This window comes from Bos taurus, chromosome X (assembly GCF_002263795.3).
Source record: "Bos taurus isolate L1 Dominette 01449 registration number 42190680 breed Hereford chromosome X, ARS-UCD2.0, whole genome shotgun sequence".
NCBI lineage: Eukaryota > Metazoa > Chordata > Mammalia > Artiodactyla > Bovidae > Bos > Bos taurus.
Genome location: NC_037357.1, coordinates 37096493 through 37375907, shown reverse-complemented (window position 1 = coordinate 37375907; position 279415 = coordinate 37096493). Strand labels below are relative to the sequence as shown.

At 50.4% G+C, this 279415-nt stretch overlaps 14 protein-coding genes, 1 long non-coding RNA gene and 1 other non-coding gene across 37 annotated transcripts in view; 10 read left to right on the top strand and 6 right to left on the bottom strand.

The window, feature by feature from the left end:
* TKTL1 (transketolase like 1) overlaps positions 1 to 26167 on the bottom strand; it is a 28463-nt gene extending 2296 nt beyond the window's left edge. The window contains exons 1-11 of the mRNA NM_001045972.1: positions 25989 to 26167; positions 21420 to 21537; positions 17339 to 17436; positions 15867 to 16058; positions 15659 to 15786; positions 14275 to 14468; positions 10391 to 10555; positions 6766 to 6922; positions 5170 to 5300; positions 2433 to 2516; positions 98 to 194 (exon numbers count right to left, since the gene is read on the bottom strand). Coding sequence (NP_001039437.1) covers positions 98 to 194; positions 2433 to 2516; positions 5170 to 5300; positions 6766 to 6922; positions 10391 to 10555; positions 14275 to 14468; positions 15659 to 15786; positions 15867 to 16058; positions 17339 to 17436; positions 21420 to 21537; positions 25989 to 26122 — 1498 coding nt within the window. The 5' untranslated portion in view covers positions 26123 to 26167. The remainder of the gene's footprint in view (positions 1 to 97; positions 195 to 2432; positions 2517 to 5169; positions 5301 to 6765; positions 6923 to 10390; positions 10556 to 14274; positions 14469 to 15658; positions 15787 to 15866; positions 16059 to 17338; positions 17437 to 21419; positions 21538 to 25988) is intronic.
* An 8312-nt stretch (positions 26168 to 34479) lies between these two features.
* On the top strand, positions 34480 to 42194 carry TEX28 (testis expressed 28; the record flags this gene model as incomplete). Its single annotated transcript, XM_002699726.4, has 3 exons — positions 34480 to 35309; positions 41193 to 41328; positions 41612 to 42194. Coding segments are annotated over 3 exons (1320 nt in total), but the record flags the coding sequence as incomplete, so codon positions are not given.
* Positions 37265 to 40688, bottom strand: LOC112445148 (small ribosomal subunit protein eS27-like). Its single transcript, XM_024988740.1, has 2 exons — positions 40632 to 40688; positions 37265 to 37495 (listed from the first exon to the last, which is right to left on the bottom strand). The coding sequence occupies exons 1-2, from the start codon at positions 40686 to 40688 to the stop codon at positions 37265 to 37267; spliced, it is 288 nt and encodes a 95-aa protein (XP_024844508.1).
* A 41-nt stretch (positions 42195 to 42235) lies between the features above and the next one.
* OPN1LW (opsin 1, long wave sensitive) lies at positions 42236 to 54504 on the bottom strand. Its single transcript, NM_174566.1, is given in 6 exon segments — positions 42236 to 42498; positions 45311 to 45550; positions 46750 to 46915; positions 48267 to 48435; positions 50649 to 50945; positions 54393 to 54504. Coding segments are annotated over 6 exon segments (1095 nt in total). The 3' UTR covers positions 42236 to 42387.
* Positions 54505 to 92698: 38194 nt separating this feature from the next.
* MECP2 (methyl-CpG binding protein 2) lies at positions 92699 to 153478 on the top strand. Of its 2 annotated transcripts, NM_001206552.1 has the most exons (4): positions 92709 to 92793; positions 97874 to 97997; positions 142383 to 142733; positions 143815 to 153478. In NM_001206552.1, exons 2-4 carry the CDS (start codon positions 97972 to 97974, stop codon positions 144896 to 144898), a joined length of 1461 nt encoding a protein of 486 aa, NP_001193481.1. In that variant the 5' UTR covers positions 92709 to 92793; positions 97874 to 97971; the 3' UTR covers positions 144899 to 153478. The 2 variants fall into 2 exon arrangements, with proteins under 2 accessions (XP_024843940.1, NP_001193481.1); XM_024988172.2 differs by lacking the exon at positions 97874 to 97997 and having other exon boundaries at positions 92699 to 92793.
* LOC101903928 (elongation factor 2-like) lies at positions 92903 to 134825 on the top strand. Its single transcript, XM_059883694.1, is given in 6 exon segments — positions 92903 to 93284; positions 98338 to 98410; positions 112193 to 113304; positions 113307 to 114299; positions 114302 to 114572; positions 114574 to 134825. Coding segments are annotated over 6 exon segments (3036 nt in total). The 3' UTR covers positions 114779 to 134825.
* Positions 153479 to 155693: 2215 nt separating the features above from the next.
* On the top strand, positions 155694 to 163284 carry IRAK1 (interleukin 1 receptor associated kinase 1). 2 transcript variants are annotated; one of them, XM_024988112.2, is made up of 14 exons: positions 155694 to 155910; positions 156004 to 156171; positions 156295 to 156426; positions 156561 to 156664; positions 156820 to 157008; positions 157256 to 157320; positions 157527 to 157641; positions 158017 to 158135; positions 158598 to 158805; positions 159054 to 159119; positions 160244 to 160480; positions 161053 to 161464; positions 161919 to 162021; positions 162305 to 163284. In XM_024988112.2, the coding sequence occupies exons 1-14, from the start codon at positions 155775 to 155777 to the stop codon at positions 162561 to 162563; spliced, it is 2313 nt and encodes a 770-aa protein (XP_024843880.1). In that variant the 5' UTR covers positions 155694 to 155774; the 3' UTR covers positions 162564 to 163284. The 2 variants fall into 2 exon arrangements, with proteins under 2 accessions (XP_024843880.1, NP_001035645.1); NM_001040555.1 differs by having other exon boundaries at positions 155762 to 155910; positions 161878 to 162021; positions 162305 to 162411.
* Positions 163285 to 182817: 19533 nt separating this feature from the next.
* LOC112445094 (uncharacterized) lies at positions 182818 to 185451 on the bottom strand. Its single transcript, XR_003033490.2, has 3 exons — positions 185312 to 185451; positions 183914 to 184066; positions 182818 to 183315 (listed from the first exon to the last, which is right to left on the bottom strand). It is a non-coding gene; the product is annotated as an uncharacterized lncRNA (long non-coding RNA).
* A 1834-nt stretch (positions 185452 to 187285) lies between these two features.
* On the bottom strand, positions 187286 to 191841 carry TMEM187 (transmembrane protein 187). Of its 7 annotated transcripts, none has more exons than XM_010821560.4 (3): positions 191738 to 191841; positions 189180 to 191243; positions 187286 to 188651 (listed from the first exon to the last, which is right to left on the bottom strand). In XM_010821560.4, exon 3 carries the CDS (start codon positions 188391 to 188393, stop codon positions 187623 to 187625), a length of 771 nt encoding a protein of 256 aa, XP_010819862.1. In that variant the 5' UTR covers positions 188394 to 188651; positions 189180 to 191243; positions 191738 to 191841; the 3' UTR covers positions 187286 to 187622. The 7 variants fall into 7 exon arrangements, with proteins under 7 accessions (XP_010819862.1, XP_059739307.1, XP_059739308.1 ...); XM_059883324.1 differs by having other exon boundaries at positions 191764 to 191841; XM_059883325.1 differs by having other exon boundaries at positions 187286 to 188647; positions 191764 to 191841.
* Positions 191842 to 192794: 953 nt separating this feature from the next.
* HCFC1 (host cell factor C1) lies at positions 192795 to 215547 on the top strand. Of its 10 annotated transcripts, none has more exons than XM_024988696.2 (26): positions 192795 to 193968; positions 199046 to 199194; positions 199348 to 199508; positions 200059 to 200267; positions 201163 to 201247; positions 201746 to 201852; positions 202946 to 203125; positions 203208 to 203567; positions 203797 to 203957; positions 204355 to 204552; positions 204873 to 205097; positions 205191 to 205295; positions 205654 to 205873; positions 206243 to 206385; positions 206524 to 206662; positions 206785 to 207005; positions 207500 to 208847; positions 209045 to 209208; positions 209839 to 210283; positions 210651 to 210968; positions 211179 to 211297; positions 211383 to 211520; positions 211822 to 212007; positions 212583 to 212883; positions 213275 to 213338; positions 213556 to 215547. In XM_024988696.2, the coding sequence occupies exons 1-26, from the start codon at positions 193776 to 193778 to the stop codon at positions 213593 to 213595; spliced, it is 5979 nt and encodes a 1992-aa protein (XP_024844464.1). In that variant the 5' UTR covers positions 192795 to 193775; the 3' UTR covers positions 213596 to 215547. The 10 variants fall into 10 exon arrangements, with proteins under 10 accessions (XP_024844464.1, XP_024844461.1, XP_024844460.1 ...); XM_024988693.2 differs by having other exon boundaries at positions 209707 to 210283; XM_024988692.2 differs by having other exon boundaries at positions 209707 to 210283; positions 210648 to 210968.
* MIR2485 (microRNA mir-2485) lies at positions 199759 to 199820 on the top strand. Its single transcript, NR_031276.1, has one exon. It is a non-coding gene; the product is annotated as a microRNA mir-2485 (primary transcript).
* A 2915-nt stretch (positions 215548 to 218462) lies between the features above and the next one.
* On the top strand, positions 218463 to 226008 carry RENBP (renin binding protein). 2 transcript variants are annotated; one of them, XM_024987994.2, is made up of 11 exons: positions 218463 to 218566; positions 218841 to 218950; positions 219122 to 219197; positions 219371 to 219446; positions 219644 to 219816; positions 221154 to 221378; positions 222059 to 222140; positions 222374 to 222549; positions 223076 to 223207; positions 225677 to 225764; positions 225854 to 226008. In XM_024987994.2, exons 2-11 carry the CDS (start codon positions 218844 to 218846, stop codon positions 225985 to 225987), a joined length of 1269 nt encoding a protein of 422 aa, XP_024843762.1. In that variant the 5' UTR covers positions 218463 to 218566; positions 218841 to 218843; the 3' UTR covers positions 225988 to 226008.
* Positions 226009 to 226321: 313 nt separating this feature from the next.
* NAA10 (N-alpha-acetyltransferase 10, NatA catalytic subunit) lies at positions 226322 to 230996 on the top strand. Its single transcript, NM_001046511.2, has 8 exons — positions 226322 to 226448; positions 226921 to 227019; positions 227443 to 227501; positions 228455 to 228500; positions 228585 to 228700; positions 228893 to 228937; positions 230037 to 230121; positions 230668 to 230996. The coding sequence occupies exons 1-8, from the start codon at positions 226428 to 226430 to the stop codon at positions 230902 to 230904; spliced, it is 708 nt and encodes a 235-aa protein (NP_001039976.1). The 5' UTR covers positions 226322 to 226427; the 3' UTR covers positions 230905 to 230996.
* Positions 230997 to 235045: 4049 nt separating this feature from the next.
* ARHGAP4 (Rho GTPase activating protein 4) lies at positions 235046 to 250776 on the top strand. Of its 2 annotated transcripts, XM_005227656.5 has the most exons (23): positions 235048 to 235176; positions 236335 to 236405; positions 239043 to 239250; positions 239357 to 239519; positions 239731 to 239793; positions 240047 to 240226; positions 240824 to 240952; positions 241041 to 241262; positions 245043 to 245144; positions 245272 to 245463; positions 245564 to 245648; positions 245893 to 245920; positions 246140 to 246242; positions 246768 to 246828; positions 246940 to 247017; positions 247099 to 247233; positions 247342 to 247447; positions 247550 to 247783; positions 247873 to 247946; positions 248037 to 248220; positions 248411 to 248503; positions 248689 to 248803; positions 249899 to 250776. In XM_005227656.5, exons 3-23 carry the CDS (start codon positions 239045 to 239047, stop codon positions 250130 to 250132), a joined length of 2787 nt encoding a protein of 928 aa, XP_005227713.2. In that variant the 5' UTR covers positions 235048 to 235176; positions 236335 to 236405; positions 239043 to 239044; the 3' UTR covers positions 250133 to 250776.
* Positions 250777 to 250887: 111 nt separating this feature from the next.
* On the bottom strand, positions 250888 to 253333 carry AVPR2 (arginine vasopressin receptor 2). Of its 2 annotated transcripts, none has more exons than XM_005227662.5 (4): positions 253244 to 253333; positions 252677 to 252728; positions 251512 to 252360; positions 250888 to 251352 (listed from the first exon to the last, which is right to left on the bottom strand). In XM_005227662.5, exons 2-4 carry the CDS (start codon positions 252699 to 252701, stop codon positions 251147 to 251149), a joined length of 1080 nt encoding a protein of 359 aa, XP_005227719.1. In that variant the 5' UTR covers positions 252702 to 252728; positions 253244 to 253333; the 3' UTR covers positions 250888 to 251146.
* Positions 253334 to 276123: 22790 nt separating this feature from the next.
* Positions 276124 to 279415, top strand: part of L1CAM (L1 cell adhesion molecule) — a 23522-nt gene continuing 20230 nt past the window's right edge. The window contains exon 1 of one of the 2 annotated variants that reach the window (XM_024987987.2): positions 276124 to 276230. The gene's annotated coding sequence lies outside the window, so the exon portion shown is untranslated. The remainder of the gene's footprint in view (positions 276231 to 279415) is intronic. The other variant, XM_024987989.2, reaches the window with a different exon arrangement.

Here is a 279415-nt window from a genome sequence, read left to right as displayed (position 1 = left end):
GTATCAAGCAGACTTAGACTAAAAAGATGCATTGGGGCAGACAGGCAGCCCAACCTCTTCCAGCCCAAACTTCAGTGTTCAGCAACCCCCAACTGACCTTGCTTGGAAAGATCATCAGCGGCAGCTAAGGCTTCGTGCAAAGTAATTCCAGCTCCGACAACCGTAATCTTGTCGTTCACACTTTGACGGATGACCTGGTGTTGCACCCACAAAACAAAAATGCTGCGCTTACTACACAGAATCAATCTCAAAGTGGAGGACAGTCTGCTCTCCCGAGCCTACCAATTTCAGTGCTTCATAGTTCACTATACGAAAGGCTGAGTCAGCACACTGACCAATAAGGACTGCTCTCTTTAATAAGCCCCACTTCATGTTTATTTAACAAATTTGTCTACCTTTCCTCATGATTCACAATGCCAAATCACTAAGTTCTTTTACAGTATGTATGCAAAATGACCCTTTACCAAAGCAAGTGGATTTCCAACTGGAATGTGAAAGGCAGAAGGCCAGAAGCAAATTCCACAGCCCATTTGCTCCAGTGTGGACTCACCCCCACCAAGGGATCTGAAAAGGCACCACCTCTGGACTGCTTAGACCTCTTTCTGGAGGTATCCATGCAGATTGGACTCTGATGATGAATGTGCTAATGAGGGCTATTTGAGAGCATCTTGGGGTGCTCTGTGCCAAGCACCCTGCATGCCCAAGTGCCCTGTGATGCCCATGCATTAGTGGGCCCATTCTGTGACTGAGGAAAGCAAACCTGAGAACAGGAGGAACTCGCCCAGGGCAGGGTTGAGACCAACAGCCAGACCCGTATGAATTCAAAGCCCATGTTCCCAACCATTTGCTAGTCTGTAAGCAGACAGGGTTCTCTGCTCTGTTTTCCATTGGTTTGTTTCTTTCAAAGTCACCCAACCAAAGGCATCTGGAATTAGTCTGCATTGCATTCCTCTCTATAGGTTTCCCTGTAGCATAAGCACCACTGCTGACTAGATATTTAGGGCTTTAAACCACTTGCCCCATCCTTTAAGAATGTCCTAGCCTTTTTATGTGTGTATATGTAAATATACACACACACCCCTATATGCCCCTTTGCAAACCCAGCCTTGAATTACTCATGCCATGCATATCGTCACACATAATTTAACTCACATCAGGAAATTTACTTCATTTTGTCAGGATAGGACAAACATCATGGGGAAAAAAAGACAAGAGAGATGTGAAAACTCTGAAAACCACATGACTGTCAGCGAGACACCCTCCCTGCCACCCCCAGAGGCAAACAGATGGCCTTGAGTGGGAGTCCATGTAACAGTAGCACCTGTACTTCACACTGAAGTGAATAGTTCAGCTTTTCCATTCAGTGGAATGAAACTATGGGGGGCTGGAACTGTTCTGAATATACCTGCTCTCCTGTGGCACTAAAGCTATTCAGGGCTCATTTATTCATTCTGAGCACACTACCACTGTGAATTCTGGTGCAGCCTAGTCCTTATCAATCAAGTTGGAAGTCATGTATTGCTCCTTTAAGAGTGACTATCATTCTTTTACATACTTAAGAAGAGTATTCTAAAAGGCTTATAAGATAAAAGGCAGGACATAAAACAGTCCTACACAGCATGATCTCAACTAAGATATACACCTAGAAAAAGTCAGGAAGAAAACATGCCCAAACGTCTTAAGGCCTGCCCTCTAGGTGGTGGACAATCATGTATTTTCTCCATAGATGCTACTGGCTTTCTGCACGTACAACTCTGAAAGGCAGGCCCACAGACAGCAGGCTGCTGACTGGGCTTGCTGCTTACCCTTCTTTGGCCCTTATCTTCAAAACATGGCTGCGATGAACATTGGGGTACAAAAAAATAAATAAATAAAAAATAAAAATTTAATTCATTAGCAAAAAAAAAAAAAAAAAATATGGCTGCTAACTATCTGTGCTTCCAAGGCTTTCTCAAGGACACAGGAGATAGGAAGCACCCAGCAGGCCTGAAGGTTGCGGCCACATCCCACAAAACCAACCTCAGGGCCACACGATGGCCAGAGGCAAGACGGTTCATGTTTGTTATATTCCTGGCCTCCAATGGGCAAAACAAGAACCTAACAGATCTACTACTCATTTGAAATGGGTTCTATCATTTTTTTAGCTTGACGTTGTCTGTGGTAACGTACAGCCAAGCAACTCAAGAGTCTTCAAGTTATTTATCTTTAAGGGTTCAACAGAGACTCCTTTCAGAAAGGAGAAAAGTTAAGTTTAGGCTGACACTGGCAGAATATTACTTTCTGAAGAAAAGCAGGCAAATATGATTTTTTTAAAAAACTAGAACAAATGAAGAATGAAGCCTCAACTGTTGGGGCCCCTGACTCTGGCTGTAAAGAACAGTGCTCCCAACACAAACTAATACTGGAAGATACAGGAGAACTTAAGGCCTTACCTTGGCCTGTCCAATCTCAAAGCTTTCTTGTGGGGTGTAAATAATTGCAGTTTCTGGCCGACTGGTTCGAATGTAGCACATCCCCTAGGGTGTAAATGAATACCAGAGCCACAGTTTAGAAAATAAAACTAAATTTCCAACTAATAAACCTTAAAAAGAAGCTGGGAAGTACTGAACAATTCTTAGTACGAAAAACAAAATGTGCATTCTGGAGCGAGGGATAACTGTCTCTAACCACTGGCAACAGGTCAGGTGTTACTGATCAGGAGGCAAAAGCCTGTGAGGGAAGCTGCTGGATGCCCAGTGACAAGCTCTCCATGCTATCATGCTCACCCCTTTGGGAAAGCTTCCTCAGATACACACCGATCTGTCTCAATAGAATGTAAACTCGGGGCACGAGCTCTTACTTACCTTGAATAGAAACCCTAAAACATAACGGTAAACAATTTTTGTCGCAACAGTGTATAATACTTCATTCTTAGAAATACCCTAAAACGAGATGCCAGTCCAGGTTCGATGCACGATACTGGATGCTTGGGGCTAGAGCACTGGGACGACCCAGAGGGATGGTACAGGGAGGGAGGAGGGAGGAGGGTTCAGGATGGGGAACACATGTATACCTGTGGCGGATTCATTTTGATGTTTGGCAAAACTAATACAATTATGTAAAGTTTAAAAATAAAATAAAATTTAAAAAAAATAAAAAAAAAGAAATACCTTAGATACCAGAACATAAAATTACTCATCTTCCAATGAGAAGATGTCAATTCTTTTCATCATCATCACCTTGAACATATAAATAGAACTATAAACAAATACTCAAATATCTATAGAGTATTTGTTAATTTGTGTGCATGCATGCTAAGTCATGTTGAACTCTGTGACCCCATGGACTGTGTAGCCCACCAGGCTCCTCTGTCTACGGGGCTTCCCATGTGGCATTAGTGGTAAAGAACCCGCCTCCCAGTGCAGGAGACCTAAGAGACCCAGGTTTAATTCCTGGATTGGGAAGATCCCGATAGGGGGAAATGGCGAATTCTCTGTGCCACCAGAGAACCCAATTGTTGAAATCACACACGATAAACTAATACATTAATTTAGAAACACTGCTTCCTTTTGTTCATTTACACACTATGAACTACTTCTGTTCAGTACATTTTTAGGAGGTAAAATTTACTTAAGTGGAGCACACCCTGAATTCTGACAAGTTATACACCATGTATCTGTCTCCTCAGTTTGGAGATCATTTGTACTTGCCCAGAAAGTTCCCTCATGCCTCTCTCCCACCCAAGAAGCAACCTCTATTCTGATGTTTCTTTTGAACTTTCCACAAATAAGATACTGCAACACACATGAGCTTGTGCTGTATGTGCAGACAATGTCCAGGATACACCAAGTAGAAAAGTACAGAACCATGTGTGAGCTCACTTAGGTTAAAAAATAAAGAAAAAAAAGTCAAAGAAACTCATGTGTCACACACGTTGGAAATGCCAGGAAGGGAACCTGTGTGTTGCATGACCCATCTCAATTGTGCACAGGGTTGTGTGCAGAGCTGGGGGGTGGTAGTGGTGAGGTGAGTCCAGTGACTGCTAGCTGGAGAGTTTGGAAAGGTAAAGATTCTGTTCCCTAAATTTTCCTGCAGCTTCAGGGTTCTGTGTCTCCTGTACTGCAGGCAGATTCTTTACCCGCTGAGCCATCAGGGAAGCCCCTGCAGCTGGGTTCTGGCCAGGAGCCAGGTTGTGTCCAACTGATGCCCCTGGGTGAGACTTCAGGAGGGGCAGGCAGGGCAGAAGTCAGACTCTTACCCTTCTAAGCAGTTTTTGAGGAGGGTGGGCCCCAGGGCTGGGGATTCTAGGGTTCATGTGCAGTTGCAGCTGACAACTCCAGCTTTCTGGCTATCACGAGGTGGCAGTCACACAGGCTGTGTCTAACACCCGCACCTGGTGGCTTGTCACTGGAGCCCACTCCCATGGCTCTGCCAAGGACTCTGAGTCCCAGAGCACCCCCGTTTCCCCCTCTTCTTGACCTAAGTCCCACCCCATACAGGTCGCTGGGAATTTGACCTTGTTCTGCACTGCTTTTTTACAATGCAAATGTGTTCATGTTCTACGTGCTTCCATTACCCTTTTTGGGGTAATGGCTCTATATTTAAAGGGAATCCTACAGGACTTCCCTGGTGGTCCAGTGGTTAAGAATTTGCCTGCCAGTGCAGGTGACAAAGGTTAGATCCCTGCACCAGGAGGATCCCACATGCCACAGAGAGACTAAGCCCATGTGCCACAACTACTGAAGCCCGTGTGCACCCTAGAGCCCATGCTCTGCAACAAGAGAAGCCATCACAATGAAAATCCTGCACACCACAACTAGAAAGTAGGCCCCATTTGCCACAACTAGAGTAAACCTGTGCAGCAACAAAGACCCAGTGCAGCCAAAAAAAGCCTGCGATCAAATTACGTGTGTGTGTGTGTGTGTGTGTGTGTGTGTGTGTGTTAGTCACTCAGTCGTGTCCGACCCTCAGCGACCCCATGGACTGCAGCCTTCCAGGCTCCTCCGTCCATGGGATTTTCCAGGCAAGAGTACTGGAGTGGGGTGCCATTTAACCTCTGAGCCACCAAATTACCTGTAACAAATATCTATTACCTTTGTGATGAGAAAAGTAATATCAAACCATCAGAACCAAACTAGCAGCAGAGCCCAGACACATTTTTTGTCTGCACCAGTGCTTTCTAAGAAATACCTTGATATTGGCCGCCAGGAAAACAGCATGCTCTGTCGAGATGGCATCACTTGGATAGAAAATCGTGCAGTTTGGAATGGCTCGGAACATGGCTAGGTCTTCCAGGGCCATCTGGGAGGGGCCATCTTCACCTGAGAAAGCAAAACCATAGCCCAACAAAGAGACCCCAGTAGGAGCCTGCCCTCCACTGGATGAGCAACTGTGCTGCCTGCCATGGGGGCCACAATCCCAGCAGTCACTACGGACATTGCAAGCAACACAGCAGAAGCCACTTCTTGGCCTCGAGCCTCGCCAGCATCTGGCACTCAGTGTGACTGGTACTGCTGCCCTAGGTTACCCGTGCTCTCTTCCAAGTACCAGGTCTCTGCCCCTGTCCTCTTCTCTGAGGAGGGTCCCTCCAGACTCTGTTGTTTCTTCTCTGCTCTTTTCCATCAAGAGATTAAAGTTTTCAGACTTGAGTGGTCTCTCATTTCTCATGGCCTTTAAAGTAGCTGAGCGTTATAGAACATACCTTCGGGGTGCCCTGGGGGTACTGTTGGAACTCAGGGACTTCATGTAACCCAATGTACACCAGGATGTCCGAGCTCTTCCAGCTAGAAAGGAGACTGTCACCATGGACACTGCCTGGCCTGGGACTGTTGTCTCTCCAAAGAACTCCAGTTCTTCTGGGTTGGACTTAGAACCACTTTTCCACTTGGCTGACTTTAAAACTGACTTTGCACCCAGCCCCAGGAGAGGCCCCTGTGCATGCCCTCCTCTCTTCCGTTAAATCTGGCTCACCCATAGTCTCCTTTGCCAGTTGAGCTCTCCCTGAAGTCCCTGGGACAACACCCAGACGTGCAGTTCCAGCCCTCCCCTCCAGCCTTCTGGCAGCAAGGGTCAGCTGTCAGTCACATCTACCTTGATGACCTGCCCTGCCACAGGCGTGTCAGGTGCCCCATCTTTCTATAGTCCCCATTGCTATCCTCCACAAACACAACTCCCAGATGTTTCCTAGGCAAGAAACCACTGGGCACTGGCGTTTTGCTTTTCATGCAGTTTGGGACTCCTCCTTCTGTCAGTGATGTTGACGTCTTTGCTCAGGCTCTTACAGGTTTGTTCCATTTTCCATCCAGTGCTAATGGACACCTCCATCCTCCTCCTGGCTCCCCCATTTCCCATCCACAGTTAATGCCCTGATGTTGAGCTCCTTGAGGCTTCCCATTCTACCTGACCAGGCTGCTTATCCCAGCAGAGCCCTGGCAGGCTGTTTGTCCCAACTCAGACTGAGGCGACCAAACAGCAGGAAAGAATTCTGTGATGCCAGAGTGGCCAAATCACTACCCAGTATGTGGCTTGACACAGAAGAGGCACTCAGGGTAAGTATTTCTCAATGACTGAAACAATAGGCACTTTACAGTAATACCAGAAGATCAGCTAAAAAGTTACCCAGTTTCTGGAACTTCTAAAACACAATATGGCCTTTTTAAAAAAACAGGTTACAAATAATCAAACTAGTATCACGGAACTCTATGTTGGGCAGTTCAACTGCTCACACACTGATCTTTCTCTGTAAAGGAGGGGGGCAATTAAGACGAAGGCATTGAGAACTCATACCTATGGACACCCCACAGTGGGACCCAATAAGATTGATGTTGGTTTGCGAGATGCCTCCCATCCGGATCTGATCAAATGCTCGGGTTAAAAAGGCAGCGAAGGTGCAAGCAAAAGCCACGGTGCGACCACGGGTGACACATCCCAGTGCCACGCTCACCTGCATCACAAAGAAGGTGAATCAGAATACTCTTGGAGCCCACTTCCCCTCCTGTTTCCCAGTGTAGAGTGTATGCTTCTCAGGATCACCTATCCTTTGTACCCCCTCACCTCGCCACACCCTCCCTCCAATCACCTACCTGGGAAAATCCCAAACCTGGCAAATTCACCATGTCCCCTGAACACTGCCAGAAATGAGAGGAACTGAAGTGCTGGCCCCATTCCTTCAAATCCAAGCTGGGGAACTTCGGGACACTCAAGGCTGCCCTGCAGTCCTTGTGGGTCTCCTTCCCACTCTCCTCGTCCCCTGCCTCTGTCCCCTCTCCCCACCCTGCTGAATCTCATCTTTCTCCTGTTTTCTCAAGGGGCTCTCTGACCGTGCAGTTGTCCCCTCCCTTCCCACATCACCTCAGTTTCTCCCTCACTTTCCCCTTGCACTCCTGCTCCAGATCCTGCCCTTCGTCCATGTTCTCCTTCCCAGGAAAACCTTGCACACTCTCTCATTTCCCACTTTCTGCACGTTCTCCTTCATCTAGGCCACCATCCCCTTGAGGGACCTGGAAGGGGCCAAATGTAAAAGGTCACCTGAGTTCCTCTGCATCACATCTGACCTCTGAGGTGCATCCAGCACTAGGGACCACCTGCCTCACTGGATGTTGCTGCTCCCTCCCCAGCTGGATCTGCCAGGAGGTGCGCCTGGACTAAGTGCCACACTCCTCCTCATCTGCCCCCTTCACAGGGAACCAGCATGGGGTCCCACGGTGTCACTCTGATCTGCATGATGCTAAGGTCTCCTCTGTCTCTCTATTGCTCACCTCTCCTGCAAAGCCAGGCTCACACACCCTGGTGGCCTTCAAACTAGAAGATGAGTATCTTGGAGGTAAACAAAGACCTTTCAAAGGGTGCATGGCTATGGCTGGTCTCAACATCAAGATCCTTGACTCCCACATCTGCCTGCTAGGGAAAGGGCCCAGGGCCTCCTTCCCACTGTCTCCCTGATAATCACCTCCCAGCAACTAACTGCCAAAAGGTATACTCTCACCCACCTTGGGTTGCTCCTTCAGTGGGGCAACATCCTGGAATGTAAGAGCTCCAGAAACAGAAAGAATAATTTGAAATAATCACAGCAGCCTTGAAAAACTAAAAAGCTCAAAAGACTGGACAACAAATCCTTCCGTAAGTCAGGGGTTTTCCAATTCTTCTAACAAAACTGAAAAAGAATCTAACTGAAGTGCCAATCCTTTACAAATAATTTTCCACAAACAACTGGACATGAAAGATCACTGTGTATGATTTTTGGCTTACAGCTGGGACGGGATTCAAATGAACTGAATGACGTTGATGCAACAAAATTCTTACTCTTTCCAGCACCATATTTACTTGAATAAGGTTTTCTGGCACTTACATCATTTAAATACAAATAGATTTTGTTCTGAATCTTACCTCATTCTAGCTCTAAATGTACTTAACTACTGCTACACAAGCTAAAAATTATAGCCATAGCTCAATCCAGAAGAAAAAAATGGTAATGCTCTAAGGCCTGTGGATGTAGGAAACAAATTTTAAAAACCATCAATGTATATGCATAGTTTATTGCAGAATTATCAGTAAAAGGCTTTCATGAGTAAGAAGTAGAATGGAATTAAGAGTTCAAGCAGAAAAACATTTAATTTCTGACAAAGAAAGCCTTTGTGTAACTGGATGATTTAAGTATTCAACTGTCACAAATTACAATATATGGGAAGTTACATCCTCGGCATCAGTTAAATCTAGATACCAAGGATATATTTAGATGCGAACTTAAAAAATTTAACGAAAAATTTAGATGTTAACTTAAAGCTTTTAGATCTACTTAGAAAAAGACATTCAGTGGTTTGGAAAGCAAACACATTTGGAGATAAATGATCTATCCTGACCTACCTGGCACCCCTACCCCCAGTCTAAGAGGTAGTCTAACCCCTCAGGGCTCACCGAGAGCTCCTGTGCCCCCAAAACCCATTCCTGCCCCAGTCTTGTCTGTCTCCCAGGTGCTCTGGCCTATGCCCTATTGCCAGCCTTGGTTCCACCCGGTCATCTACCCTGCATGAGTCTGCATCTCCCCAACCCCACAGCTACTGTCCTGGTCCAAGCTGTCATCTCCTGCCACTCCCCCACTTCCCTCAACAAGCTCTTCTCCATACCAGAGTCTCGGGCCCTTCCTCCTGCTCCCTGAACAGCTCCAATCTGGGCATGCAGGAGAGCTAGCTGGGCGCTCTGCTCGGAATGCTGTCCCTGGATCTGCGTGTGACAGACTCCTTGTCACTTAAGTCTCAGTTTAAATGTCACCTCTTCTGAGAGCTTGCTCCTGATTGGCCCTAGTCATGCTCTCCCTGTAGCCACCAGTTTTATCTGGCAGCACAGGACACTACTCACTTGGTGGCTGCTTCTTTACTAGTTTTTTTTTTTTTTTTTTCAGTTGCTGGTTGAAAGAATCAATGCCTAGGGAAGCAAACTTTTTGAAGCTCAATTCAGAAAAATATGAGTTGTATTTTTTTTTCCATTCAAAATGGAAATAGGTTAATGAGACCCACTGAAAAATGCTCATATCCTTACAATTGCAGTGACCTGCTTTACTGAACAGAGGGGCTTAGATTCCAACACTGATAGGGCCAGGGAAGCACCATGAACAAAGGAGCAGGCCAGCAGGAGGCAGGGACATGGCGAGATGGCTGTGGATGCCCATTTAAACAGGGCCCCTGCTTGACTCCAGCCAACTGGTGGCAGGAAGGAGGGAATGTTGTTCCAATGTTGCCAGATCTTCCCATTCTTTAAGAAAAATCCAGAAATCTGGATTCCATATAAAAATTTCCTGACCTTAAAAAGCTGGCAACTAACTTAAAATATTTGTAAATACTATTTGTTCCAAACAAAATATCTCTGGTCACGTGAGGCCTGCTGGCCCATAGATTTCTGGCCAGTGCTGTTTCTGACCTCTGTGATGTGAGGGTAAATGTGTGCTATCCTCTGCACTGGTGCAGAGCTTTAGAAGTCAAGGCATTTACTTGCACGAACACTGAAATATCTAGGATATATTAGGCCCCATAATACAAGGTGGAGAGACAGACCACAATTCCTTGAGGTTCTGCACCTACTGGCCACAGCCAGGCAATCCTACAACATCCCAGGGGCCACCTAGAGCTACTAGGGAGCTAGGCATTCTTCAGATTAGGAGCCCTGAAGTCAGATGGCTGCAGCTTACAGACTCTTTGGAGAGAGTATGGAGCCATCTAACCGTGCCTGGCCCAGCAATCCTGGAAGCCACCCCTCACACTCTTCCTGACTGCTCTCTACTTGTTTCCCCGGAGACTTTTTCCCTCCACTTCCTTTACCTTTATAAGTGGAAAGAAAAACTGTAAGGGGGGCAGGCCTCCTTGAGTGGGTCACCATTTGTCAATGAGATGACTCAAAGTGATGTTCCTAGCACACGTACCATGTTTTGCTCAGCAATAAAACACTCGATGAAGCGCTCAGGGTGTTCTCTCTTGAATATGTCAGAGAAGGTGGAGTTCTTGGTATCACCATCCAGCACAATAACTCTGTCGTTTGCATGGCCTAGCTTGGCCAGAGCCAAACCACATGCTTTCCGAGTAGCTATCTGAAAGTCAACAGGAGAGTTTCTTAGAATGCATTTAGAAGGAAGGTGAAATTTGGTAGAATTATGAATTGTCATCCTCCTTAATGAACAAAGCAAATTTGTAATTCACCAATAATCTCCTTTGGGGTAATAAAAAAGGACTGCTGAGACTTCCCTGGTGGTCAAGTGGTTAAAACTCTGCGCTCCCAATGCAGGGGCACAGGTTTAAGCCCTGATCAGGGAACTAAGATCCCACATGCCACACATGCGACCAAAAGGGAAAAAAATCCAAAACAACAGGATTGCTAGCCAATCTTACATCCATACTTGGCTCACTTGAGTATCAATTTCCCAAAGATAAATTTATTCTTGTCTCATTCTTACAGTTGATTAAAAACTTAAATTTCCCAACATGCAAATGCCTCTGTGACTTATTTTAATTATAAAGCTGGTAACAGGGGCTTCCCTGGTGGTCCAGTGGTTAAGAATCTGCCCTGCAATGCAGGGGACACTGGCTCAATCCCTGCTCCCGGGAGATTCCACAGCTGTGCAACAACTGAGCCCATGCACCACAACTACTGAAGCCCATGTGCCCAGAGCCCATGCTCTACAACTAGAGAAGTCACAGTGTGAGAAGCCGCACAACACAACTAGAGAGTAGTCCCTGCTCTCCACAACTAGAGAAAGGCCATGTGTAATGAAGATACAGCACAGACAAAAATAAGTATTTTTTAAAAATGATAATACTCACTGTAAATGTTAAAACGGAGAACTTCAGAATCATTATACAAATAATAAATAATTCCATTAGCATACTGTTTGAGACTGGACTGAACCCATGGATTAATCTGGGGGAGAACTGACATATTCACTGTATTTTTTCTATTAAAAACCCCCCAGATCTGATATTCCCTCAAAGAGTTAAACACAGAATTACAATTATGATCCAGCAACTCTACTCCTAGGTAATTACCCAAGAGAAAAATACAAATACACAAAAAGCTGTACACTAATGTTCATTGCAGCATTATTCACAATAGCCAAAAGGTAGAAATAACCCAAATATGCAGCAACAGATGAATGGATAAATAGCAGACTCATAAAGTTTACCTATTAGATGATCTCATTTATATGCAATGTCTGGAATAGGCAAATCCACAGACACAGAAAGTAAATTAGCAGTTACTAGGGGCTGGGTGGGAATGGAGAGTAATGTTTGTGAATATAGTGTTTCTCTATGGGATGACTGAAATGCTGTAAGATTCAGTGTGGTAATAGTTGCACAACTCTGTCATATGCTAAAAACCACTGGATTATACACTTCAAATGGGTATATTGTAGAGAAAATTTTACCTCAATAAAGCTGTTATTAAAAAAATAAGGTTTGCCTCTTCATTTATTTATCTTTGTTCATTCATTTAAACACTCTTAAAAAATATTTTTTTAAAACAGGCACTTCACATAGATGAGTACAAAAGTCAAGTTATGAAAGGATATTGAATGAAGAGGCCATCTTCCTCCTGCTCTCCCAGTTCCTCTCTCCAGAGGTAGGGAAATGATAGGGTTGTGAAGTATCCTTTTGAGAATGGTCTACTCACAGAGCACATGAGCTTTTAAAGGTATAGTTTTGTAAGTACCTTAATATAATATAGACCGTATACATTTATTCAGTTATTTTACTTTTTATTGCTATTGTAAAAAGGAATAATCTCTCAATTGTATTAATACGAGAAAACAATCAATCCTTATTATATATTAGTTTAGCTACAAGCTCTCTTTCTGGACTCTTATTTCTAACATATTTTCTTATTTCCTTTCTTACTCATTCTGATTTCTATTCTCTTTTGAGTTTTCCAGACATACAACTCTACCACCTGCAAACAGGCTTGCCTTCTCATTGTCAGGATGGAGTCTTTTATTGTGAATGACCACAATTTCTCCTCTCTTAATAGTGGTGAATGATTTGCATTACTAATTTGAATTTCACTGATTCTGATACTTCTTTTAAGGCACTAAAGAAATTGAGGCTGGTGAATGTCTTATTTCAGTTCCATTAGTTCAGTTCAGTTACTCAGTCGTGTCCAACTCTTTGCAATGTCTTATTTAGAATTTTTAAATCAATATTCCTAAGTGAGGCTGGCCTGTAGTTTCTTCCTTTGGGCTAGCTTTATAACATTTTGGCTTCATAAATGACCTTCTCCATATTCAAGAAGGTTTGAAATAGCAGAGGAATTAATCTATCCCTTGAAGGTTAAAATTAAATCACTCTTGTAACTAACTGAGCCTGGTACTTTGGAGGTATAATTCCTAGACAGTTTTCTCAAATTTTCCTAATGGCTGTTGATCTCAAGTGTTTTTAAAAATTTTTATTTGTGGCCATACTGTGCAGCATGCAGCACCTTAGTTCCCTGACTAGGAATCAAATCCACGCTCCCTGCTTTGGGAGTGTGGTCTTAACCACTGGATCGCCAGGGAAGTCCCTGACCTACTTAAGCATTTTGTGTATTTTTACTTAACTTTGGTATTTTATGTATTCCTTAAGAAGGTCCATTTTTAAAATAGGTTTTCAAACCAATTAGCGTAGTTTTCTCAAAATTCTCTGAATGTTCTCTCAATTTGTGTTTATCTCCTCTAGTGACTAATTTTATTCACTTATAGTTTTTATCTCTTTAAGTAGACTAGATAATGGCTTGTCTACTGTTTAGTAATTCAGAGAGCCAACTCCTAGATTTGGTTATTAATGTGACTTTTTGTTCTTTAATTTACTAACTTTTTAATCAACTGGCCTGTGTCCTTAATTTCTCCTATTAATATATACACTTGAAACAAAAAGTTCCAATAATCTAACATATTTTCTAGACATAAACACTTCACCATAATCAATGCTGGAATCAACATTTATTCTATTCTGCACACTTGCACAGGTATTTCTGTAGGATAAATACCTGTGAGTTGCACTTCTACTTTGAAGGGTGTGAACAGTTGGTGTTAACACATATTACCAAAGTACCTTCTGTTAATATGTGCTTTTTATTAATAGCTTTCTTCTGCTTTTAAATTTGCTTTCTAATTTCTCAGTCAACTCATTTATTATTAATCCATATTACCAGGCTAAGAAAACGTAAGTAACACTCAAAATGTCCCCAAATAAATAAGGAAAACAAACAAGGGTCAGAAAAATTTCCTTTCTCCCAGGCTCACCACCTTGTTTCCTTAGGTTGTGAAGAGCCTAACTATTTTGGATCTGCTGTAATACACCAGAAGGCAGGACACAAAAATCATGATAAAAACAGAAAGGGTTAATCAGGGTTTCATGCCTAATTTGTTTCCTTTTTGAAGAACTGGCCTTCAGTGAACTGGTGCTCTTCCTTGTGTAATCCAGGGATTAAGCCCAAAACATCAATCCAGCTAGGCCCCTGTCCTTCAAGTTTACATAGAATCATGGAGTTTCATGCACAATGGTCTGCCAGACTACAGACTGAATTTAGGAAGCAAGCAAAAGCTGCACAGCACTGGACGCAAGTAAGTAGTGACTGACTGGTAAGAAAGTTCAGACCCGAGTTAGGTTTGAAATCAAAGAATAAATATCAAAATAGTTAAAAGACAAGGTAAATCCATCTTTGTTGTTTATAACCTTTAGCTAAATGCCACACCACCTAAGAATTGGTTCATTTGGGGAAATCAGAGTAAACAAGAGTCCTCTGTATTTAGCAAAAGCAGAGAAAAAACAGTTTGCCTACCACATCACTGATTTCATAATCAGGTGGAGAGGTCATTTCTATAACTGAGATGTTGATTTGAGGCGAGTCTTCAATAGGGGCTTTTGGTTCGAGACTCTTGTTGGTCTCTATCTGGCTCTCAATTAATTTGATAATTGCATCTGCTCTTTCTTTTGGCATTGGCTTTCCGTGCCAATTTTCTGCATCTTCAACACCTGTAACCCAATGGATAAAAGACATTTATTCTGTAACTCACGAGCCCCTGTTTAGTCATCTGAAAAACATTTGAAAGGGAAAGATGTCAGCCACAGAGTAAAAACCTGGCACAGGGGGCCTGACATGGTACTGCGGTGGCAGGAGACAGCCTGGACAAAGGCCGAGAGGCTCTTAAGGGGGCCACTGGCCAATGTGCTGGTGAATGGAGGGAATGGTGAGGGAGACGAGGCTGGAGACAGGCAGGGAGGATCCTGTGGGTTGAGTTTTGCCCAAAGCAAGATGGGAAACTCCTGAAGGGTTTGGAAATGGGAGAGGTAACTGATAAGATCCATGTTGTAGAAAGATCACCAAGGCAGCCATATGAGGATTGGCTTGAGGAGTCTGAAGTGAGGGAGAGAAGACCAGGCTTGGGCAAGAGAGGTGGAGAGGAGTGAACAGACTTGAGACATATGTTAGGAGCAGAATCAATTAGAATGGATGACAGAGTGGGGGTGTGTGTGGGGGGCACATAAAGGAGAGGTGGAGGCAAAGAAATACCCAGGTTTATTACAGGAGCAAATTGGGCAAGTAGTCATTTATTGAACTGAGTATACCAGAAGACTATTTTGAGGAGAAATCAGAGAATAGTTTTCTTCTAAAAAGTTAGTATTAAGAACACACCAGAAATCACTCCCACTGCAACTATTTATACTGGAGATGAACAACTTTAGTTGTCCGCTTTGAAATCTGCAAGAAGTTACAACTTTCAACCCCCCTCCTCCCGTCAGTTCCGCAGCTGCCTTTCCCAGAGGGGCCACTTTACTAGCGGCCTGTGTGTCCTCCCAGGTAGCGTGGGCACAGGCCATTGCATGCATGTGCATACATTCCTATTTATGTATCTGCTCACACACCCTCTCTGACTCAGTATGCCCCGTGGAGATGGTTCCCTGCTGGTCCGATAACTGATGGACTATCCTCCCAGCCGCTCCCTTGTGCTCACTTGCTGGGCGTCTGGGTTTCCCCTCCCCAGCCCTGACCAGATCTGCTATCTACAAGCATCAAAGAGAGCGAGAGCATCTGGCACATGTCAGAAGTGTAATCACTGTGCGTGAAGTCAGCTGTCTGTCTGCTCAGCGAGCCTCAGCCTCCTTCTGCCTCATGTGCTGTGCAGGGGCTGACAACTCTAAGCATAAAATCAACACTTCCTTACTTGGAATGCCCCGGCCCTTGAAGGTCTTGGCAACCACAGCTGTGGGCTTGTTCTTCATTTGAGCTGCCTGCCAGAACACCTGGCACAGTGCCTCCACGTCACGGCCATCCACTACCAAAGTATTCCACCTGTCAACAGAAGCAGCAGCCAGGTTATAAGGCGAAGGGGGAAGGACCAGAAAGAAGGTGACACCAAATAGGAAAATTACCCGAAGGCTTCGCAGCGCTTCTGATAGACATCTATGGAGTGCTCGAGAGGCAAAGTGGTGCTGTGGGTCAGGCGATTCACATCAAAGATGGCCACAAGATTGTCCAGACTGTAGTGGGATGCAAAGGCCAGGGCCTCCCAGACGGAGCCTTCCCAAGACTCGACATCTCCCACGAGGCAGAACACCCGGTAGCTGGGGCAAGTCAAGAGAGGTTAGGACCCTGCCTGGGGCTCCTCTGAGCCATTCGAACAAGTACATTTCACAAAGAGAAACGGAGGAAGAGAATGAAGCAGGTGCTTCAGATCAGCAGGTTCCTATGAGACAATTTCCCTTATCAAAGCTGCCCAAACTCAACAACTGAGGAATCTCAGCTTTAAAAGCTTGGGCTTCATGAGATGGGCTGCACCTTTGGCTAGTTCTCTCATTCTAGCTGCAAACACTATTTCCAGGTTCTTCTTCAACTTCTCCAGGTCCAATAAACAAGAGGGAATGGAGAGAAGGCCCTTAAACACCCAAACATTCACATATACAGTTTCTTGGTAAGCTTCTTTTTAAAGCACATCCACCTTCTATTTCTGATCTTACAAATTTACTTATAATAATCATAACAATCAAAACATTCTACTTCAGGAGCATATGTTGTTGTAAATATTAAACTCTTCTGCAGCAGAAACATGAAATGTTTATACCAATAAAATATAATGCAGACCCCAGGGTGTAAGTGAACTTTTAAAAAAGTGATTAACCACACAACAGGGACTAATAGAGGCAAAAAGGAGAGATGAAAAAGGAAGGTCAACAGTCTTATGGGAAATGGAGCAGGGCAACTGCCCCAGCAGTAGAGAAAGCACGCCATGGAGTGTATGTTCTAGTCCTATGGTTCCCCCAGGGCACCTGAGTCTGTGGCCCCTCAGTCCCAGGTTCCAGCCCAGGTGGCTCCTCTGGAAGCACTTTATTGTGCTTTCTCCACTGCTGGCACAGAAAAATGCTGTAAGTGAAATTGTTAAAGAGCGACTTACCACACAACAGGGACATCCCATTTTGCTGCTCTATATCAGCAGCACCCAGACACACACCCTTATAATAAAGGCATGAATCAGTCTTTCGGAAGGTGGAACCATTCCAAAAAGAGACCTTTGATTATTAACATACAGGGGTCCCAAATGGAAAGGCGAACACAACATCTGTTCACTGTATAGTGAAGCTCACTGAGAGATGGGAAACAGGAAGATATCTATCTTGGTAAAGACTTCAATCCTAACAAACTAGTTTCTATACTGCAGGCAGCACTTAGAACCCAACCAGAGATGCCAGAACAGTTTCCTGAAATACAATTTCTTTTTATTGCTTGAATACTTGGTGACCTGAACTTTTAAATCACTGTATTTCCAAACTAATAAATGATAAACAAAGCCAAAGTGCCAGGGGTGGGATAGTTGGAGAGTTAAATGGTTTCTGAGTAAGTGTCTTACCTGGCCTTGTCAAAGTACTTGCCAGTATACGCCATCCCACACGCAGCCCCCAGTCCTTGTCCCAGCCATCCAGTTGCCACATCAACAAATGAGAGTCTCTGTAGGAGAAGGGACCAAATGAACCTAGGTTAGGTGCACCTGCAGGGCATGAGTATCAGACCAACTTCCAAACAAAGCTTACTCATCACAGCGGCCCCTCCCACAATGCAAGGGAATTACTCTTCCCCACACCCACACGCACCCCAAGTCTCAGATCAATATTACAAAGACAAGGAAATCACAGGGAATCTATGCAGCTGGTGAGGTTGACTGCAGCTCTGACAACATAGAAGAGGGCATCTTCTCCACACGGCAGCCTAAGCAGAGCCCAAGAGCAAACCAGAAAAAAAACATCTAAGCATGAGCCTTGCCATTTTCGCAAGGCCTTTCATCTAGCCATATACAAACCAGATGTTCAATGTTTTTGAAGAACACAGGCTCTTAAACAGGAATCAGAAACACTAAGGACTTCTATTTCCCTGGTTTGTAAAACTCAAGTCAACTGAGATTTGGGAAGGGGTTATGTAAAAGGTCATGCTAGAAATAAATCCCTTTCCAGCACCACTCCACTGTTTCCCCCCACACTGCTTGTACACACAGGCTGTCACTGTCCCATGGAGAGAAGGTGGTGTCAAAGGTTTGCTGCACTGAGGCCCCACTCCCAAGCTTCTAAAGAGACACCAAACTTAGTCAATGCTTCCACTGCTACCATCTCTTCCTGTCCACAAACCTCTCTCTCCTCTGTCGCTGCAGTGGCCTCCCCACTTCCCTGTTCCACAGTCAATTCTCAACACAGCCACCAGGCGGAGCATGTTAAAACCTAAGCCCGCTTCTCAATTGCCGTGGAGAACTGTCCAAGGTCTTGCCATCTAATGTCAAACAAAGCTCAGGTTCTTGCAGTGACCCCCATCACCTCCCACTCTCTCCCCCACTGCCCCAGGTGCCTGGTGTCCTGGCTGTCTTCTGAATGCACCAGGCACACACCTGACTCAGGGCTTCAGCATTTGTGCCTTCCTCTACCCTCAGAGTGCCCAGTGCTTATGCCTAGGTAGGGGCACAGCTCACTCCTTTCAACTCTCAGCTCAAATGTCAAAACCAAGACCTTCCTGGACCATCTCTTTCACCTAGTACTTCCTGCCCCTCCACTTCCTTTGGATTTAGGATTCTTGGCCCCTCTGGCATGCTAGCTATTTCTGGGTTAGTTTCTTCTCTGTCCCCTCCCTCCATTCAGATGTCAGCTTCATTCAAGCATAGACTGGTTAGTGTTGTCACTACAGGATGGCTGAATGGTACTTGTGAGTTCTCTAATCCCTCTCCTGTCTTGATCCACCCTATGGTTCTGCTCCTCCTGGGGCTCCTGACCTTCCTCCATGTGCTTCGTGCCCTCACTCTTTTTCTGTTTTGCACCTCTAGCTCTGACAACTGTCCCACTGAAATCCCTCCGGACAACCTGTCTGTCTTCTTCCCCACAGCTCCTAGTTTACTCCTGTAACAAACTCTGGTTCCCAGGTGCCTTGCATGCCCTTGGACCAAGCCTGGGCTCTATGCTCAGACCAACTCCACTTCCCCCAGGTTTAATGTGGGAATTGAGTAAGACCACCCCCGCAAGGCTTTGCTTTCTGGGTATGATGGTGATGAAATCCCCCTCAGGCAGCAAGAGGCTGTAGGATTGATTGAGGAGACTGGCGGGGCATCAGCACAACGTCTGCTGTGGTGGAAGCACCCTTCCCATGGGTTCCCTTTTCTTTTCCAAGAATTCCTAAACCACGTGGGGACACACAACTGAGGCGGCCCAAGGCCAAAAATAAAGATGCACTCAGTGTGCCAAGGGCACCCAGAAAAGAAAGTCTTCTCTTCCAGGTAGCATTTCTCATCTTTGTTCTGACACAAAGCACACTTCAAGAACAAGTTTACAAACAGGCTTTTTGGTTACTTCCCATGCCTGCTTCGCTGAAGAAAGCAAAAGAGTTTGTGAAACAAAAACTAAGGCCGGGGTGGTGGATGGAGGGATCATGAGCACCCTGAGGGCTCCAAGGGAATCTGAGCGCTTCAGTCAGCGCCATGGCCAGGCCTTAGCAGGTGGCCTCCATCTGTAGTTGTCTGCGTAGACACTTGTGCCCTGGGAGCATGGATTATGAAGATCCTGGCTTCTTGGCCTCTAGCAAGTCCATTTACTCTATTCCCGACCAGAGCCAAGATGGACTATGCTCCTGAGTGTTTTCTCTTTTCTTCTAACTTTATCTGCTGCATAAATCTGACACACACACAAATATTGGTAGCTAACCAGTGTCCAGCCTGTGACTGCATGCCAGAAAGTCACTCTATACCTCTAAGGCTAATGACTCTGATTATATGACAGCAGCGGTTATGAGAGAATCTAGGCATTTTTGGGGGGCCCATGCTGTCCTGCTTGCAGCCATCTCCTGGACTAGGGATCGAACCTGCACCCCTGGCAGTGGAAACACCAAATCTTAACCACTGGACTGCAGGGAATTCCCACATCTCTCTCTTTCTATTTGGCTGTGTCCCATGGCACGGGGTATCCTATTTCCCCAACCAGAGATCAAACTTGAGTCCCCTGCAGTGGAAGCACAGAGTCTTACCCACTGGACCACCAGGGAAGTCCCTCTTTCCTTTTTTTAAAAACTAGAGCTCTAGGGACTTCCCTGGTGGTCGAGTAGTTGAGACTCTACGCTTCCACTGCTCAGGGTGTGGGTTCAATCCCTGGTCAGGGAAGTAAGATTCTGAATGCTGCAGCCACTCTCCCCCCACCCAAAACCAATAAACAAAAAACCCCAAAACCAAACTAGAGCTCTAAACAGTCATACTTTATATATCTATAGCTATTCACTTTTTATGATAAAGGAAATCTAAACTTACAGAAATGTTGTAAAAAGAACACAATGAAGTTCCCCATATTCTTTACCTAGATTTTATTAGCTATTACTAATTGCACTCGTCTGCTTTATCTCTCTTCCTCTACACATCTTTAATTCATCCTTGGGCAAACCTCACTTGAGATTACATTTTAGACACCAAGACAAGGGTCATTAACTACAGCTCCAGGTTCTCTGCCCGTACTCTGCCTTCTCTTTACTTTCCACTGCCTAGATCTGGGGTTTCTATTTGCACACGATGTTCTACCAGTTAAGTTCTGAATGCTTTGCTCAGAACACAGCAAACCTTCAGATAGCATCAAAGAGCTGCTTGTTCTCCTAGGTCGATCTTGTTTTTAACATTCCTTTTCTTTCCTGTCCTCCAATGTCATGAGGTACCTGGTTACCATATCTAGACTCATGAGAAACTCCCTACTGGTGATCTGCAGAAAAATGGAAGAGAAAGCTGACTGATCAGAGCAGGATGTACCTTCAAATCAAGCTCAATGTTGCCCTCCTCTACCCAGGTGGCACAGGATGGGAGGAGCATGACTCTGGGTAGGGGGGCCTTAGTGCCAGATCAATTAAGGTGAAGTACCAAAGGAAAACAGGGGCTGCCAGTTGCTGCAAGTCATCCTTCCCACTATGCAGTTTCTGCTAGAACACCTTTTAGATCTTTATGAGTTGCCATGGTCTCAATGTTTGTGCCCCTCCTTCCAAATCTCTTATATTGAAAATCTGAAGCTGAAGGTGATGGTATAAGGAGGTGGGGGGTCTTTGGGGAGTGATTAGGTCATGAGGGCAGAATACTCAGGAGTGGGGTCAGTGCCCTTATAAAAAGGGAAACCGTTTCTCCTTCCACTGCACGATACAATGAGAAGTCTGTAACTGGGAAGATGGCCCTCACAAGAACACAACCATGTTAGTGCCTTGATTTTAGACTTCTGGCCCCCAGAACTGTGAGAAATAAATTTCTATTGTTTATAAGCCACCTAGTCTCTGGTGTTTTGTTACCCCAACCTAAACAGATGAAGACATGAAGCAAAGAGGGAAGAACCAAAACAATAAACAGAGGCCATCTCAGGCCTTGTTGACACACGGTGGCTTTTAAAATGAGTTTAAGAACCAAGTATCTGAACTGGCCCTAGGTTCCTGTGCCAGCTTACCTTGGAGAGGATGAAACGGTCATTGTCTGGGTTCTTCGGGTCCGCTTGTTTATACCTCATGACGTGGAAGAACAGCACAGACATGATCTCAGCAGCACTGCTGCATGATATGGGGTGGCTGGAAGACACGGCACAGGTCATTTCTCACAGGCAAGTGACTCACCAGGGACACACACAGTGCACAAGGAGGCCTTTCAACACATGGTCTCCTCAAACCAAAAGCAGCAGTCATTTCTTCCAGCCCCAGAAGAATCCAGTCAAGGGAAAGGGATTCTAAGGCACTCAGTGGCCCCCGCTCCAAGCTCACAGCTTTTAAGAATGCTTTAAGGCCCAGTAATCTCACAACTCCTCTCCCAGAAGAGAGCAAGGCCTCATAGACTAGACTCCTTCTATCAGTGGAGCACCGACATACTTGAGGAGGTTCACTTGATGACTCTGTAAACATTTGAGTGTTACTTCACTTGAATTCATTTGTGATATCATTAATCAGAAATTCCACAAAGCAGAAATAAACCCACACCTATGTGGTCAACTAACTTTTGACAAGGGAGCCAAGAATACTCAATGCAGAAAGAACAAGTCTCTTCAACAAACGGTAAGGGAAAAACTGGATATTCACATGTGAAAACATGAAACTGGACCTCTATCTTATACCACTCACAAAAATTAACTTGAAATAGATTAAGACTTAAATGTAACACTGGAAACCATAAAAATCCTAGAAGAAAACATAGGCACTAAGCACCGACCTGAGTCTTGGTGAGGATTTTTTGAATCTGACACTAAAAGCAAAAGCAAAAAAAGCAACAAAAACAATAAAACAACAACAAACATAAACCAAGTGGGACTGAGTCAAATTCTTGACGGCAAAGGAAACCATCAACAAAATGCAGAGGCAACCTCCTGAATGGGACAAAAGTATTTGCAAATCACATATCCGATAAGGTGTTTACATACAAAATATATAAAAAGCTCACACAATTTCATAACAAAACAACAAAAAATTCTATTAAAAATGGGCAATGGATCTGAATAGGCATTTTCCCAGAGAAAATAGACAGCCAATATGCATATGAAAAGGTACTGAATATCACTGATCATCAGGGAAATTGCAAGTCAAAATCACAATGAGATATCCCCTCACACTCATAAGAATGGCTATCATCAAAAAGGTGAACTAACAAATGCTAGCAAGGATGTGGATAAAAGGGAATCCTGTGCACTGTCAGTGGGAATGTAAACCAGAACAGCCACTATAGAAAACAATAAGAGGATCTTAAAAAACAAACAAAAAAAACAACCTACCTTATGACCCAGCAATTCAACTACTGGGAATGTATCTGAAGGAAATGAAAACACTATGTGGAACAGATATCTACACCCCTACATTCACAGCAGCATTATTTATAGTAGCCAAGCCATGGAAACAACCTAAGTGTCCACCGATAGATGAATGCGGATTTCCCTGGTTAGGAAACTATGATCCCACATGCTGAGCCACCAAAACTAAATAAATACATAAAATATAGTATTTCTTTAAAAAAAGATGAGCGGATAAAGGAGATGTGGTACATATATATATATGATGTAATATAATTCACTCATAAAAAGGAAATTCTGTCATTTGTGACAACATAGATGGACCCTGAGAACATTATGCTAACTGAAATAACTCAGAGAAAAACAAATATTGTATTATCTCACTTATATGTAGACTCTAAAAACAAACAAAAAACCCACACCAAACGTCCAAACTCATAGAAGATCATAGGATTTGTGGTTACCAGAGGTGGGGGTTGGGGGGAGCTGGAATTGGATAAAGTTGTCAAAAGCTACAAACTTCCAGATATGGAAAGTAAAACACAACTAAATGACTGTAGTTAACACTGCTGTAGGATATATACTTTAGTTGTTAAAAGAGTAGATCCTAAGAGTTTTCATTACAAGGAAAAAACATTTTTCTTTTCCGTTATATCTATGAGATGGTGGATGGTAAATAAACCTGTGGTCATCATTTTACAATATATTTAAATCAAATTATTATGCTAATATATTAATGCTGTGTGCTCAATTGTTTAGTTGCTAGGTCGTGTCCCACTCTGAGTGACCCCATGGACTATAGTCTGCCAGGCTCCTCTGTCCATGGGATTTCCTAGGCAAGAATACTTGAGTGGGTTGCTATTTCCTTCTCCATGGATCAAACCCTCATCTCCTGCATTGGCAGGCATATTCTTTATTGCTGAGCCACCAGGGAAGCCCCGTGTGCTCAATTACATCTCAATAACACTGGGAAAGAAAATTTTAAAAAACCCCAATGAATAAAATGCATTCTACTACCTAAAGTGAATTTCTTTTAGGAAGTAAATGGTCAGACTGAGAAGTTTCTCATGGTGGAGTAACTTGAGGCCCTTACAGAATGAAACAACCCTTGCTCTTAAAAAGCAGCTTTCATGGGCGTCCAGGCAGGCACTATAGAGCCCTGCCATGCCCCAAAAGTCAGAAGAGTAAGATTTTAAGTGCAGCTCATGGGTATTACTAATCTCCCCTTTCAAATTTCACAATACAGAAAATGGAGAGTTAAACCTCTTGGCTTTCAAGTATCCCTTAAGTGGATACTCCTGTTAGAGATCTCTTGAGAAAATGTAAACCATTATTAATTTAGAAGGTGAAGGGAGCAAAATGTAAGTGTAAAAAAAAAAAACAGAACCACACACATCTCCATGACAGGGTGAAGTTAGAAGTCAATAATAGAAGGAAAATGGTAAAGCTTACACATTTGTGGGAATTAGGCAACACACTCTTAAAATAACTTTATATGCAGTATAATCTGTAAAAATATTGAATCACTGAATTGTACACCTGACATTAATATTGCAAGTCAACTATAATTCAATTTTAAAAGAAAACAACAAAAATTCTCCACAGTGTACTTAAATGAATAGGTCAAAGAAGAAATTGCAAGAAAAGCTGATGAACTTTTAGAGACAAATGAAATACACATTATACCAAAATTTGTGGGATGTGGCAAAAGCAGTGATGAGAGAAGTTTATAGCTATAAATGATTGCATTAAAAAAGAACTATCTCTGGGAATCCCCTGGCGGTGCAGTCGTTGGAACTCGGCGCTTTCATTACTCTGGGCCCTGGTTCGATCCCCAGTCCGGCAAGTAAGATCTTGCAAGCTGCACGGTGAGGCCGATAAATAGATAAATAAAAAGTCTCTCAAGGGAAAAAAAACAAACAAACAACTAAACAAACAAACAAACCTAAGTGCACAGTGAAAGAAAGTGAGCTCGCTCAGTCCTGTCCGACTTTTTGCGACCCCATGGACTGTAGCCCGCCAGGCTCCTCCATCCATGGGATTTTCCAGGCAAGAATATTGGATCCTTCTCCACAGGATCCTCCGGATCCAGGGATCTAACCTGGGTCTCGCGCATTGCAGGCAGGCTCTTTACGGTCGCAGTCACCAGGGGAAGCCCTTAAGTTCACAACTTACTGAAAAACGCAGAACTAAATCAAAGCTACTAAAATGGAAAAAGTAATAAAATACTAGAGCAGAAACAAATAGACTAGGAAAACAATGTAGAAAATGAACCAAAACAGAAGTTGGTTCTTTGAATAGATTAACAAAATTAACAAACCTTTAACTAGAATAAATGAAAAAGAAAATTACTAAATGTACTAAATCAGATTCGAAATTACTAATTTCATGTCAGGAATGAAAGTAAGGCTATAACCACCAATTCAACAGACATAAAAAGCACTATCAAGTACTGCGAACAATTGTATGGCAATAAATCGTTTAACCTAGAAATTTCTAGAAACAAAATCGAAGAAGACTGAATCACAAAGAGAAAATCTGAATAAATCTACAATACGGAAGTTGTATCAGTAGTGGAAAAGCTCCATGACAAAGAAAAACTTTGAACCTGATGGCCTCACTGCCGAATCCTCAATCCTCTTCCAACTCTTCCAGGGGGGAAAAAAAAAAAAAAAACACCCAAAAAACCCTGAAGAGAACACGTTAAAACTCACTCTGGGCCAGAACAGCCCTTATACCGATGCTAAAGGCAGACAAATATCTTCCAAGAAAACTAACTGCAATATCTCTTATGAATATTGACGTAAACATCTTCGACAAAATACCAGCAGAAGCAACAGTTTCCCCTTTGCTCGGATTCTTACTCCCCCATCACTTTCTTTTAAGCTTTATTTCTCCGAACTCCATCTACTGGGTTCGAGGCCTTGGCGACGAGGACAACTCCTCACACAAACAGCGCCAGGCCGCTCCCGCTCCCATGCTAGCCGCCCGGGCCACGCGCTCCGCCCGTCGCGTCCGGGCTCTTCTCCGTTAACCTGAGAGACCGGAGGCCCCGGGCCGCCACTGTCGGCCGGCCACGGGCCCGAGAGGGGTGGCTGCCGGAGCATATGGCAGCCAAACCCGGAGAGCATGAAACGGGGCCTCCACAACCAAGCCCTCCCCGCCCCCCGACAGCTCCCTCAACTCTCTCCACAGGCGTCCCGCAGGGCGAGCCGCTCAACGACCCGAGCTTCGACGAGGGCGCCTTACCCAGAACTCGAGGCGCAGGTGGCCCTGATGGAATGGATGCGCAGGCGATTGGCCATGTCCCGCAGAATCTGCAAAGTCTTCGAGTCAGGTTTGGCTTCGTCCGCCATCGTGGCGCTCGCCTCAGCGTCGGCCATAGCTGCGAACACGCCCGCGTCTGAGGAGCAAATACAGCGGAGTGTGCTGCGCGGTGTACAAACGTGCCGCTCCCTCCGCGCGCCGCTCCCTCCGCGCGCCGCTCCCTCCGCGCGCCGCTCCCTCCGCGCGCCGCTCCCTCCGCGCGCCGCTCCCTCCGCGCGCCCTCCAATCCCGCGGATTTTGAATATTTGTCTTTCATATATTGCACATTATTCGAGATACCTTGAGATTAGTCCTTTGTATCTGCGCTTGTCCTGTCAACTCAAAGAGAGCTTCCTCCGCACCAGCACCAGAGTCTACTTTGCGGGGGGTGGGGGGGGGTGATAATCAATTTTTGGAACTAGATGATGCGATGGTTGCGATACGTGCTGACTGGAATAACGGAGTACCTGTGCTTTCACAAGCTTTAAAAGAGTTACAGTGGTTACGTTTGTTTTGTGCATTTTCTCACACTATGATAAAAGCCACGCTGGAATTTTCCAGTTGGCAGCTGCCCCCTCTCCAGCCCCACAGAAGCCCAATGTCCGGTGGTGGCGAGGGGGAGCGGGGGTGGGGAACGCGGTTCACAAAAGGTGAAGCGGTCTGAGCGTCTTAAGGCAGCAAGGCGTGTCTGCACGGACCTCGTTTCTTTTTCTAGAAACTTCTGTACTTCAAACCCCACCAAACCGTTGAGCTGCTGTGCGTCCAACGACTTAAAGGGACTCCCGTTAACTTTACATCTTTCTGAAAGCCCCAATCAGCAAGGCCACGGAGCTCGTCCCTGTGACTCTGAGGTGCTCTTTCGTGGTCCCCCTGGCACCTTCTCTGCACCAACACACCCTTATTTCAGCCACTTAGTTCAAACCTGCCGCTCTCCCGAGAGCTCCCACAATGGCCCTAAAGGCGGCCAGGGACCCACGTCCTTGCTGGGTTAAAGGCTTCGTGCAGTGATAATGGCGCAGTGAAACCCAGAACCTCTGTGTCATTCTATTCGCAGTTATGTGAGTGCACCTTTCCCCAGGTCCCCGTCAACAATGAATATTGTTTATATTTTTAATGTCCGGCCTTCTGATGGATAAGAAAACCGTTTTTAATCATTCGTTTCATGTCTGCCTGATTTACTTGCAGTTGTACATTTTTTTGTACGTTTACTGGCATTCGTAGTTCATCCTTTCTGAATTGACTGTTACAACCCTTTACTGTTCTTATGTTTGGTAAATTATTTTTAGCTTCCTAATTTGTAGGAATTTAAAAACTATTATGTTGATTAGTCCTTTGTCTCTTACAGGTATTGCAGATCTTTTAATCTGTTGCTTTTTAAAAATATTAATGGAGATACTTTTTTTTTGGCAACACCTAATGAGTTTATGTGAGCAGGCTCAGGGAGTTGGTGACGGACAGGGAAGCCTGGCATGCTGCTGCAGTCCACGGGGTTGCAAAGAGGCGGACACGACTGAGCGACTGAACTGAGCTGAATAAGTTTATCAGGAGATACTTCATTTTTAAGGAGCAAGTTTTGAACCAAGCTGAAATGTTGCTTCTTTTTAATTTTATACTTCTTTCACTATAAGAAGGTTTATAGATTTAAAAAAAAAAATTAATGTAGTACATTTACAATATGTAAATCTTTTCCTTTATGGCATTTTGGCTTGAGACTTGTTCAGAAAGATGTTCTCCACACAAAGATTACAAAAACATTTCCTATTGTGTCCTTCTGATACCTTTTTAGTTTCATTTTTATGTTTAGTACTCTATGCTGTCTCGGCTTTCTTACTGTTGTTGTTTAGTCACTAAGTCGTGTCCAGCTGTTTTTGACCCCATGAGTCACAATATGCCAGGCTTCCCTGTTCTTCACTATCTCCTGGAGTTTGCTCAAACTCGTGTCCATTGACTTGGTGATGCCATCCAACCATCTCATCCTCTGTCGCCCCCTTCTCCCTCTGCCCTCAGTCTTCCCCAGCATCAGGGTCTTTTTCTAATGAGTTGGCTCTTCACATCAGGTGGGCGAAGTATTGGGGCTTCAGCTTCAGCATCAGTCCTTCCAATGACTATTCAGTGTTGATTTCCTTTATGGTTGAGTGGTTTGATCTCCTTGCTGTCCAAGGGACTCTTAAGAGTCTGTTCCGGCACCACAGTTTGAAAGCATCAATTCTTTGGTGCTCAGCCTTCTTTATGGTCCAACTCTCACATCCGTATATGACTACTAGAAAAATCATAGCTTTGACTATATGGATCTTTGTTGGGACACTGATGTCTCTGTAATGTAAAGTAGCACTCTAACTTAATTTATTTTATATATAGCCACATATAATATCCCAAGACTATTTATTTTTCTTAAAATTTCTTAGCTACTGTTTTTCATTTTCTCTTCCAAGTAAATTTTGGTATTAGCTAATCTAAGATTCATAAGACAGTCCCATTGGGTTTTAAATTGGGATTTTATTAAATTTATACATTAATGCTGGAGAAGGGAAAGGCTACCCACTCCAGTATTCTGGCCTGGAGAATTCCGTGGACTGTATAGTCCATGGAGTCACAAAGAGTCAGACATGGCTGACTGTAACTTTCACTTATTTTTCATATATTAATAAGTAGAGGACTGACATATTTACAGTATGGAGTGTTAGTCTTGAGAACATGATATACAGTCACTGATAATCACATCTTATTGCCATCCTATTTTATATTTACTCTGGTATCCCATTTATTTTTGTTCCTCCTTTCCTTCTGCTTTTTGAATTAATCAAGTTCCTTTCTTTCTTCCCTTGGTTATTTGGATGTTATGTACCTGTCTCTTTTTTCCACTAGTGGCCTTGCATTTTTTTTTCACCAACCTATTCTTCTCTCAATTTTGAGTTTTCCTAATTACATTTTGTTGTTCAGTCACTCAGTTGTGTCCGACTCTTTATATCCTATGGACTGTAGCATTCCAGGCCTCCCTCAGTTCAGTTCAGTTCATTTCAGCTGCTCAGTCATATCTGACTCTTTGCAATCCCATGGACTACAGCATGCTAGGCCTCCCTGTCCATCACCAGCTACCAGAGCTTGCTCAAACTCATGCCCATTGAGTCGGTGATGCCATCCAACCATCTCATCCTCTGTCGTCCCCTTCTCCTCCTGCCTTCAATCTTTCCCAGCATCAGGGTCTTTTTCCAGTGAGTCAGTTGTTCACATCAGGTGGCCGAAGTATTGGAGCTTCAGCTTCAGTCCTTCCAATGAATATTCGGGATTGATTTCCTTTAGGAGTGGCTTGTTTGATCTCGCTCAAGAATCTTCTCCAACACCACAGTTCAAAAGCATCAATTCCTTGGTGCTCAGCTTTCTTTATGGTCCAACTCTCACATCCATACATGACTACTGGAAAAACCATAGCTTTGACTGTATGGATCTTTGTCAGAAAAGTGATGTCTCTGCTTTTTAATATGCTGTCTAGATTGGTCATACCTTTTCTTACAAGGAGCAAGCATCTTTTAATTTCATGGCTACAGTCACCATCTGCAGTGATTTTGGAGCCCCCCAAAATAAAGTCTGTTACTGTTTCCATTGTTTCCCCATCTATTTGCCATGTAGTGATGGGACCGGATGCCATGATCTTAGTTTTTGGAATGTTGAGTTTTAAGCCAGCTTTTTCACTCTCCTCTTTCAGTTTCATCAAGAGGCTCTTTAGTTCCTCTTAACTTTCTGCCATTAGGGTGGTGTCGTCTGCATATCTCAGGTTATTGGTATTTCTCCTGGCAATCTTGATTCCAGCTTGTGATTCATCCAGTGTGGCATTTTACATGAGGTACTCTGTATAAAAGTTAAATAAGCAGGGTGACAATATAAAGCCTTGAAATACTCCTTTCCTAATTTTGAACCAGTCTGTTGATCCATGTCCTGTTCTGTTACTTTCTGACCTGCATATAGGTTTCTCAGGAGGTAGGTAAGGTGGTCTGGTATTCCCATCTCTTTAAGAATTTCCCACAGTTTGTTGTGATCCACACAGTCAAAGGCTTTAGTGTAGTCAATGAGTTAATTAAATAATTTTTATTGGGGTATAGTTGCTTTACAGTGTGGTGTTAGGTTATGCTGTACGGTGAAGTGAACCAGCTACATATATACCTATATTCTCTCTTTTTTTTTGATTTCCTTCCAATTTAGGTCACCTCAATTTTGAGTTTTATATGATATCTATAAAATTCCCCAATAGAACAAGTCATTAGCAAATTTTAATTTTCTGTATTACCTACTTCCTTTAAAAATACTTAGTTCTTTCATTTATTTAGTGGTATGTATGAACATAGTTTAAAGCAGGGATCAGCAAACTGTTTCTATAAAGGGCCAGATAGTAAATATTTGAGGCCACATGTTCTTTGTTTTAGCTGCTCAACTGGACCTTTGTTATGACACAAAGTTGGTCAGAGACTATATATAAGTGAACCAGTGTGGCTGTGTGCTAATAACACTTCGGACACTGAAATTTGAACCTCACATCATTTTCACATGCCAGAAAATGTCCTTCTTTTGATTTTTTTCAACCATTTAAATGTAAAAACCATACTTAGCTCATCCATGTACAAAACCAGCCCAGAGTTTGCCAACCCCTGGTTCAAAGAGGAAAAGGGTTCCCCTATAAGGTTTATTACAAAAATAGCAATCTGTTGCTTGACCCACATTCATCCATCTATTCCCCAGAATCAACTATATTCATCCCTTTTAGCTGTTTCTTTTGGCATTTACTTCCAACTCTCTAAATAAATTGTTTATAGTGCTATTTCTTTAGATTTTAGGAATTACTGACTATTCTTAGAATAAAAGATGATGATGTAGCTCTTCCACCACCCCCATCCTCCCAAGACAGTATACAATGATCTGCATTAGGTCATTCCTTGGTGTTCACATTATCAAGTCTATGACAACCCTGATTATTTTTCCTTTCTCTCTTGATATATTTTAAAAAATATTTATTTATTTGACTCTGCAGGGTCAATAGTTGCAGTATGGGGGGGCGTCTAGTTCCCTGACCAGGGCTCAAACCGAGGCCCCCTGCATTGGGAGTGTGGAGTCTTGGCCACTGGACCACTAGGGAAGTCCCCTGTCTTGATAGTTTGTTGTCTTTAGAGTTAACACTGTTTCTCCCCACCCCCGTGTTGCTTGTTCTCTACTACTTACCATAGGGCAGTACTTTCCCAAACTGGCTCTCTCTCCTTGCAAGCTGCTGAAAGATGTCCTACAGTATGCCATTGATTTCATTCACTTGGAGCACTCTTTCCTGGAGCCTTTTGACTTGCCCTCCAGGCACACATCCAGCTTGGTCTCCCCTTCCATCATCCTGGAGATTGCACTTGACTTTTTTTGGGCTTGAGACCCCGGTTTCATGGATCCCATCTCTACTTCTTTCTTAGGTTTTTCTCTGGTTTTAGTGGCACATCTTCTCTAGTAGCTTCCAGAAAAAAAAAAAAAAGAATGCAGAGAAAGTAAACTATTTGAGTTCTTTCATGCTGGAAAAATCTTTAGTCTAACCTGAAAATTGACAGTTTGGTTGTAGACTTCTAGGTGAGAAAATTGTTTCCCCTCCACATTTTGAAGGCATTGCTTCAATGTTTTCTAATTCTTAGTGCTTCACTGAAAAGTCGGAAAACATTCTCGCTTCTGATTCTTTGAATGTGACCTATTTTTTTTCTCTTTGACAGTTACTCTGTCAGTGTATTGAAGATATTATTCAACACTCTTCTGGATTTCATTGATGCTACTGAGAAGGCAGCTTTCAGTCTAAAAGTCATGGTTTTAAAGGTAATCAGCTTTTTAAATCTGGCTGCTTCTAAGATCTGTGTCTAGATTTGTATATATTTGTGTTTTATCCTGTTTGGTTTATCTTGGGCTTCTTGAATTTTTGGATTTATGTTTTTCATCAATTTTGGAAAGTTCTTAGTGACTATCTCTTAAAGTCTTGCTGTTACCTGAGGCTGTCCTCTCCCTGTGGCATGGCAGTTACTTTTTTGTTAGACTTTCTCATTCTGTCTTCAGTGTGTCCTATTTTTCGGTATTTTCAGGTTTTCTATTTCTTTGTGCCTCTGTGCTACATTCTGGATGCTTTCTTTAGCTCTGTTTTACAATTTATTAATTGTTTCTCAAGCCATTTCTAATCCACTATTAAAGCCATGTGTTGAACATTTAAAAACTTTTAAAAATTGTGAAATTTGGCATATGCATATAAAGGTGCAAAAACCTCAACATTTAGTTTAGGAAGTAGTGATAATGTAAACACACATTTAGCTACCACCCAGATCAAGCACCCTAGCTTCCACATGTTTCTCCCAATCACAATCTCCTTCTCTCGCTCTAGTGGAAATTTCAGGAACCACTATCCTGATGATTATGCTACTAAAGCCCATGTGTTTCTTTATAACTTTACTTCCTCTGTATGCATCCCTGAACAACATCATTTCATTTTATCTGCTTTTGAACTTGATATGAAGTGGGAGGAGACGGGGAAAACAGAGGATGAGATGGTTGGATGGCATCACTGACTCAGTGGACATGAGTTTGAGTAAATCTGGGAGTTAGTGATAGACAGGGAAGCCTGGCATGCTACAGTACATGGGGTTGCAAAGAATCGGACATGACTGAGTGACTGAACTGAACTGAACTTTATATGAATAGAGCCATATATTGTATGGATTCTTCTGCGTTTGACTCCTTTTGTTTAACATTATACTTGTTCATTCATGTTTTCAAGACTGTAGTTTATTTTTATTGCTGTATGCGTGGGTGCGTGCCAAGTTGCTTCAGTCGTGTCCAACTGTTTGTAACCCCATGGACTGCGGCCTGCCAGGCTCCTCTGTCCATAGGATTCTCCAGGCAAGAATACTGTAGTGGGTTGCCATTCCCTCCTCCAGAGAATCTTCCCGACCCAGGGATCGAACTCATGTCTCTTATGTCTCCTACATTGGTAGGTGGGTTCTTTACCACTAGTGCCACCTGGGAAGTGCCATTGCTGTAGTATATTACTGAATATATTACAGTTCACTTACATATTCTTTGATCTATAGACCAGGTGGGTTGTTTCTAGCAGTTGATTATTGGGAGTATTATTGTACCTGCCTCTCAAGGGTATATCTAAGTATGTAATTGCCAGGCCATTCAGCATTAGTGTGTTAGTCGCTCAGTCGTGTCTGACTCTTTGCGGTGGTCCCATGGCCTGTAGCTTGCCAGGCTCCTCTATCCATGGAATTTTCCAGGCAGAAATGCTGGAGTGGGTTGCCATTCCTTTCTCCAGGGGATCTTCCCCACCCAAGGATCAAACCTGGGTCTCCTGCATTGCAGGCAGATTCTTTACCATCTAAGCCATGAGCGTACCTGGGCCATTCAGCATGCATGTCTTCAACTTCATGATATTACCAAATGCTTTCCCCAAAGTTTTACACCATTTACTCTCCCACCAGGAGTGATGGAGGGTTCCTGTTGTTTCATATCCTGTCTGAGATTTATTACTGTTAGTCTAAATTTTGCCACTCTGCTCGGTGCATAGTGGTATCACATTTCTTTTTTAAGATTAAGGTATAATTTGCATAGAATAAAATACACGGAACCAAAATATCTATTACAATATAATCATTCCTGGCTCTCCACTGGGAGAGCATTTTCAGATCAAACACATTCATGAAGGTGTTTTTAGTTAAAAAGTAGGGACAGAACAGAGGCTCCACCTGTCCTGATCATACCTATCTCTCCTAGTTCATCACTGTCTACTCTGCCCTGGTCTCCTGTGTTCCAGTTATGCTCTTATGGCCAATTTTATTTTAGAAGTGAGAAATCTGACCCTCTGAGTGCTCAAGGTCTCAGAGTGGTGGTGTCAGGATTTGAACTGGGCTCTGTCTCCAAGGCAGTGTGCTTACTATTATCCCTTTCCATGTAAGAGACTCCTTTGTGTTACAGTAGAACCATCCACCCTGCATGGTCAGCTCTATGAGAGTACAGAATGTGTCTGCCTTCTGTTCCACATGGCAGACTCAGGAATATGTGTTCAAAGAATGATTAGGTGAAGGAATCAACCTGTTAGGCTGCAAATCTCCATGCCTCTCCCTTCTGTCCACCTGGCAGTAGCAATATAGCAAGCTGTATGAGTTGAGGGAAATGAGTTTATTCCATGCTTCACAATAACAGTTCTCTATAAAATGAGATTCACAGCTGGTAAATCTTTGAAGAGAAGTTCAGGAACAGACAGGGCAGATGTGGAGGGTGTGCTAGCCACCTGGAGATCACAGTGAGGTATGCCATGCCCATAAAGCATGTCCAGTCTGTGTCGCATGTACTCACACATGTTTTTGCACATGTAAGTACATGGAAGGCATGTACATGGAAGTGCATGTAGGGCATGTAAATACCTGCTCACACCTGGAAGTATTGTTTAGGGTGGAGCAATGAGTCTGATTCTCCAATTGTTTGCCTCTTATGGAAGTACCCGTTTTGTGATTCTTATCTCCCAATGCAGACAGAATACACCAAGGGCCCAACTACCATCCTCTCCTCCAGTGTCCCCTCCTGCAGATCCCTGTCATCCAGCGAGGATGGCCCCAGTGGCCACTCCAGCCTTTCAGATGGGGAGCTGACCCGGAACATACAGGACAGCATCAAGCACTGTATCCTCTACCTCTCAGAGCAGCTGAGGGTGGAGAAGGCCAGCCGCGATGAGAACACAGTGGGCTACCTCAAACTGGTATCCAAGGCCGACCGGCACCAGGCCCCCCACATCCGGCAAGCCTTTGAGAAGGTGAACCAGCGAACCTCTGCCACCATCGCCCAGATTGAGCGAAGGCTCCGCCAGTGTCATCAGCAGCTGCAGGAGCTAGAGGAGGGCTGCAGGCCCAAGGACTTAGTGCTGGGGACCAAAAGCAGCCTGGACAACAACTGCAAGCAGCCCCGTGAAAAGGTTCTGTGTACAGAGCCCCCCTGGCCAGGTGGAGAAGACTGCTCATCCAGCGACCTGTCCACTGTTATCAGACACGTCCCTCTCCAGGCTCATTTCCCAGCCTGCCAGCAGCAGAGGTCCTTGGAGAGCAAGTGTGGGGCCCAGCCACGAGCCCTGCTGGGGCAGAAGATGAAGGAGGAGCTGAGAGAGGTGAAGATGGTCCACTTGAGCCTGCAGGGGTCCTACCAGAGCCTCAGGGAGCAGTATCTGACTGACCTGCAAGCATTGCTGGAGTCCCTTCAGAAGGAAAAGTCCAGGTGAGGCGGAGCTCCTGGCCACCTGGGCTCTGGGGAGGGCGGGGGTGGTATCAGTGTTCCTCTTGGAGTGGCAGATGATACATGAGTGGAATTGCCTTGTCTGCCCTGACCCCATCAACTGGGCTCATGGCTAAGTTGAGGCATAAGCTCCCACGTGGGTGATATGTTCTAAAAATTACTGCCTTCCAGGGAATGCTTTCTCTCCTCCTCAGCCCCTGGTGCGGTGGGTTGATTTTATTCATCCAAGAGGCTTCCCTGGTGGCTCAGACAGTAAAGAAACGGTCTGCAATATGGGTGACCTGGGTTTGATCCCTGGGTTTGGGAAGATCCCCTGGAGAAGGGCACGGCAAACCACTCCAGTATTCTTGCCTGGGAAATCCCATGGACAGACGACCTGATGGGCTACAGTCCATGGGGTCACAGAGTCCAATAGGACTGAGCAACTTGACACTTTCACTTTTACTTTCAAGACCAGACTAGGGTCCACTAATAGGAAAAAAAAGGCAAACTCAATCTCTCAAGGACATCCCCATTTCTACTGAGCCCTTCTTGGGGTGCTAGCCACCCTCATAGGTGCCAAGCTCCCTCCTCTGAGCCCTGCAGTCATCCTCTGTTTGCATAGGGAAATCCTACCTGCACTGACACTGCTGGACCAATCCCTGAAGGGCAGTTAAAGGAGTATGAAGGGGCAACCTGCTGTCAAGTAAGGCAGCCAGTCACAATTCAGGTTTTTTTGGGGGGTGACTTTTTCAAGGTTATTGTAGTTGTTCCATCGCTGTTGCATCCAACTCTTTGCAACTCCATGAACTGCAGCACACCAGGCTTCCCTGTCCTTCAGCATCTCCTGGAGCTTGCTCAAACTCAAGTCCATCTAGTTGGTGACGTCATCCAACCATCTCATCCTCTGTCGTCCCCTTCTCCTCCTGCCTTCAATCTTTCCCAGCATCAGGGTCTTTTCCAATGAGTCAGTTCTTGGCATCAGGTGGCCAAAGTATTGGAGCTTCAGGTTCATCATCAGTCCTTCCAGTGAATATTTAGGACTGATCTCTTTTAGGATGGACTGATTGGATCTCCTTGCAGTCCAAGGGACTCTCAAGAGTCTTCTCCAGCACCACAGTTCAAAAGCATCAATTCTTCGGTGCTCAGCCTTCTTTATAGTCCTCTTTTCAAGGTTGGATTTATGTAAAGCAAGACCAGAACTCAGGACAGTTGTGCATTTCCTTGTATGTTTCCATACTGCCTAGGCCAATGGGACTGTGGTGCTCTAGAAAGTTCTTAACCCACAGCATATTAGTGTCTGCCAGCTGTACTGGGGAGCAGAGCAAACTACCTCCTCACAAAACTCTGTGGGAATTGTGCAAGGTTGCGCTTCTAAGTCAGCACCTTCCTCATACCAACACCACCACGAGTGAACTGTGAAATAAACTGGCATCGTCTTCAGCCACCAAGATGTTCTGGTCATTGGCTATAGCAGTTAGCCTACCTTGATTAGTATACATTAAAAACAAAAAAGCAGGTCCATAGGACTCAGATTTCTTGAGAGAAATGGTGAATGGGCTGAAGAAGACAACGCAGTCATAGTGACAACAGGGAGCGTGTAGCATTGATCACCTGTACCATTCAGCGCCCACTTTACAGATGGGGAAACAGAGTCTCAGGCACAAGGGCATATGTTCAGCTCAATGAAGTGTCACCCGGTGTCCACAGCTGGGCACTACCCAGGCCCCTGCAATTGTCACGTCTTCTCTGGTATGTCACGGACTGAGGTTTCAAACTGGAGAGTTCTGTGACACTTCTCACAGGTTATATGTATTTGCTTTCAAGAGGGCTATTTTATTTTTCAATTGAGACAAAATTGACAAAACATAAAGTTATTAATTTAATTTTATTTTTTTATCCAAAACATGTTTATGGGGATGGTTTCCCATTCTTCTTGATACAGGTTACTTTTAGTGCTACTTCCGTCTGCAGGAGTAGCCTTCTGTAAGCCTGGCTTTTCCTCCTGTAAGCTGGCGGAAGACAGTAGAGCAGCCAACACACAAAACTACCGTTTGTGCATGGCTAAAGACAGTGATGATTTTATAACACCCTGGGCATTTCACATCCATGAAATAGGAATTGAGGCTCTGCACCAGATGCTTCTTCTTGTGTTTCCTATTGTCTTCTGGAGAGAGATGAGGGAGATCCTTTTAAGAGGCATGTTCTCATAGGGAGGTTGTTACTGCTGGAAAGGCTTAAATTGCTGATTTTAAAGTGTACAATGGCATTCAGTGCATTCACGGTATTGTGCAATGAAAAGTACATCTATCAATAATAGTTCCCCAATGTTTTCATCGGAGAAGGCAATGGCACCCCACTCCAGTACTCTTGCCTGGAAAATCCCAGGGACGGGGGAGCCTGGTGGGCTGCCGTCTATGGGGTCGCACAGAGTTGAACATGACTGAAGCGACTTAGCAGCAGCAGCAGCAGCAACGTTTTCATCACTCTCGAAAGAGACACTGCCACTCCCCATTTGCCTTCCCTCAGCCCCTGGTAACCACCAATCTGTTTTCCATCTCTCTGGATTTGTCTGTTCTGGTACATTTCATGTAAATGGAAGCATATGTTATATCAGACTTTGTGTCTTCTTTCACGTAATGTAATGGTTTTGAGATTTATCCACATTGCACACAGGAGTGGCTCATTCCTTCTTGTTCAGCAGTGCTCTGTGATGTGAATGCAGTGCATTGACCCATTCATTTGCTACCAGTTGGGGCTGTGAGGAGTAGAGCTACTGTGAACACTATGCGTGTCTTTTTGTGAACATATGCTTTTGTATGTGAAATTGCCAAATCAACATCTAAAGAAACTTTTCCAGCATGTGCTGTGCTTAGTCGCTCAGTCATGTCCAACTCTTGGCAACCCCATGGACTGTAGCCCTCCAGGCTCCTCTGTCCATGGGATTCTCTAGGCAAGGATACTAGAGTGGGTTGCCATGCCCTCCTCCAGAAGATCTTCCCAACCAGGAATCAACCTTCCCAACCCAGGTCTCCTGCATGATTGTACCATTTTACATTCCCATTAGGAGTCTGTGAGACTTTGAGTTGCTGCACGCTCTTGCCAATATTTGGTGGTATGGTCAGTCTTAGAAGTTTCAGGCTCCTAAACTCAGGTGTCACCTAGTGGAAGGGAACTCTAGATGGTGTCACCAAAGTGCAGTTTTTTTTTTCAACCTCAAAACTACTGGCATTTTTGACCAGGTGATTCTCTGTTGTAGGAGGCCATGCCATGTGTGGTGGGCTGTTTAGCCGCGTCCCTGTTCTCTCCCCACCAGATGCAGTTGGAGGGCTTTCGTCTGGCCGTCCTAACAAAGTATCTCAAACTTAGTGGCTTCAAACAACAGAGATGGATTCTCTCAGTTCTGGAGGTCAGCACAGTGAAGTCAAAGTCAGCGTGTGGGTAGGGCTGCATCCCTTCTGGAAGGGCAAATCTGTTCCTAGCCTCTCCCAGCTTCCGGGGGCTGCTGGCTTCCTTAGCTTGTGGCCTTGTCACTGCAGTCTTCCAGGCCAGCACCTTCCCCTTCCCTGTGCTCTGTCTTCACATGCCCTTTTCCTCTGTGTGTGACCATTGCTGCTGCCTCCACTTCTAAGGATGTGTGTGATATACCACGTGAGCTTGGAGGAGTTGCTCTGTCTCTACCAGGTTACCCCATCTGGCCCGCTTCATCCTTCCCACCTCAGTCTCTCCATCTCAGACTTCTCTATGTTTCAGGCTGTTAGGTTCTAGCTCAGTTTGTCAAAGCCCATCCTCAGCTATGAACAAGAATATACTTTTCTGCAGCAGCAATGATGTATGAGGCCATTTTTATCAGACAGGGTGGCCTTAACAGCTTTGGAAGAATGTGAGGGGTGTTTTGATTGACCATCATTTTGCCCTCATAAGAGCATTTTGCACGGTGGTGCTTCTACCTCCGTGGCTGTAGGAGCCAGACAGAGAGGAGTCCTTGACCAAGGGAGGGATGTGTCACAAGCTAGGATCTTGCTGTGGCCCCACTGATAAGGGGAGATGGAGGGAACAGCCTTACATGTTAATATTGTCTTATTCAACAGTCTCTGCAAGAATGTGTGTAAAAGTATAGTCATTTGTTCTTAGAAATACATTAATGAAGAATCTGCTTGCTAATTTTGTCTTCATGAAGAACATGTTCATGAATATATACTTGAACCTGGTAGATATCTTGAATGTCCTTGCAGCTCCATCCCATATGTGAATGGAAGGACAGACATGGGGGAATCTGCTTTCAGGGTGGACACCCCACTCTCTCCCCTTCTCTGTGGTGGTAGTCTTAGTCAGGTTGTCAGACCAATCTCTTGTCAACAGGGAACAGGGCAGAGATTGATGGACTATTCCTTGAAATACCATCATGAACTGACTCTTGATGAACTGGCTTCCACAAATGAGTGTCTCAGCTTCTCAGCTGCCTGGGGACCATCTCCACGGCGTGCCAGTCAAGTCCCTGAACAGGACCTAACTGAACTTCTCACTTCCCAGTTCCTATCCCTGCCTCTGCTTCTCTGCAGGACTCCAGGCCCCCGCTGGTATCCAGCATTGTCACCCTGGCTCTGGTCAGGCCTTCTTCAGTTTTCCTTAAAGAGCTGGAAGCTGCCTGGCCTGTGTCTTTCCGGCCCATCCTTGCTGGTGCCCAAATGAGGGACCTCAAAGTGTTTTTTGACATCATGAAATATTCTAAACCCAGGGAAAGCAGAGAATAACTTGGTCAAGGTTATCTGTCCACCCCCAGCTTTCTCAAATCTTAACATATTCAAATTTTATTTAAGAAATAAAAGCTTAAAAGATGAGTTGCTTGAAACTCTCCCCTTCACCTTCCCCCCTTCTGCCCACTTGCTATCCTTGTTAGGCGCTTAGCTTTTCCAGACATATTTTTAGACTTTTGCTACTTAAATATGTGGCTGTAAGCAACAGGTAGTGATGTTGTGTGTTTTTTTTTTTGATAGGTCTACTGAGATATTACTTACATGCCATAAAATGTACCATTTTAACCGTATGTTTCAATGAGCTTTAGTAAATTTACTTAGTTGAAATGGCAACCCACTCCAGTGTTCTTGCCTGGAGAATCCCAGGGACGGGGCAGCCTGGTGAGCTGCCGTCTATGGGGTCGCACAGAGTCGGACACAACTGAAGCGACTTAGCAGCAGCAGCAGTGTAACCGTTACCACAATCCAATTTTGGTTTCTGTTTTAATAACAGCTTTATTGAGATATAATTGACATCCCATACAATTCACCCATTTAAACTGTTTTTCTCACATTCACAAAGCCGCGCCATAGTCGCCACTGTCTCAGTCCGGGGCCCTGTCACCCCTCCCAGCAGAAGCTCCATCCCCGCTAGCAGTCACTCCCCATCTCCTCCCTCCCCCAGCCTCCTCTGTCTTTACGGATTGGCTTATGCTGGACATTTCCTACCCATGGAGTCATACAGTTATGTGGAGTTTTGAGACTGTTCCATCCTGATAATCAACAGATGATTTTTAGGGAAGAGCTACTGCACACGAAACACTGGGGTGGGGGTGTGTGTATATATATATGGAATTTAATGGCATACACAGGCAGTTTAGATCTCTATTTCTACTTCTCATATATTGCTATTTTTGTAAAGCCATTACAAAAGAGTGACTATATATATAAAAGATTCATGAATATTGGTGTGTGTGTATGTGTGTGTGGCTGGCTGATGTGCATCTGGGGTGTTCTGAGACCGACCTGGAGGAGGAGTCAGGGTTCGACTGCAGCTTGAGGAGAGAGGAGGAAGGCGTGTTCTGAAGCCACATCTAGTGTGGCTTTGAGCAGGGTTGCTCAGGGCCTGTCACTGTCTTTTGCTCCCAAGACAAGTGCTGCTGGAAGGACAGGTGAATGGGCACCTACAGGGGCACCTGGACGAGATTTACCACCTCAAACAGAACCTGGCCTGCACCAAGGAGAGAATCGTCTACCTGTCCTGTGAGAGAGCCAAGGAGATCTGGGTGAGCAGCCCTGGGGGACCTTTGTGAGAAATGGCTGATAAGGAGGTGGTGATAGGGACCAGGCCAGCAGAAGATGAGGGAGTCTGCTCTGACACCCCCGGAGCCCAGGGAAGGGATCGTGCCTGGCACTGTGCCCTGCAGCGCCTGGTCTTTATGATCACGCTGCCCTCTCCTGGGGCCGGGGCCGGCTTAGCCAATCTGGGAACTTGGGCACAATCTGCGACTCTCTGGCTCCTGGGCAGCAGGGACACAGGGTCCCAGCTTCATGGTCTTCCTCCTGTAGGAGGTCATGGATACCTTCAAGAATCGCATGGGCAAGCTCAAGGCTCTGCAGCAGGTGACTCAGCTGGGGCTGACAGAACGCCCACAGAGCTGGCCCCAGGACATCCTGTGCCACTTGACGAGCCTGCTGCTGACGCTGGCCACGGTGCTCCTGGTCCTGCTGTCCGGCACTTGTGCCTGCCCCCTGCTGCTGCACTTGCGCCTGCACACATGCACCATGCTCCTGCTCCTTGGGCTCAGCACCCTGGCCTGGCAGAAGTGGCACACCATCTCTGCCCCAGAGTGGCAGGCCTGGGTCCCCTCCAGGTGGAGATGGTTTGCCAGGGCCTCTCGGCCTCCACCCAAGGGGCCTTAAAGGGCCTGGCTTTGCTAGCTCCTCCCACCTCTCCAGATGGCCACTGCTCAGCTCTGCCTTTCCTGGTTCATCCCTGGCAGCCCGGTGATGCCCACCTGCTTCACACTTCTCTTTCCCACCTGCAGACAGGAGGCTTATAAAAGATGAACATCTCTGGAGTACTGCACCCTTCTCTACCCTGCGTGCCCTCCCGTGACCCAGTGACCCAATGCCCAGAGGCTCGGTTGCCCCCAAATGGCCGTGGCAGCCCCTGTGACATGGTTGTTTTTGGCAAAGAGAAACTACGATTATTTCACAGGGATGGAGAAGCAAGGGTGGGGAGGTGGGGTGGATGGGGGCCAAAGCCCTGGAGGTGGGGACAGGTTCCATTTTCCATTTTCAGGTGAGAGGCAGGCATTTTCGTTTTCGGGGCTGGCAGAGACTCATGCAGGTGACACCGAAGAAACAGATGACGCCTCTGTTTTGGAAACACTGGAGAGTTCAGAGCTGTCGTCCACCTTCTTCCCAAAAAGTTGCAAGATGCAGTTTCGAAACTGGCAGGACAGAAAGGGTTATTGAATAGCAGAGCAGGTAGGGCCAGTGTGCTAGGCTAAATGCAACGGAGGGGCCCTGTGAGGATAGCAGTCCTTATGTGTCACCTTGATGGCTTAGGAGGCCTGAAGCTGAAACTCCAATATTTTGGCTACCTGATGAGAAGAACTGACTCATTGGAAAAGACCCTGATGGTGTGAAAGATCGAAGGCAGGAGAAGGGGACGACAGGTGATGAGATGGTTGGATGGCATCACCAACTCAATGGACATGAGTTTGAGTGAAGTCTGGCAGTTGGTGATGGACAGGGAGGCCTGGTGTGTTGCAGTCCATGGGGTCACAAAGAGTCGGACAGGACTGAGCAACTGAACTGAACTGACGGCTTAAACATTCAGAATCTACAAGGAGAATGGAGGAAGGCTCCAGTTACTCCTTGCACAGGTGGATAGTCTATCCCTGACTATTCGGTTATCTGAGTTATCTAATTGACCAGTTGATGGTGACTACTGTGGGCCAAATTGTGTTCCTCCAAAGATATGTTCAAGTCCTAATCCTTGGAGCCTGTAACTGTGATCTTATTTGGAAATAAGTCTTTAGAGATGTGATTAAGGTGCATATTATCATGAGGTCATATTGGAGTAGGGTGGGGCCTCATCCAATAACAGATGTCCTCAGGAAAAGAAGGCAATTTGGATTCAGACACAGAAGAACACCATGTGAAGGTAAAGGGCAGAGATCACAGGGACTCATCTCCAACTCGAGGAACACCAGAGGTTATGGGTACCTGTCAGGACCTAGGAGAAAGAACCAACCCTGCCCACACCCCGATCTCAAACCAAGAGAGAATAGATTTCTGTTGTTTGAACACTCCTAGCTTGTGGTACTTTGTTATGACAGCCCCACGAAACATATACAGTGACGAAAGATGATCCCAGCTAAGGGGCCAATGTCTGGGAGAGTCTCAGAGGCATTCTAGTGAAAAGGAAAGTGACTGTTGTCTTGTTTCTGGTCTGTCAACAAGGGGCCAGGTAAGGATTAGGTAGGCAAGAGCCCACCTCATCTCTTCAACCAAGAGTCTTCTGGCATCAGGAAGACTCTGATCTGTGCTGTGCTGTGCTTAGTCGCTCATTTGTGTCCGACTCTTGGCGACCCCGTTGACTGTAGCCCGCCAGGCTCCTCTGTCCATGGGGATTCTCCAGGCCAGAATACTAGAATGGGTTGCCATGAGCCCCTTCAGGGGATCTTCCCAATCCAGAAATCGAACCCAGTTCTCCTGCACTGCAGGCGGATTCTTTGGTCTGAGCCATCAGGGAAGCCCAAGAATACTGGAGTGGGTAGCCTGTCCCTTCTCCAGGGGATCTTCCTGACCCAGGAATTGAACTGGGGTCTCCCACATTGCAGGCAGATTCTTTACCAGCTGAGCTACCAGGGAAGCCCTCTGCTCTTTGCTACTGAACCCCTAATGGGATGTATGCATTTCCCAGATTATATCTCATGACTGAGTTAACAACAATGCTTTGAGAATACAAAGCAGAGGCGTTTCCTATATATTTGGGGCCTGTTCTTGACTACCTCCAATATCAAAACTCTAGCAAAAACATAATTGTTGAAGTCAGTAACACCAGAATTGGGCTGAGCAGCAGAACAGACTCAGCTGAAGACCCAGCAGACGAGGCTGAGGGATCCATTGGCCACGCATTCAGCATCTACATACTGAGCACCCACGCTGAACCCATGTGTCTTTGGGGTATCTGCATTGAATCAAAAGAGCAACATTTCATGTCCTTGTGGAGCTCCATTCCAGAAAATTCTCTCTGAATGCAACAGGAAGGGATAACAGTGTGGAAAGGGTGAAAGCAAAGTTTGAAAGCCTGGAGAATCTGGGAATGCAGACAGCGGTAGAGGAGGGAGAGTTCCAGAGGGGAGAGTGGAAAAGCTCAAGAAAAGACAAAGATGGCCTAGGATTCTGCAAGTTAAAGCTAAACCTCAGAAGAGACCCATGGGAAAGACAGGAAATGGGGGCCGAGGGGTGAGCTCTGCTCTTGGTGTGAAGTCCTTGGGACTCCATAGTGGTGTTGGTTATACTCGATAACCTAAACATTACCATGGTGAGATGCGAGGCCCCTGGGAGAGTTGTATTCTGACCTGCAGACCTTTCTGATTATCAAGCCACATCACATCTACTCAACACCTTAGTGGAGTGGACATGATGGATTCAAGGAAGAATAAGGCAAATGGCCCTTCAGAGATGATGGTCACCTGTAATTTTGCAGGAAGTCTGGGAGTCATGGGCAGTTTAGTGCTGAGGCTCAATATGCCAGCTTCTGATGGCTGCCATCTGGCAAGACCACAGCATGTCCTGCCTGGACTGACCCACAAAGTTAAGAAGGCCAAAAGTCAGCACAGGCAAGAAGGGCCTCTGTGTCCTTGTCAGAATTGGGGTTTGAATATGGAAAGATTAAGTTCGCAAGAAGAGTTGTGTCTATGAAATCAAGACGCACATGCCCAGGGTACTTTGTATGCTAGATGCATTCTGGTAATCCTAGGGTGTCTGAGCTCCAGGCTCAGCTAAGGCCAGCCATTGAGATGGGCATGCACACATAGTGCCCTGCAGGAAGTGCCCACTGTCAGGCCCAGAACATAAAAGGATCCAGAGGGACGGCTGTCTGGGGCTGGGTCACTGGTGCCAAGCCTCCCAGGGTTATTTTCCCGGAGGTCATTTTCAGGCTTCCTGCAGACACACTTCCTGGTGGGAGCCATCACTGGGCTCTTCCAGGGTCCATCTGCAGTTTGCTCTGCCAACTGTGTGCCTTACCTGGCGGTTCATGAAGACATAGATAATGGGGTTGTAGATAGTGGCACTTTTGGCAAAGTAGGCTGGCAGGGCAGCCACCAGAGGGTGGAAGGCGTAGCCGGGGTGTGCAGCAGCAAAGCAGGCAAAGAAGGTGTAGGGCCCCCAGCAGAGACAGTAGGCGAAGATCATCACCATCACCATGCGGGTTACCTCCTTCTCCGCCTTCTGGGTGGACTCAGATTCTTTCTGCTGCTTTGCCACCTGGGGGAGATGGAGAATCATCCTGGGGACCGTGAGGGGTATCTCAGGAGATTCCCTGCTGCTGACTTCCCTGGTGGCTCAGATGGTAAAGTGTCTACCTACAATGCGGGAGACCCAGGTTCGATCCCTGGGTTGGGAAGATCCCCTGGAGAAGGAAATGGCCACCCACTCCAGTACTCCCACCTAAGGGAGTGCTTGGCCTGGCCAGGGCTGGTCTTGTGGGAGCTCTTAGAGGCTTTGAGCGGAACTTGGCTAACACCTGCCATGCACTTGGCTTCGCTTGGTTCCCATCAGGAGGCGGGGAAGGAGCTAATGAGGCTGTTTCCAGCCTCCCCTAGTCCCCTATCAGATTGTGTCCCCCCGCCCCCACCGCCCTGCCCCATGGTCAGGTCTCAAGGGTGATTGATGGCTGGGGTGTGTGTCCTGTAGCCCGGATTCCACAGCTCATGACTCGCCCGGCCCAAGTTGTGTGTGGCTACCCGTGGAAGTCAGCTAGGTTGCTTCTGATCCCTGACTGCCAATGGGGGGTGGAGGTGGGCAGCGAAAAGGGGGAGCAAATCACAGGCTGAAGGCAGGGGGAGGGGAGCTTATCTCAGCCGTGATGGCCTCCCCTCCACAAAGAGCCGCGACAGCCTGTGCTGAGCCGATTGTGGGCACAAGCTGCTTTGTAGAGGAAAGTCACCACCCCAGAGGCCTCGGACTCTGCGTGCCAGGCCCCGGAGGCACCTTCAGGCCAAGCTGATTGACAAAGACGCGACTTCTGTGTGGTGTTTCGGGCAACTCGGGGGAGTGCAGAGTTCTCAGAAGCCCTTCTCCTGCCTTGCTCTGATTTCCTGCTCCCCTGTGGCAGGGGAGGGGACCAGCTTCTCAGGGAGGAGGGTGTGAATGCACCCCTTGGACAGCCCCCTGAAGGGAGCCCTTGGGTGGCAGCCTTTTGAAAACACCCCTTGCTTTGCAGGTTTTACTTTGGGATCTGGCTGTCTGTGGCTAGCTTTCCTCCCCACCCCCCTCCCCGGGGTCAGCTCTGGGTCCCTCCACGAAGAGAGGGGGGTCATCCCTGCCCACCCTGTACAGGCAGGGCCAAGGGAGCCTCACGTCTGGTTTGGAGGCAGGAGAGCAGACTGTGCGGTCCTCTGTGGCTCCCCTCTGCCTGCATGATCCAGCAGGCAGGAGGGAAGCCAGGAGGGTGAGGCGCTCACCGCTCGGATGGCCAGCCACACTTGCAGGTAGCAGAGGATGATGACGCTGAGTGGGATGAAGCAACACGTGATCATGAGAACGATCATGTACGACTGCACCCCTGGGTAGGAGCTGCCGCTGAACACATCGGGGCCACATGAAGTCTTCAGGCCGTGGGGCCAGTACCTGCAGAAAAGGGCCAGAAGCCCGTGCTGAAATGGGCAGGGACCAGGATCTCCACCCTGGCACCCGAATGACTTGATTGAGGGTTATTGGGCTTTTTTTTTTTATTATTGTGGTGAAATTCACATTACCCAAATTGACTTTTTTTGCAGTGAACAGTTCAGGGCCATCTAGGACATACACGGTATGGGGCAACTGCCGCCTGTCTGCTTCCAGGACATTTTCATCACCACCCCTCAAAGGAGGGCCTTTGGTAGGATTTCTGTAAATCCTTCTCCATCTCTGATCTCATTTTCCCCTCTTTTTTTTTTTTTGGTGGTAAAACACACATAGGTGGCTCAGACGGTAAAGCATTTGCCCTCAATGCGGGAGACCCAGGTTCAGGAAGGGTCAGGAAGACCCTGGGTCAGGAAGATCCCCTGTAGAAGGAAATGGCAACCCACTCCAGTACTCTTGCCTAGAAAATTCCATGGATGGAGGCGCCTGGTGTGCTACAGTCCATGGGGTCACAAAGAGTCGGACACGACTGAGTGACTTTACTTTCTTTTGTTCTTTACACATAATTAGGAGGTTTGGTGCATTCACGATGTTGTGCATCCATCACCAATCTGGTTCTACAACATTTTCATCATTCCCATCACATTCTCTTTTTACAAAGGGGAGGTGGGGCACCCTCTTGCCTTAAGAACAGCTGTGAGCCCCTGAGGATTACATGAACATGTGTTCAACAATCCCAGCTATTGCGGGTATGAGGAGGGTGACAGACAGAGCCTCGCCTCCATGACGATGGAAGCTTCCCGAAGAAAGAACTTGTTCACCAGCTTGCACCAGAAGACAGAAATGCAGCAGCCTTGTCCCATCCTGCCCACTCAAATATCAGAGCCGCTTCCTTGGAAATTCGGGTCTTTTCCCAAAGAATCCACCTGATGAGGACACTGGTGAGCTGCGACCCAAGGAGCCTCTGCAAAGGGGGCCCCTTAGCAGGTGCAAGAAAGAGGCCTGGGACAGAATGGGTAAGACTCTGTGTGCCCAGTGATCCAGTGTGCCCATGGCCCGAGCCTGCAGTGTTCCTCTCTGAGCTCTCATGAGCTGCTCCTGTCTGGGAGAAACAGACCTTTGCTGAGGCTTGGAGGGCCTGTGCCCACGTGGCAGCCAGGCAGAGTCATACAGCTGCAGACCTGGCCTGCTTGAAGGGCCCTCAGGAGGAGTCAGGTCTACTTCCACTTCACTCCTGGGGCCACAGAGGCCCAGAGACAGATAGTGATTTGCCCCAAGGTCTCAAAGTGAACGACGAGTTTGACCCTCCTTGCCCTGTTCTACACACATTGTCTTCCTGGCACCCCCGCCTCCTCACCTACTCCAACCAAAGATGGGCGGAGCCGTCCACACAGCAGCCCAGATCCAGGAGAAGGCGATGCCTGTGATGGCCAACTTGGCATCAAATCTGACGTTGCCAAAGGGCTTGCAGACCACCATCCACCTCTCCCAGGAGATGATGGCCAAGGACCAGAGACCGGTGATCCCTTTGGGGCAGAGCAGACATAGGAGGGCTTTGAGTCAACACTTCGCAAGATCAAGAGGGAGAACGCCCCCACGCCCCCCCCCCAAATACCTGCAAAACCTGATTCTCCAAAAAGTGTTTTCGGGTGCATGGAGCAGGTCTCTTGGTCAGTTTCTTTCTCTAACACCTGTGTCCCCTGTTCCTTCCCTGATGTGCATGCAGCCGCCTCCCTTTGCCCGCTCTGGTTCAGCCTCATGGCCCACCTCGCTTCTCATCTCTCTTTTATCTGGCCACCAGCCTTTCTCGTGATACTGTCAATGCAAGTCCTGATGGCCACGTACACCCCTGAGGCCACACTGAGGTGCCACTGTCCCAGCCAAGGCCAGGAAACAGGATGTGTCTGGTGACTGGCACACTCCAGCCGTGGGCATGCCTGCCCTCAGCCCAGGCCTCTCAGCACGGCCTACCTGGCAGCAATCTGTGTGTGGAATTCAGGGCTCCATGAGCTGGGATGGGGCAACAATGTGTTCATTTCCACCAACGTCTGCTGGACACTTGGCCTCCCTTACTCCCAACACGAGTGCAGTAGCGTTAGCAGCACCTGTGGCTTGTCACTTTACAGAGGTGCTAGGCATTTGCCAAGACAACTATATTCATTACCACGTTGACCTTTCAGGGGCTCTCCAGCCAGATACAGTTGATACTTTCATGGAGTGGTGTCCTGAATACTTCTACAAACTACTTTTAATATGAACACTTTGAATGAGGGACTGTGTCATTAAGTCATGTTTCATACTTCAATAACCGTATTTCAGTATCATTGGCTTCCTTGGGACTCTATGGCCCCCCAAACTGGTGACCTGAGAGCAGACCTTGAGCAGTTACAGAGGTGGGATGGACGGGATGGAGGAGCCACTCGGGGGCCCTGGCACGAGCTACCCACGGTGTCCAAAGGGTTTGAACTTGGTTAGGTCAGTGAGCAGAGGTGACACCGCCAGTGGCTCAGGTCACTGACCAGGTCCCCTCTCACCTGCCCCGCTAATCCTATTGTCTTTCTATGGCTCATCTCTTGAGAATCCAAATTGGAGATCACTGTAGGGCAGTGAGACAAACCCAACATAGATGTGGGTGCCAAGGACCCAGGCATGTGAGCAGGTGGCCATGGGACTTAAAACTGGGAGGAGGCAGCTGCGAGCCTTTGCTGCTTTGATGGCTGGAGGCCTGGAGACAGGGTGCACGTGCTGAGCACTGGGGCCCTTGGACTCCTTGTCATCTTCGGTGGATGCCAAGCTGCAACCCTGCAGCCCTTGCTTCTCTCCTGGGGGTGTGTGCCCCCGAGGGGTCCATGTCCTCTTCTTCATAGGCCCCTGGCAAGCAGACCTGGCCTCCCAGCATGCCCCAGCCTTGCCTAGTGCTCAGCGTGTGGTGGATGCCAGCCAGCCCTGGTTTCCTCACATCCTCCCAGCTATTGGCGAGCCTCCTCTCGGTCTCCCCCTCCGATCCCCTCATCCCCATCTCAGCCTGCCATCCTGGGCCTCCTCCGTCCCTTGTCTGCCCACCCAGCCTCCGGCCACCCAACCAGCCTAGCTGTTGGCACCCCACCCTCCTCGCCCACTTGGCGTGAGTGCCCTCGCGTCCTTCTGACCCAACATCCAGCTCCCTCACGGCCTCCTCCAGGTCCCGGTCCTCTAAGGACTGACGGCACCATATTCTCACTATCCAGATGCCCGACAGCACAGAGCAACGAACACAGGGGCTTGGCAGCCAGTGGAGATCTCAGCAGAGCCACGAGCCATGTAGAAGTGAGTGATTGGGCTGGGGAAAGGGACATAGGATCTAGTTTCAATATCTCAGGAGCTCTCCTGGGAATTGCTTCCTTGCCAGGGAAAAACTGACACAGGTGAGCTGAAAGGGCACGTGTCCCAGATTTGAGTGGGAGTCTCGTTTGGGGTGCCCAGAGGCCTCCTGTGCCACCCTGTTCTGGGATTATGTGGATCTGTCTGTCTCCGCCCATGCCAGCTATATGGTCTCAAACTGAATGTCACCAGGTCAGGTCTATTTCAGAGCAGACACCTCTAATGGTCCCAGCCCAACTTCCCCAGCAGGTCCATCCCCCTTCAAAGATGTGCTGAGCCTGCGTCCCACAGCTGCCTCTGGTGATTTTGCCCACATGACGGTCTCCTTTACGTGCAGCAGGCTGGGTCTCCCCCAAACCCAGGCCCCCAGGTGACTTACCACACAAGGAGACAGTGTAGCCCTCCACAACACACAAGGGGTGGCCCAGCACAAAGTAGCCATACATCTGGTTCACAACGCTGATGGTGCTGGCGATGATGGTCTCTGCCAGGTCAGCAATGGCCAAGTTGACCAGGATCCAGTTGAGAGGGTGGCGGAGCTTCTTGAACCTCATGGTGGCTGCCAGCACGAGCCCATTAGTGAAGACAGACGCGATGACCACGAAGACCATCCAGGCGCTGGTGAGGTGGTACACCCATCTGGGAGCGATGTGGTAATTGGGGCCTTCAAAGGGATCTTGAGGCAGGAGGTACAGAGTGAGCAGAGGACTCGGGCAGCTGCTTCATCACCTGTACGGCCACACCTGCCCTCGCCTTTGCAACTGGTCTTTCCCCTTAGCTTTGTTCATCTGCAGGCAACCTTCCCTCAATTCTGTCTCTCAGACCCAAGGCCACGACCTGCTGGAAACACCTGCATGGGCATCCTTGAACTTAACAAAGCATCATCCATGCCAGGTATTGCTCCCTGGTCTGAGTTGCCCACCCACTCCTGGAGTGTGGTTGGCTGGCTCCTGCTCCGCTGAAAGCCCCTTGGCACCCTGGTGCTGTTGCCTGTGTGCCCTGCACATCATTCTGTCATCAGATCTTTGCTCATGGTCTCCCTCATACCCGGGTCCTCAGCTGGTTCATACCATCCAGTCTGGCTCTGTGCCCTTACCTTCCAGGACCCTTTCCAGATTCCCCAGCTGAGATTTAACTCCATATCGGAGCTGTGCACGTGCGTGTCCTGTCTTCCTCACTGGACTGTGTCTCATGCATGTACAGTTAGTACCCCAAGAATGAATGATTGAAGGCCTTTGCTATGGATTGGATTGTGTCCCTTCCAAAAAAGGCATGTGGGAATCATAACCCCCACTCCCTCAGAATGTGACCTTATTTAGAGAAAGGGTTTGTACAGAGATGATCAAGTTTTGATGACGTCGCTAGGCTGGGCCTAGTCCAATAGGACTTGTGTCCTTACAAAAAAGCAAAATTTGGACACAGATGCATTCAGGAGAAGATGGCCGTGTGAAAATGAAAGTAAGGATCGGGGTGGTGTTTCAATAGCCAAGGGATACCATGGATTACCAGAGATTATTATAACCTGGGGGAGGGATACCGTGGATTACCAGAGACTACTATAACCCAGGGAAGGGATACCACGGATCGCTGGAGACTACCATAAACTGGGGGAGGGATACTACGGATTACCAGAGACTACCATAACCCTGGTGGTGTTCCCTGGTGGCTGGTTTGGGGGATTAGCCACCTGGATGGGTGAGGAAAATCTGATGGTTATCAGCTCTGACCTCTGCTGTAGAAGGGATAGGCTACCCACGCCAGTGTTCTTGGGCTTCCCTGGTGGCTCAGCTGGTAAAGAATATGCCTGCAATGCAGGAGACCTGGGTTCGATCCCTGGGTTGGGAAGATCCCCTGGAGAAGGAAATGGCAGTCCACTGTGGTACTCTTGCCTGGAAAATCCCATGGATGGAGAAGCCTGGTAGCCACCGTCCATGGAGTTGCAAAGAGTCAAACATGACTGAGTGACTTCACTCACTCACCATAACCCAGGGGAGGGACCTGGAACAGAGTGTCCCTCAGAGCCACCGGGAGGAGCCAACCCTGTCGAGCCCGTGATCACTGGCCTCCTGAACTGGGAGATGATCAATTTCTTTTGCTTAAGCCACCCAGTCTGTGGTGCTTTGTCATGGCAGCTGGAGCAACACACACAGAATGAGGAGTAACTCCCCTTTATTATGACAGTGGGTCTACACCTTTCTTTGTTGGAAGGACCTTTCTGCCACCACCATTTTAGCAGATTACTCAACCACTAAGTGATGGAAACAGGATGATGGGGAGGGGGGTTGGGCAGAAGGGCATGGGTCAGTCCAGGAACAATCAACTCATTTTCTTCAACAAATAAATTTCAAGGACATTGAGGGAAAACTTCTAAAAGTATGACTTTGCATTTATGTTTTTAAAGAGTCCTTTCTTCTTAGAGCTACCTTCTGAAGACTTACAGAGGAAACGATGTGATGTTTTGGATCTGCTTCCAGAAATTGGCAGGAGTGGTTAGTGGGCAGGATAGAGAGGAAATAAGAGAAGTGACGGACACCCTAGTGGAGGGGACAAGTGATGGGTACCCAGTGCCATTATCCTCTCCTATTTTGCTAGACACATGAATTTTTGTAAAAAAAAAAAAAAAAATTTTACAATAAGGAAATCTGGGGCATTGACAAAGCCCCAGGTGCCTCCAGGAAGAGCATTGTTGGATCTCCATCAGGGACATTCTGGGGTGGAAACCATCAGGTCAATGTGAACTTCACGGTTCTCCACCAGTTTGGCTTGGGAACCCTATTGCTGGTCCTGCTCTGGGTGTCAAGGAGCCAGTGTGACTTCTGGAAATTGTGGCAAGTGAGACATTTTTCCCTTGGACTGCAAGGAGATCCAACCAGTCCATCCTAAAGGAAATCAGTCCTGAATATTCATTGGTAGGACTGATGCTGAAGCTGAAGCTCCAATCCTTTGGCCACCTGATGGGAAGAATGGACTCATTGGAAAAGACCCTGATTCTGGGAAAGATTGAAGGTGGGAGGAGAAGGGGATGACAGAGGGTGAGATGGCTGGATGGCATCACCAACTCAATGGACATGAGTCTGAGTGAACTCCGGGAGTTGGTGATGGACAGGGAGGCCTGGTGTGCTGCAGTCCATGGGGTCGCAAAGAGTCGGACAGGACTGAGCAACTGAACTGCACTGAACTGAGACATATTTGAAGGAACTGAAGGTCTTCAGTTGGAAGGAGGGACCTGCGGAGTTAGGGGCCGGGGGTCATTGGCATCTTCAGCTCTCTGACGGGCTGACAGACAAAACCTTGTGACTGGGCCATGCCCAGGGCTGAATGCCAGCTGCCTCAACAGAGTTTTCTACTGTCTGGTGCGGCTGAAGCACCTTTCCTCAGGAGCCGAGCTAACTTCTTCCCTAGCACATGCCGCCAGGGGCCAAGGGCTCCAGGGTGAGCTTGGACAAGATGACCGCCGTGGTCTCTTCTATCCTTAGGCTCTCGAAGGCACTCACCCCGCTCTGGGCCACCCGAGCCTCCTGCTCCTGCTGGCCATTTCCGTTTGGCTTTGGGAGACGCAAAGATGAGTTAGGCCCGGGTTCCCTCCCCAGGAAGAGAGCCCCTGCATAGACGCAATGGGGTTGAGGGCAATGAGCGCGCACTAGCAGTCTAGGACGGGGATTCTCAGAGGCTCTGTGAAGCCAATGTGGTTTAAAAATGCACATTCGATATGATGGTGTCCTTAGGGGCTTCCCTGGTGGCTCAGATGATAAAGTGTCTGCCTGCAATGCAGGAGACCTGGGTTCGATCCCTGGGTCAGGAAGATCCCCTGAAGGAGGAAATAGCAACCCACTCCTGTAAGTCTTGCCTGGAGAATCCCATGGACAGAGGAGCCTGGTGTGGGCTACAGTCCATGGGGTCACAAAGAGTTGGACATGACTGAGTGACTTCACTTTCTTTCTTTCTTTCTGTATTCAGAAAGTACCCCCCCCCCATTCATGGCATCATAAAAGCTAAGGGGAGCAAAGGGGTACAGAGGCTCTCTGGGGTGGATGGGTGGCCAGCCAGCACCTCGTTCGCAGCCACTTGGGCCTGTGTCCCCTGAGGGCTGTTCCAGCCAGTCCAACCCAGCCTGCTTGCTCACCTCTGGTGGAGTTGCTGTTGGTGTAGGTAAAGATGCTCCCCTGGGTGCTCTCCTCAAAGTTGGCCTGCGGCTGCCCACCTGCAAGCCTTTGGGGGCCCCACGCGTGGGCCATGGCTCTGCAAAGCCCTGTCCCTGATGCCCGCCAGCCCTGGCACTGCCCGGGGGGCCACAGCACTTTATACCAGCCTGTGGGATCAGCCCAGGCCTCCTCACCTTAAAAGCCCCCAAACCCTTCACCATCTGATCTCTTAATTGGGCCTGGGACTTAGACTTCCTCCTCCCCCAGTGCTGGGCCTGCTGGCTCCTGGGTGAGCCCACGGGGGTGGCTCAGAGGGATTTGCTGGGAGCCAAACTCCAAGCCAGGGTGCTGCGGGGGCTGCTGCAGGCCCTCGCTTCTGTTTCCCTGTCCTCTCTTCCTTTCTACCGTCCAGCACCTGCTCTAGGCCAGGCAGGCCCAAGCAGCAGGCTTTTCAGTCCAGAGCCCAGCCCTGCTTTTCACAGCGGCTCCTCTCCAAGCAACTTTGGGGGCCTTGGGCCAGGACCTGGAGCCTTCTGGAGGGTCAGGCCACATTGGGGGCCCAGATGGATACGAGTTGGACCACTGGGACTCCTTCCCCAGGAAGGGATGGACATCCCACCATCCATCCGGCTCTCCCTGCCCCTCCTACCTTGCTCCCCAAGAGCTGCAGCTCCCCTGGTCACCAGGGAGCTCATCCAGGACCCCTAGAAGCCATCCTGAAGCCCCCAAAGGTGCCCACAGGCCCCACCTGTCCAACTCTCCTTCCCTGAACTCACAACTTTCCTTGGACTACCCTTGACTAGGACTTCCTCTAGACGTGCCTTCAAAAGCGAACCTCTCTGCAGAATGTTCCAGACAGGCTGCCTCCGCTGTCCCATTGCACCCACTGCTGTATGGCTGCCACTGGCTGAGCACTTGGCAGGGGCACCAGTTACCTAGAAATCGCTCAATTCTCCAGCCTTGCCTGTCTCCACACAAGAAGGCATATACACACGCTCAGGGCAGCATCATTCACAAGAGGTCAAACTGACCCAAAGTCAAATCAACAGGTGAATAGACACCCAACCAAATGTGGTATATCCACGTACTGGAATATTATAAAGTCATAACAAGGGATGAAATCGTGACACATGTTACAACATGAAGGAACCTCGAAAAGATGATGTGAACTGAAAGGAGCAGACACAAACGATCTCAGATGGTGGAAGGCCCAGAATAGACAAGCCCACAGAAACAGCAGATTGGTGGGTGCCAGGGGCTGGGAGGAGGGGCATGGAGAGGGATTCCTTAGAGAAAGAGATGCCTTGGGCAGTGATGAAATAATTCTAAAATTAGATGGTGATGGTACAGTGACTGTGGAAAACAGTTGGGCAATTCCAAAGATTGAAAAATAGAATTACCATGTGACTCAGCAATTGTCCTGAGTACATGCCCAAAAGAACTGACAGGGCTTTTGTTCATGGCATGAACAGAGTGTGTTCGACGGCACTTGATGTAACGAGCTCAGATCCCAAGAACGCCACCCCAGGTTCTTCCAACTTCCAAGGCCATGCTTTTCTCTCGGGCCTAGATTGCAGGGGGCTCAATCTGCCTGTCCCCACCCGTGTCAAAGAATCAGCACATCAGAGAATGTGAGAGCTGTGCTCCCTCTGAGTGCTGGCTGCAGTACTGCCTGTTGCTAGCAAGGCCATGGACAGGCTGGGTGGTCTTGGGTGGGATGATCCCACCATCTCAGGCCAGGTTCACCTTCTGTCTAAAGGAAGAAGACCCATCCTGCCTGCCCCCACCCATCCCACCCTCTCAGGGGGCTGCCAGTTGGATGGGGGAGAGGGTGCTCCCAGGGCTGCTATGCCATTGGGAAGCCCTTTGTGAATGTGAAGTGCCATCTCAGCCGGACATCCAGACATGCCTGGGGAGCCTCCAGCCAGAGCCTCAGAGCTGATCCATCCCACCTGCTGCCCCCAGACCCTGGGGAAGGGGGAGAGGGAGCAGAGGTGATAGCAGTGAGTCCTGTACAACCCCTCACCGACCGTTTGCAGAGTGGGGGTGCTAATTGATGATTAGGGCTAACAGAAGATCAAGTCCCGTTTTAGCCAAAAGCAGATTACTGCCCTGGAAAGTCCTCTAGCACTTGGGTGCACACGTGTGCTCCCCGAGGCCTGGGGAAAGCTCACTGGGGTCCTGCATGAGACCCAAGGTGGAAAGAAGGGGCGGGGTTCTTGGGAGAGAGCTGGAGACCAGGAGGGTGGGGCCAAAATGTGAATGAGCAGCAGCTGGAGAAGGAGGCCTGGGAGGAAGGAGAAGGGGCCAAGGCAGGAGGCTTGAGTGCTTGGGGAAATTGGGGCTCCTGGGCCAAGGCGAGGCCCTCCACGGGGCCCTGGGCCTCCCGCCCTTGCCCCACTTGGGGCCCCTCTGGCCAGGCTAGAAGAGGAGATGCCAGACTTGTCTCTAATCCGACTATGGAGAAGTGACTCGATGCAGGGTGCTGATTAGCAGCCTCGGGAGCTGTCACCTTGATTCCGCTCTTGGCTCTGGCCAGTAGACCAGGGGCTTAGTCATGAAGAGTCCGTGGCCACCACCACAACATGGCAAGGAATCCTTTGGCCGTTTGCCTTTGGCCTTTTTTTTTTTTAAAAAAAAACTGTGATAAAATATACATGACATCAAATTTAGCATCTTGACCATTTCTAAGTGTCCAGTTTGATGGCATTAAGTACGTTCATGTGGCTGTGTGGCCATCCCCACGGCCATTCCCAGAACTGTCCATGTTCCCCAGTGGAAACTCTGTCCCCATTAGACACCAACACCCCCTCCCCCGTCCCCCTCTCTCTGTCTAGGGTCTGACAACTCTAGGCACCTCATACAAGTGGAGTCATATGGGGTCTGTCCTTGTGTCTGCCTTCTCTCACTTAGCACAGTATTTTCAAGGATCATCCATTGCCTTTGTGTTTGGCAAAGATTTATATACATTGAATTTTGATTTTTATGTGATGAAATATAACTCCATTTCCATTTTTGTTTCTGTTGAAAAGTTCTTCCAACTTAAGCTCTTTAGATATCTGTAAACAGGGACCTTGGATATGAAGTCTAAAGACAAGGGCGGGCTGTTTCCCCATTTCTGTGACCATTCCACCAAGTCCCGATGGCTCCACTCAGACCTGATAGTGGAGTGAAGTCAAAGTCACTCAGTCGTGTCTGATTCTTTGCGACCCCATGGACTATACAGTCCATGGAATTTTCCAGGCCAGAATACTGGAGTGGGTAGCCTTTCCCTTCTCCAGGGGATCTTCCCAACCCAGGGATCGAACCCAGGTCTCCCGCATTGCAGGCAGATTCTTTACCATTTGAGCCACCAGGGAAGCCCAAGAACACTGCAGTGGGTAGCCTATCCCTTCTCCAGCAGATCTCAGAACTGATAACCATCAGATTTTCCTCACCCCAAACCAGCTAAAAGTTCCTCATCAGTCTAGTCTGCAAACGCTTACCTCGGGCCCACATTCCTAATGCATCTGTTTTCTGTGGCTACCCTCCAGGACCTTGAGCAAGTCAGCCACCATCTCTAGAGTGCATGTCCTCGTTGGAAACATAGGGAGAACATTTACTTGGTGTAACGCCTGAATGAGGTCATCCTCTTGAAAAGTTCTAGCCGTTCATTCCACAGCTACCCAGCAAGCGCGTTTTGTGGCCAGGCCCTGTTCTCAGCTCTGGGTGAACAAACAGAGTCCTCTTGCAGCTGCCCTGCTCCAACGTTGAGGGCAGGAACAATACAACATGAACATTAGATGCAAGAAATAAGCTGTGTCAAGCAGGATGGAGGACGGGAACAAGAGAACAAATGGAAAAAAATTAAAATTAAAATAAAAAAGAGAACAAATGGAATGTAGAGAGTGGGGAGAGAATGGATGTCCATTTTCATAGGGCATCATGGTGGGACTCTCTTGGGAAAGGGACATGTGAGCAAAGTCTCAAAGGAGGGAGGGGGCCATGTGGAGATCTGAGGAGGGCATCCCAGGAGAGAGCCCAGAAGTAGTGCAAAGGCCCTGGGGCAGGAGCGTGCCTGGTATGTTAGAGGCACAGTAAGGAGACCAGGGCAGCTGGAGCAGAGTGAACTAGTGGGGCCTAGGAAATGGAAGATCACAGAGGGAATGAGGGCCAGTGTCTCTGTGTGTCTCGGAGGCCATTTTCAGCATGCTAGCTTTCACTGTGAATGAAATACAGAGCATGTTGTGATTTTTGGAGTGAAAGTGAAAATCACTTTCATCTAAAGTGGTTTAGATGATGACACACTCCCTCTGGTCGATGTTCTGAGAGTGTTAGGGGCCAGGGAGGTAGCAGGGGTATTGTGTAACAGGCCCTGTGGGCATCCAGGTGATAGAGTGTCAAGGCAACCAACAGGCAGGGCTTGCAGAGTCTCTGAGTGGCTGCGGTGGAAGCCGGTGAAGGAAGGGAGGAGTCAAAGCCAGCTCCAAGGCTTGGGAACTGAGTAAGCCCAAGATGGAGTGGTCCACAGTCCAGAAGTCAAGGCGGTGGGGGTGTGGCTGGTGGAGGGAAGGTCTGAGTGGCAGGAATCCAACTGAGCAATGACAAGAAGCCACCATCTCAACCCACAGATGTTACCCAGAGGACGGACATGCTGACAATTTGATCCCAACGGATGTGAAAATTTAGATGAAATGGACAGACTCCTAGAGAAACACAAATTAACCAAATGAGCCTGAGAGGAAAACAGGGAATCTGAAGAGCTCTGTATCTATAAAGACACTGAAGCCCTAACTTCAAAGCTCCCCACTAGGACTGCCTCTGTTCTGTTCCTCATCCCTACAAGGCTTCAGTTGATTTTTGGCTGGAGGAGGACTTTTTTGGTATCACCTTCATCAGTAATTCCCACACCTTTGCAGCTCATCCATAGGTCTTTATTCCCACCCCAACAACAGAATTAACAAGGGATACCTAAAAAGTTTGGGTGCAAATATCTGAAATTTGAATGGATTAACAGTTGCCATGCCTGTGTCCCCCAATTCTGCTCGCTGTGACTGCCACTGAGGAGAGACACACAGCTTTGTTTATTTCCAATGTTATGGAATTTAACTCCAAAAAACCTGTTGGGATTTTGTTGCTTTTTCTTTCTTTGTTTCTTCTTCCTTGTATTTGAAATTTTATTTTTCTCCTTTTTACATGGAGAGAAAAGTGTTTTATTTCCAATCTGATCTATACTTATAATCCAGTTCACAGGCAAGCCTTAAACTGCAATTTCCACTGTAATTAAACTATTTAGTTTGGAATATAAAGAGCCTTGAAAAAGACATATTCTCCAAAGCCAGTTACAAAAGGACATGATTCCATTTTTAAATGAGATTCCTAGAGTAGTCAAAGTTACAGGGATAGAATGTAGGAGGGTGGGGGGCTAGGGGCTGGGGGAGGGCAGATGTAGAGTTAGTGTTTCATGGCCCCTGGTTGCACCAAATGTAACATTACTGAACTGTACATTTAGAAATGATGAGCTTAAGTGTGTGATGCAAATACAAATGAAAATATATATATATTCTTCATGACGCCATCAACGACATAACACCCCGTTATGACTTTTGGCAACAGCGTACCCCATCAAGGGAGAAGTGCTCAGCCACTCCCCTGCGACTAAAAAGAACACGAAGAAGTCATTACATGGCTGGCACTGAGATCTCTGTGGGTCTGTGACGGCGGGCGGCGCTGTCCCTTCGAAAGTGTTGGTGTCCGGGTTGCGACCACTGCAAAGAGGCCAACCAGGCATCTGGCTGAGCTCGAAGCTGCGTTGGGCCAGAGCCTGGGGTTTGTGGGAGCCGCCCCTGCCCACCTGAGGCCCAGGGGAAGCGTCTGATCTCGCAGGAACGTCCCGTGGGAGGGGGAACCCCAACGCCAGCTCGTGCAGCGATGGGGCGCTGAGCTTGGGGGAACCGGCGGGAAGGCGTGGGAGGGGCTGCCCGCGGCCACACCGCTGACCCTTTGAGCATCGAACGGAACCGCTGACAGCCGTGGCATGTGTACCAGCCTCCGAGTCCGCACTGGCGTGCAAAAATGCTTCGCTGGGTGGTATCGACTTGGCTTTTCTAACCCCTCTCTCTCGGTGCGGGGACCCCATGGGGGCGAGGGGCGGGGTCTCCGGGGCGGGGGCGGGAGGCGGGTCCTGGAAGGGATCTGCTCTGGGCCCGGCGCCGGCTCTCGGGCGCCCTCTCCTGGCGCCGCTGTGCCACTCCCCGCGGCTAGGCCTTGGCGCGCGGCCGCCTGGGTCGCTTCCGCCCTCTGCACCTCCAACCCCCGCTCAGGTTCGGTCCTGCGCCCCCTCGGGTCCGCGCACCGAGCTCCCCGCGCGGCATCGGGCCGGCTCCGGAGGGGCTGGATCCCGGTTGGTGCGCCCCGGGGACGCCTGGGACCCTTCCTGCCGCCCTGCTGCCCTGCCACGCCCTCGTGGCTTCTGGTCCGACAGATTCTTCCATTTGCCCGTTGTCTGTGCCTCCTGGTTCCACGAGTGTGAACTGGGGGGTGGCGGGGGTTTCTGCGCTTTTAAAAGTAGAGGAGTTCGGGTGTTTTGCTGCTCCCTACTCCTCCCTGCACCCAGAAATCTCGTCTTTTTTTTTCTCATTAAAAAAAATTAGTTTTAAAATTGTGGTAAAACACACATAACAGAATTTACCATCATAACCATTTCTCCGTGTACACTTCAGTGGCATTAGTACATTAGCACAGTCTTCCTTGTTCTTTTGGTATTGAGATCACGAATCTCATTTGTGGCCCAGTTAAAATTTTAAAACATTTTCACTATCACAAACAGTGGAAATCAGACAAAAGCTTACCCAATATTTATGCAATTAAATTATCAACAAGATGTGCGTATGCAATATGACTCCCTTTTACTGTCCACCCTGGTTACGAATGAAATTCCAAACAGAAGCCTAGGGAGAAGCCGTTTTAACAGTACTGTTTGCTGTAGCTCAGGTCTCTGTGGTTTTATTGTGTGTATTCATGTTATCTGTTACTGTGTGTGTTCCTTTTGTCTGTTCTGCCTTTTATTCACACTTCAATGAGAGATTGCTGCTTTGTTTTCATTGTTCTGGAAAGGTTTTTACTGTCTTTGATTCAGGGAGCCAAATGGAAGGTGCCACTATTTCTCTGGGGAAGTGACTTGTTTGCTCCTCTGTGAGGCTGTGAACTTCCGCATCTTAGGAGATGCCCCAGGCCATTTTCTGCCCGGTCTATTTGAGCTTTCTTCTCTAAGTCTGGATGTCTGAATCTGATCAGTTGCCCTTTACCTTATAAGTGACATTTCTGGTGAGGCTGTGATTATGAATTCAGTTTATCCAGAGGCTCACCTTGGATGGACCGATGCAAATGACTGCTTTCCTCTGAAGCCCGGTGGCCCTTGGGAAGAGGCCCAGCACACCCTTGGCAACTGCCTTTGGTCAAGTTCTTTGCTGACTTTGGCCCATGTGCTGGTATTAGGAGGTGAGGCCTTTGGACACTGATTAAATCATAAGGGCAGAACCCTTGTGAATGAGACTATGCCCTCATAAAAAAAAAAGTCTGAGAGAGACTTTTGCCATGTGATGATACTTTTGCCTTCTGAAGAAAGCCAGAAGTCTGAAATTCCAAAGAGGGCCCCCACTTGACCATGCTCATATCCTCATCTCTGACTTCCAGCCCCTAGTGCTGGAAATCAGTGAGCGAAATCACTGTTTGTGGTTCATAAGCTCTTCCAGCCTATGGTATTTTGTCACAGGGGCCTGAACAGACTAAGACAGGAAATTGCTAACGAATAGTTGGGGTGCTGCTGTAACAAATACTTAAAAATGTGGAAGCAGCTTTGGAACCCTGTTGGGAGTAGAGGCTGGAAGAGTTTGGAGGTGAGTCTGACAAGGACCCAGAAGTTAAAGAGGAGAACCTCGGTCTTCCCAGGGAAGGCCTAAGGGGTTGTGAGAAGAATGTTAGTAAAGGTGTGGATGGTAAAGGTCATTCTGATGAGGTTGAAGAACAGAAGTGAGGAAGAAAGGCCCTCTCTGTTAGAAAACGGCAAAGAACTTGGCTACCCCGGGTTCATGCTCTTCTAGTGTTTTGTAGAAGGTCAAATGTGTGAGCGTGAAATTGGATGTTTGGTGAAGGTGCAGCTTGCCTTCCTTTGAAAGCTCACTGTCCAATCTGAAAACAGAGAAATGACTTAAAGATGGAATGACTCATCCAAAGGGAAGCAGAACTTAACATTTTGGAAAATTCTCAGCCTTCCCATAGTGCAAAAAAATGGGAACACGTGTTCTGCAGAGAGTACTAAAGGCGTGGCTGAGCGAGCGTTTGATGAGGAGACTGGCTTGACTGTGGCCACCCCAGCTGGAACTGAAGGGGACGGAGACAGGAAGGAGTGAAGGGAGGCCGTGGGACTTCTCAGAGTTTATGAGATGGGACAGTGTGACGATTCTTTAAGACCCGGGGTGGACCCCAAAGGCTACTCAGGGATCTCAGCACTACCTGCTCCAATCCAAGGCCAGCGGGGTGGGGGGGCAGGGTATTGTCTGGGTTTTGTCAGGCCAGATGATCTCCATCCAACTGGTGGGGCAGGCCAGAGACCAAGGCAGAGGGCCTCAGCCTGGGTAATATACCCAATGCAGCTGTGGGACTGGGTGCATCTCCAGAGCCCTCAGACTGGCTGCGCCACGGGCATGTGACTGGAGCCCGGAAGAGCTGCGGGCACCCGACCCTGGTCAATTAGAGTTGCTGCGTGGACTGTGCCCAGCTAAGCCCTGGGGACAGGGACCCTGCAGCAAGTCTGGAAGTCTGGGCTCCCGCTTGGCTGGATCTGGTGGGCAGAACACTGGGGTCAAGAAGCTGATACTCGAGGCTTTGCGTTTGATGTTTTGCCAGACCTTCTTGACCTGTCGGATCTTTCCTTCTGGTGTCTCCCTTTTGAAATGGCAGTGTCCAGCCTCTACCTGTCCTGTGGTTGTACTTTGGAAGCACAGAACTTGCTTCCTTTAGCAGTTTCCAGCTGGAGAGGAGTTTGCCTTGGGACAAATTGGATATCGAGTCTGACACACAGCTCATTTAGATGCTATTTACATGTGGCTTTGGTAGCTCAGTTGGTACAGAATCCGCTTGCAATGCAGGAGACCCCAGTTCGATTCCTGGGTCAGGAAGATCCTCTGGAGAAGGGAAAAGCTACCCACTCCAGTATTCTTGGGCTTCCCTTGTGGCTCAGCTGGTAAAGACTCTGCCTGCAATGCAGGAGACCTGGGTTTGATCCCTGGTTTGGGAAGATCCCCTGGAGAAGGGAAAGGCTACACACTCCAGTATTCTGGCCTGGAGAATTCTTATAGTCCATGGGGTCCCAAAGAGTTGGACGTGACTGAGCGACTTTCACTTCACTTCACCTTTGGACTCCAGACTTTTGAGTCAGCGCTGGGACCAGTTAAGACTTTGGGAGCTGTCAGGATGAAATAAATAATATTTTGCATATGAGAAGGATATGTCTTTAGGCAGGGGTCCAGGGTCAGAAGGGTAAGAGAGATATAAATGGATAAAAGTCAAGGTTAATACACTATCAAAAGACTAATTCCTCTATCAAAAGACAATTGTGGGCTTTTGAATCCACATTGGATCCAGTGAATCTGCACCTGGCTCTATAGTTACCATCTTCGGGTTTTCTGGAACATTTTCTCCATGGTAGTACTTCCTGTTCACATGGTGACATCAGGGAAATCTAACGTGATCCTGTTGTCAATGGGCTGTGAAGTACAATCTGCACAGGTGTAACCTCTTATTAATTGAGAATGAGAGAAAGAGCGAGAAGAAAAGGTTTCAGTGTGTGACTATTAGCAAAAGGGACCCCAAGGATAATCCCTCCAAATGCCAGGACAGATTATGACAACTGGTTCTTCCTCATCAATTTCACTTGTTCCCTGATCGTTTTTGATAATTACATCTTGCTCATGGGTCTTTGGCCAGCAGCCCACCTCAGGAAGTCATTTGCTTCTGGTCAGGGTTGATCCTAGCAATCTTGAGCTTTTGTCCCCTCTTGCTTGACATGGGCTCATCACATGGTTTCTGGTTGTTCTCAGGAGTTTACATACATTGGATGATTTGGGCTGGATTCAGGTGTTATCTGCTCTCTAGTGCTTACCGAGCTACCCTGAAATCACAGTGATTTGTTATTTCTGAGTTGATGTATTGGCTGAGCTCTGGGGGGTGTTCTTTCATCCACATGGTATTGGCTGGGATCCCTCTTGTGACTTGATTCAGCTGGGTGCATAGCCAAGGAGGCCCAAGCATTCTAGATGGCCTCACTCCCATGTCTGGCAGTTGGTTCTGGCTGCGCTGGGTTTTATTATTCTCTTCCACGTGGCATCTCATTCTCCGGGGTCTTCTCTATGTGGGGCCTCTCAGGAAAAATAGCCCAAACTTTTTTTTCCCATGGGATTGGATTCCAAGAGGGTAAGTACAGAAACTGCAAAGTCTCTTCTGCTTAGGCCTGGAAGCCACCCCGTATGACTTCTGCCACAGTCTTTTAGTCAAGAAAGTATCAGGGCCAGACCTGGTCAGGAGAAGGGGAAAGAGACTCTGCCTCTTGTTGGGAGGAGGAGTGGTCCCGGTGCATTGCAGGAGGATGTGCAGAATGGGAGCCACTGCAGGGGTCATCTCTGCCCATCCACTGAGAAGTGCTGCCCATGCCCACATCTGAGAGAAAACCCAAGACCCAGGAAGACACTGTTCAAAGTTGGCCAGGATACCCAACATGATACTGTCTTGTGGGGCCATGTGTTTCCAGCCACCTTGGGCCTGACAATCTATTTTGTGTATCCCTAAGACTGTTAATAAGCAAAGGAATTTTAAACCTTGGAATATGCTCCATGGGCTTCCCAGGTGGCACTAATGGTAAAGAACCCACCTGCCCATGCAGAAGATGTAAGAGACACGGGTTTGATCCCTGGGTCGGGAAGATGCCCTGGAGAAGGGAATGGCTACCCACTCCAGTATTCTTGCCTGGGAAGTCCCATGGACAGAGGAGCCTGGTGGGCTACAGCTAACAGGAGTCCCAAAAGAGTGGGACACAACTGAGCAACTTAGCAGAGCATGATCTCTCAGCAGGTATAAAAGTCATTGTGCTGACTGCTTATCTCAGCTCTTGCATGAAAATAGGAGCATTTAAAAATTTATCTTAAAAATTTTTATAAGAAGTTAGGCAATTGCCAAAACATATTTTAAGTGTTTTTATTGAAGAGCAATTTATATAACATAAAATTAACCATCTGAAAGTGTACAATTCAGTGGCATTTAGTACCTTCACAGTGCTGTACAACTATCACTGCTGTCTAATTCCAGAACACTTTCATCATCCCAAACAGAAATCTAGTGCCTGTTAACAGTCACTCGCCATTCCCTGCTCCCCTCAACCCTTGGCAACCTCCCATTTTACTTTCCATCTCTATGGATTTGCCTGTTCTGGACATTCCATTTAACTGGAATCATGCAATATGTGGCCTTTTGTGTCTGGCTTCTTTCGCTGAGCATCATGCTTTTGAGATTCATCCAAAATGTAGCATGAAGCAGTATTTTATTCCTTTTTGAAGTGAAGTTAAAGTTGCTCATTCGTGTCCAACTCTTTGCAACCCCATGGACTATAGAGTCCATAGAATTCTCCAGGCCAGAATACTGGAGTGAGTAGCTTTTCCCTTCTCCAGGGGATCTTCCCAACCCAGGGATCAAACCCATGTCTTTTTATTAAAGACATAATTTATTTATGTATATAATAATTTAGATATTTTCAAAAATATAAAATCCTCCACTATTATTGTGGTGTATCAATTTCCCTTTTTACGTCTGTTAATGTTTGCCTTGTGTATTATGGTACTTCTATGTTGGCTGCATATATATTTATGGTCATTATGTCTTTCCGCTTGGATTGATCTTTTGATCACTATGTAGTGTCCTTCTTTATCTCTCATGACAGTCTTTATTTTCAAGCCCACTTTGTCTGATGTAAGTATTGCTACTCTGGCTTTCTTTTGATTTCCATTTGCATAGAATACCTTTTCCCATCCCTTTATTTTCACTCTGTATGTATCTTTAGATTTAAAGTGAGTCTCTTGTAGGCAGCATATATATGGTCCTGTTTTTCTATCTATTCAGTTAGTCTGTGTGTTTTGGTTGGAGCATTTAGTCCATTTACATTTAAGGTAATGTAGTGGAAATCACTGCCACCAAACAGAAAAAAGAATGAAAAGAAATGAGGACAGTTTAAGAGACCTCTGGGAGAAAATCAAGCACACTACTATTCACATTGTGGGGATTGCAGAAGAAGGAGAGAGAGAAAGGGACTGAGAAAAAATTTAAAGAGATAATAGCTAAAAACTTCCCTAACCTAGGAAAGGAAATAGGTACCCAAGTCCAGGAAGCACAGAGAGTCCCAGGCAGGATAAACCCAAGGAAAAACACACCAAGAGACACTGTAATCAAAATGACAAAAATTAAAGACAGAATATGAAAAGCAGCAAGGGAAAATAAATACTATACAAGGGAACTCCCAAAAGGCTATCAGCTGATTTTTCAGCAGGAACTCTGAAGGCCAGAAAGGGAGTGGCACGATATATTTAAAGTGATCAAAGGGGAAAACCTATAACCAGGAATACTCTACCCAGCAAGGCTCTTGTTCAGGTTTGATGGAGAAATCAAAAGCTAAAAGGATTCAGCATCAACCAACCAGCTTTATGACAGATGTTAAAGGAACTTCTTTAGGTGAGAAAGAAAAGGCCACAATCAGAAACAAGAAGATGACAAAACGGAAAATCTCACTGGTAGAAGCAAACACACCAGAAAGGTAGGAAATCATCTACACACAAAGTTAGTAGGAGGTTAGAAGACAATAGTAGTAAAATCATCCGTATCCATAATAAGCAGTTAAAGTGAAAGAAAGTGAAGTCCCTCAGTAGTGTCTGACTCTGTGACACCATGGACTGTAGCCTACCAGGCTCCTCCATCTATGGGATTTTCCAGGCAAGAATACTGAAGTGGGTTGCCATTTCCTTCCCTAGGAGATCTTCCCAACCCAGGGATTGAACCCGGGTCTCCCGCATTATAGGCAGATGCTTTACCGTCTGAGCCACCAGGGAAGTCTTAAGCAGTTAAGGGATACACAAAACAATCAGACATAAAATATGACATCAAAACCAGTACTCATGAGTACAAATGCAGGGTCTTTAAAATGCATTTGAAATTAAGAGATCAGCAACTTAGGGGCTTCCCTGGTGGCTCAGCTAGTAAAGAATCTGCCTGCAGTGCAGGAGACCTGGGTTTGATCCCTGGGTTGGGAAGAGCCCCTGGAGAAGGGAAGAGCTACCCACTCTCCAGGCCAGTATTCTGGCCTGGAGAATCTCACAGGATTCTGTATAGTCCATGGGATTGCAAAGAGTTGGACACAACTGAGTGACTTTCACTTTTATAAGGCTTCCCTGATATATATGTATGTGATAGAACAATAACATATAGATATATATAGATTGTTGTACAAAAACCTCATGGTAACTGCAAAACAAAAATCTATAATAGATATACAGACAATAAAGATGAATCCAAACATATCACTAAAGATAGACATCAAATCACAAGAGAACAAAAGAAGAGGCAAAAAAGACCTACAAAAACAAATCCAAAGCAATTAACAAAATGGGCATAGGAATATACATATGGTGCATTCTGATCAGGCTTCATTTCTCCTGGACCCCGCCCCCGCACTGCCTCCTGCGTTACCCACATGTGCTGTATGGTGAGTCACTCAAGCCAGGCAAAGGGGCAAACCTTGCTGTTCTCCAGGCCCTGTCAGAGGAGACTGGTCAATCGCTGGATAAGAGCACAGCAGGCGCCCTGGAACCAGAAATGCCCGTGGCCTTGACAGTGTAACCAGAGTCACAATATTTGATAACAACACACAGGAGAAAGTAACACGATAACCAGTAAGAATTTTAGCTCCTCTGTGAAGGATGGTCCTTTGCTATTTGTTCTGTTTGCTTGTTTCTTTACTTATAATTGGCCTCAGTTCTGAAATAACCATACCCAGGAGCAGCAGGACAGCACCTCTGCTAGCAGAATTTTGAGCTCTCAGTGCCTAGCATGGCAATGCAAAAAACTCCACTCTCTCGGTAGAATACCTGTGCTGAAAAGATATCGATTACTTAAAGACCCTTTCTCTTCTGCGTGTTCAGGCTTCTCTACTGTATTATACATAAGCTTTTAAAACATTTACTGACTTATTACACTTTATATGTATTATGCAAATTGACACTTACAAACAGTGACAGTGAAAGATGTTCCAGTGGCAATGTCTTTAAACCATTAAGATTTTAAGGTTTTGAGTATAATGAAAACCACTGTGCTGAGCTCAAAGCAATGTTTATACTACAGTAATTTTCTGAATTTGAGTGTCATGAAGGGAGTTTTGTTTATACACAGACAAGAATGTATCAGCAAAAAGTGATCATGTCCTTCTGTATTCTCTGTCTCTATGAATTTTAATTCCTTTGGAGATTGTCCAGGTAAAGATTACTTGCTGATTACCTCAATTTATTATTCACCCAAGGTCTCAAAGTCAATGGATTAGGGAACCTTAGAAATTATAGTGGGTCAAGATAGAAGCAAACTACAGTCATAGTTCATGAATGAATCACTAACTGTACAAAATGGAGTACCTTTGTAGGGTTACATAATTACTGCTATTGTTGGAAATTTAAAAGGATCAATTGTTAAAAAACACATTATTTTAACTCAATTAAGTTCAACTCATGTGTTTACATTTACAGAACCATAGCTATTTAGTCTAAGAAGTCCTAACATATCTGATCTATAGGATAACTCTCAGGAGTTTAGGAAGTTACATTTAATAGTTTCTTGTAAAAAATTAATAAATACATCTCAAATCTTGCAAAAACCCAAATGTAGTGTTTTCATGGTATTTTGTATTGTGATAAAATTAGGGAGAAGACAGAGCTATCTTTTAAATGAAAACTAACAAAACAATTTATTCAAGGATTTACTTTGCATAGAAATACTGAAGGAGCTAGGAGTTTGAGATTATTCCCTTGGCTTTATTTTGTCAAGTGGAGTAGAAGTAAGGTCACGACTTGATACATGGGTCCAAACATTTTAATCACAAGATTAAAACAGGGTTGTGTCATTTGGAGATGAATGCAGTGACTGGGGCCTTTGCAACCTGAGGCCACCCAGTTAAATGGCCTTAGAATCCCATGACTGGTGGGAACTTGAGAAGACTCCCAAGTGTTGGAGCCTGGTCATTGCCCCTGGAGGTGTGTGGAGCAGGCAAACCTCTTGGCTTTCCCATTCCAATTTGGCTCAAAGGTCACTGCCCCGTTTATCTCTCTTATGTTGTTAAAGCCCTTGACATATTGGTAAGTGTGTTTAATATGGAAGGGGTTCCTGAAGCTTCTTGGTCTCTGTTAACATTTGGCCTGATAGTAATATGTGTTTCCTTTCCCTTATCCTGTAACTTAGCAACCAGGATATTTCAACAATTACAGAAAAAAAAAAATCCAGTTTTCCATTTTCTCTCCTCCAAAAACTTTTTTTAGAGAGAGAAAGCACATATTGAGGAAACCCTACTGCTTAGACTTTTACTATAAGAGCCTAGTTGGTTTTATATGTTTAGGTATAGATTTTGAAAACTTATTAGAATATAATCACCTCAAATTCTATGATCTTACTGATTAATGTTTCTATTTTCCTTTTGGAGCATTTAGAAATTGTCTTGTGCACAGAAAAAAACATGATGTGGTGTGGTCCCCACAAGATCAACTTCTTGAATTCACTTAAGGATCTGAATAGGTTTACCAACCAGAAATGCCAACAAATTACACATTTCAAGCAGTTGGCTACTACCACAAAACAACAAAAGCCCGCAAAATTCTGTTTTTGTTGTATGATCACTTCAACTTGAGCGGACGGTGTTAACTTTTTCTCACTTCGTTTTGGCTGCACACTGACCGCGTCTTCATAGGACAGTAATTGTGAATACATGATTTTCTTTTGAGGGAATAGAATGATAAGTAAAGCTGTTTTCTTGCCAGCCTGCTTGATGGCAATGCCGGACGGTAGATGATTTAGAACAGTCTCTTTCCGTTTCGTTGGTCCTTGTCGGGAAAGCCACCTCAGGAGCTTCCTCTGAGGTTTTTGCTCAGAGGCCCAGCCCTTGGGGGTGAGCTGTGAGTGTGCACGTGGCCTGGACCCTGCCAGTGCTCTTAGCCAGCCCACGGTTTCTTCTGTGTCCTCACCTCGAGGGAGCAGGACTTTTATAGCCTTGCGGGTGTGGAAGCTTCCACTTCCAAAGGTTTGCGTCCTGAGATTCTTTGAGACCAACCAGAACAGGGGTTCTCTGGGGTTTTGAGTACCTCGGTGTCTTTGCTTGTTCATTTCCTCTGGAAGCGGGTAACTTTCACAGGAAACTCTTCCCACTGGTATGCATATGGAAGAGAAAGCCTCGTCCTAACCCAGGAGAAGTATCTTCTTGAACTCTCTGGTGGGCTGGAGACTGTCCAGGAGGACTCCGATGAGGACAAGAGTCCCCCCTACTACAACTGTGCCCCAAATAGGGGTCTTGATTGGATGCATAGGAGCTCAGGCACTCCTGGGTGTGAGTTGGCAGGCTAAGGGAACCTCCCATGTGAAGGTTCCAACCTCACGCTGGCCCCCAAAGCTTCTCCCACCCTCCTGCCCTGGTGTCTTTTCCTGAGATTCCTCTGCTTCTTCAGAGGGGAAGAAAGACAGAAAACCCACAAGAAGATACCATGAATTATGCACCAGGTGGGCAAGAATGAACAATCCCAGCTCTGACAGTAATGCCAAGTGGGCAAGGGACACCAAGTGTCAGGAGTGCTCTGACACCGCTGCTGGGACCGTAACTTGGTACAGGTGTCTCCCCTCGGTGACTGTGCCCAATGGAGAGACATGCTGGGCACAGGCTCCAAGATGAACTTTCACAGAACGTTTGCCTCTTGTCATGGGCAAAAACTGGAAAGCACGTAAGTGCCCATCAGCAGTAGAACAGAGAAATCAACTGTGCTGTATTCAGACATAGAAAGATCATATTGGAATGACAATTATTTAAGTATAGCTGGGTTGAATAACATGGGTGAATCGCATAAACATTACGGCGAGTGAAAGAAGAGACACACAAACTAACCTATACTGCATTATGCCATCCACATAAAGTCCCAAAATAGGCCAAGGGAAACTTTTGTTTGGGAAGCTTCTTTAGCAGGCAACAGTCTAAAGAAGAATGAGGACGTGATGATTGCAAAAATGAAGACAAGATGTGGAAAGAGGGCTGACTGAGCCGCCAAGTGTTGACCCAGGTGTTCACTGCAGAATTGCTCTTTACAGTGTAAAACATATTTCCCATGCTTTATTTCAAGTAGCTTTATTGAAGTATAACTTACATATGAAAAGCATATTGTTTAAAGTGACAACATGGCACATTTTGGCACATATATACACCCGGGAAAGCACCACAATCAAGATGAGTGTAGCCATCACTTCGAAAGTTCCTTGCACCCCCTCTAAATCCCCTCCCTGCAGCACTCCAATCCCTGGACAATCCACCTCTGCTTTCTATCACTGTATGTTTGTTCTCTGCATTTTCTAGAGTTTTATTAACATATCAATGGACTCACAATATAGACTCTTTTTTTTTTTTTTTCTCTTGGCTTCTTTCACTCAGCACGATTACTTGGAGGTTCACCCAGGTGGCTGCATCTTTCAGTATTTCCTTCCTCTTTGTTGTTGAGCAGGATTCCCTTGTGTGACAGACCACAGTCGGCTTCTCATTCATACTCTGAAGGACGTTTGAGATGTTTCCAGTTGGAACTGTTACAATAAAGCCGCTCTGAACATAAAAATGCACAGAGTTTAATTTCAGATTGAGAGAGCAGACTGCACGTCTGTATCTAATTCTGCCCTTCAGTAAACTACAGTCCAGAGACTTTTGAGAGAAAAAAAAAAAAACCATGAATCTCCACAAAACTGGAGGGCAGAGTCTGAGGGCCCAGCAACAACATTTTGTGAGCTGAGAAAACATGTGAGTGATAATACAGTATACTAACACATATATATGGAATTTAGAAAGATGGTAACGATGACCCTATATGCAAGACAGCAAAAGAGACACAAATGTAAAGAACAGACTTTTGGACTTTGTGGGAGAAGGCGAGGGTGGGATGATTTGAGAGAATAGCATTGAAACATGTATATTATCATATGTGAAATAGATCGCCAGTCCAGGTTCAATGCATGAGAAAGGGCGCTCAGGGCTGGTACACTGGGATGACCCTGAGGGATGGGATGGGGAGGGAGGTGGGAGGGAGGGTCAAGATGGGGAACACATGTACACCCGTGGCTTATTCATGTGAATGAAGGGCAAAAAGCACTACAATATTGTAAAGTAATTAGCTTCCAATTAAAATAAATAAATAAAAAAGAAAGGAAAAAAAAAAAAACATGTGGGTGAGTGGAAACTGACTTAGCCAACAACAAAGTCAGAGGATCAAGCAAGGGGTCAATGGGTTGTGAAATTCTACCTGGACAGGGCAAGGGTCTTTTTCTTCTATACCCAGATTGGGGCCCCTAGGCAGGGTTTACAAGTGTCTTCTCTGGGGAATCAGGCCTCGCCAAGACTAGCCAAAGCAACATCCCCAATGCTTTATTCAGAGCACTGAGGACAAAGGGAAGAGTCAACATGTTTACAGAGAGAGGGTCCAGAAGTCACGAGAAAAACTCAAGATTCAGAAGGGCAACCCTTGAAACCAGAGCTAAGGCACAAATTCTTCTAGATGCCGGAGTAGAATCATTTCCAACCTCAAACTGTGTAAGTAGCCCAATAGGCAGGATAGAGATGTCATCAGACACAGCAAGTTCTCGTAAATGTCCCTCCTGCCTACTCGTCTCAGGGATCTGAAGGTCAATCCAACAGAAGAAGGCAAGAGCTATAGGGAAACAAAGCACTGATGGGGGAGGAGCCCCGGGAGGAGGGTCAGGCCTAACTCCAGGTCCTGGGGCTGGAGGCCACCACCCTGGATGGGGAAAAAAATGTAAAAGACAGACACGTGCGGTCCTGGGTCTCCACCCCAGCCCTGCCAGGTGCCCAACCAGGGAGCCCTGTTTCCCAGTAGTCACTCGTGACCGTGCCTACTGGCATCTCTGAAAGGGAGCTCCCTGAGAAGCAGAGGCCAGACCACAGCTCTATCCAGCTTCCCATCTCTGGGGAGCCTGGACCCTACCGTGATGATATGACAAAGATGCTATTTCCTTCCTGCTCTGGATAGCAAAGGCAATAGACAAGCACGTGTGTCTTGGGAGCTTCTCTGTTGGAACAACTGACGTTTGAATGCCAAGGGTGGGTGCAGAACAAGGTGCAGCCTTGCCCCCGTGGCACGTACCTTTGGGTGGGGGGATGAAACTCAGCACGTGTCTCGGTCCTCTAACATTGGGAAGAGGTGGTACCTGGAGTAAGTGCAGAGCCCAGGTGTGGAGCAGGACAGTAGCACAGCAGTGGCAATTGTAGGAGCTGTGGGTGGGGAGGACTTCTCCAAGCCCAGGACACTCAAGTGATTGCTTCCAATTTCCTTTGAAGCATACTCTGGGATCTCTTTTTGTCAATTTCTCCTGGGAACCAGGAAAACATGTCTTCCGGTAGTCTACCCTGTTAGGCCCATATCTATGTCATGGAGGAGAGTTTTAGCCGACTGTGTGCTATTGTAAATATTTATAACGTTTCTGTAAATTACGGAGTTTTGACATCCTGGCTGGGGAAACATGGCCCTTCCCTGAGCCATCCAATTCCCTGAGATAGCAAAGGGCCCAGACAGGTGTATGTCTTAGATGTGCAAACCAATTTAGTGCCAGGCCTCGTGCATCTGTTTCGACAGCCTGGGAGGCAATATTCCTCCACCCTCATCATCCCAAAGCCAGCTGCCAGGCGACTAGAGACCCCCACCCTCAGTCCAAAGCTCACCAAGACTAGCCAAAGCAGCCATTCGTCTTCACCCTGTTCACAGCTATTCATCCTGTCCCGCCTTGCCCTCAGAGACCCCAATAACAGCCTTAACCTACAGCTTCGTCTGACTTCTGACCACCCTGGGGTTTCCCCATGTGGCCCCACAGGTCAAGTATCCTGTCTCTAGGACCCGAGAAGGGAAGGCACTTTATTTTCCTGGGGCCCTGTCCCCTGTTGCTGCCTGGACCCACTGTATCAACCTTTAAAAGAATATGAACACCAACTCAAAGCCTTTTCTCTGTCTCACCCCAAGAAAAATGCTGTTATATTCCTGCCCATTTCTTCATCAAGCATTTCCAGCAAATTGTGCTTTCTCTGCTTCAGTGAAAAGAAAGAAAGTGAAGTCGCTCAGTTGTGTCCAACTCTTTGGACCCGATGGACTGTGGCTCAAGTGGAGCCCATGGCTCCTCCATCCATGGAATTTTCAAGGCAAGAGTACTGGAGAGGGTTGCCATTTCCTTCTCCAGGGGATATTCCCAACCCAGGGATCGAACCCAGCTCTCCCGCATTGTGGGCAGATGCTTTAGCAGCTGAGCCACCAGGAAATCCCAGGGAATCACCAGCCACCAGGGAAACTGCTTCAGTGAAGGGCTGCTCATAAAGATTCTTCACAGTGACTTCTTGATGGCAAAGTACTCTCCTTATTGACATAAAATGATACTTTTGGGGTCCCAATTCATATTCTCTGAATTCTCCTTTGTCAGACACTAATGTTGCTTTTTCTATTAATTTATGAAAGGGGGAAGCTGAGAGTGCACACTTCTCTGAAGAGTGCAGCCAAGGCACACGCTGTTTAAATGAACTGGTACATCTAAGGGGTGAACTGGCTGGGAGTGGTGAGCCCACAGGGTGGAGGGGGACCAGGGGCATCTTTGTAACTGCTTCAGGTTTAATCAGCCCATTCTGGAAATGAGCGATTATCTGAAAGGAAACACTCTGTAGAAGGACGGTGAGTATGAAGTCCATGAAGATCAGGAGCTGTTGCACCAAATGCAACATCAGTGTCTGGAAGGGTGACTTTACAGAAATACTAATTCAGAAAAAGAAATCTGGGTTAGAGGGAGAAGAGGTGGGAGAAATTTCCAGTGGGCTGACTTCCTTATCTTTCAGGAAGAGCTATAGCCCAATGTTGTTCAATCAAGTTTACTACTTGATTGTTGACTAAATTGTTTAATTATTATTTGACTATATTGTTTAATGATAATTATGTAATTATTATTATTGAAGACCCAGATTCCACAACAGTGAGTCCCTCCCATCAGGAAGCTTCCACAGGCCTCTTATCCTTCTCCATCAGATGGCAGACAGAATGAAAATCACAATCACAGAAAGCTAACCAAGCTGATCACATGGATCACAGCCTTGTCTAACTCAATGAAACTATGAGCCATGCCGTGTAGGGCCACCCAAGATGGGTCATGGTGGAGAGTTCTGACAAAATGTGGTCCACTGGAGAACGGAATGGCAAACCACTCCAGTATTCTTGTCTTGAGCATGAATAGTATGAAAAGCCAAAAAGATAAGACACTGAAAGATGAACTTCCCAGGTCGGTAGGTGCCCAATATATTACTGCAGATCAGTGAAGAAATAACTCCAGAAAGAATGAAGAGACAGAGCCAAAGTGTAAAAAAACGCCCAGTTGTGGATATGACTCGTGATGGAAGTAAAGTCCGATGCTGTAAAGAACAATGTTGCATAGGAACCTGGAATGTTAGATCCATGAATTGAAGTAAATTGGAAGTGGTCCAACAGGAGATGGCAAGAGTGAACACTGACATTTTAGGAATCAGTGAACTAAAATGGACCAGGATGGGCAAATCTAAGGGCAAGAATCCCTTAGAAGAAATGGAGTAGCCCTCATAGTCAACAAGAGTCTGAAATACAGTACTAGGTGCAATCTCAAAAGCGACAGAATGATCTCTGTTCGTTTCCAAGCCAAACTACTCAATTTCACAGTAATCCAAGTCGATGCCCCAACCACTAATGCCAAAAAAAGCCGAAGTTCAATGGTTCTGTGAAGACCTACAAGACGTTCGAGAACTAACACCCCCAAAAGATGTCCTTTTCATCATGGGGAACTGGAATGCAAAAGTAGGAAGTCAAGAGATACCTGGAGTAACAGGCAACTTTGGCCTTGGAATGAAGCAGGGCAAAGGCTAACAGAGTTTTGCCAGGAGAACGCACTGGTCATAACAAACACCCTCTTCCAACAACACAAGAGATGACTCTACACATGGACGTCACCAGATGGTCAATACCGAAGTCAGGTTGATTATACTCTTTGCAGCTGAAGATGGAGAAGCTCTATACAGTCAGCAAAAACAAGACTGGAATTGACTGTGCCTCTGATCATGAACTCTTTATTGCAAAATTCAGACTTAAATTGAAGAAAGTAGGGAAAACCACTAGACCATTCAGGTATGACCTAAATCAAATCCCTTATGATTATACAGTGTAAGTGACAAACAGATTCAATGCATTAGATCTGATAGACAGAGTGCCTGAAGAACTATGGGTGGAGGTTCGTGATACTGTACAGGAGGCAGTCATCAAGATCATCCCCAAGAAAAAGAAATGCAAAAAGGTACAATGGTTGTCTGAGGAGGCCTTACAAAAAGCTAAGAATAGAAGAGAAGTGAAAGGCAAAGGAGAAAAGGAAAGATATATCCATCTGAATGCAGAGTTCCAAAGAACAGCAAGGAGAGATAAGAAAGGCTTCCTAAGTGATCAGTGCAAAGGAATAGAGGAAAACAATAGAATGGGAAAGACTAGAGATCTCTTCAAGAAAATTAGAGATACCAAGGGAACATTTCATGCAAATATGGGTGCAACAAAGGACAGAAATAGTATGGACCTAACAGAAGCAGAAGAGATTAAGAAGAGTTGGCAAGAATACACAGAAGAACTATACAAAAAGTTCTTAATGACCCAGATAACCATGATGGTGTGACCACTAATCTAGAGCCAGACATCCTGGAGTCAAGTGGGCCTGGGGAGGCATCACTATGAACAAAACTAGTGGAGGTGATGGAATTCTAGCTGAGCTATTTCAAATCCTAAAAGGTGATGCTGTGAAAGTGCTGCACTCAATATGCTAGCAAATTTGGAAAACTCAGCTGTGGATTCTGGGCTGAGAAAGCTCAGTTTTCACTCCAATCCCAAAGAAAGGTAATGCCAAAGAATGTTCAAACTACTGTACAATTGCACACATCTCACACATTAGCAAAGTAATGTTCTAAATTCTCCAAGCTAGGCTTCAACAGTATGTGAACTGTGAAATTCCAGATGTTCAAGCTGGATTTAGAAAAGGCAGAGGAACCAGAGATTGAACTGTCAACATCCGTTGGATCATAGAAAAAAGCAAGAGAATTCCAGAAAAACATCTACTTCTACTTCATTGACTATTTCATTGACTTCTTTGACTGCATGGATCACATCTAACTGGGGAAAATTCTTAAAGAGATGGGAATACCAGACTGCCTGACCTGCTTCCTGAGAAATCTATATGCAGGTCAAGAAACAACAGTTAGAACTGGACATGGAAAAACGGACTGGTTCCAAATTAGGAAAGGAGTACGTCAAGGCTGTATATTGTCACCATGCTTATTTAACTTATATGCAGAGTACATCATGAAAAACGCTGGGCTGGAAGAAGCACAAGCTGGAATCAAGATTGCCGGGAGAAATATAAATAACCTCAGATATGCAGATGACACTACCCTTATGGCAGAAAGTGAAGAGGAACTAAAAAGCCTCTTGATGAAAGTGAAAGAGGAGAGTGAAAAAGCTTGCTTAAAACTCAACATTCAAAAAACGATGATCATGGCATCCAGTCCCATCACTTCATGGCAAATAGATGGGGAAACAATGGAAATGGTGACAGACTTTTCTTGGGCTCCAAAATCACTGTAGATGGTGACTGCAGCCATGAAATTAAAAGACGCTTGTTCCTTGGAAGAAAAGCTATGACCAACCTAGACAGCATGTTAAACAGCTATGGGACTGCCCCAGGCCTGTTTGGCCACACATCATGCCTCATCTCTCCCTTGCCCTTCTGGGGCGGGCCTCACTGCCTTCCTCTTCCAGGCTCTGGGCTCAGTGGGCTTCCAGCTAGGATGGACGGCAGGAGGCCTGAGCAGAGCCGAGAGGGTGGGAGGGACTGAGTAGAGGGGTACTGCCTGTCTCTCTCTCTGCCCCCGGGGCACCTGCTGCAGCTCCTACCAAGGCCCTCCCGGATTCCAGATCCTCTCTTGTGTTCCTCCAGTGACTTCATGCCTCACTTCTCCCCATCTACTTCCCGGTGGTCCTAGGTGCCCCTTTCCTGGCATTCAATGCCCTCAACCAGAGTGGTTTCTGAGAGGACCCCAATGGATAGACTAGCCACTAGCCAATAGATAGGAGACCACAGTAAGGAACAGCCCTGCTGGGCATTGTGGTCGAGCAGAGTGACAGACGAAACAGTGACCAAATATGAAGCTGAAAGAAACTCCAATAAAACAGAAAAGAAAGTAATCCAAAACATATGCTTGGCATAGAACATTAATAACAAAAATGGAAAAGAAAAGAAAGAAAAAGCCTACCTTTAGAATTTAGAACTTGCTTTAAAAAACATCTTTGGTTAAAAAAATTCACAGGAAAACTTGTAGACTATTTGTATGTAGTAGAAATTGTAGAAAATTGTAGAAAACAGGGATGATGAGAACAGAAAGTACTGAGTTGGAACACAGAGAAATCAGAGAACTAATAAATGAATCCCTAAACTGGTTTTCTGAGAACCCAAAAATGAGACCAAAAGATAAAACAGTAGCCAACCTAAGAAAGGGAAAAAACAAAGGTAAAAACCTAAACTAGCCAGTGGCTAAGACTTCACCTTCCAATGCAGGAGGTACAGGTACCATCCCTGGTTGAGGACCTAAGATCAGCATGCCTTGTGGCCAAAAAAAATAACAAAACCATAAGACAGAAGAAATATTGTAACAAATTCAGCACAGACTTAAAAAAAAAATAAAACCTAAACTAGGAAATAACAACACATACTGATGAAGTCTCTAATCTCCCAAGGCCTCACAGAAGTGGCTATAAGCCACCCAAGGGCCACAAGCACCTTGTGATTGAGGCAATGAACAAAGTAGTTATACCAGGGGAACCCTTAACCACAAATAAAGTTCTAAAGAGACACCCAGGGCTTGACTGAGCTACTGCCACCATTTCAGATGTCACCTTCAGCTGGTCCAAGCGGATTAGAGAGGCTGAGGCCCCCCAGAAGCCCCTGAAGGATCAGTCTGAAGTTTTCTTTGAGTGGAACTAGGTCACGGATCACCACAATTCCTTGCAGCAGGATTTCTTCGTGAATCACACAAGAGTGGAATTCAGAATCTAAGCAGAGTTTGGCCGACAAAGCAGAAAGAGGATCTGCCCTGACTGTGTCTGGGTCTTCTCAAGGGTCTTCTTAGTCCCATTGATATTTTGTCTCTTTCAGCATGAAAGCTGCATTATCTTTCTGTCATTTCCATGTGTGTTGGGGTAGCTGGTATGACAAGTCTTCCCTTGAGTCAATATTTTCTTTATTCATCTTGTGCCTTTATTCTGATGAACCTTAGAATCATATTGTCATGTTCCATGACTCTCAGGTAGGAAAAAATGGATAGGATTTCTTTGTTGTTGTTCAGTTGCCAAGCTGTGTGTGACTCTTTGAGACCCTCATGGACTGCAGCATGCCAGGCTTCCCTGTCCCTCACCATCTCCTGAAGTTTGCCCAAGTTCATGTCCATTGACTTGATGATGCCAGTCAACCATCTCGTCCTCTGTCGCCCTCTTCGCTTTCTGCCTTCAATCTTTCCCAGTATCACAGTCTTTTCCAGTGAGTTGGCTGTTCACATCAGATGGCCAAAGTATAGGAGCTTTAGCTTCAGCATCAGTCCTTCCAATGAATATTCAGTGTTGATTTCCTGTAGGATTGACTGGTTTGATCTCCTTGCAGTTCAGGGGACTCTCAAGAGTCTTCTCCAGTACCATAGTCAGAAAGCATTAATTCTTTGGTGCTCTGCCTTCTTTATTGTCCAGTTCTCATATCCATACATGACTACTGGAAAGACCATAGCCTTGACTGTATGGATGTTTGTTGGCAAAGTGATGTCTTTGCCAACTGTCTAGGTTTAACACCCTGTCTAGGTTTGAAATAGGAGACTGAAAAAGCTGGTTTAAAACTCAGCATTCAAAAAACGAAGATCATGCCATCCGGTCCCATCACTTCACGGCAAATAGATGGGGAAAAAATGGAAACAGTGACAGATTTTCTTTTCTTGGGCTCCAAAATCACTGCAGATGGTGACTTCAGCCATGAAACTAAAAGACGCTTGCTCCTTGGAAGAAAAGCTATGACCAACTTAGCACATTAAAAAGCAGAGACATTACTTGGCCAGCAAAGGTCCATCTAGTCAAAGCTATGGTTTTTCCAGTAGTCATGTATGGAGGTAAGAGTTGGACCATAAAGAAAGCTGAGTGCCGAAGAATTGATGCTTTTGAACTGTGGTGTTGGAGAAGACTCTTGAGAGTCCCTTGGACTGCAAGGAGATCAAACCAGTCAATCCTAAATCAGTCCTGAATATTCATTGGAAGGACTGATGCTGAAGCTAAAACGCCAATACTTTGGCCACTTGATGCAAAGAACTGACTCCTTGGAAAAGACCCTGATGCTGGGAAAGATAGAAGGTGGGAGGAGAAGGGGACGACAGAGGATGAGATGGTTGGATGTCATCACCGACTTGATGGACATGAGTTTGAGCAAGCTCCGGGAGTTGGTGATGGACAGGGAACCCTGGCGTGCTGCAGTCCATGGGGTCACAAAGAGTCGGACGTGACTGAGCGGCTGAACTGAACGGAATTGAACTAGGTTTGTCAAAGCTTTCCTGCCAAGAAGCAATCGTCTTCTAATTTCTTGGCTGTAGTCACCATCTGCAGTGATTTTAGAGCCCAAGAAGAGGAAATCTGTCACTGGTTCCACCTTTTCCCCTTCTATTTGTGATGAAGGGATGGGGCTGGATGCCGTAATCTTAGCTTTTTTTTTTTTTAATATTGAATTTTAAGCCAGGTTTTTCATTCTCCTCCTTCACCCTCATCAAGAGGCTCTTTAGTTCCCCTTCACTTTCTGCCATTATAGTGGTATCCACATATCTGAGGTTGTAGATATTCCTCCTGGAAATCTTGATTCCAGCTGGGAACTCATTCAGACTGGCATTTCGCATGATGTGCTCTGCATATAAGTTAAACAAACAGGTTGACAGTAAACAGTCTTGTCATATTCCTTTCTCAATCCTGAACCAGTCAGTTGTTCCATTCAGGGTTCTAACTGTTGCTTCTTGATCTGCATACAGGTTTCTCAGGAGACAGGTAAGATGGTCTGGTATTCCTGTCTCTTTAAGAGCTTTCCGCAGTTTGTTATGATCCACGCAGTCACAGGCTTTAGTGTAGTCTGCAGATGGTGACTTCAGCCATGAAATTAAAAGACGCTTGCTCCTTGGAAGAAAAGCTATGACCTCCTCCTCCACCTCCTTCTCCTCCTCTTCCACCTCTTCCTTCTCCTCCTCACCCCAAATGAACTGTGCCTCCATAAGGCCCTTGTCCTCTCTTGGATTCTGAAAGACTCGCTCAGGCTGGCGGAGCTCATGCATCCCTTGCATGATGACCGGGGTCAAAGTGCAGACAGGAGTGAGGAAGGAGGACAGATGGGGAGCCCAAGCCTGCGGCAGAGGGAGGTTGTAGTCAATGAAACAGAGGTAGATGTTTTTCTGGAATTCCCTTGCTTTCTCTATGATCCAGCGGATGTTGGCAATCTGGTCTCTAGTTGCTCTGTGGTTTCTAAACCAAGCTTGAACATCTGGAAGTTCTCAGTTCACGAAATGCTGAAGCCTAGCTTGGAGGATTTTGAGCATAACCTTACTAGGATGGGAGATGAGTGCAATTGTCCAGTTGTTTGAACATTCTTTAGTACTGCCCGTCTTGAGAAGTGGGATGAAGATTGACCTGTTCAAGACCTGTGTCCACTGCTGGGTTTTCCAGATTCGCTGACATATTAAGCGCAGCACTTTCACAGCATCATCTTTCAGGACTTGAAATAGCTCTGCTGGAATTCCATCACCTCTGCTAGCTTTATTGACAGCAGTGCTTCCTAAGGCCCACTTGACTTCACACTCCAGAATGTCTGGCTCTGAGTGAGAGACTACATCATTGTGGTTATCTGGGTCATTAAGATCTTTTTTACAGCTCTTCTGTGTATTTTTGCCATCTCTTCTTGATCTCTTCTGCTTCTACTAGTTCTTTACCATTTCTGTCCTTAATTGTGCCCACCTTTGGGTGAAATCTTCCTTTGATATATCCAATTTTCTTGAAGAGGTCTCTAGTCTTACCCTTTCTGCTGTTTTCCTCTATTTATTTGCATTGTTCATCGAAGAAGGCCTTCTTGTCTCTCCTTGCTATTCTCTGGAACTCTGCATTTAGTTGGGTGTACCTTTCCCTTTCTTCCTTGCTTTTCACTTTTCTTCTTACATCACCTATGTGTAAAGCCTCCTCAACCACTTTGCCTTCTTGCACTTCTTTTTCTTTGGGATGGTTTTGTTTGCTGGCTCCTGTACAATATTATGGACCTCTGTCTAGAGTTCTTCAGGCGTTCTGTTTACTAGATCTAATCCCTTGAATCTATTTGTCACCTCCACTGTATATTCATAGGGGACTTGATTTAAGTCATACCTGACTGGCCTCATGGTTTCTCCTGCTTTCTTTAGTTTAAGCCTGAATTTTACTATGATCTGAGCCATAGTCGGCTCCAGGTCTTGTTTTTGCTGAGTGTAAACAATGTCTCCATCTTCAGCTACAAAGAATGTAATCAATCTGATTTCAGTATAGACCATCTTGTGATGTCCATGTGTAAAGTCGTCTCTTGTGTTGTTGAAAAAAGGTGTTTGCTATGACCAGTATGTTCTCGGCAGAATTCTATTAGCCTTTTCCCTGTCTCATGTTGTACTCCAAAGCCAATCTTGCCTGTTACTCCAGGTATCTCTTGACTTCCTACTTTTGCATTACAATCTCCTATGAAGAATAGAACATCTTTTTTTGGTGTTAGTTCTAGGAGGTCTTCTGGGTCTTCATAGAACTAATCAGTTTCAGCCTCTTCTGTTATTTCTTGAGCACCTTCAAACACCAGTATGCTTTTGTTCCCTGAACTTCCTCCAGTCTCCTCCCTCCCTGTTAGTGATTATCTTTTCATTTTTATCAAGATGGTACATAAATGCTAACTCTGACAATATATAAGTAAGTGTAGCTGATACCAACTGGTCAAAGATACATGGCTATAGAAAGTTAATAGAACAAGAGACCTGAGTGTATTATTCAAACTTACAAAGAACTAAAGATAACAGTGTGAATATCAAATACGGTATGTCAGGGGTCACCAAGACCACCCTCAGAAACACCCAAGGCTGATGAGTTAACCCTTTACTACCCCTGGAGGGAAGAGAGCCGTGTCCCACCCTATAAAAAAACCTCTCTCTCCATGTTTTGTGCATAGGTTGACTCTAAAAGTTGAAAAATCAAAGACAAAAATTCACATTAGGATGTTTCTGTAAATATTTTAAAAGCCCAATCAAAAAGAAGATTACATTTCCTTCTTATAAATAAAATTTGATGACCCCTGGGCCATTTGAAAAGAGAAGTTTCTTAGCGTCACGGGCTAACAGATTCTCTTTTATTAAACATCATCAACTGGTAGAATTATATTTTACTTTGCTTCTTATTTTGATGATAGCTTCCAGTGCAGTTCTTTTTTCCCCTGCTGTTTCTAACTGCTTTCCTTATTTTCTTGAACTAATTACCATCATCAAATTCAATTTTCTTCAAACTCCCAATCACACTATCTAATATGTTGAGTTCACATACATACACTTTAAAAAGTTTTTTAAAAGTTTTTTTTTTTTTTTTAATTTTTCCTCTCTCCCAGAGCCTGCCATTCTTGTCTTCCAATCTGGACTGATTGCCAATCAGGCCTTCTGCCCAGTTGGCAACCTTGGTATTTCCTGTCACAGCTTTCCTGGATTCGATCCACTGTCTTATGGATACTACGTCTTCCTTTTTTTTGGCTTACGCTCTTGTTTTACTGGAGAACATCCTTAAGTAGCTTCCTAGTGAAAGTCTCTTAGTTGTGTCTGACTCTTTGCGACCCCATAGACTATAGAGTCCATGGAATTCTCCAAGCCAGAATACTGGAGGGAGTTAGCCTTTCCCTTCTCCAGGGGATCTTCCCAACCCAGGGAGTGAACCTAGGTCTCCCTCAATGTAGGCGGATTCTTACCAGCTGAGTCATAAGGGAAGCCCAAGAATACTGGAGTGGGTAGCCTATCCCTTCTCCAGCAGATCTTCCTGACCCAGGAATCGAACCAGGGTCTCCTGCATTGCAGGCGGATTCTTTACCAATGGAGCTATCATGGAAGCCCAAGTAGCTTCCTAAGAAAATATATTTGAGAGGTAAATTTTCTTAGGTATTACATATTATTAAATATTTTTATTTCACTGTCACACTTGATGGATATTTTGGCTGGTGTAGAATTCTAAATTGAAAATCATTTTCTCTTGGAAGTTGGAAAGCATTGCCTTATTATCTTTTTTAAATTGTTGTCCTATTATCTTTTATTGTCCAGTATTATTATGAGGTCTGATTCCTATTCTTTTTCTTGCTTTTATTTGACAAAAACTATTGTTGGCTGCTGGCTGGACTTCCTAGATCACTCACCAAAATCCTTATGTTTTCTCTCATATTTTTTGTCTGTGTTGCTTTGTTCTATTTTCTAGGAGACTTGTTCAGTTCTATCTTTCAATATTTCAATTGAAATTTGAACTTTAATAATCACATTTAATTTCCAATAATTATTTCTTATCCTCAACTCCTTTTACATAATATTCTGTTCTTGTTCTTTGGATAAAATATTTTCTTAGTTCTCTGATATGCTAATTAAAATTTTAAAATTTCTCATGTTTTCCTCCACATTTTCTAGGATTCTTCCAAGTTCATTTTTCACCTATTTCACGTTGAAGGCTTTCTTCAAATTTCTGATGATGCTTTTTGGTTGGTTTATATTCAGCAAAGAAGGGCTGGGTAGCTTTGGAGATTTAATCAGGTTTAAGGGGAATAGGTCCGTTTTCCTGCTTTGACTCCTCAGTGGAAAGCAAGGAGTTGAAGAACAGAGTTGCCCACATGCCTGCTGGAAGCCCCAGTTTTCAAAAGACGTTTCATTCAATTGCTTTAGAGAATCATCCGGTATTTTCCCTGCAGGCCTGCTCCAGCTGCTAACTCAGCTGTCTGGTAGAGGAGAGGAGGTTTCAAATGATGCAACCATTCTGTACTGGGGCCTGCAATGAATCCCCAGGTGTTCAGACCCATTTAATTCTATTGCCTTCCACCACATGCCTGCTAATTGTGAGCCTACTCTCTGGTGTTATATCTGGCCAACTGGCTCCCACCTACTCCGTAGTCCCTCTGTCTAATATGCTAGGCTGAATGTTTCCTGCCTGTTTTATTCATTAATTAATTCCCATCTTGATCTCCAAAAAATTGTTGAAATCTGTCAATTGAGGATAACCTCCCATCCTCATCACATTCCCTTCACTCTGATGAATTTATACCTTTTTGTTCCTGGATACTCTTCTCGTAGTGAGCATCTCATGATAAAAAAACGAGATCCCCTGTGTGTGTACATGTGGGTGTGCACACAGAAATGTGAGCATGGTGTGCCAGAATCAATTCATTTCTTATCTATTTTCCTCTTTTTAGTAAGTCAAGTGTTTCTTTGTTTTTTATATTGAAGTATAGTTGATTTACAATGTTGTGTTAATGTCTGCTGTACAGCAAGATGACTTAGTTATACATATATAGACATTCTTTTTTTAAAAAAAATTCTTTTCCATGATGCTTTATCACAGGATATTGAATATAGTTCCCTGTGCTATACAGTGGGACCTGGTTGTTTAGCCATCCCATATATAATAATTTGCATCTGCGAATTGCAAACTCCAACTCCATCCATCCTCTATATTTTCCTCTTTTCTAATAAATGTAGTTACAGTAATTAATTTTTCTAGATGACCAGTTTGGCCACACAGCTTAGGTTTTAATATGTAAGGCTCTCATTGTTGGTCATTTCTAAAGAGTTTATAATTTTACTCTATGTTTCCTCTTTAACCAAAGAGTTATTCTGAAGCCTATTTAAAAACTTTCAAGTGGAGAATACATTTTTGGTTTAGTTTTGTTTTACTTTTGCCCATTCTTTTGTTCTTAAGTTTTAGTTTTATTATATTGTTGCCAGAGACTGAACTGCATGATTTGTACGTTTTGGAATTTACTGAGTTTAAAACTTTAATTCATAAGCAACTTTACGAAATGTTCCATAGTGTTTGAAATATATTTGTGGTTTTATGTTTTGTAGTATCATCTGGGATGTTAGTTCTAAAATTTTGAACTGTTTTACCTTTCTTATTTTCTGTGGTCATTTTGGATTTGCTCTAAAAATATATATGCTTTCTATCAGTTCAGGGATTTTTAGAAAGAGTAAAAGTTTATGATCTCTTTGCCATGTCAGTAAAATCCTCCAGGTTGTAGCTTGTCTGTCAATTGCTATCTATACTATATTGTTCTTGTTTTTTATCTTATATAGTCCCATTTTCAAGGGGATGTATTTAAAAATTTTTATAGTTGTCCCATTTTTTAAAATGGCCCATTTTAAATTCTACTAGTAAATACTTTAGACTCTAGTTTATTTTTCTACTTTTCAATGGCAAGAGTGAAATTGTATCATTTAAGTTCCATTTATTCAAACTAAGGAATTTGGCAAGACCCTCATCATTGGTTTTCTGTTTCAAAAATGTCTTGAACACTTCCTCTTCTTGATCTAGAATGAACTTGTTAAAAGTCCATAAAAACGCCTAGATTTTGACTCAGGCAAATAATTTCCAGATTAATTTATGAAGAATTGACATCTTTATTATGTCAGCTCTTCCTTTCCAGAACTGCGGTAGTTTCTATTTTTTCAGGTCTTCTTTTTTTTTCAGTAAAGTTTTATACTTTTTTATATAGTTTTTTGTCATGTTTTATTGTTTATTCCAAACTGTTTTATAATTTTTGTGGCCTACGTTGAATGTTTTTTTTCCCATTTCTTTTCCAGCTTGTTACTGGCTGGATCTGTATGCCTGCATCCTAACAGCAAGGGAATCCATCTGGGGTTAATGGGTCTTTCTCTTCAGAGTGAAACTCCAAGGATAAGGTTTAAAAGAGAACGGACAGTGAAGGATGGGTGTTTTATTTTACACGAATGATGTTGCACCAAAGATCTTCTGTTTCTTGCTTTGTTCCCATTAACACCATTAAACATGATGTTTGCTTGAAGTTTTTTAATGGATGATTTTGATCAGATTAAGAAAATTCCCTCCTATTCATAGTTCTCTAAGTTGTTGTTAATTTTCTTTTTATCATAAGTAGGTATTGAATTTTATCAAAGGCTTTTTCTGCATATATTGATATGGTCATATAATTTGCTTCCCTTAAATTTGTTAAGTCTGATTTTCTAATTTTAAGCCATCCTTGCAATCTTAGAATAAAACTCAGCTTGGTTAGGATATACCAATATATACTGCTGGATTCGGTTTGTCTAGAATTTTTACATCCATTTCCATATTTTGTGTCATCCTTTTATTGGTTTGTTATAGTAATTATATTAGTCTCATAAAATAAGTTTGAAGGAACTTCTTTCTTTTCTGTTTATGATTGGAATTGTTGTTGTTGTTCAGTCCCTAAGTCGTGTCTGACCCTTTGCAACTCCATGGACTGCAGCATGTCAGGCTCCCCTGTCCTTCACTATTTCCCAGAGTTTGCTCAAACACTTGTCCATTGAGTCAGTGATGCTATCTAATCATCTCATCCTTTGCCGCCTTCTCCTTTTGCCTTGATTCTTTCCCAGCATCAGGGTCTTTTCCAATGAGTCAGTTCTTTGCATCAGGTGGCCAAAGTATTGGAGCTTCAGCTTCAGCAGCAGTCCTTCCAATGAATATTCAGGGTTGATTTTTTTAGGATTGACTGGTTTGATCTCCTTGCAGTCCAAGGGACTCCCAAGACTATTCTCCAGTACCACAGTTCCAAAGCATCAATTATTTGGCGCTCAGCCTTTTTTAGGGTCCAACTCTCACATCCATACACAACTACTGATAAAACTATATCTTTGACTCTACACCTTTTTGGCAAAGTGATGTCTCTGCTTTTTAATACGCTGTCTAGATTTGTCATAGGGCTTCCCAGGTGGTGCTGGGAATTAAGAAACCACCTGCCAATGCAGGAGACATGAGACATGGGTTTGATCCCTGGGTAGAAAGGCATGGCAACCTGCTCCAGTATTCTTGCCTGGAGAATCCCATGGAAAAAGGAGCCTGGTGGGCTACAGTCCATAGGTTTGCAAAAAGTTGGACACAACTGAAGCAACTTAGCAAGCACAGGTTTGTCATAGCCTTCTTTCCAAGAGCAAGCATCTTTTTATTTCATGGCTGCAGTCACCATCCACAGTGATTTAGGAGCCCAAGAAAATAAAATCTGTTACTGCTTCCACTTTTTCCCCATCTATTTGCCATGAAGTGATGGGACTGGATGACAAGATGTTAGTTTTTGAATGTTGAGTTTTAAGAAAGCCTTTTCACTCTCCTCTTTCACCCTCATCAAGAAGTTCTTTAGTTCCTCTTCACTTTCTGCCATTAGGGTGGTATCATCTGCGTATCTGAGGTTGTTGATCTTTCTCCCTGAAATCTTGATTACAGCTTGTGATTCATCCAGTGTGGCATTTTGCATGATGTACTCTGCATATAAGTTAAATAAGCAGGGTGACAATATACATCCTTGATGTACTCCTTTCCCAATTTGGAACCAGTCCATTGTCATATGTCCAGTTCTAACTGTTGCTCCTTGACCTGCATACAGGTTTCTCAGGAGGCAGGTAAGATTGTCTGGTATCCCCATCTCTTAAAGAATTTTCCACAGTTTGCTGTGATCCACACAGTCAAAGGCTTTGTTGTAGTCAATGAAGCAGAAGTAGATGTTTTCCTGGAATTCTCTTGCTTTTTCCATGATCCAATGGATGTTGGCAATTCGATCTCTGGTTCCTCTGCCTTTTCTAAATCCAGCTTGAACATCTCAAAGTTCTCAGTTCATGTACTGTTCAAGCCCAGCTTGAAGGATTTTGAGCACTACCTTGCTAGCATGTGAAATGAGTGCAATTTTGCGGTAGTTTGAACATTCTTTGGCATTGCCTTTCTTTGGGATTGGAATGAAAACGGACCTTTTCCAGTCCTGTGGCCACTGCTGAGTGTTCCAAATTTGAGTACAGCACTTTCACAGCATCACCTTTTAGGATTTGAAATAGCTCAGCTGGAGTTCCATCACCTCCACTAGCTTTGTTTGTAGTAATGCTTCCTAAGGCCCACTTGACTTTACATTCCAGTATGTCTGACTCTAGGTGAGTGACCACACCATCGTGCTTATCTGAGTCATTCAGACCTTTTCTATACAGTTCTTCTGTATATTCTTGCTACTTCTTCGTAATCTCTTCTGCTTCTGTTAAGTCCTTACCATTTCTGTTCTTTATTGTACCCATTTTTGCATGAAATAGTCCTTTTGTATCTCCAATTTTCTTGAAGAAATTTCTAGTCTTTCCCATTCTATTGTTTTCCTCTATTTCTTTGCAGTATTCACTTAAGAAGGCTTTCTTATCTCTCCTTGCTGGTCTTTGGAACTCTGCATTCATTTGGATATATTTTTCCCTTTCTCCTTTGCTTTTCGCTTCTCTTCCTTTCTAAGTGGTCTGTAAGACCTCCTCAGACAACCATTTTGCCTTCTTGTATTTTTCTTTGGGATGATTTTGGTCACTGCCTCCATACATTGTTACAAACCTCCATCCATAGTTTTTCAGGCACTCTGTCTATTAGATCTAATCCATTGAATCTATTTGTCACTTCCACTGTATAATCATAAGGGATTTAATTTAGATCATACCTGAATGGCCTATTGTTTTTCCCTACTTTTTTCAAGGTAAATCTGAATTTTGCAATAAGGAGCTCATGATCTGAGCCACAGTCAGCTCTAGGTCTTGTTTTTGCTGAGTGTATTGAGCTTCTCCATCTTTGGCTGCAAAGAATATACTCAATCTGATTTCAGTGAAAGTAAAATCCAATGCTGTGAAGAAGAATATTGCCTAAGAACCTGTAGTGTTAGGTCCATGTATCACAGTAAATTGGGTGTGGTCAAACAGGAGATGGCAAGTGTGAATATCAACATTTCAGGAATCAGTGAACTGAAATGGACCAGAATGGGTGAATTTAATTCAGTTGACCATTTTATCTACTACTGTGGGCAAGAATCCCTTAAAAGGAATGGAGCAGCCCTCATAGTCAACAAAGAGTTAGAAATGTAATCTCAAAACAACATAATGATCTCTGTTTGTTTCCAAGGCAAACCATTCAACATCACAGTAATCCAAGTCTGTTCCCCAACCACTAATGCTGAAGAAGCTGAAGTCAATCGGTTCTATGATCTATAAGACCTTCTAGAACTAATATCAGAGAAAGATGTCCTTTTCATCATAGGGGATTGGAATGCAAAAGTAGGTCAAGAGATACCTGGAGTAACAGGCAATTTTCGCCTTGGAGTACAAAATGAAGCAGGGCAAAGGCTAACTGGGTTTTTCCAGGAGAAGACACTGGTCATAGATAACCCTATGCGGGAATAAAATGAGAGCAAAAGCCGGTGGACATCTAAATAGCACCCCTTTCACTGTTGCTTTATCTACCTCAAATTCTTATCACTATGTAACATTTTATTTTATACTTTTTGTATGTTCACTCTGAATCTTCCCCTACAAGAATGTTAATTTGGTGTCTTATTCAGTACTCTGCATCCAGAGCCTGGAACAGTGCCTGGTACATAACAGGGATTTAATAAATGAATGGGGGTGGGGTAGGGAGTCACATCAAAATCAGACGGTTCCTTCTTAACTGGAGAAGTAGCAAAAAGAGAATCGGATGGATTGGATGATAGCTGGAATCAGAGTAAAGTCGCCTTAACAGACAGTACTATCCTGAACACTCCATTAGCTAAAGGGAAGTGAAGTGAAAGTCGCTCAGTCGTGTCTGACTCTTTGCGACCCCATCCAGGCCAGAATACTTGGAGTGGGGTAGCCTTTCCCTTCTCCAGGGGATCTTTTCAACCCCAGGATGGAACCCAGGTCTCCCACATTGCAGGTGGATATTAACCAGCTGAGCCACAAGGGAAGCCCTCACTAGCTAAAACTTTTTTTCATACTCTTAAAATATTTTTCTATACCAGCGTTATGGGATCTTAAGTCCCAAATTACCTCTTCTGGGCCGAGTGCTTATTTCTTTGTGTTCCCACTGCCCCCTCTGCCCACTCACCCCAAACCATCTCATCCAACCATGACAGGTTTCGTGAAAGCCTTGGCATGCACCCTCTTGCCCCACCAGAGTTGCAAGAAGGTGAAGGCTACAATTCGTTGTTCAGTTATTTCCCTGCCCCTCTGAGAGTGTGGCACACGGTAGGCTCAAATGAAAGAATGCCTTGGGTAGGCCTCGTAAACCAAGATTCCTTATTTGGAACAATGTCAGGCAACTTTGCTGCTTCTACTGAAGGTGGTGATACTGAGAAATGCAGCTGTTGCGGGAGGCTTATAGTAATGTACTTCGTGTGTTTGCGGACAGCAGGTCAAAGGCCCGGGATGGTCGCGCAAACAGGCGTCCGGAACCTAGGCCTTCCCTTGCCCCAGCATCCGCAAAGGCCTATTAATCCTTAATATTCAAATTCGGCCCACTAAACCATCCCCTCGGCGCCCAAGCCGCCTCTTTTCCCCAAATGACGGCCGTTGGCAGCCAATCGGCAGCTAGACGGGGCGTCCGCCCCCTTTTCCCTCGCCGGAACGGACACCGAGTCCCGCCAATTGGGGGCGTCGCCACCGAGGCCCCGCCCCACCCCGACTGCCGCATCCAATGGCGCGCCAGCTCGCTCAGGCACCGGGGGCGGGGCGCAGGCGCGCAGGTGCAGCTGTGCGCAAGCCGGCCGGGAGGGCGGGGCGCGACGTCGGCCGTGCGGGGTCTCGGCGTCGGCGGCGCGCGCGCTCCCTCCTCTCGGAGAGAGGGCTGTGGTAAAAGCCGTCCGGAAAATGGCCGCCGCCGCCGCTGCCGCGCCGAGCGGAGGAGGAGGAGGAGGCGAGGAGGAGAGACTGTGAGTGGGACCGCCGCGGCTGCGGGCGGGGACCCTTGCTGGGGGGCGGGGGGTAGGGGCGGGACGTGGCGCGGGAGGGGCCCGCGGGGTCGGGCGACACGGCTGGCGGATGGCGTCCCTCCTCTCTACCCTCCCCCTCCCGCTGGGGACGGCACCCCCCCCCCCGGCGGCCCGTTACCCGCACTTGCGGGTGACTGTCTTCGGCGCGACCTCCTCAGGCTGCCTTTGCCTGCTTCCCCCCACCCTCCCGCCTTCGGCGCGCATCCCGGCCCCCCGGCCCCGCGGGCGCCCCTGTCGCCGGGGCTTCGCCTGTCGGGGCTGCGCGCGCGTCGTGCCCTTCGCGGGGCTTCGGGCCCGCGGCGCCGTCGCGCGCCCGCGCCCCCGGCCTCTCCCTGGCTCGCGCTTTCCCGTCTCCCTCCCTCGCGCGCCCCTCTCCCGTTACTCGGCCCCCCCCATTGGCGCGCGTGCGCAGTTCGCCTCCCGTCGGGAGAGTGCGCCACAAGGGCTCCTGGGCAGTCGCCCCCATCTCCAGGCTTTGCCTCCCCCTCCTTGTCGCCCATTCCATGACTTTCTGCGCCCCCCCCCGCCCCCGCCGCGAGCGAGTTCCTTTCGCATCTAGCAAGAACAAGTAGGTGGGAATTATTGTCCACCCACAAAAGGCACTAGACATTGTGTTCTTGGCCCCAGAGCTCATCAGAAAGAGGCGGTGATAGTTGCCATCAGGAGCCGTGGGGAGGGGACGGGGTGTCCGGCAGCACCCGAAGCGCTTCGATGGGAGCGCGCTCCCAGGGCGTTTGGGGGGGGGGGCATGTCCTCAGAATACGAGCGCCCTCCCATCCTTCCCCCCCCGCCCGCCCCCCTTCGCCGGCGATCTTCCAGTTACATAAGTGGAGTGGGGCTCAGTCTGTGACGGGCTTCCATAGTCCCGGAGCGCGCCGGGCTCAAGATCACCAGTACCAGATGGGGCAAGTTCACCGCATCGCCGGGGTGCCCATCACTTGGTCCCTGAAAGTTTATTTTCTTTCTAGTTTGCTTCTGAGTCACCCAGACTGAAACTCAGGTGACTGATTAGTGGTGTGGCAATGTTTTTTGTGGTTTTGCACTGAAGACTTAAGGTCATGGTGAAGAGTTTAAAAGATTGCTTTCACAGAGGAGACCGTTCACGGCCTTGCTGAGTGTGGATTCCAAGGGGGGAAAGGCTGGCTGTGGAATACACCTCTGTGGCCGTCGCTTCTACTGTGAGTGTGTTCGGTGTGGATTGGTCACAGCCGAAATGGGCTCCACCACAAAATTGATATTCCTGACTCATGGTCAGGCAGATGTGTGCTTCTCGTTTTTCAGGAACAGGAACGGGCTGCAAAGCCATTCAGAGTTGTGTCTCTGTTGTGCCGATCAGTGCCCCGAATTGTGAGATGGTAGCATAGAATTCTGTGGGTGGCTGGTGATCACAGAACCGAACCTACTGGCCTGTGAGGCTGAGTGGCTTAAGAGTTGAGGACTCTGGCAAGTTTTAGGCATTTTGTTACATTATGAAAATGAAGCATATTCGGGCCTTGGTAGCAAAAATCATTAACAGTAAGTTGCTATCCAGGAGAAATTTGGGTTCCACCGTCATAATTTTCATCTGCATCTGAACGATTTCAACTAAGAATGCCATTAACCTCTTGGGTCCTTTGAGATATGCTGAATCTTTATTATTTTTTTTAATCTGGCTTTTAGTTTTAGGTCTTTTGGGAATTTCTACTAGGGATTTAGGGAAATAAATTTATTTATGGGCTTTGAAGGATTTCTAAATCCTAGTCCTGGAACCTAGGAAAAAATTTGCTTTCATTTTTTACCCGGACGTATCAGAACGTTAAAGGGCACAATCAGTCTCAGAGGTGTAGGGTTGATTGAATAAGTTGCCACAGAACACCCATTCATGGCATGTCAGCGAGGGGGTGATCACTGAGGTGCATTCCTGTCTGCACACATAGATACACAAGCCTCTAATGAAGATTGCAAGGTTTGTACATCTGAGCCTCAGATGTGACCGGCAAGGGCTCGATTTTGTTTCCCATCATTGGCAGTGCGTTAGCCGCCTCGGGTGCCCCTCCAGTGAGCCGTTCCATCATACCCCTATCCCTTTAACCTGCACAGCCTCCAGAATATAGTTTGTCTGCAAAGTACCTGGTGGCATCTGAAGTCATGGTGTCCTAACAGCTTGAGGAAACCCTCTATGGCTTTCTTGCCAGTACACACCATACTCTTCTTTTGGTGTGACAAATTTGCCTGGAATGCTTGCAACCTTGAATCCCAGGTCTTTGTTTCACCTGACAGAGCACGATGCAGTCCAACCATACTCCAACTTTTGCGCTGTTTATGTTGCAGGAGGGTTCGAGTACTGTTTTGCATTTTATTTGCAATTTCCAGCCACAGCCCTTGTTTCCCGGCTGGCCCTGCCTCTTTGTGGCTGAATCTAGTGGGATGGGGAGGCACGCTGTGGAATTTGACAGAATTGGCTAGAGGAGTCCAATATGATGATGTCCCCCTCCTGAATACCCCTTCCCCCATGTGGAGATGGAATGAAAACCTTGCTTCTCGAAACTAGAATAAAGAAGAGCCGATTGGAAAGTGTTAGTTCCTTCTTGGAGGGCGCTTTCCCCTGCTTTACACCTGCCCTGTATTATTTACATGATAAATGATGTCTCCTGGAACCCGTGATATTTTGTAAAGGTGAATATCAGTGAAAATCTTTTAACTGGCTAAGAGCAGTTTGTGGCCAGCCTGCCTGAGTTATCTATGAGAAGAATATTATAGAAAGGGTTTGACTTTTGCAGTAAGTAGTGTTTCAAGCACAGAGAGGGTAAAGCATAGTCCTAGACTGGTGGTTCCAGGGAGTGTGGTAGACACCTGTTTGTTTTCCCCACCCTTTGCTGGTGATACGCACGCAGACCGGCCTCGTGTGGCTGGCAGACACAACCTTTTTTTCATGGGTAGAGCATTATTACTGCTCCAGTGGGAGGACCTTGTTCTCAGTGCTTCTGTACCAGTGTCTTACAGTCAAACTGTCATTGTCACCACTGTGCCTTTACCTCAATTTGGGTAGGATGGATGTAAAGTCTCTTTTCCTTGGACTCACTGACACAAAAGTTGTGCTCTTCTGCATTTACCTGGTCTCTTCTGCCTTTCTTTGGCACGGAGCCCCTTCCTATTGAAAGCTTGCTTTGTACGCCTTTGCTTAAATACTTGGTTCTACCCCTTTGATGGTAGGTATGGTGTGGGGGGGAACAGAGTGAGAGCAGGGCATGGCCACTCCCATATTTAAGAGGAGTTGTGACCATTCTGTTACAGAGTAAAGCCTTGGCCTTTTTCACTTCTTCAAGGCACAGTTACGTTGGTTCTGCTGGTGTATGAATGTCTTGAGCATAGCTGTTTTGTTATACTGCAGATGTCTGGACTCTTGGTATCAAGCCTTAGAAAGGCTTCCGTGCATAAGGGCTGGGGGTGCTCTATAACATATATATAGACCTGCAATTCACTGCTTTATTGGGTCTTCACCTAAGTGCTCTCATTTGCTGGCTCTTTTTTTTTTTCTCTACGAAATCTTGAGTTATCAGAGATCTTAAACTTTCAGAGCTCGAAGGAACCTTAGTCTAGGTCCCTCAGTTTACAAATAAAAATGTAATTTACAAAAAAAAAAAAGGCAACTGTGAAAAGTTGTGGCTCTTCTAGGGCTTCCCAGCCAGGATGCCAGTTTGATTTTTATTATATAGCTAACTGAGTAATAGGTCAGCTGGTAAAGAATTCACCTGCAATGGGGGAGACCCTGGTTCGATCCCTGGGTCAGGAAGATCCCCTGGAGAAGGGATAGGCTACCCACTCCAGTATTCATGGGCTTCCCTGATGGCTCAGATGGTAAAGAATCAGCCCGCAATGCGCGACACCTGGGTTCGATCCCTGGGTTGGGAAGATCCCCTGGAGGAGGGCATGGCAACCCACTCCAGTGTTCTTTACTGGAGAATCTCCATGGACAGAAGAGCCCAGGAGGCTACAGTCCATGGGGTTGCAAAGAATCGGACATGACAGAGCAGCTAAGCCCAGCAAACCTGAGTAATACTGTGACTTTGACTCCTGGGATTTTAGAGTGTTCTATGACTCGACTGTTTAAGGGAATTCTGAGGCCTCACTGCACCTCAATAGATAATTCCAGATACCATCCTGGTAGTTCCAGACCAGCAGTAAAAGACTTGGTTGGTGATGCACTTCTGAGTTTGATTATGTGAGTAATTGTGCAAATAGTCTCTTAAGTTGTACACGCTAGGCTTTTTTTAGTCTAAAGATAAAAGTGCAACTCTTGGGCCGGCAAGGTATCAGAAATTAGCTAATATGGGGTGGTTGAGGTTTTAACAAGGAAGTGTTGGTTGTCTTGATGAAAAGTATAGTGGCAGAAGACCTTAGAACATGTGTCCAAAGGCAAAGGAGAAAGTATCACACTGTTAACTCAGTTTGTTGAACATTTTACTGATCTGAGAGGCCTAAAAGTGAGTGCTCAAAAACAGTCTTGTGTATGTCTGGGGATGGCTTAGGATCTCCCAGGGTACTTGGTTTCTTTTTGGTTCCACTTGTTTTTTTTTCCTCTCCTGGCTAAAGCCTTTTTACGTGATGTCACAGCAGCTTGTTGCAACTTCAGCTGCTTGCAAATGACAGGACACTTTGCCTCTGCATTTCATGTGTTCTTGGGATGACATTTTGATGTTGCGTGTTCTCTGGAACATATCTTCGGTCTCTGGGTATTTCTGTATGATGTGTTGCACGAAATACTGGAGATTGCTTCCTAACTGTACGTTTTAGTATCAAAATGTCCCTCAGAGGTGACAAGACCTGTGATAGTGTCAGTTCTAACACTCATGAATCTTTCCTTCAGCACTGTGTGTTATCTGGCAGTAAATTTCAGTGTATCCTTTGTTTCTAGCTAGGTAAGCTGGGAAATAGCATGTTACTTTGTCTGTATGTATATCTTCAAAATGTCCCAAATAGCCCTGGGAAAAAGTCGTGCAGCACAATGGGGGCTTTCAACTTACGATTTTCTTTGTTTTAGGCTCCATAAAAATACAGACTCACCAGTTCCTGCTTTGATGTGACATGTGACTCCCCAGAATACATCTTGCTTCTGTAGACCAGCTCCAACAAGATTCCATGGTAGCTGGAATGTTAGGGCTCAGGTAAGTAACCTTCCTTTTTTTTTTTTTAGTATATGTCCTGGTTTGGCCATCTGTTTTTAAAAAAAAAAAAAAGGAATCAAACAAGATCTACTACTCTTGAACCATTATCAAAGTACCCCAAAGACTAAAGACATACGGTGCCAAACTGTGCCATATAATAAAAAAAAGTCACTTCCCTGAGCCCTGAAAGGTCAGTTGGGTTAAGGCTCCTTGGTAGCCACGGTATGATCCGGGGGCGGGTGTCAGATTAGAGCTGGAACTGGTGACCTGCCCCTTCAGTTCACCTTCAAGCAGGTCAGCTAAGCGGAGCTCTTCACCGGCTGCTCTGGCTCTCACCTAGCGGCCTTCAGCGCAGTGCTCTGTTTGCTCTGGTCTCGGGTAAATGACTTCCTGGTCAACATTAGCGAGTGGCGGTGATGCATTTGCAGACACGGGAACCTGCGTGTGTTCCCCTAGAAGGACAACCTTCTGCAAGCTGTGGCCAGACAGCAGAAAGAAAAGAAAGTGAAGTCAAATCAGTCATGTTTGACTCTTTGTGACCCCATGGACTGTAGCCCACCAGGCTCCTCCATCCATGGAATTTTCTAAGCGAGAGGACTAGAGTGGGTGGCCATTGCCTTTTCCAGGGTATCTTCCTGGCCCAGGGATTGAACCCAGGACTCCCGCATTGTGGGCAGACAGTTTACTGTCTGAGCCACCAGGGAATCGAGTGTGTGAATGCCACACACCTCCCACAGGGGCAGCAGAGAGCACCGTGAGGCCCTTCGGGCTCTTGAGACTCTAGAGCAGGAGGAAGGCCTTTTGAGAAGCTGGGGAGCTAGGCCCTCTGAGTCTGCCATGCAGGGGTCCTGTCACCCGCGCATCAGGTGCTTGGGCACGACCGCCTGGCCTTTGAATTTGGTCAGATTGAACGGTTCCTTCATTTCTAAACCGGCAGGCTCAATATCTTAAGCTTTTTTGGAGGCCACATCCACATTTGATGTTTTGACATCCAGATTGCAAACATCCCGTGTGGTAAGACTGAACACTCTAATTTGATTTCTCCATTTCTTCTCCGAAGAAAAACACGTGACTTTACACACTTGTGGTCCTCAGGATTCCAGCTGACCCCCTCAAATTTTGCACTTAGTTGTATCTCTCTAGCGGCTTCTGATGCTTCAGTCTGAAGCTGTGTGGACATCTGTCTCAGCCCATTTCGGGGCTGAGTGAGGGGCAGAGAGTTTGGATAGAGGAGCAGAAAAGGTGTAGACGGAAGTGAAGAGCATCACGCTTGTCTCCAGGTCACAAATTTGGTTCTGCTTCTGATCCTATGACTTAAATTGTCATTCCCATTTACCACTGCGGGGTGTGCTCTGGGCCCTGCTGACAGGACGTTCTTTGTACGCCACGTATTTATGCTGGTGGGAGTCGTGTGGCTGCTGCTTTGTGCATTGTCTCAGAAACTGTGTGGATGAAATGTAATATAGGCAGTGAATGGGTTTCTTCTGATAGATATTAGGCCTGAAGGAGTGATTGATGTTTTTAATAGTCTTTTTCTCCGATTGCAAATGGATTTCATAAAACAGACGGTGGCAACTCTACAATTTCTTCTAAACAATGTAGAAAGGAAGAGATGTTTTTAAAAATATCTCATTACTTGTGAATGGGAGAGACATGGCTGTTTGAGCTTCAAGGGACTTTGAAGTGAGCATGAGTGTGAAAGGCGCTGAGTCGTGTCCGACTCTTTGTGACCCCATGGAGCATACAGTCCATGGAATTCTCCAGGCCAGAATACTGGAGTGGGTAGCCCATCCCTTCTGCAGATCTTCCCAACCCAGGAATCGAAGCAGGGTCTCCTGCATTGCAGGCAGATTCTTTACCAACTGAGCTATCAGGGAGCTTTGAAGGGAATTCTCAAAGGACAGAACCTGTCTTTAATAGATAAGTACTTGATCTCTTACTACTTTTCTTTTCAAGAAATTATAAAAAATAATACATGGTTTTTTTTTTTTTTTTAAGAAAAGTCAAACTATTTTAAAGTATTTCAGTAAAAAAGCAAATGTTCCAGTACTCTCCACACCCACTACCCAAAGTAACTGCCGTTAATAGCGTACTGTAGATCGTTCTGATTCTTCTTCTCAGGCTCTGCAAATATGTTCCGTTTGTATTTTTGACAAAATAAGAATTGCGTGGTATGTATTCGACATCTCCCATGTGATATATTTCTCTGCCTCATTTCTGTTAAATAGAAGCGTGGTTTGGTGCTAATTTACGTCATACAGTGTTCCCCTTTTGATTTTCTTGATGGTTCACTATTAAAGATGCTACTGGATTGAATGTCCTCAGGTGCCAGTCCTTTTGAAGAAAGGCTGCCTAGACTTGAAGTTGCCGGTGGGTACTTACCACATCACCTTCCAAAATGTCTATCCCGTTTCCCATGACAATCTTAGCAAGTACTACTTCTTGTATTTCCCATATCCTCCCAGAATTGGATGTCCTTTTTAAATGTGTGTTTCTTGGGTTATTACTAGGGCTGAACGTCAGTGGTCACTGGCCATTTGTATTTGGTTTTTGTGAATTGCCTGTTCATGTTTTGCATTTATTCTTCCATCGGGGTATTTCTTTTAAGTCAGTTTATAAGAACTCTTAATATATTAAGGATATTAATTCTCTGTTATCATGCAGAGATTTTTCTTTGTTACATGACATGACGATACTCATCTAGATTTTCTTTCTTCCTAAAAAACTTGATGATGTGCTATATTCATACATACATATTTGATACATGCAAAAGATTCATATAGTTACGTTGTCTTATGATTTTTGTACGGTATTTGGAATACTTGTGTTTGTATTTAACTTTGGGATTGGATAAGGTCTCGAGTCCAGCTAGCCAGTATGTCATAGCCATTTGTTGAACCATCTGGTCTTCACCTTTATCTTATGCCAACTTCAAGTGAACAGAGGATCTTTTACTTCTTTCTTTCTGAAGTTTTTTTCTTTGTGAGGCTCTTGAGGGCAAGCCCATCAGCAGATAATGGTTTATGCATTCATCCAACAAATATTTTTGCTCCTGCTTTGAGCCAGGGATGGTGCTGGGTCCTGCACGTGCTGCCTTCTTCACTGGCCGTGGGGTGCTGGGGAAGGCGACAGAGGTCATGATGCCAGCTGCGTGGCTCCAGTGCCCATTCCAGAAGACTCGAGAAAATAGCGGATCTTCACAAAAGTAGGTTTTAGATAAACTAGGAGGACTCCAGAGGGTGTGTATATGCATGTGTGTGTTTTAAATTCTGACACAGAAGTCGGAGCCATAGGGTAGACTGCAACATAAGCATAGTTTGTTTTCTAACTCAGATAATTGCAGGCTGATTTGTGTCTTGATTTATGATGAGGGCTTTTTGCTGTTAAAATAGTTTTATATTCAACTGCCTTGGTTGTGATGGAATAAAAGTTGCACACTGATAAAAATGGTAATTTTCTTCTATGATGATTTTGAAGCTTTCTGTAATAGCTGATAAAAATAAAGACAGGGTTTTGGTGAATGTGATCTTTGGGGAACAAGTGTAATTTTTTGCGGCTGGCATCATTTAAATCTAATAAGTACCCTCAAAACTGAAGTGGAATCCTAATTTCTTTTTGACTTAAAGAAATGACATAAGTGATACGTGATTAAGGAAAAGGCTTCTTGTGTAAGGCTGAGGTTTTTTAATGATTACTTTAAATACGTATATAACAGTACAGCATTAAAAAGGTGGTATAAAAGGTTGCATGGTATAAGATCTCCTTGCCACCCTGTCCCCAGACAACCATTTCTCCCTGAAGGCAACCATCATTATCAGTTTCTTATAAATCTGTGAGTGTGCATGTGTAATTTTGAAATTGTGAAATGTTCATAACAGAAAATTTTCTGTTTTAACTATTCAATGTGCAGTTTAGTGACACTGAGTACATTCTCTTTGCTGTGCAGCCATCACCACTGTGTATCTCCAGAGCCCTTTTATCTTGCAAAACTGAAATGATACCCGTTAAATGAGAACTCCCCACTCTTCCCCACTCTCAGCCCCTGGCAATTGCTCATCTACTTTGTCTCCTATGAAATGGACTATTCTAGATACCTCATATTATTGTATATTTTTCTATATGTGTTTATGTATATATCTTATGTGTGTGTTTTTTTACCAAATAGTAAAACACTGTGCACATTTGCACAGTTTGCTCTTTTTAGTTAATATATTTTGATGCTTGTGTGATGTGAATTTCCGTAGAGACATGTCACTCATTTTAAGGGTTGAGGTAGTAGTCCATTATGGATACACCATAATTTCTTAACTGATTTTCTCTTGATGGATATTTATGTTTCCAGTGTTTTTTATTTCATATGTTGTAGTGAATCATCTTTTATATAATACCATTTTTCACAGCCAAGTTTATCTGTAGGAGAAATTCGTAGAGCTGGAACTTGCTGGGTCAAAGAATATATGCATTTTAAACTTTGATAGATATTGCTAAATCAAGGATGGCCTTCCAGTTGCGTGGTTTTAGAGGGGAAAAAAACTACATTTGAGTAGATAAGCACAAATTTGTAGAGATTAGAGAGCTGTTTATTCGGATAGGAAGAAATTATTTTCAGCAGTTAGCATGAGAAAGCAAAACTTCAGAAGCTTCCATTTCACGACCTAGTGTGAACAGAGGAGCTGAGACAGGACCCTTTATTTGGCAAGGAGAACGTCAGCCTGTTCTCATTTGTGGATCTTGAAGAAAATGGAGTGTTTTTATTTTGGTACCGTTCTAACTTGCAGCGGTTCCTTGGGACTCAGGGTTGAAAAGCGCCCGAAGCTGCTGAATGTTCTCCCTTATTTGTGTTGTGACGTCATAAGGAATACCCTGAAAGTATTCAGGACCATATTGCTGTCGCCTTGTTTCTCGTTGACTGTGGTACTCTATTGCAGTCCTTTTTTCACTTACCTTGGACTAATTGAGCATCTGTTATTTGTCACTTCCTGCCCTAGATGCTGGGGACTGTTCATACACTCAGTGATTTTCTGGTCTAAAAGACAACAGGCCAATACGCCTTTATTTTACAAGGGGCTAAAGGTGACAGTGGCCACTTAGAGTGCACGGAAACATTAGATCCCACCTGGACTCCCAGGTAGCGTCAGGGAAGAGACTTCTTTGAAAAATGACCCCCCCACCCAGGACCTGAATGATAAGGCACCATTAAATTCCAGGAGGCACATGCAGAGGAGAGGGCTGTGCGTCTGGAAGCTCGGACGGGAGGGAACTTGGAGAGTTCAGGGTGGGAGGATGGGGCAGCAGGGGGTCTCAGAGAAGTTGCACTGGCAGGGATGCTGGTGGCAGAGCAGACCCAGCTGGCCTGGCTGTGCCAAATAGGCTCAGTCTTCCTTCCAGCGGCCTCACTCTGAGAGGGTCCTGAGCCCCAGGAGGTGGTGGCAGGTGCTCCAGCCACCTGGCCTGTCCCCCCAACCCCCGGGTTCTGGAGGCCATCTGCCCATCAGACCCCAGGGGCTCCCGTTCCACGTCTCCTCCTCAAACCTGATCCTGGAGACTGAGAGGTTGCCCATCCCCCGAAGGTGATGGAGCTACTCCCCAGACAGGCCAGTTTATAACCTTCGGAAGTACTTTGCGAATTCCCAGGATGGTGCCCTACCGCAGGTGACATTCTGCAGCTTGTGCTTTTTACACACTCCTTGGCTTTTGAGCCTGGGCCGTGTTGCTGTGTGCAGCCCTTCATTCATTTAACTTGTCTCCTTGTGCTGTGGAAACATCTTTACAACCGAAGTCCCACCAGAGCCCTGAGGGAGAATGGAATTGTCGAGAAACAAGGATTGACATCTGGTTTATGTTTACATCCTTCGGCTCTATTAACTGAGAAGATATTTTTATTTCGGTGTTTGTGAAAACTTTCCACAAAAAAAAGGCATCCATTTTCTAGACTTATTAATAGAGCAGTCCGAAGGTTTTATTTTTAGTTTTGAAAGAAATCAAAGCAGGCTTCTGAGATAGGCACATTTTCCCTCATTCCCATCTCCTTTTCATGTTTTGCTGCTAAGACAAACATGAGCACTTTTCAGCATGAGCTGGCTGTCTCCATGTAGATTATTTTTGAAAAATGTAAGCACTTGGGTTTTTCTGGGGTTTCTACTGGTACTTAAGTTTTGACATTTCTTTGAAAAGTATTTTAAATCTGTATATACATTTTTAGTAATTTGTTTTTAAAATACAAATGTCTGTGTTTTGGGGTTTTCTGTTTTTGTAAACAGCAGAAGGTATTAGTCTATATTAAGTACTAATTTGCTCTAATATTTTCAGCTGTTTTTGGAATTACACTTGGCAAAAAAAAAGAGACAAATGTCTGCAGTTGTGACAGTTTGTCTTTTTGTTCCTTTTAACTCCAGAATAAATAATTCTAGTGAATTTTTTTCTAGGCTTGTAAGAACACAGGAATGATTTGAGTCATTGTAATAAGTAGTTAGGCAAAATTGAAAGTCTTTTTTTTCAGTGGTATGACCCTGTAAGAAACTGTTAATACAGCCTGTGAGCAACTGTGTAAAATTTCTTAACCACTCTTCCAGATTGTTTAAGACAAAAGAAAATGAACAACCAAACAAAAATACTGTTCATTATGCTCTTTATTTTTAATTACATAAGTAAAGCATCATTCTAGGAAATTTAGAAAATGCATGTGGAAATTACTCTGGAGATTCCAGCATGCAGAGAAAACTGCTGTTACTGTTTGGTGTGTATCTTTCTAGAATGAGGGTTCTGGCTCAAGTTTGAGAAGTTAGGGGTTCTGTAACCTTGGATGTATACTTGGCCTTTATTTTTACTAACCTCTCAGTAAAAATTTAATGCCAGATGTAGGCAGCAGACCATGGTAGTGTTAGGAGTACCTGTGCTTTTGTCCCCAATAGAGAGCAAAGATGCTTTCATATAGTATTCCATGCAGTTACAGAGATTTCGAAATATTGCTCGTGTTCATCACAACTCAAACTTAGTTGTCAGACTCACTTCCAGATCTGGCTATTTATTTAGTGGTTTACTAAAGAGGCACATATTACTCTTAATACCAATTCTCAAAGTAAGTTGTTAATCAATTTCTATTTATTTTATTTTATGTATTTGAAAACATCCTTCTGAGGAGTGGTTCAGAGGGCCAAAGTCCATTATGCCATGCAACTCCAGATATAAGAACAGCCAACATTTGAGTGGTCGCTGTGCCAGGGAAAGAGATCAGGAAAGCCCTAAAACACAGGTGCATTAAAGAGAGACAGAATGACGTGAAAAGTGAGTTTAAATTACTATATCAAATATTTTTTATGAACACATTAATATTTTCCAGATCCTGTGCAAAGTGTACTACAACTGGCAAATAATAACCTAAAGGTTACCTTTGCTATTGGCATTTTAAATATCCTTCTAGAGTCTTCTTTACACACCTGTGTATATGTGTCTGTGTTTTACTTATCAAATATTTATTTGTTTTTTGGCTGCACTGGGTTTCAGTTGCAGCACATGGGATATTCAGTCCTCGTAGTAGCATGCAGGATCTTTTAGTTGTAGCATACAGGATCAAGTACTCTGACTAAGGATCGAACTCGGGCCCCTTGCATTGGGAGCATGGAGTCTTAGCCACTGGACCACCAGAGAAATTCCTACATGTTGATTGAGATAAATGGGATCATATAGTATGTACTGTTGTAACTTGCCTTCTTTCCACACTGATAATGCCATAGATATCTTTCCATGTCAATAAAAATACGTATCATCACTTTTCTCTACAATAAAAATAACTTGTGTTTTCTAATTATAAAAGTAATAACTGTTTTGTGGGGAAAAAATGTTTTTTAGAAAATATGGGAAGAGGAAACGGAAGGATTGTCCATAAAACTGACATCTACACATAGATAATGTTTTTGTGCCATCATTTTTAATGATCACCTGACATTTTATTGATGGCTCTATGTTGATTTAATTAGAGCTGTTTCCATTATTTCTGTGCTTTCATTTCTGTGTGGCTGTGTGCTGACCATTCTACTCTGTGCCTGTGTCTCTAGCTTGCATCTCTAACCTCTTTTTTTGTTTGTTTTCTTAATTACTTTATTTTAATTGGAAGATAATTACTTTACAATATTGTGATGATACAATATTGTGATGATTTTGGGCATCTCTAACCTCTTGAGCCCTGCATTGGATGGCCTCTTCAGTCTTTCCCCCGGAGTTGCTCCTAGCCGTCTCAAACTTAACAAGTCCCAAACAGAACTCTTGCTTTTTTCCCTCCTTCAATTCTGCTTTGGACACGACTGAGCGACTATACACCAACAATGGGTCTGCTTCTCTTCATAGTTTCTGTTTCATTAAATATCATCAGCATCCGCCCAGTTACCAGTCTAAAATTCTAGGAGATGTCCTAGGTTCTCACCTTCCTCTAATCCACCAGCAAGTACTATGGGCCTCCACATTCAAAATGTACCTCAGAACCAACCACTTGTCACCACCTCCACTAAGACCTCAGTCCCCACCACAAGTCACTTCTCAGACGGATGCTCTAAGACTTCAGGTCACATACTGAGCAGCTTTCTCACCCACACTTGGAAACAGCTACATCCTTCATAGGCCTTTTTTTTTTTTTTTTTTTTTTTTACAGTGATACTTAATTCTAAGTGATTAAATTTTTCCACGTACAAGTACTGGGTTCCTTGCTGCTCTGTGTTGAAGAATCTGCAGTTCATCAGGCTGTCATCCAGTCATTCATCCCATGACAGAATTAAGTGTCTACCGTACCTGGGGCAGTGTGGTAGGCAGGCTGTAGGGTGACCGACACAGAGTGGCATCTATTTTGCATGGAGCTCAAGTGTGACTGGAAAGAGAGACTTTAAATAATTTCGGAGAGACAGACTTTAAATAATTTTCAAGTGATTATGTAATTACAGTGGGTTCAGTGTTCTAAAGGAGGAGTTGGAAGAGGGTTCACTGTGATCATGTGTAATGGAGGAATAGCCCAGCCTTGGGAGGGATATGGAGGCCCGCCCTAAGGAGGCAGTGCTGAAGTGAGGGACCAAGGGGGCAAAGCCCAGAGTGGAGGAGGGCTTTCCAGGTGGAGAAGAGTACCTGTGAAAGCCCCGAGTCTGGCCAGAGCTTCATCAACTGAGATACTTAAGCAGGCTACGGCAGAGCAGGGGTTGGGAGCTGAGATGCAGGCTGAGTGGCTGACAAGGTGGGTGCAGGATTTTTGACATTAATGTCATAATAGTAGGGAGCTATCAAAGGGTTAGGCTGTTTGGATTTTGATTTTATAATCAAAGTATTACAGCCCCTTGATAACAGCATAACCTCAAGGTTATGGTGAAAACAACAGTCTAGCCCTCTCCTCTCCTGTTCCATGACCCAGAGATGCGATGCCAGCTTTACATGGTGTCTCCTTTGAGTTTCTTTGGTTACTGTCAGAACTAAATTGTATATTTATGTGTCTTTCTTGATTTGACAACGTTGGGGAGTTACAAAAGAAGACAGCTTACATTACCTCCCTTTCTGGCATTCATATTCACAACAGTGGTTCCTGTTCCATCACCTTTAGTCCATAAAACACTTCCCCTCTCTGGAAGGGGATATAATAACCCTGGATCAGTAAAAATGCTAAATGTTTACCTTTGATAACTAAATTCCAGAGTAAGGAGCTGGTGTAATGATCACCTGAAATGGTGGCAAAATATTTGCTGTTGTATTTTCTGTTCTCTTTCATGTCAATATAGACTCGTGGAATTTTACTTATTAAATGTTTTACTCTGCAGCCAAAGTCACTATTCTTTCTTGATCAAATTATTCCAAATGTGGCCAGTGAGATTCCCTTTATGCTGGCACCTGTGTCATCTTGGCATACCCTTATTAATTAGTCTTTGAGTGATTCTTTGCTTTCTGGGATAAGACATTCCATCCCAATGTGTGCTTTTCCTAACCCAGAACTGGTTCCAAGAGTTCTGGATCCTTTTAGTGGGAAATGGTATTTAGAATTTCAGTGTTAGATGTGCACACTCTTACTGGGATGCCATTGTATCTATGATCTTTCAGTGGACAAAGCTAGAAAACATACTGAAAAGCTTTCTTACCTCACAAATACATAACGATGTCTACAATGGAAATTAACATTAGAGGGTTTGTCATTAAATTAACATTAGTGGATTTGTCTTCAACTTTATTTTACCCTTATATATCTTTTTCTTACACAAAAAAAGTTCATTCCTAATTAACATTAAAGGTTACTTAATCTTGTAATATACATAAAATAATTATCAAATTATAATGTCATTAGTACTACGAAAATAATAATTATGAATGAAGTTTCAGATTTCTTCTTGTCCTTAGGATATATCTTACCAGGGACGTAAAATCAAGATTATTGTGTTCAAAAACCACCTGGAGGATTTGCTTCTAGTAGTAGTGAGGTAGCTCATTTTGGACTACCTCCCACCTCCTTGCAGATAACAGCTAACAACTCAAGACAAAAATAAAAAACCACTTGTTTTAAGGCACTAGAGAGAGACTGAAAACAGGCAGAAATTAGAGGGAAGTCGATACTTGGAAGAAGGAAACTGCATTAGATGAAAAACAGCTATTTACCCACAGGCAGTCCTCCTCAGTGCTGCTGCAGGGAAACAGAAACTTTGATAGAGTCCTAGACTCGAGGGTTAAGGAATAAGAGGAATGAAGGCAGAAATTCTGGAAATCAGATTAGCCACAGGCAGTGGGGAAGGTAGGCAAATTCTTCATAGAAACTCTACCCAACTCCAGCTAAGGCAGAAGGAATGAATAGAGATTTCACCTGCTGCTCACCACAGGGAAGACTGAAGATCTCTTCAAGAAAATTAGAGCTACCAAGGGAACATTTCATGCAAAGATGGGCACAATAAAAGAAACGGTATGGACTGAACAGAAGCAGAAGATATTAAGAGGTAGCAAGAATACACAGAAGAACTACACAAAAAAGATCTTCATGACCCAGATAACCACAATGCTGTGATCACTCACCTAGAGTCAGACATCCTGGTTTCTGAAGTCAAGTGGGCCTTAGGAAGCATCAATAAGAACAAAGCTGGTGGATGTGATGGAATTCCAGCTGAGGTATTTCAAATCCTAAAAGATGATGCTGTGAAAGTGCTGCACTCAATATGCCAGCAAATTTGGAACACTCAGTAGTAGCCTCGGGGCTGGGAAAGGTCAGTTTTCATTCCAATCCCAAAGAAAGGCAGTGCCAAAGAATGTTCAAACTACTGCACAATTGAACTCATCTCACACGCTAGCAAAGTGATGCTCAAAATTCTCCATAGGCTTCAACAGTATGTGAACAGAACTTCCAGATGTTCAAGCTGGATTTAGAAAAGGCAGAAGAACCAAAGATCAAATTGCAAATATCTGTTGGATCATAGAAAAAGCAAGAGAACTCAAGAAGAACACGTACTTCTGCTTCATTGATCGCACTAAAGCTTTTCACTGTATAGATCACAACAGACTGGAAAATTCTTAAAGAGATGGGAATACCAGACCGCTTGACCTGCCTCCTGAGAAATCTGTATGCAGGTCAAGAAGCAACAGTTAGAACTGGACATGGAACAATGGACTGGTTCCAAATTGGGAAAAGAGGCTGTATATTGTCACCCTGCTTATTTAATTTATATGCAGAGTACATCATGAGAAATGCCAGGCTGGATGAAGCACAAACTGGAATCAAGATTGCCAGGAGAAATATCAATAACTTCAGATATGCAGATGACACCACTCTTATGACAGAAAGTGAAGAGGAACTAAAGAGCCTCTTGATGAAAGTGAAAGAAGAGAGTGAAAAAGCTGGCTTAAAACTGAACATTAAAAAAAAAACAAAGATCATGGCATCCAGTCCCGTCATTTCATGGCAAATAGATGGGGAAACAATGGAAACAGTGACAGACTATTTTCTTGGGCTCCAAAATCACTGCAAATGGTGATTGCAGCCATGAAGTTAAAAGATGCTTGCACCTTGGAAGAAAAGCTATGACCAACCTAGAGAACATATTAAAAAGTAGAGACATTACTTTGCCAACAAAGGTCCATCTAGTCAAAGCTGTGGTTTTCCCAGTATGACTCTGGGAATGATCGTGATTCTCACATCCCAGTCATGTATAGATGTAAGAGTTGAACCATAAAGAAAGCTGAGCACCGAAGAATTGATACTTTTGAACTGTGGTGTTGGAGAAGACTCCTGAGAGTCCCTTGGACTGCAAGGAGGTCAAACCAGTCAATCCTAAGGGAAGTCAGTCCTGAATATTCATTGGAAGGACTGATGCTGTAGCTGAAGTTCCAATAATTTGGCCACCTGATGCAAAGAACTGACTCACTGGAAAAGACCCTGATGCTGGGAAAGATTGAAGGCAGGAGGAGAAGGGGATGACAGGATGAGATGGTTGGATGGCATCACCAACTCAATGGACGTGAGTTTTCGCAAGCTTTGGGAGTTTGTGATGGACAGGGAAGCCTGGTGTGCTGCAGTCCATGGGGTTGCAAAGAGTTGGACACTACTTAGCAACTGAACTGAACATGCCATACGTGAAATTTAATTCAAGATTAATTATGGATCTAAATATAAAGCTTTTAGGAAAAAGCAGGAGAATGTCTTCACAATCTAGAGATAAAGGTTTCTTAGCATACAGAAAGCAGTAATTATTAAAGGGGAAAATGGATACATTGGACTTCATTAAAACTTAAAACTTTTTCTTTTCCAAAGGTAAGATTAAGAAAATGAAAAGACAGAAGTCATTGAGAAGTAGTTGACACAAGTTGTAAATAGGAAAGTCGTATATCTGACAAATGACTTATATCCAGAATACATAAAGAACTCTTTCAATTCAATAATAAAAAAGACAGTCTATTTTTGAAACAGGAAAAGATTTTAGTAAGTACTTCATAAAGGAAGGCATTTGAGTGATGACCAGTTTTCATGTGAAAAAGTACTAACAGTCATCAGAGAAATGCAAATTAAAGCCACAATAAAATACCACTACACACCCACTGGAAGGGCCAAAACTGAAAACTGACAACACCAAATGTTGCTGAGGATATGGGGTGGGGCTGACTAGAAACTGGTGCCAGGGAAACTTTCTGTGACCATGGTAACATCTTTTATCTTGATAGGGTTTGGCTTATACAGGTGCATACACTTGACAGAACTCATCAGATGGTACACTTAAAATTTGTCATTTTACTGGATGTAAATTTTACCTAAAAACGAGTTTTCATCTCTAGTCAATGGTATACATGCTAACTTGTTTGGAGATGAAGCGTACTGGTGAACTTTGAAATGCATCAAAAATAAGATGGATTGATGTGTGGATGAATCATGTCAATAATGGTAGAATCTGGGTGATATATATATGGGTGTTCTTTGTACAGTTTGTTCAATTTTTCTGTATGTTTGAAATTTTTCTTCATAATGTGTTGGGGAAAAGTCACTTGGAATAATTCTTTTTTGTGTGGTTATGTTACTGATTTGATGTAGTTAGCTTTATTTGTTTTCAGTGTTGTGGTTTGCTTTTTCTCTTTATTTGTAGAATACAGTCAAGCCTAATTTAATTGGGGAATTTCTCCTTTAGCAAATTTCTTCAGTTATGATTGTAGAATAACAGAGTTATGATTGTCATAATGATTCTTTATGTGTGTGCTAAGTCGCTTCAGTCGTGTCTGACTCTTTGCGACCCTATGGACTATGGCCCATCAGGCTCCTCTGTCCATGGGGTTCTCCAGGCAGAAATTCTAGAGTGGGTTACCATTTCCTCCTACATGATTCTTTATGTTAATAGTCTATATGCACACTTTATGTACATGTAAACAAAACGTATGGGTTTTATAATTCTGTTTTGTTATACTTATTCCGATCACATGTATTGAAATGAAATTTGTATCTATTGAATCTAGTATAAGAGACTTGAATTTAAATAAAAGCCAAGCCTCAGATGATAATTAGACTTGTGGTGACCACTTTGTATCGTATAAGTGCTGTATACCTGAAAGATATAATTTTTTAAAAGGCCAAAAATTAATAGGAAGAAGCTAAGCCCATATAATGCTTAGAAGTTATTAGTTTCTTTCTTATCCTTCTACTGCTTCCTCTTGCAAAAAGATAAACCAGCTCTTCCGCCGTCGTCGCCGCCGCCATCCTTGGCGTGACCTAGCTCGCTCAGATCTTCCTTGGAGAATCCACCACCATCTGCCACCGTGGTGAACTTCACAGTAGACCAGATCCGGGCCATCATGGACAAGAAGGCCAACATCTGGAACATGTCTGTCATTGGCCGCGTGGACCATGGCAAGTCCACTCTGACGGACTCCCTGGTGTGCAAGGCAGGTGTCATCGCCTCTGCCCGGACTAGGGAGACCCGCTTCACTGACACCCGGAAAGACGAGCAGGAGCATTGCATCACCATCAAGTCAACGGCCATCTCCCTTTTCTATGAGCTTTCAGAGGACGATTTGAATTTCATCAAGCAGAGCAAGGATGGCTCTGGCTTCCTCATCAACCTCATCAGCTCCCCTGGGCACGTCAACTTTTCCTCAGAGGTGACAGCCGTGCTCCGTGTCACTGACGGTGCCTTGGTGGTGGTGGACTGCGTGTCGGGTATGTGTGTGCAGACAGAGACAGTGCTGTGCCAGGCCATTGCCGAGCGCATCAAGCCAGTGCTGACGATGAACAAGATGGACCGGGCCCTGCCTGAGCTGCAGCTGGAGCCTGAGGAGCTCTACCAAACCTTCCAGCGCATCGTGGAGAACGTCAACATCATTATCTCTACCTATGGTGAGGGCGAGAGTGGCCCCTTGGGCAACATCATGATCGACCCCGTCCTTGGTACTGTTGGCTTCAGGTCTGGTCTGCACGGTTGGGCCTTTACCCTGAAGCAGTTTGCAGAGATGTATGTGGCCAAGTTTGCCACCAAGGGCGAGGGACAGCTAGGGCCTGCTGAGCGGGCCAAGAAGGTGGAGGACATGATGAAAAAGCTGTGGGGAGACCGGTACTTTGATCCAGCCACCGGCAAGTTCAGCAAGTCAGCCAACAGCCCTGATGGCAAGAAGCTGCCACGGACATTCTACCAGCTTATCCTGGACCCAGTCTTCAAGGTGTTTGATGCAATCATGAACTTCAAGAAAGAGGAGATGGCAAAACTAATTGAAAAACTGGACATCAAGTTGGACAGTAAAGATAAGGACAAGGAGGGTAAACCACTTCTGAAAGCTGTGATGTGCCGCTGGCTGCCTCCTGGGGATGCCCTGCTGTAGATGATCACCATCCACTGTCTTCCCCTGTGACGGCCCAGAAGTACTGCAGTGAGCTCCTGTACGAGGGGCCCCCAGACGATGAGGCAGCCATGGGCATTAAAAGCTGTGATCCCAAAGGCCCTCTCATGATGTACATTTCCAAAATGGTGCCGACCTCTGCCAAAGGTCGGTTCTGTGCCTTTGGCCTGGTCTTCTCAGAGCTGGTGTCTACTGGCCTGAAGGTGCGCATCATGGGACCCAACTATACTCCTGGGAAGAAGGAGGACCTGTACCTGAAGCTGATCCAGAGGACAATCCTGATGATGGGCCATTACATGGAGCCTATCAAGGATGTGCCTTGTGGCAACATTGTGGGCCTGGTGGGCGTGGACCAGTTCCTGGTGAAGACTGGCACCATCACCACCTTTGAGCATGCCCACAACGTGCGGGTGATGAAGTTCAGTGTGAGCCCTGTTGTCAGGATCGCTGTGGAGGCCAAGAACCCGGCCAACCTGCCCAAGCTGGTGGAAGGTCTGAAGCGGCTGGCCAAGTCGGACCCCATGGTGCAGTACATCATCGAGGAGTCTGGGGAGCTGCACTTGGAGATCTGCCTCAAGGACCTGGAGGAGGATCATGCTTGCATCCCCATCAAGAAATCTGACCCAGTTGTCTCATACCGGGAGACTATCAGCAAGGAGTCGAACGTGCTCTGCCTGTCAAAGTCACCCAACAAGCACAATAGGCTTTACATGAAGGCATGGCCCTTCCCTGATAGCCTGGCTGAGGACATCGACAAGGGTGAGGTGTCCGCCCGCCAGGAGTTCAAGCAGCGGGCCCGCTACCTGGCTGAGAAGTATGAGTGGGACGTGGCAAAGGCCCGTAAGATCTGGTGCTTCGGCCCTGATGGCACGAGCCCCAACATCCTCACGGACATCACCAAAGGTGTGCAATACCTCAGTGAAATCAAGGACAGTGTGGTGGCTGGCTTCCAGTGGGCCACCAAGGAGGGGGCGCTGTGAGAGGAGAACATGGGGGCGCGCGCTTTGATGTCCATGATGTGACGCTGCACACTGATGCCATCCACCGTGGGGGTGGCCAGATCATCCCCACAGCTCGGTGCTGCCTGTATGCCAGTGTGCTGAAGCCCCGGCTCATGGAGCCCATCTATCTTGCGGAGATCCAGTGTCCGGAACAAGTGGTTGGTGGCATCTACAGCATCCTGAACAGGAAGCGGGGCCACATCTTTGAGGAGACCCAGGTGGCCAGCACCCCCATGTTTGTCGTGAAGGCCTACCTTCCTGTCAAAGTCCTTTGGCTTCACCGCTGACCTGAGGTCCAACACAGGCGGCCAGGCCTTCCCCCAGTGTGTGTTTGACCACTGGCAGATCCTGCCCGGTGACCCCTTTGACAATACCAGCTGCCCCAGTCAGGTGGTGGCAGAGACACACAAGTGCAAAGGCCTGAAGGAAGGCATCCCAGCCCTGGACAACTTCCTGGACAAGTTGTAGGCGGCCTCCGCTTAGCCCACCACAAGGTGGGGTGCAGCCCCCGTGCCCAGGGACAAGTGACCACAGCAGCAAGCCCCCACATTCCCCACAACACCTCAAGGCTGCAGTAATGCTCTGCCTGACAGGTTTCTGGGGCCCACTTCGTGCCATCGCTCAACATGAACTTGATGCCGTTTCTTTTGATATTTATTTCCAGATTTCAGGGGCAACAAGTGCCCTCGCAGCAGGGTCTTATCTGGCTGGTGGGGATGGGGGAGGGGATGGAACAACCAATACTTTTTTGTTGAGAGGGAAACTTAATGTCAAAAAAAAGTTAAAAATAAATGCATTAAGAGGTTTATTTGGGTAAATGGCCCCTAGTGGATTTTCCTCCAGAAGGGGGCAAGAAACAAGCAGGTATGTTCTCTTTGGACAGAAGCTAGAAGGCAGGAAACCCCACCCGCACAGTGTCACTGAGCGCCTCCAGCTGTATTAGTGCCATTGGAATAATAAACTCGACATGGTGGGAAATAAAAAATAAACCAATATATACATATATTCTTATTTATCCTGCTTATACAAAAAACATGTTTTATATACTGTTCTGCATCTTGTTTTGTTTGTTTTTACTTCCTCTGTCCTGGAGATCACTCCCTACCAGTGTTGATACCCTCCTCGCTTATAGTGGTATGGAGCTCTCCCTTCCGCACTCTTTTTGTTCCTGCTGCACAGACTCTGTTATGCAGATGAACCATGCTTTAGTCAAGCAGCTCTCTGTGGATGGACATTTGGGTACTTTTCAGTCTTTTCCTGTTGTAAACAGTGATGCTCTGTTGTTTTGTATTTGTGACTAACCCATTTTTAACCTCTGAACTCCCATTGTCTGTTTCTTTCTTGTTTGTAGATGTTTCTGTTGTGGTTTTACGGCTAAATTATCTTCAAAAACATGAGACTATTCTGTGTCCTCTAGGGACAGAATTGATCTCTCTTCCATATTGCTGGGTCTCTTCCCCAAACCCTGGAGAGCTGTTTGTATTGGGGACAGGAGGCCTGGGTGGTGGGCCCCCTGCCCCTGCTCTCTGGTGGAGTCACCCCTGCCCTGCAGGGTCCCTTCCCCTGGGGAGGGTGGGCGTAGGAGTTTTATGGGAGTGGAGGGCTGAGCAGGGCAGGCTGACCTGCAGACTTGGCTCTTGTGGGAAGCAGACAAACGCCATGGACAGAGGTGGGCTTCGCTTGGCCTACTGTCAGCCCCACCAGGAGCCTTGCAGGGAAGACAAGAAGGTTCCAGCTGCAAACTTAGAAAAAACTGTCTGGTTTCTGGCCTGTGGGGGAAAGTGGCACCTTGCACTCCACGTGTGCAACACTCACCAACCCTATTGCCATCACCCTCACTAGGGAGCTGGCTGAAAATGCCCTGCACCCAAACCTTCTGGATCAGAATATGATGGTCAACAACCCCCCAGGTGACTTGTCTGTCCGGGAGAGTTTGAGGGCCACTGCTTGCCCCAAGTCTGGTCTGCTCTGATCTGCGCATTTTGGGGGGTTTTAACAGGGGCTCCCCTCTCCTGTGTAGCTTCCTTGACTACTATTCACTCTGTTAGTCCCCACACTATTTCCAGCATCTGGAAATTTGTGAAGCATATCTCATCTGTTCAGAAGTCTCCTGCTATCATTTCTGTTGTCTGTTGGAGGATTCTTCCTCTTTATACATCTGAACTTTATTTCTTTGAGATTTGGAGGGCTAAGAGCACGTGCATGTACACAGTTGTCATCCTCTAGTGAAGGATTTAAGCAAGGGGCTGGTATAATCTGGAGAGCTTTATCAGGCAGTGAGGACAGAAGCCAGATTAGAATGGATGGTTGGGAGGTGAGGGAGTGGAGGCTGGGTATACACAATTCTTTCTGAGAAGTTTTGTTGTGATGAGGACCAGAGAAATAGGGGTGGATGGGGTCAATGTCAGTTGTGGGGTTGCAGAGGGTCTTTTTCAGGTAGATGGATCTGAGAACATGTTTGCATGAGGAGGTGGAGATGGAGGAGATGGCATCCTGGACGAGCAGAGTCCTTGCTTGACGAGAGGCCATGGAAGGGCAGGCTCCAGGTAGGCACTTCCTCTTTGAAAAAGACGAGGAGGACAGAAGGTGCATAGATCCTTTGTGAAAGCTTGGGAGTCTAGTGAGAAGTAGAGCTCAAATAGAAGCTGATGAGTTTATGGGATAGCTGCATCAAAGGACCCCAAAGTGGGCAGCTTCCACCAACAGTAGGACATTCTGGCACAGTGCCGGAGGCCAGAGGTCTGAAATCAAGCTGTTGCGTGGTTCCGCTCCATGTGGAGACTAGCAGAGGATTCTCTCGTGCCTCTTGTGGCAGCTAGTTATTGTTATTCATTCACTCAGTTGTGTCTGACTCTTTGCAACCCCATGGACTGCAGCACACCAGGCTTCCCTGTCCATCACAAGCTCCCAGAGCTTGCTCAGACTCAGGTCCATCAAGTCGGTGATGCCATCCAACCATCTCATCCTCTGTTGTCCCCTTCTCCTCCTGCCTTCAATGTTTCCCAGCATCAGGGTCTTTTCCAGTGAGTCAGTTCTTCGCATCAGGTGGCCAAATTATTGGAGCTTCAGCTTCAACATCAGTCCTTCCAATGAATATTCAGGATTGATTTCTTTTAGGATTGACTGGTTTGACTTCCTTGCAGTCCAAGGGACTCTCAAGAGTCTTCTCCAACACCACAGTTCAAAAGCATCAATTCTTCGGTGCTCAGCTTTCTTTATGGTTCAACTCTCACATCTGTACATGACTGGGATGTGAGAATCACGATCATTCCCAGAGTCATACTGGGAAAACCATAGCTTTGACTAGATGGACCTTTGTTGGCAAAGTAATGTCTCTACTTTTTAATATGCTGTCTAGGTTGATCATAGCTTTTTTTCCAAGGAGTAAGCATCTTTTAATTTCATGGCTGCAGTCACCGTCTGCAGTGATTTTGGAGCCCAAGAAAATAAAACTCTGTCACTGTTTCCACTGTGTGACCCCAGTATCCATGTGAGTCAGTCCCTCCCCTTCCTTGAGGCTGTGCACCTGCTGACTTGGGCCTTCCCTGAATGCCCTGTTTTTTCCAAACAGTAGCTTTCGTCCTTTTCTGATAGTATGTCTATCTAACTATCTGTCATTCCTGCTGGGGCAGAACTGTCCAGGATGGGGTTATTTGCCGTGTTCACTGAGGTGGCTTACTTATGTTTACTTTGAGTGCTCAGTTGTGTCCGACTTTATGCGACCCCATGGACTGTAGCCCGCCAGGCTCCTCTGTCCATGAGATCCTCCAGGCAAGAATACTGGAGTGGGTCACCATTTTCCTTCTCCAGGGGATCTTCCCAACCCAGGGATACAACCAGTGTCTCCTGCATTGCCAGGTGTGTTCTTTACCACTAGCACCACCTGGGAAGCCCAAAGTCACTCAGTCGTGTCCGACTCTTTGTGACCCCATGGACTATCCCATGGAATTCTCCAGGCCAGAATACTGGAGGGGGTAGCTGTTCCCTTCTCCAGCAGATCTTCCTGAACCAGGGATTGAACCCAGGTCTCCCACATTGCAGGCAGATTCTTTACTGTCTGAGCCACCAGAGAAGCCTAAGAATACTGGAGTAGGTAGACTATCCCTTCTACAGGGGATCTTCCCAACCCAGGAATTGAACTGGGGTCTCCTGCGTTGCAGGCAGATTCTTTACCGTCTGAGCCACCAGAGAAGCCCAAGAATACTGGAGTGGGTAGCCTATCCCTTCTCCAGCAGATCTTCTGACCCTGGAATCGAACCAGGGTCTCCTGCATTGCAGATGGTTTCTTGACCAACTGAGCTACCAGGGAATGGTATGTGGTGTCCCTGGGTCCTGAGAGGTCCTGGCTGAGTGTGCACCGGGTCTCCCTGTGTGCTGTTGGGGGCCTGGGGCTCAGACGTCTCTCTACCCTCACCCCCCACTACGAGTCACCGGCTGTCTCTTCCACATCTCCAGGCTCACTGGGGCCCCTGAACCCCAGACTTGTGCATCCAGCACTGACTTGCCATCTCTGCTCAGCTTCCAGCAGGCTTCTCCAGCTGAACCTGTTCAAGCCTGAGCTCCCGGTCCCTCAGGCTTGGCCTTTGCCTGGCCTCCCCTTCCCGGTAAATAGCAACTCTGTCTTCTTGGTGGTCAGCTCAGAAAGCCAGCACTAGAGCCCTGAGCTGCTCACTCCCCAGCTCTGCTCCTGTCATCCTCCTCCGGCCTCCCATCCGCTGCAGCCCCCCTGGCCCCTCCAGGTCCTACCCTGCTTGAGGGTCTCAGCCTGGCTCCTCCCTTTGTCAGGAACATTCTTCCCCCAGGAATTCCATGGCTCCCTTTCGGGTCTCCTTCAGGTCGGCTCAGTGGGCTCCTTCCCAGCGCTGCCCTCCCTGAAGCTGGACGCCTGCTTCCACCTGGCCACTTTCCCCTGCTTCACCGTTCCCTTCTCACCACCTCCTGTATGCTGTTTGACTCGGTTTCTCCCTGCGTCTCCCCTGGGGTATCTCCAAGGCCTGGAATTATGCACACATACTGGATAGATGGGTGGATGAAGTCTGTAGTGGGACCTTGCCCTAAGATTTTGTCTTATACTCAGAGGGGCAGCCTAGAATACAACCTGCTCTGCTACTGACTCAGTAGCTTTCTCTGTGTCCAAGTGCACTGATATTCTTTATGGTTTAATCAAATCTGCAATCTGGAGCAGAAAGTGCACACAAAGGGCAGATGTGTGGAGTTGGAGTTTTTTTGCGGGGGAGTTGTTCTTTTTTTAAACTGATTTGGCTACCTCGGGTTTTAGTTGCAGCATCCAGGATCTCTTGCTGCAGCACATGGACTTTCTAGTTGGGGCATGCGAGCTCAGTACTTGTGGCGTGTGGGCTTAGTTGTCCCAAGGCCTGTGGGATCTTAGGTCAGCGACCAGGGATCAAACCTACATCATCCCCTGCCTTCCAAGGCGGATTCTTAGCAACTGGCCCACCAGAGAAGTCCTTGGAGTTAGAGTTTAAGACACTTTTGGAGGATTTGCAATTAGCCCAAAACATGGTATACATTGGTGAAAATCTAAATGGCACCCGCACTAGTCCCCCACTTTTTTTTGTTTGTTTTTCGGGCCATGGCACACAACTTCCAGGATCTCAGTTCACCGACCTTGGAGTGAATCCGGGCCTGTGGCAGTGAAGGTGTGGAGTCCAGATTGCCAGGGAATTCCCAAGTCCTCCATTTTTTGAACAGAAGGGCATGACTTGTTTCATCATGCTTTACTTTATTAATAGTGTTTCACAGGTCATACGTTTTTTACAAACTGAAGACTTGTGCAACCATTCTTTTCCCAGCAGCATTTGCTGACTTTGTGTCTTTGTGTTACATTATGATAATCCTTGCAGCATTTCAGGCATTTTCATTATTACTGTATCTGTTATGCTGACTTCTGATCAGTCATCTTTGATGTTACTATTACACGGCTCAAATGACGATTAACATTTTTTAGTAATAAAGTTTTTAAGTAAAATCTGCACAGTTTTTGGACATAATGCTCTTGTACAATTTGATAGACTGCAGTCTAGTGTAAACATAACTTTTATATGCACTGGGAAATGACAAAAAGTTGTGTGATTCGCTTGATTGTAATACTTGGTTTTTTGTGGTGGTTTGGAACTAAACTCGAAGTTTCCCTGAGGTATGTCTGTACATCCTTTACGAGTGTATAATTTAACAGCATGATTTCCCAGGGCAGCTTTGCAAAACAGGAGAAAGGAATTTTAAAGGCTGTCAGGTGCCTTTGCCATCTGTGGCTTCATATTTGGGTAACAGTATTTGTGTTTTGCCAACAGATGTGCAGCTTAAAGTACTCAGGAGGATGGCCTTTGAAGAGGCAGATCCTGCCCCCCCAGCTGCTGGGCCTGGGGGCCTGAGTGCCCCTCCCTTGGGCCCCGAGCGACCCCTGCAGACATCTGGTGCAGGCCCTGTAGCCAGAAGGGACAACTGTGTCTGGCATGTTGCTTTTCCCAGCGGGTCATGAACTTCTGGAGCAGGGACCCCATGCCACTCCTCGGGGCTTTCCCCTGCAGAGTCCAGCACCCAGCATGAGTGACCAGTGGCACCCTCCCTGGGTCTCCTCAGAGCCGTAAGAGACAGGCTTTCTGGCTCACCATGCAGCTTTGGGCACACGTGTGTGTGTGCCAGCTCCTTGGACCTGGTGTCCCAGTTCACTCTGTGGGCTTGGGCTGCTCCTTTACCTACCCAGTGGCTCTGGTTTGGGAGGGCAGGATGCTCTGGCTAATCGATCTTTCTGAGTCTCAGCAATTCAAACCCTTGTTTTGTTTTTGTTTTGGATTGATTACGACACCCACTACTACGAAGAAAAGAAAAGGAATCTGGTATTGTAGGAGGTGGTATGTGGTATGATTAACTGTTTAATTTTAAGCTTTTTTAAAAAAATTTTGCAGTGAGTTCTTTGAATAAATAATTCTGAGAGCTTATCACATAGAAGGCATATGTGTTTTCCTTGGTACGTTCTGAATTATCTGGATTTATTTTTGTCTCTTGAATTTTATACACAATTCAAAGGCTGCCTTTTTAGCCTACAAAAACAGGAAGAAAGAAGCTCAGAATTAATTGCGTTTTTCAGTAGCTTGAGTCATGGTGACTGTGATAACTTGGTGAAAAAGCTGTGTAGTAAGTAAACTTCACCTATGATTTATCATGAATACTTTTGTTTGTTTACTTCTAAGTACTCGACCTTTTTTGTGTTAAAATAATCTCCTATTCTTTGGATCTTGGGTTTGAAGCAGGTGAATCCTAGCTTCTACTTAAAAAAGCCTAAAGGTTGAGTTGGAGGCTTGTGGTGTCCTCTTGTGTGCCCTGCAGTCTAGAGGTAGGCTGTCCATGGCTACTGTGTGGCTCCATAAGTATCTGGGATCCAGGACCCCTCAGTGTTTCTCCTCCATCACCCTGTGCAGGTGACTTCCACCCTCAAGTTTGCCTGTGGTCACAAGATGGCAGTTGCAGCTCTAGCCATTGCATCTTGCTTTCCAGGGAAGGAGGAGGAAGGCATGGGGGAAAGGGAACTTGCTGGCACACCCTCCAGCCCCATTCAGTAGTTTCCATTTCCATCTCTGTGTCCCTCTTTTTTTTCCCTGAGGAAGAATCAGTAGCAGTCATTTCTTTCTCACTCATGGGTTTGGGTGGGATTCAGATCTGTTCTCAAGCCTGTTCCACAGCCCAAGAGGGAGAAGCAACTGCCAGGGATGGTCTCATCTTAAGCCAATGTCAGGAGCCCAGGAGGAGTGAATTGACATACAAAGGCCTTTTAAAGTCTCTTCCTAATCAAAATGACTCTACTACCCAAAGCAATCTACAGATTTAGTGCAATCCCAGCAAACTACCAATGGTATTTTTCACAGAGCTAGAATAAAAAAAATCATAATTCATATGAAACACAAAACACCCCAAATAGCCAAAGCAATCTTGAGAAAGAATGGAGCTGGAGGAATCAACCTTCCTAACTTCATACTATACTACAAGGCTACAGTCATGGAGACAGTATGGTAGCGGCACAAAAAGAGAAATATAGACCCAGTGGAACAAGATAGAAAGCCCAGAGATACACCCACACACCTATGAACACCTTATCTTTGACAAAGGAGGTAAGAATATACAGTGGAGAAAAGACAGCCTCTTCGATAAGTGGTGCTGGGAAAATTGGACAGCCACATGTAAAAGAACGAAACTGGAACCAACTTCCTAATCAATTCAGTTCAGTCGCTCAGTCGTGTCCGACTCTTTGCAACCCCATGAATCGCAGCACGCCAGGCCTCCCTGTCCATCACCAACTCCCGGAGTTCACTCAGACTCACGTCCATCGAGTCAGTGATGCCACCCATCCATCTCACCCTCTGTTGTCCCTTTCTCCTCCTGCCTCCAATCCCTCCCAGCATCAGAGTCTTGTCCAATGAGTTAACTCTTCGCACGAGGTGGCCAAAATATTGGAGTTTCAGCTTTAGCATCAGTCCTTCCAATGAACACCCAGGACTGATCTCCTTTAGGATGGACTGGTTGGATCTCCTTGCAGTCCAGGGGACTCTCAAGCGTCTTCTCCAACACGACAGTTCAAAAGCATCAGTTCTTCGGCGCTCAGCCTTCTTCACAGTCCAACTCTCACATCCATACATGACTACTGGAAAAACCTTGACTAGACGGACCTTTGTTGCCAAAGTAATGTCTCTGCTCTAAAGTTTCACAAAAATAAACTCAAGATGGATTAAAAACTTAACTGTAAGGGCAGAAACTACAAAGCTCTTAGAGGAAAACATAGGCAGTACACTCGTTGACAGAAATACAGCAAGATCCTCTTTGACCCACCTCCTAGAGTAATGGAAATAAAAATAAACAAATGGGACCTAATTAAAGTTAAAACCTCTTGCACAACAAAACTATAAGCAGGGTAAAAAGACAACCCTCAGAATGTGAGAAAATAATAGCAAATGAAACAACTGACAAAGGATTAATGTCCAAAATGTATAAGTAGTTAATACAGCTCAATATCAGAAAAACAAACAAGCCAATCAAAATATGGACACACAATATGGCACAAGGAGGACTTCCCTTGTGGCCCAGTGGCTAAGACTCCATGCTCCAATGCAGGGGGTCTGGGTTCAGTACCTGGTTAGGAAAAAGTGTGAAAGTGTTAGTCACTCATTTGTGTCTGACTCCTTGTGACCCCATGGACTAGAACCCACCAGACTGCTCTGTCCATGGGATTCTCCAGGCAAGAATTCTGGAGTGGGTTGCCATTTCCTTCTCCAGGGGATCTTCCCAACCCAGGAATTGAACCCAGGTCTCCTGCATTGTAGGCAAATTCAGAGAACTAGAACCCATATAGGAGAAGGCAATGGCACCCCACTCCAGTACTCTTGCCTGGAAAATCCCATGGATGGAGGAGCCTGGTAGGCTGCAGTCCATGGGGTTGCTAAGAGTCGGACACGACTGAGTGACTTCACTTTCACTTTTCACTTTTCATGCATTAGAGAAGGAAATGGCAACCCACTCCAGTGTTCTTGCCTGGAGAATCCCAGGGACGGGGGAGCCTGGTGGGCTGCCGTCTATGGGGTCGCACAGAATCGGACACGACTGAAGCGACTTAGCAGCAGCAGCAGCAGCATGGGGTCTAGGAAAATGGTGCTAATGAAGTATCTGGAGTTGGGGAATGGAGACGCAGACGTAGAGAACAGACTTGTGAACACAGTAGAAGGAGAGAGAGGGACGAATGGAGAAAGCGTCACCATATACGCACTGCTGCTGTCTCTGTCAGCCCGGGTTGGCCTGCACATGTGCTCAGGTGCATGCCTTGCCTCTGGACGTATTTGGATCCACTATCAAGCAGGCAGCCTACGCACATGGTTCACAACTCAGGAAGTGGGAGCTCTCTGATGATGCTTGGTCTTACAGTGTCCCTGCCACCGCCTGGGCCCCTCTGCAGGGAATGGCTGTCTCCAGGGGCTTCTTTGTGTCCTTTGAGGTGTTCCATACACAGACACATACTTTAAACCTACGTTGATTTCCATGCACCTGCTCGGGTCATCATAGCTAAGGTGTAGTTTTGCCCATTTTGTCTACATTCCTAAGTTCACTAGCAAGAAGCTGTACTTAGCTTTTCATCAACCTCTGCAACATCCATATTTGTCTCCTTTTTCCTTCTACTGTTGTTTTTTTCCTTCTCTTTTTCCTTTGAAGAAGTGAACTCGTGGGCTTTGTTGTCCTGTTGGACTTGTATATCTGCTTTCCAGTCCATTGAGTGCTGTAAACCTTTATTATATCTTCTACTTTCTTGTAGTACAGTCTCTGGTTTTCTTTCTCTCACTTCTTAAGTCTAAACTTAGCTCATTGGTTTTCAGCTTTTCGAACGTAAGCATTTAAAACTGATCCTCAAACAATTGCAGCTGCATCGAGCCAGTTTCAGTGTATCACATCTCCACTGAAAGTCAGCTTGAAGGGTTTTTTCAAAAATTTCCTCTTAGGATTTCTCTTTGACCCACAAATCATTTAGAAATGTTTTTTTTTTTTTTTTTAATTTCCAAGTACATGGCTTTGTGGGTTTTTTCCTAGTTGCTATTTTTAAAAATCCAGTTCCAGCTAAATGGCACCGTGCTCCAAGACTGTGATCTCTGGGGTGTCCACCTCATGGCTTGTGGAGAAGTGCAGGACCGGATGAGCATGGACTGTTGGTGGGGAACAGAAGCCAGAGGAAGCTCGCCTCCTTCATCTCGTCCATTATGAAAGTGTCCTCTCTTCTTACTGTTGTTCTGCTTCCGTTCACTGCTGGGGAGCGTGTGTCAGTCCAGTTTGCTTATTTTGCCTTTATTATTTAAGACCAAATTTTGAGTTTTAGAAACTGTTTTGACTTCCTGGTAAATCGAGCTCTTTGGTATTACGAAGTGAACCTCTTGATAATTAGTAGTGCTTTTGCCATGACTGTTGCTTCATCTGATAGTAATGGTGCTACGCCACCTGTGTTTTCGGTCAGCACAGCCACTTTGAATTTTCCTCCTTTCTGTGTCTTTATGGATTAGACGTAGCTCATGAAAATGGCAAATAGCTGGATTAAAAAAATTCATTCTGTTACATCCATTAACATCTGTTTAATTACTAATGCATTTAGATTTATCTATACCGTTTTATTTTGTGCATTCTGTTTTTCCCACATTTCCTGTTTTTTTCCCTCCTTTCTTCTGCTGGATTAAAGTTGTTTTTTTAAATCATCTTAAGATACACATAACATAAACTTTACCATCTTACCCAATTTTAAACCGCTGTACCACCATCTCTTGGAAAGTTTTAATTGGTGTCATGCAGTATACATAGTGCCATACTCTGCTTTTTCATTTACCATTTAACAATAGAACATAAGCATCTCCATTGTTGTGAACTAAAGTGTATGTGTTCCCCCAAATTTGTATATTGATGCCCTAACCCTCAATGGGAAGATGTTTGGAGTGGGGCCTTTGGGAGGTGACTAGGTAGGATTAGATGAGATCATGAGGTTGGGAACCACTGGGATCAGTGCCTTTATACGATGAGATACCACAGAGCCCACTCTCTGCTGTTTGCCATGAAGTGGACACAATGAGAAAGCAGCCATCTGCAAGCCAGGAAAAGGGCCCTCAGCAAGGAATCTCCCAGAACCTCGATCTTGGACTTCTGCATCCAGAACTGTGAGCAATAAATTTCTGTTGTTCAAGCCACTCAGTCTGTGGTATTTCAAATGGCAGCCTGAGCTGAGACACTCTTGTTAAGAAAAACAGGGAACATCCCTTGCAAGCTCACTTAGATTCCATCGCAAATGTAGTGAATCTTCTTTCTCGGCTCCCTGTCCCTTACCTCTGGACGCTTTGCTGCTTCTCCATATGAGGCTTTCCGCAAGAGTAGTTTCTGTTCGTAAGCTTCACATCCCCCTTGGTCAGCTCCTGGGATCACATCTGCACTCAGTCCTTTCACTCCGCAACCCCCCCCGACACACAAACTGGGGGGTGGGGGGTGGTTCCAGGCCAGCTGCTGTCCACCTGCCTGACCAGGATCCACTCCTGGAATCTGTAGCAGCCCACGCTGGGCTGGTCCTTAACCTGTGCTCTGCAGGTGAGAATGTACCAGGCTCAGCATGTATCTTAGTAGCCTCTCCATGGCCTATGAAAATTTGAATTTCCTTCTGACAGCTCTTCGCTGGAAGAAAGGGGAATTCACCCAGGTTGTGCCCTTCGGCTCTCGTCTCTTCATCCCCTCCCGCGTCCCTGGGCTCTGCGGCCTTCTCTCCCAGTATCCTAGGTGATGATTCAGTTGTCTGTTGCTGTGCATGTCTCCTATCAGGTGAAGCCACTGAGGGTGGGGGCTGCGTCTTCTCGCCCACCACAGCCTCCCCTGGCGTCCTTGGGGTGGTACGCGTTCTTCTTGTCTGTGAGTGACCTTCGTAGGTCATCAGAGCTCTGGGAAGAAGGCAGTTAGCAGCAAGGGATATAGCTCTTTGTTTTACCCCTCGAGCCGAGACATTTCAGTAGAAGATTGTTCTGCATTCCCATATGTACAGAATCAGTCTACCTCAGCCTTCAGGTGCACGTGAAACACTGGAACCGGAAATGGCTCAGGTAGGCTCAAATGTCCCACCAAAGACCCATTTCAGAGGTGTGGTTCTCTCAGCCGCACCAACTTGGTTGTGAGGAGCTGTGTGTTCAAGCAGAGTAGTCTCTGTGAGTGTAGCCAAGTCTGAGCGCATCTCTGGGAAAGGATCTGAAGTAGAATTGGGTGTTATCAACACACACCTGTCTCTTAGCTCCAGGAAGCTCTCATCTTCCAGAAGGGGTACCCACGAACCCTAGAGGCATTTTCAGAGATCTGAAGTTGGCTGAGCAAGTTCTCCGGCACCTGAGTGCTGTTCCATCCCTTCCTGCCTCAGTGGCAGTCACCTTGGGAGCCTCAGGTCACCTGCAGCTCAGTCCACAGGTGAACCTTGGGGTTTCAGCTAACATCTCATTAGGTGGCGAGAGAGAGCACTGAAAATGAGTATGAACGTAATTGAACATGTTTTTCCTTATGTGAGAGAAAGGTTCACGGGGTGGGTGTGTGTGTGTGTGAGAGAGAGAGAGAAAGGCTCATAGTGTGTGTGTGAGAAAGAAAGGCTCACAGGGGGTGAGTGTGTGAGAGAGAGAGAAAGGCTCACAGGGTGTGTGTGTGTGTGTGTCCATCAAATTTTACTGTGTGTGTGTGAGAGAGAGGCTCACAGTATATGTGTGTGTGAGAGAGAAAGGCTTACAGGGGGTGTGTGTGTGTGTGTGTGAGAAAGGCTCACAAGGTGTGTGGGTGTGTGTATGTAAAAGAGAAAGGCTCACAGGGTATGTGTGTGTGTGAGGCTCACAGGGTGTGTGTGTGTGTGTGTGTGTGTGTGTGTGTGTTCATCAGATTTTACCATGTGTGTGTATAAGGCTCACAGGGTGCGTGTGTGTGTGTTTGTACGTAAGGCTCACAGGGTGTGTGTGTGTGTAAAAGAGAAAGGCTCACAGGGTATGTGTGTGTGCAAGGTTCACAGCGGGGGGTGGGTGTGTGCATTCAGCAGATTTGACTACACAAGGCACTTAGGGTCCTGGCCCTTTTTTTCTCCCTTCCCTTCTCCTCAGCCCACTGCCCGCCCTCCTGCCCGCCCCGCCCCCGCCCCCCCAGCCCAGAAAGAAGGTGGATTGACTGGAAGGCGGGCAGGTGAGACCCCGCCAGCTCTGCTCTGCCCTTTCTCTCTCCCACCTCTCTGCCCTTGCTTCCCAGCCGCCCCGGCCTGGTTCAAGCCTTCCAGCTCTCCCTCACGTCTCTCCCGGCCCCACGGGGTCCAGTGTCAGACCTCATTCCAGTGCTGGACCCCCAGAGCGGGGAGCCGTCCTCCACTGGTGTCACGGCCCCTCACCTGACTCCTGCCTCTTCCAGCCGTGAAGAGCTGCACTTAGCCGCCTAGCCTTTGTCCGAGCTCCCGTGCTGCACCACCTCCTCTGCCAGGTGGTCGAAGATGTGAAGACCTGCCCCCTTGGGGTCAGATCTCTCCTCTCGAGCTACAGCTTCCTGCAGGTCCCTCCTCACCGGAGGACAGTGTTGACTGTCCCACCCCGCACACCCCTGGTGGGAGGAGGACCAGAAGTGTCCCCCCTACGGTCATGAGCCAGTCTATGAGGAACATGGGCTGTGATGCTCAAACTCCTCAAGTCCCCATGGCAAGCCTGCTTGCCCCCTGGACACCCCCCTCTATCGAGAACTTGGTGCCAGGCTCACAGGCTTTGTTTCGCTGTTCCCGACCGTCTCATCCCACAGGTAACTTAAGCAGGCATGTAGCGGGCTTCCCTGAGGGCTTAGACGGTAAAGAAGCTGCCTGCAGTGCAGAAGACCTGGGTTCGATCCCTGGGTCGGGAAGATCCCCTGGAGGAGGGCATGGCAACCCACTCCAGTGTTCTGGCCTGGAGAATTCCATGGACAGAGGAGCCTGGCGGGCTATAGTCCATGGGGCCGCAAAGAGTTGGACATGACTGACTAACAGTAACAGAGGGCCCTCCTGGTGCTTGGCTCTCAACTTTTGATCATTTCGCCTCCAGTTACCTCAGCCACCCACTACCAAGGTCACAGCCTGCACTTCGTCCTGTCCCTGGAGGCTGCCCCACCCTTGGAGTGCTAGCACACAGCTCCCCTGTTGACAAAGACTTCCTGGAATCTGTCAGTTTTCCCTCCTTTTATGAATCCTGCCCATCGCTGTACAAACGTGTTTTCCAGTTTCCCAGCTTCACCGAGCACTCCTGCCACTCCTGCCCAGTTCTCTGTTCCCTCTTTGCCTAAGCTTTTCACAACTTGTCTACTGAATATTCCTCTTTCCCACCTCCTAGTTTTGCTCCGCCCCTAGTGGATGTTTGCCTTACCTGGGCCAGCGGGGATTTCTCTCAACAGTCTTGTTCTCTCCTGGAATCCCCTTCCTGCATCTCTCCAGGGGTCCCACCAGCACCCTCTCCTGGTGCAGAGTCACTGGCTTCCTTTGGTTTTCTTACTTCACATCTGAGCCACCCCATCTTCTGACTGGAGTCACTGAAAATGCTCTATGCTTTTTCATAGTTGCCCTTTCAGCTTGAACCACGGTCAGTACACTACATCTGAAGGTCAAATCTGTGCCTTCCTCCTTCCCGTATGCATTGTCTGAGGCTACTCTCCCACTTCACTGGCAAGTTGAGTGCCTCCTGTAAAGCAGAAAACGCTTGCTGTGTGGCCCTTGGCAGAGAAAAATGCCCTAAGCCCCGCACGGAGGTATGGCCATGTGTTGCTGGCTGGCTCATCAGACCCCCCTCCCCAAGGGAGCAGGGCCAGCTGTGCTGTGGCCAGTGCTGCCCCCTGCAGGGTGGCAGACACAGTGCTAGCTGCCCTGAGCCACCTTGGCAGCAGAATTCGGAATATTGTTCCCGGCTAACTAGATTCAAATCTGTTTCTCCAGCCCTCTGGCCCACCTAATAGGCTTTCATTCCCCCCAATTTTTGTTACTGTGGTAAAATACACTTGAAAAAAATTACCGTTGAAGTGTAAAGAAAGAAAGAGAAGTTGCTCAGTCATGCCTGACTCTTTGTGACCCCATGGTCTATAGCCCACCAGTCTCCTCTGTCCATGGAATTTTTCAGGCAAGAGTACTGGAGTGGCTGACCATTTTCCTTCTCCAGGGGATCTTCCTGACCCAGGGATCGAACCCAGGTCTCCTACATTGCAGGCAAATGCTTTACCATCTGAGCCACCATGGAAGCCCCCATCTAAGTGTACAGTTCCATGGTATTAAGTATATTCATACTGTACAAACATTACCACCTTCCATCTTCCAGGAGCTGTTTAATCCAGTCCTGTTCTACATAAATCAGCTAGAGTTGGTCTCTGTTGCTTACTACCAATAATCTGGACAGATCCACCATTGATTGTCTTTCTCCTGCCTCGCTCCTCGTTGTCTTCTTTGCTGACTCTTTCTCCTTGTCACAGGACCAGATAACAGGAGGGAAATTGTCCATACTCGTATCTAAGGGACCCTCACTTGTGCGATGGCCTCTTCAGACATCCATGCTGAGGACTACCAGATCTCTGTCTCTAGCCTTGAGCCCTCAAAGGCGAAATGCCTCAACATGGTAAACGTAAAATCCGGAAGTCAGAATCCTGAATCTCCAGCGCTCTGCCGGCACACACATGCCCTCCCCTGATGGCACCTAGGCCAACCACAGTGTCCCCTGCTTAGACTCTGCAGTAGCCCCCACGGCAGTCAAGGGGGTGACCATGCAGATCCGCAGAAGGAGTGCAGTCTGCAGGCCACCCCCAGCTGCCGGCCCCTTTGGGATTGGTCTTGGCCTTGGTCTCAGCTCTGAGAGCTTCCTCACCTGGTCAGGCTGATCCCAGGGCCATGGGTGGTGAAGGAGGGAGTGGGTACCAAACCCCTGCCCTACCATCACTGCCCAAGGCTCCAGAAAGCTCTGGAGCCTGCATTGCACTTCAACTTCTTCCCCTGCCCCGGTCTGCTTGCTCTTCCTTCCGTGCATGGGTGTCAGTCCCTAAGAAACATGTAGTGCCCCACACTGTGAGTGCACCTGCAGCACCTCATGTCTCCCTGCCTGCTCATCCTGCCTCACACTCTGTCTTCCATGAACGATGAGCCTCTTCAGACTGTTCATCTGATCATGTTGCTCCTCTGAGAAAAACCCTCTGAGGGCTTCTCATCCCTCACAGGATAAAATCTCATGTATTCCTGGACATGCAGCCTATATCATACCCAGGGCTTAGAAGAGCCATGCTTGGTTTAATGTTCTACTGCGACCAGCTCCAAAGTCTCCATTTTTTAAGAAATCCTGCATTCTCATTTGATAACGCGTCCTGCAAACGAGGTAGCCAGGCCTGCCTCATGTTGAGCTCCTTTTCTCCGCCTTGCTCATTTGGCTTTAGCCCATCATTCTTGCGTTTCCTGGAACATGCCAGATTGTTCCTGGAATTGGGGCCTTGGCTCTTCCTAGTCCTTAAGCCTGGACCCCTCTTTACATGATCCCTTGAGGCACCTGAAGAATTCTTTACCCTTTATGTTCAGGACATTGACCACCATCCCTCTCACTGATGAGGTTTTTTTTTTTTAATCACTTTTATTTGGAAGCATGGTATGTTCTTTCAGCCTGCAGATACAGCTCACCTTTGTCTCAAGTTCTCTTATGTATCTTTGATGGCGTCTATGTGCCATTTGGGGTTCCCTACTGCAGGGCCACGAATTATCCTTATGTTGGATTATCTGTCTCTCATCCAATGTTGTTAGCGTCACTCTAATTGCTTTTGCTTTTATCTCTTTCATCTGCATACAGTGTTTGTCTGATTGGATTTTCAGCTATTCATGTTCTGATTCTGGCTGTTTTTAAATGTATTTATTAGTTCCATAATGGCGCATCTTGGTCTGCAGTTTGTTTCCCTAGATTGGGAATTTGCCCTTTCATCTTAACTGTGTTTTATCTTCTCATCTTTGAACTCTTATTGAGAACATGTTCTTATAAAATTGTAAGGAATTTTCTTCTCTTCCTTTTGTGTATTCGCTCCATGGTGAAAGTTTGCCTTTCCTGAGCCATCTCCCTCCCTGTCTCTCTTCTCCTTTTTTTATTTTTTTTTTTAGCTTTTGGCCATAAAATGTTTCTAGAAGTACCATGTGGTTTTTTGTCAACTTGGCTCAGGCTTTGACGGCTCCGTTGTTCTGTTGGCTTTGCTGCAGAGGAGTTTTGGCTGTCTCCTCCTGGTCTGCTGGCCCATCTCAGTGCTTTCCCCTCTGGGCTGCTGTGAGCTTGGCTCTTGTGGTCAGAACCAAGTTGCACAACCAGGGGAACTGCAGGCAGGGGGACTCTTCGGCCACATCTGGAGTCACTAGCTTAGGAACAGTGTTCAGTGTTTTATGTCATGGCTCGCTCTAGCCCCTTGAAGGACTTGCATGCCATTCCTGGAAAGGGGCACCCCAGGCTCCTGCTGGTTCCCTGAGCTGGGTGGGTGGCCCCAAGCACAGGCACCTCCTGCAGTGCTGGCCTGGCCTGCTGGCTACTAGACCTGGGACATACGTGTGCTTGTGCCTGGTTCAAACTGTCACCCTGCAGAGACCAGCACACCCCTATAAAGCAATTCTATTCCAATTCAAAAGGAGTTTTCAAGAGTGAGAGATGCCTCCCCAGTTCCTCCGTTCCAGCTTAGTGGAGGAGAGGTCTCAGGGCTCTTGTGAGCTCCCTGACATGGCTTCCAGGGGTGGAGCAGTCCTGCAGCTGCTTTGTTCTCTGTAGCCCTTTCTTCAGCTGCCAGGTCGTGGCATGTGCTGCATGCAACATTACATCCCTTGCCTTTGCGGAATGAAATCTGCCCTTCCCACTCCTCGCTGTCTGTGTGTTTCCCCATTTTCTCCGGGATCGGGAGAGAGCAGGTCCGTGGGAGGTTGGAAGCCGCCGTTTGGACCGGATGCTCTCATCTGCAGTGACTTGATCGTGTCATGTGGCTGCTGATGCGGGGTCCCCGGAAGCACATCCCAGCCCCGCCACCCTTTGTTGTCTTCAGCTCTTCCCAGGTGCGGATTCCAGGCGACTCTCCACCAGCGGGCTGGAAGTCAGTCTTCCATTGTATTTTCTACCCCATTAGTGCTTGTACACAGGGCCACCTCTGACTTACTGATGTGTGTCTTATCACTTTTTCTCCGGTCCCCAGAGTTGTTTCGGGGAGCGAGATTCAGTCCCTGCCAGTGACCCACAGAAACCCCGCAGCCTGCTGGTGCCCTTGCCCTGCAGGCTTCTTGGCCCTTCCATCTGCCATGGGCAGACCGTGCTTTTCAGCCAGCCTGGCTCCAGGTCCCCCCATTGTGACCTTGAAGATTTCCTGGGGCTCTGCTGGCAGGGGTGGGGGGGTCCTGTCCCAGACCGCCCCCCGCCCAGTAGGTCACTCATGGTGCCTCAGCCATGGGTGTCACCCCTTCTTTCACCCCTTCTTTTTGTCTTTTGTTGCTCCTTTTCTTCAGCGGCTCCTGTGTTGTCATCAGGAAGCAAGGCTGTCAGACCTGCAGCTGCAGGGTGACCTCCACTAGTGAGAGGAAAACAAACGGTATTGAGAGAAAAACTGCAGCAGGCGAGAGCTGTGGGAGTCTGTTGCTAGGAACCAGAGAGGCAGGCGTGACCTGAGTGTCTGTGCACACGGGCCATGGGGACCTGAAGCTGGATATACGGCGAGGGGGCCTCAAGGCCAGCTTTGCCCTGATGAGTGTCCGTCTGTTTGTGGGAGGGCTTGACGTGAGTAGTCTGCAGCACAGACGTGCACAGGGGCCCGGAAACATGGTGGGAAAGAAGTAGCTAGATATGGAGGCTGGGAAGAGACTAAGTAACAAAAATGTCAGTCATAAGACTTGAGTTCTGGGTTTCCTTTCATTCTTAGCACATTTATCCAGCCCCCCTGCAGTGACCTGTATGGGAACAGTGGGTGGTGAAGCCACCCAGCTTGGCTTTAGTCATGGTCCACAAGTTTACCAGCATCTCACATAGGACCCGATCCTTCCCACCCCAAGCAAGCCATACCACCTTCCAGAGCTCTCCCCTGGCTCCTGGTATCTCCTCTCTGACAATACTCATCAAAAGTGCTGTGATTTCGTTATTGACTCTTTGCTTTATAAGATTGTTTGTACTGGGAGAAAGAGAAGAAACAGATGCAGGTAGAAAGCATGTCTTGTTGCCGGAGAGTCTGCTATGGAGTGAATGAGGAGGTGACATAAAACACTCCTCCCCACTCCCAGTGTCCTGGTTGTGACAACTGTGTTCAAAGTTTGCCCCTCCCTGCTGGGCATTCCAGAGTAGAAGCCATTTCTGCCACCCTGCTTTATTCCTATGGAGTTCTAGAACATTTTCATCACCCCTAGAGGAAGCCACATGGAAGAAAGACAGCCTGACGTTTCCTCAAAAGGTTACACGTGGAATGCCCGTGTGACCCAGAAATTCCACTCTAGGTATAGACCCAAGAGAATCGAAAATAAACACCTGTGCAAAAACTTGTGCACAAATATCCACAGCAGCTAAAAAGGTAGAAGCAACCCAGATGTCTATCAACAGATGAATGAATGAACACAGCGTGGTGTGTCTATACGGTGGAATGTTACTCAGCATAAAAAGGGAAGAAGTTCTAATACATGCCACAACATGGAAGAACCCTGAACACATTATGCTGAGTGAAAGGAGCCTGTCACAGAAAGCCATATATTGTATGATTCTATTTATATGAAAGGTCCAAGCAGATCCATAGAGACATAAAGGAGATTAGTGGTTGCCAGGGGCTTGGGAGTAAGGGGTGCTGAGGAAGTACCTGCTTAGTGGATGTGAGGTTTCCTCCGGGGGGGTGACAAAATGTTCCGAAACTAAATAGTGGTGATGCTTGCACAACATTGTGAATGTATTAAGTGCTGCTAATGGTAAATTTTGTATCATGGGTTTTACCACAATTAAAAAAAAAAAAATTGATCAAACGCTCTCAGAATATTTAGCCAACAACCTTCAACTTGGCTACGTGCCTAGTCATTAAACTTCTTGGACTAAATTCCTTTCTGTCATGGTTACCATGTTCTGGGCTTCAGAGATTTCATTTTGGGTCAGTGTGTTCCAGTCCACCATGTGTCCCCATAGGTCCCCACACTCACCTCTTTCTCTTGAATGGGACAGCAGAGCTACTTGGCAGAGCATTGGAAAACCTACCATAATGATTTAGGGTAATTGGTGAAGTCGGCTATCATTTTAGTGGGTTCTTACAAAAATTAAGGTCGAATTCACATATCATGACATTCACCCATTTAAAGGGTGCAGTGGCATTTAGTACATTTGTAATGTGTCTAATGGGAAAGATTGAAGGCAGAAGGAAAAAGGGGTAGCAGAGGATGAGATGGTTAGACAGCATCACCTACTCAATGGACAAGAGTTTGAGCAAACTCTAGGAGATAGTGGAGGACAGAGGAGCCTGGCGTGCTGCAGTCCATGGGGTCACAAAGAGTCAGGCACAACTTAGGGACTGAACGACAGCAACAAATGTGCAACCATTGCTTCTATCTAGTTCCAGAATATTTGTATCACCCCCCCAAAAAGAATCCCTTGTTCATTAGGAGTCATTCTCTACTACCTACTACCTCTGGCCCCTGGTAGTGAATATCCTACTTGCAGTCTCTGGATTTTCCTATTTCTGGATATTTCATATACATGAAATCTCATAATATTTGTCCTTTTGTGTCTGGCTTACTTCACTTGGCATTAACATCTTCAGTTCACGATCCATCCATGCTGTACCAGGTGTAAGAGTTTCCTTTTTTTTTTTTTTTTCCCGTTTTGGCCACCATGGGGCTTGTGGAATCTTTGTTTCCTGATCAGGGATTGAACTCTGGCTCTTGGCAGTCAGAGTGCCAAGTCCTTCTTGGGACCTTCTGGCTGCTGTGATGTGTGCTGTTAGGAACATCGTCATCCATGGACTCTTGTTTGAGTCCCTGTTCTCAACTCTCCAGGGTCCATACCTTGGAGTGGAATCTCTGGGTCACATGGGAACTCCACGTTTACCTTTTTGAGGAACTAACTGCCTGACTGTTCTCCACAGTGGCAGTGTGTTTTCAAACTTGCTTATCTTTCCCACATGTAGTGGTTTCGTACTGTGACAATGAGACTTACTGTATGGCACTGACTGCCTTCATTTGGGGAGGGTTCTATCTTTGGGCAGCATGAACTGTGCTTTGTACAGCTTTTCAAAGCATAGTTTCTTGCATCTTCTAAAAACTGGGGTATTAAAAAATACACTGAGTTCAGAAGAGGGCCACTAAACTTTAGGTTCCACTGTTGAAACCTTCAAGCAGAACCCCGTCCCTCCTCCTGCTCTGCAGAGACCCCTGAGACCATCTTGCAGTTCCAGTTTGATTGCTCTCAGATCTTTAAAGGGGCCAAAGCTGGCGACTCACAGTGCTACTGCCTTGATGATTCATGCAGAGAAGCCTCCTGGATTCTGAGATGCTGCAGCTCGTACTGGAGGGAGAAAGAATTGGAAGCCCCAAGGAGTGACTCTTTGGGACAGAAGCAGCCTCTGCCGGGAGGCCTGTTCTCACCTCGCATCCCAGACTATTGACATGGGGAAGTAGCCACCCCCTCATCCTTCCGGTTCGTGGCTGCGTAGTGATGCTTGGACTCCTGACCGGACTCCACGGGGTGGCTGACTGGAAATGAAAGGTGCTGAGACACGCATCTCCAACATGGGCCTGATGCAAGCATGACTGAAATTAGGAAACGTCAGGATGTCACTGGGGCTCTGGAAGTGTCCTAGAGCTCACTCTGGGGGAGCCTGATTCCACTTCAAGGGAAGAATACCTTTTCAGCTGCAGCCTTCACCTGGTTTTGTGGTCTGTCTGTCTTTAATCTGAAATCCTTGGGGGTTGAGTAGTCCCACCTGAGTGTCCATAGTCTGATTAGTGCAAGTGCCAGATGTCAGCGATCACACCCCTGAAATTCACAGGAGCCTTGGATCCAAAGAGTGCCTGGTACTGCATCCCAAGGCTGCCTCCCGCATGATTACTGGAGGTTCCTTTCATTAGGAAAATACAGTCAGTTCTCGCCATCAGACCCCTTGGGATACAGTGATTTGGACTGAAGTCAAGATTCCTGCAACTCTTTTTCCTTTGCTAGATCAAAGCAAGGATTTGATGTAATGTTTTTTGTTTCATGAGCGTAATTAGCAAATGATTTTATTTACACAAGAGTCTTCTCTCAGTCTTTGTAGACGTTTAAGATTTGTGTAGTTTTTCTGCTTCAATGTGATATGTCATTTCCTCCCCAAATCATGTGTTTTGCTAATCACACATTGAAAAACAGAAGTTGTTATGGGAAAAACTGGATCGGGGTAGACCATGAGAGACCTGTGTGATTTGGTAATCAGAGCTCACAAAACCAGTAACCATTGTGGTTAAAGAAGCACCAGGGCTCAGTGAAGGCTCTGTTGGCATTTGCAAGTGGCATCAACATCAGCTGACTGGTTTTTGCCATGACCCCCAGATTGGTGCCTCCTTCCCTGCATTGCACAGGTTAGTTTGTCTGTTGATATTAAAAGCTGGGTCCTGGGCAAGGCTGCCTTTGGCAGTGATTTTTTTTTTTTTAAACACAGGGAAACATGTCAACACTTTCTTTCACACTTGTAGCTGTACCATCTAGAGCATAATGCTATTGAAAACGTTGCAGTGCTTTGAGCCACTAAAACAAGGCACTTCTGCAAGGTTTCTAGCCTTTTTTCTTAATATATTCACGTGAAGTAAAGGCATCCTCTTTAATTGTGAGACAGCTTGGGTGAAACAGCTTTGAAATCTTGGTGTCGGGCAGCACAGTTTCCGGTCATGTTGCCATCACCTCTGCCTCTGCAGACATGCTGCCCCTGCGCCCCAAGCAGGCATGCCATCACCCTCCTGAGGCCTGAAGGCTGACTCTGCTCCGAGCATCCATTTGGGGCAGTTGGAGCCCTCAAGGACTTCAGCATCACCTCCCTGGCTGCCTTCAGATGAGTGAGCCAGTCCAGGCTGGCGTGGCACTCCTGGGTGGCCCATGTCTTCAGTCACTGGCCCTTTTTCTGCCCAAGCTGCAGCCCATTATGAAGAGTCCACGCCTGCCGCTACGTGGAATGCCCCTCTGTTTCCAGGCCTTTCCTCAGGCCTCAGGAGACGCTGCTGTCACCGCTTTTCCCTGTCTCTGGCTCCTCTGCTGGTCGGCCGTAGGGTGCCTGCTGGAGTCCTCGCCAAACAGGACTCCCTCCCTCCCTTCCTGGTCTTTTTAGCTTGCGTATTCCTTAGTCTCTGGCCAGTTTGTGAGTATCGGTCAACCTTTGTAAGCACTGTCTTCTATAGCATCTTCTGGAAGTTGTTCAGTCCGGCAATTTTGGTAGTTTCAGCCAGAGGAGTCTCTGCAGGTTTCTCTGCCTCACTGCAGGGAGCCGATCCATGGACCTGCACCCCCAGCATGACCATCCTCTGTGGCCACACACTCTCCGTCGCTGTAGGCATCATTCTTGGCTTTCCTGGGCCCTCAGTGGCCGCTCCGGCACCCTCTTCTGCCAACCCCAGGGCCCAGGCACCCATAGTCGGCATGTCCTGGCTGCCTCCTTGAAGCTGATGGGCAGAGGGTGTCATCGTCCCTTGGACACGGTTCCTGAGGGAGGGGATGACAGGAAAGAGGACATGTGTGCTCTCTGGGGCAGTGCGGGGATCAGGAAAGGCCTCTCAGAAGTCGAGAGCCAGGGTGACACACGAGGCTTACCCCAACTCATTCATTCCTCCAGGGAGGGGCGTTAGAGCTGTTGCTGGGGTCAACCAGGCCCACCTGGTCTGCCCTGCCCAGAGCACTCGTCGTCAGCCCTGAAGACCTGCTGTGTCTGGCCTTCCTCTGTGCCTGGGACAGAGGACAGGGTCACCCTTGGCTGCCTCCCCTCATCCACTTCCCCAAACGGGGAGCGCTTGAAGCCTAGAGAGTGAGTCTGGTTCTACCCTGGTGTCCCCACCCAGAACTGAGGCTGGCTTCAGGCAAGGGCCATCGACGAGCACATGTCATCTCAGATGTGACCTCAGACAGGTGACCTTGTCTGGTTATCTCTGCTTTTCTTTTGACCTGTAACACTGAAGAGTTGATCAGGTGGATACCCGCAAGTCTCAAATGGATTAACTTAAGAACTAGGTACTCAGTTCTCATGGTCCTCTCCGGGGCAGTGTGTGTGTGCGCACGCATGCACACAGAGATACACAGTCTGACAAAAGGGGGGATGAAGAGAGGGCTGTTTGGTTTCTTTGAAACTGTGTTTTAACAAACCCCGTAACCCTCCTGCTGGGGAGCCTCGAGTATTTGCCTGGCCTCCCTCCTTGAGGTTACCCTGCCACCGAGCAGGCAACTGAGCCAGGGGTAACTCACTTGGATTACCTGTTTGGCACCCTTTTTGCCTCCACTTCACACCCAGCAGAATGACTTCCGGGCTTCTTTGTGGGCTTTTATTTGATTTCAGTAGCAGTCAGAAAATCAAAGTACCAAACCACCTCTGTGCCCATCAGTCCACAGAATTGAAAATCACCATATTTTCATAGCGGCTTCAAGTAATTTCAATTTGAAAGAGCCAGGATGTCATAGATAGTTAAAGGCTGTCTTATTCCCATCTTTGGTGCTATTAAAAACTCATTTATCGATCACTTAGGTGAAAGGGCAGGTTTTATGTTATGTCTATGTGATTGTAATAAAAATCTTTCAAAGCCCACACAATTCGTGTAGGCCAAGTTGCAGTCTGGGCACAGGCGTCTCCCCACTTGGTAGCCAAAGAATTCTCTTCTCCCCTCCTTGAGCTTCTTTTTAGTTGTTCCTTTGTGTTGAGGTGGAGACTGCTTATAATGCGGTGTTAGCTGCTCCTGCAGTTCCTCCTCACAGGGCTGGCTGTCGCTCCACCCTGCTGCTGGCCCAGGTTTCCCTGTCCTCAGTTGGTGGCACTTGTCCCCACACTGGCCAGCTGTGTTGCTCCACCTCCTGGTCACGTCCCGAGTCCCCAGTACCCTCACCTGGGACTGTGCCTCAAGAGCCCCTGGAGCAGTCTGCCCTGCCCTGGGCATTGCTCCCTGAGGAATTGCCATTCCCTGCCCCAGATCATCAAGGTGATGCTTCTGCAAGGCTGCTGTGGTGTGGAGTCCAGCAGGCCTCAGAGTCCCCCAGGCCACCTGCTGCCCTCTGGGGTCTCCCGCAGGTCACTCTCCACATTGCAGCTGAAGGAATCCCATCACACCCAGAATCAAACCCAACACAGCTCCATGACCCACCCCCGCTTGAGGCCTCCCTGCTGCCCAGAACCTTCTTCCCCATAAGATCCTTGAGACCCTCCCTCACTTTCTGTCTTTCCCTCCTTTTCCCCCGACATCGCCAAGCGGGTTCTTTTCTTCTCTGAAATCTAAGCAGTTCATGCTTTTGGACCTTCACTTTCCCCAGCACAGGCTGCCCTAGGATCTGAGCCAGCCTCCTTCCCCTCCATGGATGCTAGGTGTGTTCTAGTCTCTTCCCTTCTGTCTTGATTTTCTTTTTGGTTATGTCAACTTTTACGTGATTCAGAAAATGAAATTCTGGTCCACACACCTGGCGAGTTCTGGCTCTGTGCCATTACTCACCTCAGTCCCACCTACCCCGTGCTGGACTAGTTCTGTGCATTTCTGCCCTCTGCTTCCTGAAGTGTCCTCCGTTTCTCCCCTGGAGGGTGGCCTACCATGGACCCCTTCCTGGGGGTCCCACCCTGGGGTTCAGGCTACCTGGCTCTCCATGGTGCGCACGTGTCAGTGTTGGCCCAGTAGGTCTCAGGTGGTGGCTGTCTGGCTTGGCCGCAGTCTTGGGCCACTAAAAAGAATGCTATCGCCAATAGCATCATGCTCAAATGCACAATGTTGTTTTGTGTTTCTGTGGGTATGTCTTCTTCATAGATTTCTAGAAGGGCTGGCCCTAGACGGCATTGACACCCTTGCTGGTACCTAAGGAGCATTCCTGGGGTGCGTAGTTCATGCCGAAGCTCACCGTAGTTACAGTATCCACAAACGCACATGAGGGCTCTGAAGAAGCCAGACTTGGCCATCAGGGCCGCGTTTTGCTGTGGCCCGGGACTGTCTGGGTTTCCGACACAGAGCTAAGCCTGGGCTTACCCTCGAACTCTGCTGGAGATAGCCAGGATAGGTAGGAGGGTGGGATGTGCCCTTTCCACGCCCCGTCTCCCCAGGCCCAACCTGTGAGTTCCTGATGCAAACTCACCTTTGGGGACTGAGCCATGTCATTCGAGTCTTGTGGCCAGGGCAGGCCATGGTGCCTTGGTGGTGGTCTCCAGGGCGTGGCCAGCAAGGGAAGTCACTTGGGGTAGGCTGTTGTGAGCGTCACGGGCCCTGGGGGCTCTGGGGCTCAGATCTGGAATACAGACCAGTCTGGCTCTTTTTCTGGGTGAGCTTCTAAGAGAGGGCTTTGCAGGTGACCTGCTCTGAGCCCACAGTTCTGGTTTCTGGGCCTCCCTGGCCCAGGTGATGCTCTCACCCTGTTGGCCCAGCCACGAGAGCAGCATGGCCAGACTCTAATCCCAGAGTCTGGAGCCTCACAGTAACCATTGTCCAAGGAGATAAGGAGGGGGCCCTACCTGGTGGGACCCACACATAGGGGAGGAGCTGGTCTGTCAGCATGGAGGAATGGGGAGGCGCCCGCCCTGGAATTGGGCACGTCCCAGTGCCAAAGCCCCGCGTTGTCAGGAGAGTCTGGTGAGAAAGACTCCCCCAGCAGGGAACTCCTCCTCTTCTCACATGAGAACCCTGGGCAGTAGTGTCTGGCTGCCTCATCGCACTGTTTAGACAGTGCCTTTGTGACTCTTCTCTGTCTAGGGTGTTGGTACCCATTGTCAAGATGAGGAGACTGAGGCACAGGATGTTGAAGTCACTTGTGCAGATCCATGTTTGGAAATGGCAAAAAAAAATCATGATTTGGGCTTGGGGTGGCTTACTCCAAATCTGCAGGTTTTTCCTCAGCACTGCACTCGGCACCACGTCCCCAGTGGCAGTGTTAGGCTCTTCCCATCACCAAGGTGTACTGTGCGGTTTTCATTGAACACCCGTTTGAGAAAACCCCAAACACAAAAGCTTAGAGTAACACTCATGCTAGGCCCTGGGGAAGAGGAGCCCCTTCCATTTTGGTGAGTAGGTCCCTCTCCAGAAGATGAGAGAGCCTCTCATCATCCGTCCAACCCAGAGGCCCTAGCTCGTAACACCGAGAAGCCATCTGGGCAAGCCTGCTAGGGATGGGCTTCAGGGTGACCACAGTGTCGGTAGGGTGCTGCGGGCCATCACTGTCAGCAGCCCTGGGCTCTCAAGTCATCTGTGAAGGGGAAGGGCATTTCAATCTGGGGGATGCTGGCAGGACAGCCCCTCTCCTGGGGCCCTGCCTGTGTTGGGGCACCCCAGACCTGCCAGCGCCCACTTTTTTCTTCACAAAGTTTGTTCCCTGTGATACTGACATCCTTGTTTAACACTCAGGGAAGAAAAGTCCGAAGAGCAGGATCTCCAGGGCCTGAAGGACAAACCTTTGAAGTTCAAAAAGGTGAAGAAGGATAAGAAAGAAGACAAAGAGGGCAAGCATGAGCCCCTGCAGCCAGCAGCCCACCACTCTGCCGAGCCAGCAGAGGCCGGCAAAGCAGAGACCTCAGAAGGGTCAGGCTCGGCCCCAGCCGTGCCAGAAGCTTCTGCATCCCCCAAGCAGCGGCGCTCCATCATTCGTGATCGGGGCCCCATGTACGATGACCCCACTCTGCCGGAAGGTTGGACCCGAAAGCTTAAGCAAAGGAAATCTGGCCGCTCCGCTGGGAAGTATGATGTGTACTTGATCAAGTAAGTAAGGGTGATTCCTGTCTCTCCAGAGCAGGGAAGGCTAGTGGTGGCAGGGGGTGGGGGAGTCAGGGACCATCGCTAAGAAACTGATGGGGACCCCTTGGAGCATTAGCTCCTTGCGGCTCATGGATCAAGAAAGTGTGTGTGCATAACCCCTCTTCCGGTCGGGTCTTCAGTAGTGACCACTGCTGGTGGGTGAGATCAGGTATGCTTGGAATGGCCACCTGGGGAGGTCACTGCCCTGAGGGAGATGTCCATCAGGGCCTTGTCTGGAGGAGGAATAGCACTGGGGACGCAGAGTTGCCAGCAGAGGGGCTGTCCTCAGAGCCTGGGAACCTCTTTGTGGGAGAGTCCTTCTGTGCCAATACTTCATGAGCCCTGAGAAATACGAATTCATAGGGTTCAGTCTGTTGTGTGAGACGTGCTGGGAAAGGGCGGCTGTCCGATACAGCCTAGAGAGAGCCCCAGATGGGCTCAGAGTGCCTTTCCCACTGTCCCTTTGGCCTTTGTCCAGCTGTGGGCTGGTGGTCAGGTGTTACCTGTTAAAACAGAGTCACTTCCTAGCCAGATCTTTAGAGGATGAGTGTGACTACGTTTATTTCACTTGTTCCCCTTAGATGATTCCAGACAGGTTAGCCGTTTTGAAAAGTCACTCGTAGACAGTCTCATTTAATTCCAGTAACTCACATAAAGGTGAGCAAAGCATCATCCTGCTGGCAAATGAGGAAACTGATTCCTGGAGAGTTCAGTCTGGCAGGTAGACAGGGTCCCTGGGCCAGACCCCTTTAGGGGGCTGAGGAGTGCAACTCTCGGGGGCATCCAGGTAACAGCAGGCCACATGGGCATCTATGGCTGTTGGGCGACCTGATTGCTTCCTGTATAAGTGGGACCACAGCTCCCTAGTTTTAGCTCATCTCAACTTCTCTTAAATGTCCCTCTTGGTGAGCTGTATCATCGGGCATGTCAGTTGCAGAACACCTCCTGTCAGAGGGTTCACCACCCACCTTCTCCTGTGCCTCACCTCCAGCATTGCTCTGGAAGCTTCTAACCATTCTTTGTGTGTCTCCGCTTGTTCCCACAGTCCCCAGGGAAAAGCCTTTCGCTCTAAAGTGGAGTTGATTGCGTACTTCGAAAAGGTAGGCGACACCTCCCTGGACCCTAATGATTTTGACTTCACGGTAACCGGGAGAGGGAGCCCCTCCCGGCGAGAACAGAAACCACCTAAGAAGCCCAAATCTCCCAAAGCTCCAGGAACTGGCAGAGGTCGGGGACGCCCCAAAGGGAGTGGCACCACGAGACCCAAGGCAGCTGCGTCAGAGGGTGTGCAAGTGAAAAGGGTTCTGGAGAAAAGTCCTGGAAAGCTACTCGTCAAGATGCCTTTCCAAGCTGCGCCGGGCAGCAAGGCAGAAGGGGGTGGGGCCACCACCTCAGCCCAGGTCATGGTCATCAAGCGCCCCGGCCGGAAGCGAAAAGCGGAGGCCGACCCCCAGGCCATTCCCAAGAAACGAGGCCGAAAGCCGGGCAGTGTGGTTGCTGCCGCCACTGCCGAGGCCAAAAAGAAAGCCGTGAAGGAGTCATCTATCCGGTCCGTTCAGGAGACCGTGCTCCCCATCAAGAAGCGCAAGACCCGGGAGACGGTGAGCATTGAGGTGAAGGAGGTAGTGAAGCCCCTGCTGGTGTCCACGCTCGGCGAGAAGAGCGGGAAGGGACTGAAGACCTGCAAGAGCCCAGGGCGGAAAAGCAAGGAGAGCAGTCCCAAGGGGCGCAGCGGCAGCGCCTCCTCGCCCCCCAAGAAGGAGCACCACCACCACCACCACCACGTGGAGCCCCCGAAGGCCCCCGCGCCGCTGCTCCTGCCCCCGCCCCCACCCCCGCCCGAGCCCCAGAGCTCCGAGGACCCTGCCAGCCCCCCTGAGCCCCAGGACTTGAGCAGCAGCGTCTGCAAAGAGGAGAAGATGCCGAGAGCAGGCTCGCTGGAGAGCGATGGCTGCCCCAAGGAGCCTGCTAAGACTCAGCCCGCGCTCGCCACCGCGGCCCCGGCCACAGAAAAGTACAAACACCGAGGGGAGGGAGAGCGCAAAGACATTGTCTCATCCTCCATGCCAAGGCCAAACAGAGAGGAGCCTGTGGACAGCCGGACGCCCGTGACCGAGAGAGTTAGCTGACTTTACGCAGAGCGGATTGCAAAGCAAACCAACAAGAATAAAGGCAGCTGTTGTCTCTTCTCCTTATGGGTAGGGCTCTGACAAAGCTTCCCGATTAACTGAAATAAAAAATATTTTTTTTTCTTTCAGTAAACTTAGAGTTTCGTGGCTTCAGGGTGGGAGTAGTTGGAGCATTGGGGATGTTTTTTTCTTATCGACAAGCACAGTCAGGTTGAAGACCTAACCAGGGCCAGAAGTAGCTTTGCACTTTTCTAAACTAGGCTCCTTCAACAAGGCTTGCTGCAGATACTACTGACCAGACAAGCTGTTGCCCAGGCTTCTTAGGGTGTGCCTGCACCTCCCTCCCACCCAGTCCCCCCCACGTGGTCACTAGGGACAGAGAGCACTTGAGAAGACACTCCTGGTTTGGGGGCCATCGGTACCCCAGTCTCAGCTCTCCTCTCCCCCCACACCCTGCCCAGCCTCGAGCTCCACCACCCCACCCTCCAGTCCCCCTTATGCCCACCCACGTCGGGACCAGGAGGTCCGAGGCAAGAGAGACAGTTGGATCCTTTAGAGATGGTGGAGACGGCCAGTGGCTCCAGCCCGTGTGATCCCACACATGGGGGCACACAGACGGCTTCCCACCACCCCCAACCCCAGATCGACCAGGACATTTCACAGGATGGGGACATAGCACCTGTTGGCCCCGGTTCTGGCCCAGCTAGGAGGGAGGCATCCTTTGAGCCCCCCTGGGTGTCGACTGGCCTGCGCCAGAGGCGACATTGGCCCAGGGCCGGCCTCCAGCGGGTAGCACTAGACAGAGGCCACCAAGGCCATGGGCCGAGGCCCCAGCAGGCTGGCCCAGGCTGCAGCCAGCGGAGTGCCGCAGGCCAGGCGGAAGGCATCCCTAGCTGCTCAGAGCAGTTGTGGCCACTAGTTCGAGCCTTAGTAGATGGGGCCAGGGGCCAGGGGGAAGGCAGAGGAAATGTTCTTCCAAAACTTTTCCAATTCTCAACTCCTTTAGGGACAGCTTAGAACTATTTGCACTATTGAGTCTTCATGTTCCCACTTCAAAACAAACCTGCTCTGCGAGCAACCTAGCGGGCTTGACTTGGCGACCCTTTGTCCCTCAGGCCACTAGACGTGACGGTGTTGACAACTACCTGGATCTGTATATACCTGCGCTTGTTTTCAAGTGGGCTCAGCACATAGGGTTCCCACGAAGCTCCGAAACTCTAAGTGTTTGCTGCAATTTATAAGGACTTCCTGATTGATTTCTCTCCTCTCCTTTGGTTTCTGTCTCCTTTCATTTCAGCCTTTTCATTTCTCCCCTTCCTCCCTCGTCCTCACTGCTCCCTTCTGTTCCAGGCAGCCGCAGTGCCCGACCGTACTTCGAGCCGACACTGGTCAGCTCAGGCCCCCAGAACTCCCCCACCCTTGGCCTTCCCGCCGTCCAGCCCAGCTCCCCCTGCCACCCATTTCTGAGCCCTGAGGAAGCCCCAGACTCCGCTGAATCCACCCAGCTCTAGTACCCCAGCCTCTCTGAGGGGCATGGGAGAGGCAAGATCTTGCTCTCCCAGGAGTCTCCTCCTTCGGTCAGACCCTGGATCCCAGGTCTCCTCAGCCTTCCCACTCAACGGCAGTGGGTAGGAGAAGTGGACCAAGATTGGGATTGCAGAGCCAAGGGCAGCACAGAGACCCGCTGTGGCCTGCCAGTGTCACGGAGTGGCCAAGCCCTGACCTTGGCCTGTGCAGGACCCGGCTAGGGCGGGTTAGTTGGGCCGGGCAGCAGGCAAAATGAGTGCAGATATCCCCTGCCACTCCTCTGAGCAGTAGTTCTCCTCTGCTGGGCCCTGTGCGGCCTTTGCTTGCTGGAGGCTGGTGGAAGGGGTTGGTACTTCACGCTTTTCCCCATCAGCACCAGGGGCTGTGGTGTTGGGGCATCGAGGCTTGGGCTTGTTGCGGGGTGTTCATTTGTCAGTTTCAATTCGAGACCCCGTGCTTTTACCCTCTGTTCAGGAAGTCCTTATCTAGCTGCATATCTTCATCATATTGGTATATCCTTTTCTGTGTTTACAGAGATGTCTCTTATATCTAAATCTGTCCAACTGAGAAGTACCTTATCAAAGTAGCAAACGAGACAGCAGTCTTAGGCTTCCAGAAACACCCACAAGCACGTCCCATGTGAGCTGCTGCCATGAACTGTCAAGTGCGTGTTGTCTCGTGTATTTCAGTTACTATCCCCCAGCTTTCCTCACTGCAGTGTAACCATGAAGGAGTGAAACATCTTAGAAACCATCTAGCACTTCCTTGCCAGTCCTTTAGTGATCAGGACCCCTAGTTGACAGTTCCAATCAGTAGCTTCAGAAAAAAAAATGAAACTGTGTCTCTCTCTCCCAGAACGGTTAAAAGCAAGGGAGTTTGCCCTGTTCTGTTTGTGGAGTTGTAGCTGCCCTTTCTAGCATTTTTGTATCCATTTCTTGATGCTGCAAAAGCAAGTCCCCCAACCAAACCCACTCTGCTGTCCACCTGCTGGGCTTCACTTCTGAGTCCTCCCCCAGGAAGGGATGGGAGTTGGAAGAGGGGGCATGTTCGTTGGGGTCCCTCTTCCTCCAAGGACAAAAGGCTCCTGGCACTCTCAGAGGACCCCTGTCCACATGAGCCCGCTCTCCAGCCCATTTGTCATGGAGGTGCCATCTGGTTTCCTGGGTCAGGTTTTGAGGCATTAATTAAACCAAATCCATAAAACGTGGCTCCTGGAACCAGTCTCCAAAGCTGACCTCTCCAGCAGCTTGGCACCATCTGGTCCTGGGCCAAGGAGAGCTGGGCCTGCCATGCCCCCCTTTGACCTGTAACAGTTGATTTTGGGGCTGACCGATGTGGTGGTCGAGAACACCGAATCTCAAGTGGCGTTTCCTTTCTGCCCAGCCTGACCTGCAGGCCCCTTGCTCCGCAGCTCCCGCCCCTAGAGTTTCAAGGCTATAGGTGGCACCTTAGGGTTTTCTCCCCCTTTGATCCACATTCCCTCTCCCCCAGATACAGGCATTATGAGCGAGTCACCTTTGGGCAGGGGCGCTGATGGTCCTGTACCACTTTGTCCTGGAGACAGGTGGACAGAAGGTTGGAGGGCAGGCCTAGCCTTGGAATTCTCACCAGCTATGTCCGGCCCAGTTGGGGAGTATGATGTTGATTCTGTGTGTACTTGAAGACCGCGAAGATTCAGGGGGCATCCCTTATAGACTGTGTCCAGAAGGCAGGAATTGATAAGACAGCTTTCAGATACCCAAGGGACTAGGTCTGTCACATTGGGTCTCCTTGCCCTGTGCCTGTCACTTGGCTGTCCTAACCCGTGTCGTTGCTGGCGTTGACACCACAGTGAGGCGTGGCCCCTGGGCCACAGCAAGGTCCAGTACATGTCCCTTCTGCACCGTAGTCCCTATCGAAAGGCACAGGAGACCCCCAGAAATGCCCTGCTCCCCCCCACCACTCCCCTCAGCTCCCTGGACAGTGGAAGCCACAGTGGTGGCCTGGGCATGCCGGCCACAGCCAGCACCTGACTTCTCTCCTGAGCCCCCATGCCATTGCTAGCAGCAGTCTGCTCAGTGGTGGTATGCCAGCCTAGAGGCCACGAGCAGTGGCGGTGGGACATGAAACAGCACCAGGTTGTCACCTGCCTCCCTGCCTGTCATTGCCGTGACGGCCATCATGAAGGAGGGTACTTAATAGCCACAAGCACGCTGCTATCTTTGGTGGAAGAGCAGTTTCCTTAGCTGACAGGACCTCTGGATTTGAAGTAACTTCTAACAAGCGGCGTGAGCCCAGGAGGGAACAGAGGGTGTAAAGGGAAGCCACCAGGTATGGCAGCCTGGATCTCGTGGAGCCTGGCAGTTGAGCTCTGTGCCTCCTCTCCAGAGTGTTCCTACCAGGCCCAACAAGGCCAGGGGAGGTCACAGGCATCAGCCCTAGCTCAGCGCAGCCATTTCTAGCGGGTTCATGGCCCCAAATTGTTTTTCTGATGTGAGTTGCCTATGTGGGTGGCCCAGACCATCCAGACCTCGGGGAAGTGAGTTCTCTCTAGAGCCCTGTGGGCATCAGCCTACTGACCCCCTGAGTACTGGCCAGTGCCTGGGGAGGGCTAGGGGCACAGGCATGTTGCCAGGCTCGTAGTGGAATCCCCGCTCTCGAGCCCGACAGCCCCGCCACGTGTTCCGGCTCTCAGTTGCTCTCTGCAAGGGCCCTATCTCAGCGCTCTGCTCTACTGGAGGAGTTTGTTGAGTGTTTTTGCTTCTTTCTCTTTTTGAATCTGTATCAATCTTTAGAAAACATAGCGGAATTATCAGAGCTCACTAGGATACTGCCTCACCCAGGGTCTAAAAGTTCCATGTTCAAGGGGAAAAAAAGGGAACACTGAAGCCCCTTGTCAACATTGCAGAAGGAAGACCTAGGAAACCTTGAGCAAGAAACTACATCCTGATTTTCTGAGTGAATAAGAGCAAGCTTTTGCCCAAAAAAGGCTGATCTAAGAGGACTTGGAGCCTGGCCTGCTGTGTGGCCAGTGCTGCAGGTGAAGGGGAATCCAGCCTGAAACTGCTGGGTCTGCGCCTTGGAGCCCTTGGGTCACTGGAGAGTCTATCTCTCTGTCTCTTTCTCTGGCTCTCAGGTAGCGGTCCCTGCAGGGAGACCTGCCTGTCTCGAAGCTACAGGAGCCCAGCTCCGGATGGGAAAGGGGGGCGCTCAGCAGAGAATTGTGAAGGCACGCAACCTCCTCACTACCTGACTTCACCTGTTCTTCCTCCTCTGTCATCTCCAGCGAGCCTACCCCAAATGCCGAGGTGTCAGGAAGAATTGGTTCGAATTAGGGCCCAGGCCACTAAGCAGGAGAAAGTGATGTCTCCTCCACAGCGTCTACCTGTGGTGTGGCATGCCCCTGAGGACAGTCCCTGGCTCTGCGCTCATTTGGGGCCTGGGGCCAAGGGAGGGCAGGGGAGAGAACCCTCATGGAAGGGGCTTCAGCTGGGGGTTTCCAAACATTGGGGAAACTTGCCTTGGTTCTGCCGGCCACCCCCTCGGTCACCTGTCTCCTTGAGTCCTGCTCAGCGGTGAGGGGAAAAGGCCACGAGGTTTGGCTCCTGCCCACTGATAGTCCCTCTCCCCACAGTGTCTGTGTGTCAAGTGACAAAGCTGTTCTTCCTGGTGACCCGGATTATATCCAGTATCTTCTAGACTATACGCATAGACCTGCTTGGTCTTTTCTCTCCTGGGCTTTTGTTTTGCTCTTTAGTTTTGCTTTTCCCTCTCCTGTCCCTTTTATTTAAATACACTGACTAGACACACAAAGCAGTTGAATTTTTATATATATATATATGTATATTGCACAGTTATAAACTCATTTTGCTTGTGGCTCCACACACACACACACACACACACACACACACACAAAGACCTGTTAAAATTATACCTGTTGCTTAATTACAATATTTCTGATAACCATAGCATAGGACAAGGGGAAATTTTAAAAAACCAAAAAAAAAGAAAAAAAAAAAACACAAACGAAGAAAACAAACAACAAAAAAAAAAACCTGACAAATCCGTCTGCTGGTCACTCGTGTCCAAGCAGAACCGTGGTCTTTCCTCGCTTCTTTCAAGGGCTTCCCAGTGCCGAGCGAAGGAGGCAGCTCCTGGGTTTCGCACTGTTTCTCCCAAGCTTGTGAGTGGGGCCCCAGGGCGCTGGTGTAGGCAGGACAGTTCGTTTCAGTGGGTGGATGCAAGCATGCTCCCTGGCTCTGGTGAAGCCCAGAATGTAGTTGGCACTGCCTGGGCCCCTTTGATCTCTGGGTGGGGCAGCTGGCGTTCATGGGGGTGACCTGCCCCCCCGACACCCTCCAGTGACCCAGAGTGATAGTGTGCAGACAGGCAGCAAGCCTCCCCACTGGTAGGGCCTGTCTCTGCCAAGTCTGGGGGCCGCAGGGGAGACGAAAGGCTGTGTCTCAATTCAGGAAGTGTGAACCGTACCAGGTAGAACATCAGGGACCCCAGAACCACACATGCGGTCCAGCGGGTCCCCTCCAGGAGGTAGCGAAGACTCCAGAAACGTTCCTTCCTCTTCCCCCACTGCCCCAATCCTACGAGTAATTGCATTTGCTTTTGTAATTCTTACTGAGCAATATCTGCTAGAGAGTTTAGCCGTAAGTTCTTTTTGATCATTTTTTAAGTAAGTAAAAACACCAAAAAAAATAATAATATCCAGAAACTTGTTCTTCCAAAGCAGAGAGCATTATAATCACCAGGGCCAAAAGCTTCCCTCCCCGCGTTATTACTTCTGAGGCCTACGTCCAAAAGAAACCCTTAGAGGCCCTTCAGGTGGCCAGGCACCACTCAGGCCCCTGGGAGGACCTGGGCCTGGGGGCTGGGCCCCACCCTCAGTTCAGTATTAGTGGTGGGTCCCTGCCTCTTCTCCTATCCAGCCTGGGCCAGGGCGGGCAGAGGAAGCCGCTGCGACCACTGCTGTCCAGCCTCTTGCAGATGGGTGTTGGCGCGTGTCCAGTTCTGCCCGAGATCTGAAGGCGGCACCGAATTAGCCTCAGCCGGTGACCTCTCACCCGGCCTGCCCCAGGCAGCAGGGCCCACCCAGTGCACTGTTCCTGGGTTGCTGGACGGTGGCATGGCAAAGGCTTGCAGAACTCAAAACCTGCTCCTTCCCTTGCTCCCAAGGCCTCCTTTTCCATTTATATTGTCACTGCTTCAATAACAGCCACTCCAGAGTCAGTAGTTGATGAATATATGACCAAATATCATCAGGACTGTTACTCGGTGTGCCGAGCCCTCTCCTCGCACGGGGCTCCTGTACCCGGACACTGTACCGTGTGCTGTGTTTGCGCTCCTCCCTTCCTCCACCCTCCCCTCGTCTCTCTGGGGTTGTTTCTGTTTGGGTTTGGTTTGGTTTTGAGTTCTCCTTTTGTGTTCCAAACATGAGCTTCTCTCTACTGGTCCTCTTAACTGTGGTGTTGAGGCTTCTATTTGTGTAATTTTCGGTGGGTGAAGGGAATTTTGCGAAGTAAATCTCTTCTGTGTTTGAACTGAAGTCTGTATTGTAACCATGTTTAAAGTAATTGTTCCAGAGACAAATGCTTCTAGACACCTTTTCTTTACCAACAAAAGAATTTGGAGGGAGGGGATGGTAACCAGAAGGAGAGGGGCTGTCCTCTTGCCCCAGGAGGGGGAGAGCCAAAGACAGGACCCCCTGCCCAGATCAGCCAGAAGCCACCCAAAGAAGTGACACCTAGAGCTGACAAAGTAAATAGCTGACATGCTGCCATTTGTGAAGTCAGAGCAAAACCAGGTTTTGGTCCACTCCCAGATTAGTAGCATCAGGATTATTTTTTTAAGGACAGACAAGGTTGACGTTCCTGCAAGGGGAGCCAGCCACATCTCGGCGGGAGAAGGTCGGGGTGGGCCTGCGGGGCAAGGCTCGGCCAGAGGGTGGGCATCTCCTTGGAGACCTCCACTGTGGCCACAGGTCAGGCTTGTGTGGACAGGGCATTATGATTCGGGGGGGGGGGCATTACCGTTCGGGATACCATCATCAAATCCACCCCGCCCCACAGTGCACGACACTAACATAACCTCTGGATTCCCCACTTTCCTGGATGAGGAGATGATGGTGGGGTCGGGGGGTGGTGCATGCCCTTGGCTGTCATCTGATCCCCAGTAAAATTTGGATGTGAGAAACCACCCCCCTTCTCGTTTCATGGCAAAACCCTATCCTCTTGAGTAGCCGTTACCTCCCAGACACTATTGAGGACTGACAAAACAGGGGTGGCCATGTGCTCCCTTAGCACCCGGGGTCGCCCCCTCTTCGAGGACAGTGCTGACCATTTGGGAATGGGGCTTAGGAGCGAGAAGAACCAAGCAGGGTCACCGCCCCCTCCTGAGTCGCAGGGACCCTGGTCACCCTGTGCAGAGGGAGCTGGCTCCAGCCCAGGAGGAAAAGGGCTGGAAAAGTGTGTGTGGGGTGCGGGGAGTCACCCAGGACAGACTTGGCTGGAGATGATCTCCAAAAGCCCTCTATCGCATTCACCTTCAGTTTTTGTGTTTTGGGACAATTACTTTAGAAAACTTAAGTAGGTCGTTTTAAAAACAAAAAATATTGATTGCTTTTTTGTAGTGTTCAAAAAAAGGTTCTTTGTGTATAGCCAAATGACTGAAAGCACTGATATATTTAAAAACAAAAGGCAATTTATTAAGGAAATTTGTACCATTTCAGTAAACCTGTCTGAATGTACCTGTATACGTTTCAAAAACACCCCCCACTGAATCCCTGTAACCTATTTATTATATAAAGAGTTTGCCTTATAAATTTACATAAAAATGTCCGTTTGTGTCTTTTGTTGTAAAACCAAGTGATTTTTTCATAAGGTTCTTTTACTATTTGAAAAGATGGGCAGCACGCAGTTTTATTTTATTTTTGTAAGTTTTTTAATACGTGTGAAAGCCAAGAATACTCAGCATGCCTTTCTAAGTGACGCGTTCGCACCTTTTGTTGGGAAGTACTGTATCCTGTGCTGTTAGCATTCTCGATAAATCTCTCTGTGAAAGTGACTCCAGGTCTGGGCTTTCATTATCAAGACAGCTCCCAGGACAGCAAGGTGGGGCACTTCCTGGGAACACACAGAAGCCAGCCGCTTTCTGGGCGCCCTGGGGAGGACAGAGCCCTGGCCGGCACCCTGCACCGGCCTGCCTTGGGGTCCGCCTGCCCAGAGGGGAGCTCTGAGCCGGCAGGTGGGAAGGGCCTTCTGCAGGGCAGCATCCTGGCTGTCCCTGATGGGCTGAGGGGCTTTTGGAAACCCCCTAGCTCTGACTCCTCCGGTGCCTCCCGCCTGAGACCCTTCCAAGGTCTCTGCTGACCTGCTCCCAGCTCAGAGGACACGCTGCCCCCGTCCCACCGGCTTCCGATGAGGTGGAGTGCTCTCGGGAGCTCATGGTTCCCCTACAGCTGTCTTTCATCAGGCTGCCGATGGCTTGGAGGTGAAAAGAACTGCTCAGAGTTCAGCATCACAGGTACATGTATGTGAACACAGCTACTTGGAGGTGCACTCGAACATCCTGGCCTTAAATGATAAAACAGAGGGTTGACATTCATGGCGTGTGTGTATCCTGAGCATCCCTGAGGTGCCAGGGCTGTCCCGGGAGCTGCAGTCCAGCAGAATTGGAAGTGGGACCAAGTCCCAGTTCACTTAGTATGTGTGTGCCCACTAGTTCCCTCCTCAGCTTGGGAGTCTCGGTAAGAGCTGTCCCTATGGAAGCCACTGGGGCTCAGGGTGTGGCCGGCCTCCTCTTGTGGAGTGGCTGCAGCTTCTGGGAAGAGGCCGCCACAGAGGTGTGTCTTGGGCCAACCTGGTTTCTGCAAACCACTCTTGAAGTCTCTGGATGGACAGCCTGCAGGTGAGGAGGGTGGCAGCCCTCAGGGGTCAGGATCAAGTGGACAAGGGGCTGGCGAAGACCTGCCTTTCAAGCTGGCATCTAGCTGGAAAAAAACAGAAGAGGAAGGCGCCCTGGCTGCTTGGCGGGGGGCGGGGAGGGGTGTGGGGTAAACAGATGAGTGCTGAAGCTAAAGAAGGACGCACCAGGGGACTCCAGGCCAGCTTCCAGCTACCAGGGTATCTGCTGGACGGAGTTGCAGGTGCAAACCCGTGGGGGTGGGAGCCCTGGCACGTTCTTGGACCCCCAAGGAGTTGTGGCTGGGTTAAGGCCGCTGCCAAGTGCCAAGAGCGAGACAGGTGGGCAGGAAAGGGCCACATGGTGACAACGTCAGAAGCCATGCTGAAAAGCTGCAATCCTTCTGAGGGCTTCGGGAACCCCGGGAAGGTCTTAAGCAGGAAAACTGGTGTGGAGTGCTTTGTGCCTAAGGAAGAACCCTGAGCCAGAGGAGGCAGGGAAGCACGTTCGTTTAGGTTCATCTAGGTCAGAGCCCCGTGGGGAAGAGAGGAACTCCAGAGACGTTCAGAGAGGTAACAGTTTCCTGGTGGCTGCTACTGTGGCTGCTACTGCGAATGATGGAGGCATGCTGGAGGCCTGTGGGGAGACGCCAGACAGGCCAAGTACGGTGCTCTGTGAGCTGCAGAGAAAGGGGTGGGAGCCGCCAGAGCCTGCCATCCTCAAGCGTGACAAGAGGGAGGAGGGCAGCCGGAGCGAAGGTCTGTCTCTAAGAGACGTAATAAACACATTTTCTGTGCTAGCGGAAGGAGCCAGCGAAGAAGAGGGCAGATGCTGCAAAGACCTAACCACCGCTGGAGCAGGTTCCCGGAGGGCCAAGAAAAGATGGGATCCAGGCCCAGGAGGTGGGTGGAGATGCTGCGAGCTTCCAGATCATTCTTCCTGCCCCCAGCCTCAAGCCAGCTGCAGAGAGTCAGCCGGGAGCCCTGGTGTGACCCACATCTGACCTTGTCCCGCCTGGATGTCTTGACCCCTCTCCACCGCTTTCCCCACGAAACGGAAACCTAAAGAGGACCAGCCAGCGGCTCTCCGAAGCCCCGCTTCTAACCCTTTCTGGAAGGCCTTCGCTGTGCCCATCGTCCCTGGAGCCGAGAAGCGCTCTCCTGCAGCCCTTGGAGCCCTCCTCCTCCTCCTGGAAGCTCACCAGTCCGCCTCGCCGGGCCCGGGGAGCTGCCTCCGGGAGGCGTGACCGCGCGCGGCGCCCCCGTGTGGCCGGGGCTGGCGGCGGCGGCGGCGGCGGGCGAGGCGGTGACGGCCCCGGGTGCCGCCCCTTCCGGCCCGCCGGGCGTCGCACGAGGCCGCCTTAAAGGGGAAGTGAGTCAGTGTTCGCGGACCCGGCCGGCCGAGGCCCGCGCCCGCCGCGGCCCGGAGAGGCCCCGGCCCGGCGACGGCGGCGGTGGCCATGGCCGGGGGGCCGGGCCCGGGAGACCCCGCCGTCCCCGGCGCCCAGCACTTCTTGTACGAGGTGCCTCCCTGGGTCATGTGCCGCTTCTACAAAGTGATGGACGCCCTGGAGCCCGCCGACTGGTGCCAGTTCGGTGGGTGGCCGCAGGCCGACAGGGGCGGGGCGGGACGGGCCGGGGAGCCGCGCGGGGCCTGGACACCGCGGCCTGACGCCCCCTGACCCGCAGCCGCCCTGATCGTCCGCGACCAGACCGAGCTGCGGCTGTGCGAGCGCTCCGGGCAGCGCACAGCCAGCGTCCTGTGGCCGTGGATCAACCGCAACGCCCGCGTGGCCGATCTCGTGCGCATCCTCACGCACCTGCAGCTGCTGCGGGCGCGGGATATCATCACTGCTTGTGAGCGCGGCCCTGGAGACCCCCGGAACCCCCCGGACCCTGGAACAGGGGCCGCCCAGGGCTTACCTCGGAGCTCCTCCCTCCAGCCTGGGCCTAACGTCCTTTCTTTCTCCGGCCTCCCAGGGCACCCTCCCGCCCCCCTTCTGCCCCCAAGCACCACCTCCCTGACACCCAGCAGCATCTCCGCACCCTCCGAGGCTGCGGTTCCTGGCCACCGGAAGTTGCCGTCTCTGGCCTCCACCTTCCTCTCCCCAGGTAAGACAACCCGGTCTGGGAGGGTTCGTGGGGGTTGGCCTGATGAACGTCAGGAAAGGACCCCCTTGCTCCTGGCCACCCCGATAGATCCTGCCACTGGCCTCTGGCTGCCTTTCACTGGTGTCTTTACGAAGCTTTTCCAGGCTCTCAGACTCACTCTGACCCCGAGCTCTGCCCTGGACCAAGCCCAGCTGCCCACCAGCCACCATTGCCATCTCCAGCCCCCTCATCTACCAAGGTAGGTGGGTCCTGCCCCCCACCCAGAGGTTTGACGCCAGCAAGCAGTGACAGCTGCCTTTGGTCCCCTGGGCCACCCTAGGCAGCCCAGCAAGGGTGAGCTGAGGCAGAGGGGAGGACATGGGACCTCACCTGACACAGGGTCTCTTCCCACAGCCCAGCCCGGAGAGCCCCATGTCCCTCCTGCCAGGGGCCCCCTCTTCTTCATTCTGCTGGCCCCTCCATGAGATTTGCCAGGGTACCCACGACTTCTCAGAGGAGCTCAAGATCGGGGAGGGCGGCTTTGGCTGTGTGTACCGGGCGGTGATGAGGAACACCGTCTATGCTGTGAAGAGGCTCAAGGAGGTCTGTGCAGCATCCTCGCCAGGGCCCTCAAGGGCTGATCCCAGACTTGGGCTTTTGTGGTCCTCCCCCACCCCCTTCACGACCCCACAGGGTTCTTTCAGCCCTCCGATTTCACAGTCCAGGGCCCCCAGGCCCATGCTCCTTCTGGGCCCAGAACAGGTGGCGGGGCAGGGAGGGACATGAAGTCTGGGCCACAGGAGTCTCACACTGCCAGTCCCCCCTGCCTCATTCTCCCCGAGGGCTGCAGGAGGCCGACCTGGAGTGGACCACAGTGAAGCAGAGCTTCCAGACTGAAGTGCAGCAGCTGTCGCGGTGAGCCTGCAGGCAGGGGCAGGGCCCTGCCAGGACCACATGTCCGGGGACCTGGCTCCCCCTTGGTCTGCAGCCTGCCAGGCCCAGGCGAGCCAGGGAACCTGGTTAGGGACCGTCCACACCCCACACCGCCCCCCCGCAATGGCCAGATGGAAGGCATGCTGGATGCTGGGAGCAGAGCGCTGAGACTCCACTGTTTCAAGTAGGTTTCGTCACCCCAACATCGTGGACTTTGCCGGCTACTGTGCTCAGAGTGGCTTCTACTGCCTTGTCTATGGCTTCCTGCCCAATGGCTCCCTGGAAGACCGCCTCCATGTCCAGGTAAGCCTTGCCTGGCCTGGCCTGGCACACTGTATCACGCTTGGCACCTGGTCCGAATGGGACACGGGGCCTTAGCCTCAGTGATCGGGGACTCTCCATGCTCGGAAGCCAAGCTCGTGGGGCCTCTGAAAGGGGCCCCATCTTCTCCCCTGGGCAAACAGAGTAGTGGAAGGATCTTGGCAGCATTGTCCAGAGGGCAGGAGGCAACGGACAGCCCCTAAGCCCCGTCTAGAGAGGCGCCCGCAGGACGCAAGGGCTGACCAAGCCCAGGACAGGAGCATCTCTGACCTGGCACTTCAGCGCTCAGGGGAAGCATGGATGGGCATCAAAGATGGTGGCTCTGTGGTCTCCCCTTTCTTCCTTGTGCCCCTCCAGACACAGGCCTGGCCCCCTCTCTCCTGGCCTCAGCGACTGGACATCCTTCTGGGCACGGCCCGGGCAATTCAGTTCTTACATCAAGATAGCCCCAGCCTCATCCATGGAGATGTCAAGAGGTGAGGCGGGGACACGGCCAGCCCCTGGGGGCCTTTGAGGGTGGCAGGAGCCCTATGGCAAGGGGTGATGCTCCCACACCTCCCGCCAGCAGGGACCGGGGGTGCCTGCTGCCTAGTCCCCAGGAGCCTGGCCCTGAGCGATCCTCCTGAGAACAGGGGGCGTCAGGGCTGGGGTCTGAGAGTCACTGAGCACCCAGTGTGGGCCAGGGGTGGACATGGAGGCCAAGGATGGGTCCCACTGGTGAACAGGGACTCAACTGTAGGACGGGGCTCTGGGGGCCACTTGCTCGGAGCCCCAAGTGGCCAGAACACCATGAGCACGGGCCACGATCCGCCACTGAGGTGCGCGTCAGTGGCTCCGGTCTGATTGTCTCAGAACCAGGCAGGGGGCAGTAGGTGCCGGAGTGATGAGTCGCAGAGAGGGCTAGGGCCAGGCTGACACCACCGCCTTCCATCCCCAAGTTCCAACGTCCTTCTGGATGAGAGACTGATGCCCAAACTGGGGGACTTCGGCCTGGCCCGTCTCAGCCGGTTTACAGGGGCCAACCCCGGCCAGAGCAGTAGTGTGGCCCGGACTCGGACAGTGCGCGGCACCCTGGCCTACCTGCCCGAGGAGTACGTGAAGACCGGGAGGCTGGCCGTAGACACCGACACCTTCAGCTTTGGCGTGGTGAGCTGCGGGGCCCTTGACTGGCCTGGGGGTGGGGGGCCGCAGCCCCTGGAGAATCTCCCAGCAGGCCTGACCATCTTCAGATCCCGGGACCTGTCCTCCGCAGCTCAGGTGCCCTGCACGGCTCCGCACCTACATGTCTGTCATTTTCCATTCCTCTGCTCCACGTGGGCCCTCCAGACCCCCCGAGTCTGAGTCCCACGAGCAGGTTCTCAGCGGCCCCAGTCTGCAGCCTGCTCTCTCTGCAGGTGCTGCTGGAGACCCTGGCCGGCCAGAGGGCCGTGAGGATGCATGGCGCCCAGCCCAAGTATCTGGTGAGCCTCCTCCTGAGGCAGGTGGGGAGAGAGGGAGGGAGGAACAATCCGGAACGCGGGGCCCCACAGGAGCCAGCCCGGCCTCTGCTGACTCATCGTTGAGAGTAGGCAGGGCCCCAGACAGCTGCATCTGCCTGGCCGGGGACAAACCTCTCTGTCCCTGGCAAGTGCCATGGGCCCTTCCAGACCCCACCTGGGTTTGGCGGTGCAGGGGGCGGTCAGGGAGAGGAGGTGCGGCCCAATCACAGTGGAAAACAGAATCAGGGGACCTGGGAGAGGCAATGGTTTGAAATCGAACCATGTCCCCCCTCACCCCAGACGCCTTCCCTGGGTTTTGCAGGGCAGGTCTGCTCCTCCGTGGACTGACCCAGAGCCCAAAATCCAGATCCTCTTTGCTTAGTCTGCAGGATCCTTCACACTGTATAAGCTGGTGTGTTGCCTGGGCTCAGGGCTGTTTCCATCCATTCCCGGGTCTCCAGGGGTCTCTGCCAGAACCAGGCACCAAATAGATCTGCACTTGGGCCCATCATCAGCACCGCTGTGGGGCAGCATGCCAGACCCCACAGGGTCCCTGCCATGACTTCTCTCGGCAACCACCAAAAAGCTCTTTTAGAACTGTGAGGAGGCAGTGGAACCCCTTTACCCCCACCGTGCTTGGGATGAAGGCCCAGACCCTTGACATGGTTGCCAGCTTGCTGTCTGTCCTCCAGACCTGGCGGTTCCCTGTTCCTCTGCCTGAAAGGCCACGCCCCCCGACCCCAGGGTCTGCTCCTGGTCCTTCCTGTCTGGTCCTGTCCCCCCCATCTCCATGGGGCTCTCCCTTCTGAGCCCCGCCCTCTCTGGCTAGTTGCTGTCTTTCTATCAGAGCCCAAGTGTCACTTGCTTGGGCCCCCCCATCGAAACCCCTGGGGGGGCCTCCCTGCCGCGGTTTCCCCTGGTTTTCGAAGCATGTCGACGTCTCTCCTCTCTCAGGAAGTCAGCTCTGTGAAAGCCAGCCCAGGCGCTGGGCGCATGGCTGGATCCTGGGGGCCCAAGTCAGCGCTGAGCATACACAGATGAGGGCCAGGGGATGGCAGCACAAGGCACAGCCCATGGGGGCCAGACTCATGTTGCATATCCCACAGAAAGACTTGGTTGAAGAGGAGGCGGAAGAGGCCGGGGTGACCCTGAAGGGCACTCAGACCGCAGTCCAAGGCGGGCCGGCCGCAGACACGTGGGCCGCCCTAGTCGCCGCCCAGATCTACAAGAAGCACCTGGACCCCAGGCCAGGGCCGTGCCCACCACAACTGGGCCTGGCCCTGGGCCAGCTGGCTTGCTGCTGCCTGCACCGCCGAGCCAAGAGGAGACCCCCAATGACCCAGGTAGTCCTGTGAGCTGGGGGTATGGGAAGTGCTTGAGATGCCAGTCTCCACATGTTGCTCACCTGCCCTTTGGTTCGGCTTGAGCGCCCACTGAACCCAGCCGGGTACAGAGAGGGAGGCGATCGGCTTTTTACTGCGCCCCCTTCTGGGTGCCTGGCGCCACTGCATCTGCCTTTTTTGTGTCCCACCTCTTTGTCTCTCTTTTTTTTTAATTTATTTATTTATTTTAATTGGAGGCTAATTACTTTATAATATTGTGGTGGTTTTTGCCATACATTCACATGAATCAGCCGTGGGTGTACATGTGTTCCCCATCCTGAACCCCCCTCCCATGTCCCTCCCCATCCCATCCCTCATTTCTCTCTCTTGAGAAAAGAAAGGAGCATCATTGAGGGCATCAAGGCAACAAGGTTTGCTTTCTCGAAGACAAAGAGAAGCCGCTCTTGGTCCTTAGCTTTAGTGGCAACGATTCTCTTCTCTGGCCCTGACCCAGAGCTGCCCTGCGGTTCCCTACCCTCTGCGAGGACCTGGATGGGGCCACTCACCCTGAGAGCCCCGGTCCCTCCCTGCAGGTGTACCAGACACTGGAGGAGCTGCAGGTGGTGGTGGCAGGGCCATGCCTGGAGCTGGAGGCTGCCAGCCGCAGCCCCCCTTCCCCGCAAGAGAACTCCTACGTGTCCACCAGCGGGAGCGCCCTGAGCCGTGCCAGCCCCTGGCAGCCCCTGGCAGCGCCCTTGGGGGCCCAGGCCCAGGCTACAGACTGGCCACAAAAAGGTGCCAACCAGCCCGTGGAGAGTGACGAGAGCGTGTCTGACCTCTCTGCTGCCCTGCACTCCTGGCATCTGAGCCCCAGCTGCCCTGCGGGCCCAGGGGCCCCCAGCTGGGTGCCAGCACCCTTCGGGCAGGCTGCCTGCACCCAAGGGGGTGCCGCCCGAGAGTCGAGCTGTGGGAGCGGCCCGGGTCTCCAGCCCACAGCTGTGGAAGGTACCAGCAAGGGGACCAAAGGCCTCCTTTCCGGGCAAACCCCATCCTCCCCACCCCAGCCTTCTGGGAGGAGAGATCCAGGACCCGCCATGAAGCTCCATCTGTCCTTAGCAAGTTGCGGGCTGCTGTCTTGGGTTGGGCTGCTCGCCTGACCCCAGGAAGGTCCAAAGAAGGACTGTCCCAGGCCATCTCGTCTCGCCGGGCCATGCCCCCAGCTGGCTGAGGACAGGCCAGGAGTGAAGCAGGCCCAGTCCATGATTGGGCTCCAGGCCTTGCCCACAGACAAAGCACTCAGGACCTCTGTCCTTTGGGAGGGCAGGGAGGGAGCTAGGCTGGGGATGGGGAAGGCTCGCGAGGCCAGCAGTGTCAGCAGGGAGTTCTCAGAGGCTCAGGGGGTCCTCTCTCCACCCCAGGACCCCTCCTGGGCAGCTCCATGTCCTCGCGACCCCCGCAGATCGTGATCAATCCGGCGCGACGGAAGATGCTGCAGAAGCTGGCATTGTACGAGGACGGGGTCCTAGACAGCCTGCAGCTGCTCTCGTCCAGCTCTCTCCCAGGTGCCCCCCGAGAACAGTGGCCTTTGAGAAATCATGTGCTCTGGGCACAGCCCAGTCCTGTCCTGTCCTACTTCCCTGTCCTGCCAACATTCCCCCTCCCCATAGTCTGGGATTGCCCGTGCCCATGCTTCCAAAACATATGAAGCCCCTGCTGGGCAGGTTCCATTCAAAGAAGTGCTGCTGAGGAATGGAAACCACTAAGTCCAGAGAGCGCCCTGGGAGCGAGGGGGTAGGGCAGCCCCACTGTCGGCTAACTGACTGGCATTTCCTACCCACTGTGCAGACTCGGGCCAGGACCTTCAGGACAGGCAGGGGCCCGAAGAGAGAGACGAGTTTCGGAGCTGAACCGCCCGCCTGGGCCGATCCCCAAACCTGGAAGTCCAAGTTCTCATGGTCGGAAGTTCTCATGGCCCTCAACCCCTTGGCAGCCCATGGGCATTGGGGGTGGGGGGACTCCATCTGCCTGGAGGAGGGTGTGTGGTGGCCCTGGCACTTGTGGGGTGTGGGCATGGGCCGGGCTTGGAGCCCCCCGCCCTGAGTAGGGCAGGGACATCTCCATGACCTGCCCTCGCTCCAGCATCTGTGGAAGCAGAAGGCCGCCGGCCCTGGAGGGGCCAAGGAGGAGCCAGGAGTGGGCACTGCCAGTTGGGCAGGGCATCTGTAGCTAAGGGCTACAGGGCACAGAGCCATCGAGGCGGGGCCCCTCCCAGCCTTGTAACTGGGAAAAGACACAGGTGTGGCTGGCCCGTGGTTTAATCCACAAGCTGGAAGTGGGGGTTCCAAGAGGCCCTGGGGAGTCCCACAGCTCTTCCCGCCAGGCCAGTGTCTGCAGGCTGCCCCGGGGGACCAGGAGCTGGTCCGCTACCCAGGCCACCTCTCAGTGCTGCGGACAGTCACTGAGCCAGGCTAGGCTCTCCAGGCCACAGGCTTCACCCCCGGGCACAGCTTGTGGCAGAGGGGTCATGCCCCCCCCACTCCAGGTTTGGCTTGGCACACACCTTTGTGTTACCCAGACAGTGAGAAGCCCCAAGAAGGCAGGAAGTTGGGAGCCAGGCAGAGAGGAAGAAAAAAGACAAGGGGACTCCGAGTTTTCGGAGCAAGCCAGGGTTCGTGTCACTGAGTGTCTCTGAGAGCAGCCCAGGGCTGTAGCAGAGGCTCCAGATGCTTCTGTGTCTGCAGTCATGAGTCACACTACAGGCCCCACATAAGCGAGGCATTGGTGGAATCCAAGTTCTCCTGGAGTAATAAAAGCTTACCCTTCCATCTCTGGCTGTACTCGTAGACTTTGTGACAAAGCCCTGAGCTTGTCCAGGGCCTTTCTTCTCAGGGTTCTTGACTGTCCAAACCCATACACCAGTCTCCCACCACACCCCCAAATCCTCTGCAGGTACTTGCTTCCTCTCCCAGTAAGCCACCACGCTGGTGACAGGTCACACAACACTACTACCCAGCAGTACTTTCATAGGTTGTTACATTTTCCCCTATGTTACACATTTTTATTGTAAATGGCATCTATATTTCCTTTTCTAACTGCTTGTTACTTGTGTATGGAAACACAATTGAGTTCTGTCCTATTGGCTTTGCCTTCTGTGACCTAGCTTCAATTTACACATTAGCTCTAATAGTTTGGTAAATACCGTGGGATGGTTTATGCACACAACCATCTCATGTGCAAATACTGTTTCACCTCTTCCTTTCCATTCTGTATGCTGTTGTTCTTTTTTTCATTTATTTCTTTTTGTTTGGCTATACCTTGCAGCTTGTGGGATCTTAGTTCCCTGACCAGGGATTAAACCCAGACCCATGGCAGTGAAAGCACAGAATCCTAAACACTGACCCACCAGGGAATTCCCTTTGTTCTTTTTCTTAACCTTGTTACACTAGCTAAGGCTTCTGGTCCGGTATTGAATAGAAGTGGTGAAAGGGGACATCCTTGCCCTGTTCTTAGTATTGGGTGCAGAGTGTTATATTTCACCTTGAAGTATGATGCTACCAATAAAATTGTCATAGGTGTATTTTGTCAATGTGGTAAACCCCATAAGTTGATTTTCTAATATTAAACCAATTTTATATTCCTTAGATAAAAACAGCACTTGGTCATGATGTTACCCTTTTATATATTGCTAAATTCCATTTGCTATTATCGTTTTGAGAATTTTTGCATCTGTTCATGAGGGATACTGATCTGTAGTTGTCTTGTAGTATCTTTACCTGGTTTTGCTGTCAGATAGGCTTTCATACGGAGAAAGCAATGGCACCCCACTCCAGTACTCTTGCCTGGAAAATCCCATGGATGGAGGAGCCTGGTAGGCTGCAGTCCATGGTGTTGAGAAGACTTGGACACAACTGAGCGACTTCACTTTCACTTTTCACTTTCATGCATTGGAGAAGGAAATGGCAACCCACTCCAGTGTTCTTGCCTGGAGAATCCCAGGGACAGGGGAGTCTGGTGGGCTTCTGTCTATGGGGTCGCACAGAGTCAGACACGACTGAAGCGACTTAGCAGCAGCAGCAGCAGCAGCAAGCTTTCATAAAGTTGGAAAGTGTTTCCTTCTCCTCTTAGGTTGTTAAAGGGCTTGTATATGCTTAGGTGTTACTCCTGTAAATGTTTGATGGAATCACCAGTGAAGTCCTCTGCATCTGGAGTTTTCATTTTTTCTTTTCTTTTTTTTTTTGAGTTTTCTTTGAGGGAAGGTGTTTCATTATAAATCCAATTTCTTTAATTAGATATCAGGCCCTTCAGATTTTGTTCATGTGTCAGTTTTAGCAATTGGTGTCTTTCAAGGAATTTGCCTGTTTCATCTAAGTTGACATAAACTTAATAATGCCCCCTTACCCTTTGATCTGTAGGATATATAGCAATAGCCCCTCTTTCATCCCCAATACTGGTAATTTGTTTGTTTCCTTTTTCTGAATTTATTTCATTTTTGGCTGTGCTGGGTCTTCACTGCTGCACACAGGCTTTCTCTAGTTGTGGTGAGTGGAAGCTACTATTTGTTGGGGTGCACAGGCTTCAGTAGTTACAGCTCATGAGCTTAGTTGCTCTGCAGCATGAGGGATCTTTCTGGACTGGGGATTGAAGTCATGTCTCCTGCTTTGGCAGATGGACTCCCAACCACTGGGCCACCAGGGAAGTCCCACGTCTTTCCTTTTTTTTTGATCAGCCTAAATAGAGGCTTATCAATTTTATTGATAATTTCAAAGAAGCAAGTTTGGTTTCACTGATTTTTTCTCTATTGTCCATTTTCTCTCTTTTATTAAGTTCCACTATCATGTCCTTTCTTATTTGGGGTTTAATTTGCTCATCTTTTTTCCAGATTCTTAAAGTATAATCCTAAATCAGTGATTTTAAAAGTTTCTTTTTCTAATATAAGCATTTAAAGCTATAAATTCCCTTTGAGAATACTGTTAGCTGCATCCTACTGATTTAGATATGTTATTTTCATTGTCATTCAATTTATAATGTTTTCTGCTTTTCCTTGTGATTATTTTCTTTAACTAATGTCTTACTTAGAGGTGTATTTAGTTTCCAAATATTTGAGGATTTTACAGATACCTGTATGTTATGTGTTTTTTAATTCTGTGGTGGTCAGAGAATTTACTCTGTATAGTTGCATTCCTTTGAAAATAATTGAGACTTGCTTCATGACTTAACATATGGTTTAGCTTGGTGAATGTTCCATGTGTATTTGGAAAGAGTGTATATTCGGCAGTTGGGTGGAGTATTCTATAAGTGTCAGGTCAAGATGGTTGATAGTGTTCAAGTCTCTGGATTGCAGTCTCCAGCTGTAACTCTATCTTTCACCTTTCAATTCTTTTAGATTTTGCTTCATGTATTTTGACATTCTCATTGGGTACATACACGTTTAGGATTGTGTTCTTTATAAATTGGCTCTTTCAATATCATGAAATGCCCCTCTTTATCTCTGGTAATGTTCTTTCTTTTGATGTCTGCTTTGTCTTGTGTGGATATAAGTGGCTACTCCCAACTTCCTTGTGCTTAATTTGTTCGCTGGTATAGCCTTTTTTTCAGTTCTGTGTCTTTGAATTTAAAGTGCACTTATAGATGCATATGGTTCAGTGTTACTTTTTGTTTTGGTTTATCTTCTTTAACCAGTTTCATAATCTCTATCTTTTTAAATTGATCTGTTTAGTCCATTTACATGTGATGGTGAGGTTTCCGTCTATCAACTGCTTTTTATTTTCTATTTGTCACATCTGTCCTTTGTTCCTCTTTTCCTCTGTCCCTAATATCTTTTGATTAATCACATGTTTCTTGTATTCTATTATTTCTCTCCTGTTGGCTTGTTAGCTCTAATAACTGAGACCACTGGTTCTACTCGGGAGCTGCATCATATCCTGGAAGGTACCTCTAGGCAGAAATGCCAGGCTGCTCGTAGTGGTCACGACATTTGTTTTCCTTCTGATCACAATCTGATACTGCCAGTTGTCCAATATCTAAAAATAGTTGTTTCAGATATTTTGTCTAGTTTTCTAGTCACAACATTCCCCTCTTTTCTGAGGAATTCTTCAGTCTTAAGATGACCCCATCTTTCTCCTGTGGGATCCATTTGTTCCTCACTCCTGGATCTACTTTCATCAAATATGTTCTAGTAGCTTCCATTCTTTCTTTTTTTTCCAGTCTCATGTGATTTGATTTTAATTTTTCTTGAGATGCAGTAGGTTAACAATGTTGTTTCAGGTGTACAACAGTGTTTCACTTATACACTATAAATATATCTATCCTTTTCACTTATACACTATAGATGTATCTGTTCTTTTTTAGATTCTTTTCCGTTATAGGTCAGTCACCACAAGGTATCGAGTAGAATTCCCCATGCTTTACAGTAGGTTGGTTAGTAGCTTGAACCATTCCTTTGACCCAGCACCTTTCTCCAAATCATAACCCCAATTTTCTATTCCTCTTTATGTACAAAGGTCTCAAAATAATTGTCTCTTTTCTTACTTTTTTCCCATTTCCTTTTCAAACCTTTCTAATCTGGCTTCAACCTGACCATTCCACCAAAGTGATGTCCAAGACACCACTGACCATGTTACTGAATCTCGTGACCCTCTTCTGACTTCATCCTCCGGGCCCCTGGGTGCTACTTCTACTATGTTGCCTGCTGTATCCTCTACGCCACCCCTTCACTACCTCCACTCACTCCTTTTCACCCAGATGCCTACCAAGCATGTCCTCTTTGATGTCTTGCAGGTGCCATAAACCTAAATGACAAAATAGAACACTGGATTCCCAGCTCACTGATGTTGTTTGGCTATAGACAGCCAGGTGACAGCCACCACTGAGATCTAAGTCAGCACCAGTTATCTATTGTCCCAAATAACCACCTCAAAACGGGCTGAAACGATGACATTTATTTTGCGAACCCACAACGTGGGCAGGCCTCTGATGGGTACAGCTCAGTGTCAGCTGGAGTAGCCAGAAGGCTGGTTGCTGGGACCACTCAGGCTCCTGCACGTGTCTGGTGGTTGACACTGGGGATTTGCCGAGTACCCTGCCAGGGCCGGGACACCTACCTGCGCATACTGCTGCTTCGTGGCCACATGGTTTCTTCCCAGCATGGGGGCTTGCTTCTAAGAGTGAGCCCCTTGAGATGGCCTGCTGGAGGCCATATCACTAGTTTCAGTCTGCTTTCCACTGTATCCTCAAGAGGGAAGTGATTACAGTCCAGCTTTTGGTGCGAGGAGTGTCAGAGGATTCATGGACGTGTTGAAAACCAGCACAAGGGCATTTCCTTACACAAAGAGGACCACTTTGCTGGCTTCAAACACAGAAGGGTCTGCTCTGTTCCTGAACTTCCCAGAAATGGAACCGCGTAGACGGGCCCTGTTGTGGCTAGCTTCTTTCACTCAGCACGTTGTTCAGAGATGCAGCCGAGCAGTAGCAGCAGACAGGCCTTCGTGCCTGCGTGCTCTTCCATTGCACACGCAGACCACATTTCACCCCTTCTCCCCTTCACGGATGTCTGGGTTGTTTTCAGTCAGGGGCTGGTATAAATAAAGGTGCCGTGAACATTTCTGTGCGCGTCTTGGTGATGGATGCCTGCATTTCTCTTGGATGTTCTATGCACTAGGGTTTCGCCTAGAGGCAGAACCACTATTGGTTACAGATAAGGTTCGGCCTGCCGGGGTGTGTGAGGCTGTAGCCTCTGCCTCTCTTGGACCTCAGCTCAGCAGTCCTGGCTTCTGAAAAGGAGAGACAGCCATTCATGGGAAAGCAAACCCCAGTGAAGCCTGTGTTGGTCTCACCGTATCCCCATGGTGCAAGTGGCCCACAGACAAGCCAGTACACAAGGTCACATGTGCAGCAACCTGCAGCCACGCTTCCCACAGTTCTCAACTCCAAACCACAAAGGCACTCCACCCTCCACCAGCCTTTCTACCCCCTCCTCATCTGCCAGATTGCACCCAAATTTCTCGTGAGGCCAACCTTGACCTGGGATCACATGTGGAGGGGAGTTCTGGGAAATTCAGAAATTTCAGTTCAGCTTGGGTGACACAGTACCAGAGCAACCCAGGCACATATACACATGGGATGCATGTGGTCAGCTGTAGCGGGTCCTGCCAGATGTCTTCCAGTGTGGCTGCACCAGTTTACCCCCTCTCCCCAAGCAGTTCATGACCATTCCAGTTGCTCCACATCCTCACGGATACTTGGTGTTCTCTGCGTGTTTTCACTGTAGTCATTCCAAAAGGGCTATGAAGGGCTATCTCATTGTGGTTTTGGTTTGCATTTCCCTGATGACTCATGGTCAGTGTCCATCTGCTTGTTGGCCATCTGCAGGTCCGCTCCTGGGAAAGGCACACTGCCTGATGAGGCCCTTGTTGATATGCAGGGCTTCTGTGTCCATTCAGAGGATTTGTCTTGGATGACAAGTGTCCCATAGCATCTTCTGCCACTCTAGGCTTTATCTTTTCACACTCTGAATGACATTTTTTGAGGAACAGTTCTTAATTTTAATGAAGCCCAACATAGTGATCGTTTCTGTTTGGGTTAAGAGATCTTTTCTGTTAAGATCTTTTCTGTTGGTCTGTGCTCTGCTTAAGAGATTTTGGCTTCCTCCAGGGTCATAAAGATATTCTCCTTTGACTTCTAGACACTTCATTATTTTACATTTCATATTTAGGTCCATGCGATACCTCAAGTTGATTTTTGTTTCTGGTGACAGGTTGACATCAAGCTGTCCTTTTTGCCCCACGTGGATATCCTGTCTCTCCCACGTATGTTCAGTCGCTCAGTCGCGTCTGACTCTTTGTTACCCCATGGACTGTCACCTACCAGGCTCCTATGTCCATGGTATTTCCTTCTCCAGGGGATCTTCCTGACCCAGGAATCAGAACTATGTCTCCTGTATTGCCTACTTGGCAGGCAGATTCTTTACCCTGAGCTACTGGGGAAGCCTCCACCAGTAAGTAAAAAGACCATCCTTCCCCAGTGGGTCACAGTGGGGACTTTGTCATCAACCTTCTGGCCAGCTCTGTTCTCTGTTCCATTACACCAGGCTTTCTGCCTTCTCTCTACCAGCACCGTATCAGCTTCATTACTGCTGCCTTAGAGCAAGTCTCTATTTCTGTGAGCGTTGAGCCTTCAGGTTTGTTGTTCTAGATCATCTTGTTTTTCTTCCAGATCGATCTTCCAGTTTTTCTAGGCTCTTTGCATTTCCACATAAATCATAGAACAATTGGAGCTCTCCTCCACTGCTGCTGGGAATGTCAAATGGGTCAGCCACTTTGGAAAATGGTTTGACAGTGTCTTAAAATGGCATCATCCACTTATATGATGATACACTTTTCCCCAGCTAGCATCTGAGAGGAGCAAATGCATCCATCCACACCAAGACTTGTACGTGAGTGTTCACAGCTGCTCTAATCACAACAACCAGACAGTGGAAACAATCCAAACAGCCATCAGGTGACTGCGTGAACTGTGTGTTCATACAACAGAGGAAAACTTAGCAATAAAAAGGAATGAACTATTGGACTCAGAGTAACTACACTGAGTGAAAGGAGCCAGACCAAAAAAAGCACACAATTCTAGGAAATGCAAACTTATCTCTCCTGACCAAAAGCTGGTGGGTGGCTGGTCTAGGAATGGGTGGGGATGGAGGTGCGAGAGACGGGAGTCACCAAGAGGGAGGAGAAACTTTTGGAGGTAACAGTTTCATAGATAGAACTTTCAGAGGTCTAGGCTTCCAATTACGTGCAGTTGAATTTATGTCAATTCTATCTTAAGATAGCTGTGTGTTTTGTTTTGTTTTGTTTTGTTTCAAAATACAATGTGACTCTTGTAAGCAACATACTGTTGGTTTTTTTTTCCATTTAATCCAGCCTGGCAATCATTGTTTATCCACTGACATTTTAATGTAATTGCCCATATGGTTGTGTGTGTGTTTATTGTGGTTAATATATATGACATAATATTTATCATGTGAACCATTTGTATCCGGTTCAGTGGCCCTGGATACATTCACAGTGTTGTGTAACCATCACCACCATTGAAACCCCCCAATTTTCTCATCATTACCAATATAAACCCTGTGCCCACTAACCAGTGACACCCCATTCTCCCTCCTGAGATGCCCATATTGTCCCATCTGCTCTGTGTTCCTTCCTTTTTCCTTTCTCACATTCTTTCAATGTCACTAGTGTCATCCCTCTTGGGTTACCCTGCGGATCAGGTCTGCAGCCTGCACATACCCCTCCCCCAGCACTCCTGGCTTCATAGTGTCTGCATGGTTTCACTTATGCTGCATCAACCGCATAGATTCCCTTGCTAATGCTCTGTATGCCTTCCTGCTGCTCTGGTCTTCCACCCTGGATCCCTCCATCCCTCCCTTGCTTTATTTCTCAAATGACTTCATCTCTTGGCTGAAAATAGGGTCAAGAAAATAATGAGAGGATAACGTCACCACCAGAGCCATTAATGAGTATGAACCATCCTCCGCTGTTTTCTGCTCTTGACTCCTGCAAACATCACCAAATCCCCTCTATGGGGCCCATGACCTAGACGTCAATGTTTTTTGAATAACACTTTAAATAGCAAATATTCTTTGGATGGACCTCTGTACGCAGAGGAAATGTGGGGCTCCTTGACGTGTTTATCAAGAGGGCTGGGGTGACTATGCTGGGGTCTGTGACACCCTTTCTTGGCTATAACTCACATACCATAGCGTTCACTTGTTCCAAGCTGCAAAAGGAAATGGCATGCCCATCAGCAGTCACTGCCTGTGTTTCCCTGTCCCCCTTCCAGCCCAAGGCTATGCTTAGTCACTCGGTCATGTCCGACTGTGGTCCCGTGGACTGTAGCCCGCCAGGTTCCTCTGTCCATGGGAGTTTCCCAGCAAGAACACTGGAGTGGGTTGCCATGTCCTCCTCCAGGGAATCTTCCCAACCCAGGGATCAAACCAGAGTCTCCTGCATTGCCAGGCAGATTCTTTACCACTAGCGCCACCTGGGAAGCCCCAACCCAAGGCAATTATTAACTTATTTGCTCTCTCTATGATTTTAGCTATTCTGGACATTGCACATAAATGTGATCTGTTGTGTCTGACTTCTTTCCCTGAGTAGCATGACTTTCAGGTTCAGCCACATTGCAGCCTGTGTCAGACCTCCATTCCTGTTGATGGCTGGATAATATGCCATCATACGGAGAGAACACACTTTGTTAATCCATTCTTCCATAGATGGAAATGTGGGTTGTTTCCACTTTGAGGTGCCTATGAATAGTGCCACTATGAACATTTGTGTATGTTTTCCTGTGGTTGTGTTTCATTTCTCTGGGAGTGGAATTGCTAGGTGGTATGATAACTTACATAGAACATTTTGAAGTTCTGTCTATTTCCACAAGGGCTGCACCATTTTACAGCCCCGCCAGCAACGTGTGAGGGTCCCAAGTTACTGTCTGTCCTTTTGACGAGCACCATTCTAGTAGGTGTGAAGGGCCAACTTATTGTAGTTTGCAGGTTTCTACTTCCTTAATGGTTAATGGTGTCGAACACCTTTTCATGTGCAGGGGCATTTCCCTTCAGCCTGAAGAACTACCTGCAGTATTTCTTACAGGATAGGTAGGCTGGCATTGAGTTTCCCCAACATTTGCCTGAAATGTATTTATTTCACTTTCATCTTTAAAGGTTATTTTTCTGGGTATAAAACTCCAGGTTGGCAACTTTTCCCTTTTGGCACTGTTTCAGGTATCATCCTATCACCTTTCATTATTTCTATTGAAGAGCCCACTGCTGCTGCTGCTGCTGCTGTTAAGTCACTTCAGTCGTGTCCAACTCTGTGCAACCCTATAGATGGCAGCCCACCAGGCTCCCCTGTCCCTGGGATTCTCCAGGCAAGAACACTGGAGTGGGTTGCCATTTCCTTCTCCAGAAAAGCCCACTACCAGTCTTATTATAATGCTTCTGCAAGCAATGTTTCATTTCATTCTAGCTGCTTCGAATAGTTTTCTCTGTCTTGCATTTTCAACAGTTTGACTGTGTGAGGCGCCTGGTGCCTAGCTGTGATTTTCTTTGTATCTATGTTGCTCAATGTTTGTAACCTCCTTGAACCTAGGATCTGATGTCTTTTTGTCACTTCTGAAAAGTTCCTGGCGACTATCTCTTCAAATATTGCTTTTGTCCTCTTTCCTCTGTAGCCACTTGAGTAGGCCTTGTTCTCCAGTGACTACAAATTGTTCTTGAAAAATGTACATTTTGACCAACTTCTCAAGGTGTTTCCAGGGAGAGTTAGTTCTGATATACTCTTATCAATTGTGACCAGAATGAAAAGTCACCACAAGTTATTCTTGACACCTCCCATTCCCTCACTCATACTCCCAACACAGCTAGCCAACACATCTATCTTATCTTCTTCCACACTGTATATCTCTCCCCTCTGCCTCCTTTCCTGCCACTTGGGTCTCTTCATAAAACTCAGAAATTAAACTATAACATTGGTCAAGACAGATCTGTGCCCCAGCAAGCCAGAACCAAATCCAAGCAAAGCTATGTCCCTTTGCTTTTCTCTCTGTTGAACGGATGAACCACACTAAGCTCTCCAGCTAATGCTGGGTGGTGTTTTCGGCTTGCTTGTGCTCTAGGAGCCACTAGTTGCAAAAGGAAGCTTGCTTTACGCCATCAGCAGGAGGCTCTGGGATGCCGGGCCACAAGTAGAAGCTGCAGATTCAGTAGAGCCAAAGGAATGGCTGGCAGAGGGCAGGGGCCCCGTGGTCTCCTAGGGACAGAAGAGACATCACTCTGCTAGTGACAATTTAGAAGAGAGGGTCGACGCATCCTAAAACCTTCATTTTTTTTATCCTCTTGCCAGATTGCAGATGTGACATCAGAAATCCTCCCTCACTGTTATTTTTCTAAAAGAGAATGAAAGTCAGCAGGCACAAACAGTGAATGGAGACCTCCCTCTTGGGCTAGGTTTTCTGCTGAGTCACTGCCTTAATGGCTCCCCAAGATAACTGGCTCCCCCTCTCTTAGCCTGTTACTAAGGCAACCAGTGAGCAGGCTGGGAGCAAAGCCAACCTGGGATCAGTAGTCCCATTCCTGGCCACCATGTGGTCAGTTTTTTTCCTAGCCAGAACATTTTTAGAGTCTTTTTTTTTAAACAAACCTTGCCTTTTAAAAATACCTGCTTCCCATGGAGAACCCCAAACAGCCTAGGAGTATAGTATATGAAGGAAGACAAAGCCCTTCTGAATTTCCCTTCCTGCATCATCTCCTCCCCAAGAGCAGAGAGCAACCATGCCAGCCTCCACGGTCCACCAGCTACTGCTCAAAACGGTGCTCCCCCAGCCCACCCCATGTCCAGCTGGATGCCCAAAGGCTGCTCGCAGGTGGACCCCCCCTTTTGCTCCTCTGTGGAACTGCGAAGCAGACACTGTCTGGATACGCTGTCAAGTGATGTACGTGGTCCTCTGTTGGGGAGTCACTTAGGTTGTTTCCAGTTCTTCTCTTTGTGCTTTTGCCACTACAAACAATCCTGCTTCCTTGCACGTGTATTTTTACACACTGAGGCAATGGTAGTTTTTAGGCGAGACCCTCAGGAGCTGGATCACTAGCTCATTTTCGTAGACATAGCCCATGTGGCCTCCAAGACACCAGGTATTGGCCAAAGTTTCACCTTTGCCAATTCACTGGCGAAAAAGCATAGCTTGCTTTTTATGTGCATTTCTTTCGGTTTGAGTGGTGTTGGATGTTCTTCATGGGCCCTTTTGAGTTTCTTTCCATGTGAGTGACCTAGTTACATCTTTTTCTTATCGGGAACAGAGAGTTTTTTCCATATCCAGGATGATCTGTGTTCCAAGTAGTCTATCCTTATTTGGGACATTTTAAAAACAAAGTTTTTAACTTTGTTCCTGGTACTTGCCATGCAAAACTGTACAAATCTTCACCTGTCAGAATGGCTAGCATCAAAAAGACTACAAATAAATAACAAATGTTGGCAAAGACATGGAGAAAAGGGAACCGTCATACGCCGTTGGTGAAATGGATAAGTTGGTGCAGCCACTATGGAGAACAGTATGGAGATTCCTTTAAAAAATAAAAATAGAACTACCACAGGACCCAGCAATTCCATTCTTGGGTATATGTCAAAATAGTCTCAAAAAGTAGAAAAACCGAATCCAATAAGAACCACACATGATATGGAATGATATGCAAAGTTTGTATTCACCAAACTGTTCTTACCTTTCACGGAGGCATTCTCACAGTGGGGTGAGCCCAGGGAGTGTAAGAAGGAATGAGACTTGGGGGACCCTGCCTGGCTGAGGCCTGCTGGGGGCTGGGGCCACATCTCCCCCAACCTGGTGCCACCATCTGGCTTTGAACACAATTCTTCCTCTTTGCCTAATTAACTTGGGAACCTAACACAACCTAAGTTGGGGATACATATGTGTGTGTGTGTGTGGTCCCTTGCTACCTGTGTGCAGCCACTCGGGGTGACCATGGGGGCCCCCTCACACCTTTTCCCAATTGCAGCTGTTGGCAGCAGACACCTCAAAGACCACAGGCAAAACCTTTTGATCTGGCAAAGCTGAGTTTACTGGACTCAGTGCAAAGGCGATGAGGAAGGACACCACCTCGACCGAGGAACCTAGAAAAAAGACTCGGAGCCAGGAAAGTGCGCAGTGATATCCAGGTGGGAATCTGGGGGCAAGCCAAGGGTATGACATGGTCACTGTGGATTGATTGGTGGACACAGCCTAGGGTTGGGTCTTCACCTAGGGTTGGGTTACAGTCTTACCTTCCTGGACCAAGTTTGTCCTGGAGCCAGAAGCTCGTGTACTCTGCTCTGTTCCCAGTTTGACAACGCAGTGGGAAAGGATGCCCAGTCCCAGAATTGTTTGTCTTGGGGACAGGATGGTCTGTTTGTTCCCAGTGTGATGTAACAAGGGACTAGGAAAGGATGTTGGTGTCAGATTTCACAAGTTAAGACCCCTAGGCCCCTGTTGGCGCCCACTCACTCCCCTGTGAAGTCACCAAGATGATTCTTGGTCAGGCCAGGCCAAAATCACTTCAGCCTGCACTGAGAGAGACCATGACCTTGTCAGAGCCTTAGAGACTTCTTGGAAGGGCCAGGTCAGGGGTGAGATGTTTTTAATTAGATTTTTTGAGTCTGCTGTAAGGCTGGACTTTTAATGATGGGATCTGATGGGGATGGAGCCAACCTGACTCAGGACTTGTGGACCCTGCTGAGCCAGGGCTTTGAAGGTAACTACAAGAACAAGGGCCCTCTGCAAAGCCGGGGCTGTGATGCTCGGTTGGAGGCCATCACCCTGATGAGGGCTGGTTAAAGAAGGCCATGTTTGGATAAATGGATTTTGAGGAAGCTCCTGAAATCAGCAATAAAGTTATTTACAACTTTTACGTCCTAAACAAGAATTTCCTGCCATAGCAGAGGCACCGGGAGCTAAGAGGCTGGGTGACTGTAGTTGTGGTTCACGCCTGAGCAGGTCAAAAGCTGCTGCAGTGTGGGGGAAGCCGCCTCCCCCTGGGACTTAAAGTGATGAGATGGTGGGTGTCAGGTGGGCTTTCTCACTGACTTCTACCCAGAAGTATGTCTTACTGAGGGACCCCCAGCAGCAAGAGCTGTGGGGTCAGCAGGGCTGAGAGGTGAGAAAGAAGGCAAACGCAGGGTGGATGGATTCCTGGATGGAGGTGGAGGACAGAGGAGCCTGGCATGCTGCAGTCCATGGGGTCGCAAAGAGCCAGACACGACTTGAACAACAAAACAACCCAGATTAATCCTCAAAATTATTCCCCAGAGTGAAGGATCCAGACAGTAACTCATCTAGCCTTTTGGCTTGAGATATATATATCATGAGGAGGGCATGGCAACCCACTCCAGTGTTCTTGCCTGGAGGATCCCATGGACTGAGGAGCCTGGCTGGCTATACAGTCCATAGAGTCGCATGGAGTCAGACATGATGAAAGTGACTTGGCACGCATGCATATGTATCATATATCAGCTTTTGAAGCTAGCCTCTATCACAGATTTAACTTTCCAACAATGGCTGGAGTGATACCCCCCACACCATTTGCTCTTCCAGAACATTTCCACTCCCTCATCAGAAGGTAGAGTCCCCTTGGCCCTTGGCGGGCCTTTATGACTGCCTTGACTAGATGGGGTCTGGCAGAAGAAATTAGTAACATCCAAAGCGAAGTCCATCTCTTGCGAGGATCACCCTCACAGGTCCCACACTGTGAGGGGGGTGACCCAGAGGGGCACGTGTGCAGAGGGACCATCCAGCACCCACTTGCCCACGCGGCATCTTGGCAAAGATGCCCAGCCCTCAGTGGGCTGGCCCCAGCTGACACCACATAGAACAAAGATGAGCCCTGCCTGTGATCTGGACCCACCAGCCAAATGGACCTTTGGTGTTGCTTTAAGCCACCGTTCTGGGGTGGATAGTGAACTGGAACGCCATCTATTTCAATTCCTGTGTTATTAAGTGAACTGATTTTTTTTAAACAATTACCATTTTGACCACTTTGAACTGTCCAGGTCAGTGGTATTGAAGTTCAGATCATTCACACTCGTGTGCAGCCATCACCACCATCCATCCCCAGAGCTCTCTCCATCTCCCCAACTGAAGCTCTGTCCCCTCCCAGTGCCCAGGCCCTGGCACCCAGTATCCTGCTTTCTGCCTCTGTGAGCTGGGCTGCACTAGGGACCCCATACCATAGATCATACACTCTTTGTCCAGTTGTGTCTTGGGTTATTTCACTCAGCATAATGTTTTCAAGGTTTGTCCGTGTTGAAATATGTATCAGAATTTCTTTCCTTTTTAAGGCTGAAGGACACTCCACTGTGTGTCTCTACCACACTTTGTCCACTCATCTGTGAACACTGATGTATAAGTACCTGTCCCAATCCCCACTTTCCATTCTTTTGGGTGGAATTGTTTCAAATACGCTTTTGAGATCTACTGATGTCATGTTTTCCTCCTTGGATGTATTAATATTGCTAATTATAGTAACATCATTTGTAGTTGAATCACCTCTTCACTCTTGGAATGAACTCCACTTGGTTATGGCATTGTGTAGTCACATAGTCGCTGAGTCGTGTCCGGCTCTTTGCAACCCCGTGGACCATATCCCGCCAGGCTCCTCTGTCTATGGGATTCTCCAGGCAAGAATACTGGAGTGGGTTGCCATTTCCTTCTCCAGGGGATGTTCCCGACCCAGGGATCGAACCCACATGTCCTGCATTGGCAGGCAGATTCCTTACTGCTGAGCCACCAGGGAAGCCCCAGGTTATGGTATATTCATTTCTGAATCTGCTTTTGGATTGTCTTAGCTAATTTTTAATTTTTGAACTGTGCACCAATATTTCGGTGCAAAGAATCTGAGGTTTTCTTTGTGGTGTGTTTGTTTTTGGTGGGGTGGGTAGGGATTCTTTGTCAAGTCTGGAAACCAGGTCAGACCGTCAGTCAGGCCAGAAGTATCCATGGAGCACCCCGCCCGGCCTGGACTCTTGGAACTGAGCCCGGGAGGGAGAACCACGGGGAGTCGGCCTATGTGCCACTCTCAGGAAGGTTCTTTCAGTTTCATTAGATGCACTTGGAAGCTTGTCTTTACTTTCTGGAATACAGTGGCACGACCCGTTTCTGAAAAGCCAGAAAGGATGCATTTGACAACTCTCCCCTTTTGCTGTCTTTCTTCTGGGGTCAGTGTCGGAGGTGTCCGTAGCCAAGCTGGCAGAGAGGTTGGGCGAGGCCACCGCTCAGAAGCGGAAGACACCCCGCGCCGGCCGGCGGGTCCGGCGGTTGGGGCCAGCGGGCCGGCGCTCCTCCCTGCGGGCCTCTCCCCGCCTCCTCCCGCCTCCTCCCGCCTCCTCCCGCCTCCTCCCGCCTCCTCCCTCCTCCTCCCTCCTCCTCCCTCCTCCTCCCTCTTCCTTGCACAGTCCCGCCCCCGCCTCCTGCTGAGCCTCGTCGGTCGCCGGGGAAACGCCTGAGAAGACTGCAAGGACATGGCTGTGCACACACACACCAAAATGACTAACACTAAAAAGACTGGTCATACCAAGTGTCGGCAAGGGAGTGGAGCCAACCGCGGAGCAACCCTGGCTAGCCACTTTTCTTACGAACTTGAACTTCACCTACCCAGCCCCCCTCAGCCAGCCATTCCCCCTCTAAGTGCAGTGCAGGTCGCTCAGTCGTCTTTGCGACCCCATGGACTATACAGTCCATGGAATTCTCCAGGCCAGAATACTGGAGTGGGTAGCCATTCCCTTCTCCAGGGAGTCTTCCCAGCCCAGGGATCAAACCCAGGTTTCCCACATTGCAGGCGGATTCTTTACCAGCTGAGCCACAGGGGAAGCCCAAGAATACTGGAGTGGGTAGCCTATCCCCTCTCCAGTTGATCTTCCTGACCCAGGAATTAAACCGGAGTCTCCTGCATTGCAGGATGATTCTTTACAAACTGAGCTACCAGGGAAGCCCATTCCCCTTTTAGGTGTGTAGCAAAAAGCAAGGAATGCACAAGTCCATACAAAGACTTGTACCTGCATGTCCACGGCAGCTATTCTCCTATGATCCCCCATCTTGAAACAAACTAAATAAATGCCCATTGATGGAGCTGCGGGACCTCCATATCACAGACTGCTGCTCAGTGATAAAAAGGAATGAACATGCCAATACGGGTATGGATGTCACTGTGACCTTCCTTTCATACCAATGTCTAGAACTGCAAAAGGAATCTGGAGAGTTTGCTTTGGGGTTGAGTTTGATGGCGCCTCCACTGTGTGTATGGAAAGTTCCGGTGGTTACACTTAGTATGTTTTGGCTCAGTAAAAATAATGCAGATACGTAAGCACATAAAGTTGTAAATTTTACTTTAAATACCACTTTCACTGTCAGCCACCAGTTTTATTATTTCCTTCTTTCTATTACTGTAGTTCTAAGTCTTTTTCTTTTTGGCTGCACCAGGCATCTTGGGAGATCTTAGTTCCTGGACCAGGCAGCCTCCAGACAGAGTCCTGGTTCCTACTCAAAGAAATATGCATAACAATGTCTTTGAGCCCTCACCCAGGTGGAGGATGGTAACTTCAGACTGAACACAAGATTCCTGGGGCACAGTTCTATTGCCTCACCACCAACCAATCAAAAAGGGTCACAAACCCTGCAACCCTCACCCCAAATGTTGCCTTCTGTTTCCGGGAACCAGAGATGACCATCCTGTTAGGTCTCCTGTTTGGCCCCTGTCTATTTCATCTCTGAGAGGGGCCATCAGTTTCAAACTAAATTGCTGTTATTATAAGGGTGAATGCTGGTTTCAGGCCAAAAATACCTTGAGTTAGATCTGGTAGAGAGAGACTTCTGCTCTGCTAGGCAGGCCTATGCCCATGCACAGCAGGAAGAAGTTACAGAAGAAAGAGACCTCCGCCCCAATTCCCAAGAAGTATCTTGAGTATGAAGTCTCTCAGGGGGGAGTTGTTAGGGGAAGCACACTGATTGAAACCGCCCACCCTGTCCAGGAACCATAGTATCCATTTGCATGAGTTGTTTTATAACAAGAGATCCTGATAAGGAATACGGAACTAATAAGCCACCACCAACCGGAAGAGTTCGGGAAAGGTTGAAAGGAGACACCTGCGTGTCCATCCACTTCCCAGAATCCGTCTCGCTAGCATCCATCTTGGCTGAGTGATGCGTGCACCACCAGGAAAGACTCTGAATTAGAATGATTGGCCAAAGACCACCCAGAAACTAATCCCATCACCATAAAACCTGAGCCATGCGGCGGAGCAGTTCTCCTGTATTCCCTTACCCTACTGCTCTCCACCTGGGTGTCCTTTCCCAATAAAATCTCTTGCTTTGTCAGCACATGTGTCTCCTCGGACAATTCATTTCCAAGTGTTAGACAAGAGCCTAGTTTTGGGCCCTGGAAGGGGTCCCCCTTCCTGCAACACCTTCAAGGAAAGCCCATGGAAACCTCCCTCTAAGGTGCTAGATGTGTCTATTTCTCCATGGAGTTCTGTCCATTTGTGCTTTATATATTTTGAAACTATTTTAACATATTCCTAAAATGTTGTAGGTTTGTCTGATATTAATATAACTACACCAGCTCCCTCTTGGTTCTTAGGTGCCAAGTAGATCTTGTTTTTCTCCTTCCCTCACATGTGATCTTTCCACAGACATATGTTTTAGGTGAGTGTCTAGTAAACAGCATATGCCTGGAAGTTGTGGTTTGGATGCAGTGTGACAATGTCTATAATCTCTGACAGTCCACTATCTGAAGTGTTCTCAGAGTTGACATCTGTTGTTTGTTGTGTCGGCCACCACAGAAGCACCGCCCCCCCCGCCCCCCGCGCACCCTGTGGGGCTGGCTCAGCTCATTGTGGATGTCACACTCTCAGCTCCCCCACCTGTTTGGGTTGTACACTATGAAGAACAATCTGGAAAGAAAGCCCATCTGAATGGCAAGAACAAAGAGTTGCAAATGATAAACATTTCAGATGGCTGCCTGGCAAGGTCAGGGTGTTCTCCGGAAAAGCTGAGGTGCCCCATGACACAGTAGAGCGCTGATTAGAGGGTTCTGAAATTAAGCATGTATGTTCAAACCACAATGAGACCCTGTATCACGCCCACTAGGAGGCTTACAGTCAAAAATTATTAAAAAAAAAAAAAAAGAATCAGTAACAAGTGGTGGTGAGGATGTTGAGAAATCAAAAACCTTGTGCATTGTGGTAGGAATGGTGTGTCCAGTCCTCCAACAATTCAACAGAAAATCAGCCCCTGTCCCAGCACAGCCCTGTGAATGAACTAAACACACTGAAACATACACATTAACAGTGTGAATTGGGGCATTCTCTAGTGGTCCAGGGGTTAAGACTCCACACTTCCAATGCAGTGGGGGGGGGGGGGTCTCAGGTTCGATCCCTGGTCACAGAACTAGGATCCCACAAGCCACATGGCCAAAAAAAAAGTTATCAAAAGTAACACGAAAGAACATGAATTACATGGTATGTCATTCAGATCTGAATTTTTCAATGTATTTTCCAAACGAAATTTGGCTCCCAAGCCATGGTAGCAAGGGCTCCAGTTACAAAGACCAACGTAGCAGCCGAGAGCAGGGCAAGTCTTACCTTGGGCACTTCCTACCTCCTCGGACCTGAAGGTCATTTACCTCCTCTAAACTTACTGTCCTTGACAGTAAGGCCTCCATCCTCCCTGGAATGATATGTGTTTCCTCATCTACAATGCTGCTGAGAGACGCAGCCCCGGGGGGGAAGGGTGGCCAGGACACCACCCAGTTCTGTGCAGACACTTTTCTGATCTGCTGGGTTTGTTGTTCTTTTTTTAAAGATTTATTTATTATTTTTGGCTGCACTGGGTCTTTGTTGCTGCATGGGCTTTCTCTGATTGTGGTGCAGTGGCTTCTCTTGTTGTGGGGCATAAGCTCTAGAGTGTGTGGGCTCCAGAATTTCGGCTCACAGGCTTAGTTGCTCCGTGGCATGTGGGATCTTCCCTGACCAGGGATGAAACCCGTGTTCCCTGCATTGCCAGGCAGATTCTGACAATTGGACTTGCTGGGAAGCCTGTGACCTACTTTTATGTGACCTTGTCCAGTGCTCATATGAGAGGTGAAACTGAGGCACAGAAGGCTGACAAAATGTATGCAAGGTGTCCCAGCTCCTGAACTGCAGACAGCAATGTGGATTTTGAAACTGTAATCAAGTACTGATAACATCAAATTTGGGCTTCCCTGGTGGCTCAGCGCTAAGGAATCCACCTGCCAGTACAGGAGAGCCAGGTTTGATCCCTGGGTTTGGAAGGTCCCCTGGAGAAAGGCAATGGCAACCCACTCCAGTATTCTGGCCTGGGAAATCCTATGGACAGAGGAGTCTGGTGAGCTACAGTCCATGGGGTCGCAAAGACTTGGACACGACCTAGCAACTAAACAACAAACATCAAATGTAGCATCTTGACCATTTTTAAGTGTCCAGGTTGGCGGCACTAAGTATGTTCATGTGGGTGTGTGTCCATCCCCAGAACTGCCCATCTTCCCCAATGGAAACTCCTATTAGACTCTAACTCCCCCTCCCCAGCCTCTGCCCCCTCCCCATCCTCCTCTCTCTGTCTAGGGTCTGAAGACTCTAGGCACCTCATACAAGTGGAGTCATACTGTGTCTGTCTTTGTGTCTGGCTTCTCTCACTGACCATCACACCTTGGTCCAGTGGTGGTGTAGCGGCTGTCTTTTGAAGGCTGAATCACACTCCGTTATGGGGCTGGACCACATTCTGTTCATCCAGGTATGCATCGGAGGACACTTGGGTTGTTTTAAATGTTTTAGTTATTGCGAATAAGGCTGCTGTGAACACAGGGAGACAAGTATCGCTTCAAGGCCCCACTTTCCCTTCTGGTGGGGAGATCCCCTTCAAGTAGGATTCCGGGATCCTACGGTAATTGTATGTTTGATTTTTCTGGGCAACTTCAATTTTAAGCCAGGAAAAGCAAGCAAGAAAGCAGTGCAGTTCTAGTTGGCTGCCATCCGCGTAGCAGACAGCAATCCTTCTCCCAGCACCACGTGCTGGTGATGCTTGGCGCACAGAGACTCTGGCAGGCAGTCATTTCAGCAACCACTGTGGCTGGAGCGCAGGCGTGCTGCATGCGGGCAGATCCTCTAGCGACGTGCTCACACGTAGGCAGGGAGTCCCAGAGAGCAGCACCAAAGGAGGAACTCCCCGGCTGGGTACCCAGGAGCCCTGGGGGCAAACGTCCACAGATCGGGTCCTGCAGCCGGTAGGAGATGGCTCTGGACCACGTGGTGCATCTAGAGAAATTTAGAGCATGTGACAGTGGGCAGTGGGCACGGCTGCTCGTCTCCCTCCACCTCCAGGAAAGGTCTCAGAATGTGCCAGGGAGTGGGTTACACCGAACTCCCGAGGGTGGCTGCCTCTGGGGTAGGAGAGTAGGGTCAGGACCCCGATGTGATCTGTGAGGCTGCACGGGATGGCCGAGATAGTGGCAGCGCAAACCCCATGGAAGATGCCCCAAGTGGAAGACGGGCAGGGCCAAGAAAGAAGAGGCACAAGGAAAACCAGAAGTCAGTGGTTCTGAAGTGCAATGGAGGGCAAGGATCCAAGTGAAAAGCAGGAAATGGAAGAAAATACTAGAAATGCATGAAAATGGTTAGAAGGACCCAGGGCCCCATCGTTCAGCCCAGGCGGCAGCGGGCAGCCTCCAGGTCACTTAGAAGAGAGGCTCGAGGGGCACGTGGACCTGCAAACACCAGGAACCTAAGCCCTGCTGATAAGGGGCTAGTTACATGGCTGTCTGGGGGCTCACTTGGGAACTGGAATTGCCTCATTTCTATTTACCCAAAGATTTCCCCTCATGGAGGCCTTCACAGGCGAGAGGGAAATGCTTACCTGTGGGATGCGGCCAATTTTAAGTGCCAAGAGACAAAACCTCCTTTGTCCTCCAGCCTTTGATGAAACGCATTTCATGAGGTTTGGGCATTTCCTCTCGGCCATGTATTGTGACTGTGAACGGCTCTGGTCAAGTTCAGTTCGGTGAACTTCCTGTGAACAGTGATGACAGCCGCACTGTTGGTTTCTGAATGTACATTTCAACTATTTTAATTTTTATTCTGAATACTTTGAGAATACATGTTTATAAGGCAAAATATCTGAAGTAGCTATCGGAGATGTTAAGATTTGACAAAGGTATCTGATATGTGCAAAGAACCCCAAAAGCTACAAGGAAAAAGACAGACATATAGAAATCCATGACTAGGGAAAACCTGCAACCACCTTCCTTTAAGATGCCCACAAAAGCAAAAGACAAATGAGAATAAGAAAACATGCATTATCCATATGACAGGTGAATGACTAATGTAATATAAAACAAGCTTCTGCAAACTTTTGGAAGAAAAAGTCCAAACTGAGGAAAGGATATAAACAACTTATGCAAGAACAAATCCTAACTTTCAATAGAAAGCACAAGCACGAGTTGTGCACAAGTGTGCGTGTGTGTACGTAGAAGGGCACGAGTTAAAGTCACAGCAAGATCTTGCCTTGCCACCATCAGATTGGCACAAAATGAAAAAGCCTGTGACACCTTGCCTGTGGCTGGGGACCCTGGGAGGCCTCTCTGACCGCCGTCAAAAACAGTGTTTTTGTGGGAAATACAAGTGTCAGTGGGAAAGGCAACCCGGGTGTCCTCTGAGTCGCCCCCTGAGGCTGATTCAGAGGAAGGTAAGCTCCAGGGCACAAATGCAGGAGGTCAGGTGAGGGCAGCCCCTGTAGATGTGGCTGCAGCCATGCCCAGCACCGACTGGGAAAGACAGGTGCGGGGGTGGGGGGGTGAGTCCAATGTCAGGGCCACTACAACCCTGACTGAGCTCTCGGGTGGCTCGTCTTCCCTGCTGTGAGCCTGGATACCGGCGTGATCAGAGTGAAACTGTTACCACTATTTTTGGTGGGGGCAGGAAGGGGCCAGGTGGCCACGCCATAGTCACTACCTCCTGGGAGAGGTGGGACCGCCCCGTGGATGAGGCTTTGAGCCCGGAAGCTGGCCACCTGCCTTTCTGATGCTCAGTGATGAAATCTGCAGCCCAGTCGAACATCTAAGAGTTTCAGTTTCTGTGAAACGAGGGGGTTGGCACAGATGCTTTCTGAGATCCCACCCAGCTAGGGAACCTCTAAATCGTTAGGCCAAATGCAGAGAGCGGGCCCATCAGCCAACCACTGGCTTCTCTGTTGTCCTCCGGCATCTCAGACAGGGCTGGGGCTGGGCTGGGACCAGCCCCAAAAGGCAGGACTCACCAGGGCTGGAGGGGATACAGGAAGCTGCGTGGCTGACGCTGGCCACCCTTTGAGAAACGCTGATCAAATACACGGGCCAGAGAAGGAAGGTTCCAGGCCTCTGGCTTTGGTTGGATTGGTTCAATGCGGGGTCATCTGATTTGGCAAATGAAGTCAGGACACCCTGTTAAACCTGAATCTGAGATAAGCAATGAACATTTTCATTGCTTATAAGCACGTGTTGTGCGGCACTGGAGACACAGTGGCCCTAAAATACCATTTGTCATCCTGTATTTCACTGGACCATGTTAGGTAGGAGGCCTGCCAGGAGGCAGTGGCTTTGGGCTTCTGGGGGTTTCGGCCCCCCTGAAGTGTCCCTTCCACGTGGGTCTCTCCTTTGGGTGGAGTCCACCCTGCCTAGGGTCTCCCTACGGTTCCCCACCCATTCCCCGCCCCTGCACACAGTGGTGTGTGTAGTTCTCCTGCTCTCACTGTGCCACCTGTTTCCTGTGGGGACCCAGCTTGACACGGGAGTGGAACAACACCCAGAAGGTTCTCAGGGTTATTTATTAAATGGGAATTGGTTAAAAAAAAAAAAAAGAATAAAAATAAAAAACAACTAAATACGTTATGGGTACTTGTGGCTCAAAGGTATGGAATGAATGAGGCTATGCAAAGTCCCGTTCTCAGGGGACTCACACTGTCAAGGAAGGAAACAGCAACTCTGAGAGAGATAGCAGAGCAGAGGGGAGTCAGAGCGCCCTCCCCCGCCCCAATCAGACCCTGGTCCTCCCCCGGCCCTCCACCCTCCCACCTCCATCTCTAACCAAGCCATTGGAGAAATCACACGTCCCCCTCTGGCCTCTTCAAGATGTCCTGGCCATTGTGCTCTTGTAGGACATACAGAGCCTTTGAGATAATCGTTGTGGAACAAGGTTGCTTCCTGAGGCAAATGCTGCCCAGCAGGCCCCGCCTCGGGCCCCATTCCTGGGGAGAGGGGCAGAGGTGACAGTTCTCGCTGGATCCTTCAGGTAATGACTTGGTTGAGACCCACCACCCACTGGGGATGTGCCAGCTGGGACAGAACATCCAGCACCAGGTATCTGGTTTCAAAAGCACCTCGGTAGTCATGGCAATGGTCCACTGGCCAACCCTTGAGGCTCTAGGGACACTCAGGGGACACTGAACAGATGCACGTGGGCTGCCCATCCCAAGGAGCCATTTGGCAGGGACAGGACATCCTCTCCTCTCCACCCTCACTGGTGTCTTTAAAGACCAGATGCCTTTCAGGTGACAGGGGAATGAAACTGGTGCCTAAGGAACATGTTAACAAGCAGGAGAGACTACAGAGAGAGTTGGTCTCCACAGGGCAAGCCCAAAGCAGAGTCCTCAGCATCTGTCAGGGTCGCCCACCCCTGGATGGGCCCGCTGGTTCAGACATCATCTGCACGAAAAGCGTGCTTCAGGGTTAAAAGAGGCCAACTCTAGGGCCCGTGAACCTGAGATGCCATCAGGGGAATCATGGTTCCTAAAGGCCCCAGGTTTATCCATGGGTGACAGACACTTGACACTTCAGTAACCCTAGCTACTAAGGACATCTAAGTCATCCCCTGGCTCTGAGGGAAGAGCCACCAAACAACACTCTGTTGAGAACTCAACTTTTGTGTTTCTTGTGGGTGTTCCTTCATCTAGACGCACCCTGCCTTGTTCCACAGAGGATCTGAAGGGGTGTGGCTTCCATGTGACCTGATGTCAGCCTGGTAGTCTCAGATGTCACGGTGAACTAGTGCTCTGGCCTTTGGATTTCCCCATCTGTCTGCTAGGTGTGTGTTTAATATGACTCCGTCTCCCTGAAGCCAGCTACCTCTGGGGACACTCACTGGTAACCCCAGTGCCTTGCCCGGCACACTGGTCAGAAGCTTGCCCTTCTCCCCAGTCGCCCGCCCATGCTTGGAGCCAACATCCCAAAGCAGACAACCATTCTCCGGCCAACTGTGAGTGTGATAGATTTCTTGGGGGTCACTTCCCCCAACATTTTATTTTGAAAAGTTTCAAACCACAGAAAAATTACAAGACTAGTACAATGACCCCCACATCCCCGGCCCCTAGATATTTGCTCTAAGCCTTTGAAAGTAAGTTGCAGAAAGTATAACATTTCACAAAATTGAATGCTCATATTCATAATACTGAAGCCTATAACTTCAAAGGCAGGGACAGTCTTCCGTGTCATCACACCAAGGACACTGAGCACTGATGACGCTGGGGAGAAGCTTGGTGGTCATAAGCCCCTTCTTCTCACACTTGAATGCATCTTCTCTGCAGGCGGGCACCTTCAGCAGGTGTGTAAGCTGGTCAGGAACAGGAAGGCAAAGTGGAACTGAAGCACGTCACAGACTTTGGACCAGAAGTGGCCCGTGAGCTGCTGGAAGAGATGCCACTGCGCAAGCTCATGGTCACATAGCTTGAGGACCACAAAGCCCAGGCAGGAGAGCACGCCCAGAGCCAAGTATGTTCCAGAGGAAATGTTGCCGTGGCGCCCCTGGATGCGTAGGGCCTGGCCCACGGCAGCTGCAATGTGCAGGCCCAGTGCCAACTCAAACCCATGGGGGTGCAGCAGAGCCAGGCTGTAACTGCACAGGGAGAGGCCCTCGACAGCCAGGAAGAGCCAGGGCTTCCAGCCCCTGTCCAGGCAGAGGCACCAGGCCACTGGCCACGCGAAGATGGGTAAGGTGAGCCACTGGTCCAGCACGGCGGTGGGCTGTGTCTGCATCCCGATGCGCAGCCACTGAACCGGGCCATAGACCAGGGCCATGCCTGCAAAGACGTCTTTCAGGTAGCGAGCCCTCCGCCTCTCTGCAGGGCCTCCTGGGGCACGTGCCTGGCTCCGCAGCCAGTACACCCCCAGGAACACGTAGGCCATGTTAACGAGAGAGTTGAAGGGCATGGCCAGGAAGGCAGGGAGGCTGGTGACCGGGGCTTCCGCATAGTACTCATAGCCCACTTGGACAGAGACATGTTCGAAAATACCAGTGTGGACAGTGGCCACGCAGAGGCAGCTGGCCAGGGCCACGTGGAAGAGGGCCTGCCCCGACTCCGGCTTCATCTGGAACCTTAGGTGTGGCCCCAGGATGGGGAGCTTCACAGAGCAGCCGCCTCAGTTATTATTTCAGAATTCGGATAAACGTTTTTTTTTTCTTTTTTGCAAAACACTCCTCAGCCTCCCAGCTGAGCCAGCAGGAAGAAGTCCCCGTGATTTCCGACGCAGATGCTGCGACCTTGCCCTAGTGGAGGTAGCGGCTCCGAGGAAGGCAGCGGTTCTGCTGATTGGTTGGCACCAGTGGAGGCCCGTTCTGCCTTCTTCCTTTGTGGTTACAAAAAGAGTGTGGGTAGAAAGAAAACCATCCAAAAAAGCGCCTCCATCTTCCTGATTCTCAGCCTCAGGCTCTACCAAAGTTTTTATCATGACCCTTTCTCCTGACACCTATGCTGTTCTTCTTTCATCTGCGTATTATAAAAAATCCTGCTCCTCGTCTCCGTTCCCTTAGAGCCACTGCATTTAGAGACTAAATCTTTCCTAGGTCTGTTGTTAAAACTCAGGATATGCTTTCTCACCTCCGTGGTACTACAAATGTGGAGTTTTCCAAGCCAGTCCCAAAGCCCTTTGAACTAAATTCCCAGTTAAATTCGAGACATTAGCTGTGGTCCAGATTCTGGAATCTAAGGCAAGGGAATGGTGGGGCAGGTTGGGTGGGGGGCAGAGAGGAAGGAAGGGCTCGGCTGCTTTGTGGGTATGAGGCCAGGTGGCAGAGGGAGCCGTCCCCCCAGGCCTGCCAACCTGGGTCACCCCCTCCTCCGCCCTCCCCTGAAGTGCCACACCTTCCAAAATCACCTTCTGTCCTCGGCTCCCAGGAAAACCTTCCATTTCCTGAAGTCACGGAAGCAGACAGATAATTAAAAACAATGTGGACTTTTCATGGATTGTCAACTGTTCCGGGGCCAGCTGTGGTGTGAGTGGGCCTCGTTGCCAAGAAATGTATTAATATTAACAAGAGAAGAGGTTCGGTGCCCTGAAGATGACTCAAAGCCAAGCTGGCAGGCAAGCACACGGGCGTGGGGATAAGAACTGTCTGTGGTCAAACCCCAGCTCCCCCACCTACTAACCGTGTGATCTTGGGCCTTAACCGTTCTGGGCCTCAGTTTGCATACCTGTAGAATGGGGATGTACATCCTAGCAGAGTTGTTGTGTGACCTACACGAGTTCTTAGGTATGCAGACCACTGTTTATTTTTGAGGCCCCTTGTCCCCTCCTGCAGTTTAGGCCCTGAAAGGGCAGGGCCGGGTCTGATCCTGGCCCCTCCCTCCCATGCTTAGCAAAGACCTGCTAATTTTGGTTCAAGCACAAAGTTAGCACCTCTCCTCTGTCATCATCCTGTTTGCCATTTCATTGCTCTGACTGGATCCAGGAAGTGGCCAGCTGGGCCTCATGGTGACCCTCTCACTCCCCTCCCTCCTCCAGGGAGCCTGTTGTTAAGGGGAGCAGCATTTCCACGAAGGAACTGAAGCCCTTGTCCTGACCCTCATCTCAGCCCATGCCAGTGTCGTGCACCTCCCCATTGCAGCCTCTGGTGAAGGAAGAGTCTTTAAGGTGGGGGGCTGTCCCTCCCCCAGGGTTTCCACTTCCAGTCTCGCCACCACTCACGTGGTCTGCACACAGCAGCCCCCAGCAGCCCCCTCGAGGACTGCCCCTGTTTAACACCCTTCAGTGGCTGGTTCTCTGCTCACACGTGATCACGCCCCAGCCTTTTGGCCAGACACCAAAGTGCCATGCTCATGCAGTCCTGTGAATTCCCAGGCATAGTCTGTCTTCCTGCCCTCCTCTGCCTGGCCTGCTGAAGCCCTCAACTCAGCTATCACTTCCTCTCCAGCACCAGCACTTCCCCACTCAGCTCCCGAGTCTGGCGGGGACACCAGCTGAGGCCTCACCTGGTGTCTCCAGGTCCTTCTCTGACCCCACCCAGGGTCTGGCTCCCTGGTGTGAAGAGCCAGGCTTCTGGGGCCCCAGGCTGCCAGTGCTAGCCTGACCCTCCTGTCTACCAGCCAAGCATGGAGAAGAGCTGCGGACAGGCAGTCAGATACTGTCCGCTTGCTAGAGGAGGAGGTCAGGAAGGGCGTAGAAAGGGACTCCTCTCCGGCCGCTGGGCAGAGGTTGCCCGAGCCCTTGCGCAAGCTGAAAGCAACATGTTAGCAAACTAACTTCCCAAGTCCACTAGAAAGGCCAGGGCAGGTCTCTTATGGCCTAAGTCCTAAGCTGCTGTGACCCTTGTGATGTGACTCTCAAAGTTCTTCCCAGTTTCCCCTGCTTGGCACATGAAGGTCTGAGGGCTTACCAGCATCACCCTTTCCCCTGCTCTGGTTCTGGGCTCACTGTGGGGGGAAGTCCTGCAAAACCGGACAATCCCGGGCTAAGGGGTTAAAATGTGTTCCTTAAACTCTTCTGCTTTCTCAGTCTGTATGCATTTAAGCAAGAGCCACTGTCGCCTATCACAGTGGTGGCTCCTTTAACCTGTATCCCTTATAACAATTGCTTGTTGTGCCCGTGACTACCCTGACCACCACTGTTCCCTTTCTGCAGGTAAGGGGATGCCAGTCTGAAGACTGTACCATGGGACACCAGCAGGAGAGCTCAATCTGAGCTACCTGGATGCCCAAGGAGCTACCATAGCAATTCTTGAACTCTGAGAACAGAATCCCTGCATGTGGACAAGGCTGCTGGGAACCCGCAGCTCAGCTTCCTTATTTGAGACGCGAAGGACTTGGCCAGAGAGGTGACGTGAATGGCCAAGGTCACTTAGGGCAGCTGGTGGCACAGAAACACAGGTGAGGGTTCTTGTCCCTTGACTGTGTCACAGGACTCTTTGGCCTCTCCTCAAACAAATGCTTCCAAATCCATAAACTAAAAAAGAGAATTAAAACACAAACTTAATATGTTTAAAGATAGTTATTATAATATTTTTGATAATGTATGATATAGTAATAAATGTGCTTCTTTACTAACATGTTAAATTACAGGATCTATGGGCAGGTTGAATAACTACAGTAATTTCAAATGAGTTATTCTGTAGTAACTTGCAGTTTAGCTAACTTTCAGGATATCTAAAAGAAAAGCTATATAATCTCAAATGATGTCATTTCCCTTGGTGACACAATCACCAGGTTAACGCTCCGTGCTTTGTTACCTACACTTTAGCTGCAGGAAAGGCCAAATTTTGGCTAGAGGCTGATGAATGTAAAGATCAAATAAAAATGAGAGAAACTGGAAAAACCATCTGTTGTCATTCCAAGATCACGGACAGCAGCGCATTGCAGCCTGCACCGTCTGGGAGTGAACTTGGAGCAGCGACCAGACGGGCTCCTGCAAGATTTGGAACATCAGAATGATGTACCCACCTCTCAAGATTGTGGTGAGAACTTACAGTATTGGCGCGAAAAGGCCAGCGATCACCATCCGGGTATTTTGCCTGTCTTGCTTTGCTGGGGGAAATTCAAATCTTGAAAAAGGGCGGACCCTAAAGGCGGTTGTGCGCCTGCGCGAGGGGCGGGGCCCAGGCCTCTGGGAAGCAGGCGGGGCGGGGTGACGCGAGGTGACGCGGGGCGACACGGACCTCTCCCGCGCCCGCCCGCTCGCCTCAAACACCGCCAGCCTGGTCGCCCGCCCGGCGGGCAAAGGGGCAGGGGCCGGCCCGGCCCGCGGCAGCCCGGCTAGTTTCCTTGGGGGTGCCGACGGGGTCTCGGCGGCGCCCTCACCTGGGGGCGGGGCGTTAGGCCTGGGAGCCTGGGAGGGCTCCACCCCCGGCGTCGCGCGCCAGGCCGCGTTATCGCTCACGCTCGCCCCGCCCCCGGCTCCCCCGTGGCGGGCTTCGGGCTGCTTCCCCGGAGCCAGCTACGTGTGCGGAGGGGGAAAATGTCCGCTCCCCGATCCGAAGCCTGATTTTAGTGTCTCCCGTCAGCCACTCTCTGCAACCTGTGCCCTGTCCCCACTGCTAGTTAAAACGATTCCTCTGGCGAGTGTCCCTTCAGCGACCCGGGGGGCAGTTCCAAAGGGGGCGGGGCCAACCGCGTCTGAGGCATCCTCATCCGGGCATTCCCCAGATGCCGCAGCCGCCATCTTTGTTTTGTGCTGAAAGTCGCTATTGACGCCCGCGGACGGCCGGGCGAGGGGAAGTGGCAAGATGGCGGCTCCCAGGACGGAGGCGTGGAGGCGCGCTTCGGCAGCAACAGAGCTGGGCACGCCTGTGCCTGACGCGAGCGCAGCCTGACCTCAGGCCGAGCGTGCAGCGGCCCCGGTCCCTTGCCGCGAAGCAGCGCGGAGTTCCTTTAACGGGCCTCGGCCGAGAGGAGAAGCCTGCGAGGGCGGGGTGGGGGGGGGGGTGAGAAACAGTGACGTCGCCCGACTCCGCCCCCTCGCCCGACCACCGCTGCCGCCATGTTTAGTTGTTACTTCTTCACACAAGATGGCGGCTCCCAGGGAGGAGGCATGAGCGCCCTGCCGTTACCGCTCCTCCTGCCGTACAGTTGCCACTTCGGGGCCTAACTCTGCCTTTTTGAAGCGGCTCCTGTGGAAAGGAGTCATAAAGAGGAAAGCGAGGATCGGACGCTGCCTTGCGTTTGGTTTGCAGTGGAAGAACTGACCCGGGAGGAAGAGAATAGGGGGGAAGGGGGAGCTAGTCTCAAGATGGCGGCTCCCAGGGCGGCAGGCGCAGCCTGAGCAGTAGAGGCGGACTAAGGGTAGACGCTCGAGACCTCACGAGCCATACGGGCAAGTCTCTGAGCAGCCCTCAAGAACTCAAGCTCGTTTCACTGGCCTCTGGCGCGCCTCTATTCCTTACGAGTGTCGAGGCTGTTAAGGGAGCGGCCTCTACACTAAGCGCTGGGCGGGGAAGCGGGACGGTCTCAAGATGGCGGCTCCCACAATTGTGGTCTGAGCGCCGGCGGGGCTGAGACAACCGCTGCGCTTGTGGCTTCTTTCCACCCGCCCCGGAAGCCGGCCAGTGCAGGGGACTCGGGGGGTGTGGGAACCGGGCCGGGGCTCCGCCATTTCCGGCAGGGGAGGGCTACGACTGAGGAAGGGAGGAGAGAGAGGCGGCTCAAGATGGCGGCTCCCAGGGCCTCCCGCTCGAGCTTGTAAGTGGGAGCTCCCAGGCAAGTAGTCAGGGCGGCGGGACTCGACGGCCTCCAGCTTCTCGGGTCCAGGCGCTTGACAGTTTCAAGAGGCTCTTGACAAGACGCGGTAAGCGAGAAGAAGGGGAAGAGGAGAAGGGAAGGAGAAAATAGTTAAGATGGCGGCCTCCATGGAGCCGTCCACCGCTGTGTGAGGAACAGTTTCTCAGTGAGAGCCACCTTGGACGAAAAGGGGTGTGTGTGAGTGGAATTGGGGGGCTCCCTTCCCACTTGGCGACTCTTCTCCACCGCGCCCTTTCCCGGAACTATGGCTTCGGCCGTGTCACCCGCCAACTCGCCAGCGGTGCTCTTGCAGCCCCGCTGGAAGCGAGTGGTGGGCTGGTCGGGTCCAGTGCCCCGGCCCCGCCACGGCCACCGCGCCGTGGCCATCAAGGAGCTCATCGTGGTGTTTGGCGGCGGCAACGAGGGGATAGTGGACGAGCTGCACGTGTACAACACGGGTGAGTGCAAAGCCCGCTGGGTCCTCGGATCTTTCCCTCCCTTCATCTCCTCCTTCCTCCTTTCCTCCTCCCGTTCTCTCCCTCCTTCCTCTCCTCCCTTCCCCGGCTGCCCTCTTCCCCCCTCCTCCCATTCCCTCCTCCAGCCGCACGGGACTCCCCTCCGAGACCCTTTGCTCTGCATGGCTTGTCTGTTCTGCCCTGCTCTTGTCCCCATCCTGACACCCCTGCTTCTCCTGCCTTCGAAGGGGGTGCCTTTCAGTATTGGAGAGGAACCCTCTAGGCCGGCTGGTGAGGGAGCGGGGGCGGCGCCCGCGGTGGTGACTTCAGATAAGACACCGTTACCCCCGCCAACTAGGCGGGCAGATGCGTCCCTTTGGCGCAGAGTCCCACCCCACCCCACCCCCATGCCTGCTAGGCTCTTCCTCATCTCTGGTGCGCTTTGGGGAGCAGTGACAACTTTTAGATGACAGACGAGGTGGCCGTCTCGAGAAAAGGGGCAGAGTTGACCGGCGTCAATCCTGACCCAGGGACGGGGTGGGCAGGCGGGCGGTGTGCCACGCTGGGGAACTGTCGTCCTGGGGCCCCACAAATCCGACGACGCTGCCGTTCCCCACTTGCAGTGTCGACTTCTGCAGTGTTTCCCTTTCCGTGGCCCGTGGTCTGGATCTGGGGCCTTTGGCTGGAAGAGAGGGATTAGTTGCGGTCATCCCACAGTGGACCGAGGAGGTTACCCTGCCCATTCCCAGGCTGCCCCTAAACCCGAGGCTGGGTTCATTGGGAGGAGTGAGGTGCAGTCGCCTTGGGCCTGTTGTCTGGTACCCCTGTTAAGTCTCTAGAGCTTCGCGGCATCCTCCTGCGGCTCCCTCCCCCATGGTGGCCAGTTGGTACACCTGGTGCCTTCGTGGGCCCCAGCTGCCTGTTGAATGGAGGCTGGCCTGGGGAGAGGGACTGAGCGTTCTCACTGGGGGCAATGGGCCTGGGCACGTTCTGTTCCGGAGCCTGAGAGGCGGAGGTGGGGCTGCTGCAAACCCCCTCCCGGCTCATAGTGTGCTTTTAGGAAGCTCTCCTCCGCAGTTCCAGGTCGCTTTGGGATCAGCCACGGCCAGGGGCTGGCTTCTAACCCTTTCCCCCCACGCCAGCTCATCTGCCAAATGCCTTTGGCTCCCGAGCTGTCCTGTCCCAGGGTTCTGGCGGGCCGGGGTCCTCGGGTCTGGGCACCCCGTGTTCCCCACCCCACCCCACCCCCGCTGCTGCCGCCCCCAGCTCCAAGGTTGCTCTGAGCTAGGCTGTTGGTCCGTGCGCTGAGGATTGGAGCCGAGCTTTCTCTCAGTTCAGTGCTCCTGGCCCGCGCCTCCCCTGAGGCACAGAGTTCAACATGCTCGCGTCTTAAAAGTGGTTGACCCTACGAAGTTGACTTTCCGAGGCTGGTGGGTTGCCGGTGACCCTTCACATTCTGGGTCGGAGCACCTGTTGCCTCTGGGGAGGCTGGGCTGGCTGCTGGAGCTCGGTGCCAGATTGGACAGCTGCGGCAGCAGCGATTAGCCCAGTAAGGGAAGGCTGAGGGGCAGGGCTGTTTTTACAGAAGCCAGGGCGCTCAGCAGAGCCTCCTCAACCCCTCGGACCACCTTCCTTCTTGTAAGGCCTGGAGCAGGTTTCTTGGCAGGGAATGCCAATTTTAGAAAGTAGGCCAGGGGCCTAATTACCATCAGCTCCAAAGGCCACTTCTTCCTGGGGCCTCTGTGTCGACATGCGTGTATTAAACTGAGTTGACCATTTCGGCATTCACTTGTTCCCCTTCTGGAAGGGTACATTGTGTAGTAGTGGGAGCCAGCCTTCCAAAGGGCCTCAGCCCTGGATTCCTCCAGGGTACCAGTTTGGAAAGTGCCCCAAGAACTCCCTCGGCGACTTCTCGCCGCTAGTGGACGCGGGTCCCCGGTCCTCACCGCGTGTTAGTGTTTCCTGTTTGACGGAGCCTCGAGCTTCTGCTGTTCTCAGAGAGCTGGGCTTGGTGTGGCCTCTCTCCCACCAGCCGGGGCACAGATGCCCAGCATCCTTCTTAGGGCATCTTTAGTGCTGCCTTGACAGCTGGCCGCCTGCTTACCTTGTGTCTTAAATGAGGTCAGAGCATATTCTCTAGTTTCTTCTTCTGTAAGAGGAATGCTCAGAAACTCATTGTTCAGAGAGAGTTCCCCGTTGCTAAGACAAAAGACCCTAGGGGGCACGTGCCTGCTTTGCCATCTCAGGCAGCTCAGAGATCGGGGGTGACGGGGCTGGGAGTGGCAGGTGTGCACTGAACTGGAAGGGGGTGCATGAGGAAGTGTGTGTCCTTCCTCCCCAGTGGCTGTGGAACACTTCCCTAGCTTTTGAGAGACCCATCCTCGACCTCAGGGAAGTTTCTGGCAACACCAAAGTGGATCACCCAGGGGCCCTGGCCCTGACACGGTGGGGTGCGCCCTGGTGTGCGGAGGCTGTGGCTGCTGGGCGAAGCAGCGGTTGAGGCAGGTCTGCCTCAGTGGTTCTCCAGCGTCCCCAGCTGATGACGCTGGAAGGAGCCTTGGAAAACGGCTAGTGAAACTTCCTTGTTTTCACACACGCGGACCCTGGGGTCTCAGGCGGGACGTGCTGGGTCCAGGATCACCCTGTTGGCTCTCTCGGCCTTCGGTTTGGTTATCAGGTGCAGGCCCCCGCTTTGGGGACACCTCCCGGGCATGCTCTCCCTGGAGCTAATTGGTTACTAAGTTGAGCTTATCTCCAACCTGTTCACCCTCTGTTCTGGGCCTTTCGCGTTCTCACAGGCACTTCCTGCCCGGCCCCGCCGGTTTCACTTGTTGGGAAGTCCTGTTCAGCCTTCAAGGCCCTGGGTCCCGCGTCACCTCTTCTGAGAATCATCTCCCCCACTCCGTGCCTCCTAGCACCTGCCACCGCCTCCACCATGCAGGAAGCGGGGCGGTAGGGTGGGGGGCGCTGAGCCACCTCTTCCGGGGTACAGACATCTCTTCCTAGCCCCCCTCCCAGCCGAGAGTGGCAACAAGCCAGAACTGAGCGGGGAGGAGGGACCCGCAGGGGTCGTGCACCACCCACCCCCCTAGATAAGTGAATGAGGGGTGATAGGATTAGGGGACAGCTGCCATCTCAGGGCAGAACCAGGCTTTGGCCCGGAACCTGTGCTGCCTGACAGCATTCTCCTGCCTGGAGTGTTCTAGATCGAGGTCAGCCCCTCCTGGGTGCTGCACAATGAGCTCTTGGGATGTCACCAGTCCCTCTCGCCCAGTCCCTAAATCAGGTGGCAGGTGACCCAACACCTGTGGGCCCGTCCCTTTCCCATGTAGCATCCCCCCCGGCCCTCAGGGAGGCACCTGGCGGTCCCTTTCACTCAGGGACAGGGTTCTCGTCTCCTGTGTCTGTCTGACCCTGTGACCTCTGGTCAGTTACTTCCCCTTTCGGCCTCTGTTCCTGTGTCCAGTTTTTTAAAGTTTGGTGGTTCAGATGGTCAAGCATCCGCCTGCTATGCGGGAGACCCGGGTTCGATCCCTGGGTTGGAAAGATTCCCCCGGAGAAGGAAACGGCAACCTGCTCCAGTACCCTTGCCTGGAAAATCCCATGGACAGAGGAGCCTGGTAGGCTACAGTCCATGGGGTCACAAAGAGTCAGATGCCACAGAGCGACTTCACTTTCTTTTCTTTCCCATGGAAGGAGGTTCAGAGGTCTGTGTCAGCATTTATCCTGGGAACTTGGATGTAGCTCCTTCGGGCACTGCGTGAGCCATCTCCCTCCAGTTTGTGTAGGGCTGAGGGCTCAAGCCTGGAAAGCTGCTGCTCTTCTCGGTTTGTTTTTGCGCCTTGAGAAATGATAAGGCAGACCTCCGGACTCTGGGGCCAGGGTGCATGCTGCAGGCAGGGGAGACGGAGGGGAGTGCTGGGCGTCCCCGAGGCCCAGTGACTCCCCTGAACTGAGGGTGGGACCCACAGCCCATTCCAAGGATGTGTCCACCTGGGAAGTGGCCAGCCAGGGTACCTTTGTGCCGGGAGGTGGAATGTGCTTTGGGGTGCGGGGGAAGGCCTCTCCCCCCCTTGAGGGTGGCCCTTGAGGGTGACGCCATGGGAGTCCGGTTACCCAGCATGGAGAGGGTGGTAGGGACCGGCCCCTGTCACGCCCTGGGAGGGGCTCCATTGGCGCTCAGGTCCCTGCCCTGTCCACCGTCTCCTTAGTCCCGATTTGCTCGCCCGTGTTTGACCAAAACTGATGGAGGGGCGTGGAGTCAGGTTTGCAGCTGGCTGCTGGTTTGAAGTGTCTGGTGAGAGAGTGCAATGTGTGTTTCAGAGGATAGCCCTTCAAATAACACAGGACAGGAGGAGTCCCTCCAAAGAGGGCAGTGTTTTCCCTGTGACTTTGCCAGGAAGCCCCAGCAAGGCAGGCAAGGGACTGGTTGCCTGGGAGGAGCAGGGATGCCAGGTGGAGCAGGGGCAGTTGGGGAGCTCCCCCCTGGCTTGAGGCGGCAGACTTGAGGCAGCTTCCAGGGCTGGGAGGCTGCCCACCACCGCCTCTGCCTGTGTTCTGGAGGAGGGAGCTGTGGACCGTCGCCGGGGAAACCACAGCAGAGCTCGAGCGTGCCCCCACGGCTTTCCTCGGCCTGTACTCGGATTGCTGCCCCTGGGCTGCAGCATTTGCTCTTTCAGCCATTGAGATGTGCAGCCAGCTGTGGGCCTCCAGGAGGGTAGCTTGGGTATTAGATGTTTCTTTCCAAGTCCCCATAGAGTGGCGGGAGGTGGCCCCATCCCCAGAAGCTGACGGATTCTCTTGTCAGTGACTTCCTGCTTATTAAGATGACCGTGATGAGAAGCAGGGTGACTTTGGGGTGGTCTCTGAGGCCAAAGGGTTTGGAAGATGGCTTAGAGGGTCGGCAGTTGGATGCTCAAAGGAAGAAGTCCCACATCCTTGGGTAAAGAGGCGCTGTCTTAGCCTGTCCTTTCTTGGACTGTATTTTGAAGGCTGGTGGGTTTAGGGAGGCAGAGGGGTAGTGGTTTTGGTTCTGGTGGCTCCCAGGGTGTTCTGACTTCTGCTAACTTTTGTCCTCCAGCGACCAACCAGTGGTTCATCCCAGCTGTGAGAGGGGACATCCCTCCTGGGTGTGCAGCCTATGGCTTCGTGTGCGATGGGACACGCCTGCTCGTGTTTGGAGGGATGGTGGAATACGGGAAGTACAGCAACGACCTCTACGAGCTCCAGGTAGTGTCCTGCTTGTCAGAGCCAGGGCAAGCCCTGCGCCACCCAGACCTTCTTACTCCAGTCAGGTGCCCCTTCCCACCCCCAGCAGCCCCTCCGTATGTGGCAAACAACCCAGCTCACCCTTGAGTTAATCACTAAGCCTTGATTTTGCAGGCAAGCCGGTGGGAATGGAAGAGACTGAAAGCAAAGACGCCCAAAAATGGGCCACCTCCGTGTCCTCGGCTTGGGCACAGCTTCTCCCTTGTGGGCAACAAGTGTTACCTGTTTGGGGGTCTGGCCAATGATAGCGAGGACCCCAAGAATAACATTCCGAGGTGAGGCTTTGTCCTGTTCGTGTGGAATCCCATGAAGGCCGGGGTGCTCGCCCACACAGCAGTCAATTTTGCCGTACCAGGTCCCTTTCGTTTGTGAAACAGGAGGGTGGCCCTAGACGCCCTCTAAAGAGCTTTCCAGTGCTGAGGTGTCTTAACTCCCAGGAGGCCTCGTGGGAGGAGGGTTGGTTCTTCCAACCTTGCCTTGTGCTGGTTCCTGCTCCTCAGACCCAGTTTTGAGCTGGTCCTTCTCGGTGCCTGCAGGCTTCATGATGGGTATCTTCCAAGGGCCTTTCTAGAATCTGCAGGTAGTCCTGAGCTGGTGCTCCCTTTTCACCTCGGAGGTCCTCATGTCATGTCCAGCTTCGTGCAGGGCAGCTGAGCACACCCCATCCTGCTGTTCCCCTTCCATTCGCACCCCTCCTTAGGGGTGAGGACAGAGGTAGAAGGATTTGGAGTTCGTGTAGCCTTAGCCCCGATTTGTCTCCCCAGGAGTCTGCCATTCCCCTGTCAAAGCGGGTGGCCTGCCCTAACCTGACCTTTTTTTCCCCAGGTACCTGAATGACTTATACATCCTGGAACTGCGGCCGGGCTCTGGAGTGGTAGCCTGGGACATTCCCATCACTTACGGCGTCCTGCCCCCACCCCGAGAGTCTCACACTGCAGTGGTCTACACTGAGAAAGACAACAAGAAGTCCAAACTGGTGATCTATGGAGGGATGAGTGGCTGCAGGCTGGGGGACCTCTGGACCTTGGATATCGGTACGACGTGGGTGTGGCTGCTCCTGTGGTCTAGGAGTGCAGCTGGTCTGCTGGGCAGCAGGCATGGGGTGTTGTGGTGGGGCTCTTGCAGAGGGGGCATATCCCGCCTAGCACCCTACTTGTGACTGGGTCAGGATAGGACCTATCTGGGGCTGTCCTCTTTGCCCTGAGCTTGCAGTGTTTAAGAAAGAGCAAGGCTCTGTTGGCCGAGTCTATCTGTTAGCTTGCAGTAGAGTGAGGGAAGAAGGAATGGCCTTTCTAGAATGACGTTGTGTGGGTAAGGTAGCACAAGTCCCTGTCAACTCATCAGTAGTCATGGTGTGCCAGGAGCAGGGCCCCCTGGTCTATCCCAGTCAAGAGGGGTTGCCCAGACGCGGTGAGAACCCTGGGGGCTATTTGGGAAGGTCGACAGGCAAGGAATCAGGAGTTTAGGCTGAAAGGAGTTCAGGCTTTTCACCTGGAGAAGGTGGCCGACTGTATAACTACAGAGGGTTAGGGGTCCTGTAGCGTTGCATCAACGTTCCAGAGAGCGGATTGGGCATAGAATTCCTAGTAGCCCTGGGTCTGTAGATGACGGAGCTGACCGTGGGTGAGTGCCTCTTGAGGAGTGGGAGGTGCTATGGCGCATGTGGAGGGTATGGCGATGGCTCCTACCCCCACCCCCAGCCCCAGCCCCGGTTCATAGCAGGTGCTCGGGAAAGACCGCTTGGGAAGTGCCAGAGCCTGGTGATCAGGGGGGCTCTCAAGGCCTGTTGGGAGGCCAGGTGTGCAGTTCTTGTGCTGTGTTGATACCTGCTTTTCAGAGCCTTCCCCACATCTGGGACACACCCTCTGGGTCAGAGGGCATGTGTCCCACCTGGTGTGAATAACCTTCTCTTCCCACTGCTCCACACAGAGACTTTGACATGGAATAAGCCCAGCCTCAGCGGGGTGGCACCTCTTCCTCGAAGTCTCCACTCGGCCACGACCATAGGAAACAAGTGAGTAGCCAGCCGTGGCTTTTTTCTCTTTGTAGCCCCCATCTCCGACCCCCATGGGCTCACAGTTTCGTTCCAGCAATCCCTGAGGCCTGAGGAGACCTCTCTTTGGCTGGGCTGGCGTTCAGCAAGCAGCCTTGTCTTCCCCTTATGACCCTGGGGGACCAAAAAAAAAAGAGGGTAGAGGGACACAGATTGTTCTAGATCCTCTGCAGCCGCAGCTGAGTGTCTTTGTCAATGCCAAGGTCCCAAAGTGAATGTAAGGCTGATGGGGACAGAGTGGAGCTTTGGGTGAGCTACACCGAAGCTACATGCGCTGGAGGTGACACAGTTCTTGTGAGGGCTGAGCCACCAAGGCAGAGAGGGCCACATTCAGAGCTTTGTGCGTCCCGGGGAGAACTAGAGGACCCAGTGTGTTCAGGACGTTCTGGATGGAAGAGGTGACCTCAAGCTTGGCACCTCGTCCACAATCGTCTCCTACTCTTCCCTCCCTCGTCCCAGAATGTACGTGTTTGGTGGCTGGGTGCCTCTCGTCATGGATGACGTCAAAGTGGCCACACACGAGAAGGAGTGGAAGTGTACCAACACTCTGGCTTGTCTCAACCTGGGTATGGCCTCCTCGGGCTCAGCGCGGCCTGCAGAGGGCTGCGGGAGGCCGGCCCACCTTGGCCTGCGGGCTGTGTTGGGGGCGCAGGGGGCCGAGCTGCTTCTAGGCCGTGCCTCTAGAACTCCGCGAGGCGTAGCCAGTGGTCCAAGCGCCCTGAGGGACGCTCCTTGACGTGTTTTGAATAGGCTCTTCCTCACCGGCGTAACCACGCAGTGCCTCCCTCTGGTCTCCTGTTGGTGGTTTCTCACCCACCCTGCAGGGACCGTGCTATAGATGCAAGCGTTGCCTATAGGTTCCTTAAAAACAGAGCACACAGGATGGCGGCCTGCTCTACGCAGCGCAGTGCCTGGCCCTTGTGTTTTCTCTGTCCCGGAGACCATCCCATCCCCGCAGGGCGAGTGGCTCATTCTTTTGAATTGCGCTCGTGGTGTCAAAACTTGCACCGACGCTGCTCCGTGAGTATCCTTGCACCATTCTCGCCACGTGCAGGTGTATCCGAAGGGGGACAACCTAGAGGTAGCCTTGCCGGCAGGGGGATGTTACCAGACATGCAGATGTCCCTAGCAGTGCTCACCGGGCCGGCAAAGCATACACTCTTCACCAAGCCCAGTAGGTGCTTGACTTCCCACAGGCCAGCCCCAGGTCCCCTCCCCTGCCTCACCCTCAACCCTGGCTGCAGCAAAAGGAACATCAAGCTGCCAGGCACCTTCTGGGTTAAGTTTGCCTTTCTCTTATCTTGAGTGAGGGTACGTATTTTTCTTTTCTGAGATCTTCTGTCACGTTTTCCATAACTTGCGTTCCTCTTTGCCCATCTCTTTCTAGAGGCTTTTGTGTTGCTCCATGTGCAAGAAGGGGAACCTTTGACTGTGTTTTTCATGTAGTTTTCCCAGTTTATAGTTCGTGGTTTCTAATTTTGTACAGTCTTTTTGCCATACAGAATTGTATTTTTTTTGTTTTTGTCTTCATCTTACTTTAGTAATCTTGGATGACTTCCTGGTTTTAATTCCCCATCCCTGACAGCAAAAGGCCAAAGAGCCCCTGAGGGTTGTCGGTTCCTCTGTCCCCTGCTGACCTTCACATCCTGTCCTCCCCAGATACCATGGCTTGGGAGACCATCCTGATGGATACGCTGGAAGACAATATTCCCCGGGCCCGTGCTGGCCACTGTGCGGTAGCCATCAATACCCGCCTTTACATTTGGAGTGGGCGTGACGGCTACCGAAAGGCCTGGAATAACCAGGTCTGCTGCAAGGACCTCTGGTACCTGGAAACGGGTAAGGCTAACTGGAGGAGAGCTGCCACACCCACCCCCTAAGTGTCTGCCTTTCCCTCCTCACCAGTGATGCTCTCTTACAGAGAAGCCGCCACCTCCAGCCCGGGTACAGCTGGTGCGAGCCAACACTAACTCCCTGGAGGTGAGCTGGGGGGCCGTGGCAACAGCCGACAGTTACCTTCTGCAGCTCCAGAAATATGACATTCCTGCCACGGCTGCCACTGCCACCTCCCCCACACCCAATCCAGTCCCGTCTGTGCCTGCCAATCCTCCCAAGAGCCCTGCCCCAGCAGCAGCCGCACCTGCCGTGCAGCCGCTGACCCAAGTAGGCATCACGCTCCTGCCCCAGGCTGCTGCCGCGCCCCCGACCACCACCACCATCCAGGTCTTGCCGACGGTGCCTGGCAGCTCAATCTCCGTGCCCGCCGCAGCCAGGACTCAAGGTGAGCCGGGCGCTCGAGGGCAGGAACTGGCTCACCCGGAGGTGGCATGCCTGAGCGGGGGCTGCTAGACCGCACGCCTGGAGGCCGTTAGTGCAGACCGGAGGTTGAGTGCTGCTGTGGGGGCCTGGTCCTGACCCGCGGAGACTGTCCCCAAGCAGTGCTGGAAGGGTGGGAGCTGAAGCCCAAGCAGGTCCCGGAAGTCGCTCACTTCAGCCCCTTCTCTGAGCAGGTGTCCCGGCTGTGCTGAAAGTGACTGGTCCTCAGGCTACCACGGGAACCCCGTTGGTCACCATGCGACCTGCCAGCCAGGCTGGGAAAGCCCCCGTGACTGTGACCTCCCTTCCCGCAGGCGTGCGGATGGTTGTGCCTACACAGAGCGCCCAGGGGACAGTAAGGAGCCAGGGCAGGGCGCGGTGGGATGTTCCTGGTAGTGGCGCATTGGCGGGGTTTGACTCCCACCCTGTGCTACCACCTTTCATTCAAGGCCTGGAAAGTGCTGATGAGGCAATCTCTCATCACTAACTTCAGGATTAGTAAGCTGACACCTCAGAATGGTCTCCTCGCCATCTGATCTCAAGGGCATTTTAAATATGTATTTTCTGAGGGGAGAAGCTAGCCAGCTGGGGTTTGATGTGGGCCTGGTTGATGGTGGGAGTCCAGGTCTGGGGTCAGTAGAGCAGCGCCTGGCTTTCCTCAAAGCCAAGAGGTGCTGCTCCAGGAAGCAGGGATTGGGGCTGCCTCGGGTCTGGTGCTCCCTGTGGGCTCAAGCTCCTTGTGTCCCTTGCAGGTCATTGGCAGCAGCCCGCAGATGAGTGGCATGGCTGCATTGGCAGCCGCGGCTGCTGCCACCCAGAAGATCCCTCCTTCCTCGGCACCCACGGTCCTGAGTGTCCCGGCTGGCACCACTATCGTCAAAACCGTGGCCGTGACGCCGGGCACCACCACGCTCCCAGCCACTGTGAAGGTGGCCTCCTCGCCAGTCATGGTGAGCGTCCCTCGGGGCTGGTTCAGAGCCCACAGCCTTGGGGCCGGGGGCTTCTGGGCACCGTCATTAGACAGTGGTCACTGCTTCTGGCCTTTGGACCAACCATAGAGGATGGAGGTCCATGGTTGGTGCTTGGTGGGGGTTGGGGAATAAGCTGGCAGCCATGGGGGTGTGGCAGTCTTAGACCTGTGGCCCAGTGACCTCCCTTGTTTCGCTAAAGGAGAGGTGAACAAAACTGAGCTTGGTAGACATACACAAATGCACAGGGGCCAGCTCTTCCCCCCACCCACCCACCCACCAGTCTTCTTTGCGATCTTCAGGTGAGCAACCCAGCCACTCGCATGCTGAAGACTGCAGCTGCCCAGGTGGGGACTTCCGTCTCTTCTGCCGCCAACACATCTACCCGTCCCATCATCACCGTACACAAGTCCGGAACCGTGACAGTGGCCCAGCAAGCCCAGGTGGTGACCACAGTGGTGGGTGGGGTTACCAAGACCATCACCCTGGTGAAGAGCCCCATCTCGGTCCCAGGAGGCAGTGCTCTGGTGAGTGACCAGCACCAGGAACGCCCAGCCCAGGCCATGCCCTCGACCGGTCTCTGGATCACTTATTTTGGTGCGCTGTCGTTTCGTTTTTAGATTTCCAATCTGGGCAAAGTAATGTCAGTGGTCCAGACCAAACCGGTTCAGACTTCGGCAGTCACAGGCCAGGCATCTACAGGCCCGGTGACTCAGATCATCCAGGTGAGCTCGTGGACCCTAGACTAGGACCCTGCCTAGACGAGATTCCATGAGCTTGAGTGGCTCAGAAGGTCCTGTTGCTTGGTTCTGTTACTTGCAGTCTTCAGAATAGTTCAAGCTGTTTGGGCTGGCAATAAATCCTGGCCAGACCAGACTCACCATTAAACTTGCAGTTCTTCTAAAAAATGACAGATACATATGTGTATCACTGACTGACTCTGTTAGACACCTGCAGCTAACACAGTATCGTAGAGCAACCAGACTTCATTTAAAATTCGATGATGACAACAAAGCCACACTTTGTATCCTGGCAGTGACGCCCATTCATCTCAGCCTTCCCCCATTCATTTTCCCCTTACAGACCAAAGGACCCTTGCCAGCCGGGACCATCCTGAAGCTGGTGACGTCTGCAGATGGCAAGCCCACTACCATCATCACAACCACACAGGCCAGCGGGGCAGGGACTAAGCCTACCATCCTGGGCATCAGCAGTGTGTCCCCCAGCACCACCAAGCCCGGCACCACCACTATCATTAAGACCATCCCCATGTCGGCCATCATCACACAGGCGGGCGCCACGGGTAGGGGCCTTCCCCGGTGTGCTGGGGAGAAAGCAGGTGAGGGGGTAGCCAGTGTGCAACATCTTTCCGTTGAGGTTTTTCACTCTGCACTACCCTCTCTTTGCCTCTTGTTTAAGATTTTCCTCTCTGCTGCTCTACCCTCTCTTTGCTTCTTATGTAAGATTTTCCCGTCTGCTCTGCCCTTGGCTTCTTGTTTACGATTTGTCAGGAGGTAGCAAGGATACGGCTGCAGTTCGTACTTCTTTGTTTTAATTGAGGGGCAACAGGCGTAACTATTTGAAAAGAGGGCCCAAGAGAAGCGGGCCCGGGTGGGAGGCCAGCACTGTGGCCTGGCCCTTCCTGAAGCCAGGATGCCCCCCTCTCCTCTAGGCGTGACTAGCAGTGCCGGCATCAAGTCACCCATCACCATTATCACCACCAAGGTGATGACTTCCGGAACTGGAGCCCCCGCCAAAATCATCACGGCTGTTCCCAAAATCGCTACGGGTCACGGGCAGCAAGGAGTGACCCAGGTGAGGTGTGCCTGGCCCTGTCTTCCCTGAGGGTCCAGCCTGGGACCGCAGCAGGCCACCTGGAGCCTGGGAGGGGCAGCACAGGGTCTGTTCTGGCCAGCCCCCAAGTGACAGGGGTCCTTTTCTCCGGTTTTCCAGGTGGTGCTGAAGGGCGCACCTGGCCAGCCAGGCACCATCCTCCGCACCGTGCCTATGGGGGGCGTCCGCCTGGTCACCCCTGTTACCGTCTCTGCTGTCAAGCCTGCTGTCACCACACTGGTTGTCAAGGGCACCACAGGTATGGAGGCCTCGGGGTGCGGGGCCGCAAGGGCAGTGTCGGGGTGTACCCTGGCCCCACTCACCTGGGGAGAACAGCCGCACCAGCTGCTGACCGCCTGCCCCTGCCCTTCCCCGCCTCAGGCGTCACGACCCTGGGCACGGTGACAGGCACCGTCTCCACCAGCCTGGCCGGAGCCGGGGGCCATAGCACCAGCGCCTCACTGGCCACACCCATCACCACGTTGGGCACCATCGCCACCCTCTCAAGCCAGGTGATCAACCCCACTGCCATCACTGTGTCTGCGGCGCAGACGACGCTGACAGCGGCCGCTGGGCTTACCACACCCACCATAACCATGCAGGTAGGGCAGTCGGAGCTGCAGTGTGCCGCCGGGCCCTTGGTTTCCCTCCCACATGTGGAACCCGTAGGATGGTTATCCTGGAGGTGCATAATCGCGATTTTTAGTCACTGCCTGCTAGTCTGTCGGGTTGAGATGATGTATCTCAGCCGTGTTTAGCATTTGAGCACTAGGTTTTTGCATCTTGAGCTGAATTCCTGGTGAAGTGGTGAAGCTGGCCTTAGCACAGCACGGGGTCAGCCAGGTTTCCCCCCACCCCCGCCCGACCGAAGGCTTGCCCCAGCCTAGGCCCTGCTCTTCCACCTCTTCCTGGTTCCTTTTTTCTGGTCCCTGAGCCAGTCAGTGTCTTGGAGTGAGGGTGAGCAGGTCCTAGACTTGCCAGGGTTTTTGCTTTAGCTGCCAAGTCGCTGATCCCAGGGGGAACTGCAGGTAGGTGGCAGGGGGCAGACACGGGAGGATGGGCAGCAGCACTAACTCCCTGTGTGCCCTCTCCCCAGCCTGTCTCCCAGCCTACCCAGGTGACTCTGATAACGGCCCCCAGCGGGGTGGAGGCCCAGCCTGTGCACGACCTCCCAGTGTCCATTCTGGCCTCCCCTACTACAGAACAGCCCACGGCCACGGTCACCATCGCTGATTCGGGCCAGGGTGATGTGCAGCCCGGCACCGTGACCCTGGTGTGCTCCAACCCGCCGTGCGAAACCCACGAGACGGGCACCACCAATACAGCCACCACCACCGTCGTCGCTAATCTGGGGGGGCACCCCCAGCCCACCCAAGTGCAGTTTGTCTGCGACAGACAGGAGGCCACTGCTGCTCTCGTGACCTCCACGGTGGGCCAGCCGAATGGCAGTGTAGTTCGTGTCTGCTCCAACCCGCCGTGTGAAACCCACGAGACCGGCACCACCAGTACAGCTACCACCGCCATGTCTGGCATCGGAGGCGGGCCGCGGCGAGACATCCGGCTCGCCTGCGCGGCCACCACCATTCCCACCGTGGTCCGGGTCAGCGTGACTGCCGGGGCGTCAGAGGGAGCTCAGGTTTCCATCAAGCCCGCATGCCAAACCCGTCAGACCAGTGCAACCAGCACCACCATGACTGTGATGGCCACCGGGGCCCCGTGCTCGGCTGGCCCACTCCTCAGACCAAGCGTGGCCCTCGAGGCCGCTGGCCGCGGTGCCACTCTCTTGCAGCTGGGGCCACTGAGTGCCCAAGTCAGGCCCGGTGGCGAGGAAAGGTCCCTTGCCGGCCTGGGCCCGCTGGTGTCTGTGGGGCGCCAGCTGGAAGTGCATCACACGCACACGACCAACACGCCCACTGTGGCCCGCTCCGCCATGGGTGCCGGGGAGCCCCACGAGCTGCTGGGGGCCCCCACACTTGTGTACGAGAGCTCAGCCAGCGCCTCTGTGACTGCCGCAGCCCTGGAGGCACTGCTGTGCCCCTCGGCCGCCGTGACCCAGGTCTGCTCCAACCCCCCGTGTGAGACCCACGAGACGGGCACCACCCACACACCCACCACGGCCACATCCGGAGGGGCTGCAGGCCAGCCAGAGGGCGGGCAGCAGCCTCCTGCCAGCCGGCCCTGTGAGACGCACCAGACCGCTTCCACTGGCACGACCATGTCCGTCAGCTTGGGCGCCCTGCTCCCGGATGCCGCCCCCTCCCACAGGACCCTGGAGTCCAGCCTGGAGGTGGCAGTGCCACCCGCAGTCGCCCCTCAGGCCGGTGCTTCGTTGCTCACTCCTTTCCCGACGCAAAGGGTGTGCTCCAACCCACCCTGTGAGACGCATGAGACAGGCACTACGCACACGGCCACCACTGTCACCTCCAACATGAGTTCCAACCAAGGTAGGTGGACGCAACCAGCTGGGTCCCCATGGGCTCCCAGGCCCAGGGCTCACCGAGAGGCCCACACTTCAGTTCTGTGGAACCCAGTTGCTCGTTACAGGCAGGTCTTCCAGGCAACCGTGTTTCCTGGTGGCAGAGCTGGGTGGTAGCCCTGCTAGAGGAGGGCCTGTCACCCCACTCTCTGCTTGTCCCACCAGACCCCCCACCGCCTGCCGGCGACCAGGGAGAGGTGGAGAGCACCCAGGGCGACAGTGTGAATATCGCCAGTTCCAGTCCCATCACGACAACAGTGTCCTCCACGCTGACGCGGGCCGTGACCACCGTGACACAGTCCACGCCAGTCCCAGGCCCTTCGGTGCCGGTAAGAGCCCAGGAGGGTCCCTGTGACCTGGTGTGCCTGGGCCCATGTTGTTCCTGAACTGGACAACAGGTGGTGCTGTTGCTCCAGGCACGTGCCGCTCCTGGCTCCTTTTCCAGACCATAAAAGGGCAGTTTATCGCCTGACAGGGCAGGGCACAGGAGGCCCCAGTCCTTGGTGGGTGTCCTATAGGTGATTTTATTGTTGTAGCTGGTTCTTGTGGCTCATCACTTGGCTATGGCGTGGCACAGCAGGAGTTGGGCCCCTTTTGTGAGACCAAGGGGTCTCTCTGGGGATGGGTTAAAATGGGCCGGCAGGTCAGGGGTCTCACTTTCTTTTGCCATGCGCCCTGCTGCTCAGTGACCTACTGTTCCTGTCTGTCAAGCAGGGTTGTGGCAACCCATTGAGAATGCAGATCCCGGCCCACAGGGAGAGATGAAGGCCTGCCTGGTTTCGGTCTTCCTCTCCTCCCCTCTGACAGGGGCTTCTCTCCCTTTCTAGAAGATCTCATCTGTGACTGAGACTGCCCCAGGGGCTCTGACCACCGAAGTCCCCATCCCGGCCACGATTACAGTGACCATAGCCAACACAGAAACTTCTGACATGCCCTTCTCTGCTGTTGACATCCTGCAGCCCCCAGAGGAGCTCCAGGCCTCTCCAGGGCCACGCCAGCAGCTTCCACCACGGCAGCTCCTGCAGCCTGCCTCCGCGCCCTTGGTGGGGGACTCCGCCGAGGTCCTGTCAGCCTCCCAGAGCCCTGAGCTCCAGGCCGCCGTGGATCTGAGCAGTACAGGGGACCCGTCTTCAGGCCAGGAGCCTGCCAGCTCGGCTGTGGTGGCCACCGTGGTGGTCCAGCCACCGCCGCCCACCCAGTCCGAAGTAGACCAGTTGTCCCTCCCCCAAGAGCTGATGGCCGAAGCCCAGGCGGGCACCACCACCCTCATGGTGACAGGGCTCACCCCAGAGGAGCTGGCAGTGACTGCTGCTGCTGAAGCGGCCGCGCAGGCTGCAGCCACAGAGGAGGCCCAGGCCCTGGCCATACAGGCCGTGCTCCAGGCCGCACAGCAGGCTGTCATGGGTAGGTGCTGCACGTAGGCCATCTGGCTCAGCAGGCTGTCCTCGCTTGAGGCCGGGGGGTAGCCCTGAGGGAGGGACAGCCTGCTCAGGGGTAACGAACCGCGCTTCGGGTGCCTCCCTCCAGGTGACTTGAGCAAAGGGAGCTTGTTTGCCACCAGGATGGCACAGTACGGCCTAATCGGGATGGGGGCTGACTTTGGTATGCAGGCAGGAGGCGGGTCTTGCCAGGGGGAGGGCAGAGGAGAGGTCTGGGGGACAGGCTCTGAGAGCTTGTGTCTACGGATCCTGCCCGTCGCTCTGAGGGCAGTGGTGGTGGGAAGCCGGGGCTGGCGTCCCTCCTGAGTCGTTGTCTTCTGCCCCTGGAGCAGGCACCGGGGAGCCCATGGATACTTCAGAGGCGGCCGCAGCGGTGACACAGGCAGAGTTGAGCCACCTGTCGGCCGAGGGCCAGGAAGGCCAGGCGACCACTATCCCCATCGTGCTGACACAGCAGGAGCTGGCTGCCCTGGTCCAGCAGCAGCAGCTCCAGGAAGCACAGGCCCAGCAGCAGCAGCACCACCTGCCCACGGAAGCACTGGCCCCGGCTGACAGCCTCAATGACCCGACCATCGAGAGCAACTGCCTCAATGAGCTGGCCGGGGCTGTGCCCAGCACCGTGAGCCTGCTGCCCCCCACGGCCACTGAGAGTACGTGGGGCCCTGCCTGGCCATGGGAGGGTTGGCCTGCAGCCTTGCTCCCCTGGGGAAGTCAGTTGACTGGGGAAGAAAGTCTTGTGAGTGGGGTCCCAGGTCCCTCGGGGTAGAAACAGGCCCGGTCGTGTAGCCCGGGGGAGGGGCTCCTGTGCAGAAGCCCGGTCTCTGGGGCCTTTGCTGCTGACACCTTGTTTTCCTTCCCAGGCCTGGCCCCGTCCAACACATTTGTGGCCCCCCAGCCGGTCGTTGTGGCCAGCCCCGCGAAGCTGCAGGCCGCAGCCACCCTGACGGAAGTGGCCAATGGCATTGAGTCCCTGGGTGTGGTGAGTCTGGAGTGATGAGGTGAAGCGGGCTAATGGATCCGGACTCGGAGGGTGTCCTGATCTCTTCTCCCTCTCTGCCTGCCAGAAGCCAGACCTGCCACCGCCACCTAGCAAAGCCCCTGTAAAGAAGGAGAACCAGTGGTTTGACGTGGGGGTCATTAAGGGTACCAATGTGATGGTGACACACTATTTCCTGCCACCCGAAGATGCTGTCCCGACTGATGTATGTATCCCTGGGAGCCAACACCCTCAGGTGGGCAGGGATTTGTGAATCTAAGGGATGCTCTCTCTGTCTCAGGGCTGACCCCTCCTCACCCCTCCCCCTTGCAGCCTTTGAAGCAGTGGCAAAGCTCAGCCCTGGCCGCCCTTGCCCTGGCCCCCTTGGTCATGATGGGGCTGCCATGGCCGCCCTTTGCCCACCCCACCGTCCCCGTGGTGGAAAAGTGCTCCACTGACTCCTGCAGCCCTGTCGGTGGGATTCATGTCACTCTCATCTCTCCTGTTCGCCTGATCTGTCCCTGTAGGATGACTCGGGCACCGTGCCCGACTACAACCAGCTAAAGAAGCAGGAGCTGCAGCCAGGCACTGCCTATAAGTTCCGCGTCGCCGGGATCAATGCCTGCGGCCGGGGGCCCTTCAGTGAGATCTCAGCCTTTAAAACGTGTCTGCCTGGCTTCCCAGGGGCCCCGTGTGCCATTAAAATCAGCAAAGTGAGTCTTGTGAAATCAGCCTCTGTCCTCAGCTAAGCCCGTGCTTGTGGGGCTTTCTTCTTTGCTGGGCTGGGCGGGGGTGATTTGGGAAGGGCCCCTGAGATGTAGGCAGAGTCCGGTGGGTCTGGGCTGAAGCTTCTGGTCCTGTCTCTGACACTGCGTGAGCCGTGACTAACATGCTCATTTACCTAATCCTCTAATGCCTAAACTCCCTGACGAGGTCTGGGCCTGTGGTTCTCTCCATTTTTTTGATGGGGAGACTGAAGCACCAAGAGGCTAAATAACAAGACATTTGTTAGGTGACAGAACAGGTCTAGGAAAGTGTTTGGTGTCCTGGTTCATTTTGCCATTATGTCAGGCTGCCTTCCAGGTGGGGGCAGACGAAGCCATCTCTTTGGAGCTCCTTGAGCTCTGTTGTGAAATAGGTTTGTTGTGTTAGGAGAGGGGTGAAGAAGGAACTGTCAGTTCTGAAAGCTTCGACTCAAGTCTAGGTTCTCTGTCCTCTGATGGGCGTGGGAGGAATAAGTCACAGAGGCCGAAGACAGCCCCCTCGGTCTCTGCTTTCTCTGTTCCAGAGTCCAGACGGTGCTCACCTCACCTGGGAGCCACCCTCTGTGACCTCCGGCAAGATCATCGAGTACTCAGTGTACCTGGCCATCCAGAGCGCGCAGGCCGGTGGTGAGACCAAGAGCTCGACCCCGGCGCAGCTGGCCTTCATGCGGGTGTACTGCGGGCCCAGCCCCTCCTGCCTCGTGCAGTCCTCCAGCCTCTCCAACGCCCACATCGACTACACCACCAAGCCCGCCATCATCTTCCGCATTGCTGCCCGCAATGAGAAGGGCTACGGCCCAGCCACCCAAGTCAGGTGGTTGCAAGGTGGGTGTGTGTGGGGCTCACTCTGGAGAGGGATAGCTCTTGCCAGCTGCTGGCCTGGTGAGCTTGACCCTCTGGAGTGGGTGGATCCCTCACCTTGCCTGGTGCTGTGGAGAAAGCTCCTTGGGGGGCTGTTGGAGGGGAGTGGGCACGGGAAGGGCCAACAGGACCTGGAGGTGGGGGGTGGGTGCCCAGGCTTCGGGCTGCTCTGTCAGTCGGGGGGACAACAGCAGAGGCCTCTAAGCTGTGTCCAGAATGGCCCTGGGGGGTTGCATGCAGGTGGCCAGGACCCTGGGGCACATGCCCATGGGAGGGGCTGGCACACTCGGTGCCTGGCTGCACTGTGCTGGGCGACGTCGGGGCTGCCCGCCCACTCCCCCTTTTCTGCTTTCAGAAACCAGTAAAGACAGCTCTGGCGCCAAGCCGGCCAGCAAGCGGCCCATGTCGTCTCCAGAAATGTAAGCAGGGGGTGCCTTTCCAAGAGCCTTCTGGGGCCGGGAGTAGGCGGACCCTGAGAGTAAGGAGCAGTGGGGACAGCCGGGCCCTGCTTCTCCTGAAATGCGGGGGGCCGCCCAGCCTAGGGGGCAGCCGGAGCCCTGGCCGAGTCCCACTCGCTTCGCCACGCAGACCCACGCTGATCCTGTCTTTTTTTGCCTTTGCCTCTCATCTTCCAAGGAAATCCGCGCCAAAGAAATCGAAGGCAGACGGTCAGTGAGAGGCAGCTGCCCGGCGCCTGGCTTCTTCTCCAGCCTCCCCTCTGCTTCAGGACCGCCGCCCGCCCGCCCCGCCCCGCCCCGCCCCGCCCACCCCACCCGCCTGGCGCGCACTCCACCCTCACGAGCCAGCAGCTGCCCTCCTCTCCCCTTCCTCTCTCTGTTTTTACAAGAATCTTGAGAAAGCACATTTTACAATGGCTGTGAGGAGGGGGGCGGTGGGGGAGCGGAAGGCAGATGCTAAAGAGCGAGTGAGGGAGCGGGCGCCCCCCCTTCCTCCAGGGAGCCCTCAAGCGAGAGACCTAAATGCACGGGAGCAGATGGAAAGCCCACCTCCTCCAAAGTCTGCACACCTCTCGCTGTTGCCCTTGGCTCCAGGGATCAGCCAAGGCCCGAGGAGTTGAGGGGGGTAGCTTGTAGAAGCACCTCCGGCCCCCTTCCCTGCCTCTAGTCTCAGAGGCTTGGGGGGCACCCCCCCCCACTCCGAACCGGGTATCTGTCTGGTTCTATTTTCTTTTGTGACCTTAGCATTTCTTGCCACGTGACGCCCGCCTGCCCTTTTGGTTTATCCAACCCTGCCCTGCCTGGCAGTCCCATGGGAAGCTGACACGTTTTCTCAGAGGCCTTCGTTCTCCCATCCCGTTCTCCCTCCCCTCCTCTTACCATTCAGAGAAGAAAAAGTGAGGGGCGGAGAAGGAGCCCCGTGGTGGCCTGAGCAGTGTTCTATGAAAACCTCCCAACGCCCACCTGGGGCCTCGAGGAGCCCTCCCACCAAGCCCGGCTTCGACCTCTCTGGGGTCGGGGTTAGGGGCCACATCACCAACTGCTGCATTTGTTGTATTTTTTTTAAGTTGAAATGGATGAAGTTAACAGTTTTATTGTAATTTTAGTCTTAGCGTGTGGGGTTTTGTCCCTTTTTTTGTTGTTATTAGTTGTGTACAGAATGTGGATCTTTTTCTGTTTGTTTGTTTTGTTTTGTTTTGTTTTGTTTTTAACTTTTCTCCTTGGCGAAGCCTTGGCAGGGATCTTTCTGGACGAAAAAGTGAGGGGCAGCCAGGGCAAGACTATGGCATTTTCCCTGTGGGCCTGGTGTCTGCTGCCCAGTGCGATTTCCTTCTTTCTGGCCCCTGCCCTGTGCCCCGCTGCCTGTCCCCAGGCCTCTGGGATGATGGAGGGTGAGTGGTCAAATCTTGCCCCCCTCATGGGCCATGGCTCCAACACTTAGAGGCTTGAGCTTGAGAGTCCTCTAGAGCCCGGAGTCAGACTTCCTGAGGACGATGGTGCAAAGGCGTGGGCACGACCCGATACCCAGTCCTGGGTCCGTGGCCCTCTCCATGACCCCCAGGCTCCCTCCCTGGCATAAGCGCTTAGAGCATCCAACACACACAGCCGCTGCTTTCTGCGGCCACCCTCTCTGGGCAGGGATGGCACACATTGGACAGGAACCCAGCCTCTGAGGCTGCCTGGGATGACAAGTCATGCGGTACCATCGACGCTACGAAGTTGGGCTCGGCTCTGCTGGGAGCGGCTAGTCCAGTGCCAGCTCTGCCTCATGTCCAAGGTTTTTAGCAAGGAGTGAGACTTGCGAGCAAGTCACACTGAAGGATTTGAACCGAACAGCCGGTCTTCAAAGCCCCTTCCTCTGCCCTAGAGATGCAACTGGGGCTGGGAAGACCCCAGCCTCTGCAGACCCCTGCCCCTAGCCCCCACCCTCTGGGGCCTCTGTTGTATTATAGTATATTTCGCTGTGGAAAACGTCACGTTTAGTCACCTTGGAGCCCACCGCCTGATCCCATTGTCTTCCCCCCAGCCCAATTCCTGAGCGCCCTCTGATCTCTGTTTCTGGAAACAGTACGCCCATTCATTATTGTAGAGTAACCCTTGTGACTCAATATTACCATAGTGCGATGTCGTTTTGTGCTATTTTGAACAATTAAAAGACTTTTTGAAATAATGACCTGCTGTCGCTGTGTCCGAGACTCCCACGGGAGGAGGCGGAAAGCTGGGCCCTGCAGGGCTCACAAACCACCGTCTTCCGTCTGGGAGATTTTTGCTCCCAGAATTGTGCTTCCCATCACCTCCCACAGCTCAAAAGTGCTGCGAGCTGTGGCCTTGGCAGCGAGCTGTGGCCTTGGCAGCGAGCTGGTCTAGGACTGGGTTCCCCCTGGAAGATCCCACAATGGCAGCCAGAATGCAGGTCACAGGCCAAAGGGGCTCACTGGACAGCTGCTGCTGACTCTGTGGAGGCCATGTCACCTCCCTCTTCTCCCTCATTAGAGGACAGGGGGCAACCACCATGCTCCTTGGACTGAGAGCTCACAGCCCCTAGGACAGACCAGCATCACTGGAGGGACGCACCTGTGGTCAGGGGGCGCTGCTGGAGTAACTCCTGGCCTGGCTCTTTGTGCACATGGGCCAGGGTCCCCAACTAAACAATCACACTGTCGGGTTGCGGTGCCAAGGCTAAGATCCTGGTGTAGCCAGGGGCAGGCAAGCAGTATCAGTCCTCAGTGCCAACCAGGACAAAGGGCCAAAAAAGCCAAATGGGGTGGCCAGGGTGTCTGGCTACCTTGGTGCCAGACAATACAGAGAGGACCAGTGAGGGTACTGCCCTGCTACACGGATGGGGCTCGGACACTCCTGTGGTACCAAAATCCAGCAGGTAGGGATGGAAAGTGGTCAACGCAGTTTGGGAAAAAAAACTACAGACAGAATTTAAAATTCAAGTTTTAAAGATGGGACTGGGGGACTCAAGACCTCAGATAAAGCGCCCTGTTCTCAGAGCCACATCACGTTTATTTAGTGTCTTGGCAAACAGGAATTATCTGCTGTGCTCCGATGAAGTCAGCCTCCTGTGTCCCTGGTCATGTCTCCCATTTTATTGATTACCTTAAACTACCTCTGTTACTTTCTTGTACAAGGGGTATCACCTAGCTGGAGGCCACAGACACGCATATGCCTCGGGAAAACATCTTGGTGTGTGCACAAGCAGCCTTCTGAACTTGTGCTGACCCAGCATTCCAAGGTCCACACTATGTTTTTCCTTAGCTTAGCAGGGCATGACGACCCCAACTCATCAACCTGATGTACTTTTATTTGGGTTATGCTGTATTGCTATATTTTATTCTTTGCCCATGGGGTTTTTCTCATGATTTAGAGCAACAGGTGGCTGACTATTAACCCCTGCACCTCTCCACTCAGGGCACACCATGGCACCTCACCCCAGCACATGCTCCTCTGTCCCTGGTCTCCTCTCTGTTGGAATCATGGAGTCTTGTGAACATGGGGTCCTGTCGGTCCCTCGCCATGCCAACTCTGACCTGACTCAGAGCCCAGGCACCTCATGCCTCTGGGGGGCCCCTGGGCGGGGGGGGGGGGTGGTGGTGGCGGGCAGAGGCCCAGGGAGAGCAGTGGGCACATGTCCTTCAGGCTACAGCAGGGGGGCAATGTCCAGGGGTGGGAGGACGTGGGCCAACTGTAGGGCAGAGAGTCCACCTGAGGGACTCCGGAGAGAAGTCATAGAGTGAGGAGCACCGCCCGCTTTCACCTCAGGGTTGGCCCATGACTCGACGGCCCTGTCTGAGGCAGGAACCTCAGAACCTTCCCTGGAGCGAGGCTCATCCTTGGCTAGGCATGTTACAGGAAGGCAGGGGAAGGCTGGGTGGAAGGGACACGCCAGGAATAATGACAGGCATCTTCAGCTGGGCAGCTGATACCAAGCCAGCCGGGCCCCCAGCTGGGATCCCTCCCAAGCATGAGGTCATATGGGGGGTACACAGCAGCCGCAGGGCGCGCTTACCTGCAGGGTGCCCATGGTCTCGTCGGGACAAGCACACAGTGCGCCAGGCTCCTGACCCTGGGCTGCACGGATAAGGCAGAGGCCCAGTTACATCTTCGGCAAACAGGGCGCACCCCTCTGAAGCCCAAGCTTTCCCAAGCCCCCATGGGAGCCTAGGGTCCCGGAAACGGCCCCTCCACATAATTCTTCCATTGGCTGGTCAAGAGGAGGAAGTTTGACCCTCCTTCTTCGGAGCACCCAACGTAATCGGACAGTCCAGAGAGGCAGACCGGGTGCTGGAAGACCTGGAGAACTCTGGCTCTGAGGACCCTGCTCTTCACTTGCACGGTTCCCACCTGACTGTCGAGTGGCATCTCTGGGGTGAAGAGGTCAGGGGCTGTGGAGCAGATTCCACAGAGAGAGGACTTGCCCACCCTGTGGAGTCACAGGTCATCGGGGCCTCAGCATTCAGCCATTTCCAGCTGTCTCTTCTCTTGGACTTCCCTGGTGGTTCAGATGGTAAAGAGTCTGCCTGTGATGCTGGAGACCCAGATTCGATCCCTGGGTTGGGAAGATCCCCTGGAGAAGGGAATGGCAACCCACTCCAACTGTTCTGGCCTGGAGATTCCCATGGACGTAGGAGCCTGGCAGGCTACAGTTCATGGGGTCCCCAAGAGTCAGAAGCGACTTCACTGTCACTTTTTCTTCTCCTGGACACCTGGGCTCATGCCCTGCCCTACCCTTCCTTGCCCTGGGGGGCCACCCTCAGGCGGGGAGACCTGGCTGGAGGAGGGAAGATGGCCCTGAGTTCCCTCTTTCCTCCCCCCTTCCACCCCAATCCTAGAACGTCCTGCCAACTCACCCAGCACTTCCCACCAGGAGGGCATTGAACGGAGGGTGCCCAGCAGAGGAGCTCCAGACTCCTCAGCCTCCCTGCGGGGGTAGGGGTGGGGTCCGCCCGGGGGCGTGACCTGAGGGTGGGGCGTGGCGGTGAGCCAGCCAAGCCCCGCCCCCGCTGCGGGCTCGGCCCCGGGCCGGGCGGAACCTGGAGGGTAGAGGTGGGTGGTGCTAGGCTGGGTCAGCTGAGTGACAGTCACGCGACAGCACTCCGCTCCGTGTGGCTTCCTGGAAGACAGGGAGTGATGAGCCGGGGTCTCCGAGTGTGGCAGGCCAGTGCTCGGCGGCCCGGGCAGGGGTGCGGGCTGGGGATGGTCGGTGTTGTCCTGGAGGAGGCCTTCCAGGATGGGGGGCGGGAACGGGGAGTTAAGTCCGGGGGCCCATCTTGGTCAGGAGGGCAGGCCTGCCCCGGGGGGCGTGGGGGGGCTTCCCGAGGCTCCGAGTCAGGCAGCCCTAGGGGGCTACTCGAGCCTGGGGTGACTTGCGGCCCCGGGGAGTCCACCGACGGGACGGGCACCCGAAAAGATGGCATGGCCTCTGGGGGAGCCGTGTCTCCAAGTCTCTCTCCACAGGACATGGAGAAGGAACAAGAGACGCTGCGGGCCTGGAAGGATCGCGTGGCGCGCGAGTTGGATCGCGTGGTGGCTTTCTGGCTGGATCATTCCCACGACCAGGAGCAGGGGTGCGCTCCTCGCCCTTCTGGGGGCCTTGGACTGGGTTCTTCTCTCCTCTGGAGCCCCCGCACCTCACTCTGGGCTGGCTGCCATCTGTGGGGCGCCGCCTCTGCCCCCATTCCCCTTCACCCCCCCACCCCCGACCCCGCGAACTCGGCTAATGCCAGCGTGTCCCACAGGGGCTTCTTCACGTGCCTTGGCCGCGACGGGCAGGTGTACGATGACCTCAAGTACGTCTGGCTGCAAGGGAGGCAGGTACGGACTAGGCGTGGCCGGGGGCGCCCGGGACTGGAACCGGCGCGCTGGGTCCTGCCTGAGTTCTCACACTGGGCAGGGATCGCGGGCTCACCGCCCTCCTTCTCAAGGCCCTGAGGACGGCGGCTCCCTACTTGAGCCATGACCCCTCCGCTCCCCCGCCCCCCACCCAGGTGTGGATGTACTGTCGCTTGTACCGCCAGTTTGAGCGCTTCCGCCGCCCGGAGCTTTTGAATGCAGCTAAAGCAGGTGCCCTCCCTCCCCGTCCCCGTCTCCCCAGAGGCCACTCTCGGTGATCCCGGCAGCCGCGTGGTGTTCCCAGTTGCCTGCTTGCCAGCCGGCTCTGGAAGCCCCCCAAGGACGCTGGGTGCCCACCGATGGGGAGGAAGGCGCTGGCTGGGGCACCCCCAACGCGCCTTCCAGCGTGACACCTTCCTGACCACTAGGTGGCGAGTTTTTGCTGCGTTATGCCCAAGTGGCACCTCCTGCAAAGAAGTGTGCCTTTGTGCTGACCAGGGACGGCCGCCCAGTCAAGGTGCAGCGGACCATCTTCAGCGAGTGTTTTTACACCATGGCCATGAACGAGCTGTGGAGGGTGACCGGGGATGCACGGTACCAGGTGCGGGGGAGGATGGGCACGCTGTACATCTCCGTGCCCTCACTTCACTGGCTCCTGGCGCTTGGGTGCGGGCCAGATCTGTCCTTAACATCAGTCCTTTCTCTGGGCCCGCAGGGCCTGGGGCTGCCAGTCACACCCACTGTTATTGCTGTTATTGTCACTGTGTGTCCTCCCTCCCCCAGAGGCCCTCCCCCAACAACCCCCACAGAGGCCCTGGGCACCGTTCAGTTCAGTTCAGTCACTCAGTCGTGTCCGACTCTTTGCGACCCCATGAATCGCAGCACACCAGGCCTCCCTGTCCATCACCAACTCCCAGAGTTCACTCAGACTCACGTCCATCAAGTCAGTGATGCCATCCAGCTGTCTCATCCTCTGTCGTCCCCTTCTCCTCCTGCTCCCAATCCCTCCCAGCATCAGAGTCTTTTCCAATGAGTCAGTTCTTCGTATCAGGTGGCCAAAAGTACTGGAGTTTCAGCTTCAGGATCAGTCCTTCTAATGAATATTCAGGACTGATTTTCTTTAGGATGGGCACAGAGGTGTTACCAAACCAGACTTGGGCCCATGTGCAGTGAAGGCAATTCACTGACACCAGGTGGTGGGGAAGGAAAGTGCAGCATTTATTCCAAAGGGACAGGGTAGGTCCTGCTCAAAACACCTTTCAGAGAAGGGTTTAGGGCAAAATCAAGGAGGAGGTCGCAGGGCTTAGGAACATTCTTCTGATTGGCTGGTGGTGAGATAACCAGGAGGGAGTTACAGGATCCACTTTCTGCTTCCAATGGTCTGGGCTCTATGTGACAGTGGGCAGCATGTACTTAAGTTCTTCCCCCTGGTGGGTGTTTTAGTTATGTGCAAAACAGCTTGAGGATACAACTCAGGATTTTATTTATGGCTCTTGGGGAAGACTTTAGTCTAAACTTATTGTTTTGTCTTGCTTATCAGTTTTCCTTTGTTTCTGCATTTCCTCACTTCTTTGATTAAATGTGCTCCTTGGAACTTGGAAAGGCCTAGGAGGCTAACGCTTTTCAACAAACAAGAGGTGGGGGACCCTGGGGGGATCAACTTCCCGCCCCCCTCCACCCCGGCTCTGCAGGGTCCTGCTCAGAGGGACCAGCCCTGCCCTGGCTGGGAGGGTGCTCCTCCCTGGCCCCCTAGTCTTTCAAAGCTGACCTCACTGCCTGGGCATGGTCTGCAGCCCCCAGCCCAGGAGCCCTAGCACCCAGCCCGGGGCCAGGCCTTGGCAGGAGTGTCTTAGAAGCTCAGCCCAAGGGACCTGGGCAGACCAGACTGGATGGGGTGCAGCCTCAGCCTGGGTCTCCCCTCATCACCTCCACCCCCAGAACGAAGCCATGGAGATGATGGATCAGATCGTGAGCTGGGTGCGGGAGGACCCCTCTGGGCTGGGCCGGCCCCAGCTCCCTGGGGCCCCAGCCTCAGAGTCCATGGCGGTGCCCATGATGCTGCTCAACCTGGTGGAGCAGCTTGGGGAGGCGGACGAGGAGCTGGCAGGCATCTCTGCGGAGCTGGGGGACTGGTGCGCTCAGAGGATTCTGCAACATGTGCAGGTGGGGGCAGGAGGCAGACGCCGGCTGCCAGACCAGTCCTGGGGGGCTGGGGCACAGGGTGACCCCAATTCCCCACCCCCACCCCCGAGCTCAGTCATCTCCGATTCTTTGTGACCCTATGGACTGTAGCCCGCCAGGCTCCTCGGTCCATGGGGATTCTCCCAGGCCAGAATACTGGAGTGGGTTGCCATGCCCTCCTCCAGGGGATCTTCCCCACCCAGGGATCCAACCCAGGTCTGCCGTGTTGCAGGCAGATTCTTTACCATCTGAGCCACCAGGGAAGCCCACTCATGTGCTGGGGGTCTATTTTACAGATGGGGAGACACAGGGAGGTGTGGCCCAGAACCCTTGGAAAGGGTGGGGGAGGCCGCTGGGGAGCCAGGTTGGGGTGAGGGCAGGAGGGTGGGGTCCAAACCCCCAGGCCCATCAGGGAGCATGAAACCCAGACCCAGCTTCCTCCCAGGCCTCTGGACAGCCAGGTCGGCCCAATCTCAGTCCCCACCATTCAGTGTCTTCCGGGACCCAGGCCCAAAGCAAGTTCCAGACCCTTGGGAGTGAATCAGCTCCTTCTCAAAATCCCCTTGCCCACCCCCGCCAGCCCACCCAAGCCTGCAGATGAGGAGGGAGGGGGTGGAGGGGGTTGCTGAGCACTGAACCCCCTTCTGCTCCTCCCTCTGCAGAGGGGTGGGCAGGCTGTGCTGGAGAACGTGTCAGAGGATGGTGAGGAACTCTCAGGCTGCTTGGGGAGACACCAGAACCCAGGTGAGGAGTGGGAGTGGGGTGGGCTTCAGATGTGGGGACTGCCTGCCTCCCTCCACACTGGGCACCGAGGACCAGGCAGAGAAGCAGGGATGGGCCTGCCATGCTGGGGGGCATGGCTCAGAGCAGCCCCCACTGCTGGCAAGAGAGGAAGGGAGTCAGCATACAGCGCAGGGGGCTGGAGCCCCCTACCTGGGGGAGACCGCGCTACCTGCCTTACCCTGAGCCCTCACCAGGCCACGCGCTGGAGGCTGGCTGGTTCCTGCTCCGTTATGCCATCCAGAGAGGTGATGCCAAACTTCGAGCCCACGTGATTGACAAGTTCCTACTGTTGCCTTTCCACTCTGGATGGGACCCTGAGCATGGTGGCCTCTTCTACTTCCAGGATGCTGATGGCCTCTGCCCCACCCAGGTGGGAATGTGCCCAGGGCTGTCCTTAAACCATTTCACAGAGTGCGGGGCCCAGGGAGACCCCAGTGGTCCTCAAGCTCATGTACACAAGGAGACACATGTCCCTCCATCTTGGAAAAGTTCGTTGGATGATTCTAAGCCATCAGCACTGAGGGCAGATTTGTGTGTGATCATTACGTCTGTGTGATTATGCCTTGATCCCACTGAGGTCCACAGAAGGTGGCTGAGTTGGCCACTGGCAGGAGCTGACTGTCCAAGGGGCCCTAGACAGACTGATGAGACAGCCAGGGTTTGGATTCCAGGGCTTAAGGGGAGCCTGGCCCAGCCCTGCCCTTCCAGCTCAAGAAGCTAGTGCCAATCTGCCGGGTGGTCAAGGCCTCCATAGACGTCCATGTCACAATGAAGCTCCAAGTGCCTGGGCCAGATGGAGTCTTAGCCAGGGCCTGAATGATGGGGGTGACCTTCCTGCTGAGAGGGGTGGCGGAGGGTGGGACCCAGGTTTCCAGATGACTCCTCTCTGCTCCCAGCTGGAGTGGGCCATGAAGCTCTGGTGGCCACACAGTGAAGCCATGATCGCCTTCCTCATGGGCTACAGTGAGACTGGGGACCCTGCCTTGCTTCGCATCTTCTACCAGGTGGCCGAGTACACCTTCCACCGGGTAAGTGCTGCTTCCTGGTCTCAGCAAAGGTGTGGAAACTGCAGACTGGGCGGGGAGGGCGAGTCTTCCTGCACATCCCCCGCTTGCCCCTCAGCAGACATGGAGGTCCCAGCCCCAGTACCCTCTGTTGAGTCAACAGAGCAGCCCCTTCCCCACTGGAGCTCACATTTTGCTGGCAGTGGCTGACCATAAACAAGTAAACAAGCAAACAGAGATGGGGCTGAGAGCTCTGGGAAATACATCAAGGTCGGGGGCTGCAGGCGGGGCTGATGGGAAGGAAAAAAGCTGGAAGGGGTGCTCAGCAAAGAGGGGTCAACCTGACTCTGGGGTTCATGGGTGCCGGGGCTTCGGAAGGGGAGGCCATAGGGCCATGGGCCAAGTCAGGGAGATGGCGCAGTGGCTGTCATCCTGGCCAGTGAGTGGGGGCCTGACCCGGGGTGCAAGATGCAACAGGAGCAGGGCTCAGAGTCTGGCTGAGTGGGAGGAGTCTGGACTGGCCACAAGTGTTTGGGTGTCATAAGGATATAGATGATATATACTGCAAGCCACGAGGCAAGGTGAGCTTTGAGGACAGAAGGAAAAGAGAAGAGGGAATAGGAGGGCCCAGCAAAGGAGACAAGAATCAGTTGTGAGGCAGGAAGGGAGCCAAAGACTCCCCTCCACTAGAGGCCCGAGCACAATGAGTGGAGTGATGACCTGTGCCAGCCATGGCTGAGAGGCACCTTGGGGGCTGAGCCTGAATGAAGGAAAATTCCCAATGTGTTTCGAAAGCCACAACTCACTCCATCAGTAAACCCCAGTACAGGAAGGATTACAACAGGGAGTCTTACTTGGTGGTCTGTGGGTTTTGCGACCTGGGAGAAAATTCTATCTTTCTTTAGGCTAACCTCTAACTGAAATCCAGTATTTGCTTCCATCATGAATGAAAGCACAGTGGTATTAGCAGTGTCTGACTTCATCACCAGTAGACATCCCAAATGTGTTCACATTATATTGTAGTTCGAGGGGCATCTCCCAGTATTGCACATATTCATCATTACTTCCAAACACAACAGTCACAAGACCCGGGGTGATATATGTTAATATTGAATGCATTCAAAAGAACCTGTGTTCGAGGCCATTGGTGTTAACTGCATAAAGTGAAATTTAAGGAATAAATTGTCAAAAAAGAGAGATGGCCATCGAACAATCAGGAAACTTATAAACAGATCAGTCATTATGCACTGATCATCATAACAGAAGACAGGAAATTCAGACATCCACAGAAACGCTGGACAGGAAAACAGTTCAATCTGTCCGTGTCAGATAAAATAGTTGAATAATGTGAGGACATGAGCAGTGTCACTGGAAAGATAGAATGAATAGATACTAGTGTTACCTGCTATGAAGAGGAGTAGACCTATTCACAGGTCGACATTTAAAAAGATTTTGATAGTGGACTTCAGTGTCACTGACTTCTTCCACAGTCCTGAGAAGGGATTCCACTCAGGTCTCTATCTGGGGAGGAAAGAGAAGGGTCTAGGCCAGGGGTCTGGAGTCTACCCTGGAGCATCTGCAAGAAACTGTGGGCAAGAGAGAAGAAAGGAATTCGGAATGGGTCAATACAGCTGCTGGGCAGGGTCAGGCTTCAGGGGGCTCCAAGGGAGAGGGAGGTGTGTTTGGGACCTGTGACAAGCAAGGCTGGAGTCAGCTCAGTGCTAGATATCTACAATCTCATCAACTGGAAGACAGGCCTGTGAAGCAGAGAACAGGAACTCAAAGGGAATCATCTGTTACAACGTTACATGACAGGTCAGCACTTCTATTCTCTTTCTTTAAATCAATTCTGTTGAAGTGCAATTAATATTTTAAGAATCCATTTTAAGTATTCAGTTCACTGAGATATAGCAATGTATATATCTGTGTTTAGTACCTAAATTGTACCTGACTCTTGCGGCCCAATGGACTGCAGCCTCCCAGGCTCCTCTGTTCATGGGATTTCCCAGGCAAGAATACTGGAATGGGTTGCCATTTCCTTCTCCAGGGGATTTTTCCCGATCCAGGGATCCAACCCAGGTCTCCTGCATTGGCAAGCAGGTTCTTTTGCACAGAGCCACCAGGGAAGTACCATATATATATCTGTATAACTACCAGCATACTCAAGATATGGAACTGTTCCATCATACCCAAGGAGGGTTCTTTTATTCCATCTTGCAATGTTTCATCTCACAGTCAGCAGCCCCTTTCCAAAGTGGGGTATCTAGGTGCCCACTTCGGCTGCAGAAAAAGGAAAAGAGAAAGCCCTTTGTGTTCATATTTGTCCAGGACGCGGGATCTAACAGCACTGGTTCTGTAGTTACGGTATCTGGGGTCTGCCCGGGCTCTGATCCCGAGTAGCGCTTTAGTGGGACGGGTGAACACTTATTCCCCAGGCGTCTGTCATCTGGGCAGCTCCTGCCGGCGCTGCTTGTCACTGCCTTGTTATTGCAGTTTCGCGATCCAGAGTACGGGGAATGGTTTGGCTACCTGAACCGAGACGGGAAGGTCGCCCTCACTATCAAGGGGGGTCCTTTCAAAGGTGAGTTGGGGACAGGGCGAGGCCTCAGGGGCTCAGGGCACTTCGTTGTCCCCAGCTCTCCCAACCCGCTGTCCCGCCTCTCCCCGTAGGCTGCTTCCACGTGCCGCGGTGCCTGGCCATGTGCGAGGAGATGCTGAACAACCTGCTGAGCCGCCTCGCTCCGGCCTCAGCCCTCAGCACCCGGTCTCCGCCCGCTGGTCCCACCCGCCCGGGCGCAGAATAAAACGAAGCCTGTTACACTGTCTGTGTGTGTGAGCTTCCGTGGGGTCGCGGGAGGTGGGGAACGCCCGCCGCCTTCGGCTGGAGGGCACCTGCTCGCCCGGCCAGTGACCCACCCAGAGCGCTGGAACCTCCCACCTTGCCAAGAGGCCCGCCCCGCGCCCGGGTTTGCCCGGCCATTGGCCCGCCCCGCCTAGAGACCCCGCCCCGCCCTTGGAGCTCCCTGCGCATTAGCCGAGCACCCAGGAGGGTGGGTCCGGCAGCGCGCCACTTCCATCCGGTGGACGGGCCAGGCGCGCGCCGCCTCTTCCGCCACCGCCCCCGCGATCCCGGACCTAGCTCCAACCCTAGCCGTGGCCTGGCAGCCCCGGTGTCGCTCTGAAGCGCGGCGGCAGCCGACTGCGCGTTCACGACCCGCTGGGAGCCGCGAGTCCCGCCGCCGTTATGAACATCCGCAATGCGAGGGTGAGGGGCCGGGGCCGGAGACGGTCCGCGCCGCGTGGGAGCGAGGCCCAGTGGCCGCGTGCGCATGCTCCCGAGGGGCCCGGCCGAGCCCCAGGGCCGGCCGCCTGGATCGCCTGCGGCCGCCCGGCACAAAACAGTGAAGGCCACCGTTCCCGTGGGGTTGGCCCTCCCCACAGATGAGGCCAGGGGTTCAAAGCCGGGGCTGCGAACCCCTTTTTCGGGGATGTCGGGGCTCCGTGGGATGGTGTTGGGGAGCTTCCTGGCGCTCACGTCCGTTCCTGGAACAGTCAAGTTTTTGCCCGGCAGCCCTGGCCCAGGACTGTGCAGAGACAGATAGTCCCAGCTCCCGCCCAGGTCTGGGGGTGGGGGTGGAGGGTCGGTGAGTAGACAGCGAGCAGGGCTCCAACAGAACCGAGGCCTACTTAGTGCAGCCCCAGGCCTGACCGCGTTCCACTGCCCTCCTCCCTCGCAGCCAGAGGACCTGATGAACATGCAACACTGCAACCTCCTGTGCCTGCCTGAGAACTACCAGATGAAATATTATTTCTACCATGGCCTCTCCTGGCCCCAGGTGGGCGGCTGTTGAATTTGGGGACTGGGTCAAGGCCAGGGAATTCCCACCCTGGGTTGGCTGAGACCATGAAGAGTCCCAGGGGGACACCTGGGTGAAGGAGGCCTTGAGTGTTGGCTTCATCTGGGGTGGCTGGGGGTGGAAAGGAGGTGCCTGAAGACGGGAGACGAACAGGGCCAACCTAGGAGCAGAATTACCACCTGTCTGCCCACCTCTTCCCGGTTAAGAACAAGGGGCACCGTGTGGTATGGGAAAACAAGGCCACATTGCCTGGAGGTCAGGAGCTGTCACTGAACTCCACCCTGGCCTGCTGTCCATCATGGCCAGGGCAAGAGACAGGCAGTGGGGCCAGGTGTCCACTAAGGGCTCCTCCAGCTCTGATAGAAATTTGTTTTCTGCCTCCTCTTTCCTCCTGTCTTTTAGCTCTCGTACATCGCTGAGGACGAGAATGGGAAGATCGTGGGGTACGTCCTGGCCAAAATGTGAGTCACCAGAGGCAGAGAGACAAAACTGGCGCCTGACCTGCGGGTGGGGGAGGAGGGACACTGACATCTGCACATGTCTGATGGAGGCTGCCTGGGTTGGGTTGTTTTTTGTTTTTTTTTTTCTTTTTGAAATGAATAGACTGTTCTTTAGTTCAGTTTGAGCTTTAGAGGAAATGTGAGTGCAAAATACACTCTCACATAACTCCTTCCCTGTCTTTCCTGGTTGCCTCTCTTACTAATATCTCCTGGTACATCTGTTACAATATTGCTGCATCATTATTAAAGTCCATAGTTCACAGTAAGTTTCATCCTTGGAGTCATATGGACAAATGTATAACAACATGTATTCACTACTATAGTATCACACAGAGTAGTCTTAGTGCCCACCGAGTTTTCCGTACTCCACCTGTTCATCCCTCCTCTCTCCCCAGGGAACCACTGATCTCTTTACTGTCTCCATAGTTTTACCTTTTCTAGAACATCCCATGATTAGAATCATACAGTGTGTGGGCTTCCCAGGTGGCTCAGTGGTAAAGAGTCTGCCTGCCAGTGCAGGAGACACAGGTTCAATCCCTGGGTGGGGAAGATCCCCTGGAGGTGGAAATGGCAACCCACTCTAGCACTCTTGCCTGGAGAATCTCCATGGACAAAGGAGCCTGGTGGGCTACTGTCCATGGTGTCGCAGAGTCGAACACGAGTGACTGTATACGTACCTCAACATACAGTGTAGCCATTTCAGACTGCCTCTCAGTCATATGCATTGAAGTTTCCTCCATGTCTTTTCCTGGCTTTATAACTCCCTTCTTTTTAGCACTGAATAGTGTTCCATTGATACTGCACATGTCTTTTGTCTGCTGCCTGGGGTCTGGAGAGCCCTGACTCTTTCCCCTACCCGGGATCTGGGGGGCACTGTGGGGTTTGCTCCTAGCCTCTCTTTCTTCTTGATCTAGGGAAGAAGACCCGGACGATGTGCCCCATGGACATATCACCTCGCTGGTGCGTAGGACCTCCCCACCCAGGCTCTGGTGGGCATGGAAGTTAGTTGGAGCTGCCTCTGAGGTCCCACTTTTCTGCCCCTAGGCTGTTAAGCGTTCCCACCGGCGTCTTGGCCTGGCTCAAAAGCTGATGGACCAGGCCTCCCGAGCCATGATTGAGAACTTCAATGCCAAATATGTCTCCCTGCATGTCAGGAAGAGGTGGAAGCCGGGGTCAAAGGAAGGGGGGTGGGGGCTGCTGTCTTGATACGGGTCCTGGGCTGCCTTGGCTTTTGGAGAAGACTGGGAGGTGGGATTTGTGGGGAGCGGGACTGGGAGGATGGGCAGGACCTGGACGTGTTGTCCCTGTCTGGCCTGGTCTGTAGAGCTCAGCACAGCCTTGTTCCCCTACAGTAACCGGGCAGCTCTGCACCTCTATTCCAACACGCTCAACTTTCAGTAAGTAGATCTAGATGTTTCTAATGGGAGTGGGACAGTCCCCAGGTCTGGCTTGCCCAGGTGGCTGAGATGGGCTGAGCTACTTTCTGGGCATGAGGGTGGGCGGCAGCTAGAGCTAGGGACAGGCTTTGGCCTTCACTCAGAGACAGTGACACCCACCTGCCACTGTCTGTTCGAGATGTGTTGTGGGCCTAGAGGACATTTAGTGTTTCTTGCTGGGCAGAAGAGGACTACCTGCTGCTGGTGGGGGCCAGGTGAAGGGCAGCATGGTGAAGGGATTCAGAAGTAGAGACAAGGACCCAGGACAGGAACAGGACTGAGAGTGACCTGGCACCTAGAAGCATCTCAGCAGAACCAGAAGAAAGGGTAAACCGAAGCATATTGGTGCAGGAAGGGTGCAGCAGAGGGGTCTAGAGCCCTGGGTGTCCTAGTGGGTGAGAGCAGTCCGCTCAGTGTGCCCAGCACAGGACACAGAGAGCCTGGCCAGGAACTGCCCTGCCCAGGGCATTGTGGTGAAAGCTGCTGGGATGGGCTGTTTGTGGAGAGCCCACTGAGACAGCCTTAGCTTCAGCTTGCTTAAGGAAGGGAAGGACCTACGGGCTGGGCATCTGAGGATCTTTGACCTGGATGCAGACTCCCCTGCTGGTTGACAGTTCCCGGGTCTGAAGGCTGGCAGGGCCTTTCTGGGCCATCCAAGAACACCAAGAACAGAGACCACAGCACCACCCCCCGCCGTTTCCAACTGTTCAGCATGGGAGCCAGCCAGCCATGCATGCCCAGGAAATGACAGGGAACTGGGCAAGGAGGGGTAGGGTACTACCACATGCAGGGGCCGTGGTTCCCAGGAAACCACAGAAATAGATCCTTGGGAGCCAGGTTAGGGATGAGGTGGGGTGGCAGAATGCCAAGGGTGGGAGGGAGTCCGGCTTACTGTCGGAGAAAGCAGATGGAAGGCCACGTCGGAAATGTCTCCAAAGGGCCTTTGGGGGGCACTGACACCCCGTCCCAATGGCAGATGGCACCAGAGGGTGGAGGAGAATGCCCCCAACTCGGTTTCTCCTCCTCCTCTCCACCCCGCCCCCCCCCCCCCCGCCCCCAGGATCAGTGAAGTGGAGCCCAAATACTACGCTGACGGGGAAGATGCATACGCCATGAAGCGGGACCTCACCCAGATGGCCGATGAGGTGAGTCCAGTGGGGCCAGGTCCACCGGCCCCAAGCAGGCTGAGTGGGGTGGCCTGAGGGAGTTGGAGGTGTCCTGGTCCTCTTCGCCTCAGCTGACAGGTGGGGAGCCAGACCTTGGCAGGGCTTTAAAGAAGGCTGTCATCGGGCCAAGGCTCCATTTTCTGAGGAGGAGGCCTGTCCTGCCCAGAGGCCGCTGTGACAGGACAGTCTGGATGTGCTGAGGCATGGGGCTGGGGATGGCTGCAGCTGGCTCCAAGGCTGAGGAGATAGGGCTCTGCCCAAGGCTCCATGGGGGCCGGGGCCATTCAGAGGGCTCCACAGCAGCTGCGTGAGGGCGTGTGAACACCTCCACTTCACTGCAGAGGAAACAGGCCCAGAGGGGGCAGTTGCCGGGACTAGCCCTGGGTCTCAATGCAGTCCTGTGTTTCCTGCCCTGCCTGCACCCCCAGCAAGAGACCAGAAACGGGCAGTGGGAGTGGGCCCTCATGGTCTAGAGACTTAGGCCCTGTCTCCTTCCTCCCACCTCTCCTGGGCTTCCCGTGGCAGCTGAGGCGGCACCTGGAGCTGAAGGAGAAGGGCAGGCACGTGGTACTGGGCTCCATCGAGAACAAGATGGAAGGCAAGGGCAACTCGCTTCCAAGCTCAGGGGAGGCCTGTCGTGAGGAAAAGGGCCTGGTTGCGGAGGACAGCGGTGGTGACAGCAAGGACCTCAGCGAGGTCAGCGAGACCACAGAGAGCACCGACGTTAAGGACAGCTCAGAGGCCTCTGACTCGGCCTCCTAGAGCCCGCACCTGCTCCCCTCCCTATCCTGGCCCGCCCATCCCATCCTCACCGCAAGAGGTTTCACAATAAACTCACCCAGTGGCCTTGGGGAGTTCACGTGTGCGAGTGTGCACCTTTTGGGTGGTGTGTGCATGCCCAGCTCTGGCTCTTGTGTTCTTCTGGATGTGGACCTCACAGCCTTTTGGCACAGTGCGTCCTGCAAGCCCTCCTAGAAGGGAAGAACTTTGTCAGGGTTTTGGAGAGGTCTGATGGCTTTGAACCATCTTTGGGTCTGGGGGGGTCGGGGAAAGAGACCCCGGAGTTCTGGAAGCCTGAGCCTTGCTGTGCTGCTACCCTGCCAGGCTCCAGATGTGGGAGTCCAGCGGGTCATTGACCTTATCTACCATCTCAGTAGTGGCCCAACCAGCTCCCTAGTTCCCCAAGCCCTGGCAAGTGTCCTTGATTCCTCCCTCCCCTGCAAACTAACAGATCCACCAATTCTGTGTGTTTGATCACCGTGATACCCCTTGAATCTCCTTCCTAACGGTTTTCGATTCACAGAGGTGAGCAGATAGTACAGGGTTTCCGTGGATGTACGCCCCCCCCCCTCCACTTTCAACTATTAATAACATTTTGACCTTTCTTTTTTCATTTTAGTTGGAGGCTAATTATTATTAATAACATTTTGTATTCTTACATTTGACCCAATACTGATACATTATTAACTATAGTCCAGGGTTTACATTTCCTTCTGCGTTGTAACTCTGGGTTTTGACAAATAACATCATGTCGTTTCATGCAGAATAGAAGCCTAAAATTTGCTCCAGTACCTTTCATCCCTGCCATTCCCTCCGGCTGCAGCACCATTGTTTGCTGCCCCTCCTCCCTGGGCGGGCTGCGTGGGCCGCCCACCTCCCAGCGGAACTCAACACTCCTTAGCTGTCACTACCTTATGCCCCTGCTACCGCAGATGGCACACTGCTCTCCTGCTACGCTGAATAATTCGCTACCAAGGGTTGGAGCTCCTGTCTCTCTCTGGCAGGCGCCTGCCACGTGATCAACAGGCAGCCGGGTAAGCGGAGACCAGTGGGCGGTCCGGGAATTGGAAAACGCGCCTGCGCGGGCCTGTGCGCCGCCACCGGCTCCTGGGCCGGCGAGGAGGAGGGAGATCGTGTTCTGATTGACTCAAATTTCTGCCTCGCCCCACCTTCCGCGCCCGGCGTCAGTCCCTTTAGATTCACCTACGGAGCCGGCTTCGTTCCCAGGCTCTGATTGGTCCGGCGGCGGCTGGGCAGGGCTCCGCGCGGAGGGCGGGGCGGGGCGAGCGGTGGAGCATGCGCACTACCTCGACCGCGCCCCAGCGCAGGCGGGCGGGAGCCGGCAGAGGCTCTCACGGCCCCTTGCGGGCCTTTCCTTCCTGCCTCTTCCGACCCGCGCTCTGCCCGCCCCCCCCGCCCGCGCCCTGCGGCCCAGGCGGGCCGGTTGAAGCTCGGCCGCCCTCAGGCGGTCGAGTTTCCTGAGCGGAGGCGGGAGCTGCGGCGAGGGCGGAGGGCAAAGAGGGGAAGCCGCAGGCCCGGGTGACCCTTGGGGCCCAGCACTTCCTCCGCCTCTGCAGGGCTCGCCTCTGGAGCAGCCCCTTCAGGGCCGTCGTGCCAACCTGAGGCCAGAAGGCTGGGGTGGAAAAGCAGGAACGCCTGCCCTGTAGCCTTGGGACTGTGGGTGGGTTCCGGGGACGTTTTCCCTGGCATGAGCCTGTACACCGAGGTGCACAACCTGACATGAGCACCTGGTAACAGCCTCGCCACCGATCTCATCTCCCTCTGGTCCATTCTCCGCGTAGCAGACCTGACCCTGCCTCCGCCCGGACCAAGTATTCACTCGCCAACAGGTTTAGCAAGCTCCCGCAGATCTGGTCCTGCACAGATCTGGTCCTGCCCTTTCTGAGCAGTTTAGATCCTCCTAAGTGGAGAAATACGGCTGAGGCTAGAGCAGGCAGTACGGCCTTAAAGGCCAAAGAAGCATTTGGCCAGTACTAGTGACCATCACTTCACGAGAAATAGATGGGGAAACAGTGGAAATAGTGTCAGATTTAATTTTTGGGGGCTCCAAAATCACTGCAGATGGTGATTGCAGCCATGAAATTAAAAGACGCTTACTCCTTGGAAGGAGTTATGACCAACCTAGATAGCATATTCAAAAGCAGAGACATTACTTTGCCAACAAAGGTCCTAGACAGTCAAGGCTATGGTTTTTCCAGTGGTCATGTATGGATGTGAGAGTTGGACTGTGAAGAAAGCTGAGCGCCAAAGAATTGATGTGCTTTTGAACTGTGGTGCTGGAGAAGACTCTTGCGAGTCCCTTGGACTGCGAGGAGATCCAACCAGTCCATCCTAAAGGATATCAGTCCTGGATGTTCATTGGAAGGCCTGATGCTGAGGCTGAAACTCCAATACTTTGGCCACCTCATGCAAAGAGTTGACTCATTGGAAAAGACTCTGGTGCTGGGAGGGATTAGGGGCAGGAGGAGAAGGGGACGACAGGGGATGAGATGGCTGGATGGCATCACAGACTCGATGCACATGAGTTTGGGTGAACTCCGGGAGTTGGTGATGGACAGGGAGGCCTGGCGTGCTGCAATTCATGGGGTCGCAAAGAGTCGGACACGATTGAGCAACTGAACTGAATTGAGTGACTCAAAAGTTTTGCACCAGTGGCTGAATGGGGTACACGTGGGTATTTCTGGAGTGATAAAGCAAAAGGACAGAAGGAGAGTAGGGGCCGAAGCCAGTTCAGCAGCCATTTATTGTGGGCTTGAGCCTTGTGCCTGGCTCTGCTGAATCGGGGAGGGACTTTGGGGGACCAGTCAGGGCTCAGATAGAGGGGAAGGGGCAAGATGTGTTCCATCCAGCTCCCAGGTCCAAAAGCCCCAGTCCCCGGTGCACACACTGCACCTTAGAGAAGGGCCTAGACACGGGGGGTGGGGGGCAGGGAGCTGAGAAGGTATGTTTTCCCCTTCTGGGCAAGAGAACTGTGCACAGTTGAAAGCCAGGAAGTACCTGTGCAAAGTCCCCTCCCTTGCAGAGCTGCAGGTCAGGGTCACGTGTGTCCACATTCACACAGAGGCTGACTTTGACTTCCATGCAAACACGTGCCTGGACCCCTTGCACAAGTGCCCACAGGCTCCCCTTCCCTGGGCACCACCCCAAAGCCTAAATACCTTTGCCACCCTTGTCACTATCTGTGTACCCCAGGGATTTCTCTAACACAGTTGTCTACTCTGCCTTGTCTACCTGCTAACTGCATCCTGCCTTAGTATACCAGAGAAAAAGTTGCTAGAGAGACATGAAGCATCCCTAGATAAGAGGAGCCCCGAGCTGACCCCCGGGCTCAGTAAGGCCCTGTTCTGAGGGTGCAGGAAGAGGGCTACCCCTCCCCAGCCCCCCAGGCCTAAGACAGAGCAGGTGTGAGGTGCAGGGGAAAGGAGACAGAAGAGTGTCTTCCGGTAGCAGGAAGTGGTAACCACCTATGGGGAAACAAGGCTGGTTCCTCTCTATGGGGCTGAACAGAAGGGGAACCTTAGCCTAGCCCTGCCCTCTGCCCCTGCCCCCACTCCACCATGCGGCCTGGAGGGACCAAGGGCAGGTTCTGGTCTCCCCAGCTGATCTTCCTAACCCCCTGGCTCTCCTAGTGTTGGGAAGGGTGGGCCCCATTGGATGTCCTGGGGGTCTAGGGAAGGCAGCTGATCCAGGGGAGCCCGGCGGTCAGGAGCAGCTATGGTGTTGCTGCACACTGGCATTGATGGCTGATGGCCATGATGTGAGGGGTGCAGTCTAGCAACGGGGACCACAAAGCCCTCTGGAGTTTGGGAGGGAGAGGCAGCCAGAGGGTGCCAGCTTGTCGGGCACCTTGGGGCTCTCACAGCGACCCTGGCTGCTTGGCAGCTGAACCTGGGGCACAAGCCTGCCTGGCGGCGTGCCCTGTGTGCCCGGGGTTGGGGGGGCGGGGAACGGCAAAGTCCAGCCACAGTGAGAAACACACCGGCCCCGAGACCCTCGTGGGCAGTGCCAGGCCCGGGGCGCCCCGCCCCAGGAGCCGCGTTGGGGGCGGGACAGGACAGGGCGGGGCCGGCGCAGGGTGCTGGCTGCTGGCCCGCGGGTCCCCGCGCCTGGCCCGCTCGAGGCCGCGTGGGAGCAGCCGGGCTCAACGGCGCGGCCGCCCGGCGGTCATGGCCACGCATGGGAAACTACGCCGAGAGCGAGGGCCGCAGGCTGACTATGAGGCGCAGGTCAAAGGTGAGAGGGCACTGGGTGCTCCTGGCCCGTTTCCCCGCGGAGACCCCAAAGGTCGTGGGAGACCCTGCAATGTGCTGGCTGCTGGCCCGGGGCTCGCGGCCTACCCCCAGCAACCTCCGGAGCGGGCTGAGGGAGGGAACCCGAGCCCCCTGCCCGCCTCCTCACGCCCCTTCGGCCTCAACCGCCACTGGTCCCACTTCCTTCCTCCTTCCCTCCATTCCTGTCCTGGTAGCTCTGCTCTCCTAGGTTCTCCCTGCCCCTCAGGAGCCCGAGGAGGAAAGGGGGGCACCTGGTTTCCCTCAAAAAGTGGCATTCTAGCCACCAGAAAGTGGAACACCTTGACTTTGCTGAAGGGGGCTGGGTAAGGGGGTCTGGGGGCTTCAATGGGTGGATTAGTGATGATTTTACCCTAAGACCACTCCAGTCCTGTAGCCCAGTCCCGGTTGCCCTTCTTTGGGCCCTGCGGTGGTTCCGAGTTGAAGGCCACTCTGGGTCCAGCTGGCACAGCGAATGGAGGACTGCAGAGCAGACCTCTTTGGGTTCTGATAAACACTCTGTGCAAATCGCATGCAAATGAGTCTTGCAAACTTAGTCGACAGCTTGTCTCCGGGTCTTATTCAGGGTGTGGTGGCTCTCGCAAAGGGAAGAAAGCCACATCCAAGCACCAGCAGTTTCCTGGTGTCTCAATCTCTCGATTTTACTGATGAAGGAGACGCAGCTCAGAGTGTGCTCATGGTCACACAGCACCATAGGTCCTAGGAGGTGTAAGAAAATGAACCTCGAATGTCCTTCCAGTCCAGAGGTGGAGAGTCCAATGTAATTCTGCGATACAAACAATTTGCACTAAAGTGTGCACGAGTCCTTCCTGTCTGGTAAAGGTGGGCTGCTGTCCAGACCCAGCTTGATGTGACTGAGCATGGCGAGCCAGCTCTCCAGGCCTTGCTGCATCATCCCTCAGATGGAGAGAGCAATCCCAGCCTGTATCCCCCAAACGTCATGAAGCTGAAGGACTTTGGAAACCCTTCAGTCGGCAGATATGTGTCAGTTCACTCACACCAAAAAGATTGGGCTTTGAGCAAAGCTGTCTTTAGATGTTCGTCGCCTGCTGTGGGCGTCTAATGACTTGAGCTTCTGTTTCCCATCTCCTCCGCTCTCCAGCCCCCGCCAAAGAAACTTCCTACTATGCTACAAAAAGAGGATCAGTATCTCAACACCCGAAATTCTGAAAGGTCAGCACAGTCATGGTTTGGGAGGCTGTCTTTTCTGCTTCGCTTGTCAGCAGAAGTGAGACTGAATGCCTCGCTCACAGGAAATGTTGTTGGGGCCCAGTCCTGGCTCTGCAATGCAAGCAGACATGGATTCCATCCTTTTGACAGATGTTTTGTATGCGTCGGTTCTCTGCCAGGCCCTGAAGATACAGCGAGGAGCGCACGAGAAGCCATCCTTGCTCTCATATGGCTCACAGTGGAGGAGACATATAGTAAACAACTTATCACACAACTTGTTTCAATTATGATGAAAACCACTGTAAAAGAAAAGCGCAGATGTCCAGAAAGGAGATGGGAAGAGGGCCAGCCTAGTTTATGGGGAAGTCGGGAAGGGTTCCCTGATGAGTACACCTCAGCTAAGATCTGAGAGCGGATGCTGCTGTGGCCTAGAGCCTGGGGATTTAGGTAGGTGCCAGCTGTGCTCAGACCCTGCCGACTCTTGTCTGCTTGACACCAGGTCTGCTGGATCTCAGCCAAGGCTTGGTTGCACTGAAGAAGAAATGAACATTTTGGTGTGCTGGCCCGGCGAGCACTACTCACTTATGATAGGTCCCCAGGGAACTATTGTTCCAGGAGGGTGAGCAGATGCCAGTGGACAGCGGGGCAAGCCAGGACATCTCAGTTCTTTCTTGGAATCAAATGAAATTGACTTTTATCCGAAAAAATGTTACCATGATTCAGTGAATAGTCTCATGATTCCAAGTGGCTGAGAGCCCACTCCAGGCGGCCTATGGAGTTGAGTCGGCCCCTGGGGCCAGGCCTCAGACAGTGTAAGGAAACGGCGTTGGTTTCACCATCAGGAAGCAGTCCCGCCCACCCAGGCTTCCATTAACCCAGCTTGACTCTTAGGTGGAAAGAGAGTGCTCCCATTCAGTGTTTGCAGTGAAAGCATAGGCTTGGTGGCCCCCAGGCCTATCACTGAGCTAGTCCCAGCGGTGGAGTGGGGGGAAGGGGCCACAGCTGGGGTACCTGGAGCCAGGGAGACAGACCCAGGGGTTGAGAGTAGGAAAGGGACCTTCTCCAATGGGAAATCAGAGGAGGAGATGGGAGTGCTGGGCAAGCAGGACCCATGGAGGCTGCCGCAGGCTCCACAGACCCCCCTGGGATGGCACTGATGGGACAGAAATCCCAAGTGTACCAGTACTGAGTCCTTACCCACAGCCACCCTGGGTCCTGCCACTTCCTGCCTCCTCTAATTCTGGCTCTTGGTCGAAACCCCCAATTTTCTATTGCCTAGATGGGTGCAGTAGTGGCCACTGGGGCTGGGCACTTTTCCTTTGTCACCTGACCCCTGCCCAGGCTCTGAGGGCCCAAGTGGGCCCTGAGAGCAAAGCAGGACCCTATGGCTCCACTGCTGTGGCTGCCCTCTCCCTTGCCGTCTTCTCCCTGCCGCCCCTCACCGGCACGGCTCTCTTCAGCCATGCTGCCTGCAACAGCCTTCACAGTGCCGTCTGTCTGAACATTCTTCCCCTGGATGTCTCCACGGCCCCTCTGTCACTTCCTTCAGCTCTGTGTTCCAAAGCTGCTTGTTCCTGACCACCTTCCTCTAAAAGAACCCCTCCCTGCTGCCACCTCCTGCTCTGCGTTGTCACCCCTTGTTCCCCTGCTGTTCCCCCCACCCACACTGTTCCTATCCCTGCTCCAGGAGGGCAGGAAGTGTGTCTCTGAGTCTAGACCCACTGGGTGTATAATCAACATTCTGCTGAATGAAGACATCAGTTAATGCCCCTTCCCCACCCCCGGCATCTGGACAGCTGTTAGTACAGGGGTGACCCACTTGCCAGAAGCCAAGATACAGGGCTTCTGTCCCTGGGATGCCCAGGGCTTGCCAATGGCTTACTTAAGCTCGTCATTCTCATTGAGGTGGTTCTTTGATTTGGGTCTCTGTGGAGAAAGTGGCATTGCCAAATCAAGCCAGTGATAAGATGTCACAAGCCAGCAGTGTGGGGACCCTGGGTGTGGCTCTCTGCTGAGAGTGTTGGGGGTGCCCTGGAGTTGGGTCATCAGGAGTCGGTACTGGGAACAGAAATCAGCCCCATTGCCTCAGTCCTGTCACTGGTCAGCCCCCACCGGCCGGCCTGGCCCTTGCAGTGGGGCCGCCCTTTCTCCTGGGGGCCGAGGGCTGGGTTTCCAGTTCCCGAGGCCGCAACTTCACAGCAAGTTTGGCAAGAATGCCGTGGCCGCCCCAGCCCTGTGCAGCCCTGTGCAGCCCCATGCGTCCCTGTGTTTATCGAAGAGGCTGCCCTTCCTGGAGTCCTGGGCACCTCAGGGACCGCAAATGGCAGGGGAAGTTACTGGGGGCTTTCTGGGAAGCAGGGAATCATGGGAAGGCCACGTGACTGATGCCTGGCCGGGATGGGCCCCACTCCGTCTTAGCCCTGGCCCATGGTCCCGTGAATGGCCTTTCTGTTCCTTGGGCCCTAGCCCACCTGGCTGGTTCCCCTTAGCTTCCGCTCGGAGGTCCATTTCCTCAGGCCTGCCCGGAGCCCAGCTGGACTGCTGAGCCCGGTACTGGCCCCTCTCCCCCCGGGGCCAGCATCACCTCCCCGGACTCAGGGGCCCCACAGCCCCAGCCTGAGCTGCCCTCCCACCCTGCAGAGATGCGCTGGCAACTGGGTGAGCAACTGCGCTGCCTGGAGCTGCAGGGCGAACTGCGACGGGAGCTGCTGCAGGAGCTGGCTGAGTTCATGCGGCGCCGCGCCGAGGTTGAGCTTGAGTACTCCCGGGGCCTCGACAAGCTGGTAGAGCGATTCTCCGGCCGTGGAGGCCGCCTCGGGGGCAGCAGTCGGGAGCACCAGAGCTTCCGGTGGGTCCTGGGGCCAGGCAGCTGGGATGGCCAAGGTGGGGGGAGGGGAGGCCTGACGCCCACTCCTGGTCGGTCTGAGCCCCGATCTCCACCCCCCCACCCCCAGGAAGGAGCCGTCCCTGCTGTCGCCCTTGCACTGCTGGGCTGTGTTGTTGCAGCAGACTCGGCAGCAGAGCCGGGAAAGCACAGCTCTCAGCGAGGTGCTGGGCGGGCCCCTGGCCCAGCGCCTGAGCTACATTGCCGAGGATGTGGGGCGCCTGGTCAAGAAGGCAAGACCCCTGCCCTGGGCCCGGGAGGCGGGCAGACCCCAGGATCCAGCGAGGGCAGCCCGTGGATGCTCAAAGCCCAAGTGTCAGGAACGGGAAGGCCCTGGAGGCCAGGGGGAGCTGGTGGGAGCCTGGAGTGCTGAGCTGAGGGCTGGCGGGATGGATGTGGGTGTTGCCCTGGGGCAGGGTGGCACTCAGCTCGCCTCCTCCCCAGAGTAAGGATCTGGAGCAACAGCTGCAAGAGGAGCTCCTGGAGGTGGTGTCAGAGCTTCAGATGGTGAGAGCCTGCGATTACAGGGAGGCCGTCACCTCACCTCTCCCGGGGCCAGGCTCAGGGAGAAGGATCAGGTGCCTGGGAGAGACCTGGGTTTCGGGGATCGTAAGCCGGGCCCTTTCTCCCTGCCCTGGGTGCTGAGTGCTTGGGCCAAGTGCTCAAGGCCCAAGTCCCAGATGGGCTGGGAGGAGGACGGGGCGGGCTGCCTGTGGCCACGGCCTTGAGCAGGCCTGCCTGGCCTCGGGCCTCCCTGCAGGCCAAGAAGACCTATCAGGTCTACCACACGGAGAGCCTGAGTGCTGAGGCCAAACTCCGTGAAGCCGAGCGGCAGGAGGAGAAGCGGGCAGGCCGAAGTGCCACTGCCACCACCACCAGCACCGAGTCTGGGCCCCTCCGCAAAGGCTCTGTCAAGAAGGGAGGGCGGCTGGTGGAGAAGGTGGGCCTGGGGGGCACCTGTCTGTGTCCAAAGGCTCTGGCTTTGTCCTTTGTCCTTTCACATCCTCAACCCTCACTGGGCCCTGCAGGGAGGTGGTGTGTGCATCAGGAAAGCAGGGCTGGCTCTTGGGGTGGGGGGCTCCCCAGGCTCGGTTGGTAGACACAGGGGGCAGGAGAATGGCCTCTAGGTCCAGGACAGCCCACATGCTCCCCTCCGTGCAAACCCAGCTGGCAAAAGAGCTATCCCAAGCCTGGGGGTCCTACCTCCCACCCATCCTCGCCTCATACGGTGCTGGGAGATCTTAGAGGAGTGAGGGGACACGTTGGATGGGGGGCCGAGTGATCAGCAGGGAGGACGCATGTTCTAGGTGGTCCCCGAAGGAAGGATGGGGAAGTGGAGGCTGGCAGGGTTTAGGAATAAAGAATCTTTCAACTTCTGGGCTACATAGTTTGAGGAGCCCAGTGGGATAGTGGGGGAGCTGTCCAAATGGGGAAGGGAGGGGTGGGGAGTGTGTGTCGAGGGTGGTGGATACACAGGAGGCAGGGCTGGGGTATTCGGCCATGTGGATGACCCGGGGGCTCATGTGATCCTGAGCAGCGTCACGCCAAGTTCTTGGAGCACAAACTCAAGTGTACAAAGGCTCGCAATGAGTACCTGCTAAGCCTGGCCAGCGTCAACGCCGCCGTCAGCAACTACTACCTGCGAGACGTCATGGACCTGATGGATGTGAGTGTGGGGTGTGGGGAGGGGTCCGGAGGGGTCCGGGCGCCCGTGCCCTGAGCCCTCCCAAGCCGTGTCCTCGCTTGTTCCCCAGTGTTGTGACACAGGATTCCACCTGGCCCTGGGCCAAGTGCTCCGGAGCTACACGGCTGCGGAGAGCCGCATCCAAGCCTCCCAGATGCAGGGCCTGGGCAGCCTGGAGGAGGCCGTGGATGCCCTGGATCCCATAGGTGACAAGGCCAAGGTGCTGGAGGTGCACGCTATCGCCTTCTGTCCCCCGCTGCGTTTCGACTACCAGCCCCACGAGGGGGATGAGGTGAGGGTCTCTGCCCAGCCTTCAGGAAAATGGCTTTGTGTTCTGATCTTCACTGTGATGGTAGCTGAGTGGAATGGATTTCCTTCCCTTTGCTGAGACCTCAAACCTCTTGAATGCCACTTACTTCTCAGACCCTTGTGCAGTGGCCTCAAGGCAAATGGGGTTCTGGAGTTTCTGCACTTGCATTGAAGCAAGCAGACCTCCCCAACCCACTTCTGTGGTACAACTAGTGAACACAACATCCCCCACAAGGGCAAACATAGCCAGCATGGCAGCAATTTTGAGGCCGGCTTGTTGGTGGTAGACAGCTGCCCGTATACTGTTCTTTTGGTGGTTCTGTGTGCTTTAGACATTTCACAATGCAAACTTGGGAGGGAAAGAAACCATGCAAACACTAGCATATAACTAGGCATCTTCTTTTTTGGCCACACCATGTGGCATGGGGGACCCTAGTTCCCTAACCAGGAATAGAACCTGTGCCCCCTGCAGTGGACCTCCAGGGAATTCCTCACTAGGGCACCTTTTTATGCATCTCTGAGCTGTACTCTCCTTTACCAGTTTATCCTCATGAGCATGGACTGGGATTACACTGGATTGTAATGTACACTGGGGTTCCACTGACCTTTTTCTTTTTTTTTTTTTTTTGCTTATTTCATTTGTATTTTGACCGAAGTCATATCTGATAAAGTCAAATGTTACTCAAGGCATTCAAGGGCACACCTCCCTTCTCTGACCCACCCTTCCTGTTCCTGATTCCCACTCCCCAGATGCAGCCACTCCCCAGTCTTCTAGCTGCTGCTGCTGCTGCAGACAATGCATCAGGTGCTGCTTGTGCTTTGCAGCTTGTCAGAGGCCCTACAATCCCCTTCCGTGGACGATTAAGGCTCCACCCCACATCACCACCGTCTGTCTCCACCATATCAGGCAATCTTTTCTCTTCAGAGCCCTGCTGTGGAGCCATGCAGTCTCAGCTTGTAGGCCTTGATTGACTTCTAGGCCAGCACAGTCCAGGACCTTTCTTTCCCCATTGTCCTGAGCATCCCTGCATTAGACCCTCTGCATCCCAGATCACGTGTCTTCCTCTGTTTTGTTTTATTACCTTGTTTTCACAGACATCTTCCTACATACTTTCCTGACTTAGACTGTCTGAAAAAAAATGCCTGTATTCTGTTCTTGAAATTGGTTGGTAGTTTACCTGGGTGTAGAAGTCAAGGTTGAAAAGCATTTTCTTTTTGGAATGTTCAAAGTATCCCTCCAAGCTTTCAGTAGTATTGTGGGTGAGAAGTTCAGCTGCCGTTCTGATTTCTGCACTGTTGTCTGTCACCTGTAATTTTTCTCGTTGAAGCTTTTAGGATAGTCCCTTTCCCTCATGTACAATTTTATAATGATATGCCTTGGGGATCCTTTTGCCTTCATGATGCTGGGCCACCTGTGGGCTTTGTCAGTACAGAAACTTAAGTCGTAAGGTTTTGAGCTCATATTGTTCCTTTGGTAATTTCCGTCCATTAATTTTCTTTGTGCTTGCTTTCAAGAATTCTTGTAATTAGATATTGAACTTCATGGGTTGTCTAATTTCGTTATCTTTTATCTTTCCTATTTCTCATCACTACAACTTTTATGTTTATTAATACTATATAGGTGTATTTAAAATGTTTATTTGGCTGCATTGTGTCTTTAGTTGTGGCATGAAAGAGCTTTCTCTACTTGTGGCATGTGGACTCCAGAGCTCGAGGACTCAGCACTGCATACATGTGAGATCTTAGTTCTCAGACCAAGGATTGAACCCAAATCTTCTGCATTGGAAGGCAGATTCTTAACCACTGGGCCACTAGGGAAGTCCCATCACTATACCTTTTAATTCTGTTCTCTTAGAGACTTTTTTGACTTATCTCTGCCCACCCCTTTTTAATTTTTCTTAAAAATTTACTTTCATAAGTTTTTTTAAACAGTTTTGGTTTGTTTTACATGTTCTTATTTAAAATAGCCCTTTGTTCTTATTTCATGGATACAGTATATTCTCAAATTTTTCTGAAATGTTTATCATTTTTCTTGATATTCCCATGTCCCCTACATTTTTTCTGTTTTCTTGCATTGATCTCTGTCTTCCACTTAATTTTTTTAGATTTTTTTTTTGTGGACCATTTTTAAAGTCTTTATGGAATTTGTTAGAGTATTGCTTCTGTTTTGTATTTTGTTTGTTGGCCTTGAGGCATGTGGGATCTTAGCCCCCTGACGAGGGATCAAACCTGCATTCTGTGCATTGGAAGGCAAAGTCTTAATCACTGGACCACCAGGGACGTCCCTATGTCTTCTACTTTAGAGCTATCCCTCAAATTGCTGCCAGTTCTTGGCTGTCAGTTCCTATTCCCGAGGAGGCACTGAGAGATAGATTAGGTATTTGGTATGTGTGAGAAGAGCTTGTCAACAGTGGTTTTCCCCACAGGGTGGCTGGGTAGGGACTTGGAATGTTCTGTGATGCTCGCTTTCAGCACGGGGAACTGGAGGTGTCTCAGCTGCTGGAAAGAACTTCAAGGACTTGGGGGAGGGGCTCGGCTCTCACTTGGATGCTGTCAGGAGGCAGGGGTGACTCTGATTCTGTGTTTTGATAAATCTTCTCAAGAAGACAGGGCGGAGGTGGGTAGAAAGAGGCTAGAGCAGTCATTAGCGAGGAGGGAAACGCCCGGCACTCTAGCCGGGCCAGCGGGAAGTTTGGTAATTTTTGTGGCTTGGACAAAGTTCTTGTTCTGGTCCGTGCTCGGATGTGCTGATGAGGTGATCTTGTTTTTATCTTCAGCCGCCATGGCCAGAGAGTGGCTTTGTGTGATGCTGATGCTCTGTGACGTTCCTTATGTCTGACAGGTCCACGCCGAGGCACAGATGGTGGTGGCTGCTGTGCCTGCTCATCAGGACTAGTCTCTGATTTATCCTTTCCAAAGAGTCAGTTTCTCATGATCTGCCCATTATGTGGGCTTGAGGGGGGTGGGTCTTCTCACGTCAGCGTTTCCTAGAGCCTGGATAGAAATATTTCATTGCTGCTAAGTAGCTTCAGTCATGTACGACTCTGTGCAACCCCAAAGACGGCAGACCATCAGGCTCCCCCGTCCCTGGGGTTCTCCAGGCAAGAACACTGGAGTGGGTTGCCATTTCCTTCTCCAATGCATGAAAGTGAAAAGTGAAAGTGAAGTCGCTCAGTCGTGTCTGATTCTTAGTGACCCCATGGACTGTAGGCCACCAGGCTCCTCCATCCATGGGATTTTCCAGGCAAGAGCACCAGAGTGGGGTGCCATTGCCTTCTCCGTGACTGCTCTAGGCACCTCATATAAGTAGTCTAATACTTTTTGTCCTGTTTTTTTTTTTTTTTTTACAAAAGGCTTATTTCACTGATTATAATGTCCTCAGGGTTCACCCATGTTGAAACATGTATGAGAATTTCCTCCCTTTTTACTGCTGAATAATATTCTACATAGAGACACCACCCTTTGCGTATCCACCCATCAGCTGCTGGACACTTGGGGTGCTTCCACCTTTGGGCTATTATGAGTAGCACTGCAAGTACATCCATGCATGAGTCTCAGTGCTCATGAGTGTACACTGCCTTCCTCTCAGAAGGGGTCCTTGCTTCAGATCTGGCTGGACCAGGTGTCAAGGCTGGTGACCCTCTGCAGTAGCCCCTGAGGCAGTGAAAATCAGCCCCAGAAACCTCTGCACCTGCTGCACAGCCCACCCCGGTGTCTCAGGTGCAGCCCTAACTGCCCCCCTACCCAATGCTGCACCCTGCAGGTTGCTGAGATCCAGGTTGAGATGGAGCTGCGGGATGAGATTCTACCCAGAGCCCAGAATATCCAGAGCCGCCTGGACCGCCAGACCATCGAGACAGAGGAGGTACGGGGTGGCCTAGACACACGGAGCCAGATGGTTGTGATCTCCTTTTCCCCTTCCTTCTGACTCGACCTCCTTGTTCTTTGTCTCTCCCCCATTTCTTCCTGCCTGGGTGCCATCTCCTCCCAAGGTGAATAAGACGCTGAAGGCCACACTGCAGGCCCTGCTGGAGGTGGTGGCGTCAGAAGACAGTGACATGCTCGACTCCTTCCAGGCCAGCCTGTCCACCGAGTCCCTCAAGTCCACCAGCTCGGACCCGGGGGCTCGGCAGGCTGGCCGGCGGCGGGGCCAGCAGCAGGAGACTGAGACCTTCTACATCACGGTGGGGAGGTGGTGCTGGACCGGGAGGGCGGGTGGGGTGGTGGGGGCCAGGGAGGGCAGGGCTAGGACTAAAGCCCTGGGCTCTTCCGGGGGCTTGACAGAAACTCCAGGAGTACCTGAGTGGACGGAGTATCCTTGCCAAGCTGCAGGCCAAGCATGAGAAACTGCAGGACGCCATCCAGCGAGGTGGGCCCCCTGCCTCGCCACCCCCAGGGCCTGGAGCAGCCCAGCCATGGTGTGGCTCTCCTCCTGCAGCCTCTCCCTGGCCAGAGAGGGTGCTGGGCACACAGGAAGGAAGCCAGCCAGGGTCTCAGCCCCCATCCTGCTCTTTGTCCTGAGGCTGCCCTTACCTGTAGGCTGCCCTGTTCCTCTGCCACGCGCCGAGAAACCTCCTGGCCCAAGAGGCACACCAACCCTTTCTCCTTCCCAGGTGACAAGGAAGACCGGGAGGTGACTTGGTGAGTCCTTCGAGAGGGACCAGTTTGTCCTGAGGACCCATGGTATCCCCACCTCCCCTCTGCTTGTTCCTCGGTGGCCTTAGTTTCCTACTTATTTTGCCCAGAGGGTTCTGGAATAACTTGCGAGCCCCAGCATCCAGTTGGGCTGGGCTGGGGGGTCCAGGCAGCCTAGTGTCCAGGCCTGCTCCCCTCAGAGGCAGCTCCTGTTCACCGCGACAGGACCCAGTACACACAGAGAAAACTCCAGAAGAGCCGTGCCCCCCGCCCCAGCTCCCAGTATAACCAGAAACTCTTCGGGGGAGACATGGAGAAGTTTATCCAGGTACTTGCCTTACCCTTCAACTGAGTGCAGGCCCCTTCCTGCTTCAGCCGTGCCTCCAGCCCTGGGGCCCCTGTGAACCCAAACGAGTTACCACGAGCTGAGGACTTACCAGGAGCACGGATACCCGCAGGCCCCACTTCTGGGATGCTTGCTAGGGAGGGAAGTCAGGAAAGCACCAGAGATCAGAAAAGGAGAAATGACACTATTGTTTGGGATGATGTGATTCAGTCTCTCACTGTTCAGAAGAATCAGCAGGTTATTTAAGTGAACAAACCCGAGGTTCATGATATTGCTTGATTTGAGGTCAGCAGAGAGAGTTGGGTGGCATTTCCACTCCATAGCAGGAAACAGATAAAATGTCAGGCACGGCACCAGGGATCAGACACCCCCTCCCCACTGGGCATACATCTCCCTAGCCTTGTTTCTGACTACAGAATGCATTAAGACAAAATGAAAATGAGTGAGTGGCAGGGTGTGCCGTGCCATACCCACCGTGGAGGGCACTCTCTCTGTCCTTGTCCGCAGAGCTCAGGCCAGCCCGTGCCCCTGGTGGTGGAGAGCTGTGTCCGCTTCATTAACCTCAATGGTGAGTGAGATCTGGGGCCTCCCGCCTCTGGCCTGCCTGGCCCCTCGCAAGATTGGAGGAGCGGGGGCGGGGAGGAGGTTTGGTGCCCACCAGTTTTCCATCCTCCCACAGGCCTGCAGCATGAGGGCATCTTCCGGGTGTCGGGCGCCCAGCCCCAGATCTCGGAGATCCGTGATGCTTTTGAGAGAGGTGGGGACTGGTGAGGTGTGGCGGAGGGTGGGGAGGCTGGGAGAGCCGGTGTCACAGGCCTCTCTCCTCGCCCCCTCCCAGGAGAGGACCCGCTGGTGGAGGGCTGCACTGCCCATGACCTGGACTCGGTGGCGGGCGTGCTGAAACTCTACTTCCGGAGCTTGCAGCCCCCCATATTCCCACCAGACCTGTTTGGAGAGCTGCTGGCTTCTGCAGGTGAGCCAGGGGCCTGGGGGTGGGGTGGGGGTGGGGGGCTCCCCACTCCCTAGTGGCCACCTTGCCCGGGCTCATGGCTTCTCCCTGGGATGATGGCCTTGTCTGCAGAGCTGGAGGCTGTGGCCGAGCGGGTGGAGCACGTGGCTGGCCTCCTGGCCCGGCTGCCCGGACCCGTGCTGGTGGTCTTGCGGTACCTCTTCACCTTCCTCAACCAGTGAGTGCTTCTGGGGAATGGGGGGGAGCGCGGGCATCCCAGGTTGGGGTGCAGTGATGCCGAGCCGGGAGCTCCGTGCCTATGACCTGTCTGTACCCCCAGCCTGGCCCAGTACAGTGATGAGAACATGATGGACCCCTACAACCTGGCCGTGTGCTTTGGGCCGACGCTGCTGCCCGTCCCTGCTGGGCAGGACCCAGTGGCTTTGCAAGGCCGTGTCAACCAGCTGGTGCAGACCCTCATCATCCAGCCTGGACGGGTCTTCCCGGCCCCGGCCCAGCTGCCCGGCCCCGTCTATGAGAAGTGCATGGCACCACCTTCTGCCAGCTGCTTGGGGTAGGCTCTTGGTGCCGCCAGGAGAGAGAGACTGGCTGCAGGGGGCACCCTGAGGATGCTCAGCCACCTCACTCTTCTCTGGACTACAGGGATGCCCAGTTGGAGGGCCCGACGGGGGACAACGAGTTGGAGCTGGAGCCGGGGACCTCAGCCCAGGAGGAGGGTAGGGGTGGGGAAGGACAGCCCCATGGGGTCCCTGGCCAGGGCATCCACGCCACCCCGCCACCTCACTTGCATCTCTTCTCCTCCCCAGACCAGGAGGGTGTCGTGGAGGCCGTGGCTTGCTTTGCATACACAGGCCGCACGGCCCAGGAGCTGACCTTCCAGCGCGGGGACATCTTGCGGCTGCACGAGCGGGCCTCAGGCGACTGGTGGCGGGGCGAGCACGCGGGGGCACGGGGGCTCATCCCCCACAAGTATATCACTCTGCCTGCGGGGTGAGTTTGGAGGCTCTCCTTCCAGCCCCCCCCGACCCCCGGGCTTCCAGCCCCTCCCGCATGCCAAGTCCCAGGTTCCGCAGGCCCAGGCTGTGCCTTGCTGACCGCTGCTGGCCCGCACTGTGCCCTCTGCCCTGCAGACCCCAAACCCAGAGTAAGCATTCCAAGTGTCTTGTCTTTCCATCTCCAGAGCAGAGAAGCTCGCGGCGGGCCAGGGGCTGCTGGCCGCCGGGGACCTGCTGAGCAGCTCAGAGGGGCTCCCCATGGTGGAGCTCGTCCAGAGGTGAGCAGGAGCGGGGAAGACCCCTTCTGCGCCTTGCTTGCCCATCCCAGGCTGGAGGCAGGACGGCCAGGGACCAGCTTTGCTGTTTCTTTCCCTTTCCCATGCCCTGGGCTGGGAGAAGCCCCTGCCTGGGAGCGCGGGGCCTCCCAAGGGCCCCCTCTAGGCTCCCTGTCTGTGCCCTGCAGGCCAGAGCCGTGCACCCCACCCGAGATCCCTCTTGGTATCCCCGGGAGTCACTCCGGGTACCGACGGCCCTGCGTGGTCCCAGCATCCCCAGAACGACACGTGGAGGTGGATAAGGTGAGCGCTGGGGATAGTCATGTGGCAAGAGGGGTGCACTTCCCCAGGGGTGGGTTCTCTGCTTCCCCTTATGAGCCACTGTTCCTGCCTGAGGTTCAAGTCTGACCCTCCTGATCGTAGACACACTGGCCGAGCCCAGCCTAGAGAGGGGCAGGCCGGTAAGGGGGTGAGCTTGGTGGGGAGGGACTGGCCTGGAGGCAAGGTAGTGGGAGACCTGGGGGAGAGCACTCACACATTTAGGCCTCACGTTTGGTTCATGAGTGGGAAGCAGCACATGGGACAGGCTTCAAGGCTGGCATCTAGAGCCAGGCTAGGTGACAGGTGGTAACATGGCAGGCGCTTTGTGAGCCAGAGAAGATGAAAGGGGCAGATGGAAAAGCAGCTGAGGGAGGTGGTGAACTGGGGAGCCTGGCGGGGTCATGGTTCTTACAGGGGAGCAGAGAGCAGGTGCCAGATGGGGCCCTGGTGTGGGGTGCAGCCTGGGGAGACCCAGCTGCCTGCTGTGCCCACTGGCCCAAGCAAACCCCTTCGTGGGCTCCTGGTGGGCACTGCCAGAAGCCCTGAGGGACAATGTGAGCCTGGGGACAGAGAGTGAGAGAGCCCGCCATGTCCCAGGTGTGGCCTGGCGACCGGGCCTGGGCACTGGGGACAGAGGGGTTATCAGGGACACACATGTGTGGTGGCTGGGGGAGGATGGGCCAGGGCTGGGGGGCAGAGCATCCATGAGACCCCAGGGCAGGTGGTCGGTAGGCTGGGCCAGGTGGGCTGTGGGGGAGCCCTGGCCTGGGACGTCGGGGCACTTGAGAGGCTGAGGGCCCCCCAAGCCAGGGGGTGGTGGCTGTGATCTCTGCCAGGGAGAGAGTGGGGAGAGGATGGGTACCCAGGGCCCACCCTGAGGGGCTCCCATTTGAAGGCTGAGCTAATCACTGCAGTCCACAGAGGCAGTGGCTGAGGACTTTGTTTCAGGGGGCAGAGGAGTTCAGAGGATCAGCAGGCCTGACTCCTGGGTCAGGTCACTGTCCTGGGGGCAGGGGACTGACTGGGCAGGTGGGGCCCACTTGTGCCAACATCCTGCCTTTCTCTCCTCTCCGCCAGGCTGTGGCACAGACCATGGACTCTGTGTTTAAGGAGCTCTTGGGGAAGACTGCCCTCCGTCAGGGCCTCGGACCGGGCACCAACAACTCTTCGAGCCCCGGGCCTCGCAGCCCGAAGCCTCCAGGCTGTGGGCGCCTGGGCAAGAACAAAGGCTTCTCACGGGGCCCTGGTGCCCCAGCCTCACCCTCGACCTCCCATCCCCAGGGCCTAGACTCACCCTTCAAGTCCCACTGAAGGGCCCCCTCATCCTCTGTAGGCCCTGCCCCAGCCCAGGGCAAAACCGGCCAGGCACCCCCAACCCTTTGCTTCTCCTTGGCCCTGTCCAGCATACCTGCTCGTGACCCTCTGCAGAGAGGAGGAAGTGGCCGCTCCAGCTCACCCCTGCCTTCCCTGCTCTGGCTTGGGCCCCTCTGGGAGGCTGCCGCAGAGGAAGGCAGGGGCAGGCCCCTCCTGGCCCTGGGTGTGAGGGCTCGTGGCTGATTGTCACCCTTGACAGCCAGTAGGTGGCGGGTGCCTTTGCTCAGCTGAGGGTGCCAGCCTGGTGGGGGTTGACAGGCATTGGCAACCATTCATAAAGTCCTGTGCATTGACTCCCAGATGCGAGCTGGTTCTCTGTCTGGCTGGGCGGGGGGGTGGTTGGAAGGTGGGTACAGGGTCAGCCTCTTGGCACCCCCAGCACTCGAGGGCGGGGCGCCCAGCTTCTGGGGCTTCTTGGCACAGGGCTGTGTGGCTTGGGGACCTGCATCTTGGAAGTCCTGTCTCCTGTGTGGTAGGTTCCAGATCCATGCACGTGTCTGTGGGTGTGGGAGGGGCCTGAGAATCTCTCTGCACTTCCCCCACATTTAATGCAATAAACATGCATGAATTTTTTAAAATACCATCCTTGTAGAAAAGGGGGACAAAAAGAAGCAAATACAGAAAAATATGGGAAACCTATTGAAAATGTGTTCCTTTCTCCAGTACCCCAGTATCCAAAGAGACTCACCAGGTGGAAAACGAGCCGGAGTTTTTATGAGGCAAGGTCAGAAGGAAAGGCCAAGGGGGACAAGACGGGGTGGGGGCAAGGATGGCCCCTGGCCCAACCGCCTTTTTTTGCCCCCTGGGCCCCCAGGACTTCCACTGGCTGGCTGCATGTCTCGGCCGGGCCCCCGTGGAGCCAGTTTGTAGGCGGTCAGCTGAGTTCCATGGAGCCTCTAGAAGGAAAGTAGCGCCCACCCCCACCCCTACCCCCGCTGCCACCCCGATTTCTCAGGAGGGGGTGTCCTTGGCCAAGAAGGAGCTGGCTGTGGCGCATGACTCTTCTTGGGGCCCCGGGCTGGGCGGGGCGCGCCTCCAAGTGCAGCAGAGCAGGCTTCGCAGCTCGGAGGAGATGCTGCTGCTGAAGGAGGCGTAGATCCAGGGGTTGGTACAGCTGTTGAGGCTGGCCAGCAGCATGAGCAACACGAAGGGAGGCCCTGTGTGGGGCGGGAATCGGGGCTGGGGCTGAGGGGGCCTCGAGGTCAGCGTACCTAGGCTCGAAGGCCATGCTGGCTGCGTTGGGGGGGTGGAGGGGGATGAAGGTGCACATGCACCAGGATTGGGTGGGCCCCGCAGCCCCAGCCATCGCCACGCACCTTCCCGTGGTGCCTCCGGGTCCCACGCGGCCCACAGCTGCACAAGGAAGAAGGGCGCCCAGCACAGCACGTACACTATGACGATCACCAGCGTCATCTTCACAGTCTTGGCCACGGCCGCCGACACCCGGGCTCCCTCGGCAGGGCTGCCCGGCCGGCACCCTCGGCGGGGCCCGCCGGCCCTCGGCACTGGTCCCGGCCCCAGGCTGGCATGAATCTCCCGGAAGATGAGCACCTGACAGGCAGCAATACCCAGGGCAGGAGCCACAAACACCATCAGGGCAATCCAGGTGACATAGGCGCGGAGGCCCCAGGGCTCGGCAAAGCGGGCCCAGCAGTCAAGGACCCCGCTACCATCCACGTCACGCTGGGCAAAGATGAAGAGCTGGGGCAGGCTGAAGAGCAGCGAGAAGGCCCAGGCCAGCAGCACCGGCCGGTTCCAATGAGTGCCACCCCCATGGCGGTGTGCCAGCATGGGGCGGCAGATGGCACGGTGGCGGTCCAGCGTCATGGCCAGGATCATGTAGGAGGAGGCATACATGCCCACCATCTGCAGGTACTTGACTGCCCGGCACAGGGCATCGGGCCCACGGAAGCGGTCAGTGGCGTCCCAGGCCAGCTGGGGCAGCACTTGGAACAGAGCTACAGCCAGGTCAGCCAGGCACAGGTGGCCGATGAAGACGTGCATCGGTGCCCAGCGGCCCCGCCGGCCCCGCCGCACCAGGGCCCCCAAAACCAGGCCGTTGCTCAGGGCCACGGCCACGAAGACGGTGGAGAGCAGGGCCAGCTCTGCCTGGGCTAGCAGCGGGTCCCGGGCAGTCAACAGCTCCCCTTCACTGCCGTTGCCTGCTGGGGTAGGTTGAGAGAGGTGCCAGGGCACAGCTGGGCAGAGGTGGGGGCAGAGGGCCAAGTCAGTGAGTCTATTCTGCCCGGGCACCAGGCCACTGTCAACCTGGGCCCTCTGTTTCCCTCCAGCCTCCTCCCTCCCGGTTCCTGGCCTTCCAGCACAACACATGTCGTCCAACACCCCCCACCCCCGCAACCACCTCAAACCTCATGTGGTGGGGAGGAAAGGGCAGCCCCAGGCCCAGGTGAACCAGAGGGCCGGCTCTTTCCAGTGAGGGAGGCGGGCTGAGTTGGGGGCACCGAGGGACAGGAAACTTACCTGAGGTGGTGGATGCCATGAACATGGCAGGGCATGCAGGAGTCCTGAGCACCTGGGGGAGACGAGGTTGTGAGCTCAGCCTCCCACCCAAGGGGCCAGCCGTGCTGCACAGAGTCTCTGGATAAGGGTCCTTAGAGCCTTGGCCGGGGTGGTGGGGTGGGGGCCTGTGCCTGTGACTCTGTGTGTGTGTCTGTGAGACTGTGTGTGTGACTCGTGTGTGTATGAGAGAGACTCTGTGTGTGTGTGTGAGACTGTGTGTGTTTGACTGTGTGTGTGTGTGTTCATTCTCATGTCTGGGCCCTGGGGGGTACGTCTTAGCCTAATCGACGTTGGTGAGGTCTGGCCACTGAGGCAGACACGGACCTTGGCGCCCACGACCGGGCCGGGAAAGATGGCACCAGGGGTCATCAGACAGATGGACGAACTCAGCCTAAGACCCATCCAGGCAGCCCATGAGAAGCAAGGCAGACATACAGAACCCCCCCACCTCCTGCCCTGACAGAGGCCCAGAGAGGGAACCGTTGGAGGGCTGGGGGCAGGGTAGGAGGGCTGCTACGTCCCCCTTACCTGGCTGGACTCCCGGGCTCCTGGGCAGCGGGGCGGCAGCAGGCGTAAAGGTGGCCCCAGAGCTCAGATCGGCTTTCCATGGGCGGCCCCGCCCCAGCCAGTCCTCTGGGAGTGACCAGCTCAGGAGGGGACTTCCTCCCCCACCTCCGCGAGCCTCCTGGCCTCTGGTACCGGGAAGTAGGCTCCTGGCCTCCTCTGCTTCCCTTCCTGGCCTGCCCAAGCCATCTCAGGTCCGTCCCTGGGGCCCCAGGCTGCCCCTGAGAAGGCCTGAGCCCTCCTGAGCTGGGCCTCGCTATCCCCCAATGCTCCCCCAACACCACCTTATGACAATGTCGTGTCTGCGGAGCTCTGGGCCATCCCCGAGTTCACTGTGTCTTATTTTCAAAGTGGGGTAGCTGCGACCAGAGACGCACTGGCTCAGTGCCACACAGCTTTCTCGTGGCAAAGCCTGACTCCCCTTTGCCGGGACAGGCTCCTCTGGCTCCTCTCCGAGCACCCGAGCACCCGAGGCTCCTACTAGGCAGAGGGAGGGCTTGTCCCCAGCCAGTGAAGGCCCCTCCCATCCTCAATTAGGCCTCCCGGAGATGAGGGCCGGAGATGATGGGTGAGAAGGTGGTGGAGTGAGGTCCTGCCAGCTCCCTCCCCTGAGGCTCTGGGGGAGGCCGGACACCCCACCCCCCTTCACAGCTACCTGTCTGTCTCTGTACCCCACATCCCATCTCCCACTCCTTGCGCTTCCTCAGCCTCCAGAACCCCCTCCCCTCCAGCCCATTATTTCCCCCCCTCGACAGCCCTCTTGTGCCTGACCTCCCTCAGTCCAGGCTGGCCCAGCCCAGCCCCAGGAAGCGGCCTACACACCGCACGGAGCCTGACTCCAGGCTGACATTGGCCCTGTCTTCCTGTTTGTTCATCTTCCCTGTTGACCTGCGAGGTTAGAGACCAAAACCACCTCTCCCAGAACAGGCCCGGGTATAGCCCAGGCCAGGCCTCCTCCTGGCCGGACTCGGGCAGCACCAGTAGGGAGACATTAGGACGGGGGTCCACCTGACCTTACGCACCACACACAGCACACACCACATGCCACAAACACCACACACCCACACAGCACACACACTGCACACAGTACACAGCACATACCCACACACCACACACACACACACACCACACACACACATACCACACAAACCATACCCACACACATCCACACCACATACCCACACCACGCACCCACACACAGCACACAGGACACACAGCACACACCCACACATACCACACACCACACAAACCACACCCACACACATACACACTACATACCCACACCGCACACCCACACCATGCACCCACACACAGCACACAACACACACATTACACAGCAGCACACGCCCACACACAGCACACACCCACACCACACACCCACACACAGCATATCACACTCGCATCATGTTCAGTATTCATACAGCACACAGTACGCTCACACACTGCTTGTACACATGCTCCACCCCACACCCCCGCAATACACATGGGTATTTATAATGGTTTTTTCTATTTGGGAGTCGGTTGTAGAATACCAGCTCCGCATGTCTGAACACATCAGCCATACCTCCTAACAACAAGAGCATCCTCACTTTCTGCCTGTAACCACATGAGTGTTATTAACCCAGAAGCATAGAAAGAACTTTTCAGCTGCCATCTGGATCTACTAAAAAGGTAGAAAGTGGAGTTCCCAGGTAAGATTATAGAACAGATTTTTCAAAGGAAAACTGTAAGCCACTGGGAAAAACTCACATCACATCACATCACACTGACTCAATGGACATGAGTTTGAGCAAATCCCAGGAGACAGTGGAGGGTAGAGGAGCCTGGTGTGCTGCAGTCCCCGGGGTCACAGAGTCGGACACGACTTAGTGACTGAAACAACACACTACCACTCAGTGTGTCTTTCTTCTTGCCTTGTGTCCCTGTGTGCCTCATAGGACCCCAGTCCCCAGACTCCCCCATCGGCCTGGGAATCTGAGATACCTGCTTTGCCACTCCCCCACTGCGTGACTCTGGAAGGCTGTGACCAGCTCTCTGTGACTCAGCTTGCCCCTCTGTAAAATTGGAATCCAGTGACTGAAAGTTGAGCCCTGGATCTAGGATGGGCAGAGACCTGAGCCGGCTGGTGATGAAGTGCCAACCCCATCACCTCCTTATAGGGTTCTCTGCCCAGACCCAAACGGGGCCCCACAGGGCTGGATTCTGGCGGCAAGCTGGCGCAGGGCCGGGAACCATCTCTGCTCCCTGTGTTCCTTGTTTCCTGTTGTCAAGAGTCCAGGGAAAGTCACAGGGAAGGCCCCTCCCTGCGGCTTTCTCTGGGTTCCAGGAAGCAAGGGGAGGAATTTGTGTCTACACCAAGGCCAGGGTGTAAAGGGAAGCAAGTGCTGGGGACCTCTGGAAGGGACAGACAGACCCTGAGGCCAGTGGCTATGCCTGGAGAGAGACTCTGGCCTCCCCCAGACCCTTGAGAGCCTGGGCTGAGTCCTGCTGCCTGCAGCAGAGACCTATGAGAGAGAGACACCCCAGGAGGGCCCTGCCCCAGCCACCAAGAAAGACTTAGCCATGGAGCTAGGCTGATTAGCCTCAGGTGGCCTCAGGCATGGGGCAGAGCTGAACAGACACTCTCCCCACCCCCTCAAGCCCCTTCCCCAGCACAGCCCCCTCTGCCCTGCCCAGGACTGCATTTGCAGAAAGGTTCTATGTGTGGCCAAGGAGCATGCCCTGAGCTCCCCTGGCCCAGTGTCCGAGCAGAAGGCCACAGAAGGCTGTTCCCCAGGTACTGGGTGCCAGGGCAGAGGTCAGAGAGGAGGTCAGGAGGGGCAGGACCCAGATTCTGGGAAGTGCAGTCCTGTGCCAAGTGGTGTGCAGGCAGGCAACAGGTGATGGTGGTTGTTTTTCAGTTGCTCACTCATGTCCAACTCTTTGCGACCCCATGGACTGCAGCATGCCAGGCCTCCCTGTCCATCACCAATTCCCGGACCCTGCTTAAACTCATGTCCATCGAGTCAGTGATGCCATCCAACCATCTCATCCTCTGTCCTCCCCGTCTCCTCCTGCCTTCAACCTTTCCCAGCATCAGGGTCTTTTCCAGAGTTGACTCTTCGCATCAGGTGGCCAAAGTATTGGAGCTTCTGTATCAGTCCTTCTAATGAATATTCAGAACTGACTTCCTTTAGGATTGACTGGTTGGATCTCCTTGCAGTCAAGGGGACTGTCAAGAGTCTTCCCCAACACCACAGTTCAAAAGCATCCATTCTTTGGCACTCAGCTTTTTTTATGGTCCAACTCTTACTTCCATACATGACAATTGGAAAAACCATAGCTTTGGCTAGATACGCCTTTGCTGGTAAAGTGATGTCTCTGCTTTTTAATGTGCTGTCTAGGTTGGTCATAGCTTTTCTTCCAAGGTACAAGCGTCTTTTCATTTCATGGCTGCAGTTACCATGTGCAGTGATTTTGGAGCCCAGCAGGAATGGAGACCAAAGGCATTTCTCAGGCCTTGGGGAAGACCCTGGAAGGCTATTTTAGGCATGAGCAAGAAAGAGGAGCCAGTCCAGGACACAAGGAAAGAGTGACAAAAAGCCTGGAGAAAAACCAGGGGAGCAGAGGTTCCCAAGGTTGGGAGGGGAGACAGGTACCGTGAGGGAAGGAAAGACACGAGCCAAGCCGAGGGGAGGCCATATCTCAGGTCAATTGGAAAGAACGCACACCTCAAAAGTGAAGTATGTTTTATTTGGCAGACTTTTGGAGGACTGCATCGCAGCAGACCAGCCTCTCAGAAAGCTCTGAGGGACGGTCTCCAACAGGTAAGGGAGGAGCCAGGATGTATAGGAGTTTTTGCAACTAAAACCAGGTCATGGGAACATCAAAAGATTAGTGTCGGCTAAAGAAAGCTAGACAACTCAAGTGACTGCATCCAGTACTTTTCTGTGTGTGGCAAGATGCAGAGGTGCAGGTGACATTCTTTGTCCACATCAGACATGGAGAGAGGGCCTGTAACTGGGCATCCCCCCAGGAGCAGGTGTTGCAGACCGCAGCTCCTGCCTGGTGGTGGAAGGAATGCGTGATGTCCCAGTGAGTGAACCAGTATGACAGGGACCAAGCAGGGCCAGGAGGCAGGCTGAGGACACAGATGCCCTGAATCCAAACATGCACATGTGCTTTTGGGCAAGTGTGTGCTGGGACAATGGAAAGATAGGGTGACCACTCGCCTGAGGTCTGAATGAAAGTGAGCAGGGATCTTGAAAGTGAGACAAGCCCCGTTTGCCCACTGCGGGGAGGCCGGGCAATGGCACTTGATGGCTTAGGAGCCCTGCAGGCTCCGAGCTCTCTCCGGGTCCTGGATGAGTTTTCAAACATTAAGTCATGAAGTCTTCCCTGGTGGCTCAGGGGTAAAGAATTCACCTGCCCATTCAGGAGACACACGTTCCATCCCTGGTCCGGGAAAATCCCACATGCCTTAGAGCACTTAAGACTGTGCGCCACAACTAGTGATCCCGTGTTCTAAAACCTGTGCTCTGCAACAAGAAAAGCCACCATGATGAGAAGCCTGTGCACCCCAACTAGGGAAAAGCCTGTGCAACAATGAAGACCCAGCACAGCCATAAATACATAAATAAATACACATTTTTTAAATTAATTAAATAATCATTTTGGTCTCACCTCTGCTGGTGGGATCTTAGTTCCCTGACCAGGGATTGAACCTGCACCCTCGACATTGAAAGCACCGAGTCCTACCCGCTTGATGGCCAGGGAATTCCCCAGGAATGACTCTGTAAAATCAACTCTATTGAAGGATGATTAGCATACAGTAAAATTCATGACTTGTTTCACGAGATCTGACACATAATACAGTCGTGTAAGTGAAAGTGAAAGTGAAAGTTGCTCAGTCGTGTCCGACTCTTTGCAACTGCATGAACTCATCCGTGGAATTCTCCAGGCCAGAATACTGGAGTGGATAGCCTTTCCCTTCTCCAGGGGATCTTCCTAACCCAGGTCTCCCACATTGTGGGCAGATTCTTTACCAGCTGAGCCACAAGGGAAGTCCAATACAGTTGTGTAAGCACCACTATAATTATGATATGGAACTGTTGCATCACTGCAGAAAGCTTCCTCATGGCTCTTTGCAGTCTCCTTCCCCTACCTAGAGCTTGGCATTTTCCTATCCCTATATCTGTGTCTTCCCTAGAACTGTCTACACGTACAATGCAAACATGTGCAATATTTCATGTCTGGCTTTTTTCACTCAACAGGATGCCTTTGAGTTCATCTCTATGGCTGTTTGTATCAGGACTTTGTTCTTCTTTCTTACTAAGAAGCATTCTATTGTCCAGATGGACCACAGGCAGCTTATTCCATTAACAGTTGATAGACAGGTCGTTTCCAGTTTGGGGCTTTCATAAATAAGGTGACTCTGAGCCCTTGAGTGCAAGCCTTTCCATGCTTTAGCTTCTCTAGCGGGCAGCCTTAGCCCTGGGACAGCCAGCTCCTGTGAGAAATAGGTTTCATTTGATAAGAAACCAGCAGATTGTTTTCTACACACCCCGGATCGTTTTGCATTCCCACAAGCACAGTTTCATTTGCTCTCCATCTTCACCAGCTCTTGCTATGATTGGTCTGTCATTTTTCTTTAGCCTCTTTCAATTTTAACCATTTCAGCGGTATTTTATCCAGGTTTTATTTTGCATTTTCTTTTGACTGATGATGGTGAGAATCTTTTCATATACTTACTTGCCAGTTGTCTATATTCTTTGGTGAAGAATACAGAATATAGAATTCTTTGGTCCAATCTTTGGCACTTTTTTAAAAGTTTTCTCTCTCATTTTCTTTCCATTTTGTGTGTATTTTGGTTACAAGTCCTCCAACAGAAAGGTTTTGCAAATAGTTTCTCCTGCCCTGTGGCAAATGGTTTTCTAAGTTTGACAAAGTCTAATTTTATATATTTTTTTCTATTATGGTTTGTGTTTTTTTGTGTCCTCTTCAAAAAGTCTTTGAATAATTCACTGTCCCAGAGATATTCTATGATTTCTTCTAGGTGTATATTTCTAGCTCCTAGAGTTAGGTCTACAATTCATTTCAAGTTAAATCTTGTGCATAGTATGAGGTAAAAGTCTGGGTTCCTTGTTTTCTGTGTGGATACAGATTTGTGCTAGAACCAGTGGTTCAGAAGACTGTCCTTTTCGTCTTGAATTACCTTGCACCTTTCCTGAAAATTGATCGTATGCGTGTAGGTCTTATTTTTTCCGGACTCGCAATTCTGTTCCTTTGATTTCTAAGCCTATCCTTATACCTTATACCAAGGCTGGCTACACTGCCTATTTAAAAACAAAAATTATGTATGTCTTTATTTATTGTGTGGCTGTGCTGGGTTTGGGTGCTGCTTGGGCTATTTTCTAGTTGCAGAGAACGAGGGCTACTTTCCAGTTGCTGTGCATAGTCTTCTCATCGTGGTCATTTCTCTAGTTGGGGAGCACGGGCTCTAGGGTGCGAGGGCTTCAGTAGTTGCAGGCCTGGGCTATAGACCACAGGCTCAACAGATATGGCAGAAGTGTTTAGATGCTCCTAGACAAGCATGATCCTCCTGGACCAGGGATCGAACATGTGTCTCCTGCATTGGCAGGCAGACTCTACCACTGAGCCACTAGGGAAACCCAAGGCTACACTATCTTGACTACTCTAGAGTGATAGTAATTTATTTTTTTGGATCATACCGCACAGCTTGTGGGGATCTTACTTCCCTCATAAAGGATCGAACCCATGCCTTCTGTGGTAAAAGCTCAGAGTCCTAACCCCTGGACTGCCAGAAAATTCCCTACTGTAAGTCTTGAAATCAGATAGCATAAATCTTGTAAATTTGTTCTTTCTCAAAATCCTTTTGGCTAGTCTAGGTAATTTGCATTTCCATGTAAATTTTAAAATCAGCTTGTCTGTTTCTCCAAAAAAATAAAAAAAAGCCTGCCAGGATTTTAATTGCTATTACATTGAATCTGTAGATAAATCTGGGGAGAATTGGCATCGTAACAGTAACAAGTCTTTCAACCCAAGAATGTGGTGTTTCTTTCCATTTATTTAAGTTTCTTTAATTTCTCTCAGCAATATTTTGTCGTTTTTGATATACAGGTTTTACACATACGTTAAGTTATCCCTAAGTGTTCACATTTTTTATGTTTTGTAAATGGTAGTTTTAAACTTCAATTTCTGATTGCTGTTAGTTTATAAAAATACTAATGATTGTTGGATATTGACTGTTTATCCTGCAACTTTGCTAAACACTTATTGGTTCTACTGGTTTTTGCAGATTTCTTAGAACTTTTTCTTACATAGGCATTCATGTTCTTTCTGAATCAAGACACTCTTACTCTTTTTTTTTCTGATCTGTATGCCTTTTATTCCCTTTTCGTGCCTTACTGCACTTGCTAGGGCCTCCAGTGCAGCAAAGGGTGAAAGTGATAAGAGCAAACAGCCTTGCCTTGTTCCTGATCATAAGGGAAAAGCAATCTGTCACCATTAAATATGACAGTAACTGTGGGTTTTTCATAGACACCCTTTATCATGCTGAGGCACTTTTCCTCTATTCCTAGTTTACTGAAAGTTTTTATCATGAGTGGGTGTGGAATTTTATCAAATATTTTCTTGCAGCTATTGAAATGATCACGTGATTTTCTTTTTTTTTTATTGTTGCCTTGTTAATATGGTCAATTACACTGACTGATTTTCAGCTGTCGAAGCAAACTGTCTCCTTATTTGGTCATGATGTATTATCTTTTTACATATTGCTAGATACGATTTGCTAAATTGTAAAAAAAAATTATGCCTCACAGCTTGTAAGATCTTAGTTCCCTGACCAAGGATTGAACCTAGGATCTTGGCAGTGAGAGCATGAGTCCTAACCACTGAAATGCTAAAATTTTGATTAGTACTTTTACATCATGTGTGTTCATGAGTGATACGGCTCTGTAGTTTGCTCTTCATGTAATGTTTTCAGTTTTGGTATAAAGATAATGCTTACCTTGTAAACTCAGTATACTGAGTGATATTTTGATGTACATATTCATCACCCCACCCTTTTAAAATTTAAAAAAATTTTTTTGGTGGTGGTGAGAACCCTTGAGATCTACTCTCTTATCAGAGTTCGAGTATACTATCATGCCATACATTAGGTCTCCAGAACTTATTGAACTTATAACTGAAAATGTGTACCCTTTTCCAACATCTTCCCATTTCAGCTGGCCCACAATCTTTAGTACTCACCATTCTCTGTTACTACGTGTTCCACTTTTTTGGATTCTATGTATAAGTGAGATCATTTGTCTCTCTGTATTATTTCACTTAAATTCATTAAGTTCAACTATTTAACAATTTTTAAAAATTCCTCTACAGAAAGTAAGTCATAAGAGAAAGAACAAAATTGATTTGGGACTTTTCTCCTTTTCTAATATAAATAGTTAATGTTGCACATTTTCCTCTCATCACTTATTTAATTGAATTCCCAGTTTATGATATGTCATATCTTTAGTTTTATTCAATTACAAATATTTTCTACTTTAACTTGTGATTTCTCCTTCGATCTATGGGTTACTTAGAAGCATATATTTTTTTCATTTCCAAATAGAAATTTTCTTGTGATCAGAAGTCGTGCTTTGTGTGATTTCTATCCTGTGTGACTTATTGAGGCTTGCTCTATTGCCCAGCAAGTTGTCTATGTATTTGAGAAGAATGTGTATCCTCTTGTTGTCAGGTGTAGTCGTCCATAAATATCAGTTAGGTTACTGTGGTTCAAATCTTCTTTAGCTTAACGATTTTTTTACTATTTATTCTGTCAGTTACTGAGAAAGGAATAGGTAAGTCTCCAACAATGTTTTTAAATTTGTCTGTTTTCAGATCAGTTTGGTGCTGTCCATTTTTTTTTTCATGTATAACTCTGTTATAGCGTGCTTACATATTTAAAATGATTATATCTTCTTGATGATTTGTCCTTTTTCCATTATGAAATATTCCTCTTTACCTCAGGTAATATTCCTTGTCTTGAAGTCTACTCTATCTGATGTTAATGTAGCTATACCGACTTTTTTATGTTCAGTGTTTTGCATGGTGTATCTTTTCCTGTCCTTTTACTTGCAACTTCTCTGTGTCTTTGTACATGTAAATAGCACAGAGCTATTTTATCTAGCCTGATGTTCCCTGCCTTTTAACTGGTGTGTGTGGCAGATTGTGTTTTTCAAAGGTAGCCGCAACAATATTTCCCGTCCCACATGCTCTTCTGGAACCTTTCCATTTTCCCATCAAGAGGTGGGATTTAACCCTCTCCCTATAATCTGGGCAGACTTGTGACTTACTTCTAATCAAGATGATATGGTAAAAGTGGTGCTGCTTGATTTCCGAGGCTAGATCAGGAAAGGCAATGCAGCCTTTAGCTACCACGTGATCAGTCCAAGTGCCCTGAAGCTGCCATGCTATGAAGAGGCCCAAGGTAGCCCTTGATGGAGAGACCACATGAAAACGCTCTGAGACGACATGAAGATGGAAAGAAAGGTACCTGACCAGCTCTAAGCTGCCGCAGCTGAAGCCACTGTCTAATGACAACCGCGTGAAAGACCTTCAGTCAGAACTGCCCAGTTGAGCGCTTCTCACATCCTTTTTTTTTTTTTTAAACTGTGAAAAAAATAAAATAAAAACTGTGGAATCACTGGATAATATGGTCCTCCTTTGTTTAGCTTTTTGAGGAATGCCTGTCCCATATACATGACTCACAGAAACCATGCACAATAAGAAAATGATTTTAACTATTTAAAAACACTAGGGGAGGGAGGTGGGAGGGAGGTTCAGGAAGGGGAACACATGTACACCCATGGCTGATTCATGTCAATATATGGCAAAAACCACTACAATATTGTAAAGTAATTAGCATCCAATTAAAAGTAATTAATTAATTTAAAAAATAGAAACACTAAATTTGGGAGCAATTTGTTACAAAACAGCAGTAACAGGAATAGTTTTAGTCCATTTGGTCCATTGATATTTTACCAAAATTATTGATATCTTTGGGTCGATCATGTCAATGTTTGATTTCTATTTGTTCCATCCTTTTTTCTTCTTTTTCTCCTTTTCTCCCCCCTTCTTCGGGGGAGAGGACAAACTGGATTTTTTCAGTATTTCATCTTCTTTATTGCCTTGGTAGTGCTAAATCTTTGGTGTTATTTTAAAAATTGTTGCTCTAGAGACTACCATTTGTTTCTTTGGTTTAGCACACTCTACTCTCAAAAAAATAATTCTACTACTTTATAAACAATGTAAGACTGTTAGAACAGTATTCCAATTCCTTCAGTCCCAACTTTTGTGTTCTGGTTGTTATATAATTATTTTCACACACAACATACAAAAAGATAACTCTACCTTCCATTGTTATTATTTTTACTTCAAAGAGTAAATAGTCATATTTTAACTCTTTCTGGTCTTTTTCATTCCTTTCTTCAGTCTGATATAACTTATCTTCCATTTGGGGATGCAACTTTATTTTGTCTTAATTTTTGTAGGATATATTTTCTGGATATAGAATTCCAGATTAATTTTTTTTCTTTTTTCCCTAGCATTTGAAGGTGTTGTTTCATTACTCTCTGGCTTCCATTTGTTTTTAGATTAGGGGTCTGCTGTCATTCTTAGTATTCCTCTGGATATAGTTTGTCTTTTCTTCTCTGGCTGCTTTCAAAGTTTTAAATAAATTTTGTTTTTTAGCAGTTTGACTATGAAGTGCCTAAGGGGTATTGGAATTATGATAAATACATTATTATGTTAAACCCTCTGTCTGGTAATTATAACCTCCAGGCCATCTATGAGTCTGGTTTCATTAATTCTTTTCTTTTGATGATGGTTCCTATTTCCTTGCTTTTCTACATGTATCTTTTTTAAAAAGAATTGAATGCCAGACATTGTATGTAATAGAACAGTAGGGAGTATAATAAATAACATTTATGCCCTATACCCTGAGAAAACCATAATTCAAAAAGACACATGCTCCCCAGTGTTCACTGAAGCACTATTGACAATAGCCAGGACATAGAAGGGCTTCCCTGGTGGCTCACATGGTAAAGAACCTGCCTGCAATGCAGGAGACCCAGGTTCAATCTCTGAGTCAGGAAGATACCCTGGAGAAGGGAATGGCAACCTACTCCAGTATTCTTGCCTGGAGAATTCCATGGACAGAGGAGCCTGGCAGGACATAGAGACAATCTAAATGTTTATTGAGAGATGAATGGATAAAGAAGATGTAGTACATATATACAATGGAATATTAGCCATAAAAAGGAACAACGTTGGGTCATTTCTGAAGATGTGGATGGACCTAGAATCTGTCATACAGAGTGAGGTAAGTCTGAAAGAGAAAAACAAATATCATATATTAACACATATATATGGAATCTAGAAAAATGCTGCTGATGAACCTATTTGCAAGGCACAGGTAGAGACACAGATGTAGACATGTGGACACAGGGGGAGATGGGGAGGGTGGGATGAATTGGGAGATTGTGATGAACATATATACACTACCATGTAGAAACAGACAGCTAGTGGGAAGCCTCTGTACAACACAGGGAGCTCAGCTCACCGCTCTGTGATGACCTAAAGGGGTGGGATGGGGGTGGGGTAGGAGGGAGGTCCTAGAGGGAGGGGATTTATGCACACATATAGCTGACAGAATGGAAACCACAATTACTAAAAACTAACCTGATCAGTTGGATCACAACCTTGTCTAACTCAATGAAACTATGAGCCATGTCGCGTAAGGCCACCCAAGATGGACGGGTCATGGTGGAGAGTTCTGACAAAATATGCTACACTGGAGAAGGGAATGGCAAACCGCTTCAATATTCTTGCCTTGAGAATCCCATGAACAGTATGAAAAGGCAAAAATATAGGACACTAAAAGATGAACACCCCAGGTCAGTAGGTGCCCAATATGCTACTGGAGATCAGTGGAGAAATAACTTCAGAAAGAACGAAGAGGCTGAGCCAAAGAGAAAACAACACCCAGTTGTGGTGAGACTGGTGATAGAAGTAAAGTTCCATGCTGTAAAGAGCAATATTGCATAGGAACCTGGAATGATAGGTCCATGAATAAAAGTAAATTGGAAGTGATCAAACAGGAGATGGCAAGAGTGAACATTGACAATTTTAGGAATCAGTGAACTAAAATGGACCAGAATCGGTGAATTTAATTCAGATGATCATTGTATCTACTACTGTGGGCAATAATCCCTTAGAAGAGATGCAGTAGCCCTCATAGTCAACAAAAGAGTCCAAAACACAGTACTTGGATGCAATCCCAAAAACGACAGAATGATCTCTGTTCTTCTCCAAGGCAAACCATTCACTATTACAGTACTCCAAGTCTATACCCTGACCAGTAACGCTGAAGAAGCTGAAGTTGAATGGTTCTATGAAAATATACAACACCTTCTAGAACTAACACACCAAAAAAGATATCCTTTTCATCATAGGGGACTGGACTGCAAAAGGAGGAAGTCAAGAGATACCTGGAGTAACAGGCAAGTTTGGCCTTGGAGTACAAAATGAAGCAGGGCAAAGGCTAACAGAGTTTTGCAAAGAAAACGGACTGGTCATAGCAAACACTCTCTTCCAACAACACAAAAGATGACTCTACACATTGACATCACCAGATGATCAATACCAAAATCAGATTGATTATATTCTTTGCAGCCGAAGATGGAGAAGCTCTATACAGTCAACAAAACAAGACTGGGAGCTGACTGTGGCTCAGATCATGAACTCCTTGTTGCAAAATCCAGATGTAAATTGAAGAAAGTAGGGAAAACCACTAGACCATTCAGAAAGAAAGTAAAGAAGTAAGTGAAGTCACTCAGTCGAGTTTGACTCTTTGCAACCCCATGGACTGTAGCCTGCCAGGCTCCTCTATCCATGGAATTTTCCAGGCAAGGATACTGGAGTGGGTTGCCATTTCCTCCTCCCGGGGATCTTCCCGACCCAGGGATCAAACCAGAGTCTCCCGCACTACAGGTAGCCTCTTTACTGTCTGAGCCACCAGGGAAGCAGGTATGACCTAAATCAAATCCCTTACGATTATACAGTGGAAGTGACAAATAGATTCAAGGGATTAGATCCAATAGAGTGCTTGAAGAACTATGGACAGTTTGCAACATTGTACAGGAGGCAGTGATCAAGACCATCCCCAAGAAAAAGAAATGCAAAAAGGCAAAATGGTTGTCTGAGGAGGCCTTACAAATAGCTGAAAATAGAAGAGAAACAAAAGGCAAAGGAGAAAAGGAAAGATATAAATGCAGAGTTCCAAAGAATAGCAAGGAGAGATAAGAAAGGCTTCCTAAGTGAGCAATGTAAAGAAATAGAGGAGAACAATAGAATGGGAAGGACTAGAGATCTCTTCAAGAAAATTAGAGATACCAAGGGAACATATCATGCAAAGATGGGCACAGTAAAGGACAGAAATGGTATGGACCTAACAGAAGCAGAAGATATTAGGAAGAGGTGGCAAGAACACACAGAAGAACTGTACAAAAAAAAGATCCTAATGACCCAGATAACCACAATGGTGTAATCATTCACCTAGAGCCAGACATCCTGGAGTGTGAAGTCAAGTGGGCCTTAGGAAGCATCACTAAGAACAAAGCTAGTGGAGGTGATGGAATTCCAGCTGAGCTATTTCAAATCCTAAAAGATGACGCTGTGAAAGTGCTCCACTCAATGTGCCAGCAAATTTGGAAAACTCAGCAATGGCCGCAGGAGTGCAAAAGGTCAGTTTTCATTCCAATCCCAAAGAAAAGCAATGCCAAAGAATGTTCAAACTACCGCACGATTGTACTCATCTCACATGCTAGCCAAGTAATGCTCAAAATTTTCCAAGCCAGGCTTCAACAGTACGTGAACTGAGAACTTCGAGATGTTCAAGATGGATTTAGAAAAGGCAGAGGAACCAGAGATCAGATTGCCAACATCCGTTGGATTATAGAAAAAGCAAGAGAATTCCAGAAAAACATCTACTTCTGCTTTATTGACTATGCCAAAGCCTTTGACTGTGTGGATCACAATAAACTGTGGGAAATTCTTCAAGAGATGAGAATACCAGACCACCTTACCTGCCTCCTGAGAAGTCTGTATGCAGGTCAAGAAGCAACAGTTAGAACCAGACATGGGACAATGGACTGGTTCAAAATTGGGAAAGGAGTACATCTAGGCTGTATATTGTCACCCTGCTTATTTAACTTATATGCAGAGTACATCATGAGAAATGCCAGACTGGATGAAGCACAAGCTGGAATCAAGATCGCAGGGAGAAATATCAATAACCTTAGATATGCAGATGCCATCACCCTTATGGCAGAAAGTGAAGAGGAACTAAAGAGCCTCTTGATAAAAGTGAAAGAGGAGAGTGAAAAAGCTGGCTTAAAACTCAATATTCCAAAAAGGAAGATCATGGCATCCGGTCCCATCATTTCATGGCAAATAGATGGGGAAACAATGAAAACAGTGACAGACTTTATTTTCTTGGGCTCCAAAATCACTGCAGATGGTGACTGCAGCCATGAAATTAAAAGATGCTTGCTCCTTGGAAGAAAAGCTATGACAAATCTAGACAGCATATTAAAAAGCAGAGACATTACTTTGCCAACAAAGGTCTGTCTAGTCAAAGCTATAGTTTTTCCAGCAGTCCTGTATGGATGTGAGAGTTGGACCATAAAGAAAGCTGAATGCTGAAGAATTGATGCTTTTGAACAGTGGTGTTGGAGAAGACTCCTGAGAGTCCCTTGGACTGCAAGGAGATCCAACCAGTCAATCTTAAGGAAATCAGTTCGGAATATTCATTGGAAGCTGAAGCTCCTATACTTTGCCCACCTGATGCAAAGAACTGACTCATTGGAAAAGACCCTGATGCTGGGAAAGAATGAAGGCAGGAGGAGAAGGGGATGACAGAGGATAAGATGGTTGGATGGCATCACCAGCTCAATGGACATGAGTTTGAGCGAGCTCCGGGAGTTGATAAAGGACAGAGAAGCCTGGCATGCTGCAGTCCATGGGGTCGCAGGGGGTTGGACATGACTGAGCAACTGAACTGAACTGAATAGCTGATTTACTCTGTTGTACAGCAGAAACTAACACAGCATTGTAAAGCAATTATACTCCAATTATAAAACGAAGCAGAAACATATTTATGTCCCCCAAAAGACATGCCTCCTCTTCTGTTAGACTATGCATGTGTGTGTGAATGTGTGTGTGTGTGTGTGTGTGTGTTGGATGTTGGTTCTGAGTCAATTTGCTCTGTAGTTGAGCTACATCTGCGATTTCTTGTTGCTTTAGGTAGATTCTGTTCTCCGTGATCTTCAAAGATTTCAAGTAAGGACTTCCCTGGTGGTCCAGTGGTTAAGACTCCAAGCTGCCAGTGCCTCAGGGCATGGCCAAAAAGAAAATAAAAATGATTTCAAGGTAGGATCAGAGCCTTCTCTGTAGCAGGACTTGTGATCTGAGACTCCAGTAGGTCCATGAGCATGTGCTTTCAGTCTTCTGCCATAGCAGCCTTCTGCTTTGGGTTTTTATTCACCCTAAGTCTCAGTGGGAGACTTAGGCGGTGGCCTGGAAGGTATCTCTCAGTCCTCCTTATCCTGACTTAGGATCTCAACATCCTTGTCCCTTCGACCTGGGGAGGCTCTCTCTTAGCTCTTTTGCCCCTTACCAGCCACCAACTAGCACTGGAAGGTCTGGAGTGTGGTTTCCCTCAGCCTAGCTGCCCTGTCTGCAAACTTTGTTGGTGAAGGTCATGGCAAAGGGTTGGTGGGTGAATGCAAACTCTATGTCTAAGGTTCCTAGGAATTCAAACTGTCACATCATCCCATACTCAACGTTTAAAAAATTTATCAAAAGTTCCTCTGTTTTCTGCTCACACTAGTGTCTGGCAGCTTCCTTCTCCTCCTGCTGCAGCTGCTGTCCAGGATAAAAGCAGCGATGGGTCTTTTTCCTGGGAAGGACTTGTCATTTTTCAGATTTTGGCCCACTTTTGTTGTTGTGATTTCAGATCCCTGATAGGCTTCAAAGAAAAAAACCTATGACTCTGTTCCCAGACAGCAGCAAAATAGCCATCTATTGACTTTGGAATTTCGGCAACTGCAGAAATCTCTCTTTGGTTCTCTGAATGTTCCTTTTTATGGCTTCTGTTCTCCTCTCATGGATATTCATCTTATTATCTCCCTGAGGAAGTTAAGGAGTTTTTAAGAAAATATTTCTTATTCCTCACAATCCTGTTTCCCATCAGTTGTTTTCCTCTTCGTTTTGATCTTTATTTTTCATGCTTTCATGTTGGAGGCATTCTCAGATGTTTAGTGAGCCTTGGTTGTCGTCTCATATTTAAGGATGGGATACTAAAGAGCTTATTGCAAGAGGCAGGCTTGTCAATATGAGCCCCATGGTAGGGTGAAGTACCTGGGCTGTTTTTGAGGGGAATCCCAATGTTACTCTCTGGGGTCCCTTTCTTGTGGAATGTTCAAATGGTCCAGAGAAAGACCTTTAGTCTGATAGTTGTGGCTGGTTGTCAGCACTTGAAGAACTGAGTCATTGAGAAGGCCCAGATGACCCCATGTTCAGTAGTAAATAAACAGTCTCCTTGTTTTCAACATGGTAATCGCTCAGCTGTTCCTGGTGTTTTCTAATTGAGACACTCATGCTTTCATCATTCCCAAAGAATGAAGTTATTTTTCTTCTGGGATGGACGATGGCATCCAACTGACTCTTGTACAGTTTCATTCCCCTCCCCACCCCCATTTCTACTGAGTTCTAAGCCTGCGTGAGCTCTGTCCTGTGAATTCAGCTGGTGCTCAGTTGTCCCCACTGCCTTGGCTTTCTTGGATCTGCTACAGTGGTTACTGCTCTGCTATTATAACTTTGTTGCTGCTATTTCATCTCCTATTATTTTTGCCCTTGGAATTTTTGCTTTTAAAAAATCATTTACTGTCATTATCATGGGGCTTCGGCGGGGGGGTGGGGAGAGAAAGTAAATGCATGTGTTTAATCTGTCCCCTTTGTTTCCAAGTCCACAGTATGTGGAAAAAGTCTGGAGGAGCCACTGAATGGAAACAGAGTAAGGTTGGCAGTGGGTGTGTGACAGGGCTATGGTGCCCACCAGCCAGCTTGTTTGGAGCCCGTGAGTCCCTAGTGATCTGTCTACACACTGGCTTGGTTTCATCCAGTAGCACTCTCTGCAGCCTGTTGGTGGGGAGCAAAGTCAAATAGGCAATTCTGTTCAAAACCTGGGGGTTTATAGGGAAAACAAGAGACTAGGTGACTTAGGTGTGGTTAGACTGGACAGGCCCAACAAGATGCCTCCAAAGACATAGCTCCCTGCTGTGGGAGCATCTCCAGCCAGTGATTTACACATAGCTGCTGTTTTTGACAACTCTCTTCCTGGCTTGTAGATGGTTGTCTTCTCACTGAGTTCTTACATAGCAGAGAGAGAGAGAGGGCATGGGGACAGGTGACTGTGGGGTCTGATGTGTCATCTTATAAGGACACTAATCCTATCAGATCAGGGCCCCACCCCTATGACCTCATTCAAACTTAATTATTTTCTCAGAGGCCCCATCTCCAAATATAGTCACATGGGAGGCTGGGGGTTCAACATATGAATTGTGGGGGGAGGGGGACACAAAATTCAGTCCATAGCAGATGACCAGACTATATATCAAATAGCCCATCCCAACTTTAGCCTTAGCTGCTTGGATCAGGAGCAAGCACTGGCCAAGAACAACCAGTCTGTATAGACTAGTTAGTTGCCTATCAGGTTACCTGGGATGAAGGTTCTTCCCAAATAAGGATAGTGAGGATTTGGGCCAATAAGCTCCTTTCTTGTAGGTACTTGAACTGCAGTGAGATTAGAAGCCAAACGACATGCAGAGGAAAGGTCACATGTGACTTTCATGAAGCAGTCGAAGCCAATGGGGAGCAGAAACTAAGATTAGGGAGAAGCAAAGGGATGAAGAAGACAGCCACAGAGCAGAGGTTATATTGTTGGCTGGTGGTGGTAGGAGCTGCAGGTGCTGAGTCACCATAATAGCAGCTCAGGGGTGGGAGGCTAGGCATATAGATCAGAAAACCTGGTCCACAGAGCTGCTTAAAAATCTGGTTCAGATTCCCCAAAGCTCAGGTGTCGGGTTTTGCCTGGGGACCTATCCATATGTCTGAGGTCAACCTCGTCATGGTTAATTTTATGTGTCAACTTGACTGGGCAACGGGATGCCCAGACATGTGGTCAAACATCATTCTGGGCATGTCGGTGAGGGTGTTTGTGCATGAGATCTATATTTGAATAAGTAGATTGAATGAGGTCGATTGCCCTCCGTAAGGTGAGTGGACCTCATCCAATCAATTGAAGATCAGAATAGAACAAAGAGGCTGAGCGAGGCGGACTCTCTGGCCAGATTGCAGGAGCTGGGACATGGGTGTTTTCCTGCACATGGGCTGGAATTTACACGGTCAGGCCTCCAGCTTGTCAACTGTAGATTTTGAAACTTCTCAGGCTCCATACTTACAGGAACCAATTCCTTCTAATAAATCTCTTTCCACACACACACACACTCATACACATCCTATTGGTTCTGTTTCTCTAGAAAACCTCTGACTGACACAATGGCCTTCGTCATTCTTACAGGAATCCTCCCTCAAGGCAGAAACTTGAGCGTGAAGAGATCTGCTAAAAAGCTGAGGTGGGATATGGAAGGGAGAAAAAAGTCAAATGGGATCCAATAGATTGGGTGCAGGGGTCAAGTGGAGAAGGCAATGGCACCCCACTCCAGTACTCTTGCCTGGAAAACCCCATGGACGGAGAAGCCTGGTAGGCGGCAGTCCATGGGGTCGCACAACTGAAAGACTTCACTTTCACTTTTCACTTTCATGCATTGGAGAAGGAAATGGCAACCCACTCCAGTGCTCTTGCCTGGAGAATCCCAGGGACAGGGGAGCCTGGTGGGCTGTCGTCTATGGGGTCGCACAGAGTCGGACACGACTGAAGCGACTTAGCAGTAGCAGCAGCAGGGGTCAAGGGACTGGAAAACTTGGAGCTCAGCTCAGATGCAGGGGTGGTAGAAGGGTGGAAGCTAGAGAATGAGAAGGGAAGATTGAAGGTCATGCCCAGAGAGGTGGCATTTGGAACTTAACACCTCAGAGCAATTCTGTGGGTGGTGATGAGGCACAACTGTGAGATGGAGAGGCTGAGGTGAGGCCAAGAAGGTCTTTAGAGATAAGGTCAAGGAACTGAGAGGTGGGGATGTCGTATGGGTGAAGGGCAGGTTGGCAGAGTGATAGCACAAGAGGGAGCAGAGGGTGGCCAGGCCCGATGAGGAGAACCTCAAACAACATGGTGTCTGACTTTCAGACAGAGCAACCCTGGAAGAGAATGGGAAGCAAGAAGCAGTACTTTTCATGACCTGCTCCCCAAAGTTGCCTGTTATCCCTTCTGTCTCTTTTTATTCATTAGAAATGAGTCACCAAGTCCAGCTCACACCTCTTGAAGAGATGAGCTTCAAAGAGCTTGTGGCCACAGGTTAAAATCGCCAGACTAACTTTAGACTTGTTAAGGAGTCATGTTGAAATGGGAACTACAGTGCTTCTAAACAAATAAGAGGGGAGAATGAAAAAAGAGCACATTCAGTCTGTCTAAAAGATGGCCCAGAGCTGAGGGAATGGCTGGGACAGTAGCTGGCGATCAGCTTTCAGGCCCACTTTTTTTTTTTTTTTTTCAGTTCAGTGCAGTTCAGTTGCTCAGTCATGTCCGACTCTTTGCAATCCCGTGGACTGCAGCAGGCCAGGCCTCCCTGTCCATCGCCAACTCCCAGAGCTTGCTCAAACTCATGTCCATCGAATCGGTGATGCCATCTAACCATCTCATCCTCTGGCATCCCCGTCTCCTCCCGCCCTCAATCTTTCCCAGCATCAGGGTCTTTTCCAATGAGTCAGTTCTTCACATCAGGTGGCCAAAGTATTGGAGTTTCAGCCTCAGCATCAGTCCTTTCAATGAATATTCAGGGCTGATTTCCCTTGGGTTTGATCTCCTTGCAGGCCAAGGGACTCTCTAGAGTCTTCCCCAACACCACGGTTCAAAAGCATCCATTCTTCGGTGCTCAGCTTTCTTTATAGTCCAACTCTCACATCCATACATGACTACTGGAAAAACCATTGCTTTGACTAGACAGACCTTTGTTGGCAAAGTAATGTCTCTGCTTTTTAATATGCTGTCTAGGTTGGTCATAGTTTTTCTTCCAAAGATCAAGCGTCTTTTAATTACATTTCCCTTGTGGCTCAGCTGGTAAAGAATCCACCTGCAATGTGGGAAACCTGGGTTGGGAAGATCCCCTGGAGAATACCCACTCCAGTATTCTGGCCTGGAGAATTCCATGGACTGTATATAGTCCATGGGGTTGCAAAGAGTCAGACATGACTGAGCAACTTTCACTTTCTTTTAAGTAATTTATATTGGAGTATTGTTGACTTAGGGCTTCCCTGGTGGCTCAGAGGTAAAGAATCTGCCTGCCAGTGCTTCCCCTGTGACTCGCTCTGCCCACAGTCCTCTCTTATTCCTCCATTTGTGCATATGGCAGTCATACAGAAACAAGTGCAAATCCCAGCTCTACCATTCACCTTCTGGGTGATCTTGTGTCAGTCATTTGACCAGTGTGAAGCTCAGTTTCTTCATTTGGGAAATGGGAGCAATACTGGTGCTGACGTAGAGTGATGTGCTGAAGAGCAGGTGGGTGAATGCAGGCGAACTGCTCCATATAGCACCCCTGGTTGCTCAATTGCCCCCCTGCCCCTTGGGCCCCTCTCTTGGAGAAGGGGGTAACTTGTGGACACAATGAGCTAAAGAGACAAAGACACTCTTCCCAGCCTTGCTTCCTGGACACATTCCTTGAGTTGGTTGATGTGTTCCACAGTTGACCTCACTGGTTGGTGTGAAAAGTAAGTATGCCAAGACTCGACATGTGCTGAGAACAGTGGCAGGTCTAAGGCAATGGTCAGTAAATGGGATGTAGTGGAATAATAGTAATGAATATACTATGAGAAATGGAGACTGAGCCCATGACTCTGCGCTTAGCAGGAGCACACTGAGATAGCTCTATCCCCTTCTTACTTCAGTGTGGTCATTCTCATCCCAGGGATCAGCATGGAACCCTAGGGTCCTTAATTGCAGCTGGCCGAAGAGTTTGGGAACTTGGGGGTGGGGGGGAGGGGAGGGTGCTGAGTGAAGGCACAGGCCAGGCCTATCAGAGGTCAGATCAGAGCCGGCAGGAAGCTAAGCCTATCGGAGATCAGATCAGAGCAGAGGCAGGAAGCCAACCGCAGCTCAGTGCCTCATGGAAAATACCCCGTCTTGGGTGCCCATGCCTGCCCTCTGCCCAGCTTCTTCCAAGCCCAGTTCCCAGCCTACTGGCCTAGTGCCCCAGCCAGCCCCAGCCTCCTCACAGCTCCTGAAGGGGCCGGCCGGTTGGCACAAAGGCCCAGCCAGCTCTGCTGCCCTGGGTCTTTTGGAATCGAAGGGTAGGGGGCCACTGGCCACCCTGGGACACACCTTGCCCCAGACTCCCTTGGTTCTCCCTGCCCCAGCCCCCCGCTTCACTCAAGATCCTGAAGAAGCCTGGCAACCTTGCATCCAGACATTCCCTGGGGGCACGAGGGACCACTCAAAGTCTCCCCTTCCAGGGATTGTGAGGTGGGATGGCGAATCGAGGCCCCCTACCACGAGGGCCTCTTGCGACTTGCACGACTTGCCTTAGGAGGCCGAGCTGAGGGACCGAGTATGCTTCACTGGGCCACAGGCATGCCCATAAAAATACCATGGCCACCAGGGCCGCAATCTGCCATCTGGGCCCTAGGCCTTCCTTGCCCTGCGGCTGGGCTCGGCTGGCTCCGGAATAGCTCTGCCCTCCTCGTGGCCTCAGAGGTCATGGCCGCCAGCCCTGGTAGGGGGCGCTGGGGAGGGGATGGTCCCCGGGGGCCTTCCAGAGAGGGGGAGGGCTGGGCCACCAGGAGAGGTCGGGATGAGGCCATTCCCCAGGACAAAGAAATCAGACCCCAGGAAAAGGGACAGAGAGCGGGGGAAGGGGGGGTGGGGGGGTAGTTCTGGGGATGTGTGATGGCAGCTCGACGGGAGACCCTCTCAGCCACCTCCGCACACCCCCCTTTCCTGGGCTCTGCGCTGCTCAGGAGCGCGCGCCCCGCTGTGCCTCCCTGGCGGGCTGAGATCCAGGCCCCAGCGGACAGAGCTCCTAGGAGAGGTTCCAGAAAGAGCTGAGAAACTCGGGAATCCTGCCGGAGGTCGGGGGAGATGAGCGGTCCAAACATCCCCCGGCCAGGGCGCGGCCGAGCCCGCTTGGTGTGTGGGTGCCCGCCGCTCGCCAGCGTCCTCGAAGGCCGGGTGGAGTCTGGGGGTCATCTGTTTCTCCTCCCCCCACCTCGCTCCCCGATTCCTCTCTCCGCCGCCCGGCACTACGCCTCGGGGGGCACACCAGCTCCGAGACTCCTGCCCGGGGCCTCCACTGCGGAGCGGATGCCCGGCTGCGGGGCGCCGCCGGGCCAGGGACTCCAGGGCTACGGGTGCGGGTCCGGCGGGACCCGGCGGCCGGGATGCCACTGAGCTCCCGAGGGGGGTCACCGGGGTTCCCCGGCCTGCGCCGGCCTCGGTCGCCGGGTCCCGCTGGGACGAGGGGCACGACGGGGCGGGGCGGGCGGCGGGAAGGTGATCTCACTCCCCCCGCCCCCACGTCCCCCGCCCTCCCCGCGCGCACGCCCGCCCCGCCCCGCCCCCGCCCCCGCCCCGCAGCCGCGGCCGCCGCAGCATCAGCATCGCAGTCTCGCTCCGGCGGCGGGTCCGAGGCCGGCGCGTGTGGAGGCTGGGCGGGCAGCCCGAGCGGCGGCCGCAGCGCAGGTAAGGCGGCCAGGCCAGCCCTCGCGCACGGGCCGCGCGGGCAGCGCCCCGAGCCTCCTGTCCCAGCCCTGCCCTGGGGGGTTGGAGGGGTGAGCGGATGGGCGAGAGCGGGGAGCCCCACCCGGACCAGCCCGCAACCACCAGCGGAGCGGCCAGAGCCCCACCCAGGCCGGGCGCTCGGCTCCGGGCCCCGCGGAGCGCAGCGGGGCAGGGAAGGAGCATCCCCGACAGGTGAAGACTACCTGGGCGGTACCCCCAGTGCCGTCTCTCCGGGGGGAGTCAGGCAGGGTCGGTGCGGGCCGATGGGGGGCCGAAGTTGGCACGTCTCGCCGGGTGTGCGTGCGCGGGTGAGAAGGCGAGAGGGGTGAGACCCAGGGACCCCCACCCAGGCGTCCCCATCAGCCGCCGTGGGGTGTGGCCCTGGGCGTGGCTGCCCCCTTTCCCCGTTCAGGATCCTGTTTGGTGGAACATTCAGCTGCCCCGTGTGCTTTCGAGGCAGGTTGGACTCGGCCGCCCCTGGGAGGGGAGGGAACTGGGCTGGGCGCTGCCCGACTCTCCGCCCCAAGGTAGGAGAGGGGGGCTTTGTTCTCCTGCTTTCTAAACCTCAACCTGGCCTCTCCAGGGTTCTCCTCCCACCTTGTGCCATGACCAGTCTCCTGCCCTGGAGCCCGCAGGTTCTGCGGGCTCTCGGGACCCAAACAGGAAACCCCGAGTGAGGTGGGCCTGGGCACCCACTAGGGTGCCGCTGGGCGCATGGATGTAGACTGTGGCCCATCAGGTGGGGGGGTTGCAGGAAGGGGGGGCCGCGTTGGTCTGGTCGTGACTCGGCCCTGCCCACTGCAGGGCTTGCACCCATGGCTGTCTTCCTTCTGGCTGGCTGGTTATGGGAGGAGACGGCGATTCCTCTTGCCCTTTCCTAGGGTACATTTTTGGAGACTCTTGGTTGGCAGGCCCAGGGCCATCCGGTCCCCCCAAGATGTGGGGGGCCTGACACCCTCTTCCATGGAGGTACCCTACTTCAGTTAACTCCACCCAGAGAGCAGGGGCTTCTGGGCAACTGGGTGCCATCTCTGCTGACTCACGTGGCCCTGAGGGTGAATAAGCCAGTCACCCTTCCCTCCCATGAAGTGCCCCGAGTCCCACCTTCCTGGTCCCCTGTGGGGTGGCTGGGGTCGGGTGGGAGGCCTCTTGCCTCTGACCAACGCCTTGCTGCAGGTGATGGAGCTCAGCCCGGCCTGGCCAATCACAGGGCCTCCATGCAACACCCACAGGTGCACCCACGGGCTCCTTAGCTCTCATGGGGGGCTCTTGGCTAATCTATGGCCACATGGCAAGTCCTTATCAGTGCTGAGGCTGCGACACCCCTCCGCCTGACGTTTGTCTTTGCTACATCCTTTCTTTTCATGTGTGTGTCTCTTTCTCTTCACGTGTGTGTGTGTGTGATCCCCAAAGTAATACATCTTATTGTGGTAGGCTTGAAATATACAAAAAATAGAACAAAAGAAATTAGGGATCTTTGGGGATCTGATCACAGAGAGAGACCCCCGCTCAGCACACCCCAGCCTCAGTCTCCCTGCTTGGCTACAAACCACTCCCAAAAGGCTCCTCCCCCAGCACCCAGCCCCCTGCCACCGGGCAGTTGGGAGCTCCTCCCAGCTCAGGAGCTCTGGGGCCCATGGGGCGCACATTCATTCATGGGGCAGCATGCCCTGCCAGGTGCCGGCCTGAACCAGGCTCAGGCCCGCCCATGGAAAAGCCAGGGACACACTGGACCCGCACCTTCTTTGTCTCCAGATGGGTTTTCTGTTTTCCTTTGTGACTCCCTGCAGGGTAAGAGGAGGCAAGAATTGAGGCAGGGCCTTGTCCCGGGCCTACTCCAGTGGGCAGACGTGCCCAGGCTGTGTGCTCCTGTCAGCCTCCTCCTGTGCTGGGGTGGGTAGCTTCCATGGCATGCACTTGGGCGAGGCCAGCTGGGGAGGCGCCCCTGTGCCACACCCGCCATTCCATGGCCCAGCGATGCAGGCCCCTCTGCCCTTTCCCTTCTGAATCGTGGCGTTCTTGGCTGTCACGTGGGGTTTGGACCCCTTCATCTACAAGGTCCTTTTCAAGGCAGACGGTCCCTGGTGCCCCTCTCGATAGACAGAATGTCTCCTGGGGCACTCTTTCTGTCCAGGGGGCAGGCAGCCTTGCCGTACCTGGCCTGGCGAGCCAGGGCGAAGGTGCGATGGAAGCCTTTCTCCAACCCCTTCTTGGGGGTGAAACAGGAGTGGGTGGGAGCAGCTTCCCAGCGGGTGCTCTGGGTTGAGCAGGGGCCTGTTCTGGGGGAGAACAGAATAACGGGGCCCACATCCCTCTTCCACCGGGCCCCCCCGACATGGCATCAGTGGCCATCCAGAGCACCGCCCACCCAGGGCTGTGCCCCACCCTGGGATGTGGACCGTGAGGGAGAGAGAGGATCTGAATCCCTGCTCTAGGGTCCCAGGTGGGCTGCTGGCTTGGCCCTGTCCCTCCTCCCCTAATTAGGAAGGCTGGGTTGAGGTCCCTGGGTGGGGCCTTACCTCCCCCGTCTTACCTCCCCCGTCTTTCTCCCTCCTGCTAGCTCTGACCTGGCCATTCCTGGATGCTCCCCCGCCCCCCGCCCCGTACCCTGTTCTCAGCTGTCTCTTTATACCCTCGCCCCCCACCTGTCAGCTTCCTCCTCCCTCTGCTTGCTTCCTGCCCCCTCACTGTGGGGGGGGGGCATTCCACTGTCCCCCTCTCTTCAGTCCCCAGGCGCCCTTGTCCCTTGTCTCCCAATTTCCCCTTTTGTCTGTCTCCCCTCTCAGCATGACCACCTCCCAGCCTGGTCCACTGGGTTGGGCCCCGGCCTCCCATGGAGCTTTGTCTGACCTGCAGGGTGGCCGGGGTGGGGGGTGGGGACGCCTGGTGGCCACCAGCAGAAGACTGGGGGCAATCAGCAAAGGCCAGCCCACCTTCTCCCCAGACATCAACAGGATCTTTGTGGCTTCCTAGAGGCTGTGGTCTGAAAGCGGGAGGGGCCGGGAGGGTGGTGAGTTCCTCTGCAGGGGGAGGGTCTGGATGGACTGCTGGTCTTTCCAGAAGCTTTTCTTTGTCCAGTGCCCCCCACCCAAGGCCTGGGCCTATGCCCCCACCCCCCACCGTGTTCTCCCCAGGTCACAGAGCTG

Bases quoted from the DNA above. Each gene is read 5' to 3' on its own strand.
- LOC112445148 (XM_024988740.1), bottom strand. From the start codon at position 40,688: ATGGAGCTTCTGCTGGGAGGGGTGACAGGGCCCCGGACTGAGACAGTG. The intron at 37,496-40,631 runs GCGCGGCTTTGT...GCCTCTTAAAAG, and splicing joins CTGAGACAGTGGCGACTATG to GATCTCCCTCATCTCTCTCC.
- MECP2 (XM_024988172.2), top strand. From the start codon at position 92,732: ATGGCCGCCGCCGCCGCTGCCGCGCCGAGCGGAGGAGGAGGAGGAGGC. The intron at 92,794-142,382 runs GTGAGTGGGACC...TTTAACACTCAG, and splicing joins GGAGGCGAGGAGGAGAGACT to GGAAGAAAAGTCCGAAGAGC. The intron at 142,734-143,814 runs GTAAGTAAGGGT...TTGTTCCCACAG, and splicing joins TATGATGTGTACTTGATCAA to TCCCCAGGGAAAAGCCTTTC.
- IRAK1 (XM_024988112.2), top strand. From the start codon at position 155,775: ATGGCCGGGGGGCCGGGCCCGGGAGACCCCGCCGTCCCCGGCGCCCAG. The intron at 156,427-156,560 runs GTAAGACAACCC...GTCTTTACGAAG, and splicing joins CTCCACCTTCCTCTCCCCAG to CTTTTCCAGGCTCTCAGACT. The intron at 157,321-157,526 runs GTGAGCCTGCAG...TGTTTCAAGTAG, and splicing joins GAAGTGCAGCAGCTGTCGCG to GTTTCGTCACCCCAACATCG.
- TMEM187 (XM_010821560.4), bottom strand. From the start codon at position 188,393: ATGAAGCCGGAGTCGGGGCAGGCCCTCTTCCACGTGGCCCTGGCCAGC.
- HCFC1 (XM_015461524.3), top strand. From the start codon at position 193,776: ATGGCTTCGGCCGTGTCACCCGCCAACTCGCCAGCGGTGCTCTTGCAG. The intron at 203,126-203,207 runs GTAAGGCTAACT...GCTCTCTTACAG, and splicing joins CCTCTGGTACCTGGAAACGG to AGAAGCCGCCACCTCCAGCC. The intron at 203,958-204,354 runs GTAAGGAGCCAG...TGTCCCTTGCAG, and splicing joins CACAGAGCGCCCAGGGGACA to GTCATTGGCAGCAGCCCGCA.
- RENBP (XM_024987994.2), top strand. From the start codon at position 218,844: ATGGAGAAGGAACAAGAGACGCTGCGGGCCTGGAAGGATCGCGTGGCG. The intron at 218,951-219,121 runs GTGCGCTCCTCG...CGTGTCCCACAG, and splicing joins TCCCACGACCAGGAGCAGGG to GGGCTTCTTCACGTGCCTTG. The intron at 225,765-225,853 runs GTGAGTTGGGGA...CTCTCCCCGTAG, and splicing joins CAAGGGGGGTCCTTTCAAAG to GCTGCTTCCACGTGCCGCGG.
- NAA10 (NM_001046511.2), top strand. From the start codon at position 226,428: ATGAACATCCGCAATGCGAGG. The intron at 226,449-226,920 runs GTGAGGGGCCGG...CCTCCCTCGCAG, and splicing joins TGAACATCCGCAATGCGAGG to CCAGAGGACCTGATGAACAT. The intron at 228,701-228,892 runs GTGGAAGCCGGG...GTTCCCCTACAG, and splicing joins TCCCTGCATGTCAGGAAGAG to TAACCGGGCAGCTCTGCACC.
- ARHGAP4 (XM_005227656.5), top strand. From the start codon at position 239,045: ATGCGCTGGCAACTGGGTGAGCAACTGCGCTGCCTGGAGCTGCAGGGC. The intron at 241,263-245,042 runs GTGAGGGTCTCT...TGCACCCTGCAG, and splicing joins AGCCCCACGAGGGGGATGAG to GTTGCTGAGATCCAGGTTGA. The intron at 248,804-249,898 runs GTGAGCGCTGGG...CCTCTCCGCCAG, and splicing joins GACACGTGGAGGTGGATAAG to GCTGTGGCACAGACCATGGA.
- AVPR2 (XM_005227662.5), bottom strand. From the start codon at position 252,701: ATGTTCATGGCATCCACCACCTCAG. The intron at 252,361-252,676 runs GTAAGTTTCCTG...AACCTACCCCAG, and splicing joins CATGGCATCCACCACCTCAG to CAGGCAACGGCAGTGAAGGG. The intron at 251,353-251,511 runs GTGCGTGGCGAT...CGCCCCACACAG, and splicing joins CCCGGAGGCACCACGGGAAG to GGCCTCCCTTCGTGTTGCTC.